Raw genomic sequence first — 288,358 nt, 5'->3', positions numbered from 1 at the left:
TTATTATATATTTGCATACATTTTTGTCTTTATGTCTTCAGAAAAATCCTTGAAGTGGAAGTGCAAGGTCCAGAATTACATGATGTCATGATAACTAGTCACACATTTCAATTGGAAAGAACAGTTGGTATCTCAGGTGACTGAGGTCAGAGAAGTGCCATTTCCAAAGATGGGATTAGGGACCCAAGACAACACCTAGGGTATGGTTGTTCTCCCTGAGCTAGCTGTAAATCCCTTTTTATTATGTGCTGGAGGGTCAAGCCATGCAAGGTATGAATTATATGATTTCTGAGTTTCATGTCTAAGACAGGCAATACAAACAGACAGGTACGTACAATTTATTTGCTACATTATTTTTTATTTTAAAAAGCAACCAGATGAAGAACTCTCAGGCTACTGAGGCAGGTTAAAGACAGCAGAGGGCGCTCATAGGTTATTAGCAAAATCAAGGAAAACATTTTGTATATCTGCAAGGTAGGTAATAAGAAATATCAGCACCTTCTATTGCACTCAGTTTTTCATTGGGGATTCACAACTAAATAGCAACTATCTGATGCTCCCCCTTTCTAGTAACTACCTCTAACTTCATTTCAGGCATTGCTAAATGGTGCATTCTTTGTTCTGTCATTAACTGTCTCATTAGCAAATGAGAACTTGTTTTCTGATACTGACAATGACCATAATAACAGTGATAGCTATTAGTTATTCATTGTTTCCTCTATATATTTTTGATTCAACAAATAATTATTGAATATTGATTGCAGGATCTTTGCTGGACAGGAAGCATAGAGTAATAAATTGTCATGACCCATATCTCCATAGATTTTACAATGTAAAGGGAGAGATAGAAACCACACAAATAAACATGGGTAAAAGGATAATTATAAGTTATGATAATAACAATAAAGGAAAAGAATAGGATCCTAAGAAAGGTAATAATGACAAGAGATTCCCTGTTTATTTTAGGTCATTTCTATGGACATGCCAAGTTGGGACTTGAGGTTGGAAGACCCATCTTAACCAAATAATATTCTGTGTGGAAGGTACTGAGTGTGTGAATATCCTGAGGATAAGGAGAACTTGGCTTCTTCAAAGAACTGAAACATTACCTGTGTGGCTGTAGCCCTGGGAGCAGGAGCACAGGGACGCAAACCAAGGTCAAACCATGCATTGGGTGTCATGGTCATGGCACCATTTTTATCCTAAGAGCCCAGGAAAGCCTTGGGAAGTTTTGTATCCAATGTTCTCAATAAACCTGAGCGGCAACACTGCATATCCACTTGCATTAGTCAGACTCCTAGGAGTCATTCCTGATACTTCCCTCTCCCTGACATGTCATATTGAACTAACCACCATGTCCTGTCAACCTAATGTCTTAATATCCTCTTGAATCCTCCCACATGGTTCTGTCTGCATTGACACTCCCTTGCTTAAGAACTTCTTGGCTGGCTTCCTGCTTTACTCTGGACCCCTCCATCTAGCCTGCACAACAGCCAACTGATCTTTTAAAAATGCAACAATGATCATATGTGTTCCAATGCTCAAAACCCTTTGGTGGCTTTCCGTTGTTCTTGGATTTAAGAATAAAATCCTGGCCATGACCTATGAGGTCCTGTAAGACTTACTTTCTTCCCTAACTCTCATTTGCTTTCCGGCCACCTTGACCTTCCTTCATGGCTAGAGCACAATATACCTGGCACAGGACTTCTGCAAATACCATTCATTCTACTCTAAATGCTTCTTTTCCTTCCTTGCCTTAGGAATTTTGTCCTATTCAACCACTTTATTATTTCTCTTTTGAGATCTCAGCATATGTCTTAGGAACTTCCCCTCACCCAGTTGTTACACATTTGTGACAGCTTCCAAGAGAACCATCTTCCTTCCTTCCCTAGCAAGTCTCTCAAAACATAATTATAGGTTTCTGTAGGATTATTTGATGATTATTTGTATCTCCCATTTATTTGTGAGCTCCAAAATTGTTCAGTATTTAAATTGTGTGGTTTTGGGAGTATATACATATATTAAAATTCTTTAAGTGTATACTTTAAATGCATGCAGCTTTTGTACATCAATTATAAGTTTAGAAAATTAGTCATATGCTGTGAGTCAATAAAAAGTCCATTTGGGCCAATAAGGGAATGGCTACATTTTGAAGGTTTTTTCACAATATCCATCAGCATTTTTAAAAATGTCCTTTGATTTCGCAATTCGATTTTTGAAAATCTTTTATAAAAACATTAAACAAAAATATTTATATACAAATATTAGTGCACATACTTATACATGTAAGCATGTTTATTGCAGAATCCTTTGGAAAGCTGAAAAATAGAAACAATATGAAAGTCTATCAATAGGGAAATTATGAGCTATTGAATAGCTTTTTAAAGATTTCTATCTCTTTACCTAAACTAAATGCCACGAGAAATTATTCAATAAGACAGTCAAGCTGCAGAGTAAAGCACTCGCCCAACCCCCACTCTACATGTGAATATGTTTGGATATGTCTGAATAGGCAGGGACAACAGCATCAATATTGGTTGCTGATATGGCTGGTTTGGGGATAATGGGATTAATATGGGAGATTGTTAACTGCTAAAAGTATATACACATTTACATATTCCCCTCATTTTTCTCTCTCACATGGTGAGCATATACCACTTTAATAATTTTTGAATCTCATTTTTGAAGAAAACATTTTGCCAATTAGTACACATTAAAAAGTAATTCCTCTCACCTAGGTAATGGGTTGATAGGCACAGCAAACCACCATGGCACACGTTTATCTATGTAACAAACCTGCACGTCCTGCACATGTATCCCAGAACATAAAATAAAATAAAAAATTTTTACAAGAAAGTAATTCCTCTCACTCTCAAAATAAATACAAAAGGAAATCAGTCACCCAGACTTTTGTTCAAGTTTGGCTCCAGCATTACCCAGTGATCTTGTCAGATTCTCAATTGCATCATTTCAAAAGGGAATAATCATATCTAATTTTTGTACTAAATATGAGGATTCAATGAGGTAACATTTAAGAGGGACCAAGTGTGGAAGGTATCCTAATGAAATCTGTTTCTTAAGAAAGGTAGGTACATTTGAAGGATTGTAGGGCCATCCTTGAATGTCAAGAATTGCCATAGTCAGGGTTTTGGTTTAAGCTTTCTTCTGTGACTGAAATGCCCTTCCTTCTCCTTCTCCATATCTTCAAATCCTTTATCATCCATCAAGTAATGGATCAAATATTATTACATCAAAGAAATCTTTCCAGATTTCTGAGGGAGCATGAATGGTTCTTTGTGCTGGTTCCCATGTTCCCATGTCTGTGCCTCTGTTATGCTGTGCCCTGTTGAGTATGTTTAGTTGGTTATGCACACATATCTTCTGCATCAAGACTGTGAGCTACTTGAAAGCAAAAATCATGGGATATTCAACTTTGTACCCTTACTGTCTTGCCCCTGGCTAGAAGCTCTATGATTTAAATTTCTTCGCTTCTTGCAAAATACAAGAAACATTTACAGAACAGCTGCTTCTGTTAAACACTGTTCTAATTGCTCATGATTGCACCAGGAACATTGAACAAAAGAGGCCAAATTCTTGCCTCATGGAGCTTACGTTTTAATGAAGGTAGGCAGAAAAAGGAATGAAATAAATCAAATTTTAACATTGTGTTAAAAGATATGTATTAAAAAATATATATCCATAGGAGAAAAAATTAAGCAGCCAAAGAAGATAGACATATTAGGGTAGATGACGCAGTTTTAAATAAAGTGATCCAGGAAGGCTTCACTGAGAAGGTGATATTTAGGAGAAGACCTTAAAAAATGAAGGAGCAAGCCAAGTGGCCATCTTGGGAAAGAGTAATTTAGGCACAGGGAAGAGGAAATTTAAGGTCCTATAAAAAGAACATACTTGGACTGTTTAAAGACTGACGAGGATCTCAATATGGCTGGAGTGAAAAGAAGAAAAATAATGAGTAGGAGGAAGGAAGGGAAGTGAATAGCTCAGATAGGATCTTTGCCACCATTGTAAAGAAATTTTAAAACGTAGCATTTGCTTCAAAAGAGATGGGAAATGGCAGAAAGAATTAATCTGAATTGAATTCTATTTAAATGGAATTACTCTATCTACTCAGCATTTCTGTAAAAAGCTAGGTGTAAATTCCCTCAAGTACTTGAGTCATGATAGAAAATTTGGGATTTGGGACAGAATAGTGATGATGTAGATTGTGTCCTCAGCATGTCACAGGGGAATACTCTGCTGGGAGTTAGACACACCTGGTTGGAACTCCCATGTAGCCTCTACCAGTTTTGGTATCTCAGGCATGATACCAATTAGCCTCCCTGAGCCTCAGTTTCTTCACTTGTCACATGCAGAAAACAATGCCTCCCCAACTCAATTCAATCACATTGCGGTTATGAGGTTACAAGGAGATAATAGTGCAAAAGGGTCGCAAAAGAAAAATTCTATGCAGATGAAAGAGATTCTTGATCTTTAAGAACAGGTGTACCTGCTGGCTGCAGACATGGGTCTTATTGGAGGGTAGGGGAAGAAGGCAATGAAGGGGAGGAAGAGGAAATGCACATTGTAAAGCAGTTGGGAAATCTTCAAAATCTCTATAGATCATTGGAGATCTTTGTCGGCGACCTGTTAGGAATTGACCAAATCCCGTATTGATATGGCACTTTCCCAACCCCCAGCATGAAAAAGTGATTTCGAAGTGTACAACACACAGGTGAAGATAAAGGCAGAAAATGTCTGGTAGAGTGTGTTTCTCACATATAGGTAGTGTATTAATTTAGTTGTAGTAAATGCGTTATCCAAGCAGAAATCAGTGAGTCAATATCGGAAAAGAGATTTTGCAGCCACATTTGTTGGGGAGAAGCAGTTTGTGTGCCAGATACTGAAAATAATAGACATCCTAGGTAATTTAGTTAAGTGGGATGTGATATTTGAAATTGACACAATCCCTAGAAAATGCAGTGTGAGTTGTCTGAATTTACTGTGGAAAGTAACATGCATTTTTCAACATTTGGTAGACATTCACTCTTGGTTTGTCTACCTGTATTATTAAAATTCTTTTTGCTGCATGCAGACCTCTTCTGGCTAAGTAAAAACAGGAAGACAGACAAAGAAACAAAAGATTTATTAAACATACACTTGAGTTACTTCCAGAGTTTCTGTGTTTGGGAAGGACAAAACCCAAGATAGTTTTTGAGAACTCAGCAGAAGCAGCACATAGAAACATAGAAACTTTATTCTAGATTCGATCACTGCTTTAATTGGCATCTTGCTCCATGTTAAGATTTCAGTCTTGTCTTACTGTCTGCATTAAATAATTCCAGGAGAACACTGTATTTCTAGCTCTGCCGTCACATTTTCCTTCTCGTAAGTGGGCAAGAACCACAGCCATGGCTGCAGAGGATCCACCTCTGTGTAATAAGGTGGTGGCATGAAAGGGCTGCACTAAACATTTCGAGGACTCTTCCATCCCTGACACTGCTATTCTATGAGAAAAATAGTGACTCTGGGGGAAGGCAATGATTTTACTAATTTTAAAAAGTCGGTTTTTAAGTTTACTAGCATACGAGAGTAGGCTCAGAGAGTTTTAAAACACTTTCCAAAAAAGATGTGTAAAACTTTTAACTCTGAAGCTGCATACATTTTTAGGAGTTGAGAGCTTGTTTTGAGGTCAGGTTTTATTCCTCTTTCTGTCACTTATTGGCTCTGTGAATTTGAACTTGCTACATTATCTGGGCTTTAGTCCTCCTATTTTGAACCATTCTTTGATTATCCGTTTGAATATATAAACATATAAATATTCACCAGGAGATATATATATATATATATATATATATATATATATATATATATATATATATTTGCATCATTAAAACTTTAAACATGGCCAGAAAAAATTACTAATAGCAACACGAATCTTCTAAATCAACTATGTGATCCCAAAGCGCCATATTTATTCTAACTTTCTAAAAGCAAAAATGCAGTCGGGGTGTTCAAAATGAGTTCTGTTTGGTTGAAGCCAGAGCCTGAATCCTGAGAACTCGCTGGGAGTTGCTTTGAGGACTCTGTCCTGGAGGACTTGTGAAGCAGAACTGGAAAAGCAGGATTTGGCTGCTCTTGGATTGTCCAGGAGCCACATGGGTGTGTCCTTTGAAACACAAGTCAAAGAGAGGAAAACAATTAACAAGTAGAGAGGATTTAAGATGTTAAATAAGCCAAAAAACTTTTAGCCTTTTCCTTAAAATTTTTATGCTTCTGCACTATAAAATAGAAGAGGTTTCATAATAAAGTCAACTATAATACATATTTAAGGAAATAAGCAACAACAACAACAAAAAGAAAAATTCTAAGTGTATAAAGAATCAGAAACAAGAATGAAGGGAGAATGTGCATTGAATAAATCCCTAAGGATAAGCTGAGTCACCAGTTTTACTGACTTTCTGGATAGATAGATGATGAAAAAGAAAAAACTAAGTCACATAAATCTTTTCTTTTTTTGAGACAGAGTCTTTCTCTGTCACCCAGGCTGGAGTGCAGTGGCACGATCCTGGCTCACTGAAGCTTCTGTCTCCCAGGTTCAAGTGATTCTTCTGCCTCAGCCTCGTGAGTAGCTGGCACTACAGGAACCCACCACCATGCCTGGCTAATTTTTTCGGCTTTCACAGTGTTAGCCAGAATGGTCTCTATCTCCTGACCTTGTGATTTGCCCGCCTCAGCCTCCCAAAGTGCTGGGATTATAGGCATGAGCCATAGTTTCACTCTTGTTGCTCAAGCTGGAGTGCAGTGGCTTGATCTCAGCTTATCACAACCTCTGCCTCCTGGGTTCAAGCAATTCCCCTGCCTCAGCCTCACAAGTAGATGGGATTACTGGCACATGTCACCATGCCTAGCTAATTTTGTATTTTTAGTAGAGGAGGGGTTTCTCCATGTTGGTCAGTCTGGTCTCGAACTCCTAACCTCAGGTGATCTGCCCGCCTCGGCCTCCCAAAGCGCTGGTATTACAGGCGTAAGCCACCGTGCCCAGCTGTCACATAAATCTTACAAGCAGAAAAGAGGAATCTGACTTTAGGGAAGGCATTTTTTTTTCTTGCCTAATTTCTAAAAGAAAAATTTTCCATAAGACTTCATGAAAGGGTTACAAGTGACATTGTGGCCAAGGGCGGTTTTGCTCATCCGGTGCATTGGAATTTCCTGTCTGACTTACTTATTCCTAGATCCCTCCCTCGGAAGCTCTGACGGAGCCAGTCTAAGCACAAAAATCTAGTGTGTCCTGTAGTAGATTTTGTCTTAATCTAAAACACTTGTATAGAAATTAAGAATTCATAAAGTGACTTTCTATCCATTACCTCTTTTGATAATTTTAGTAATCTAGTGAGATTCATCCAAATTTGTTTTTATGCAGGAAAGAAAATTTATACTTAAAATATCAAATGACTTAAGACACAAAAAAAAGATGACTTGAATTCATATGATTTTAAACAATGCAGGACAAGTGGAGTTAAAATGTTAAGTCTATTGAAAATATTAAGTTCAGTAAAAATCATGTCAATGTTGTTCAGTAGAGGTTGAGAGGCTCTCAGATGAAACCAGGTATTCAGTTATTGGATATTTTTCCAAATACTGTACCTCTCTCTACTCATCATATCAGATAGTGTGTAGAATCTCTTCTCTCAGAGTTCACCTTATTTGTAGAGCATTCATAATGCTCATCCTTTCCTCCAGATATTCTTTCTTATCTTTTCCAAGGCATTCCCAAGGCCCCTTTATACATAACGTTATCATTTCCTTCCACAGTTATGAGATACACAGAGCTACGTGATTGCTGAGTCCATAAACTTCTCAATAGCCAGCTAGGTTTTCATTTTAGTAGCATTGACTGATTGACATTGTAGGTATGGATTAAAGAAGAGTTAAAGAAACTTGTTAAAAAAAAAATAACGGGCCGGGCGCGGTGGCTCAAGCCTGTAATCCCAGCACTTTGGGAGGCCGAGACGGGCGGATGACGAGGTCAGGAGATCGAGACCATCCTGGCTAATACGGTGAAACCCCGTCTCTACTAAAAATACAAAAAAAAAAACTAGCCGGGCGACGTGGCGGGCGCCTGTAGTCCCAGCCACTCGGGGGGCTGAGGCAGGAGAATGGCGTAAACCCGGGAGGCGGAGCTTGCAGTGAGCTGAGATCCGGCCACTGCACTCCAGCCCGGGCGACAGAGCGAGACTCCGTCTCTAAATAAATAAATAAATAAATAAATAAATAAATAAATAAGGGAAGGATTGGCTGGGTGTCGTGGCTCACGCCTGTAATCCCAGCACTTTGGGAGGCCGAAGCGGGTGAATCACTAGGTCAGGAGTTCAAGACCATCCTGGCCAACATGGTGAAACCTCATCTCTACTAAAGAAAATGCAAAAATTAGCCAGGCATGATGGTGCACACCTGTAGTCCCAGCTCTTGGGAGGCTGAGTTAGGAGAATCACTTGAACCCAGGAGGCAGAAGTTGGAGTGAGCCAAGATGGCGCCACTGGACTCCAGGCTGGGCACCAGAGTGAGACTCCATCTCAAAAAAAAGAAAAAAAAAAAAAAAAAGATCAATGTTGACATAAGATCTATCTATCCAACTATCTATCTTAATTTAGGAAATGCCAGCTGCACGCCGTGTCTCATACCTATAATCCCAACAGTTTAGGAGGCTGAGGTGGGCAGATCACTTGAGGCCAGGAGTTTGATACCAGCCTGGGCAGCATGGTGAAACTCTGTCTCTACTAAGAATACAAAAATCAGTCTCTTCCTTAGTTGCTTCCTTCTCCTTAGTTTAATGTGTTTTTTTTTTTTTTACATCCCTAGAGTGAGCCATTCCTCTCGGCTCATCAGGGCATCTTAAGTTGATTCATGCATCAATTCCAATTTTTTCATATGCAGTTAAAAAAATATGGTATTAAGATTCCCTACATTTTAAAAATTCATAAAGAGAAAAATGGGGCTCAGGCAGGTAAAGTGGCCTGACCATGGTTACATAACCATTAAGTGGCTGATTTAGAAGTTGAACTTACATCTTGTCTATGTCTTCTGCTCTTTCTGCTCCTTCATGTGGCCTTGCCTATTGGACTACATCATAGACCAGACCTGTAGGATGTACTCTAAGAATCTGGGGTGTGGGGACCAAAAATTATAGGTGTGTACCAGAAGCCTGAATGAAGGTAAAATATTAGGACACCTGCGAGAAGAGGAAGACTGTTCTCTGAGAAGATGGGAATGAAAACATACAAACAGAAGTGACTGAGTTTAAAAGCTTAATTGGCCTTAGGGTAAGAGTCAGGAGTGTCCGGGTTGGGTATGTTTTGATTTCAATACCCAAGCCTGATTCTCATCCTTAGAAGCAGATGGGAAAGGGTGGACTAAGTTCTGGGGGAATACAATAGTAGCTTTCTGAACTTACATTAATCACACCCAGATTATGAAATGGAGCCAACAGGGAAAAGGAGTATTTCCAGACCAGATCACAAACAGAAGTTGGGAAAGGCCACACTTCCTGAATATGCATATAGAGTAACTCAACTGAGCAAAGGAGCAGTGTTGTATTTCTATGAACATCTTGAGGTATGTCTTAGATTGCTTAGCTTAATCATTATTCTCCGCTGCCTTCTCCTATACTATTCTGCTCTGTTCTCCAGTAGCACCATGGCTTAGAGATACAGCACAGGCCCTGGAATCAGGCTGCTTGAATTCAAATTCTGTCTTCCTCCTTTATTAATATAGCCACATTAGCAAACCTCCCTGAGCCTTTATGTCCTTATTTATAAAATTTAAGAATAATAATAATCCCTTGCGTAGGGATTATGAATTAAATTAAATACTACATAGCACTTAGTCATTAATCACTTAGCTTAATGCCTAAAACAGAGTAAGAACACCGTTCATACCAGTTACTAATATTACCAGATCTAACACTTCTGTTTTTATATTTCAAGATGCATTTTCAGGAGAGAACTGAGTAGGGAAAAACAAGTATTTCTGAGCACTCAAACTATATTGTTTGCCTATAAATCTAATTGCGTGAGATAGAAAGTTTGTTATCCTTTTTCTTTGAATTAGGTTCAGCAAATTTCACTCTTCTCATGAGTAACTAATGCATGACTACATGGGTCCTTAGATTGTTAGTGCATGCTAGCCCTCATTTCACAGGCTGAACTTGTACAAAGCAAGTTCCTAGCAGAGTTGTGACAGGAACCAGGTCTCCAAACTTGCCATCCTTATTCACTTCATCTCACAGATGTACCTCCTCTCTTAAGAAAATTTTATTATTAGAACCTTGTACATGATAAAAGTACATTCATTTAAGATTAATTTTAAAAAACTACAGTAAGAATTTTTTTAAATATACTTTTTCTGCTTGTAGGTAGACATGGGTAACCAAAATTATTAAATAAAACTAGACAGACCCTTTTTCCTTTGTCCAATACACTGTTATTTCAGTTGTAAATTTTAAGTGAAAAATCACCTGAGGATGTCACTTTGATGAATGCTTTCCTTGATTATCATCAAATTCCATAAATCCTCTTGAGAAAAAAAGAGAAAATAAGAATTACAATTCAGACTGAACAGGAGTGTTAGAATGATCACAAAGGTGCTGTATAATGTTTGAGCCATACTGTTCTTCTCCAGATTTTTCTATGTTAGAAAGAAATAAGACCTAAAATTTCCACATAGTTCATAGTGGACAAGCAATTTATGCACAAGTATCTTTTTGCACCTGCCAACAAACCCATTAGTTAGGTAACTGTTCACACGTAAACTCCATAAAGGCATATATTTTGGTATATTTTTTCAGTAATATATTCCCAGCACCTAGAACAGTGGATGGAAAATAGTAGAAATTAATAAATATTTATTGAATGCATTTTTATTGTCTCTTTTTATGTGTGAGAAAACCTTTGAAGCTCAAAGATTAAACAACCTGTCCAAAGTACATGGCTGGCAAGTTGCAAAGAAAAGTTAAAAACTTGGCTCTCCAGAGTCATTACTAAATGCTAGAAACATTATGCCCTATGGCTTAAGGACTGGGTACCAGGATATCTGCTGAGATTGTAAAAGATAACTAAAATGTGGTTTGTGAATTATAGTCTAGTAGAGAAAACAGACAACTCAGATACAAGTACTTTAATATAATGTAGGTATAAAAGTTGTTTTGAAGATTTCTGCAAAGCATTATGAAATCCCTGAACATGAAAAACTGAAATTTCTGATGTCTGTGACTTTTTTACAGAATTCGTTTCTGAATTGGGCTCCAGAAAATGATGAGACTTGCCAAGTGAACAGAGTGGGGTTTTGGCTTGGGGGCTAGGCATTTTCAGCAGAGGAAAAAATCACATGCACAGATATTGGGGGTTTATACAAACGTGACCTGCTCTAAAATGAAACTCATTTGTCATTGGGCTTAAGGTTGCACAGGTGAGAAATGTGACCGAAAGATACACTGGCATCAGAGAAGGACCTTTGACATCAGCCTAATGCATTTACTTGAATTTTGGAGACAATGGAAATTCATGAAAAACTTTTAAGCATGGCAGTGATATGACCAAATTTACATTTTTTGATATAAGTTCTGGTAGTAGGTAGAAGATGAATTGGTGAGGCAGAAAGAAAGTGGAACTTATTAGAAATCCAATAAAAAGAGAGAAAGAAAAGAGTGGAATTTATTAGAAATCCAATAAAAAGAACTTGGGAAAGAGATGATGAAGGACTCAACTTGACCAGCTAGTCAGTGGAGCTGAGAAAGAGAAATGTATATAGGGTGCATATACTTATACCCGAGGATGGCATATAAGGTAGAATATTCAGCAATTCAATGAAGGTGGTGATGAGCAGGAAGGATTTGAGAAGATCCTTAGGTTTCTGGATTCTGGGTGGATGACGATGTGACTTAATGAGATATGGAGGAGGGTTTTGAGTGAGATGATGGGTTTAGACCAGTGGAATTTGAAACAGTAGTAGAAAAACGATGGAATTTTGTAGCAAGCAATCAGTTATTTCATCTGGAGCTCAGGAAAAATATTGCAACAGAAATGTGAATTTGAAGCTCATTAGATTATAGGCAGTATTCCCAATGTGTAAACTGCAATGCGAAAACCCAAGCACATTTGGAATTCTAAGGAACAATGACATTTGGTGGGCAGGTGCATGAAGAAAAGTCAAATAAAAAGAATGAGAAAGAATGACTAGTGGTAGAGAGAGAACCAGGAAAATATGTCATGGAACCCACAGGGGGAAATATTTCCAAGAATTAAGGGCTCTCAAAGGGTGAGAGGAGTTAAGAATATGTATATTTTTCAGAAAAATGATGAGCAAAATGCAGTCTAGGTAGCTCCGAGGTAATCCAAAAGCAAGTGGAGAAAACAATCCAGTCTATTCACTGTCCCCAAAGCCTGTCTCTAGCATTTATTATGCATCTGACACACCACTTAGGCATCAGACGTATTGGAGTAAATAAAGTAAAATTCTCACCTTTATGAATCTTTGTTATTCCTCTCATTCTCTCTTCCAAATCAAATCTTGTTCAGTCATTCAAGGCCAACATTACATCTTGCCTTTGCCATAAACACTTCCCTAAGCACACTGGCCCCACTGACAGCTCCTTTCACTGGAAACTGCCTGTGATATTTGGCTGACATTTATCTTGCCAGGCATTTTTAGTTATTGCATTGTGCACTGGCTTATGTAATTTTACCATAAGGACTGCAAATTATTTGAGGAGAAGGGGTTAAGAGTCTAGATTTTTCCTTCACAATCCGTGTCCCCGCTTTGTACATGTTAAGTGCTTTAGCAATACTTTCTGATGTCTCCTCCTATCCTCCACCCCCTATTTTGCTGATGGTCTTCCCTTGAACAGGGAATTATGGGTATGCCTTAGGTCCTGGCTCTACCACCCGCAGATTTATCTCTTGAGCAGACATTGCTGTGTCTTTGAGCAAAGATCCTTCAGGATTTCTCAGTCAGATTGAGGTAGATGGGCTTTAGATCTCATCTGCAATGTATGTTTCCTTAATTAATGAATTCAAGTGCCTGACACTCACTATACGGCAGGTACTGTGCTCTTGCAACCAGTCAGGTGATCTGGTCTCTACTTTCACTTAGCTACTTGATTAAAAATGAATAAGTCATTTCAGATGATAACAAACATTATGACACTGTAACAAGGTAAAGTGAGAGAATAACAGGCAGTGGGAATGGAAGAAGACAGTATTAACAAGAATGATCCTAGAATAGTTTCTGAGGAAGTGACTTTGAGATTAGCTGCAGGCCCAAGAACTAGTCATGAGAAAACGGGAGTATTTTAGAAAGGAGAGAGAGCAAGGGAAGAGAGACTGAGATGGTAATAATTTTTAGCAACAGAAAGAAGGCCGTTTACTCAGAATATAACGAGGGAAAGGGAAATCAGAAGATGAAGGGCCATTTCTGAGCCTAGAGTGAACAGCAATTCTTGAGCATATCACAGAGTCAACTCTTACGGTTAACACAGAGAAAAATGTCCTATTTTATACTTGCAAAATTCCCTAGGGAAAGAATGAAAAGAATTATTAGTGTTCTAACTCCTTGCTTTGCTGTATGAATGTAACAATACTAATTCAACTGGAGCCTAATCTTTAGTTTGTATCGAATGGGTGGTGCTCCTATTGTTGGCCTATGGCTTTCCTTCTTGTTTACATTAACAATCTTGGAAAGATAACAGTTGCAAAAGCACCCACAATAGGAAATGTAGCAATTCTAAAAAGCACCTGTGAGTTTTAACTATTTGTGGAGAAGGATTGCCTGTAGAACACTGCCCAATCAGATGACAATCTATCCCTTTAAGCAGATGAGAGATTACAAAACCCCTGATTACTCCTACACGGAAGTGTTTCTTAATCTGCTATTGGTTAAAGACCCCTTTGAGAATCTAATAGAAGTCATAAACACTTTCCCCAGGAAAATGCAAACAAACAAACAAACAAACAAAAAAACAAAAAAAAAACCACACACACTGACACAAAATATTAATAAAAATGTAAAGGCTTTCTGGAACTTTAAGGCCCATCCATGCAGCCCAGAACACCTGATCAAGGCATGACTTTCGAAAATTTCTGTATATCAGAATTACCTGAAAAGCTTGTTGAAAACCATATCCATGGCCTTGTCCCCAGAAAAATGCAAAATGGGATGCAGAAATCAGCATTTTAAAAAATAAATTCCCCCCAAGGGATTCTGTAACAGGTGGATAGACCACACCTAGTGAAACTCTGCTTGAGGATCTATATGGGGGAAAATTAGAGAGCAGAGGCTTAGAGCGATGGAAACTGAAAGCACCTGGAAATTCAGAAGAGTGAATTTCCTCCTGGAGCACTGAAATTCGGGAGATTAATATTGGAGAATAAAGCATACAGTGAGGTAATAGTGTCAAATCGAAACTACGTAGGCAAAAATAACATGTATTGGGAATTAGACACAGGCTTGGAAGCAGGCAGAGCACATTGGGAAGACTCTGGGATTGGTGATCGGCCCGAAGGCAGTCCCTCATGATGAAACCAACACTCATGCTGAGAGGTTCTCTCGTTTGTCTCTAAAGAGAGGTTATCTACTGTCTCTGCTAACCTTCTTGAGCTACTCAAGCTAGAAAATATAGGCAGCATTCATCACACCTGTCACTAGCGAGCGTATCACTACCTCTTATCTTCATCACATAATCACAGTGCTTACCTGGGGTGGGCCATCTATTATTTTAACTTTACAGTTAAAATATGAGCAAATAGAGGCCTTCAGAGTGGGAAGGCCTTGTTCAAGACCACCTAGTAAAATAGCACCTGAGTTAGAATCAGAACTTGGCTTTTCATTCCTTACTCTAGTGCTCTTCCTCCTCCCTATTTGGTCCTGAGATTAATCTAGGGCTCTTCCTCCTCCCTATTTGGTCCTGAGATTTAAAAAAAAAAAAAAATCCCATATGGAAACACTTGATAGGAATGTGCTTTCCCCCAAAAAGTTCAGGGCAGTGAATTCAGATGCAAAGTATATTTTAAGTAGGGCAACATTTTTCAATGAAAAATAACACATTTACTGGTGCCACAAATTATGTTTTTCATATATTTTAATGCCATGTGGTCATTGTGTGGTCATTATGAAGAGAGAACTGAACAAAAAGCAACGTTTGTCTCAGTGCTTACGTGCTCCTGGACATGGAGCGGAGGATGAACTCAACTGCATTCTCAATGATCTCTGTGCCCAGGAGGTTTAGGAATTTGGGGAAGTCTGGCTTTGGATCTTTGCCTGAGTCGTCTGGCTTGTCGTCTGGCTTGTCTGGTTTGTCGTCTGAAAAACAGAACAGAATCTCAGAGGTGATTCTCAGCAACAAAGAAGGAAGTCTCCTTTCCGTGTGGGGAACTCTTGGGATTCTTTCTGACCCACTCACTAATTTCATAGCCTTATATGGTTATATTCATCGAACATTTAATGCCTGTCTGGATAAAATCTTCACATGCATTATCTCATTTATTTGTAAAAACAAACAAATAGACCGACTGATGTTGATACTTAGGTAGACACTGGCACTGCCTTGTGAGTGAGAAAAACAAAGTTCCCAGAAGCTAACTACTTATCTCAGAGTTAAACAGATAGTAAGTGCCAGTGCCAGGACTGACATACAAAATGTCTGCTTTTCCATATGATCTCCATGCCCATTGTAATAATAATATTAAAGATAAATTATCAACTGGGTGAGGTGGCTCATGCCTGTAATCCCAGCACTTTGGGAGGGTGAGATGGGAGAATTGCTTGAGGACAGGAATTTGAGACCCTTCTGGGTAACATAGTGAGACTTCCATCTCTACAAAAAGTAAAAAGTAGCCAGGTGTGATGGTGCACACCTGTAATCCCAGCTACTTGGGAGGCTGAGGCAGGAGGATCTCTTGGGCCCAGAAGAAGGGACTATAGTGAGCCATGATTGTTCCACTGCACTCCAAGCCTGGGTAACAGAGTGAGACCCTGTCTCTAAGAAATAAAATAGATAAATAAAAATGAAACATTTGTTGAGTACATGTCTAAGATGATCTACATGGATTGTCTTATTTTATCATAGCAACTCTACAAGGTAGGAACAATTATCCCAATTTAAAGGTAAAGAAATATAATTTGAGAGATGTTTAGAAACTGGTTGAAAGTCGCAGTTAGTAAGTGGCAGAAATACAATTCAAACCCATGTCAGTTTGGCATTAAAACTTGGATTCTAAAGTACTCTATGATGAGCTGCACAGTCTTTGATGGAAAAGTTATACAGTTTGCACTTCTTTTAGAAGATTCAAAATAGTATAACAACAATGATGACAAAGAAATTCTATCACTTGCATATCACCTAGTAGTTTCGTAAATAGTGATTTTACAAATGTTGTGTAATTTTACCCCCTGAGCAATCTTACAGAGTATGCATTTTTTTTATCTCACTGAACTGAGAAAGTGAAAAGATTAAGTGGCTTACGGAAGACCTCACAGAGAGTAAGAAAAATGCTGAGACGACGACTGCAGGCCTCTTACACTAGATTCTTTTTTTTTTTTTTTGAGACAAAGTTTCACTCTGTTACCAGGCACAATCTCTTGCAGTGGCACAATCTCGCCTCACTGCAAACTCCATCTCCCAGGTTCAAGTGATTCTCCTGTCTCAGCCTCCCGAGTAGCTGGGACTACAGGTGCTCTCCACCACACCTGGCTAATTTTTTTGTATTTTTAGTAGAGACGGGGTTTCACCATGTTGGCCAGGATGGTCTCGATCTCTTGACCTTGTGATCCATCTGCCTCGGCCTCCCAAAGTGCTGGGATTACAGGCGTGAGCTACCACGCCCGGCCCTCTTACACTAGATTCTTAACCACCCGTTGGAATGAGGGCCAAGGATCCAGAGTGAGGTCGATTACATTCAAGATCCCTTGTGGGCTTTTTGACTTTGCTTGGTTGTCTTTATTCTCAGGAGATGAGAAGAGATGGAAGAGTAACAGTAGCTACATGTGATCTCCCCTCTGAGCCCTGGTCACAGGATAAAGTGGGACCTTTATTTTTTAATTTTACTGTACCCTGACAAGTAATGTTACCAGACTGGGTAAATAAAAATACAGGATGCCTAGTTAAATTTAAATTTCAGATAAACAACAAATGCTTTTCTAGTACTATAAGAATGATCCATGCAGTAATTAGGACACACTGATGCTACTGGTACTATAAGAATGATCCATGCAGTAATTAGGATACACTGATGCTAAAAGATTATTCATTGTTTATCAGAAATCCAAATCTAACTCTGTTTCTTGTATTTTATCTGGCAACCTCAGTGCAAGTTTTAACTCAAGAAGTCCCAACTTCTAGACAATGTACCCCTGACTTTGGATAAAAGAGATGTAACTACCTTTTGTGTGGAGGCTGTCAAATTACGTCAAAAACTTTACATCTATATTATATCCTAAAATGAAAACTATCAGTGAAAAAGATTGGCAGACAATTCTATGAGCATTTATTGTTTACTACGACACAACTAAAGATTTGATAGAAGCACCAGTTTGGGACTTATAATCAAAATCAATATACTAATCATTACCTATTCATATATCCGATTATTGGTTCCTTCATTCAAAAAGTATTTTTGAGCCTACTTTTTTAATGTTTTATTTTTGAAACAGGGCTTCACTCTCTCGCCCAGGCTGGGGGGCAGTGAAATGATTATGACTCACTGCAGCCTCAACCTCCTGGGGTCTAGAGATCCTCCCACCTCAGCCTCCTGAGTAGCAGGGACTACAGGCATATGCCACCACAGTTGGCTAATTCTTATATTTTGTGTAGAGACGGGGTTTCGCCATGTTGCCCAGGCTGGTCTCGAACTCCTGGGCTTGAGTGATCTGCCCACATCAGCCTCCAGAAATGCTGGGATTACAGGTGTGAGCCATCGTGCCTGGCCCGAGCCTACTATTTTGTGCATAGTTATGCTAGAAGTCAAGGTAAAAAAAAAAAGACAACTACAGATATGACCTTCACATAAAGTGCTGTGCAACCTAGGTACTCAGAAGGATTGGTTTGTTTTTATTGTGGGAAGTAGGTGGAAGCAGAACTCATGTGTAAGCTGCCTATTGTGCAGGTACTGCACCTGTGCTTTCAGCACATGCCTTAATCGTCATTCAGCTCAGTAGTGGTATCACAGTTACAGGAGAGAAGACAGATGCTCAGGTAAATTAAATGACTCACCTGAAATCACTCATCTAGAAAGTGGCTGACCCAGGGTTTGAACCTAATTTTTTCTTAACTCCACAAAGCACATTATTCACATTGTATAATACAACCTCCAAACAATTGTTCTGTAAAGACACTTGCCAAGGGCAAAGCAGTAATTTCTTGCATGAAAGATGAGATATTTTCTCCTGTTTTTCTATCTGGCTACTTGCAAAATAAATTCTATTGACTTGTTATTTTAATATGACACTAAAAGCTGGCTTTTCAAGATGCAAGAAGCCTGGGATTGGAGTGGGTGGAAATCAAAATCTTGGCCTTAGCTTGTGAACCCCATATATATATTGAGAGGTATTAAAGTGTGATGGATTGCATGTTCTGGAGTCTTATAGACCTGTCGGATTCCTGCCTTTAACAAAAAATTAGCCATGTAACCCTGCACACAGTGCTTAACTTTGCTATCTCTCAGTTTCCTCACATGTTGTCAGGATTGAGAGATATTTTACATAATATATATACACACCCACATATATCTATATCATATATACATACGTATATCATATATATACCACTTATCACAGTACTAATCCCAAGGTAAACTTACCTTATATAAATAAATAATAAATGAAAGAATAAATAAATAAATAAATGTTCTGTGTTTTATTGTTACTACTACTAATAATAGCAACAAAATGATTTATAATTCACTTTCTCCTCTAGTGCTTTAGAAGATAATATAAATTTTTAAAATGCTATTAAAATATCAAACAATTTATATCCTAGAAACAAATCTTCAAAGCCAATAGTTTAATATTTCCTTTTTTCAAGTATTATATGGGATAGCCTTTATTTACAGTAAATACCTCGTTGAGTTTCTTAGTGAATGTGAACATAATGTTCTTAACAAACAGTATTGCTGATATTTGTACAGTTTTAATAGTTTGCAAAGTAATTATACAAGCTTATTCATTTGACCTGGTAAAGTTGATAGTTATCCCATTTTACAGATAAAAAAACTGAGGTTCAAAGCAGTGAACGGATTTAACCAGTTTCAGAGTCTATAAGAGACAGGGTGGCGAATGGTCTTGGTATCAGAGCTCACCTTTCACTTCACTGTAGTGATTTCTTTAGGAGTAGAATGGACTTAATAATCTCCCTGGCCATATCTAGAGTAATTCTGTTGTAATGTCTGCCTGTGTGTTGTTCAGCCAAGTTACATTCAAAGGATTCTTTTACTAAATGTTTGCACTCTCTCTATTTTCTGGTCTCTCATTCTGAATGGAGCTCACAGTCTTTTGCAGACAAACAATAAATTAATTAATGAGAAGGCAGCATACAGCATGAGCTTCCATGTGCTTGGAAAAGGTGGGAAAGAAGTAGTTGCTCGATAATAGTAGAAACAATCTAGGAACTTAGGTTTCACTCCCAGGTGCCACTTCCACCTGTATGTATGCTCAAGTAACTTGCCCTCTGCAAGCTGAGTTTATTAACCTGTAAAAAGGAAAATGACAAAACTGTACATGTTTACATCATTGGATTACTGTGAGAACCAAATGAGATTGTACATGACAACAATAGCAGGTAATATTTATTGCATGCTTATTATGAACCAGGTACTCTTCCAATTTGTTTCATTCCTTTTATTGAATTTTCATGATAACTTTATGAGAAAGTTAAATGTCCCCATTTATATGTGAGGCCTAGAGAGATTGAATAGCATTCCTAAAGTCACATTTCTGGTTAGTGGTAGAGCCAGGTCTAGGAGTTGTATTCCAGAGTACATATTCTTCACCATTGAATATCATTAGATATAATTATCAAAAAATAAATGCCAGTCAGCTGCCGTGGAATTTATACTAGAATAGTGTCGTTATATCATAAGCACATAAAAAATTTCAAACTTCATACATCCACTGAAAATAGAGGCTAGGTTTTTATTAAAATCCTACTATCTTTGTGTTAGAAGATATACCTCTTGTCTCCCAGGCCAGTGCTCTTTCTGCAGTGCCCAAAGACCCCTTCTTTCTTTTATGTTCTGAATCAGTGCCACCAGCTTTCTCTAGTCACTGCTAACTACTGAACAATTCGTGGGCTGTGATCAGAAGTACTTACCTGCATAGCAGGTCAGGATTAAGACAAGCAGTCCCAGGACAACTGTCAGGCGAAGTACTGAGACAGCCATTCTGGTAGCACTGGGTATTGGTGCAGATAAATTGTTCAGATACATCTGAAATGTTGCTCCATTTATAAGGCATAGATACGTGACATCATCTGCTTTGGAATTTAGATTGTTGCACAAGATGTCTGCACAGCTTGCTTTCAGATCTGTTCTAATGAGCCATGCCCTATCATTCAAACCAAACATTTTTCAAATAGGGAAAGAAAAACCCTCTTGATTTCAAACATTTGTATCTATAAAGGGTTCTGGAGTGAATCTCTTGAGGCTAGTTTCAAGGCCAGCATTGATAATTAGAGGGATATCAGGTAGAATTACTCATCAATGCCAAGCAGCAGGCAACAAATCAGATTGGCAAGGCAAGCCTACTCCCTCCCTGTACACTGTGTGCCTTCCCTCATGCTCTGGGACAATCCCTTGTTCCCACATGGGCAAGCCCTTTCACACCCCATCCTTCTGCTCTTGTTCTTCCTTCTTCCTCAGATACCCTCCTCCTCGTCTCTCTTTGGATCACTCCTATGTATTCCTTAGTTCAAATGGCCCTTCTTTGTGAAACCTTCATGATAACCACTCCACCCTTATCCAGGCGGAGTTTGTTACTTCATCATCTGTCCTACAGCACACTTGACCCCATTGTATAAGAACTAAGTGTTGGCTGGGCGCGGTGGCTCACACCTATAATCCCGGCACTTTGGGAGGCCGAAGTGGGCGAATCACGAGGTCAGGAGTTCGAGACCATCCTGACCAACTTGGTGAAAACCCCGTCTCTACTAAAAATACAAAAAATTAGCTGGGCATAGTGGCAGATGCCTGTAATCCCAGCTACTCAGGAGGCTGAGGCAGGAGAATCACTTGAACCTGGGAGGTGGAGATTGCAGTGAGCCGAGATCACAACACTGCACTCTAGCCTGGGTGACAGAGTGAGACTCTGTCTCAAAACAAACAAACAAACAAACAACAACAACAAAAAAACTGTCTTATTTATTTAACTTTTATTTTTCTCTTTTTTTCCCATCAACTTTTACTTTTATTTGAAGTTCCGGGCTACACATGTAGCCAGCAGGAATGTACAGGTTTGTTACATAGGTAAACATGTGCCATGATGATTTGCTGCACAGATCAACCTGTCACCTAGGTTTTTTTTTTGTTTTTTGTTTGTTTGTTTGTTTTTCTTTGAGACCGAGTCTCGCTCTGTTGCCAGGCTGGAGTGCAGTGGCACGATCTCGGTTCACTGCAACCTCCGACTCCCTGGTTCAAGGGATTCTCCTGCCTCAGCCTCCCGAGTAGCTGGGACTACAGGCATGCGCCACCATGCCCAGCTAATTTTTGTATTTTTAATAGAGACGGAGTTTCGCCATATTGGCCAGAATGATCTCAATCTCCTGACCTCGTGATCTGCCCGCTTCGGCCTTCCAAAGTGTTGGGATTACAGGCGTGAGCCACCTTGCCCGGCTGGCACCCAGGTGTTAAGCCCAGCATCCATTAGCTATTCTTCCTGTTGTTCTCTTTCCCCTTGAAACCCTGACAGGCCCCAGTGCGTGTTACTCCCCCAAATGTGTCCATGTGTTCTCACAGGAGAACTAAGTGTTTTAATAGCTCTCTTCTGTTTCAGCTTGCGGATCTATTTATTTGTTTATTGGCAAAATATTGTACATATTCATGGTGTACAATATGATGTTTTGAAATATGCATATATTGTGCAAAGGCTATATCTGGCTATTTAATACACAGATTACTCATACTTATGTTTTTTTGTGTGGTGAGAACACTTAAAATCTGCTCTCTTAGCAATTTTCAAGTATATACTACAATGTTATTAACTATAGCCATCGTGATGTACAATAGATGTCTCAAACTTATTCCTCCTGTTTAGCTCAAATTTTGTATCTTTTAACCAACATCTCCCCAATCCCTCCCACTACCCAACTCCCAGTCTCTGGTAACTATCATTCTACCCTCTGCCTGTGTGAGTTCATCTTGTTTAGAGTCAGCATGTAAATGAGATCATGTGGTATGTATTTGTCTTTCTTTGTCTTTCAGTGCCTGGTTTATTTCAAGTAACATAATGTCCTCCAGGTTCAACTGTGTTGCAAATGATAGGATTTCCTTCTTTATTAAGGTTGTATAGTAAATAGTATTCCAGTGTATACATATCATAGTTTCTTTCTCTATTCACCTGTTGATGGACACTTAGGCTGATTCCTAGCCTGCGGGTCTCAAGAGAAGAATGTTTTATTATTTCTGGATCCTCATGGAGCCTGCTCTGTTGCTTGGTCATGGTCTCACCTTTGGCTTCACCTCCTCTAAAAGTTTGTTCTGGTTTTTCCAAACAGAGATAGGTGACCCTCTGGGGTACCTGCTAAGTCTCTGTTTAAATGTCTTTACCAATAGGCTATAGGCTTCTCGAAGGCAAAACTATCTTTTTTAGAGTTGAATACATATTACCCGAGGCACATGGCAAATATTAAAAAAACAAAACCAAAACAAAACAAAATGAAAAAACAGAAGAAGAAGAAAAAAATAATTTGGCAATTGATTAAGACCAATCTTCTCCCCTACTGCCAGACTCCATTGCCGTGGTCTCTATACCCACACCCGTCACCATGGTTCCCCTTGAATAAAGTCTACCTTACCGTCTTTTTTTTTTTTAAAAAGAAAAATAATTAACTGGATTAAATATATTTGCACTTGGTGAAACAGAATGTTGAATTTGAGATGCTGCTATGTATTTCAGGTGTAAAATAATCTTCCTTTGCAATACACACAAGAGAATAAAGTTTGGTTCAAGTCTAGATTATACTGGCTGTCCTGAGGAATGCTATAAATTCAGTTAATTGGAATGTGGACTTGGGAATACTTAAACTTATTGATTTATCAATGCTTATACTTTGCATGTATCAGAAGACCATTTTATAAATGGGAAAATTAACTAAGGTATGGACAAAAGGAGGTTCATCCAGCATCTCAGAGCCAAGGCTAGGGCAATGTTTCTTACTTACTAGTTAGTACTCTTCACAAGGCACCAAACCACTTCTGGAAAGTAATCAGGCAGCTCTGCTTGCACCTTGTGTGGTGTGGCCTTCCCAGGCCTCTCCAGCCTGTCTTCTCAGAAAGACACTGGTCTTGTCTCTCTTGTACAAAGGGTTGTGAATCTAGACTCTAGATCACCACTGTTTGTATAGGACAGACAAGGCCAGAGTCTCTAATAAAATCTAGACATTAGAAGGCCTTCAGTGAGGTAGATTTATGCCATCAGGGTCACTACTGATGACTGAGCACTGTGATTGTCCAAGAGGCTAGTGGGGGAATGACATTCTAGTGTCCTTTATCAATTAGGCCACAGACCCTGACACATTACCATGTTTGCCTGGGAAAGGGTGCATATTTTTCTAATCATTACAAGGGCACTCTATAGATAAGTGAAGGCTGTAGATAGAGCAACTTAAGACAGAAATTTGCTGGCTTCTTAGGAATAGCAGCTGGATAGGGCAAGCAGACAAATCCTAAATCAGCTGCTTTTGGTGGTCTGGTGTCAAAAACCTAGCACTGTCCTGAGTGTCCGGATAGCTGGACTCAATTTCTGTCAGTAACACTAGCTCATTGCATGGCGCTGATTCAATACCCTCCATTTTCCCTGCTTGTTGTTCTTATTCTTTCTCTTCTCTTGGTTTTTTCCTCATAGCTTCAGGTCTCAGCTAAAATGTCTTGTCTTTGGTGAAAACTTCTGTGACTCTCTAACCGAATTCAGATCCTTATATGATTAATTTTTCTACACTCTGTATTGTTTCTTCTCAGCACTAAATTTTGATGATTTAATGTCTCTCTTTCCAAGGAATGTTAAAATCTCAAAGGGAAGCATTCTGATCAGTCTTGTTCAGGGAGATGGCTTTGCTGTCTAGGATAGTGCCTTGTTTGCAAAAGATACCCAACAAATATGCATTGAAAACATGAGCTAATAAATAATGCTGAGAACAGGAGCGAGGTTCTTTTGGTTATTATCTGTGCGACTCTGGCAAATGACAGATACCCTCTGGGTCTCAGTTTCTACATCTGTAAAATGGACATAATATAAATTCCTGCCCATATATCAGCACCATTGTAAGAATATAGGAGATAAAAATAAAGCACCTGATAACTATAAATAACTAACCTTTAATGTTGGCCATGTTAATAACAGTTGAAAAGCTGTGATTTATCTTCCACTGCCATAAGAAAGTGAATTTGCTTTAGGTAGATGAGAAACTGAGATTATGAAAGAAGGTTTTATCCAAGCAGGGAAGAAGATGAAAACTTTCTTCTACAACACTATTCTAGGTTGGTAAGAAGGTATAGGAATGAAGGAAATAAGAAATGTTTTAATTACTATGGACTTTTCCAGACTTAATTAAAAATCATCTGGGTGCTTTTTTTCTCAAGGTAGGAAAGAATTACAATTTGGGTTGGCAATCTCATGAAGAGATTTCAATGTGGTTAAAAGCATGGGTTTTGGGAGCACACAGAACTGAGTTTGAATTTCAGATTTGCCCCTTATGAGCTGTGTGACACTGTAACCTTACAATATTTTCTAATTTCTCTGTGCCTTGGATCCAGTACCCATAAAACAGGAGTAATGATACCTCTTGGTGTTTTTATGAAGATTAGATAAGAAAATTTGTAAAACTAGTACAGTGCCTTGCAAATACTAAGTGAAAAATAAATAATAAACTTGTCTATTCTATTCTACTCTATTGTACATTGAGTTGTCTTAGAGGAGGGAGTGACATTTTAGGACAACCACCACCACCACCACCACCACCACCACCACCACCACCACCACCACTAATAATAACAATAATAGGCTGCCTCCTCTAGTCAGGTGCTGAGTTAGATACAATGTATCAATGAAATTGTTGAGAGGCTACCATTACTATCCTCATTTTATATAAGGAAATTGAAGCTTAGAGGAGTTTTGCCAGGGTTACAAATCATATATGAGCCAGAGCGGGGAACTGGACATGCAAACGTGTGATTCCAATGTTCCTGCTTTTAGCTATTCTGTTAAGTTGCACTGGCATATGCTCATGGTTGCTACTGGCAAAATGTCTGGGCCAAGCAAGGAACACCATGTTATCAACCTGTGTGCTCACAGATTCATCTGTGCCAACTCTGCTTTTTTTTTCATTAGCCTCTGAATAAAGTTCTGGCCTATTCCATTCACTATGTTTTTGCTCAGTTTGATATAGCAAACATGCAGTTTACATGGTGTCCTTTATATCCTCGGCAGAAATAGGACTGAAGATAGGGCTGTAGGATAAAATATATGATGCCCAATTAAATGTGGATTTCAGATAACAATGAGGAATTTTCTTTTAGGATAAGTATATATACCAAATATTTCACAGGAATTCTCATGCTAAAAATTATTTGTGGTTTAGCTGAAATTAATTTTTTCTTACATTTTTAGCTGAAATTTAAATTTAACCAAGCATCTGGTACTTTTATTTGTGAATCTACCTGGAGAAGCCCCCATAATTCTTTTCTTATTAAAAAACCTATGATCAGGGAGTGCAGAATAGGACTGAGAGAGATTACATAAAGGATTAAAGAGTAGTATGTATGAAGTTGAAATCATATGAGGAAACTAGAAGTCATTAAAGGTCTCTAGTTCCTCTTTAACATCACATCTGGAATATGTTTCCTTCTTGGAAGCCTCATAAAGAAATCATAAACCCCTCTCTTGTTCTTGGTTCATTCCAGCTAAAGTTTCAGACTAGTCTTGGAAAGGATGCATGTGGCTTCAGCTAGGGGTCCCATTCCCATGGTGTCTACATGCTGAGGAGTGGTCCCACTCTCTGTTACCCTAATCACCTTCCTCTATGTAGCTTATACATTAGTCAATCTTCATGCCATAGATCCATTTAACAGTTACTTTTTCAATGAACATTTATTTATTGAGCTTATACTATTTGCCAGGTACTCTGTCAGGCACTGGGGACAAGAAAATACAAAACAACAATCCCTGACCTACCTTTGTTGAGGAGGCAAGCATGTAACCAAATAATTACAATTTAAATATGAGAAATGCTAATGGAGTTGTGAACAGATTCCTATAGAAGACTAACAGGGAGTGGTTAACGTTGCCTGCCGGAGGGGGTCATGGACAAATCATTGTTTGGGCCTTGAAAAGTGATTGTGTAGGTGTTCACTATGCAACCAAGGTGTGGAGAAGACACCTCAGCTAGGAGGAATGACATCTGTGAAGACACAGAAGCTTGGAAGGGCATAGCATATTTCTAGGAATGAACCTCAAATTCTTCAGTGTTATTAGAAGTGAAGATTGAAGTAAAATAACCGAATCTCAAAATTTGTTTTAATTAATGAACATGTTGGAAGGAAAAAAAAATGAAGGGGAAAGAGAAGAGAGAAGGAACAGAGAATGTTTGGGGGTGGGGAGTAAAAAATCATTAAGTATTAAAACTCACAGCTAGGAATTTTTTCTCTCTTCCTGTTCTCTAATTAGAATTTCAGATAAGGACATTGCCATCCATCAAATTATGGCAGAATTGTGAATTTTCTTTACCTTTTATTACCACAGAACCAATTTTCTCACAAAGTGCTATCAATTTTCCTCTTAAATATCCTTAAAATTTAACTTCTTTCACTTCCACAATAAGTGTCACAGTTTGGAGCTTCGTCTTGACTCTTGGAATAGCAATCTAAAGTCTCCCCGATGTTTGCCTCTCGCCATTCCAGGCTGTCCTCCACATTGCTGCCATTTTTATCTCTCTATAACGTAATTATGTTTACATCCTCTGTCATGTCTCTAATAATTTCAATGGCTCCTGACTACATATAAATAAGGTCTTTCATATTTCATTCACAATCAATATCTCTAGCTTCTCTTTAGGAGTAGTATAGAGTAATCTTAATGCACAAGTTCTAGAGTCAGGTAGCCTGCATTCAATTTCTGACTTCGCCAGGGCTGGTATTTACTGGGCATGTACTGGGATGCTCATATCCGGTCTACTAGGCTGGGTTGGTGTTTGCACCCTAGTTGTTGAATAATTTAATATCTTCTCAGCTACTAAATGTGATTTGGCAGTTCACTTATACTCTCTAAACTTTAGTTCTCCATCTCCAATATAAAGATAATAAAAGTACCAGTCGCAAAAAGTTTTAATAAATCTGTAATAAAATATCAATGAAATAAGTAAATTATAAATGAAATCATGCTATAAAAAGCTTAGTGTCATGTATGTCTAACAGATGCTGACTATTTGTGTTATTGCCTCTCACCAATCTCTAACCATGTCACCTCCTGTTTTACCTTACCAGGCATGCTCCAGAACTTTACTTATTTTATCACCCTACTTGTTCTGCCTGAAGGAGCCAAACCCCACCAATTCATCCTTTAAACATTCAATCCTTCAGAAAGACATTGTAACCACATCCCTGACTTAATCCATGGTACAATTAATCACTTTTCCTGTGTGCTCACTGTGCACACATCTCTATCATATTAAATCATGAGTTATTGTTTATATATCTGCCGCTGCCATTAAGTTACGAAAGCATTCTTTGCATCATTTCAATTTTGTTAAATTTGTTAAGGTTCATCGAATGACTCCATAAAATCTATCCTGATTAATGTCTCCTCTGCACATACTAAAATATATATTTAAGTTGGAGTATTTTATGAAGGTTAATTAGGTCATTTTCATTAATTGTGATAATCAGATTTTCTGTATCTTTACTGATTTTCTATCTGGTTATTCTATCAATCACTGAGAGACTAGTTTTGAAGTCTCCAAATAGAATTTTAAATTTGTATACTTCTCTTTTCTTGTCTGTCAAATTTTACTTTATAGATTTGAGGATCTATTGTTACTGGCTTATACATATAGGATTGTTATGTTTTCTTAGTTAATTGACTCCTTTCTGATTATGCAATGTTCCTTTTTTTGTTGTTGTTATTGGAGATGGAGCCTTGGTTTCTCACCCACGCTGGAGTGGAGGGCTATGGCGCGATCTCGGCTCACTGCAACCTCCACCCCTGGGGTTCAAGAAAGTCTCCTGTCTGAGCCTCCCGAGTAGCTGGGACTAAAGGCACGCCCTGCCACACCTGGCTAATTTTTTGTGTTTTAGTAGGGACGGGGTTTCACAGTGTTGCCCATGCTGGTCTTGAACTCCTGAGCTCAGGCAATCCGCCCGCCTCGGCCTCCCATAGTGCTAGGATTACAGGTTTGAGCCACCGTGCCCCGCCACAATGTTCCTTTTTGTCTCTGATAGTATTCCTTATTCTGAATAGTATCTGTTCTCATGTTAATAAAACCATTGCAATTATTTTGTGTGTGTTTAATGATAAATCTTTTTGCATTCACTTACTCTCATCTATGTTTTTATATTTAAAGTGGATTTTTTTTGTAAACAGCATAATCTGACTATCTCTGTTTTATAATTAATGTGTTTAGATTGCTTACATTAATGTAATTATTAATATAATTGCTTTTAAATCTACAATGTTGCCAGATATTTTATTTTCCATCTTTTGGACTAGTTTTGGATTAACTGTTTTGGATTGACTGTTTTTTATGGATCTATGTTACCTCTACTATTGACTCAGTAGATAAACCTACTTTAATTGATCACAGTTACTCTTCAATTTATGGTTTTCAATTTATAGTTTGACAATTTATAGCTTTCATATCAATTATGTATTTATTACCTCATTTAGTCTCACAAAAACCTTGTAATTTAGGTATTATTATACCCTTATCTGGCGTAGATAAATTATACATAATTGGCATAGAAATATTTACACTATTAATTGTGTACTATGGTCTTCTCAATTTAGAGGGGAGTCACTATTTCCATGTAATTAATTTATATATTTTTAATGTTCCCTTCACTCCATCCTATGTACCAAAGTAAGGCATGACATAGTACCTGTTTTGAAATGTTGCCTCCACCTTCAGCCATAGCTCCAGCTGCTAGAAAAACAAAAGCCACTAGACTCTTAACTGCCTTCCTTGTTTACATCTGATTCCTTGGCTTGAGCTTTGGCTACTGTTCCAGTGGGACTCTGGAATCACCTCTGCCACTGATATTTTATATGAAACGAATCATACAATAGGTGGCTTTTTGTGTCCCATGTTTTCAAGGTTCTTCTGCATAATAGCATGTATTAGTACTTCATTCTTTATTACTGCTAAGTAATATTCCAGTGTATAGATATACCACATTTTATTTATCCATTCCCCTGATAAGCACTTGGTTTGTTCTGCTATTATTTGGCTGTTATGAATAATGCTACTGTGAACATTCCTGAATAAGTGTATGAATGAACATATATTTTAATTTCTCATGGGTATACACATAGGAATGGAATTGCTGGGTCATATGAGAACTCATGTTAAACTTGTGAGAAACTTCCAGAGTCTTCTAAGCATTTACACTATTTTACATTCCCACTAGCAATTTATGAGAATTCCAGTTTCTCCATATTATAACCTACCGTTTTATTGCATCTTTTTTATTCTAGTCATCATAGTAGGTATGGAGTGGTATATAACTTTGCTTTTGATGTGCATTTCCCTACTGGATAATGATACTGATCATACTTCATTGAGCTTATTGGCCCATTCATTTTGGTAGGCCAACGTTACCCTGATGCCAAAATCAGAATGAGAAATGACAAGACAAGAAAATTACAAATTAATATCCCTCAGAAACATAAAAATAAAAATCCCCCCAAAAGTACTAACAAATCAACTATGTAGGGTTTATATCTGAAATGCAAATCTTATTCATCATTTGAAAAATAAATAAATTCAGTTTACCATATGGTCAGATTAAAGATAAAAAAGCCTATAATCATTTCAATAGATACAGAAAAGTCATTTGACAAGATTCAATATCTGTTATATAATATACATATATGCTTATATATGTATATATACAATAGTATGTGTGTATGCATATACCTCTCAGAAGACTAGCAATAGAAGGGAAATTCCTCTACTTGATAAGGAACATCTATAAAACACTCACACTTAAGTATGTTAACACCACACTTAATGATGAGAGATTAATGCATTCCTCTAGGATCAAGCACAAAACACAAATATCCTCTCTCCCTATTCCTTTTGGATGTTGAACCGAAGGTCCTTACTACTGCAATAATGGAGGAAAAAGAGTAAAAGGATTGAAAAGGAAGAGGTAAAACTGTCTGTATTTATAGAAGCCATGACTGGCTTGTGGAAAATCTCAAAGAATCTACAACAATGTTATTAGAAATATTAAGTTCCTAATACTTAACAAGGTTAAGTACTTGTAAATACTTAACAAGGTTGAAGGATACGCAGTTAACATACAAAAATCAATTGCATTTGTACATAGTTGCACAGAACAATTGGAATTGTAATTAAAATGTGCGTTTTCTAATAGCACCAAAACCATAAAATTCTTAGGTATATATCTTAAAAAATAATGACAAATTATGTTTGCTTATAACTATACAATTCTGTTAAAATAAGTAAAAAATGACCCCTAAATAAATAAAGATATTTATTGTATTCATGAATTAGAAGACGTTGGCTCTTCCTAATGGATCTATAGATTCAACAGAGATCTAATCATAATTCTAGCATCATTTTGTATGAAAACAAGCCAACTAATTTTAATATTAAATGGAAAGGCAAATAACTAGAATAACAAAAAAAAATTTGAAACAATAAAACCAGGTAGGACGAAGTCTGAGGCACCACTCAAACTAATATCAAGGCTTCTATAAACCTCAATGATTAAGACAGTATTATATTGGAGAAAGGCTAGGCATATTGATGGAACAGAAGGCAGTCCAGAAATATACTCACATTTGTATGGTCAATTGCTTTTCAATGACGGTGCACAGGTCAACCAATGAAGAAAAGATAATGCTTTCAATACATAATGGGAAGCAATTGGATGAAAAGAAATAAGGAATAAGTATTGATCTATATATTGTTATATAAAAAGTAACTCAAAATGGGTCACAGTCCTAAATGTAAAAACGTATACTCTAAAATTTCTTGAAAAAAGTGTAGAGGGAAATATTTGTATCCTTGGATTAGACAAAGGTTTCTTCGACATAATACCAAAAACATGATTGACACAGACAGAAATACACTGTTAAGAAACAGCAAAGACAAACCATAGATTAGGAAAAAACTCATATATTTGTTAAAAGATTTGGAGCCAGTGTACATAAATTATGTTTTCAAAACTAAGTAATAGGAAAACAACCCAATTTAAACAAAAGGGGAAAAATATTTGAATAGAAATTTAGAGTAGACATGTGGAGGACAAGGATATGAAAAGATAATCTGCACCACTTGACATTAGAGAAATGAAAATCAAAACCATAATGAGATATTGCTACCCACCTATCTAAAACTAAAAAATTAAAAACCAAATAAAAAAGCTAAAATAAAATAAAAAACAAAATAAAAAATAGCAAGTGCTAAAGAGTATGTAGAGAAACTAAAACTCTCATACCTCGTTGGTGGGAATGTAACATAAGAAAACAGTTTGGCAGTATATATAATCATATAAGTATATATACTTATTATATAACCGTATAAGTATTTACCCAGCAATCTCACTCTTAGATACATACTCAAGTGAAATCGATATTTACATTTACACAAAAACCACAGATGAATGTTTATAGTGTCTGTAATAACCCTAAACTTAAGCTCTAGTATGTCCACATAATAAAATATTACTCAGCACCATTAGGAATGACTCACTAATCTGTGCAACGCCATGAATGAATTTCAAAGTATTATTCTAAGTGGTGGGAGCCAGACTCAAAATGCTGCAACTGTATAATTCTAATTTCATTTATATAATGTTTTGAAAAAGCAGAACTATAGCAACAAAAAGCAGAACTTTGGTGGTTAGGGTCTGAGCAGGGAGGGGAAGGCTTACTATAAATGAGCACAAAGGAATTCTTCTGGATGGTGGACATTTTGTGTCATGAGTATAGACTGGTGACAAAATCGTTTGTGTTTGACAAAACTCATAGAATGTACTTTAAAGGGTAAATTTAAACTGTATGTAAAATATACCTTGATGTTTAACTATGTGTAAATTATACCCTAATACAGGAAAAGTGTATTTATAATAGCCTTGATGGTGATGGTAGTGATTAGACTATATGTGAACTGGTGGTTATGCTTTCATGCCATTTCTGCAGCAAACTTTCTGGGTAATCTTGAATACCTCTTTTCCCCCTTCATAGGTCTAAGTTTCTTCATTTTCCAGTGATAAATTTGGATGGGATAATGACTAGAGTTTCTTCTAGCATTGGCATTCTGTGACGACTGAAGATATGATTTCTGAGGTTGTTTTTATGTTCCCTCAATCTTTGAAACCAGATGCTTTTGTTAAGGTTTGGGCTGGGCCCACATTCTGAGACATTTCCTTACATGACAGGTAGGTGTGTGTTTGTGCATGAGGACGGCTAGAGGTAATCTGGCCACCACCCTTTATCCTTCCCATGCCTCCTTCACCAAGCTGTTTATGACTGATCTGTGAACAGCTGCCATTAACAGCAACCCAGAGCCTGAAGATGAATTTAAAAAAACAAAATCCCCAAACATCTTGTACATTATCAGGTATCCTGTTGTCTCTCTTGATTGAACAACTCAATAGAGTATAATGAAAATAATTCCCATTCTTAATGCCTGCCCCCAGGTGGGAACTCACGCATTCTTTACAATTATCCTGCCCACAAATGTAGGTCATTGTGGATATAATTATCCTCATTTTGTAAATTATTAAAAAGAAAAAAAAACATACTAGCAGCAGCAATGACACAATAAAACAAACTAAGGCGTGAACATTTTAATTTACTACTCTATTATCAATCCACAAGTAAGTGGCAGAACTAGGACTTAAACTCACTGCTATCTGATACTAAAACCATTAATAAAAATGCATCTAACAGGGTTCCAGTCTGAAATATGGGAACCCGGTTACTGTTCATGTACGTATTTATCTATTCCTTAATTTATTCATTTATTGACAGATATCTTGTAACCTGCAAAGTATCAGGAAAGACACCGTGCATAAGAGATACAAGAGTAGATTGGATAGGCACTACCCCGCCACCATGGAACCTACATTTTAGTAGGGGGCGAATGAAAGACCTCCGCAGGGAATTACACTTCAGCATTGTAATTGCTACAATAGAATATTGTGGGCAGATAAAGGAAGACCAAGGAAATCTCCCCAAGGAAAGTTATCTATGCTGAGATGTGAGAGAAAAGTAGGAGTTAGGCAAAGATTTACAGGTAGGAAAAAAAAATCACAACAAATGAGAAACTTAAGTAGTTCAGTAGGACAGGGACTTGAAGTAAAGTGTCACGGAGCAGAGTAAAAAGAAACTGAAAAATATCTAGGGCTTGACTCATCCGGAATTCTGTGAAGTTTTTAAAATGGCTGGAACTTTTTCTAAGAGCAATATGCAGGGGTTTTAAATAGAGAAGTGACATGATCAGATTTTATTTTCCAGTTTCCTTGATCAGTAGTAGAAAATGAGAGTGAACCAACACTGAAGGCAAAGAGACCATTTAGGAAATCATTATTATCATTATAATCACATTGTTATAATAATGACCGTATGATAGTGCTTAGAGATGGGGTTAGAGCCAGTGGTAATGTAACCAAGTGGATAGACTTGAGCAGTAAGTTTTTGTAACTTTATTAGCCCTAATGCTGCAATCTTGACATATATTTTGTAATATACCTTCCATTCTATTAAAATTAGTAGATAAAATATCCTACTAACACACATAATTTCAGAAGTCCATAAAAAATTAAAACCAATACAAATAAGAATTAAAATTAATAATAATATGTATTTTAATATGGATACACCACCACCAGGAAATTAAGTCCTCCATAGAATTACAAAGTGCCTCCCTGAAGCATTGCCATTTCCATAGAGAACTACAAGATTCAAATGATATTCAGTCAGTCCCATTGACAGGTGTCAGTGATGACTGGATTTGTTGTGTGAGGGCCAGGGAGATGCCAAGTAAGTTTCTGTCTTTGGTGGCAGTGTGGTTGTGGTATATTACCCAGCATTGTGGATACCCAATGAAGAGAGCTGGGGACAAGGGAAAGATCATGGGTTCCGTATTGGACAGGTTGAATTTAAAGTGATTCTGAGACATTGACACTGGAGATGATTGGCAATTAGGAATTTTGTATGAGTAAATATAAACCTTAAGCCCAGAAAGGAAGACTTTACTTGAGAGATGGATTTGGGGTCATCATTTTACAAACGGAAAACAAAAAAACAAAAAAAAAACAGCCATAGAGCAGATGAGACTCTCTAGGGATAGTGGGTAGAATTAAAAGAGAAGAACACTTAGGTAGGTGCTTGAGGACCACACACAGCAAGAAAGCCCTGCAGGAGAAACTTCAAAAAGGCTACTCAGGTGAAAAAGGATAAAAGAGAATACTTAGATCCCATAGAAACCAAGGAAAGAGAGAGTTTATGAAAAGAGGAACTGTTCTGCTGTGTTGGCTACTGCTCAGAGATCTAGGAAGATAAGGTTTGGGATGCTTTACTCATCTAGAAACAAGGAAGTCTTTAGTCACCGACAGGAAAATTGTCAGTGTAATGGTGGAATGAGCCTCATTACATTGGTGCCTGGAGGTAGTAGAAGGCAAGGAAATAGATTCCATCAGATTCCACATCTCTCCAAGGGCTTGCATGTCTGTGAAACATGGGTATTGATGTCCCTTGTACACTTCTTCAAATGTAAAGAAGTTCTTCAAATGTAAAGAACTTCAACATAAAGCAGAATAAGATACATCTGTAATGCTGGTATACATAGGAAAAACGGAGAAATCATACTCTGCTTTTGCTAATTCTTCTGCTTCCACCATAACTGTCCTGTTAAACTCATCTCTGATTGTTGTAAAACTACTCCAAATGTAAAGTTCCCATGTGATTGTCCTTGTTGTAATGGTTCTCAAAGATGTTTAACACCAGGCCAGTGGCTCACGCCTATATCCAAGCACTTTGGGAGGTGGAGGCAGGTGGATCACCTGAGATCAGGAGTTTGAGACCAGCCTGGCCAACATAGTGAAGACCCGTCTCTACTAAAAATACAAAAATTAGGCCGGGCATGGTGGCTCACGCCTGTAATCTCAGCACTTTGGGAGGCCGAGACGGGTGGATAACGAGGTCAGGAGATCGAGATCATCCTGGCCAACACGGTGAAACCCCGTCTCTCCTGAAAAACAAAACATTAGCCGGGCATCGTGGCAGGCGCCTGTAGTCCCAGCTACTCGGGAGGCTGAGGCAGGAGAATGGCATAAACCCGGGAGGCGGAGCTTGCAGTGAGCTGAGATGGCGCCACTGCACTCCAGCCTGGACAGCACAGTGAGACTCCATCTCAAAAAAAAAAAAAAATTAGCTGGGGGTGGTGGCAGGTGCCTGTAATCCCAGCTACTCGGGAGACTGAGACAGGAGAATCACTTGAACTTGGAGGCAGAGGTTGTAGTGAGCTGAGATTGTGCCATTGCACTCCACCAGCCTGGGCGACAAGAGGGAAACTTCGTCTAAAAAAAAAAATTTTTTTGTTTACTTTGTTGCAGCATGAAGAGCTCCACCCCCTTTCTCTGCCGAATCACCAAGGCGGCTGGGAGCCTGAACACATGTCCTGAAAACTGGAGGGCTGGTGTATGACGAGCAGGCCCTCATTGTTGCTCAGTAATGCGGGGCTCAGATTCGCATGCTCTATGCTCACTTCTACTTTGACCAAACCAACCATACCCCTGAATTTCCTTCCCACAAGGTTCTAGTGTTTGAGGGTGATGATGGATTCTCTGTGTGGGAGAGCAATGCTATTGCCACCTATGTGAGCAATGAGGAGCTGTGGGGAAGTGCTCCAGAGGCAGCAGCCCAGGCAGTGCAGTGGGTGAAGTTTGCTGATGATAGCCAGTACCTGGGTGCTTCCACTTTGGGCAAAATGCACCATGACAAACAGGCCACCAGGATGCAAGGGAGGAGGTGAGGTGAAATCTGGGGCTGCTGGATGCTCACTTGAAGATGAGGATTTTTCTGGTGGGTGAACGAGTGACACTGGCTGACATCATAGTTATCTGCACCTTGTTGCGACTCTATAAACAGGTAGATTCTAGAGCTTTCTTTCTACCAGGGCATTCTCATGATCAACCGCTGTTTCGTCACCTACATTTACCAGCCTCAGTTCTAGGCTGTCTTGGGTGGAAATGAAACTGTGTGAGAACATGGCCCACTTTGATGCTAAAATATTTGCAGAGAGTCAGCCTAAAAAGGACACTCCACGGAAAGAGAGGGGCTCACGGGAAGAGAAACAGAAGCCCCAAGGTGAGCAGAAGGAGAAGGTGGCCGCCCCTACTCCTGAGGCAGAGATGGAAGAATGTGAGCAGCCCAAGAATACCTTTGAGTTGGATGAATTTTAAGCACAAGTACTCCATCGAGGACACACCCTCTGAGGCACTGCCATGTTTTGGGGAGCACTTTGATAAAGATGGCTGGTCCCTGGGATACTCTTGAGTATCTCTTCCCTGAAGAACTCACCCAAACCTTCACGAGTCGCAGTCTCATTGGAATGTTCCAGCGATTGGACGAGCTGAGGAAGATGCCTTTGCCAGTGTCATCCTCTTTGGAATTAACAATAGCAGCTCCATTTCTGGAGTCTGGGTCTTCCAAGGCCAAGAGCTTGCCTTTCCACTGAGTCCAGACTGGCAGGTGGACTCTGAGTCATATAAAAGGTGGGAACTGGATCCTGGAAGCAAGGAGACCCAGACACTGGTTGGAGAATACTTTTCCTGGGAGGGGGTCTTCAAGCATTTGGGCAAAGTCTTCAGTAAGGGCAAGATCTCCAAGAGAACATTTTTTTACCATTGTCTAGCAGCCTGCACCTGCCCTTCATGAAGATGGGGATCATTAAAGGAAATTGAACATTGGCAATAAAAAGATGTTTTCGTTCAACTGCTCATCAGCTGTTTGGAACCCCATTCTGTTGTTTCCCTGAGTATAATCCAGACTTTGTTTTCACACTTCCAAAGATGAGTGGTTCACTAGGGCAACTTACTAGGTGCCAGATACTTTGGACTCTAAAGTCAGATGGAAGTGGGTTTAGATGCTGCCTCTGTCAAATCTTTGACTGTGATATCTTGGACAAAGTATTTAAGCTAAATGTCTGGGGTTATTTTTTTTTTTTTAATGTGAAATGGGAATTATAACACCTAGCTCTCAGACTTGTTAAAAGACTCACATGTGATGATGCATGTAAACAGCAAATAGCACAGCCTTTGACACAGAATATGTTAACATATAATAGATTTAAAAACTTACAATTTTAATTGAAAAAAGGACAATTAAAAATAATTATTTAATTGAAAAAGCATTCTTTTCAATTATAAGATTCTTTTTTAATTGAAAAGAATTTAAATTTAATTTTTCAAGTAAAAAACAATTCTTTTCAATTAAAGAAGAATCCTGTAATTGAACAAAAATTATTTTTCAATTAAAAAAGAATTTTTAATGAAAACAACAAGAAAGATTCTACCAGTCTTTGATTGGTGAAATATTTCTTAATCATTTTGGCTGAAAGTGTCTTTCTCTAATTCCCAAGCATTGGCCATAGTTATTGCTCTTGGAAGTGACCAACAAGTGTAATCTATTTTCCCATTACAGCTCTCCAATCATTAAATCTTCTCTCCTTCATGGTAAGCATCTCAATTTCTTCAAACTTTCCTTAAAGAACATACTTTTAAGGCCCCTCTCTATCATTGTTGCTACTTTTTAAAATTCGCTCCAAGGTGTCCCTATTCATCCAGAATGGAGAAGGTGGAATTTGATCTGATAGTTGAAGGATTATTAAATTTTATGGAATATGTTCAGAGATGGTGATGAGTGACATAAGTTGCAGTGAGGCGGTGGGATCAGAAGTGTTTGCTATAAAGCCTGAGAATGTAGTTTAGGGAGAGTCTTAAATGCTTCTTCAAAGAACCAATTCTAGGCTGGGCGTGGTGGCTCATACTTGTAATCCCAGCACTTTGGGAGGCCAAGGTGGGTGGATCATCTGAGGTCAGGAGTTTGAGATCAGCCTAGCCAACATGGTGAAATCCCCTCTCCACTAAAAATACAAAAATTAGCTGGGCACCATCGTGCTCACCTGTAATCCCAGCTACTCAGGAAGTTGAGGCAGGAGAACTGCTTGAATCCGGAAAGTGGAGGTTGCAGTGAGCTGAGATCGTGCCACTGCACTCCAGCCTGGGCAACAGGGAGAGACTCATGTCAAAAAATAAATAAATAAATAAATAAAATCAATTATATTCATATTCATTTGACAGCAAAATATCCTCAGTGTGTTTGGAGTGGGTGTGAGACATGATCAGATGGTCATTTTGGTGCATTATTTGTATAGTGGATGTAAAGGAAAAGAGAGAGAAATAAGGGAATCGTTCATGTGTATTAATTGAGAATCAATATTAATAGTAGTGTGACCTGGAGAAAGAGACAGATGTGAGGTCTATGTTAGCTATTTACAGGAATTATTTTAACTTTCCCTATTTCCTAGAATATCAAATATGAATATGCTTGTCCACTTTTCTTCTTTTAAAACAAATGCTTATTAAATGTCAATTTTTAAAAAACAAAGCGTTATTTATAAATGCCAGTACTTTAGTCTGTTTGTGTTGTTATAAAGGAATACCTGAGGCTATAATTTATAAACAAAAGAGGTTTATTTGTCTCACAGCTCTGCAGGCTGTACAAGAAGCATGGTCCCAACATTTGCTTCCAGTGATGTCCTCAGGAAGCTTCCACTCATGGCGGAAGGTGCAGGGGTGCAAGCATCACATGGTGAGGGAGGAGGGACCAGGATAAGGAGCCAGGCTTCTTTTAACAATCAGATTTCTCAGGAATGAATAGAGTGAGAACTCCTTCATTATCGTGAGAACAGTTCATGACAGATCTGCCTCCATGACTCAAACACCTGCCACCAGGGCCCACCTTCAACTTTAAGGATCAAATTTCAACATAAGATTTGAAGAGGACAAATACCCAAACTAGATCATGCAGAGAATTAAAAAAATCAAAAATAAAACATTGGAGATGTTTGTAGTTCAGGATAATGTGATTTTTAAAAAGTTTCATAGAACAGAGAGCATTTGAACTTTACTTATAAGAATGGTTATGTATTAATTCTGTGACAAAAGAAAATACGGCATTCCAAGTGGAAAAAACAAGGTGAGCAAAGGAAGGTAAAAGACCAGGTTATATTCAAGGAAAATTTTATTAGTTTACAGTTGTGTTGTCTAATACTGTAGCCACTAGCCATATATGAACACAAAAAATTAGTTAAATCAAATTCAAAAGTCAATTCCACAGTCACACTAGTCACATTCCAAGTGCTTATAAGTTGTATATAGCTAATGGCTAGTATACTGAACAGCACAGCTATAGAACATTTCCATCATTGTAGAAAGTTCTATTGAGCAGTGCTGGGCTAAAGAATGATGCTGCATATAGAGAAGTAAGAAATTATCAGATTTACACACACGCACACTCACACATACACACACACCCCTGATTTTGAGTCTGAATTTTATTCTGTTGGTATATCAACATCTGTTTTGGTTAAAAGAAACAAAATGTAACTTAAACTGGCTTAAACAACAAATGGAGTTTGTTAGCTCAATTATCTGAAAAGTTCAGAAATAACCTTGGCTTCATAAATAGCTCCTTCGAGCTTTTGCTGAGCTTCCATTTGATCTTCTCTTGTCTTTTTCCTTCTGTGTATTGGCTTTACCCTCAGACTGGCTTTCCAATATAGAAAAATAGCTGAAGTAGCTCTAGGTCTCAAGCTCCCAAATGACATTGTCATACCTGAGACTGGGTAGTTTATAAAGAACAGAAATGTGTTGGCTCACAGTTCTGGAGGCTGGGAAGTCCAAGATCGAGGGACTGCATCTACTGAGGGTCTTGCACCATTACATGGTGGAAGGCATTGTGTGGGTGACAGAAAAAAATAAAGAAAATGAGAGACAGCGAGCAAAACTCACCTTTACAACAAATCCACTGTTGTGATAATAAACCCACTACTGTGATAACAACATTAATCTATTTATAAGGAAAGAACCGTCATGACCTATACACCTCTTAAAGTCCCTACCCCTCAACACTGTTGCATTGGGGATTAAGTTTCCAACGGAAGAACTTTGGGGAACACATTCAAACCACAGTACACATGATTCAGAAGAAGAGAGCTTATCTTCTTTTTTATTGAGATGAAGTGCTGTTCTTGTTGCCCAGGCTGGAGTGCAATGGTACAGTCTCAGCTCACTGCAACCTCCGCCTCCCAGTTTCAAGTGATTCTCCTGCCTTAGCCTCCCAAGTAGCTGGTATTACAGGTGCCCACCACCATGCCCAGCTTTTTTTTTTTTTTTTGGTATTTTTAGTAGAGATGGGGTTTCACCATGTTGGCCAGGCTAGTCTTGAACTCCTGACCTCAGGTGATCCAACCGCCTCAGCCTCCTAAAGTGCTCTTCTTCTGGATCTTGGCCATAGAAAAATAAATTCCTGCACCTTTTTGAACTTGCCCAATTTATGTGCCTGCCCACTCCTGCACTCTTTTGCTATAGCCAAGGGAGTGTCATGTACTGACTGATGCCTGACACAATCAGCGTGGCATGAGAGATAGGATAATGTAAATGGGTTTAGGCCCATCTGGGCCAATCTTTGAGGTGAAGGTGGAGTCAGTTCTACCCATAAGCCATCTGGATTCCACCCAGCCTGGGTGTGGTTAAATGGGGCTCTTTTTAAAAGGCCATTCCTGTTGCAATTCCCAATATGAAATCATTATGTAATTTTATTTTTTTAAATGACAAATCTTTACTTTATTTGACTTGATTAGGTTTGAAAATCTTTAAACTGTAATACAGATAAAACAGAGAAGAGATACAGCAAAGAATAGCCAGAACTGTGTTTTTTTTTAAAGTGTTATGGTTTTATTTAAAAAACATAAATTCACAGAAGGTAATTAAGTTCAAAACTTTAAGTAACTGTTTGTAAGGCATTTAACACACAATATCCATACTGCTATATGAAGAATATTAAAATCCATGCACCGTGTAATTAAATAAAATCTTCATTATCCTATTGCTACTCTCTAAACTGCTCTCATGACACAACAAATAAACAAAAAACAAATTTTAAAAATTATTAAAAACATTACCAAACAAAGAAAAAGTCTTCAAACTAGAGATCTTAGAGTCAGCTATGAAAATGATCAACTCGCCGTGAAAAAAAAACAGTTTGACACATTATGAATGAAGTGAACCACATTAAATCTGTGTAAAATTAGTCACGTCTTAATTGATGGCTAATCATCACTAACAAAAAAAATGAGAAAAGCTAAAATTCCATATAAATGTATATGGAACTTGACGACGATATCAATGAAAATTTTTCACCCTATAAAATATTACCGTTTACACATTAAAACAGCTCATTTTGCATAATGACAATGTGAAAATAGTAGAACACATACTTCCCATGAAAAGTTACATGTTACTTTCTACAGAAATAACCATAAATGACTATCCTATTGCAAAATCAGCAGGATCAGGGAGTCTGGTTTTAGAATGATTTTGTTATCTCTTTCATTTTCTTATTCTTAACATCTTTTTTCCTCTTTTTCCCCCAAAAGTGCTCTTCTTTATCTTCTACTCTTTCTGTCTTTGTCAGCATAGCTATCATCATGTTTATTCTAAAATTCTTCTTTCTTTGAAAATGAGCAACCTATTTCCTGTTTTCCCTTTTCCAATTCTGAACTTGCTACATCTTGTCCTCATTCTCCTCCTCTTCCTCTTCCTCATATTTTCTGGGTGGACCAGCTCATCTTCCACATCACCTTCATTATCTCTATTTTCATACTCATCCTCTTCTTGGGAGTTGACATTTATTATCTTTCTCCCCAAATCCCTCTAAGTGTGTTTTGTTGCAGCAGTTGAAAAATATACTTTGTCTAAGAACATTTGGGACTGCTAAATAAGTCAAGATTTTACAGAAGTCTACGAAACTGAGCTTTTTAAGTTTTGGTTTCATTCCAAACGAAATCGTTAGAATTTTGGCATTTTCTTGCCAGGACTTCTAAGCCCCCAGAACTAGTATTGTTACTAAGAAAACCAGTCAATGAAAGAATTATGCTTCAGTCATACATAGAAACACTGGGGTTCTTTGAAAAGATCATTCAACCCTTCAATTTCTCCATTGATGACTGGCAACTATTAATGACCAATTTGATCACTCAGGCTTTGCATGACTTCCTCCTCCTCTGTTACCACCGGCCTCATTTTTCCCCTCCCTCCTTCTTGTACTAACTCTGATTTCAAAACTTAAAAAAAATAGAAAATGAATGAAAAGGAAAACAAATATACCACTCACCTCCAACAAAAAGATATGTAAGATAAAGAACAAAATAGCCAACGGAGTTCAAATAGGTGGGATGTTAACTTGGCCTCCTTTTCCTCTTCATCCATACACATCCATAGCTCCTTTCCTTTCAATGGCTGTTCAGAGACTTGCATTATTTTAAAAACATATAACATGATCAGAATTGTAATTTTGGAGTATTATTCAGATGGTGGTGTGTGTAAATTGAACCAGAGAGGAAAAAACCAAGAAGCAGGGAATTAATTAGGAAAGTATTCTATTAACCCAGGCAAGAAAAAAAGTGGGATTAAACAGGCTTTTTTTCTCAGTTGAAAATTAGCAGAGGATAAAATTCCTAGCAGTGTAATGAGGCTATAATTTGTTAGACCTGTCTTGGAAACTAGATGATCAGCAGAGAAATTATAGTGACTTTACTAAGAAAAGGGAGCACAGAAGAAAGATCAGAGGAATGATGGTAAATTCCACTTGGGCACTTATTGAAATTGAGGGGCATCTTCAGCATTTAGGTAAAGTTTTCCCACAGGTAGATGGCAAAATGGAACTGAAAGAGTGGAGTTGAGAGTGGATTCCCAAAGATAGAAAGGCTTGAACAGGCAAAAAAAAAAAAAAAAAAAAAAAAAGTGCGTAGAATACCGTAAAAAAACTGTTATGTATAAGAAGAGATACTTAGCAGTGAATCTGAGAAGAAGCAGTAAGGTAACTTGTAGGAGAATTCTGAGAGTTAATTATCTGGAGTTTGAGAAAGGAGAGAATTTAAGGTGGTAAAGCATGTCTATTTGGGGAGAGAAAAGAGTGAGAGGGTTTCGTGATTATTCTATAAGCACTTGCAAAGGGTTTAACCTCCCAAATAAAAAGACGTATTTCTTTTCCACAGGTAAGAGTGTGGTCCAATTCTAGACGAAATATGTAGGCGCGGAGTAGGAAAAAAAAACACCTCCCATCCCTACTTCTTTTTCTTACTGTTTTTTTCACTCCAGATAAAAGAGAAAGTTGAAATCAGCTTGATGTGGTCTCCACAGAGAGTCAAATACTTCAGCTAGCTTCACGTGGCACTTCCAGAACCACCATCCACCTTTGTTTACCCTGCTTGTGACCCATTGAGGCTTACTTAGTTGAATTATGTCCAAGGGCTTCCTTGCCTCCTGTTTTCCTCATGGGTTTGGACAAAGGTGAACACTGGTGGACCATCACAGGGCAGTAGTAAAGTGTTATTGAGTATTTTCCTTCTGGTTTTCTCCATGCTGCATCACTGCATGTTGACTCTGTCCCCCTGTGGTGTCTTGTCTACAGTAGGGACCAATGGGATTGGGTCTGGTTTTAGCTCAGAGTTGTGATGTAAGCATTAATAAATGACCTACAGGTAAGCACTTCGTAATATCCAGGCTCCATATTTCCAGTTCGACTGCCTAAATTTCCCTTTAAACCTCTGACATTCTATGAGTGTGGACTAGTGCTTTGCTGTTCAGTATAAACTGTGAAACAGCAGGATCTACTTTTCCTAGCAACTTGTTAGAAATGTAGAATTACAGACCCTACTCCAAACCTACTGAATTGGAATCTACATTCTCAAAAGATACCCAGATGATTTGTATGTACATTAGGACTTGGGAAATACTGAGATAGTATACAATTATAGTTAAAGAGTATGGAGTTTAGGGGCAGAGTGACCTGCTTGTGAGTTTTGACTCTTCTATTATTTATTAGTTCTATGAACTTGTGACAAGTTACTGACTTTTTTGAATCTCAAGGTCTAATCTGAAAATAATAATCCTAGGGATGTTGTGAAGAGTCAATAAGACAATGCAATTCTGTGTTGTTGTGCAGCACTTATTCATTAAATACTTACAGTTAAAGCCAGTAAGAAGGAGGCCATTAGCCTGAGATTGTCTCTGTAATAGGAACTCCAACATAAGCAAACCAAAACTCAATTAAATGTAAACAGTAAAACACAAGTTAAGTTTAACCAATCAGAAACCTCCAACTAACCTCTAGCTTGGGATTCTCCACTGCATCACACCCCAATAAAGAAATGCCTAGCTGTAGCCTATCAAGTAACTTCCCTAATTTGCTTTCATGGTTGATCTAAAAAAGCTTGCTACTCCCACTGCAGAGAGGGGCTGTCTGAACTTCTGGTTCTGTTTTCCTTTTGGCTTTCCTGCTTGATTCATGAATCATTCTTTGCTTAAATAAATTCTGTTAAATTTTTGCTTAAGGTTTTTCTTTTAACATTATGGATACCTCCAATGTTCCAAGCACTGTGCTGGGTGCTCAGCAGTCAACAAGACAGACAGTCCCTGGTCTCATCCAGTTTAGGTTGTTTTCGAGTCCTACGGACCATAGTTATGCTTTGGTCCTGGAACGAGGAAGCATGATGCAGTAGATAGATTATTGACCTCAAGGGTGAAAATACATAGATTGCAACCCTCCTTCTTTTAAACGCATACTGAAGGGCCTTAAACAAGTCATTTCAGCTTTATGAATCTTGTCTGCAAATGGAATCTTAAGAATATTCGGCTGCTTAAGCATATTCCAAACTGCGTTTCACAGAACACTAAACTTATGAGCTTCTCCGTGGAGGAGATAAGAAAGACACGTGACCAAATAAGTTTGGGAACTTAAGGAAATCACAGGTGAAACATTTATTTAGCTTGAAGTAATTTTCCATTTCTGACCCTTATTATTGACAAAGACTTTCTTTCCTCCTTTCCTTCTTCTTTCTCTCTCTATCTCCCTTCCCTCCTTTCCTCTCGCCCTTCCTCCCTTCTTTCCTTCCTTTTTCTTTCTGTCTGTTGCAGTAATTTGGGAAGATGTTAGACTGTTTCCCTAAGACCATTGAAGGATATGATAGTTTGAGGATCTATTTTAGTCAGGAGGGAAGAAGTATTTTTCAAGGGCAGTTCTCCACAGACCTGGTCAGGATGACTCCATGGTTGTCAGATTTCCCAAAAGAAAGCACCAAGGGTTAAGAAAAGGGCAAGAAGGGATTTGGAGCATATCTTTAAGAGTTGTTTGACATTGAGCAAGCCTCTGGCCCCTCAGTTTCTGAGTCTGGAAGAGGGTGTGGGGTCTGCCTGGTGGTTCTGCCATGGTCTGGGAGGCTAAGAGTGTGTCTGAGCTGTATAAAAATCTAATTTTGGAAATGCTTACTTGCCTATGTTTGAGCAGAGAGCTGTGAGTTGGTGTTCATGAATTTTAGAGGCAAACTCTAGTGTTTGTCTTCTTGTTTCAGTTGGAAACTAGGTTTTCTCCAGTGAAAGCTGGCCTTTCTCTCCCAGTTTAAGGACTGGGATGTCCTGTATTTAGTTCAACAAAGGCCTACTACTTACTTAGATTAAGTACCCAAACCTGTATCACTTGCTTAGAGCACTGATTTCAGAAATATGGACATGATCCAGAATGATGCTTGAAGCTTGTCTCAACTGGTATTTTTTGATTGTTCTCTCATGTAAAGTTCTCAAGCCTTTATTCTGAAGAAGAGAAATACGTCTTATCAAGTTCTACTTTCTTGAACTTATTTTTCTTCGTACTGATAAATGGAATAGAAACTGTGTAAATAAGTACATTCTGGTTTAGTGCAGTGGGAAAGGAAGGAAGAGGGTGATGCATCAACAATTTAGGGCAGGAGATACAAGAGAGGAGAGGGGTTAGGCATGGAGAAATGGGCACTGAGATTAGAGACGAGGGACCTCTGCTTTCATTCAGAAGAGAGGCTCTTCTACCCACATCAATTCAAGACAAAGGCTCAGGTGCAATGGCCACAGAAAAGCCCCACTTATTCAGAAAGTACAAGGCAGTTGTTAAGAACATAGATTCTGTGGAAGACAAACCCAGACATAAACTCAAGCTCTACAACTTACTGGATATGGTAGGGAAATTTACTCCTTTTAGTTCTTGGTTTGCCATTTTTTAAAATGTGGATAATAAAAGCACTGACCACATAAAGTTGTTTCAAGGATTAAATATGATGATGCATATACTTTATATAATTTTATGTGCTTAGCAATTGATTTATAGACAGCACTTAACACAATTTGCTACTGCTTTTATTTTTATATTATTGTCATTATTATTATAACTTTCATTTATCAAATTTTAGTGTGTACATTAAATACGTCAGGTCAGCATCATACCTGAGAGAAGAAAGCCTCATAGCCACTCACCTATTTTCATAATTCAACAGAGATTTTGAGGCAATTTAGCACTATGAAAAGAGAATCTTTCTGACCTGTGTGCAAATCCTGGTTCTGCTATTTGACAGTTTGAGAACATTATTTTAACTTCTCTGAAAATTTGCTAGGTTATGAAGATTAAATGGATGATAAATCTGTACACTTAATAGAGGTGCCTATCTTAAATAAGCCTTAGTGATAATAGCTATTATCATTACAAATGTAGAATATTTTACTTCTAAAATACACACAGCTGAAAAAGTTGATAAACCAGATCAGAACGGAAAAATGACTTACCCAACGTTATAGGACTGGAACCAAGATCTTCAAGCTTTGAGCCCTGTGGTTTTGCCTATACATACATAGAACTCTCCGTGAAGGAGTATTTGAAGTACATTTGAGCGGTATGGAGCCCAGTGAACTTGCAGTGAGAGACCAAAGTTAAAATCCAGCTCTGCCACTTAGTGACTGGGTGACTTTGTGCTACCCATGCAACTTGTATGAACTTCCCTTCCCTCATCTTGTAAAATGGTGACAATGACCCTTGTTTGCTTTCCAAGAATGTTGCGAAGTTCAAATGAGATTAAAAAGATGTTCGAAAATTATAGAGAGCAACAGATGTATAAGGGATTCATATTCATATTACATCCTTTAAAATGGCGAGGGAACAGATACTTAATATTAATTTATTATTATATTGAAAATAATTATTTTCTAGGTTCTGCTTTGAAGCAGGAAGGAGCAAAAGTGGTATTGTTTTAGGTACCCTTCATGCCAGCAAGGTGTGTGCATGCGTGGATGCCTCCAACAGGCTGCTGTAATGAGAAAAAACCTGGGAGCTCCAGCTGCCTGGAGTTCTCGTGGATTCAACTTCAAAGAAACTAAGCTTGATATTTAAAGTAATTAAAGGTAATTCAAATCTTCTCTTGAATCTCTTGGCAAAGATTAACAGGGATATAATTTATAACTGAAATCTTCTGACCATCCCCCTTTTCCTAGTTCCTCCAATCCTCACATCTCTTACACTCTGAAGCCATCCAAACCTTTTCTTTAAACCTTCACTATCACATAAAAACTCAACTTGATTAACAACAAAACAATCAAAGAAAATAAGCCTTAGTGACTCTTCATTTTTCTTCTCATCTCTTATCTTTCAGCTTCCATATCTCACCTTTTAATTGATTGAATATTTGTCTTTCTGATAAAAATTCCCTCTCTTTACTTTTCACTTTGTCTCTCTACTCACTTGCCAATTCTATATCACAAATTGGCCAGAGACAGAACTGGAGTGGCTGAAATTCATCTTCTGAAGATGGGAATGAATTGAGGCATAGTAGGAAATGCTGAAAATGCAGAATTCTCATTAATACATTGGGGAAGGGTGGAAGATAGTAAATACTTACAGGTTTATATGTGCATAGTTTAAATTCATTGCAATTTTGTTTTCTTTCTCTTTCTTTCTTTTTTTCCTTGACAGAGTTACACTTCTGTTGCCCAGGAGTGCAATGGTGTGATCTGGGGTCACTGCAACCTCTGCTTCCCAGATTCAAGTGATTCTCCTTCCTCATGCTCCTGAGTGGCTGGGATTACAGGTGCCTGCCACCACACCTGACTAATTTTTGTATTTTGTATTTTGTATTTAGGGTTTCACCATATTGGCCAGGCTGGTCTTGAACTCCTGACCTCAGGTGATCTGCCCACCTCAGCCTCCCAAGGTGCTAGGATTACAGGTGTGAGCCCCATGCCCAACTGCAATTTTGTTTTCATCTCTCCAAAGGAATGACCGAATTATGGATATGGGGACGTGAAGTGTGTATTACGACTCCAGTTGTGGAGTATTGTAGGAAGCTGCTTATTTTTTGATTACTTTTCATAAAGGGTTTCCCTTCACATTTTCTTCAAGTGCCTATCTTGTGCTCTAAATTTCTACTGAACAAACCTCTTTAATACTGGCTACAAGTATCCTTATTTAAGTATACATCTTTTATCTCCAAATATTTAGTTTCCTTAAATACTGAAAGCTCTCCTCCTGGAAGAAAATGCTTTTGTTAATAAGGGTAAGTACTGACTAACCACCATGGGACATCATTTTTATTTATTGAGAGGGCATAAGAGGACAAGCCATTCTCTATTGTTGATCGCCATCTTGTGGAAATAACAATTTTTAAAGCGGCATAATTCAGATGTTGCAATCCTGTGTGGGTCAGAATTATCGGATTAGGATTCCTTCTTTATCATATACCTTGAGCCGGCTACTTCACCTGTCTGTTTTTTTCATCTGTAAATGGGGGTAATCTACTAACCTCATGGTGCCTGACTTTACAGTAAACACATGGAGCTACTACTATGATGTATATTACAATTTGAGGAGTATTGACAAATAAAACTAGGTTGCTAGATGAGACCAATCATAGTAACAAGCAGTAATAATATTGAAAATATAGAAATGGTTAGTATTTACTGAATGTCTACCCTGTGGTAGATTCGTAGATGCTATGCTATGTTCTTCACATGAAGTATTTTCTTTGATCCTCCCCACAGCCCTTTTAATTGAATACTCTTACTATATTCAACGCACAGATGAGAAAACTGAGACTCTGAGGTTAACTAATTTGTCCAGTCTCATGGTAAGTGAATGGTAAAGCTGGAATCAAACTCAAGTCTGATGTCACTATGTGAAATCTTTACTGCTCTAGGATGCTTGTGAGAGGATTGGGCCTGGCAATCATATTTTATAAGGAGAAAACTGTGTGGATGTGTGGATGTGTGTGTGTTGGGAACATTTAAAGTACTCTCTTCTAGATACTTTAAAATATACAATACATTTTTGCTAACTATAGTCACCTTATGAAAAAGGGGTGGCTCATGCCTGTAATCCCAGCACCTTGGGAGGCTGAGGCAGGCAGATCACCTGAGGTCAGGAATTCAAGACCAGCCTGGCCAACATGGTGAAACCCTGTCTCTACTAAAAATACAAAAATTAACCAGGTGTTGTGGCCAGCGCCTGTAATTCCAGCTACTTGGGAGGTTGAGGCAGAAGAATTGCTTGAACTTGGGAGGCAAAGGTTGCAGTACGCCGAGATCGTGCCATTGCACTCCAGCCTGGGCAACAGAGCAAGACTCTGTCTCAAAAAAAAAAACCAAAAAACAAAAAACAAAAAAAGGGGTCAAACAACATTAAAACTTAAATCTTTAATCTAACCATATGCTTATATCCTTTACTGAGACTTTCTTCAACTCCTTGCCCTCACAATTTTTCTCAGACTCCATTCTATAATTCTATGCTATGCCTCCAGAAGATCAACCTTTTTAGTTTTCACATATGAGTGAGAACACGTGATATTTGTCTTTTTGTGACTGGCTTATTTCACTGAACATAGTGATCTCCAGTTCCATCCATTTTGCTGCAAATGACAGGATTTCATACTTTTTAAAATGCTGAATAATATTCTATTATGTATATATTCCACATTTTTAAAATCCATTTGTCCATTGATAGACACTGAAATTGATTTCATATCTTTGCTATTGTGACTAGTGCTGCAATAGACATATGGGTGCATGTATAGCTTTGATATACCAATTTCTTTTCCTTGGTATAATTATCCAATAGTGGGATTGGTGGATTATATAGTAGTTCTATGTTTGGTTTTTTGAGAAATCTCCATACCATTTTCCATAGTGGCTGTACAGTTTGTGTCTTGAAATTTATTTTATCTGATGGAAGTATAGCTATTCTTGCTCTTTTTTGGTTTCCATTGGCATGGAATATCATCTTTTCATCCCTTTATTTTCAGTCTATGTGTGTATTTATAGGTTAAGTGTGTTTCTTGGAGGCAACAGGTTTTTTTTTTAATTCAGCCACTCTGTGTTTTGATTGGAAATTTAGTTGATTTACATTCCATATTATTGTTCATAAATAAGGATTTACTCCTGCCATTTTGTTATTTCTTTTCTGATTGTTTTGTGATCTTCTCTTCTTTATTTCTTTCCTTTCTGTCTTCCTTTTAGTGAAGATGATTTTTCTCTGAAGATATGATTTAGTTTCTTGCTTTTTATTTTTCATGTATCCATTGTATGTATTTTGGTTTGAGGTTACCATGAGGGTGGCACATACCATCTTATAACCTACTATTTTAAGCTGATAACAACCCAACACGATTTGCATAAACAAACAAACCAAATAACCTAATAAACACTCTACACCTTAACTTTATCCCCCACTTTTTAACTTTTTGTTGTCTCTATTTATATTGTATTGTACTGTCTATGTCTTGAAAAGTTGTTGTAGTTATTATTTTTGATTGGTTCATTGTTTAGTCATTCTACTGAAGACAAGAGTAGTTTATACCCCGCAGTTGTAGTGTTAGGACATTCTGTGTTTTTCTGTATACTTACTATTACTAGTGAGTTTTGTGCCTGCAGATGATTTCTTATTGCTCATTAACATCCTTTTCTTTCTGATTGAAGTACTTCCTTTAGCATTTCTTGTAGGACAGGTCTGGTGTTGATGAAATCCCTCAGCTTGTTTGTTTGGGAAAGCCTTTATTTCTCCTTCGTGTTTGAAGGATAATTTCAGTGGATATACTATTCTAGGGTAAACTTTTTTTTTTCCCTTCAGCAGCACCTTAAATTAATCATGCCACTCTTTCCTGTCCTGTAAAGTTTCCACTGAAAAATCTGCTGCCAAGTATATTAGCGCTCTATTGTATGCTATGTGTTTCTTTTCTCTTGCTGCTTTAGATGCTTTCTTTACCCTTGGGAGTTCAATTATTAAATGCCTTGAGGTAGTCTTCTTTGGTTAAATCTTCTCGTACTTGGATATTGATATCTTTCTCTAGCTTTGGGACATTCTCTGTTATTAACCCTATGAATAAACTGTCTACCTCTATCTCTTTCTCTGCCTACTCTTTAAGACCAATAAGCCTTAGATTTGCCATTTTGCAGCTATTTTCTAGATCCTGTCGGCATGCTTCATTTTTTAAATTCTGTTTTCATTTTTCTCCTCTATATATTTTAAATAGCCTGTCTTCAAACTCACTAACTATGTTGCTTGATCAATTCTGCTATTAAGACTCGGATGCATTCCTCAGTATGCCAATTGTATTTTTCAACTCCAGAACTTCTGCTTGATTCTTTTTAGGTATTTCAATCTCTTTGCTAAATTTATCTGATATTCTGAATTTCTTCCCTGTGTTATATTGAATTTCTTTGCATTTCCTGAAAACAGCAATTTTGAATTCTCTGTCTGAAAGGTTACATATCTCTGTTCCTTCAGGACTGGTCCCTGGTGACTTACTTAGTTCATCTGGTAAGGTCATGTTTTCCTGAGCCATCTTGATGCCTGTAGATGTTCATCTATGTCTGGTCATTGAAGAGTTAGGTATTTATTGTAGTTTTGCAGTCCAGGTTTACTTGTACTCATCCTTCTTGGGAAGGCTTTCCAGATATTTGAAAAGACTTGGGTGTTGTGATCTAAACTGAATCGCTTTAGTGGTGATCCCAAGTCCAGTAGCATTGTAATTCTTATGGACTCATAGAGATAACCTCCTGGATGGTCTTGGACAAGATCCAGAAGAATTCTCTGGACTGCCAGACAGAGACTCTTGTTCTTTTCCCTTACTTTCTCTGAAACAAATGGAGTCTGTCTCTGCTTTGAGCAACTTGGAGCTGGGGTTGGAGTGACACAAGAACCTCTGTGGCCATCACCCCTACAAGTGCATTGGATCAATCCTAAAGCTAGTACTGCACTGGGTATCACCCAAGGCCTGCTGTAACCACTCTCTACCACCTATGTTCACTGAAAGCCCTGGGGCTCTACAATCAGCAGGTGGCAAAGCCAACCAGGCTTACATTCTTCTCTTCAGGGTGGCAAATTCCCCCAGGCCTCAGTTGGGTCCAGAAGTGCTGTCCAGGTGCCAGGGACTAGATTCATGACCATGGAAGTTCACCTGGTATTTTATCGTACTGTGGCTGAGTTGGCACTAAAACCATTAGACACAGTTCTTCTCACTCTTCTCTTCCCTTTCCAGACAGCCACCGCCATCTCATGGGGAATGCTGCCAGACTACTGCTGATGTTTCGTTAAGGCCTGAGGGCTCTTCAGTCAGCTTGTGGTGACTGCTGTCTGGCCTGGGACTCACCCTGTAGGGGAGCAGCCTCCCCTCTGGTACAAAGCAGGCCCAGAAATGCTGTCTAAGAGCCAAGTCCTAGAACCAGGGACTCCAAAAGCCCACTTGGTGCTCTACCCACTGTGGCCAAGCTAGTACCTAAGGTGCAAGGCAAAGTCCCCTTAACTTTTCCCCCTGTTTTTATCAAGCAGTAGGAGTCTCACCCCATAGCCACTACAGCTGGGAATGTGCTGAGTCTTACCCGAGGGTAGCAAGTCTCAGAGTCTCACCCAAGTGTCTCAGTGTAGTACCTGGGTATTGCTGATTCTTATTCAGAGTTCAAGGGTTCCTCAGTTAGCAGGTGATGAATCCTGTTAGGACGGGGTCCTTCTCTTCAAGGCAGCAGGTTCCCTTCTAACCCAGGGTGTGTCTGGAAATGTCTGGGAGCTAGGGCCTGGAAAGGGGGCCTCACAGCTCTGACCATACTCTATCCTACTGTGACTGAGCTGATATCCAAGATGCAAGACAAAGTCCTCCCCACTCCTGCCTCTGCTCTCCTCAGGAGGAAGGAAAGGGTCTCTTTTGGAGCTGCAAGCTATTCAGCTTGGGGTTACAGGAAGGTCAGCACTGCTCAAGTTGTCCTGACTGGTGATTAGTAGGTTTTGTGCCCTCTAATCCCCAGTTCACTGCGGGACCAGTTCAACCCTAGGACTCACCTAGGTGCTGCAGTCCTTGTGGCCTAGACTCTTTTTCAAATTTATTTGGTGCCCCAGAGCACTTTAGCCCACAGTGGTGAGGTTTGTGGGAACTAAAGTTTGGACCTCTGGGATCTTTGATTTCCCTCTGGCCAGGGCTGATTTAAATGCATCCTCTATGGGCCAGCATCAGCTAAGTCTGGTCTAGTTTTACTTTCTGCTATAACGAGGGCAGCACTGAGTTTAACACCTCATAATTGCTGGCTCTCCAATACCCCGTGGAACAGAAATAGTCTGTACCACACTGCCCCTGACAGGGAGGTGGGGGAGGAGTGGTGTCAGTGATTCAAGACTGTTTTTCCTACCTCTTCAGTGGCTCTTTCAGTGATTCTGAAGTTAAAACCAGGTATTGTGAGTGCTTACCTGACTGAAGATTTTTTTTTTGAGTGTAGAGAGTTTTTACATTGGTTTCTTCGCAGGGGGGACAATTGGTGGAGCCTTCTATTCTGCCATATTGCTCCACCTCTCCATCTCTTTCTTGATGTGTTTCTTTCTCAAACGTATAACCCACTTATAGAGTTTTTTTTTTCTTTTCTGCTAATACTTTAGCATTAAATGTTAGAGATGGAATGAAACTTAAAAAAACAAAACAAAACAAAACAAACGAACAAACAAAAACTAACCAACTCTAGCCACACACCATGCAGACTTCTATATCACCCTTGCTCGTTTTGTTACTTCCAAACCAACAGTGTATGAAAGTTCCTTTTTCTTTATAACCTCACCAGCATCTATTATTTTTTGTCTTTTTAATAATAGCCATTCTCACTGGGTAAGATGATATCTCATGGTGGTTTTGGTGTGTATTTCCCTGATGATTAATAATATTGGAATTTTTTAATGTGTCTTCTTTTGAGAAGCATCTTTTCATGTCCTTTGTACATTTTTCAATGGAGTTGCTTTTTGCTTGTAGATGTGCTTAAGCTCCTCATAGATTCTGGATATTAGACCTTTGTTGGATGCATAGTTTGCAAAAGTTTTCTCTCATTCTGAAGGTTGTATGTTTACTCTGTTGATACTTTCTTTTGCTGTGCAGAAGCTGGGTATTTCAATTAGGTCTCTACTGTCATTTTCGTTTTTGTTGCATTTCCTTGTGAGGGCTTAGTCATGAATTCTTTGCTTAGACCAATGTCCAAAAAAGTGTTTCCTAAGTTTTCTTCTAGGATTTTTATTGCTTGAGGCATTATATTTAAGTCTAAAATCCATCTTCAGTTACTTTCTATATATGGTGAAAGGCAGGGATCCAGTTTCATTCATCTGCATAGGGTTAGCCAGTTATCCTAGCACCATTTATTAAATAGAATATTCTTTCCCAATTGTTTATTTTTGTCAACTTTGTCAAAGATCAGATGGTTTTAGATTTATGGCTTTATTTCTATGCTATCTGTTTTGCTCCATTGGTCTATTTTTGTACCAGTACCATACTATTTTGACTACTGTAGCCTTGTAGTATAGTTTGAAGTCAGGTAATGTGATGCCTCCAGTTTTATTCCTTTTGCTCAAGATTGCTGCTACTGTTTGGACTCTTTTTTGGCTTCATATGAGTTTTAGAATTGTTTTTTCTAATTTGTGAAAAATGATGTTGGTAATTTAATAGAAATTGCATTGAATCTATAGATTGCTTTGGGCAATATGGTCATTTTAACAACATTGACTCTTTCTTTCTTTCTTTTTTTTTTTAGATGGAGTCTCATTCTGTCACCCAGGCTGGAGTGCAGTTGTGCCATCTTGGCTCACTGCAGCTCCTCCTCCCAGGTTCAAGTGGTTCACCTGCCTCCGCCTCCCAAGTAGCTAGGATTACAAGCATGCACCACCACTCCCAGCTAATTTTTATTTTTATTTTTATTTTTAGTAGTAACAAGGTTTAGCCATGTTGGCCAGGCTGGTCTTGAACTCCTGACCTCAAGTTATCTGCCTGCCTTGGCCTCCCAAAGTACTGGGATTACAGACGTGATCCGCCACGCCCAGCCAATGTTGATTCTTTCAACCCATTAGCATAAACTATTTTTCCATTTGATTGTGTCATCTATGATTTCTTTCAACCATGCTTTGTACTTCACCTTATAGAGGTCTTTCACCTCCTTGCTTATATGTATTTCTAAATATTGCATTTTATTTTTGTGAGTTGCTCATTTTTTAATTGACTTATTTTTTATTGAGTTGCAACAGTTCTTTATATATCTTTGATAATAGACCGTTATCAAATATAGCTGATTCTCATTATCTGTAGGTTTTATATTTGTGAATTTGCCTATTTGCTAAAATTATTTGTAATCCCAAAATCAGTGGTCATTTGAAGATATGCAAAGCAGTGAAAAATTTAGTTGCCAGAGCTGCATATTCTCAGCTGAGACTGACTAAGGCATTGCTCTATCTTCTTGTTTCAGCTTCTGTTCAGAGATTACCAGATTGACAGTGCAGTACACTGCAAAAAGTTTAAGCTCTGGGGTCAGTGGCATGGGTTTGAGTCTCAACTCAAACCTGTTAGTGAGGCAGCATCAGGTAAGTTTCTTATCTCTTCTAAACCTTGTTTCCCCTTTTGTAAATTAAAGAAAATAAAACCTACCAAAATGTGTTATTTTTAGGATTTAAGATTATAATCTATGATATATATCCAAACATTAAATATGATGTAAACATATATACATTATATAAAATGTAAATATATGTAATGCAAATATATATATAATTGGGATATACATATATACACACACAAAGTGTATATAAATATATGTCTATTTCTCTAGGAACAATGTTGTAATATTTGCTAATTCAATGTTTACAGTGACTTTTAGAACCTGAGTACTACAAATAACACCAATAAGAAGAATCCACTATGTACAATTTGTAAATATTGTTTCCCATTTGGTAGGTGGTCAATCCACTTTCTTGATAGTGTCCTTTGACACAAAAAAGTTATTAATTTTGATGAAGTGCCATTTGTCTGTTCTTTCTTTCGTTGCTTGTGTCTCCAGTTCTAACTTTTAAGTCAAAGTGATTTTTAGTTCGGTCATAGGTGAAACAACTATGCTTACATGGGTAGGGTTCCATTCATTCATAAACGGCTGCATAAGCACTTAGAAGAGAAGGCTGATTGATTTTCAGAGAGTTATACAGCTAATAAAGAGCAGAGTTAAGAAGCAAACCCATGTCTGCTGTTGAAACCTATAATATCAAGTGCTTTAATTATGCAGAAAGGATAATTACGATGGGCTAAAGTTGGTGGTAAACTTTTTTTTTAAAAGAGTGGGTAGCATTTAGACCAAAGGAAGAAAGGAAGTGTTCTTTTCAGGGAACTGTTATTTGTAGAAGATGTGTTCAAATATAACAAATAAGTGCAAATAAGCATTGTCAAACCCTTGTTATCACTTCTAGTTATTTGTTGCAAGAATATTATCCCACTGAGATCTTAGATGTTATTAATAGAGGGCTAGGCTGTTGTGATCACTACTTACGGACACAAGAGGGTGCTAAAAGATCTCTGTTCTCCTAATTCTTTATGTCTGGGTATAGAAAATCTGTTCCCTCTCCTTAATGTTATTTCTCTTTGTGAAAATAAACTTAGATTTAAAAGTTCAGAAAGACATTAATAGAGATAAATGAAAATACAGCCTAATATACAAATATTTAGATTTTAAGAATACAGAAATTTATCAGAGTTCTTAAAGATTTGGTACTATTTTACATGAAAGTAGTAATATGTCAGGTCTAGAGAGAACATTTGAGATTACTTTTTTCTCCCTTCCTGCTCTCTTCCTTCCTTCCCTCTCCCTTCTTCTTTCCTTCCATTTTGTTAAGCAATATTTCTCATCTGACAAACAAAACAAAATATAAGTACAACTATTCTTCATGAAATGAAGATAGGACACTGAAGCCCAATCTCTGACCTTATTTCACCACCATGGCTGGCCTGGTGATATGTCTAGGTAGCCTCAGGGTGTCACATAAAAGAGTTTAAAGTGTAATTGCCGATGGCCAGGTGGTTGGGCAACTATGCACTCAGATCGAATCCTGCCCCTGACTGTTTTCATATAATTTGTGAGCCAAAGTAGTTTTTACATATTTAAGTGGTTGGGAAAAAATGACAGAAGAATATCTCATGATGTAAAAATGATGTAAAATTCAAATTTCAATGCCTATATACAAAGTTTTATTGGAACACAGCAATGTTCCTCATGTAAGCGTTGCCCATGGCTGTTTTCATGCTATAGTTGCAGAGCTGAGTAGTTGCAACAGACATCATGTCTCAGCTTCTTTAATAGACATAAAATTATATGAAGTAAAAATTAAACTACAATATCGTTAGATTTGCAACACATATTATGTAGCATATTTGTAACATGTATGATGTTATATAATGTAATATATATACACATACATACAACAATAAGTACAATAGCTATGGAAAAGCAAGGTTTCTATATCTCATTTCAATTATGGTAGTATAAATTTAAAGTAGACTGTGATAATTAAAATATATATAGTAAACTCTAGAACAGCCGCTAACAAAACAAAACCATTAAAAATAGAATAACTTAAAGGAATTAAAATGTTACATTAGAAAATATTCTCTCAATGCAAAGAAAAAAAGCAGTAAAGGAGAAATAGAGGAACAAAAAGACATGAAACATACAGAAATAAACAAGCTAAATGGTGCTAGATGCAAATCCAATCATATCAATAATAATGTTAAATTTGAACTAATAGTTCAGTCAAAAATTGTCAAACTCAAATAAAAAACAAGATGCAATTATGTGTTGTCTATTGGAGACTTTGATTTTGGTTTTCTGTTTAGGTTTTTTTTAAATTGACAAATAATTATATATATATATTATGTGGTACAATGTTATGTTATGTTACATGTGTACTTTGTGCAATGATTAAATCAGGCTAATTAACATATTTATCACCTCACAAACTTATCATTTATTGCGAGAACATTTGAAATCTACTCTTTTTAAAGAAATTTTGAAATATACAGTAATTATTATTAACTATAGTCACTATGCTATGCAACAGACCACTAGACCCATTCCTCTTAACCAACTAAAACTTTGTACCCTTTGACTCACATATCCAGTTTTCCCATCCACCCTCCAATCCCTGCTCCCTCCCAGGCTCTGGTAACCACCATTTTACAATCTACTTCTATGAGTTTGACTTTCATAGAGTCCACATGTATGTGATATCATGCAGTCTTTGTCTTTCTGAACCTGGCTTATTTCACTTGGATAATGTCCTCCAGGTTTATCCTTGTTGTCACAATAGCAGCATTTTCTTCATTTATAAGACTGAATAATATTCCATTATGCATACACCACATTCTCTTTACCCATTCATCCATCAATGGACATTTCGGTTGCTTCCATGTCTTAACTATTGTGAATAAACTATGAGAGTGCAGATAATCTTGATAAGATCCTGATTTCAATCCCTTTAGGTATAAACCTAGAAGTGGGCTTGCTAGATAATACGGTAATTTTCTTTTTTTTTTTCTTTTTGAGAAACTTTCATACTGTTTTCCAAAATGACTATATTAATTTATATCCCCACCAACCATGTATAAGGGGTCCCTATAAGACATACTATTTTAGATTCAAGGATACAAATTGGTTGAAAGTAAAAGGATAGAAAAATATATCTTATGCAAATAATCCATAAGAAAGCTGAAATGGCTGTACTAACATCAGACAAAATAATATTTACAAGAGAAAGAATATGGCCGGCAAAGCCTAACGTATTTACCATCTGGCCCTTTATAGAAAAAGTTTGCCACTCCATGCTCTAGGTGCTTATGATGACTCACTGGGATAAAATGAAATAGATTAGACTCATTATTATATTTTAAAATTCCAATTGTTTTAAAAGTTTTACTTGTGGTGTGTTTTATACTATACATGTTAGAGTAGCTTATGTATATAATTTTTGGGTAAGTAAAAAACACATATTTTTGGTGTTCATGTGCAGAAATGTTTTCCTTATTGCAGTGAGTAAACAAACACCTTAAGAAACTACTCTAGAGGGTTGTGGGATAAAAAACTACATATTAGGTACAACATATACTACTCAGAGGAAGAGTGCACTAAAATCTCAAGATTTGCCACTATGTAATTCATCCACATAACCAAAAGCCACTTGTACCTCAAAAGCTATAAACATAAAAAAAAATTTTTAAAACCTCACTCTGTCCTAATGCTATTGTTTTACAAGTGGGAAAAATAAAATCAAACGAGGTAAAACCATTATTCAAGGGCCCAAAGTGAATTTTTTGCAGAATCAGCTACAGGCTCCTGCTCTTTATACTATACTTTTTTTTCAAACTTTTAATTTTAATGGGTACATAGTAGGTATACCGTCATTTTGCAGACTTGCCCACCCCATCCCCTGCTGCCTTACAGTATGGGGTTTCTGACATAAGGAGCACTTGTGGTAACTTCAGATTCTCACTATTGCTGGAACCAATTACTACATAACACATTCAAAACCTTTTTCCTAGTCATTCTATAAATCTTGGTATGCTATGGCATTAGGAGTGCCTTTTTGCTCTAGAGAGAGGTTGAAGAATATCCTCAATTGATCCCAAGCACCTTCTCTGAGGTTGGAAATATCTCATAGAAAGACGCAGTAGAAGCCTGTACACATTCTGCACGGTACAGTCAGATTTCAATTTGGAAGTGTGGTGCCAGGAACAATGATATTAGGAAAGTGTCTGTTGTTAACTTTAGACCTCCCTAATTGGAATGATGAAGCTTACTTGAGAAAGACACACAATGTTGAGGGAAGAGGTTGGTGGGGTCCAACACGCCAAGGGCTCAGCATACCTGGAGGAACCAGGCAGACAGAGGAACCAGGTCAAGAGGGACACACAAAAACTTGCGTACTTCCAGAAGAAGGTCCAGGAAGATGAAAAGATGGACAACATTATGTCTAGGAAGAACAGTAGAGGAGTTAGATGGTATTTAGCTTATAGATGTCTCAGGTGCCAAAATAATTCTTTTCAAATATCCAAATGACTATCTTGAGAAAGAAGGGACAAAGCTGCTCCATAGGCCCAGACTAGGACCTTTGAGTAGAATTTGCAGTGATTTAGAGTTGGGCATGCTAGTCAGAGAGGTCTAATGATGGACTGGTTGTCATATCAGAGAGACCACATCAGAGAGACCACATCAGAGAGATGTGGATGTGATTCCTGGATGTGGATGTGATCTCTTATTGCCTGTATGGCCCTGGGATTATGAATAGTAATTGTGTTTTGCAATATTGTGTATGTGGTTCCTTTCTTACTCTTCCACACATCCTTGTACCTCATGCTCCCACCTCTAGCTTATATTGTCAGGATTTTGAAACTCAAGACTGGGAGAGTAGTTTGAGAAAAATAGTTCTTATACCCAAAGTTTGACTTTTAGAGTCAAAGGCCAGAACATCCAGAATAAAGTAGAACATAAAACATATGCTAAAATAACAGATTGGAAAATACACTACGCTGTCCCTTGAGACCAAATAAAAATTACAAGGGCTAAAGGTGAAGATACGGAGGAAAGGCAGTGTTGAGGGAAGAGGTTGGTGGGGTCCAACATGCCAAAGGCTCAGCATACCTGGAGGAACCAGGCAGACAGAGGGGAATCAGCACTGTGACTCATCAACTGCTAATAGAAGGATGTTATCTACCGTGAGCTGGGAGTCAAGTCATCAAACGCAGATCATGGGATCACGTTAGACATTTAGGCCAGTGTCACAAATCATCCATGCTATAGAGTTATGTTAGCTGTCGTCATAATGTCCTGTAAAGTCCTCCCACTGACAGCACCACTGGAGTGCTGCTCATTGTCTTAGAGGAGTGAGAGGTCTTTGGGACCCAAATTTTCCTCATCCCTATTGAACTTGCTCCATGTGGTATAACTTTTTGTTTGTCAGATATACTCTGAGCCTTCTCGGAGTTGATGAGATGTTTCGTGAACACCAACAGAAGGATTTTATGGAAGAGAAGCCTCAATTGTGCCTTGGCAGGAATTAATAGAACTGGTTTTGAGGTCTGTTCCATGACACTCAGTTGCATCCCAGATTGTATTTTAACTATTTTTTTTTACCTTTTAAATCCAGCTGCAGTTAAATTATTCTAGAACTTAAAAAATTATAGATTATAACATTAGTCATTATTTTATAGGGTGACTGTAAGAATAAATGACCTAAAGCATGAAAGTATCAGCACACTGATTGTCTTAGAATATACATGTTCAGTAAATGGAAGTTGTTATTTTTTTCAAGATGTGATGAGATCTGTTGAAACTGGATGACCATTTGGTCTTTTTGTGGTAAAAGACCATTCAAATTCCTGAATATGATAATGGTCATGGTGAGAGATTTGTCGATTTAGAGTCAGTACTTTTTTTAAACTTCTGCACACAGGCTGCAGGCAGTACCAGAATAACATGGGACAGTTTTACACAGCAAAGTCTGGGGCCAAATCGATATAATGTGATTTAGCAGACATAGAACAGGGTTCAAGATTTCATACTGTTAACAAGCTACTTCCTTCTGGAGGTCGTAGGGGAAAATCATTTTCCTTTTCTTTGCCAGCTGTTAGAGGCTGCCAACATTTCTTGGTTCATGGCTCTGTGTCACTCCAAATTCTGCTTCTATTGTCACTTCTGCTCTATTGTCGCATCTTCCTCTCTGACTCTGACTCTCCTGCCTCCCTTTTATAAAGACACTTGTGATTATATTGAGCTCTCCAGGATAATCCAAAGTAATATTTATCTATCTGAGTATCCTAAATTTGATCATCTGTACCTATTCTTAGGGCTCAGAACCTAAGAATATGTTACCTTACACGGCAAAAGGGACTTCTTCTCCCACATCTTTGGGAGCCATTACTTTGTGTACTGCAAATGGAAACTTTTTTTGGCCGCTGAATGCACAGATAATTTCCTTTTTTTCCACCTATGCATATGAGTAAAGGGCTTTTTCTTATATGCTACCACCCTTATAAGTGTCCATTTCACAGGTATACAGTTGTCCCAGGATATTGATAAAGAGTCGACAATTCTAGGATCACTGGATGCCAACAAAACAAGCTTAAGAGTGGGCTTTTGAATGGCTATCACTCCTGCTAGATGACCAGTGGGCTAGGTGCTGACTTCTGTCAAAGAGGGGACCTCATCACAGCTCCTCAGTGCAGGCAATACATAAGACTTCATGTGTAAAGCCTGCTGTCCCTAGGTTCTGAGCTACAGATGATGTACAGTCAAATGGACTCTGGTCATTCCCCAGATGCTGACTCAATACAGTCATCATGGTCCATCTGCCTGTGTTTCCTTATTCTTTCTCCAACCAACCTTTAAGTTTCTTGTATATCTTTCTTCCCAGCCTTGGGAATCCATTCTTTGTCTTTGAGATCAGAACATTTTTACTTATTCCATATTCTCTCAAAATCTCATGTTTTCATAGCTGAGTCATAATATCTGGATTGCTAAACTCAAAAGCCAACAATTGACTCTCTGCTTTCTGCTGTCAGTTCACCCCGAAGGCAGTGATGAAGAATCCTTAGCTGACTGAATGAGAAAAGGAACAAGGGTTGAAGCAAATTCGAGAGACTATTAATTAATATTTCAAAACATTATTCATCTACATGATTTTTAAAATTAGTTCCAGCATTTAAATTAAAAGACACAATAACCTAAGATCATGATTAGAGCTTATTCTGCTATGCTATGCCCCTTTGGTTCTGTCTTTAGCTTATTCATTTAAATAACTTTTTCAACAACTTCAGGACCTTGGATTTCCAAATAGGCACCAGCATAGTACACCTTTACCAATATATCCCCCCACGGTCACTAAACCTTCAGTCTGTTGTGATGGCATCCTGCTCTGTAACTCTTAGGAAAGGCTGAATAATAGACCTGCATTATCCTGGGGTAAGCTGCCCATCTGCCTTTCTGTAATTTCAGCTGACTCTCTCTGACTCAGCAATCTGTCTGCAAAGCCAGGCAATGACTTGTGGAAATCATCCCCTACTGCTCCTCTTCTCCTAAGGAGAATAGGATTAGCACACAGTACACCTGAACACAGGACAGCTTCATTTTAGTTTGTTCGTCTAGTATTAAAAGAGCATAAGAATTAGCCTAAGGTTTGAAATGAGTTCCTTTCCACAGGTACCTGTCCGCCCTCTAATACCCAGGTACATATCAAGAATGTGGACTCTGCTTGGCAGTTCAACAGGTCCAGCTTCCTGAAGGCAAGTGACTGCTTGTCTAACCAGGTCTCACGATTCCAGCTTTTCTCTTTCAATTTTATAACAAAATAGTCAATACAGGAAGGCAGCCTAGATTAATGTGTAAGTTACCCCATGTTTAAATCAGAAAAGATATGGATTGAGTCCCAACTCTGCTACTTACTAATTATGTGACCTTGGACAAGTTACTTAATTTTCCAAAGCTTCAGTTTCCTCCCCTGTAAAACAAGGATGAAGACATCTACATCATTCAATTGTTATAACGATAAAATCAAATCAAATACAAAGAGCACCTAACATCACAGTGACACACATTGGTGTATAAGCAGTAGCCATTATTATATTCTGTTTTGTTAAGTAAAAATGTGCTGAGCATCTACTATGAAAAATACCACGCTTCGTACTTTGAAAGTTGGCGACGTGACTGCTGCCTCAAAAACACTGCAGACTAATGGCAGAGATAGGAAAAATCAAACTAAGTAAAAGGAATGAATGAAATGGGGTAAAGTCAGAGGGATAGAACTGAATGGGAATGAAGTTGGAATAACACAGTGGGAAAAGGGTCCTAGGGGCATTTTCATTGCCAAGGTGTGGGAAAAGCCACCTTGATATTGTATCCTATCCTAGGGGCAAACCTTCTCCCATGTCCTTGTGTGGGACTCTTCTAATCGATAATGCTGCATCAGGACCATGCAAATGCACGCGCCTATTCTTTTGTATTTTCTGGGATACTCACAGGTTAGAGCTACAGTTACTTAGGGGCCTCTGGTAAAATGAAGAAAAAGTCATCTCTTTGTTCTTGCTTTCCCTCATCCCTTTATGACCGTTTGGTTTATAATTCAAAAGTTTAGATATTTTTGGAAAACTGGCACCCATTCACAGATAATTTTCTGGACAGCTTTCAGCCAGCTCTAAGATTTGAAATGAAAATTCACTGACATGTAGTATACCATGCTGAGTGCATATACATGTACTCTCTCCACACTAACTATGCAAATTATCAGAGCACTTGACCAGATACTCATTGGCATGTGTGGGGCGAATGCCCTAAGTAGTTTGTGGGAAGCTGGCTGGGTTGTTCCTTACCTGACTTGATGAAAGTTACAAAATTTCCCCATTCCCTGAATGTCACAAGGAGAATGACACAGAGAGACAGCGAGAATCCGGGCACCTATATTTTAGTGCTAGTCCAGCTGCGACAAATGCTTGTAAAATCAGGAAAATTTTCGTAATTGCTTTCTCCGTCAGCAAAATAGGTGAAATAATCTTTGCCCATGGCTCTGTTAAACATAAATGTAATTTTCTTTGTGAAATCTGACGCTTCTTACTTATGGGAAATGATAACTTCAGCTTGGCCTACTCGACCTGGTTGTTGTGAAGATCAGATTAGATAAAGGATAAAGTCTTGGCTACCTTGTTTTCAAGGCTGATTTTAAAGTGTCTCAAAAGATTGACTATGTCCTCATTAAAGTTTCTCCCAATTGGTAATCTCCTGTTCTTAAATTCCCTAAGCTGTAGAACCGTATAGGCTGGTCCCTCTAGGCTGGTGAATGGCTTGTTATCATCCCCCACATACACCTAGCAGAAGGTTAATCAGCCTCAGGTTTTTCAATTGCAGTAGAGAAACAATATGAGAGTCTATTCTGAGACCTGAACTTCTCAGAATAAGGTATTTTGTAAATATGATAACCACATTTTAACATATTTAAGTCATTCTAATGGTTTTTCCTCATACTTGGAATAAAATCCAGGCTACCAAAGACTGCAGCACACAAATGCTCCAGCCATGCCTACCTTGGGCAACCTGCATTATTGTCTGATCACATGGGCTGTCTTTCTGTTCTGCATGCATGCCAAACCCATTCCTGCCCAAGGGCTTTTGCTCCTACTCTTCCCTCTGTGGCAATGCTCCTCCCTTGGATCATTGCATGGCTGGCTCTAGTTTTCTTATTCCCATTCCTATCTCAACTCACGTCTTACTTCCTCATGGAGACCTTTCCTGATCATGCCATCTAAGATTTCCCCTCTCCACCCCCAGCACGACTCATTTCTTTATAGTTCTTATCATAATCTGCGGTTGAAGTATGCATTGTTTCATTCACTTGTTTACCATCTCTTCTCAATAGAATAGAACCTGTTCTCCCAGAGTGATATTCAAACTATTTAACAACCAGTGCAACATGGCACTAATCAATCAGAATTGACAGTGGGAAAAGTCCTGGAACAGAGTCTGGTGGGGGCGGGAGAGGTGGGGGCAGGTGGATGGCAGGAGGTGGGGGCTGCAGCCTGGAATTTAACCCTTCAGTTGCTGGCTTGTGGGGAGGTCTGGAAGTTCTGAGTGAGGGGCTGGAGTAGATAGGGCTATGTGTGTGAACTATAAGACTAAAGGAAATGGCACGCATCCATTAGCATGAAAATATTTAGCAATATTTTCAGAAAACACTGTAGCAATCAGTACGTCCACTAGTTTCTACTGGTTGAATATCAGCTCTGCTTATCTCCCCCATTCAACATTGTATCTTAAGGCCTGGAATAGCAACTGACACATAGCAGTTCCTCACCTAATAAATTATGTGAGTATCATTGAGTCTTGTCCACATACCACTTCTCCAACTTCATATTTTATAGAAGAGCTAGAAAGTGTCCTGGATTTATAGATCACTCAAAGAGGTAAGTAAGGGTATATTTAGGCCATGAAGTCTGCCCCAACAGTGACTAATGTCTACGACTCTTCACGGTTTGCAAAACCTACACATCCATTGTCTCATTTTTATTCTCACAACCATCCTGAGAGGCTGGCAAGACAAGAATTATTATATTAATGTTTTAGTTTAGTGAACTCAGAGTTCCATAATTCATGTGATAGCTAAAGGACAGGCAGGAATGGGAAAGGGCTCCTGTCTTCTGGGCTGAGACTATGATCCTTCCATTAGGGTGTGTACCTTGTCCCCATCCCTGGATGGAGCTGAGCCTGAGCGTGAAAGCAGCTTCTGGATACAGGTGCAAAGATTCTGGGCTCTATAACTAGGGTTGTATATGCCCTTATAGAACAACTGTGGCTGCTTTACAAAATAGGGCATTTCGGGCAAAAGTTACAGCCCGGGGAGTCTAGTGGAACCTAGACGTCCCTGTGGAAGAGGTTAAAAGAACAGGAAATGACACACCTGAATAATTTTTTTTTTTTTTTTTTGAGATGGAGTCTTGCTCTTATCACCCAGGCTGGAGTGCAATGGCGTGATCTCGGCTCACTGCAACCTCTACCTTCCAGGTTCAAGCGATTCTGCTGCCTCAGCCTCCCGAGTAGCTGGGACTATAGGTGTACACCACCATGCCCAACTAATTTCTGTATTTCTAGTAGAGACGGAGTTTCACCATGTTGTCCAGGCTGGTCTCTAACTCCTGACCTCCAGTGATCTGCCTGTCTTGGCCTCCCAAAGTTCTGTGATTAGAGGTGTGAGCCACCGCGTCCAGCCACACCTGGAAAATTCTTAATGGGGATATAGACAATCTTCTTAGACACTCTATAACCAACCTTTGACTTTTCCAAGATTGCCAAGACTTACCCTTGGCAATGTCACAAGGCAGAGCTAACACCAATAGTGAAAATTACCACAAAATCTATCATATTTGGGTTTTAAAATAAATATGTAAAAATGAGAAGAAATATACCTTAGAACAATGTTTCCCAAAATATGGCACACACAAAAATGGCACTTAGATGTTTGTACTTAGCACGTGTATGAAAATTTTGCAACCTTTTATTACTTATGAATTTGTTTTACTATACATATTTAGAGAAAAATACACAACTACACCAATTTTGTAATTTCAGATGTATAAGAAATAATTAAAAGTATTTAAGTTTTTGTTAATAAAAGAATTTAAAGAAAACGGTGAAAAATAGTAAAGGTGATTCTCAGACACATTACAAATAAAGTGATTTTGTGAAAATCATATTCTTTAAAGACTGTTCTATCACTTTGTGTGACCTTGAACGCATTCTTAACATGGTGACACTTAATTTCTTCACTTCCTGACAACTGAGGATAACACTAAAGCTGTTTAATAACTTTGTGGCAAGGATTCAAGATTTCAATACATGGAAAGTATTCAGCTCAGTGTTCAGCACACAGTGAGAACACAATAAATCTCAGCTATTGTTTTTACTTTTCATCATCACAATGAGAACTCTTGAACCGTGGAAAGCTGCCTTGCAGAAAGCCCATCATTGAAAATTTGTAAACAGGACCAGGAGGACATTTATCAGGGATGCTGCAAGGGAGATTCTTACATAGGTAAGAGCCAGCCTAGTGCTTTGAGTTCCTTACAACCTGGAGATTCCAATCCTGCTTTTTGGTGAAATCCAAAGGACTTGCAACTAGAGTTTTCGTCTTACGTTTTGAGAGGACACTTAGTTACTGATCATCAGCACTGAAAAAGCCATTGCTCTGTGAACACTATTGTTGGCTGTGACACCCAGACTTGGCCTTTTCATCACCCACATCACTGTCAAGAAGAAGAGCTGTTTGAGAACCACACAGCTATTGTCCCATAGCTCTTGCCCAACCAGGAAAAATCCCTATTCTGTCCTCACGTCCTTCCTCATAACCGTGGGAACGGCTGTGAGCGTTTCTCATGAGTACAGAGAGGAACCATCCTGTCTCACCCTCAAGTGGAAACTGGCCTTTTCCCAGTGGAGGATGCGGACAGGCAACCAGTTCCACACTGAGAGCCCTGGCTATGGGAAATCCTTCTTTATACAAGCTGAAATATGTTTCTCTGCAGTTTTCTTCCACATGTCCTAGTTTCATCTCCTTGAACCACAAAGAACAAGCCTCTCCAGTGCCCCCCACGTAAACCCCTCAGAAATCTGTAGACTGAAGGAGCATTTGCCCTGTGGTTTTTGTTCCCCATTTTTCCACAGACACACATTGTTCCTTCTGAGCATAGTTTCCAACCCCCACTCCTTCCTTATCACTGACATCATTTCTAACACAGTTCCTCTTTGCCCTTTTTGTAGGCCAGAGATTTTGGACTCTGGGCTCCTTTTTCTTTACAGGGAGACAGACACTCCCAGTAAACAGTTCAATTGCAAAGGATCTGGCAAATGTATTTATGTGAAGCCTTCGGTGACAGATTATGTTGTGTTTGCTGCTCTTTAGGGCTCTGGCCCCTTTCTTACTCTGTACACACTTCCAAGAAATCTTGTCTAGTCCACCCAAGCTTTCTTTCATCAACTGAAGATTCTAGTATCTAATTCTAATGTCATTTCTCTTCTGAGTTCCAGGATTGTGTACAATGGCCTCCTGAATATCCACACATGAATATCTCACAGGTGTTTCAATCTCACTGAGTTCAAAACTGAACCCATTCACTTTCTCCCAGATTTTCCATCTTTGCAATGGGGATATTAATGATACTTAAATCACAAGGTTGTTTTAAAGATTAAATAAATAAATAAATGTGTGTCAAGCACTTAAGATAGTACCTGATAAAAAATAGATAGTATGTATATTGCCATTATTGGTGGGCATAGAAAAACAAGCAAAGATAAAATACGCTGATGGTGACATTTTGTGAGGAAAAAAACATGAAGCAGGAGAGGCTGAGAAGTGCCAATAGAGACAGAAGGATACCACAAGGCAATTTTGAAAAGTGGTTGTAATATGTTCTCAAAGCATTCTTCTTGTAGAAAACAAATGTCTGAGAAAAGTATTGATAACTCACTAAAGATACATGTATATATGCCATTATCGTTGGTTGGCCTTCTGAGTGCTTTTGAGTTGCTCAACATCTCAGCATGAGGGGCTTTGTGTTCAATGGCTAAAGTCACTTCTAGGGTCAGTATGTCTTTTTCTAGACTTCTCAGAGGAAGTGAGTTAATGGTGAGGTTCATATACAAAGAAGAAAGGATCGCCTTTGGAGATGGCAGCCATCTGCTTTGTAAGTGCTTATGCAAGTCAAGCATCAACTTGCTATGGAGAAGCATGTCATGAACCTGCAGGGGTGGTTAGTTAGGATATGCAGAGCTGTGCTACTCAAAATGCTGCCTACAGATTGGTGCTGATCCACAAACTGTTACTGGTCTGCAATGTAGTAAGTACAGAATTGAGAATAAGCATAAGACATAAAGTATCTTTATGTCTTAAATCTAACAGTGGTGAAACGTAGACTTGTATTTAGCATATGTGTTTATATCTTCATTTACTTTAAAGCATTAAATTGTGACGAATAGAAAACAAACAAAAGGAAAAAAAAAAGAAATTAGCTCCTCATAACATATTGTTTGAAAGCATTGAGTCTGAGTGTGGATTCCTGAGTTCTTGTCCTGGCTCTGACAGCACCTCATGCGAGATCCCAGGCAACTCACTCCTCTTTGTGTAAATGCCACCCACTGACGGCACCACTGGAGCCCCTACTCACTCCTCTTTGGAAATTACTTTCTTTGTATATGAATTAAGGATCTTGGAGTATCTTATTCTTAATTTTCTTTATCTTTGAAGATGCCATAATCCTAATAATCCTTTAAAAATATTTAAAAAAAAAAAACTGAATAAAGCTCCATTGCTTGCTTTTGAGCCAAATAATCCTGCTTTCTGGTAAAAACCTAATCACAGCCCAGACCTTGACTGCTTTTCTTCAGATCTCCATAAGGAACATATTATTTCCTTTGGGTGACTATCTCCCAGCTTCCATCTTTCACTGTGAACATCTCCTTTTCTTGCTGTTCTCAGGTCTTCCTCCAGATCAAAATATTTTGCAGGAATATCTTCCTCCCCTGGCTGTTCATGGACTTATGATCTTGAATTTTCCAAGTATTTCTCTAAAACATTCTCTGAATAAAATCTAAGCAACCAGGCTTTGTAAGGAGTTTAGATTTTATTTTGAGTAATGGGAGGCTGTCGTGTATTGCTAAGATGGGGAGTGACAATATGATTTATGCTGTCAGATAACCCATGGCTGGTCTTTGCAGATTAGACTGTAGGGGTCAAATATGTATACAAGAATACTCTGGAGGCTAATACAGTAGTGAAGGTAGGCTGTGATGGTGGTTTTGCCTATGAGACATAATTAATAGGCCTTTATCCTATTCTTCTCTAGCTTATTCACCAATCTTGGCAGTGCTGTAGTGTAGAATGGTGTATATGTCTCAGATATGGCTTTGCTTAACTGGATTGGGATTGCAGTTATTTCTGGAATTCTGGGTAGTTATTTAACATTAATGTTAAATAATGTAACAGGAGTTAACATTAATTCATGAGAAGTTATATCTTGGAATCATTGCCCAATGTCTCATTCATAGGAGTGTATGTAATCAGAAAACATAGGCAAAACACTGTTGATGCAGGGTTTCAGATGGAAAAAGCTTTCTATCCTTCTATCTCTTCCACTTTGACAACAAAGGTGGCAAACAAGATTTCTGCACTCTAAAGGCCATCCCAGACAATGTGCTGGTTTGTTGGACTCAGGCCTGGGGCTGCTGAGGAGATGAAGAGGTCTGCCTTTGGGAATCAATTGCCTTCAGTCACACAGACCCATAGACCGTGCATTAGCTGACTCAGCAATAGACAGCACTGAGCCATTCACTCCATTTCACCTTGGGCTGTATCCAGGCATTTCACTGAGAAGTGAAAGACTTAGGAAAAAAATTAAGGACTGAATCCACGTAAAATCATTCTGGTAATAGAACTGGTTGGAGATTTCTATCTGGGGAAATGACCAGCTTCATAGATGACCACGATCAGCAACCACACTGAGAATAATTTAGGATAAGGGAAGAATCCATGAAATACATAAAAAGAGGCAGTGGGAAGTGATGTAGAGCCCCAACTTTGAAGTTTGAGCCAAGATTCAATTCCCCTCTCTTTGTTTTGCTAGCTTCTAACTTCAGATTGTTTTCTGAGTTATTAGAAGCTGTATCTTTTCTGTAAAATGTGATAATTTCACATTCATGGTTAATACAAGCATCAAATGAGAACTAGATGACAGTATTTATAAACTGTAAAAAGCCATGAACAGTTTAGTTATAGTAATAAAGCTTCCACAGAATTGCATGTTCTTATCAATACTATTTGTGGAATTCATACAGCTTGCTTGGTGACAACACTGCTAAGTGAAACTTGAAAGACACTGTAAGAAAATACCTGTAGGTATCGAATTACATAATGTATAAATATGATGACTTTATGTGCATGCCTGTGTGTACATGTTTGCATTATATCAGTGTTATATTCAAATTTTGAATAATAAAATTTTGATGGGGTGGGATCAGATGCAGTATGGGAAGCAGGTTCGCAGCCAGGGCTTTGCAGACAGAAAGACCAATGTTCAGACATCAGTTTTCAGGGTTGGGGAGTTTAGACAAAATTGCTTAATTTGTATGATAATCTGCAAACTGCTGATAGCAATATCTAATAGTGTGGATGTGAAAAAGTAATAAGGTAAAGAATATTAAACATTTTGCAAGTACTGAGAAAATAGGAGACACCACTAAATTCTAGTTTTTGTCATTATTACCAATAATAAAACCCACTCCATGCATATGTGTGGGTAGATGGAGACTCTTGCCTGACTGACAGTCCCTGGAATGGGACAGAAACAAAGAGATGTTTGAGAAAGAAACATCTTTAATGAGTCTGCCTCTCTTGGTTTGTGGAGGAAGTGCCGGAATTTGATTATTCCTTTTCTTCCTGACTTCTTTCAGAAATGGAACAGGTCAATGGGTTCTAGTAATTTATTTATTTTTTTTTAATTCTAAGCTTTAGGGATACAAATGGCTTTTGGTTACATGGATGAACTGTTACAGTGGTGAAATCTGGGCTCTTAGTGCACCCATCACCCAAATAATGCACATTATAACCAATAGGTTTTAATCCCAGGCCCCCTCTCCCAGCCTGTCCCATCTGAGTCTCTAATGTCCATGATACCACTCTGTATGTCTTTTCATATCCTTAGCTTAGCTCCCACTTAGAAGTGAGAACATTCAGTATTTGGTTTTCCAATCCTGAGTTACTTCACTTAGAATAATGGCCTCCAGTTCCATCCAAATTCCTATAAAAGATATTATTTTGTTCTTTTTTTTGTGACTGAGCAGTATTCCATGATACAGGTGTGTCACATTTTCTTTATCCACTCATCGGTTGATGGGCACTTAGGTTGGTTCCATGTCTTTGCAATTGTGAATTGTGCTGTGATAAACATACCCATGCAGGTATCTTTGATATGATGACTTCTTGTCCTTTGGGTAGATACCTGGTAGTGGGATTGCTGGATTGAATGGCAGTTCTTTGAAAAATCTCTACACTGTTTTCCATAGAGATTGTATTAATTTACATTTCCACCAGCAGTGTTCAAGTGTTCTGTTTTGGGAATTTTGAATAAGCACAACAAAGGAGTAAAACAAGTTTTCTGTCATCTCTTCCGAAATCACTCAAGTAATGAAGCAAGATAGAGAGATGAGCAAGGGAGATGATGGCACTGAGCCCATGGAGAGGGGCCCACAGAAAATGACTCATAAGCATAGTTGGGATTGTCCTTGGGAAGAAGCTGGGAGACTCCAAGACATATGATTAATAGAAGTGACTTCAAAAACAGGATAATATGCATTCACATTCCAGTTCTACCACTAACCATGTGTAATTCAGCAAGTTACTTAAATTCTCTGTAAAACACAAAATGGAAATAAAAGTAATATCATTCTCACTGGGATGAGGTAATGTATATAAAGTGTTTGGCGAAACACTTTATATAAAACAAAAAAATTTTGTTTTATCATAGTTTTCTATTTTTAATAGCTAAGAACCAGAAACTTCTCCTTTGGAAACCTGTTTAGTTTTATTCCCTAAAGTTATTATCTTATTGCACTATTTGGCATAGACTAATATTCGTTTTGAAAATACAATTCTGATTCTTTTTTTCACACTAACATCGTAAGAAAAAGGATTTTGGTCCAAATAGAGACACAATTTTAAATGGAGGAAGAAGCAGAGTCTACCTGATTCTGAGCACAGAAAATGGAGCAGATAACAAAGAGAGAATTTTCCAAGGGAAGTGAGAATTCTTTTTTCTTTTCTTTTCTTTTTTTTTTTTGAGACGGAGTCTCATTCTGTAGCCCAGGCTGGAGTGCAGTGGCGCGACCTCCACTCACTGCAAGCTCCGCCTCCCGGGTTCACGCCATTCTCCTGCCTCAGCCTCCTGTGTAGCTGGGACTACAGGCGCTCACCACCTCGCCCTGCTAATTTTTGTATTTTTAGTAGAGACGGGTTTTCACCGTGTTAGTCAGGATGGTCTCGATCTCCTGACCTCCTGATCCGCCCGTCTCGGCCTCCCAAAGTGCTGGGATTACAGGCTTGAGCCACCGCGCCCGGCCGAGAATTCTAGACGATTGAGTCAAGGCTGCTAGAACAGTCATGCCTCTTCTAGTAATTATGGGCCTGGTGTACCTTCCTTTTAAAACCTTGCAAATATTTATAGTTTGATTAACTAAATAAATTGTTGCCCAACTGCTTTTCTGTTTCTGTTCTATGCTCTATTTACTTTGCTCCACGAGTAATTATAAAATGACTACTTTGAATAATGACAGTTCTTGGCATTGGAAGAAGCAGAGAGGGCTATGATGTCTGTCCCGAAATAACTACAATCCAAGGTGGCATGCAATAAGAAACTGAAGAAAAAAGATGATCAAGAATAATACTTCTGAGTTTCATGAGGAAAGGTGACTTAGAGCTAGAATTTGAATTATAGAAGTATTCTAATAAGTAATTCACGAAAATCAAATTTTAGAAAGAGACAGTGATTTGGAGAGAACTCAAAGGCTCAAGTATAGCGTATTTTCAAAGACTATTAAGTAGCTTAGTTTGGAGGGGTAGGTTCTTAGGAATGATTCTGTAATTAATCTTTTATTAAAATATTAATTCATTTAAGAATATTGGCATTAGAGTGTAGACCTTGTTTCAATCCAGTTTTCTTTCTTTTTTTGGCTTTTTAAGAGTCAGGTTTATTGAGGTACGATTTAAATGCAATTAAGTTCATAATTTTTAAGTATATAATTCAGTAATTTTTCAAATGTGTAGCTATGTGACTACCCTTTTTTTTCAGCTTTATTTCTTAACTAGCTTGTTTGTGGTAATATAAATAATGTCTTTGTGTCTCAGTTTCTACATCTGTAAAATGGAATAATAATTTTGTTAACTCTTAAAGTTGTCTGGGAGGATTAGATTAAGTAATCAATGTAACACAGGACCTGGCACGTTGTACGCCCTCAATAACTGTAAGTAGTTATTATTATTATTATTAAAATGATCTGAAGTATTTTTAAGGAAACAAAAGAGAAGATTTGAAGTTCCTATTAAGGGTTTTTTTTTTTTTTTTTGAGATGGAGTCTCGCTCTGTCACCCAAATGGTATGATCTCAGCTCACGTCAACCTCTGCCTCCTGGGTTCAAGCCATCCTCCTGCATCAGCCTCCTGAGTAGCTGAGATTACAGGCATGCGCCACCACGCCCAGCTAGTTTTTGTATTTTTAGGAGAGACGGGGTTTCACCATGTTGGTCAGGCTGGTCTCAAACTCCTGACCTCTTGATTCGCCCACCTTGGCCTCCCAAAGTTCTGGGATTACAGGCATGAGCCACCGCGCCCAGCCAAGGTTTGTTTTAAGGTACACATCAATTCCATGAAACTTGGACTACGGAAGCTTTACTCAAAAGACATAACAGTGAAGGGATTCCTTTAGGATACATATCCTTTTAAAGATAAAAGTTGAATCTGTGTTTCTTTGTAAAAAGCACATGTGATATTGCTGCTTCTATATCTGTTGTACTGTAAACCCACAGAACATAGATGTGCTTCATGATATGATGTTAACAAGTAAGGCACTGGTACCACTGTGCCCATTTAAACTCAGCCAGCCTTCTACAGTCTTCCTCATTTGGGCTATTCTGTTGATTCTTCCAAGCCTGATTAAATAGTCTTTCTTCTGATTTACTGTTTCTGGTAAACTTAATCATCAGACTTTTCTTTTAAATATATTTAGTTAGCATACTTTATCCTAAGCAAGAAATTCAAAATACAATTAATTATTTCAATATTTATAATTGTTTATGAAGATACTAGTTAATATTTTTGCATCTGTGCTGTACTTCCCAGCTAAGCAAGTGGTAGAGCACTAGGTCCAAGGGCTTGATTTTAATCCTGGCTCTGGCACATGGGGCTATAGCGCTGCATGCTTGCAGGGGGCACCATGCACATGGACTGTGATAAGGATGGTGCCAACTAGAGTTGCATATTATGGCAGGTCTTACTATGGCAAACCAAAAGCAAAGTCTGCTTCTAAATGGAGTGACTTTTCCACAGTTACAGTTAATTACTTCAAAATTGTGATATTTATTTATTTAATTAAATGGTGCTATTTTCTGTTGTGTGAGCATATATAGAAACCAGAATTTAAAGCCTAAGCACCAAAACAGCTGAATGGCTGTTTCACCCACTTTGGCCATGAAAAGTTAGGTGGGAATGTGCTATCATCCTCACATTCCTGAAGGCTGAGAAACCCTAGGCATGCTGACTTGGTTAGACAAGTCACTTTGAATGCAGCTTTCTCCTGATGACACCAGATGAAACAATAGAAGCACTGACTATTATAATTTTTCTCCCTTACAGAATAATGCGAAAGTACATATGGGGAAACTATTTTCATAGTCATTGGATTTGTTAATGGAAGGCATTAGTACTCTACGGGTTAAATGATGCATTTATTGCTGAGTGTTAGTTTGAAAGATGCTTATAAGTGCAGTGAAATAATTTGTAATATTTAGTCATGATGGGAACAAATTGACTCAAGAGTGAGAGATATAAGGAGTCAAGAAAAAAAATAATGTGTGGTTTCTTGGACAGGTCAACTTTGTTTTAGAATGATTTCTTCACAAAATTTCAATTTTGCATTTTCCATTAATTAAGAAAGCTGTTTCTTAACACATTTCTCATTTGTCCCCAGAATACTCTTGTCTCTAATCCTAATGTAACACAAATGCATATGATGTTACATTAGGATTAGAGACAAGTTCTGTTTAGAAATGACTCCAAGAACAGTTCTTATATTTTATTTTCAGGTCAAAAATCAGTCAGATTTTCTTCAGCTTCAAAGAGCGTGTTTACATAAAATTAAGTGAGTGCTGGCAGTGAGCTGCAGTTTTTTTCCTAAGCCAGAAATAAGTTAATATCATCATCACTTTGAATACTACAGTAATGCTTCACTTAACAATGGATATGCATTCTGAGAAATGTGTCGTTGAACGATATCATGCTTGTGCACTTACACAAACCTGGATGGTACAGCCTACTACAACACCTAGGCCATATGGTATAGCCTATTGCCCTTAGGCTATAAACCTGTATAACATGTTACTATCTTAAATACTGTAGGCAATTGTAACAGAATGGTAAGTATTTGTGTCTGTAAACATAGAAAAAAGTAGAGTAAAAATATTATATAAAAGATGAAGAGTGGTACACTTATATAGGACACCTACCATGAGTAGAGCTTGGACGTTGCTCTCAGTGAGTCAGTGAATGAATAGTGAGGGAGTATGAAGGCCTAGGACATTATTCTATGCTATTGTAGACTTTACAGATGCTATACACTTAGGCTACACTGTTTATAAAAAATATTTTTTCTTCAATAATAAGTTAACCTTAGCTCACTGTAACTTTTTTATTTTGTAAATTTAAAAAAATTTTAAACTTTTTGACTCTTTTGTAATAATGCTTAGCTTAAAACACAAACACATTGTACAACTGTAGAAAAATTATTTCTTTATATCAGTATTTTATAAACTTTTTTTTTCTATTTTTAAATGAGACTTTTAAAAATTCTTAAATTTCTTTGTTAAAAACTAAGATATAAACACACACATTAGCCTAGACCTTCACGGGGTCAGGATCATCAAGATATCACTAGTGATAGGAATTTTTCAGTTCCTTTTTAAGCTGATAGGACCACTGTCATCACTCAACAAAAGTTGTTATATGGTGCACAACTGTATTTTAGTAACTCTTTTATGGGATTAAATTTTATTAAGTACCAATCATATGGCCTGCACTCTTCTAGGAGTTGGGAGCAGAATGTGGGATAAAACAAACAATTCATGTACTACCATAAGCAGGGAAGACAAATAATTAAATGAATGACTTAAGGTAAATAAAGAGTGCAGGGGGATCATCTTACAGGGAGAGCTTTTGTGGTCTAGAGGGTCAGCGAGGAACTTGCTTGCAGAAGTCATGTGCAAGCTGATAGCTGAAAGATGAACAAAAATTAGCTGCATTCTAAGGCAGATCTGGTTCTGTGCATTAATTAATTAATGAATTGATTTTGTCATTCTTTCTTATGACATAGGTATATTGTTTTTCTACTATGAGGCATGCCCTATTCCAAGTTCGGAAGACTCGGAAATGAGCAAGAATTCCATTTCTTTTTTAAAATCATTAATAGCTTTTTATTGCTGCTGTAACAAATTACCATAAAATCAGTGATTTAAACAATACAAAACTATTATATCTCTGTAGTCCAACAGAGAGATCCGAAGTCCAACACAGATCTCTCACAGGGCTAAGATTAAGATATCAGCAGAGTACCTTCTTTTCTGGAGCCTCTGGGAGGAGAATCTGTTTCTTCGTTCTAGAAGTGATCCACTTTCCTTGACTCGTGGCCTCCTTCTCCATCTTCAAAGGCAGTAACATTAAAATAAGTTTTTTACATTTGTCCGTCTTTGGTTCTCTCTATTCTGCCTCCTTCTTCCACTTTTAGGAACCCCTGCGGTTACATTGGGCCCATCTGTTTAATCCAGGATAATCTTCCTTTTTTAAAGTCAGCTAATTAACAAACGTAATTTCATTGTCAACCTTAATTCTCTTTGCTATATAACCTAACATATTCCTAGGTTCCAGGGATTAGGCCGTGGACATCTTTGATGGGCCATTATTCTGCCTAACACGGAGATGTTTAAGGGCTGATGAATAAAGTTACACTAAACAGAAAAGTGGGCCTTCGGAATTTGCTCTTCCATTCTATCAATATTTACTGAATGCTTAAAAGATGTCAGGAATTGTAGGTGATGCAGATACAATAGAAAACGTGGAAGACTAATATGTCTTCTTTGAGATTACAATATAGTGTATTATAGGTTATTATACACTTTTTAAAATTCTTATTAAAATGAAACAACGTAGTAATATTGGATCAATATGGAGCTGCTTTAGCTTTCACGGTTGGGTTTGACAAGAATGACTCAATTCATGTAATCAATGTTTGCATCTGTAATTATTTCCCACTTTTTATTATGAATTTTGCATTTACTCTCTCTAGGTTGGTTTTCTTGTTGATCTTTCTCTTGCCTTGCTCAAATTTTGCCAGAGGTCTCTCTAGCAGAAATGCCTTTGGTTTGAGAAATAAAAATAAAATTCTAAGCTCTCCGGCTGACTGGACGGACCATCTCTTAGCCATGGAGACCCCAGAGAAACCTTAAAAAACGAGAAGAACTCTCTTTCTAAAACAAGAACACAAAGAAGCAAGTAAACAAATACATAAGATAATTTCAGGTTATGGTAAGGGATAAAAAAGAGGAGGAGGAGGAGGAGAAAATTACAACAGGAAGATGTGTTATGGGAAGATGATATGGGAAGGTCTGTCTGAGAAGATGGCATTGTAGATGAACCTCAAATTAAGCAGAATCTGCCATGCAAAGAGCCTTTTAAAGTTATTCTCAGTATTTAGTGCACCTTCCTTTCATTATCCATAAAGCTTCAGTAAATTCTAGTCAAAAAGAAAAGCCTTTGTGCAGGGATGTTTTGAGTAGCAAAGATAAGCCATTTTAAGGAATCCACCTTCTCCAGCTGATGCCAGAAAAGAATGGCAGTGGGGATCTTTGGACAATACCTGTGTCCAAGCAAGGAATGATGTCCCTGGGTCACTGGAAATAGAGACTTTGGCTTGATAAAGTGTTGAGGGTGAACGAACCACAAGATCCATTTCCTAACTATATAAATAGCAGTAGTGGGGGAAACCTCAGAAATATCAGGCTGATTTTTGACCAGAGAATCATTAGTCCGTTTATAATTTGTTTTTAAGAAGGAACTACAACCTTGCTTTGTTGTTACATCCTGGTGAAGCCTGACATATGTGGCCTATGTTTAAGTATGGACATTTTTATTGAACATACATTCATTGTTTTACTTTTATGTATTTATGTATTTATTTCTTTTTAGAGATGGGGCTTCAGTATGTTGATCAGGCTGGTCTCAAACTCCTGGCCTAAAGTGATCCTTCCATCTTAGCCTCCCAAAGTACTGGATGACTGGCATGAGCCACTACATACATTCAAAGACAACTTATGTAATAATCATAGCTAAAATGTATTGAACATGAACTATATATCACCTTCTAATCTAAGTTCTTATATATGTTAATTCATGTAATGCTTAACAACATCTCTGTGAGTAGCTACTATTGTGTTTTGTATTTTATATATGATGCAGAGAGGAGTTAGTGAATTTGCCCGACTTCACAGAGTTGGTAAGTAGATGTTCTAAAAGTCAAGCCCAGGCAGTTCAGAACCAGGGCACTTAACCATTTTTTTAGCCTTTCTCTTATATACCACATTGACTATCAGCTGCAAGGTAAGCTCCCCATATCAGCTATTAGCTAAGCATAAATGTGTTATTCTTTAAATGGTGAGGAGTGAATTTTGTGTGTGTGTGTGTGTGTGTGTGTGTGTGTGTGTGTGAGAGAGAGAGAGAGAGAGAGAGAATTACCCGTCTTAAAACAATTCCAAATACGGAAAAAAAAATAATAATTTCATTAGTAATGAAAGTAGTTAAGGTAAATCTGACTTAATCAAAATCCTGATGGCACTATCTATCCTTTAATTTTCTGTAACAGTGGCATATAATTTTAAAACCCCAGATTTAAGCTTTGAGAAGTAGAAAGGAGTCTGCCAATTGTTTATTTCCTCTTATTTCCCAGTTATTAATCCAGATGCAGTCCTTATTTCTTCTAAATGTCGAGGCAAAACAAACAAAATGGTATGTTTAATCTTATTTTACAATTGTGAAAATTGAGCTGAGAGAAGTTTAGCAACTTGGGTCTGTCTTATGCCTAAGTATATGATCTTTACGGTACTACTCTCTAGGGATAGTTTAGAAAAAAAATGAATGCAAACATGAAGCCATTGTCTGGCCTGTCCTTCAGTTATAGATCCATGGTGCAGAGATAGAATTTTACACAAAGAATAAAGAAAGCTTTTAATTATAGACCATGTAAGGTATATTTTAACCTACAAAAGTCTGTATGACCCACTACCAAAATACACTTTATGGAAGAAGTGAGGATCCTTACTAGTAATACGTTAAGAATGTTGGAGTATCCTTACTTCTTCCACTAGTACCAATAACATATATATGTACATATATACATATATATACACACACAAACACATGAATATAGGTATATATATATTCATGTATGTGTGTGTACACACATGAAGTGATAATGAATAGTCTTTTGTAGCATGAAAAAAGAACATATATTCTAAATATGGCTATTACTCTTATCATAAAACATTAAAAAGATAAAAGATAATCACCTAGATTGATTTACATTATATTTATGATTATTATTTTTAAAGAGGAGTAATTCAACTTTTTTCTTGCATTATATTTTTAATATTTTGTTTTTTTGATATAAAGTTATCCATGTTTCAAAAACTCATACTCTTTTAAATAACCATTTTGTAAGTATAATCTCGCAACAATAACATAAAGCTTATGCTACTGCTTTTTTCTTGATTGATTTCTTGATTTGGTTTATATTACTAATAACTGGACTTTAACATAAATGTGCCTATAATTTCTAAATTGGATATAACAGCTTTTATATAATGGATTTTCTTCTCTTTACTTTCTTTTGGGATAGTTTTATTTCTTGCTCTAAGTAATTTTACTAGATCCTATAAGTTCTGGTATATAAAATTTAATCTTTAATTATTTTGAATATTTTTATTCTGCTTTTGTCAGAAACTTCTGTTTCATCTGCAATAGACTCATTTTGTTGTATTAATATAAAACCTATATTGTTTCTGACCATTCTTTTAATATGTATAATGTGTTTTGCTTTACACATTTCTTTGTTTCATAATGGTTTTGTATCTTTTAATTATAACTTTAATTATTATAAAGTAAGCCTCTAAAACTTTCTTAATATTTTTTGCTTAATTTCTTCTTTGAGGTTGACATTGGCAGTTCTGTTTTTTATTTAAACTATATTTAGCCTTTTAGATTAATTAACTTTTTTTTTTAGACAGAGTTTTGCTCTTTCGCCCAGGCTGGGGTGAAGTGGCATGATCTTGACTCACTGCAGCTTCTCCCGGGTTCAAGTGATTCTCGTGCCTCAGCCTCCCGAGGAATTGGGACTATAGATGACAGCCACCATGCCTGGCTAATTTTTTTGTATTTTTAGTAGAGAGGGGATTCTGCCATGTTGGCCAGGCTGGTCTCAAACTCCTGAGCCCAGGTAATTCATCTGCCTCAACCTCCCAAAGTGCTAGGATTACAGGTGTGAGTCACCACACGCAGCCAATTTGTTTTAAAAATGTCTTTTAAAAGGAGTGTTGCTAAACTTCTTTTAAGGTAGAGTCAGAAACTTCTTGCTTTTGATTAGGAAAATTTACAGCATTTACATTTATTGAATAACTTTCATAATTTAATTTCTGATCTTTTTGTATATCTTTAAATTTACTCACACATATTTTTTGTTTGTTTTGTTTATTAGTGCATGGATTATGTTCTATTTGATTTTATATTCAAAATTATTTACAAAGAGAAAGATTCTCTCTTCTACAACATTAGTTATTTTCTTATATAATTTCAAGCATTGTTAGCCATAAAGTTATCTGTCTATACTTATCTAAAATGTATTTTTTTAATTTATATTAATAGAAAGTTATTATTAAAGACTATTCTTAATGGTTTTTAAAACAATTTTTTGTTTTTTACTTTTTTGTGTTGTTTTGTTTAATTTGGAGGCTGAGGCTCCATCTTTGACTCTATTTTTTGGTAGTCATGACTTAAATTTCTTCAACGCATTACATCACTTTGGAATGGTTATTAGCTTCAACTCTTTACATTTGCAGTTAATATTTTATTTTATTTTTTCTCTTTAATGTTAGTTGGTTTCTTTGGTCATCATTAGATTTTTTTATTATTAATATTTTGTATTAGGTCTGTATTAGTTTTCTATTACTGCAAAACAAATTGTCACCAAACAAGAGAGCCTTAAATCAACACAAATATGTTATTTCACTCAATTCCTATGGGTCAGGAGTCCAGGACAGGTTATCTTGACACCAAGTTTATGGTCTTATCAGGCTGAAGCCAAGATAGCAGTTGATACTAAAATCTCATCCGAGGCTCCGGGTCTTCTCCAAGATCACAGGTTGTTGAGAAAATTTACTGTTTTTGCAACTGTTCAGCTGAGGCCTTCAGCTTCCGGAGATTACCTGGTATTTCCTGGGAGGTGATCCTCTTCAAAACATGGCTGTATGCTTCTTCATGATCTGCAGGAGTGTGTCTGCTATTGCCCTGAATCTTTCTGGCTCTTCTGTCTCTGAACTCTAGACCCTCTTTCTAGGACTCACCTGATTGGATTACATACCAGGGTAATCTTCCTTTCAATTAACTTTTTCAATACATGAAGGACTTTATATCTGCAAAATTACGTTACCTCTGCCATATAACGTAACCTCATCTTGGTGGAGTATGCTCTTATATTTATAGCAACTGCCACACTCGAGGGGAGGGGACTATACAGGACACTTGCAATAGAGAATATGGGGGCCATCTTAGAAGTCCTCCTGCCACAAGGTCTAGTTTGTATTATACAAATTTCTATGTTCTTTGAAGAAATATTTTAAAGACTTATTTAAGGATTTTTTTTTCCTGTATGGATAACTTTTGTGTTGTTTGAAAAAAAGCAATGTATATATTGACAAATATAGAAGAAAAATATGCTATATAACACTGGTAAATTTGTAATGAAATGGGTGGAACAATATACTATCTGATTATAATTCTAACACGTGTTGATATCATTATAAATTAGTTCAGCATTATAAAATATGAATTTCTCTAAATTGTTGCTAAAATATGCCTTTTGTGTCAACAGTCTCACTCAAAAAATTCCACACTAAGAACATAATTGAGGACAACAACAGAAAACATTTATGTGTAGGAGTTTATTTTCACACTGTATCATAAATTTACAGTAACCTTAAATTACAAAGTTGTGGAAATATTAAGGATCATAGGGTAAGCCCTCTGGATATATATTGTATTATAAATATGAATAACATAAGAATATAAAAGATATATATAATATATATGAAATACAGAACACAAAAGTATATATGTACTGTGATTACAACTATGTAAAATATGTAAGCAGTTGCATTAGGACTGGAATATTTATGTGAGATTAGAAATGGTTGAAAATTTGAAACTATTTGTTTAAAAATAGTGTAAAATTTATAAAATTTCATGTGTAAAATTTGAAACTATTTCATTCAGGCTACCAAAAGGCTTACACAATGTATAAAACAAAATTAGGTCAGATTCCCAAGTGTCTAGAAAAGGGTAGGCGTGGACCTCTTTGACTTCTGATTCTCTTTCGTCTGAAATTTGCTGAGCCTTTACTAAGTGAAGGGTGAAATCTTTCTTCTGTTGCCACTGATGAGAAATAAGTGAATTATACTGGGAGTAGACAGACCCAGCCCTTCCCTCAAGTTAATGACTAATTGGCAAACCTCCTGATTGTGGGTGACCTAGGGCTGACCCTTGATGACTAGGGATGTGTTAAATGGAGGATGGTCACTTTTCCCTGCTTTTCTATGAGGTTTCAAATGGGAGTACACCATATGAACAAGAAGAAATTATGAGATTCTTTTAATAAAAATATCAGTACTGAAGGGAGCAGAGAGCATAATTTAGTTATATAGCCAATTCTTGCATCCAATGTGAAAATTCCTTCTAATGCATGTGTGAGAGTGACTACCATCTTGTTTTTGCTTGTACAACATGGACTTGCTGCCACTGAATACATCCTATGTTCTTGGCAATCAGCACACTTATTTGTGAACTGATTGACCTTTTCATGGAACACATCTTAAAACATGGTCCTCTGAAATATAATTTGGAGAAGCCTAAATTACACATAATCCTTTGATCCTTATACAAAGAGCCATGTCAAATGAAGAAACTTGGAATGTGAAAGAGGGATTATATTTATTTTTCAAGGTCCCAAGGAAATTAAAGTTAGAACAAAAGGCTAAAATTATACTGAATTCAATAACTATCTAAAAAGATGATTTTGTTCTAGAAATTAAGTCTTCTATCACTAGTAGTTCTCAAACATAGATTTGATGGTCATTTGCTGTAAATATTATAGAGAAGATTCAAGTGTTAGACTGAAGATTAGAAGAATTTGGAGAATTTGTGACTTTCAACTCTGGCAGAAGAGCATCAGAATCTTTTGAGAAAATAATTTTAAGAAGAAAAAGGAAAGAAAAGAAGAAAGGAAAGAAAGAGATATCTGGGCCTTATCGCAACACTATTAATTCATGAAATCTGGGTTTTGGGCTTAGAAATTTGAATTTTTAATGAGTTGTCAGGAGATTCTTATCAACTAGCTCAACAGAGTAAGGAATGAAAATCAATGGGTCAGATTTATTCTTAAAGGATAATTGCAGCTATAAAAATCTGTTTCCATAGCACAAACAAAGAACATGGAAAATTAGGCAACTAGGGCTTCTAAAGAGGTGATATTACTTGTCCTCAGGGAATGAGGGAATAAAAACACAGTTTCCAGATTTCCAGTCTGGGGACAATGAGACCAGACTGTGTTGTTGAAATTCTCACCTAATTCTAGGCATATGAGAAGAGATGAGAACTAGGGAAGAAGGCGGTGGCCTAGGAGGGCAGTTTTGGAAACAGCTTTCTCCACCCATGTATAATCCCTTCCTTGCACTCTGTTGTAAAAACCTAAGATTTTGATTGCCTGAATCTGTGACTATTGCTTCATGGAGTTTAATGAGGCTCATCCTGTACAGAGAAGCTGCAGGGCTTCTCTGATGGTTGTTACAGGGAGTGGCTTGTTGGATCACAGCAATTTATTTAATCCTTCCCCTGCCAACAAGTGTCTGGTAGGATGTGTCTGCACTTTACATTTCTAGATCTAACAATGCTAGCTGGTTTTGCCTAAACCAAGAGATTGACTTCAGACAGTGTTCTCCACAAGTAGTCAATTTAAATCTTAGTTCTGCCTATTGTTATATAAAGATCAATGAAAAGTGGCAGCTACTTGACAAAGAGTGCACCTAGTTACTGGTTCTAAAGGTGGCTAAAGGATCTGTATGTTCCTCTCAGTAATGGAAGGCTCTTTCCCCATGAATGGGAAATATTACTGCTCTCCAGGGATGCCCAAATTCTGGGCAACTGGAAGGTAATTGCAAGACCTATTTGTCCATTTTTTTATCAGTATTTTTCCCAGTGCCAACTATGTGCCATTCACTGCACTGGAAACTGAAGAGATAACAAATAATGAGTAAAAACAGACAGGCTGGAATTTACAGTCTGGCTAAATTTCTGACTGACTAGGAATTGGCTAGCCCATCTTCATAATCTTCGTCTTCTTCCTCCTCCTCTTTCTTCTCCCCTTTTTGTCCTTGTTCTTCTTCTCCTTCATCATCATCATCATGATGCCATTAGCATAATAGAGGTTAACATTTATGGACTTGGTACCCATGTGTTAAAAGCTTTTTAATGGAATCTTTTAAATGAGTTAAACAATATTTTTATTATACCTATTTGTCAGATGAGAACATGGAGACACACAGATAACTGGATCAAATGACCTGGCCTCCATCCATCATGAGGGTGGGCCTGGGAAAGCAGAGATTTAGTGTTCCTTCAACAGCTCCTTTGAGTTTGGGTCTTGCTTGCTCTGGATCTCCTGGCTTAGGGTCTGAGTGAGGGCAGCCTCTGTTAGTATTGTGATAATACAATCCAGTCTCCAATCTCAAATGAGGATCACTTGAGGAATAGGGATTGCATTCTGGCCCTGAATAAGAGAAGAGAAATAAGATTGACAGTAGCTAGCTTTCAAAACTCAAGGGACCAAATAAGTTCGGGTGAGGCAGGTAGAGTTTGGAGTATTTGTAGTCAGCTGTAGTCAAGGTTGTCTTTTGGGTGGGCCAGAAGTAAACTCTTATACTTCAAGGAGTCAATGGGACACCTAAATCTGACTTCCTGAGTTCAAAAGTGTCATCTACACCTAGCCCCATTGGGTCAAGGAGACCAGCTAAACCTGAAGAGCAGTAGCAGTAGTACTACCTGGCCAAGTAGCTCAGATATAGTTCAGTTTTGTTCTATAATTCTGAGGAAGCCTCAAGGGTGTGATTCATTTTAATGAGATTTAGGTGTAAGGCAACAGAATTGAGGTACTTTCAATCTGTAAACCCTGAACTATTTCATGAAGACAATAGTATAATGACTGTAAATCTCTATTCTTGTTTTAAAGCAGAATTCTTCCTATATTCTTAAATTAACTTTTTGCTGCTCCTTCAAAGAGATTTACCATCTCCTTATTTATAATGTACTTCTCTTCACCTAGTCAAGGATGTTATTGCCTGTCTTTGCAGCTGTATTTAAACATTTAAATATTCCTTCAAAGAAGATTTACAGTCTCCTTATTTATAATGTATTTCTCTTCACCTAGTCAAGGATATTATTGCCTATCTTCGCAGCTGCATTTAAATATTTACTGAGTACTTTTCCAAAACAAGGTTGAAATCATATCCTATATATAACTTTGGATTATTTTTATCTGTTAACATTTTCAACAATATTTTGGAATATTTTCTTATGTTAGTCAAAAATGTGTTACCCATATCATTGTGAAAGGTCAAATGATACACTTTGTCATACAGATAGACAATAATTGTTTAACAATTTCTCAAATACCATTTCCAAGTTTTCACTCTGTAATTTTAATATTCACATTTATAACAGTGAAATAAATCAGAAACAATCTGAATGCTAACACTTTTTTGAATACATTTGTTCATAAATATGTCCATACAGTTATTACACTAGGTCAAATATTTACACCTTACATTTTCTTGCTGCATGGCGTCTAAGTAGTTTTCAGAATGGATGCATTACTTTAATTAGTAACCTTGGTAAAGTTACTTAAATTTTATATTCTTCAACTCCCTCATTTCTAATATAAGATTAATTATAGAATCTACCTCATCGAGTTAAGTAAATATATGGAAAGTACTTAGGATACACACAGTTCCTAAGTACTTAGTTATACACAGTTAGTACTTAGTTATACACAGTTCTAAACAGTTTTGATTTGTAGTTATGTAAGAAGGAAGTCACCTTTGCTTTAGATCCTCTAGTGCCTGCTTGCTCACAGTGGGCTTCTTACCTCTCCTAGCCCAGTTAGCCCATAATTCAGATGTTAGCTCAATTGTCCCTGTGCTAGAACCTCCCTCACCTCCGCTGTTCTCCACCCTATACCTCTTTGACTAGGTCAAATTCAACATTATTCGCTTACAGCACTATGTGCCTCTTAGTTGTGGGAATCAACACAGTTATAATTTTTCGTTTCTTTATAAGACTACTGGATAAAAGTCAGTCTCTCTCTTTAGACTATTAGCTCTATAAAGGCAGAGATTATGCTGGGTTTTTTGCTTATAATAGTGCCTGACATTCCAACTCTGTCCAAGTAGATCCTCCAGTAATGCTACTTGAATGACTAGTGGGATGGTTAGACATGCATAAAAGCATTTCAGGAGGCATAGCAGTTTAAGGAATAGAAGTAGGAATGAATGTGTCATGACAAAGAGCTGGTAATGATATAAGCACATTTGAACCACAGGATAGTATATTATATGGAAAAAAGCCATGGGAGATGGAATTAGAAAGGGGGGTTTGATCATTGAGAACCTTACGTACCAGCAGATGAGTTGTAGTGAACGAGACTCGCAGTGAGCAACCAGTGAATAATTCTGAGCAGCAGTAGTATATAAAAGAAGTGTGTTAATGGGATGTATGTGGCATGTAGAGTAGATTAAAAGAGAAATGCTAGAGATGGAAAGCCCAGTTAAGGGACTATTGCAATATTCGTTAACGGCTCTTGAGTAGCTGCTTGAATGTGTTACCACAAAAATAAGAAAAAGTGAGCAAATGTGAACTGTTTCTAGACAAGAATTGACATTATTTGTTGACATTATATGTAGGGCAGAGAGAGAGAGAGAGAGAGCAAGAGGAAAAGAGACAGAGAAAGGGAGGGAGAGAGGGAGTCATAAAAAATAATGGAATACTAGTTTTGGAAGAGGCCTTTTAGATGACATCATGCAGTGCCCATTACAGCTGGGGAGACTGAGGTCAGGAAGGGGTAGAGGGCTGTGAGTGCTGCATGGCATATGGCATGATATGGCAGAGGGGATAAGAAAGACATTTTTCCTGAACTGTATTTATTGTACTTTTAGACTCAGTGATTAAGGGAATGTATCTTTTCTAGAAACAATGGAGGTGAGTTGGAAGGGGAATTATGAGTTCTATTTTGTATAGGTTGAGTCTGGAATAACAGTGAGATATTAAAATGAAAGTGTCAGTCAGTGTAACAGGCAGTAGGAGTCTGGCAGGGAGGTCAGAGTTGGGGTTACATATTTTCTTTTTTTTTGAGACGGAGTCTTGCTGTGTCACCCAGGCTGGAGTGCAATGGCCAGATCTCGGCTCACTGCAAGCTCCGCCTCCCGGGTTCACGCCATTCTCCTGCCTCAGCCTCCCGAGTAGCTGGGACTACAGGCACCCGCCACCTCGCCCGGCTAGTTTTTTTTTGTATTTTTTTAGTAGAGACGGGGTTTCACCGTGTTAGCCAGGATGGTCTCGATCTCCTGACCTCGTGATCCGCCCGTCTCGGCCTCCCAAAGTGCTGGGATTACAGGCTTGAGCCACCGCGCCCGGCCGGGTTACATATTTTCGATTCAGTGGCCCAGAGATAGTTACTCTCGATCACCTGAATTTTTTCATTATGAAATCAATTATTGTCCTTTTGATTGCCCACTTTTGAAAAAAAAATGATTGTTATAGATTTATTGAGCACATATTTTATGATAAATGCTTAACTAGCATCTTATTTAATCTTGTCATAAATCCTAACAAGGAGATACTACTACTTTATGACTCCATTTTACAAATGAGTTAGCAGGATCAGAGGTGTAAAATAACCTTCCCAATGTCTCTTCAAGTCCCAACAATTTTTTAAACAGGATTTCTCAGTGTTGGCACTGTTCGAATTCTTGGCCAAATAATTCTTTGTTGGGGTGGAGTGAGGGGAAGCTTTCCTGTTCATTGTAGTATATTTAGCAGCATTTCTGGCCTCTACCCACTGGATGCCTGTAGAAATCACCCCCCAGCTTTGACAACTAAAAAGGTCTCCAAACATCACCAATTGTTTCCTGATTGAGTTCAAATTGCCTCTTCTATTAAAAATCTTCCCCAGAAATTTCAACCTAACTTGATATATTCTTTCTCTGTATTTTTGTTCCACTTATTGCCCCAAAATTGAATGATGTTTTTGGTTTTCTTTTGTATACATCTTGTCTTCCCAAGAAGTTTATGAGGTTGTTGAAGACCGAGTCTTTTACATTTAATACAATATCAGGAGCAAGCGACTTTCAGCTATGTCTTTGCTTCTTCATTCCTACTATCATTTCACTTCCTCCCTTGGATTAAGCCCTAGTAATTCTTACTCATAATCTAACTCTAATAATAGTCTAATTATAATAATCTCAAAGGAGAGCAGCCTTTGGAAAGATTTTGCAATAGAAATTCAGGGATTTAGTGAGTAATGAGACCAGCCTTACCGAGAGTACTCACAGGAGCTGATTGGAAAATTCCCATGGCACAGAGAATGCGGTGAGCTAAAGCAGATGGCACAACATCAGAAAGCAATGGGTGGATGACGAGCATGGAGCTGCAATGCAAAAAACTGAATGGGAATGCATGGTTCAGAGAACATGGAACGAAACCCCAGGCTTTCAGTTTGAACTAGGCAGTTCCACTTGGCAGCTAGAATCTGTTTCTGAGCAAAGCCATGCCATGTAAATTTGTGGTAGCAGTCTTTACAAGAAGCGCAGAGGATAAACTCTACTACAAATTTACAGACTTGTAGTATTAGAACCAAAGCTAATGTTCCCAGAAGGAGGAGGTAAAACAGGAAGGATTGGGATTTTGAGACTTGACATACTTATAAGAAGAAGGCAGACAATCTAGGAGGGTCTAGGAGTAGGTTAAAAAATGTCTATGAAATGTGTTAAGTGGATGTTGCTACATACACTATTTAATACTATAGTCAAGTTTGTGGATAGCTTCAGCAAATAGGGCTAATCCAAAAGATTCAGGGACAGGACCCTGGAAGACAGGCAATTATAACATTAATGTTAACATTTATTGAGTAATTACTATCTACCAGCAACTGTGCTAACAGCTCTGTATGCATTGTTAATTAACTTACAAAGTAATCCTGTAAAGCTATTGTTACCCCCAGTTTAAGGTCTAGGAAAGCAAGTATGGGGATGTTAAATAACTTGCCCATCATCATATATGCAGTAAGTAGCAGAGGTAAGGCTTGATCCCTTGTAGCATTTCTACTCTTAACCACTAGAATCATTGGAATTCAGAAATCAAAGAGACTGAGAAGCTATGTAGTCCAATCCCTTGATTCTAGAGAGGAACTAACTAACATCCAAAGGCAGAAAGTCACTATTATTAAGTTTCACGGGGAGCCAGCCCCCATGGCAGAGCCTGAATGGGAGGCTCAGTCTCTCTTACACTCTACTATTGAAGAGGCCAAGGTTGGAGGAGAGCTCACCTGAGCATTAAGCCTTTAATTCCCTTGATCAGGACCAGATTGGCTCCAGAACTTGGACAGTATTAACTTGAGGTATCACTCATGTGATCAGGGTACACACTTTGAAGGGTTGCACATGCAGGAAGCCCAAGCGCTTTACCCTTTGCGATGGCCAACACAACAGAGGAAATGAGACAGAAGGGCAGATGACACATTTATCCCCCATGATTTTTTCTTTTTGTTTCCTTATTTGAGCAGATTGCATCTTGAATGATCAATCAGACCTTGTTTTACTAGAAAATAAATTAACAGTTGGGTACAGTGGCTCACTCCTACAATCCCAGCACTTTGGGAGGCTGAGGTGGGAGGATTGCTTGAGCCCAGGAATTTGGGACCAGCCATAGTGAGACTCTCATCTCTACAAAAAAATATATTTAAAAAAAATTAACTGGGCATGGTGGTGCACGTCTGTAGTCCCAGCTATTCAGGAGGCTGAGGTAGGAGGATTACCAGAGCCAAGGAGGTTGAGACTGCAGAGACCCATGATCTCACACACCCTGCACTCCAGCCTGGGTGACAGAGTGAGATCGTGTCTCAAAGAAAGAAAATTTAAAAAAGAGAAAAAGAGAAGAAAAAAGAGAAAAAGAAGAAAAAGAAAAAGAAAAAAAAAAGGAAAAAAAAAATAAGTGAACTACAAATTTCAATTGTGTCATGGTTTCCTAGTTGGAGGGAAAATTCAATGCCCTTTATGGTCGGATCAGATATGAGGTAATGGCATTGATTTAAAACATAAAATATGCTTACATTAGAAATTATCAGAAAAAAGTAAAAATGATGAGCCAGGTGCAGTAGCACATGCTTGTCGTTCCTGCTATTTGGGAGGCTGAGGTGGGGGATCCCTTGAGCCTAGAAGTTTGAGGCCAGCCTGGGCAATATAGTGAGATCCATCTCCAGTTAAAAAAACAAACAAACAAAAAAAAAAAAGAAAAAGAAAAAGAAAAAAAAGAAAGAAAAAAGAGAAATTAAAGTAAAAGTAAGATTATGATAAGGCATGATAAATGAGATTAAAACTTTTTTTTCAACTTCATGTTCAATATATATCTTCTTGGGAATGTTATGCCTATTGAAATTGTTTTCAAAAAATAATTTTTGCAATTAGAATGAAATAATTACGATGTAATAGAGAGCAATAGCTCACCAGATGCCTGTGTTATTACAGTGAGAGTTGACCAGAAGTGAAGGGAGTTCAGTAAGAACTAATAATTAATTTCTGATGCCAACATCATAAGTTTTCAAGTGGATCATATTTGCTGAATTTCTCCATGAATGGGGTGACATTTCTTAATATTTTGTTTCAATGGTGGATACCAGATACTGGATATAGACTTTTACTTTCTGAATATCCACAAAAAATGGCCAAGGAGAAATATGTAATATTTTTGCTTGTGCTTATCTTTTTTCTCTTTCTGCTTCCTCAACTAGCACTGAAATTCCCAATTATATACCGTATTTGATTATATTATGTTCCTGATTATAACTCTTTAATTTCCTGTCTCTAACTCTGACATGAGGCAACTGTAACCCCTCTGGAAGCAGGGCCAGGTCTCTTTTGTGGCCTGCAAAAATCAATTTATCCTTGAAAGTCCAGCTCCAAATTAATCTAAACCATGAAGTTTTATCAGATTTTATTTGATTCAATTGTTTTCTCCTTTTACATTTACTGCACTTTGTTCTGTTAGAGTAGCATTTATTATATGATATCATAGGTAGTTGGATATATCATGCTTTTTGCAATATATTAAACTCATTTTGGACAAAAATCTGCCTTATTCACCTTTCCAATATAGCACCTGGAATATTTTAATGTCTTGAACTTAGTGACTAGATCTATCTCAGAAATCTTTCATTCAGTATGTCCAAAACATATAATTACTTTACCACTAAAACATGCCCTTTTATATTTTTAGTGTGTTTTGGGATCTTCATCTACTAATTCTTACATGCCAGAACCTTAGAAGGCTTAATTCTTTCTGTCTTTCACTATCCCATCTTGTTTGTCCATTAGTCACTAGATCCTGTAAGTTTACATTCTGAACAGCTGTTGTTTCCATTCCTTCCATTTCTTTGGCTACTTAATTGACTGTGGTCTGCTCCAATTACTTTTCATCTGTGCCTCCAGATTCACTCTTTCCTCTTAAATCATATTTACCAAGGTTTTCTGAGGAATATTTCAAGGAAAATAAACAAAATGGGTCTTTTGTTTGCTTAAACTTCTTAAATGTCCTGTATCTCACCCTGCTACCTCTAGAACGCACCTTGTACTTCCTAGCATGGCAGGTAAAGATCTTTATGATGCAAACTTCTTTTTTTTTAATTGTTTAATGCTACGAACATTCAAACATTCACAAAAATTCCATTATTTGCTAGCCACTGGAAAGACATTGGGTATAACATATTGAGTCTATCTATCTATCTATCTATCTATCTATCTATCTATCTATCTATCATCTATTTATCGTTATCATCTATCTGATATATATCATTAAGTCATATACAGTTGGGATCTTATATACTAGGTATGTCAAAATGAAAAGGGAATAGTGAAGATTTTAAGAAGTTAATTCTAGTGGAGGGGACCCTTATATAAACTTAACCACTAAAATGGTTGAGCATTTTACCACTGAATGACCAGATATCACATGACTAATAACATTAGAGAAAACACACAAGTTTGTGAGTGTGACAGCAAAAAGTCAAATAAGGCATCAAAGAAAAGAAGACATCTGAACCATTAAACAGGAGTTAGTCAAGTGGACACAAGAGCGGAAGGCATCCCAGTCACAGGCAAGCACAGGCAAGAGCAAGGAAGCATGTAAGAATTTACCAAATTTAGGGAAACAAAAAAGTCTGGTGAATGAAGGTATGGGTTTCTGTAGTGAGTGACAGTTATGGAGGGGAAGACTGGTAAATTCTGCTGGGCTAGATTTGAAGGAACATTTATACAGCATTGATGATTATGAACTTTTTCTTAAAGACCTCAGTGGTTCCCTGTTATTCACAGAATAGAGAAACAATAGCATTTGCATATCAAACAGATAAACCAGGTAATCCTATGTGAGACTGAAAGGAGAGAGACTGGAAGCCCAGAGATCAGTATGGAGACTATGGAAATGGGTGCTTTGAGAAGAATGAGAATGTGAATTTGGGTAGTGTTGATAGCAGTGAAGAGCAGGTGATGAATTCCAAAGGGATTCTTAAGTTTGCATTAACAGGACTTGGTTAATTTAGATATGTTCAAAGAAAGGAAAGAATAGGGCATGCAGGAGAATTAAACTGGTGAACAATGTGAAAAGGGAGCATGATTCTTCCTCAAGGTCCATGAACCCTGAAGATCTCTAACATTCAAGTCAATAAATGAGAATTTTAGTTTTTGAAAAACAAAACAAAACATAATAAAAAATAAAGCAAATAAATAATGAAAAAGAAGAACATTTTATTTATAGAACTTGCTTATAATGACAGATAAATGAGGACTACTTGGTCTATTTCAAGATTCTTGTTATAAAGATGAAGGTGAAACTTTTAAAAACATGCTGATGTTGAAACTTTTAAGAACAAAGTGAAGTGGAAGGCCAGTAAATACTAATTAAATGTAGGATTACTTAGAAGTGAAGCTCATATCCAGTAGGATTTTCCAGAAATGTGTCATTCTTTAACTCCTAAACTCTATATAATCTTGCTTTTACATATTTCATACTACTGCTCTCTTTATTTCCTAACCCAGCCATACTGCATGTGTTTTGATTTCTTCAGTTTGTCACCTTCTTCTGACCTGTGCACAATTTCTTCTTTCTCTCTGCTTGCAGTAATATTTATGGAGCACTATCTTCTATTTTATACCTGGGGAGAGAGCAAAAAGTAAGAAAGTTTCTCTGCCAGACAGGAAATGGCTAGAATTGGTCCACTGTGAGCATGAACTTTCTCTGAAAACATTTTATTTAATTAAAACATCAGGAAAATGTATTGTTTTAATCTACAAAATACATATATTGATTTCTATACACAATTTTTTCCCTGAATGTTTGAGTAAAACTGATGCTTTGTTTAGAAAGAGTTACCAGGCTTCTCCACGGATTTGCCGATCTCTTGGCATACTATTATCTAATCCTGAGACAAGGAGTACTGCAGTGTGAGAATGATGGCTAGGCAATTTTAAAAAATTGTGTTTTAAACATGAAGTTTAGGAAAATGTCGAAGAGAAATGTGGAGTTTCTCAGGCTCACAAATGAAGTTGGTAGTAGTGGTGGTGGTAAGGTCTTATACTGGAATCCCAATAACCTGGATCCTAGTTCTAGTCTTTCTCTTTTTCAGAATACTGGGAAATGATGAAGTCAGTTCTATGAATAAGACAAGAATACATGCCCATAGTTAGAGAAAGAATGCTAAAGTATTAAATAATAAAGAGATTGTTAACAGTTTTTTTATTCTTCCCTATAGATACTGTGACTTCCTCATATTCCTTAAACACACAGCTGGACAAATTGTGAACCCCCCCTTACAAAAAATAGCACTACCTTTAAATAGTCCCGATAAAGTCTACTAAATTATGGCAGTAAGATTTAACTTAACTTTCTTGAGTGCTGTGACACATTTCCTCCCCTGCTGAACACGGGACATTCTTGGAGGAGGAGCTTAGTGTTGTTCTTATGTCTGTCTGCCTATCTATCTATCTATCTATCTATCTATCTATCTATCTATCTATCTATCTATATCAATCATCAATCTATATTTGTTATACATACTTCAATAAAGACATCTATAATATATATATTTGTGACAATTATATTGAGTTTTTTCATATAATGCTCAAAATGAAGTGGTTTCTACATCAACAGTTTTATTTAAATTAGTAGACTTTCTTTCTTAGAGCAGGTTTAATTTTACAGAAAAATTGAACAGAGATAATTTTACTTCTTCCTTTCTCATTTGGATGTCTTTATTTCTTTTCTTACCCAATTGCTCAGGCTAAAACTTCCAGTACTACGCTGAATACAAGTAGCAAGAGTGGACATCCTTTTCTTATTACTGGTCTTAGAGAAAGAATTTTCAGTTCTTCACCATTGAGTATGATGCTAGCCATAGGGATGTCATATATAGCCTTCATTGTGTTGAGGTACATTCTTTCTACACCTAATTTATTGAGTGTTTTTTTAAATGAAAATATGTTGATTTCTGTCAAATGCTTTTTCTGCATCTACTGAGATGATCACATAAAGTTTATCTTTTATTCTGTTAATGTGGTACATCACATTTACTGATTGCATATGTTGAACCAACCTTGCATATGAAGGATAAAACCCACTTGATTATGATGTATGATACTTTTAACATGCTTGCTTTTGAATTTTTAATTAGGTTTGCTAGTATTTTGTTGATAAATTTTGCATCTATATTCATCAGGCATATTATCCTGTAACTTTCTTTTCTTGGGGTGTCTTTGTTTGTCTTTAGTTTCAGGTTAATGCTGGCTTTGTTAAATGAGTTTGCTAGTGTTTCTTCCCCTTAAATTATTTGAAAAAGTTTGAGGATTGGTGTTAATTCTTCTTTAAGTGTTTGGTAGAATTTACCAGTGAAGCCATCTTCCTATCCCGGGCTTTTCTTTGTTAGGAGGTTTATGATTACTGATTCATTCTCGTTACATATTATTAGTGTGTTGATATTTTCTTTTTCTTCATGACTCAGTCTTTGCAAGCTACATATTTCCAGCAATTCATCCATTTCTTCTAGTTTATCCAATGTGTTGACATATAAATGATCATAGTATTTTCTTATAATCTTTGTATATTTGTGGCATCATTTGTAATGTTCCTCTTTCATTTCTGATTTTATTTGTTTAAAATTTCTCTTTTTTTAAGTCTAGCTGAATGTTTGTCAATTTTGTTTATCTTTTCAAAAAAATCAACTCAGTTTTGTTGGCCTTTCCTATTGTTTTCCTAGTCTCTATTTCATTTACTTCTTCTCCAATCTTTATTATATTTTTCCTTCTGCTAACTTTGTACTTAGTTTGTCCTTTTTCTAGTTATTTGAAGTGTAAAGTTAGATTGTTTTACTTGAGATCTTTCTTTTTCCCTCTTAGTAGTGTTTATGCTCTGTCCCATAGGTTTTGGAATTCTGTGTTCTCATTTTCATTCATCTTTAAATGTCCATTAAAAGATTAATAGATAAAATGTAGTGTATACAAAAAATAAACTATTATTCAGCCTTTTAAAAAAAGAAAATTCTACTATTTGTGACAATATGAATAAACCTATAGGACATTATGCTAAGTAAAATAAGCTGGTCACAGAAGGCAAATACTGCATGATTCCATTTACACAAGGCATCTAAAAGAGTGAAATTCATAGAAGCAGAGAATAGAAGAGTGGTTGCCAGCAGCTAGGAGGAAGAGAAAATTGGGACTTGTTACTCAAAGCGTATAAGATTTCAGTTAATCAAGACAAATAAGTTCCAGAGATTTCTGTACAGTATAGTGCCTATTGTTAATAATTATGGACTTTAAAATATGTTAACAGGATAGAAATCATGTTAAGTGAGCAGACCATAAAATGCACACACATGTACACAGACAAAGAATAGAAAAATTTTTTGGAGGTGATGGATATGCTTAGTACTTTGATTATAGTCATGGTATCACAAAGGTATACATATGTCAAAACTCATCAAGAATGTTTACATTTAATAGGTAAGGTTTCTTGTGTTATCAGTTACATCTTAATAAAGCTTAAATACAACAAAGCAAAAAATATTTATATATTTCATAGCTCAACATAAACAAATGACCAGATGACAATTTCATAGCAGAATAGCTATTGCCTATTACTAATTGAAAATTAACTCATGGAAAATTTATATTAAATGTCTAGAAAAAATCTGCTAAAATTTTGTTTAAAGGATCTTCAGGATCACACTTCCAGCATAAAAATAAAAACAAATAGATGAATTTTAATACATATTACTAAAACTTGAAAAAAATAAGGCCAGGTGCAGTGGCTAATGCCTGTAATCCCAGCACTTTAGGAGGCTGAAGTGGGCAGATTACTTGAGGTCAGGAGTTCAAGACCAGCCTGGCCAATATGGTGAAACCCCGCCTCTACTAAAAATACAAAAACTAGCTGGGGGTGGTGGTGCATGCCTGTAATCCCAGCTACTCAGGAGGCTGAGGCAGGAGAATTGCTTGAACCGGGGACACAGAGGTTGCAGTGAGCTGACCAAGTTCACACCACTGCACTCCAGTCTGGGCAACAGAGAGAGACTCTGTCTCAAAATAAATAAAATAAAAGAGAATAAAATAAAATAAAATAATAAATATAAAAATTGAATAGAAGCACAGAGTTCCCATATTATGACCAGCTTTCCCTGTTATTACCAACTTGCCTTAGTGAGGTACATTTGTTATGATTTATGAAGCAATGTTGATACATTATTATTAACTAATGAGTATAGATTACATTGGAGTTCACTCTGTTGTGTTGTAGAGTTCTATAGGTTTTGAACTATAGGCATAATGTCATATATCCACTATATATCCACTATTATATATATCCACTATTATAGTATCCTATAGACTTGTTTCCTATAGACTTGTTTCACTGCCCTGAAAATCCCCTGGTCTCCACCTATTCATTTCTCCCCACTACCATCTTCTGACAACCACTGATCTTTTTAGTTTGTCTATAGTTTGTCTCTTCCAGAACGTCTTATACTTGGAGTCATACAGTATGCAGTTTTTTTCTGACTAACTTTTTTCACTTAGCAATGTCCTTAAGGTTCCTCCATGCATTTTAAATGTATTTTTGGTTGTTTTGGTAGCTTATTTCCTCATTCACTAATATTCCATCACATAGATGTAACATTTAAAAAAGTCTACTCATTCTTTGAAGAAAACCTGGGTTGCTCCCAATTTTTGCCAGCTATGAATAAAGCTGCTATAAACATTTGTGCAGATTATATGGACATAAGCTTTCAACTCCTTTAGATAAATACCAAGGAGCATGATTGCTGAATGGTAAGAATGTGTTTAGTTTTGTAAGAAACCATCAAACTATCTTCCAATGTGGCTATACCATTTTGCATTTCTACAAGCAATGAGCAATAGGTCCCATCCCATTGCTCTGCATCTTACCAGCATTCCATGTTGTCAGTGTTTTGGATTTTGCTCATTCTAATATGTTTGTGTGGTACTTCAAATATGTTTGTATTGCTAGTAATTTCCATGTGTTAAGAAATTGGGGTTTGTTGGGTTCCAACTTCATCTCTTCTTTCCTCAATGTACTTTTGTAAATAATAAAGTATTTACAAAATATTGAAGCAGATGGTCATATTTTCCATAATGATTTACCTAGTTTGGGCAGAATCTGAGCAAGTGGTCCCTGAGGACAGGGAGGACAGCAGATCTTGGACCACATGCATGCAGGGCGAGCTCCTTGTCTCTTACTTTTTGTTCTTTTCTTCATCTCCACTTTGCGCTCCAGGAATGCCATGGCTAAATTCAGTGCTGAGCAGTTTTCAGTTCAGTAAGTCTTTGTCATTGCACGTAGGCATCATAAACTGAGTCTGTTAGTCTGTTTGTGTAGCCTCTGGCTTCCTCCCTACATTTTTATCTTTCTTCTAAGAATGACATAGCCTTTTATTCATTCGTAACTTAAATTGACTTGAGTGATCCTAAGTCCAAGTCTTAGGAAAATCCTCTTCCTCTGCTCAGTTCATTTTACATAGTTAAAAACTAGTTTTTTCTCAATGTATCTTCCTAGGATGACAATACTCTGAAATATGTAAGGAAAAATCTAGAAAGTTCTCATCTTTGTCAGATGGAGTCACATTATTTGTGACAAGATTAAAAAGAGAGAGAGAGAGGGGCAGTCATGATTACCCTTATATTTACTGAGGAGAGATTGCAAACATCTGCAAAAATTGCTCAAGAATAAATGACCAAACTTTTACACCTTATAAGAGTCTGGACTCTCTGTCAGACTATATAAGGGAAAATATCACCCCATTTAAAACAAACAGGCAATGAACTTGCCAATGGTGAAATGAATGCCTAAATAAAACTCAGCCATTTGTATATACTGTTTGTAGACTCAAAACTACCCAAGAGCCGTCAGATTTTTCTCCTCTGGAAAATGTCACAGTTACTAGATTGACTCAGCACAGAATTAGGCTCTAGAAGCATTATTATTCAAGTTTCTGTGCTTTAGAAATGCATTCCCTTAAAATAACACCCAAGGATATCGCCAAAAATCTCTGAACTGGTAAGAACAAGACATAGATTGAGGGGAAAATAAAATGTATGGGCTTAAAGCTAGAATATAAAGAGTTGTGTGACACTGGTGGTGATATGGGAAGACAGATTTTAAACTTTGGACAATATCCACCTATCCCACCACCAAAAGAAAAAAAAATCGTAGAAAAGAAATGAAAAAGAAAGCTCATGTTCTATAAAAATTTAGAGTCTGTCAGTCCTTCTTTGATTAAGAAGCTTTCTTTATAAATATTATTTTTCTGAAGCATTTATTCCAAAATCAGAGCTATTATAATAAATGCCTTTTAAATATCCAAAGTTGATTTTTAAAAACGATGATTTAGAAACTTTGAAAATTTACCTTAATTTTAGAGGGTGTAGTTGTGTGCTTTTTTCTGTGATAGTAAGTGCAGTTCTACAGAAAGCAAAATTGAGAATTTGCGCACCTGATTACATTCAGGATCTTGGATTTAAGTTCTTTAGTAAATAGTGAAAGACACACATAACTGTAAAATAATATAGAATTTTTATTGACATGCAATTGAACTTTGTTACCGTCTATAAAATAATAGTTTTTAATAAAATTATTTAAATATAATTTAGGTAATTTGAAAAATAGATTAATAGAAAATTGTACTCCTAAAATTTCTGGGTAAAGTCAAAAATGCAACACAACCATTTTGTTGATTGACTTGATTATATTTTATTTTACTATATTATGGTTTTTGAAAACATTCTTAATTGTCTGGAAATTTGAAGTCATATAACATTAAGTAAATCATGAGAATGCTACTAAGAATACTACTATATGAAACAAAGTCTAAATTTTGACACATGAATCAAAAAGAATTTAAAAAACACTTTTAGCCTATGCAAGTATTTGTTGACAGTAAAAAAAAGAAATTAAAGATCTTGATCCTCTGACTTAAAAATTCAAAGTTTTTTTTCACTTATACTGGGTCAAAGCAATTTTAATAGCTTCATTGAGGTAGAATTGGCACACAATAAACTGCACATATTTAAAGTGAACAATTTGATGCATTTTAAAATATGTATACACCAGTAAAACCCTCATGACAATCAAAGCAATGAACATATTCATAACTTGTAAACTTTTTGATGGCCCTTTTAAAAACTCATCTCTTACCCTCCTATCTCTCTGCCCAGGCAACTTCTTATCTACTTTCCATCACTATAGAGTAGTTTGCATTTTCTTGATTTTGTTTAAAAGGTAAACTGAAGCACAATAAAATTATAGAGTTTATTTGAGCATGCAAGAATTCATGAATGGCACCAGACTGAGAGTAGTTTGGAGGCTCCGTTGAAGAAGCATAATGGACAGGCTTTAACAGAGGGAATGAAAAAGTAATTTAAAAAATTTTGATTGGTTATAGTTGCAAAGTTGCTTTACTTGGTCTATGCTGCTGGAAAGTCCCTAGTTACAAAATTATAAATTAGTCACTGAGTTTGATTGGTTGAGCTTAAGTTGTTTTCTTTAATATAGGCATTTACAAGAAATAGCTCAAGTTATGTTATGTTTGCAAATCAAGCAAGGTTAAGGTCACTTAAAAGGCCCATTTGGCTTTGTCTGCTCAGGGCTTCTTTAGGCCTGGTCTCCATTTTATTTAACAACTTTCATATAACTAAAGTTATGCAATATGTACTTATTCGTATAGTTTCTTCTACTCAGTAAAATTATCTTGAGATTCCCCTATACTGTTGCATGTATGAGTAGTTTCTTTTCTTTCATTGCTGAATAATATTCTGTCGCATGGATATATTGCAATGTGTTTGTTCATTCACCTGTTGATGAACATTTGAGTTGGTTCCAGTGTTTGACTATTACAATAAAACTGCTTTAAGCATTCTAGTACAAGCTTTACATAAACATATGCTTTTGTTGCTCCTGGGTAAACACCTAGGAATATAAGGCTGGACTAAATAGTAGGTATATGTTTAACTATTTAAAGAAACTGCCAAACTTTTTTTTTTTTTTCCTGAAGTAGTTGACCCATTTTTTATATGAGAGGTCCAGTTCTTCCACATCATCTTCAACACACAGTGTGGTTAGTCTTCTAATTATAGCCATTTTCTAATAAGTATGTAAAAGTATCTCATTGTGGTCGTAATTTTCATTTTCCTAATTGCTAATAGTGTTGAGCATCTTTTATGTGCTTATTGGTCATTTGTTTGTTTGGGGCCAAATTTCTGTCCATATCTTTTGCTGCTTTTCGGTTTGCTGTCATAATCTTATTACTGAGTTTTGAGAATTCTTTACAAAGAGACTTAGAAAATTTTTGGGCAATGACATATTCATTATCTTGATTCTGGTGATGTTTTCACACGTATGCGTATACATACGTCTGAAATAGTGACATTATACATTCAAAAAATACACAGCTTTTGGTGTGTCAATTATATCAGAATAAGAAAGATAGTCCCCACGAATATTTGCTTTTTCATATATTTGTAATATGCAAGGAAATTTGGTTAATTGAAATAACAACTTTGTAAATACATTTAAATCAGTAGTCAATAGGTTTACACTGACACATTTGAGTTGAGATGTTGCAATGTGAGTATCAGTATTGTGATATCTAAGAGAATTTTAAGTTCATTGTTTTTTATTAAATTTATAAAAATTCATTAGTACTTAAAAATACTTATTCATTTTATTACCTAATTGAAATACTTGAAAGGAAAATTGTTTATAAATGTAGTTTAAAAAGTTTTAGGGCACCTAATTGACTAGGTTTTAAAAAGATAACAAAATTTTTCAGAGGCTATTTAACAGTGATTTTAAAAATAAAGTCAACCTAAAATGTCTTATAAATGGAACAGCAAATTTTCAAACTAAATTTAATTGCTTGAAAGGGAATCTGTAAATTTTTACTGCCTGAGACAATTTTAATCTAGAAGAAAAATATGTTGCTCTGTGATTTCTACAGCCAACTTCAAGGTAGCTGCAAATAAAGGTTTGGTGACAAAACAAATAACCTCGGGACTTGTGGTATTGACCAGGACAACCACAAGGCTAATAGCACCCAAGGTTGACATTTCTTCTCTACTTCTCACTATGTTCACACCCTCCCATTGTCTTTTATAGTAATGGTAAGCAATTATATCATCAGTGTAAAATTTATAGCTTAGTGGACATATAGATACAAATATGTTGATTGCATTTCTGTGGACTGGGAAACCAAACATGAGGCATCAGCCCATCAGCCATCCAGAATATGCCAGTGCCTTATATCAGTGAAGAAGGAGTGGGCGAGTGGGGAGGAGGGTATAATTGAAAGTTTCAACTGCAGTCATCCTTTACAAACAATATGCCGCCTTTACATATCATCATGTTTTACTGGACAAATTCACAATTTATTCCAAATGTCTATTAGGAGCACCTTTCCAGGTAGTGAAACAGGAAAGGTTCTCTTGTCCCCCTCACAGGGTGTGTGATGGGGGTGTGGCTCGCTTCTTCAGTGCCCCACTGCTCAAACCTCTAGGGGAGCATACAGGTGGGCAGACTGTGGGGCTCCAAAGCCACGGCAGTGTCTAGGGGTGTTTACAGCTCCTGAAGCCCCAGTGGACGTGTGTTACAGGGTGATCTATTAGCTTGCCATCTATAAGTGGCTTGTGGTAAGCAGCTCAGTTAAACCCCCTTCCTTATCATAAGGACAGAATGATTTCTATATATTGGAGTTTCTTGCCTTGGTGTACCAAAAGAATTGGATCACATGTGGGCTTGGAGAACGAGTGCAAGGTTTTATGGAGTAGAAATAGGGATAGGGAGCAGATAGGGAAGCCTGAAGAATGGTTTTCCTCTGGAGTTGGCCCACTCTGGGGCCTCTGACCGTTTTGGCTAAACTCCAAGGTGTTCTGCTAATAGATGGCCTGCTGACCTGTTGGTGGCTGTCTGCGTGCTCTTCTGCCAGCTGGCTCTCGACGACCAGCCGCTTGTGTTTTCTACGGATGTGTTCCTCACAATGTCCAACCACTTCTGTGTCTGCCCGGTAGGGTCTTGGGTTTTTATATGCCTAGGATGGGGGCCTGGTGGGCTAGGGTGGTCTTGGGAAATGCAACATTTGGGCAGGAAATGCCTGTCCTCACCTAGGTCCGTGGAGGTGGAATCCCAGTCAAGGACCACACCCTCCTCTACTCAGCACTTCCCTTTCCCACTTCTGTATTATTTAAAGGGACCAAAATCTTCCCCTCCCAGCACTTCCGTAGCAGTAACTCTTTGGAGTTTGCTACTCATGACAACATGACCCACCCTTTTCTCCCTTGCCCCAGCATCATGAGGCTTTCTTCCCTATGTATGTACCTCAAGACCTCCCATCTCTTGGCAAAAAGGCAATCTGAGCACGGTATTTATGTTATAGTTTTGTGTGAAAGAAAAAGTCTTTAACTTTGATGTTTTAAGACAGTGACATAAGGCAGTTGGTTCTCACCCTTCCCTGAGGACCACTAATTTCCTTTCCTCTAGCAAAGCAGTTTTTGAAAAAATAAACTAATAAAAGATAAAATGTTTATTTGAAAATTTGAAATCTGTGATCTCATTTATCATCACACAAACTAAACAGCTCAGCCACATAAAGGAAATCACAGGAACACTTTAGGGCAAAACCCGTGGTATTTGGGATCTGTGACCAAGAACCTTTTCCTGTCTGGACACAAACTCCTTCAACTGTTTGAGACGGGGGCTTAGAGCGGATTGAGCACCAGTAATCCCTGACCTTAAGGTATAAACCAAAGCAGCATGGAAGGGAAGGGGTTAGCTATTCCATATGCATTCAGATGCTCTCCAGCTGGTGGAAGGCACAGTAGAGTAGAGATTTATGATTTCAGTGGCCAGATGGAAGATGATTTTGGTTCCAGACACTCTGTTGCATCTGAAATGTATTCTTCACTGGAAACAGATTACTCTTCTGCTATGGAAAGTGGTTTTTCTTTTTGTTTCAAACTGCCAAAACTAAGACCCAGAAAGGTCAGATACTATTAGGCAATTTTTACCTTTTGGAGTGATACCCCCAAAGCACAGAAAAGCTTATGGTAAAAGCTTATTCAGTTTCCCTAAGGAATCTAGATGTGGAATGCTTTGTTTAGAAGTAGCCTCATGTCCTAATCATACGGGTCAGAAAACTTGTTTGTAAAGGGCCATTCAGTAAGTATGTTTGGTTCTACAGATTGTAACTTATCAACTCTGCTGTCCTGGTACTAGAGCAACCATAGACAATACATATATGAATGAGTATGGGGGTGTTTTTAATAAAACTTTATTTACAAAAACAGACAGCAGGCCGGTTTGACTCATGGGCCATAGTTTGATTGTTTTAATGAGTTGAAAGAGTATTGGCATGAATATGAAGTTGATGGTGGCCTCATCTCAATCCTGCTCCAGGCCAAGTATGTGACTTCAGGAAATCTTCTTTCTCTCCCTGGAACTCATAGTAAATATTTATTGAACATTACCTATGTTGTCATAACTTTATAATCTCATTTACTTAATGCTCATAGCAGCCCAACAGTGCAGGCACTATTATTAACTTAGAGCACAGCAAGTGAGTTTCAAAGTGACAACTTAAAGCTACTTAAGTCTGTTTATCTTTAAAGCTAATGTTCTTAGTTATAACCACAATGTCTCCCAGTAAAGTCATGGATTTTGATTTAATATTCCCTAATTCCTCTTCTATAGATGACAATCAGTAAATATGGGGGAAAAAACAGTGTTCTCTGTGGGGTGTGTCTCCATCTTTTTCTGGTCTGGTACTTAGAGCTTCTGTTTAAAAATTTTCTGAGTTTCCTTTGTTTTGTTTATTAGTTCTAAGCTGGTTTTTGCACTTGGTCAACCACTGGAGTGACAGACTTTGAGGAAACACTGATGCCTCCCTGCTAAAAACAAGGTTAACCAAACTTCCCCACCCTCTGTAAAATGACTCAACTGTGATTGACTGCTTTTTCCTAGTACCAATGCTTACTTGGACTTTAAATGAGAATTTGTGTTTTTCACTTTTTAAAGAACTATCATTACATTTTAATATTTCTAAGGTAATAAGAGAGAAGATTCAGGCATGCATTAAGGAGGCCATGCAAAGGCCTTTAGGAAGGCATGCATAATTTTCTGTTCAAGACTTACAGGCATTCCATGTTCATTAAGAAGGTGATAAAAATGTAAATGCTCTAATCAGTCTGTGCTCATTTAAAAATGAAGGTTCCTATGAACTGTTTTTAGAAATCAGATTAAGTGTAGGACTGGATAAAAAAAGGAAAGGCTTTAGAACTTGAGTACATATTAAACAGCATGTATATAGTAGACACCATGACAAGAAATGACAAAATTTTTAAAAATGCCATTGTCATCTGGTTTTAACTTAAAGAGAGCTAATGTAATAAAATTATCCATTTAGAAGGAATATATGATTTGTAAAACCAGACATAAAATAATGTTAAGGTTGTATTAATATGTATGTAATACAATGTTTTCTAAAAAATTCTGTTGCCTTCACATTAAATAAAATGCTTTGATATTTAACTGAAAAGCCTGTTAGAAAAAAAAGTGCTCTAAAATAGTTCTTTCTTTCCTTTTGGAAATTGTAGGTTAGAGGAAGATGGATGTTAAGAAAAAAGTGGCACAGAAACTGAATCTTAAAAGATAAGTAGGATCAGAGAAAGGGGAAGAGGAAAACAGTGTTCAAGACAAAGGATTTCTAGAATCCACTTGAGTTAGAGAGAGATGAAAATGAGATAGAAGGGATTGAAAAAACTGCAGAGAAATAATGTGGAGTCTATTAAAAGGGAAGAGGAAATGTAAAAAAGAAGTTGAGAAAGAAAGAAGATAGCAAAAGACAAAGGAAGATAAAGGGGCCACAGAAAGGAATAGAGAAGAAATGAGAAGCTGCTGCAGAGGGAAATGGGTGGAAAAACAGTCAAAAACAGCAGTGAGATAGGCAGGTGGGAGAACAATCACAGAAAGAATAGGAACCAGAAAGAAGAAACTCAAGGGAAGAAAGGAAAGTGGGGGAGATGGAATGTGAGAACAGATTATGAGTGGCCTCCCCTACCAACTCTTTTAGCTTCTCCTCCTACACAGCTTCCTCACTTCCTCTTCCTTTTCTTCACTTCTTTCAGTTTCAAACCTGACCAAAAAAGGGTAAGCAGGTGAGACCGTAAAAGTAGGGCAGAGAAACTTCTGGCAGGAAAGCAGTAGTCATTGTGTCTCATGACCTCCTCCAGGTTGCCAAATGAGTTTCAATTTGAATTCCAGCTTGATTAATGGCAGTGGCCCTGACATAGAGGGATTTCCTGGGCTCAGGAGAAAAGAGGTCAGAGATTAAGCATGGAAGATTCTCATGCCTTTGGCAAGGGGGCAGTGGTGTCTGGACAGGTATTTGCCATCCTTGGGCTAGAACCAGAAATAAACTGACAACACTGTCTCTTAAGACCTGGTTTTGTCTTTTATTTCTCTCAAGGTTTTTTTTTCTCTGTTTTGATAATGATTTTCTCAATTCTTGGTGTTCCACCTCTGAATATGAATAAGTGAAAAGTCTTATTTTTCAGAGATTTTGTTAGCTCTAGTCATTTATCTCACTTACCAAATATTGAGTATTTAGTAGATGTCAGACACATGATAAAGAATGGAATTAAAATAAAGAAAAGATGGAGTTCCTGCATTCAATGTAGCTAGTAAGTTCAGTGACATAAACAGGCAAGAAATAGAGCAATGCCAGCACTGTCTCAACAGTAGAAAGCATGGTGTGCTGTCTGAGGGCATAAGCAGAACATCTCACCCAGGCTTTTAGGGAGGAGGTTTAGGAGGCAATGTATATCAGGAAGAAAGGTACAAAGAAACCGCAACTAGGAAGATTACTAAGAGTAAGGCTTGGGGCAGAGGAAATGGAAAATTGTGTTCTAGGCAAAGGAATAGCATAACTTATTGAAGAACAGAAAGTAGTTCAGCATGGTTGAAAAGAAGAGGGAGGATGTGGTTAAATGAAGTGTGATTAAATGATGAATCAGTAGTGTGTTGGTAAATCTGTTCTAAAGAAAAGCTTTTGTGTGTGTGTATATATATATATATATATTTTTTTTTTTTCCACCACTTTCTGATCAGTATTTCTACCATGATCAAATTCAACCTACCAATGATTCATCAACTGACTTGCAGAATTTCTGCCTGTTTAACAATTGTTTCTGAAAGGCCAGTAGACGACTTGTTTAGTATACCAGAAATAAGCAGTAGCCAGACCAAGATGGATTTTTAAAGTCCTGGACTTAGCCCCAGAGCTTTGAACTCTACTAAGCCTCAAAGTGGCCTGGTCAGATCTTTCATTAGGAAGATCACACCTCTACTCTTTTGGGGAATGGATTGAGAGAGGGCAAGGCCAAGGCTGCCTCTTAAGGGCCTCCCTGAGCTCAAACTTTGACTTCGTTCCTTGGAGCTATGTGAATTTGGATGCAGCACAACTTTTTTGGTCTTTTGTATTTATTTAGCAAGATAGTATTGATAATACAACACAGGTTTCTTTTTGTGGGAAGGGAAATGAGAAGAGATTATATGGAAATGCTTTGTTAAATATAAAATTTTTAGTTTATTCTTTTTCTACTCATCTCATTCTGATTGAGACAACCAGGTAAGAGGGATCTTTGGAGAAAGTCTAACCAGCCTGCCCACTGAGGTGGAGCCTCAGAAAGTTCGTGCCCTTTGCAGTGGGGAGGAGCCTGGCCCTGCCTCTTCCTGTGTGGAACCTGGAATTCAAACTACCAGGCAGGAAGCGCTCTAGCGGAGGGACTCTGGCCTTGTGAGAGTCCCTGTTTCTCCCATTTTTCCCTTTTCATCCAATAAAACCCTGATTTACTACCATTTAAGCCATCTTCAGGCCTAAATTTTCATAGTCATGGGACGGACAAGAACTCCATCTTTAACTGAACTAAGGAAAAATTCTGCAATATTTTTGGCACCCAACATGGGGCTCAAGAAGTGGTGAGTGAAATGGGAACTCAAAACCTCTCACTGTTGCTTCTAAGGCTTTTCATCCTTTGACTTCTGAGGGGGAAAACATGTCCCCACCCCCTGTCACTCTCAGGCCTTTTCATGACCTTTTTCTTCCTTTTTCAGGACCCACTGGTGAACAGCAGCTCCCGATTGCCCACTCCCCACTCCCTGCTGGGGCTGGGATGCATGGCCCAAAGGTCCCACACAGCCAGGTGGCTGGTTCCCAGCCACACACCACTGCCACTGCCACAACCTTCCCCTTTCCCTTCCCCAGTCAAAGAATTTTACTCCATCAGACAGTAATTAAGCTTCAACTTTTCTCCCTGGTAGAGGAACCAGTCCCATAAGAATAAAAGGTTCTTTCCTAGGCATTTTGAAACCTTTTTTCATTCCCTTTATCTACCCCATCAACAAGTTAATCTTTAAAGTTTTTTTTTTTTTCTCTTAGAAGACGTTTTACTAGGCCAGGTCCCCCAGACTATAACTGTTTGTATTTTCTGTAAAGCTTTAATTGTGAAACAGGATTTGGCTAGTCTTGGGCTGTGGCCAATCTGGTATGCTTTGCATTTCTGTATGGTTTATGTTGCAAGCCTCCATCTTGCCTTACATACTGGGGCATGGCCAGTAACCACTTGGCAAGGCTTTGTTTAGCAATCCTGCCTGAGGGGATGAGCCCTCTCAGGTTCGATATCTGCATGTTTTCCTAGCCATGTCTCTTAAACGGCCTCACCCAGCAACTGGTTTCTCTTCTGCCTGTCTATGTGTGTACTGTGTGTGATGTCTGTAAAGGAAGCTCTAATTAATTTGGCCTAGTGAAAGACAAGTGCTTGGATCAAATGCTTTTTTTTAAGGAAAGGTAAAAGCTGTGGTACCTTTCAGTTCACATGACTTTAATCTTTGAGAAATAAAAACAGCCCTAAAGACTGTTACTAAAATGCAAGTCAGCTGCAAGTTTTGCTAAGTGTTTTGAGGTTACAAACTGCTTTTTGGGTTTTGAGAACTATTTGACTTGTGGGCTTCGCAATTGTCAAGGCCTAGGGACATATGGAAGAAGCAATGCCCTTAACTAAGAAGGCAAACCTTGGCTGCAGTTAGCACACAATTAAAGCAACTTACCAAGTTTTACCTTGAAGTTAAAAATTGCTAGGAGTTAAGTGAAACTACTTGAAATAGATTTACAATCAAGGTATGTAAAAACAGTAAAATGTGTCTATTTTAAATAAAAGGTTATAAGAAAGCATGCAAATGTAAACTTTTGCCTATGGTTAAATAATTGTTTTGAGTTAGATAGGGAAAGCTGAAGGTTCAAAGAAGTGATGGAAGAACTGTAGAAATTAATCTTTGAGAAGAGGTTCTTTGTGTGAACACATTGAATAAATTCAATGGGGTTATAAAAGTTTTTTGCTTCTTTAAAATTCCTGAGTCATCATTTTGGCAAAATAAGTAACTCATGGTAATCTGGAATTCTATTTCATAATATCAAGTGTTTTAAACCTCAAACATATTTGACAGCATTCCTAAAATCAAACTTCAGTTTCAAAATTGTCTTCCCTGGCACCTGATTTTTTGAATATTTCAGAGGGCCCCCCAAGTGTCCAGAAAATAGATGTAAATAGAATTATTTGACATGTGTAGGGATTGCAAAAATGATGTTCAGTCCTTTTTAAGTTATATTTTTGTGAATAATGCTGAGGTATGTTCCAATTGTATGGGATTTCTAAAATTCTGATGTCTGAGTGTATGCTATCAATTATAATTAAGATTGTTAAGGTTAAATTATTGTAAACCACAGAGACAACCAAATTTTTTGTCAGTTGTGTTTCTAACTGTAACTACCCTGGATATTTTGCTATTCACAGAAAACTGTTTTTTTGTTTTAATCCTTTTCAAAGGATTTATAATGAGCTATAGAACTGTAAGAGATGCTCTGAAATACAGTCTTCTGGTAACTTTGGAGATTATGACGTGAATAAAAAAGGTACAGAACTCATAAAGAGCTGAAATGTTTAACAAGAGTTAACTAAATGGACTGAACTCAGGAAGCTGAAACAACCTTTTTGACTTTTGCTTGGAATATTGCTGATCCTTGTTTTGTTTTTCAGAGTGGAGGAAACTTATTTTGAGCTATTTACAGCCCTTAATAATTGAGTAAGGCATACTCCTATGAACAAAATTTGGAGCCTGTTTCTCTCTGTCTGGTTCCTCTAAAATTTAGAAACTTCCTGTGAGTGTTCTTAACTTATGGCAATATAGTTGTTTGCGTCAGTGTAGTAAGAATCCAATTTTCTTTTGCAACAGGACACAATTAGAAAAACTGGTAATTTTACCAAGACTTTGACTGGAAGGGTATGCTTCCCTTTAAGGAGTCAATCTCAACTTGCAGAGCCAATAAAAGCCCAGCGGGGAAACTGGTCTCATACTCTTGCCTATGCAGTCCCTGTACAGGGTTCCTAACCTGTGGTCAGTAAAGAATGTCACTTTCTAACAGGTCTAGGAGCTCCAAGTTTATCTTAGGACCTTAAGAGGAGAGAATCACCCAACTCACAGGTGTTTGAGGATAAAAACCCATGGTTGGGCTTGGCTTTAAAAGTTCTTATCTGAGATTCCCTGTGGAACAAACTTCCATCAAATCCAATCCAAAAGGCCTGTGTAGAAATAATTATTCTTGCTGCAGTTTATGCAAATTATCAGGGCAAGTATAAGACTGAAGTCTTATTTTGCAAACCACTCAGTCCTTATCATAATTTTTTTTAAACAAAAACGAGAACTGGGGAGAGAGAAATTATGTTCCAAAACTTATGATATATTTGCCATTAAATTCTAAACTCGCTAGTTTTAAGTTTTTGCCTACATTTTAGACTAACCCTGCTGGTTCCTGTGAACCAACCAGGAATCTCCAGCCGCAGCTCAGAAAGAACAAGAGGGATGGGTAATGTGAAAATCTGAACTAATATTCTAGTTTTAAGCAATTATCCCGCAAATACTGCCAGGTGATGGGAATAAATAGATGCCTATTACTCGGAGGTTTCCTCTGGTAAAGTAAGACCAAGGAAACTAACCAAAGCCAAGCACCATGCACCCAAATCCTAGCAAGCATAACTACAGCTACCAGTTATCTGGTTGTGTCACAAGACATTCTTCACTCTCCCTTGTTGGAGGAGGACTCAGTTCCACAGTTCCACCTTAGGATTTGGCTCATGATAAGGAGTCCATGCAACCACCCACCCAGAGACACATTTTTGTCCCAGACTCAATTCCAAGCTTTGGATCAAAGCCCTGGGAAAAAAAATGGATCTGAGGGGTCCAGAGGCAGATGATACGGAGGTTAAAAGGCACAGCACAGATGAGCGTGGCTGATTCCTGCCGATTAAGCTAAACCCAAGCTTCCTGTTTCATGGATAAAGGACACATTAGTATCCATGGTATAAATGAGGTCTAGGGAGCTCCAAGGCTACTGAAAGTAGGTGGGAAAGAGACATAGGTGAGAGCGGATAATTCCTATTCTCTAGGCCCTTCACGTTTCATGGATGCATGACTCTTTGGCACTCACGGTGGTGCCCGCCAAGGTCGCTGGGACTTGGGGATGCAAGGATGGAAGACGGAAAGAGGATGCTCTTCCCTCTCTCCCTGGTGTATCCTGGGTATCTGCTAGGAAGAGAAGGGAAACAAGGACACCTGCTCCCCTCTTTCTAGATAGGTAACCATTCATCTTCAGTCTGTACCTCTTTCAAATGCATCCTGAAACCCTGGGATTCCTTTGAAAAGCACCTTCTTTTCCCTTTCTCCTCCTCAGTCCTTTCTTCAGTTAGGTAATTGTGTCTCCCTACTATGGGACTCTCCCTTCAGATGCATCCTCCAAACTGGAAGGAGTTGATTTCCCAAACCTTAAATTGGTTGGCTTAGGATTGGGCTCAGGCGAAGGGAACACAGAAGCCCGACATGCCGGCAACAGGGTCAAATGTTTTTGCCAGTTGGGCTTTTGGCCTCCCTCCTCCTATGCAAATTGGTAAAAGGCCTCGGAATTTTTGAGCTGTCCTTACCCCTCCCCTTGTTTCATTTGGATAAATGTTTTCTAATAACTCTGTCTGTTCTTGCCTTCAGGACATCAAACTCCAAACAGTCATGCAACTGGAGCCTCTGAGGATGGCCCCTTCTGCCAGGAACCCTTACATAGGCCTCTGAGGGAGATCTGACCGCCATTGCCCCAAAACAGCGCCCCCTGTCAGCAGTAAGCTGTTAAGATCGGTCTTCATCCTTATCCTTAATCTAATGGCAGTTAGATGTACTTCTTTAGAGAGGTGAATGAGACAGCCAGGTGGGAGGAGGTCCCTGGAGAAACTCCAACCAGCCTGCCCACTGAGGTGGAGCCTGGGGAAGTTCACACCCTTTGCAGTGGGGAGGATCCTGGCCCCGCCTCTTCCCGTGTGGAACCTGGAATTCAAACTGGCGGGAATCGCTCTACAGGAGGGACTCTGGCCTTGCAAACAGTACCTGTTTCCCCCTTTTTTCCCTTTGTACCCAATAAAACCGTGCTTTACTCACCTTTTAAGCTTTCTGTGAGCCTAGATGTTCATAGCCATGGGACGGACAAGAACCCTGTCTTTAGCTGAACTAAGGAAAACTCCTGAAACACCATCTCTTTCCCTTTCTCTGTCTACATTATTCCTAAAATCCTCCTCTCTCTGGCCATGAGTGCTGGAGAGAGCATTAAATTGGAAGTAAGAATGCACTGGATTTCACATTGCTCCACCACTGACTTAACTTCTCTGCTATCTTGATATGCCATAAATTAGGTAACTCTTCTAATTCTGAGAAGATAAAAATACTTGCTGCCTAATTTATGGACTATTGCACATATCACAGATCTGTTTTGCATAATGATTCATTTCTATAAATGAAATAAATTGGAACAAATGAAACTTTGATTTAACTATTTACATGTCTTTGTAGAGCAGTTGGATTGGTTGGAATGATTGCAAGCTGATGCTTTTTTCATACCCCTTTCTCCTTTTGTTTAGCAAGGAAAGTAATTTGTGAACAATGTAGTAATATATATCTTCTGACTTAAATAAATAAATACAAAAATAGCCTATAGATAGAATACACTCTGGAACTGAATACAAACCTACTGTATTTATTTTCTAGATAATTTAAATATTGGAAATTTGGCTGCCTCTGTTAATATTTCTCTTAACGGGTAACTCAGATATTTTGCAAAGTAAATATCATAATTTGCTGCTTCTTTTTTTTTTTTTTTCTTGAAGTGTGGTTTAGCACAGTGGTTCCTGCTTCCATTACCACCAAGTAGAATCTGTTGTCTACTGTTTTAAAAACCCACCCAGACAAATGTGGAATGATTGATCTTTGAAGTCTTTGAAGGTGGGAAATCTTCTAGGTATACAAGCAGTCTACAGGGCCACAATCTGGCAAGGCTGTACAGCAGGGGTCTTTAAATGTTTTGTGTATGTGCCACGGACACCTGTGGTGGTGGGATGACACCTCTAGTTTGCTTCTCAGAACACTTACAAATGCATAACATAAAATGCATAGGATTACAAGGAAACCAACATATTGAAATGCAGTTATCAATATATTACAAATCTGTGATATCCAGTCATGCATTTGTTTGTTCTTTAATCTATTAATAATAGCTCCTCTAATAATTGCCTAATGATTTCTAAATAGTGGAGATTATAAATGATATTTTGAACAATATAACGTGAAGTATCTATTGGTGACAGTGAGGGTACTCCTTGTATTGCTTATACTACTGCCTCTATCATCATTAAAGAGTGTGGTAAATTTTAGTTGGAGATTAATAAAACATGATAAAATATAGTAAGTCATAAACCACAAATTTAAAACACTTTTAGGGGAAATTTAAGCCTTGAGCAGTAGGACCTGGGAAAGGTTAGATTAGATGCACTTTAGCAATTTTAAAAATATTCCCCAGATTTTACAATCTGTGGTCCTAGAAGATGAACTATATCAACATTTCATGGCCAAGGTGATGGTAGTGTTGCCACTGATGATAAAATAACAACACTCATTGAACACTTCCTATGTACCAAGCACTATAGTAAAAGAATAAAAATTATCACTGTATTAGTCCTCATAGCCAACCATGGGTAGACACTTCTAATATGCCACTTTTGCCAGCAGTAAAAGTGCATCGCTGAAGGAATATATAAACTACCTCAAATCTTAACTTCTATAAGTTGGGTTAGAAAACCAAGTGTGTTTGACTCCAAAGCCTGTGTTCAAACCATGATGTCAGTTTCTGCCATACTTGAATCATTCTTGTACTATTTTCAAGATTTTAAAAAATCATATTACCTGTACTATCATTTGCTTAATATTTTCTTTAAATTGATTGATTTCAGAAGAAAAATTTATATCAGCATCATATTCAGAAATCTTATATTACTTGCCATAAAGAGAAGGTAATTATAAGAATAAATACAATAAGACAAACTGATTGCTCTCAGTTTCTTAAAAAGGGAGATCATCAGGTTATAGAGGTGCTAAGGCCGTATTAGCACCATTCTGAGACTTTCTCTTTGAAGGAAGTGAAAGGATCGAAAAAGAATCAGTAAGAATTTACTTTTCCATTGTGTGATTCAACATAATCTAAAACCAATTCAATCTTTTTCTAGGTTGATAAGGCAGAGGGTCCCAAACTTTGAGAAATACTGCCCTGCCCTGCCCTGCCATGGAGCCATGGGGCCATGGATGAAGGTGCGGCAGCAATAGCAGCACTTGTACTGTTTTGAGGAAGCAGAGACCAGAAGGCCTAAGCATTCATCTTACGTAGTGCAGTGTATTAGTCCTTCCTCACACTGTTAGAAAGATATTATCTGAGACTGGGTAATTTATAAACAAAGGAGGTTTAACTGACTCACAGTTCCACATGGCTGGGTAGGCCTCAGGAAACTTACAATCATGGTAGAAAGGGAAGCAGGCATATCTTACTTGGTGGCAGGTAAGAAAAAGAGTGAGCCACAGCAGGGAAAACTGCCTTATAAGACCATCAGATCTTGTGAGAACTCACTCACTATCATGACACCAGAATGGGGGAAACCACCCCCATGATCCAATCACCTCCCACCTGGTCCCTCCCTCAACATGTGGGGATTATAGGGATTACAATTAGAGATGAGAGTTGGGTGGGGATACAGAGTCAAACCATATCACGCAGTAACACTGGAGTATTTCACCTGCTCCAGCCACTGTCTTGTTTTATTACCTATAAAAATTAGAGAGGGTAAAATCAGTATTTGTAAATTCCCTTCTGCCTCTATCACTTTAATAGTTTGGAGGAACTTTATTGAACCTGTTACTTTTTCTTGCTATCTGAAAGAAACAAGGAGAGACATTTATTTACATGTTACATCCGGTTTTGCTCCTGGAAGAATTTTGGGATGATAGAAAATAATAATAAGAAAATGCAAGGGCATTTGGATAGAGAAGTGAGAAGTGATGTTATGTTACCTTTCCTTGATGGACATTTCTTTGTTTTGAGCTAGAAATACTGGAAGCATTTGGTTGAGCTGTACGCTCTGGGAAAGTTCTTTCTCTGAGTGGATCTCAGAATCATTCTTAAGAAGGACAGATGAGTGCACCAGAAGTTAACAGTAAAGAAACAAATACCTGGGGATGAAAAGTGACTTTTCCAAAGTTATACAGCCTATTAGAATCAAGAGGAGAAGAAAAACTCCAGGAGTCTCAGGTACCAGCAGATACTCCCACCTGGTATAATTTTGGGATTGTGATGTAAAACTTAGGTTCTAAGCTTTTAGTCAGTGGAGTTTCCTATCTACACAATGAAAGCTTCCAGGTAAGATAAACTTCAGAAGGTTCTTGTTCATCTGTGTTTACTAGTAAGATTTTAATCTTTTCTCCATAATGGTTTAGGAAACATCATAAGGCAGAGTAGCACAGCAATATGTTAATAGATAGTAGGCAAAAAATCCAGTGAAATGCACAACTTTTGGCTCCATCTCAAAGATTCTAATTTGGTAGTCCAGGATGGGACTAAAGAGTTTGCGTTTTTAACAAGTATCCCAAATGCTATTTATATAGCTGACCATAGACCACATTTTGTAAAACATAAGCATAGGCTTTGGAGACAGAAGAGTCTGGGTTCAGATATTTCATCTGTCATTGCTTATATACCTGGGGCAAATTACTTAACATCCTTTGAGTTTCAGTTTCCCAATCTGTAAAAAGCAGTGATAATAATAATTATAACTACTTCAGGGCTTTCTGATAATTAAGACTTTATTTGTAAAGTGTCTAAGTACTTACTACAAGGAATCTTATTATTACTAATTTTTAACTAAACATTGGGCTCCATCTTTAAATTATCAGAATATTCTTTATAGAGAGTTGCCTGTCAAATTTTTAGCAAACATAGCTTGTAGTTAGCTAACTGTCATTTGCACTGGTCTTGTTAGAGTTGCACTCGGGGAACTAGCCATGCTACTGATCCATGTCTTTATGCAATTTCATTTTCAACTAGAGTATAAAGTTTATAAGGCATAGACTGTTGAAATCATTTCTACATAATAGGGTCAACAATAAAAATTCTCTATTCCAATATTGCTGTGATGAAAGTATGTATACATTTCTATATTACATTTATTAATGATTTCTCTTCATAAGTGTATACACACCTTCATTAGCCTAAACCAAATGTATTAGGCCATCCTTCCATACTAGTGTATAGTATAAGAAGAAACACATTATATTATAATAATTTCCATCTGTCTTCCCCCAACCATCAATACACACGTTGATTTATTTATGTTGGTATGCCCAGTACCTAGAATGTTATCTGGCATATAGCACTTGCTCAGTGAGTTTGTTAATAGATGAATTTTGTGAATGAATTACTACTAAAAGTGATATGCTGTTATTGCAGTTCTTGCATCTTTTATAAATGATAATTTTCTGTCATCCAAGTAAATAAACTATGAAAAGGCATTTATTGTATTCTTGCCCTAAAATATCATGTATTGGCATATTTGTTGTTGTTGTTGTTGTTGTTTTTCATTTTTTGAGATGGAGTCTCACTCTGTCACCAGGCTCTGTTGCCAGGCTGGAGTGCAGTGGCGCAATCTCGGCTCACTGCAACCTCTGACTCCCTGGTTCAAGGGATTCTCCTGCCTCAGCGATTCTCAGTAGCTGGGATTACATGCACGTGCCACCTTGCCCAGCTAATTTTTGTGTTTTTAGTAAATACAGGGTTTCACCACGTTGGCCAGGATGGTCTTGATCTCCTGATCTCGTGATCCGCCCCCCTTGGCCTCTCAAAGTGCTGGGATTACAGGCATGAGCCACTGCACCCGGCCTTGGCATATGTTTTAAAGACATTTATGAAGCAACTTCTATTGTCTAACATGAGGGCTTCCACTGAAGCATTCTTTCATGTGGGTCCTGTTCCTACATTGCAGACACACCACCTGTTGTCCTCTAGTGAGCACTGTTATTTCTTTACTCAGCATGTATTTCACTCTTCACCTAGCAGATGCTAATTTTGTTCTCTATTTATCTCTTTCTCAACCCTGTGGTTCCAGAGAAGCTGATCTTACCAGAAACTCCAGGCTGGGCCTATTGATGTGAGGGAAATTCTACTGACTTTGCTAGTGATTAGCTTAGGAATTACTTAAACTCAACACAGGCAAGTGGGATGTCTGCCATAAGCTTTTTCTAAAAATTTCTAGGAATTACAAGTCCTGAAGGAGAGATTATCTTTTTTTTTTTTTCCTGTGGTTTGATGCCTGGAACTACTGCATCCAGTTGACCTCCAGCCTGAGGATGATGCAAACCTTGCTACTGAGTCACCCAGTCTTGAGGCTTGCTCCACCTCTGGGCTTCCTGTTATGTGAGATAATAAATCTCTTGCTGATTAAGATCTTGTAAGTGAAACAGGCTCCCTTCAAACAGATCACTTTGCAAACGATGTTAACATAATTGTTCCTGATAAAGGGGATCAAATTTCTGCAGTAAGAAGGGGTCCCTGAGGTTTTGCAAACTGCTGGAGGCCACATGCACATTAGGTATTATGGCTTGACTGAGTAAATAAAGATACAACTTCTGAGTTGTGGAATTTAAAAAAATTATTTGATAATGTTAATATAGGATGCTTTGAGAACAAAAAGTAATGAAACAGGTGATATTGTGTCCTGGAAAATAAAGTTTATGTTTTAGATAAAGTCCTTAATTAGGTCTGGACTTCTCCAGTTCCTATACAGGAGTCCTCAGGCAAAATACTTAACCTTATTAAACTTTAGATGCCTGTTTGTAAAATGACAAAAATCCCACACTGACTTGCCTCTCTAGGAGTGTTGTTATGAGGCTGAAATGAGATATGGTAAATAAAAAGACTTCATAAATAAGAAAAGCCCTTCCCAGGCAGTAATTTGAGGAACTTTCTCCTTTTCTAAGTTTACCAGTTTTTTTTCTTTCGTTTACTTTCAATGCTAATAGTACTTCAATGAAAATGTCACTTTTACAAATCTTGAACCCCTTATTTATGCTAGACAGTGTATACACTGAGAGGATTATAGCTGATTATTCCTGTCTCATCTGTAAATTAAAGATTGGAAAATGACCACATCTTCAGTTCAAAGGCTTTTAATTCAAATGTTTCATATCTAGGGTTGATAATGAAATCCCATAAAGAAAATACGCATACATATTTTCTATAGAAAATTCTGGCAGGCCTTGGAAAAAATAAACAAAAATATATGCAAAACTTATTTGTTCTTTTAAAAAGGACTGGAAACTTAAATCACAAAATAGAATGCTGAAAAACAGAATACTAAGACTTAACAGCCATAGGCATAGGAGGTGAGCCATTTCACCTCCATGATGTCAGCTGTGTGAACCTTGGCAGAAACATGCAAGAAGAAGGGGAAGGAGATGATTGTTCATAGGAAGTAAAATTAAAACAGGTATGGTACGCCCTATGGGAGTGCTGCTATAATAAGAGGGTGCAGTTCGGTTAAGCTGGGCACAGAGCCAAAGCAGAAATATATATGAATATACATACCTACATTTGTACATATATATGTCCATAAATATGTACATGCATAGTCACATATATACACATAAATACAGACATACACAGATACATATATATGACTATATACATACATATATAGTATCCGAATTTTTATAATTACTGTATAGACTAATATTCATACAGAATAAAATTGTTGCTAAATACACAACTTCATATGTTCCTTATAATGTTGAGGGTTATATAGGGCTTATTGGCCTTTTTATCTGAATAAAGAAACTGAAGCTCAGAAAGATTAACTGATTTATCCATGGTTGCAGAGCTGGTCAGGTTTTTTTTTTTTTTTCTTTAAACAAAAAGAGTATGATGCTGCTTTTCTTTTTTTTTCTTTGCAGAAAGAGTTTGATCTAAACTGGTTAGGTTTGAGTTGGGATTTCAACTGATAGGTGATTTTGGACTCCGAGTCCAGGGTTCACGCCCCTCTCTATCCAGGGTCGTAGAGTCTCGATGTTTCCAGGGATCTTAAAGTAGTCTCGTCTAACCTACGTTTAATTTAAGGATTAATCCTCCATTTGAATCATTAGTTGACCAGTTCATCATTTTGTACTCTTTAAAAAAATGAAAATAGAAAAACGGCAGCCAGTCGGGTATACCGATTTTTCACCATTCCTTCTCACCAAAGAAAACATTCACAATGCGGAAAAGACAATAATCATCCTAGTGTCTTGCTTTCATTTGCTGTAGTTCATAATTGAGTACTCTTTTGTAGCATGCTAATAACATAAAATATAAAATTATACGAAGAAAAACATGAATTATATAACTCCTGAGAGGAAGGAAGAGTACATTGGGTTCTTGTGCCTCAGCTTTGACAGTGACTCAATATGTGAGCTTGGGCAAGTCACTTATTCTTTCTGTGCCTCCGTTGCACCACCTGTAAAATGAAGACATTGGAAGAGATGCCACTTGAGGCCCTTCCTACTTAGTTTCTACACCACTCTGTGAAACTGAGTGGAGGGAACAATGTCTCCAAGCAAGGGTACAGAATGAATGGTCTCTGGAGGTTTCTTGTCCACTTATAAGTTTTCTGTGAAAAATACCACGGGTTGGGCGAAACCTCCCTGTTTCCTGAGTTTTCATCAATAGTGTTGATTGCATCTGCTATGCTGGGGCCTGGTCACATGTTGACATGGCTCATCCAAAAATAGTTTGAGAAACCTAGGTTAACCTTGGAAAAAATCTGTTTTACCACAGTAAACTTTCAATCCCATTAACAGAATTTTTCCTTTCCCAATTCCTGTCTAGAACCACCCAGGGCTCTTATTCACTTTACTCTTACTTCATTCCTTTGTTTCTCTTCCTTCCATTAATTATATCATGTCATGCAAATGCACTGGGTCATAGGCTCTGGATCATTGAGTGTAACTGCCTCCTACACTGCATGGATTAGCATTGTTCTAGCATATGGGCCAATGTGGTATAAAGAGGTGGTGAGTAAGGGTGAAGAGAATGGTAACATCTTAGCCCCAAGCAATTGTATAGAGCTGCATTTGTATGCACTTCAACACAGTGATGTATTGAACTCTCTGTGTGTGTTTTCTATATGCCTTGACTAGCTTAAATGTATTTGGTGAGAATTTAATGCATGAAGTTTTAGTGTTTGAGTCAGGAAACTTGGGTCTGGTCATGGCTTTGCCACTGGTTAGCTATATTTAACCTGGACTATTCAAAGTAATTGTTTGTGTCTTGGCCACTCTCATATAGGGAGTGGGACTTATGATCTATGTGGTGTCAATTCCACCAATATTTTGGGAGGATCAAGTAGATGACATGTTATATATTGGGATAATTCTAGGCATGGCCTGGTTAACTTCAGTGGGATTTAATGACTGGGAGAGGCTGGAACATGGGACTCTATCCACCCACTGGGATGAGACAATGGCAAGCAGGAACTCAATCACAGATCATGCAGTTAGAAATTTTAGGCCAGCCAACATAGTTCAATATTCATAGGAAGGTTATGATGAAAGGCAGGTGATGATTAAGTTAGCCTGTTTAGCTGCTAGTGAAGAATATGGGTTTTAAAGTTTAACCAATCCGAGTTCAAATCTTCCATTTTTTAACTGTGTAAACTTGAGTCAGTTTGGGTTGAGCATCCCTAATCTGAAAATCTGAAATCCGAAATGCTCCAAAATCTGAAACTTTTTGAGCATTGACACGATGCTCAAAGGTCATGTCCAAAGAAAACGTTCACTAGGACTTTTCACATTTTAGATTTTCAGATTAGGAATGCTTAACTGGTAAGTCTACGTGCAAATATCCCCAAATCTGAAAAAATCTGAAATCCAAAACACTTCCTGTCCCAAGCATTTTGAATAAAAGATACTCAGCCTATACGTAATCTCCCTGAGCCTCAGTTCTTTTATCTGTAAAATGAAAGAAATAATATTTTAATAGTATTATTGTGAGATAATACATATAAAGCACTTGGATAGCTCCTGGACACAGTCAGTTGTATTGCTGTTATTATTAAGCTGTTCCCATTACAGGAGTTTGGCATTAAATTTTGGGGGAGTGCCTTCCTATGGAGGAACTTGAGCATTATGGTAGGGCATTGAGAGGACAATATTTGGGCACCCAGTCAAGTTTACAGCCTCAGAGAACTCTGTTAGCAAGGAATGAGGCTCTGCTTAATGTTCCAGGGTAGGACTCTAGGCTGTGGGGACATGGGGAGGAAGCAATGCAAAACCCCAGGCTCAAAAGGGCTGGGGTTTTATTCATGTAAATAAGACAGGGGACCAAGCATAAGCCTAGTTGGCTGCACTGGCTACAACAGGTGAAGCAGAATCTCAAGAAGGGTGACTCACGGGGAACCCTGGACACTAGGCTGAGAAGGATTTCAATCGGGAGCCCAGAAGCCTCAACAGCTAAAAGAACACAGCAACCAATAACCGGCTGGGATCTGATGAAAAGTCTTTGAAGACCCTTTAAAAACTGCACAGTGCTAAACTAAATGTAAGATGGTGTTAGTGTTTGCAGAAGGAATGCAGATGGGAGAAAGAGGAGCGTTGGCAGTGTTGACCTACAACATCATGGAAACACCTGCAAGGAAGCATCTATTCAAAAAAGAATACACAAAAGCAGATAGCAGTCATGGGAGTCAGTTCCTGAGACACCAAATATTGGGTTATCATATGATACTATTCTCTAAGGTAGTTTCAGCATGTCATTCTGATAAGACATGTTTGGCCTTCATTCCTTCTGTTTTCTTAAAGGGAACATTGACTTTTGACTCTCCAATGAATTAAACCACACAGATAGGCACTGACAAGCATGTGTTCCATTTTTCATACATCGTAAAGATAATTTTAATTTCTACCAAATACAATTCCTTTATTTAACAAATGAGGAAACTGTAGTGTAATGAAAAGGAGTTCTGGTCTCGTCTCTTAGTGTGACCTCTTACAAACTACTTAAACTCACTGAGCTATAGTCTTTTTTCATAGAAAATAGAAGATAATTGCACCAGTATTCTCAGGGTTTTTGTGTTGATCAAATGAGATATTGTATATGAAAGTACTTGTAAATGGTGAAGTATAATTCATAGGTAACTGACTAATTGGTTGGTAAGATTCTGAGATATATCTTGACTGGGAGATTAGTCTCTTTCCTGGTTATGGGAATGTGTTATGGGGTGTTAACAATTTGCCTTACTAAATTCCATTAAAAATCCAAATCCTTGCTTTTTCCTGTCTATTCTCTTTGATCTGTGCTCCTCACATTTCATGTTAATGAGAATTACCTTGTATTAATATGTATTTACCTCAGGGAACTTGTTAAAATGCAACTTTTATAGCCCTTTCCCAAGAGATTCTGATTTAGTAGGTCTAATTTAGGGCCCAGGATTCAATACTGGTGGGCCATGGATCTCAGTTACAGAAATGTGTGCCTGGTGAATTGTTTGCTTATTCAGTGCTTGGCTGCACATGTTGTAGCACAGGAACTCAAAGCTGGGAGTCTGAAAACCTGAAATTTATATACGGCTCTGATACCAACATAATTATTGGTACAAGGTAGAAGTTAAATAAATATTTGTCTTAATGAGTGTATGAAATGACTTGTCTGGTGACCTTGTATCTCTTTCCCTCAGTCTCTTCATTAGTAAAATGAAAAACTTGAACTAGATAACTTCCAATTTATTTTATTTTATTTTATTTTATTTTTGAGACAGAGTCTTGCTCTGTCACCCAGGCTGGAGTCAGTCTGCCTCCTGGGTTCACATGATTCTTCTGCCTCAGCCTCCCAAGTAGCTGGGATTACAGGTGCCTGCCACCACACCTGGCTAATTTTTGTATTTTTAGTAGACACAGGGTTTCACTATGTTGGCCAGGTTGGTCTTGAACTCCTGACCTCAAGTGATCCACCTGCCTCAGCCTCCCAATTTGCTGGAATTACAGGCATGAGCCACCACACCTGGCCAATAACTTCCAATATTCTTTATAACTTTGACAGTCTTTGACCTTTCTAGCTCTTAGACTTACTGTGGAGACAAGTAATAGCTTCTAGAAAGTTCCTTAAGCATCTTGAAAAGCTGCACTTATTCTTTCCAGCAAATAAATAATTTTCAGTATTACAATTTCATAGCTAAATTGGCATCCTGTTGACTTGTGGTTAATGCAATTTAATAATGTGACAAATTTCATCTCATAAAATTGTAGCAAAAGGGAGAATACTGTGGGTTAATTTCTTAAGATAAAATACGTAATTTTTAGAAATTTAGAAGTAACTCCTTAAAAGATTCCCATGCCTTTCTCATGCTATTAGCAAATAAGCATGTTCTATCTCAAGTTAATCTATAGCTCTGGGATTCAGCAATCTAACTCATATTTAATAATACCAAAGACCAGGCCTGCCTCAGCCTCCTAAAGTGCTGGGATTACAGGCGTGAGCCACCGCGCCCGGCCATCTTTTTTTTCTTTTCTTTCTTTTTAGTGTTCTTCTTTTTTTTTTAAAACAGATGGCACAACTCTTCAAATCTTCAGTGCCTCTTATTAGGATTTTGGGATGACATTCAAAATATCTCATTGTCTCTCTACATTCAAATTCATCCCTTTCTGCTGTTATACCTCTCTTCGGCAACAGTGGAGTTCTTGAATTTGTGATTGTCCATTATGTTTTAGTTCAGCAGTTCCTTCTGCTTTGAGTGACCCTCATTTGACTGTTTCCACTCCTCAAAACTTAAATCCTGGTTCAAATGTCACTTCCACTTCAGGTCCTTCTTTGTTTCCTCTGCCTGAATTAAACTTCCCCCTCCAAACTTCCACATTACTTTGAGAACAGTAAGATTCTATCACGTGAAAAAAAAGGAAGGTCACTTCAGGCAAAAGGTGTAGCAAGGACCAAAATATAAACTGAAAAACAATTATATGTTATAAATTTAAGTATTTACTACATATAAATAATACTAATATAACACTAATAATATATACACAGACTATGTTTATGTAGGATAAAAGATATATAGTTAAGACTCATATACTTATCATCTATCTTAGGAAGTAGAGCTGGGTGCGGTGGCTCAAGCCTGTAATCCCAGCACTTTGGGAGGCCGAGACGGGCGGATCACGAGGTCAGGAGATCGAGACCATCCTGGCTAACACGGTGAAACCAGTCTCTACTAAACAATACAAAAAACTAGCCAGGCGAGGTGGCGGGCGCCTGTAGTCCCAGCTACTCGGGAGGCTGAGGCAGGAGAATGGCGTGAACCTGGGAGGCGGAGCTTGCAGTGAGCTGAGATCCGGCCACAGCACTCCAGCCTGGGCGACAGAGCGAGATCCGTCTCCAAAAAAAAAAAAAAAACAAAAAACAAAAAAAAAAAGAAGTAGATATTACCAAATATGTTGAAGTTCCTAGATCTCAGAGCGTCTCTTGTCTCCAAATAACTACTATCCTGAATTGTCTGTGATTTCTTTGCGTTTTTTGCTTTTCTCTTACATATGGTCATCTAAATAATTTGTTTAGGATTTTGTGTGGAATATAATGTATAATATTTTATATGGAATATAAATAATGTATTTCTATTTCTGCTACTGGTGTTTTTTGGTAATGTTATACTTGCGAGATTTTGTCCATGACCATTTTTTTATATATCACATTTTTATTGCCATGTACTGTTCTACTGTTTGAATAAATCATAATATACTAATGTAAATCTTTTATTGACAAACTTTTGTATTGATTTAATTTTTTCCTTTTCTCTTCTGTTGGAAAAAAAATTATTTAAATATTTTTGTACACGTCTCTCAGTGCAGAGGTGCAAGGATGTATTTGAGAGGTACACCTAAGATTTGCATTGTTTTCTTAGGTGGTGTGTACATCTTTGATTTTGATGGATAGTGTTGTGATTTTGGAATGGCAATTAGTAATGCTTAAACCTTTATGTTTAGCAGGACTATTGTCAAATAAAACTGGAAATGAAGGTTAGAATCACACTGTACAGTAAGTTGACATGCCGAAGCATTTGGATTTTATTCTATAGGTAAAGGGAAACCATCAGTTGTGACACCCCATAGGTTACTTACTTTATCTGAATCTTAGTTTTCTCTTCAGTAATTCTGGGACAATATCTTCCTCACAGTCTTCTGAAGATCCTGGCATGTAATAATTGATATTAGTGTTATATATTAGTATTAGAAAGAATTGTGAACTGGGTGTGACATAAATAGATTTATATTTTAGAAAACTAATGGCAACTGGGTATAGAATAGATGTTTGCAGAAAGACAGGAAGCTATTGTGGTCATCTAGCTGACAGAAAATCTTCATTAACCTTTTAAGATCTAACTCAGGGTTTCTCAGTCTTGGAACTATTGAAATTTTGAGCTGGATAATCCTGTTTTGTGGGTGTTGTTCTGTGCATTGGAGGAGGTTTAGCATCATCCCTGGTCTCTATCACTTGATGCCAATAGTCACCTGCCCCCTACAATTGTGCCAATTAAAAATGTCTACAGACACTGCCGGGGGATAAAATTACACCCATTTGCGAACGGCTGATCTAATTCCAATGTCAACTCCTTTATGAAAACTTCCTTGTCTCCTTTTAGAAAGATTCAATTGTTCTCTTCCCAAACACCTTTTAATGGCATCTCCCCACATAGTTTTAGAATTATCTGTAGACTTTTCTACAAGACCAAAGTCCTTAAAAACAACAATTAACAATTTTTGTATTTCAACAATTTAGAACATGGTAGTAACTAATGTAGACTGTTTAAGATGTAAATTGTCAAATAAATGATTCGACAATTATTTTGAGGTAAGAAGTAAGTTATGGGAAGAATCAGGTAAAAGAAGAGCTTTCCAGGCGAAAGAACTAGCAAGAGCAAAGTCTCTGAGTTAGAAGAATTTTCTGTCTTAGAAACAGAAAGCTAGTGCAATCAGAGCCAAGTGTGCAGGAATGAAAGTAGCACATGATAAGAAATGAAAGAGACAAAAAAAGAATTGATCTTTAAACAGTTATGCTTAGTGACCTTCAGTAGAGTTGTGGGAAAGAAGCTAAACTGAATTCGTTGAATGGTGAATGAATGAATGAGAGGGAAGGAAGTAAAAGCCATAAGTAGATGCTACCCTTGCCAAGAGTTTGGCAAGGCAGGCAGGGGACAGCTGAGGTAGTACAATATAGGTGAAAGAGAAAGCATGTTTGTGGGTTGAAGGGAAAACATCCTGTTGTGGTAAGAATACAATAAGGAAATTTGATAAAGCAATGCATTGAAGATGTGGCAATGCATGGAATGTAGCAAAGAGGTGTAAGATTCCCCTTGGAGAACTGCAGTCACTCTTCACCAGAGTTGTAAATGGGGGATAAAAGTTGCCTGAAATTGTGAACATATTTTGAAATGAAAAAAGAGAACATTCCATGAAATTAATAGCCTTTTCCATGAAGTTAAATAGGTTAGTGTTAATTTTCGTTCAACAAATATTCATCTTGCATCTGGTTTTGGTCAGGCAGTGTATTCTATACTGAAGACACAGCAATTCATATGTCATGCATACAGAACTGAGTCACTGAGAAGCTGAATTAACGGTCTCAGGTCATAGATGGCTGGTAAATGGCAAAAATGGAATTCACAATTAGGTGTTCACGAATCCAGAGCCCATTTTATTAAAAGCTGACCTTCGTTGACTAGAGTTAGAATTTTGCAAAGAGACTTGTAGAATTTACGATCATGAGGTATCTATGGGATAAAGAGACAGCAAAGCTAAAAAGGGATATTTCACAAAAGATAACATAGGAAGTAAAGAAGGGACCTTGGGTGTGATTAATAAGAGGAGCAATTTGAGTGGGAGTTGGAGGCTGGGAAAGATAGAAAGAAGGTGATATGATCAGAGAGTGTACTTAAAGTGTTGTATCTTGGGGTTGAGGAATTCTGTGTAATGATGCAGGTGATGGTGAGGCTATGCATGTAAGTTGCTGAGGTAGAAAACTGAACAAAGAAAGTTTACAGGAGAACTCAAGTAACACATCAATTTGGGGTTAATATAGTGTATGGCAAACAACCTCATGTGCCTCAATACAATCCAGAGGGTACAACTATATTTTGTATAGTTTTTGAGGATAGATTAAATTATACGTATATTATTTTTTATTCAGGGAGGCAAAATGTGTGTGTATCGATTTTCGGAATGTTTTCCTCCTGAACATGGATAAACCATATAGCATGTAGGGAGTCAGTTCTAAATTATTTAGAAATCTTGACCATATTAAATAACATATTATCTAAGATATTGCTTTACTGATACCATTTTCTTTAAAAATATTCCCATTCCATTTATGTTTACCTAATGCGTTAATCCCAGTTGTTTTACTGATTCTTTTGTTACACATGGCCAAGTTGGCTATATTATCTGTCGAGTAAGGTGCCAGCAGGTATGGAAATCCTGATTCCCAGGAGCCTCCTCTGCTTAGTGACTTCCTAGTTGAGCTTCCTTCCACCATGTCTGATAAACTTTGCCCTCTTCCTGATGACATCTCAGGAAATGCCCACCCACATTCCATCTGAGAATCTCAGCTTCTTCCTTCCTACTCAGATCTTTTGGATAGTTCCATAAATATCTCCTTGTCATCTAGCTTTTCTATTTTCTTCCTGACACAAGCAAAATTTCTTAATAAGAGCAATAGCAAATATATAAATGCCACAGTTCTGAAAAGCTTCTACATGCACATTTTTAAATCTCATTCTAATCATGTGATAAAGCTGAATTATTTCCAATTTTCTGACTGATGAGAGAGGTCAAGAGACTTGTCCAGGGTCTTTTGTCTAGGTAAGTAAAGGTATCCATTGTGAGAACATAGTTCTTCTAAAGTAAAATACCACTCTCAGAAGCTTCACCCTTTTATAGAAATATGTATCTGAGAAGTGGAAGAAAAAAAAATTTGGCATCATGGATTTTAACTTTCCATTTATTGCTAAAGTCTCATTGTCTGTGTCTTTGTAGATGTAGGCAATATATTACCTGTTGTGGCAGGTTAGTTTATCTTGGATTATTTGCTTTTCTTTATAATGAGCTGATACTGGCCTCCATATAACTTCTATTCATGACTTCTAGTCCATCTTCTGCAGCTATACAGACGAAAGAAATAAGCACTCACTTCCCCTAGACAACCTTTCAGTATTTTCAGGTACTCTTCTCTGGATGCCATGTCACTATTATTATTATTATTGTTTTACAGGACATATTTTTCAGGCTGTTTTGTGGAAGTCGCTCTCTTCTGGACCTGGTCTTATCATAACTCTAAAACATGAAATCTACACTTGAGCATAATACTTTAGATGTGTTATGTTTAATGGATTAGAACACAATATAATGATCACCTCCTTTGTTCCAATGATGTGTAAATATGTTCAAAGTTCATGTTTTTTGGGGTAGCCACTAATGATTCTTATTGAACTTAGAAATCTCGATGATTGAGTTTCTTGTGATAATTCTATAGTAATTATGCCTCTAAATCCATATATCTGATAAAAGTCCATCATGAACTTTCTAGTAATAATTACTGAGCATGGAATAATGACATCTATAGTCTCTGAGTTTAAAAGTTGGAACATTATGTCTCATTCACGTAGACTACAGTAAATCTAGGTGTTACACATTGCCTATTTATTTTTATTTTGTTAATTTGATTACAAGTTCAACCTAATATTTTATATTCTCCAGTTTTTTATTTTTAAAATAGTTTAAATTAAACTAAAAATAAATACTTCTGGTTCTATGCATTTTGCATAATGGATATTCAACCTGTATCACATTGTATGAATATACCACAATTTATTCCACTCTACTGTTGATAGACATTTGTGTTTTTCTGGTTTTGAGCTGTTATGAGCTAGGCTGCTAATGAAGATTCTTGAACATGTCTTTTTTTTTTTTAGTGGACATGTACACCAACTTCTCGTGAGTTTATACCTAGGAGTATAATGGTTGGAGCATAGGGCAAGCAAGTGTTTAGCTTTAGGAGATATTGCCAAAATAGTTTTCCAAAGTGGTTGAATCAATTTATACTCCCAGCAGGCGGATATGAGAGATCAAGTTGCTCAGTATACTCCCTAGTACTGGACATTGTCTGTCTTTGAGTAGCTCTTTGAGTAGTTGTGATATTTCAATTCAATATTAATTTGCATATATTTGATTATTTATGATTATTTGTATCTTTTGATATGCATATCAGCCTCTTGGATATTCTCTTTTTTGAAGTTTTGGTCAAGTCTTTTGCACATTTATCAATTGATTGTTTTTCTTTAACAAATGTATAAGAGCTTATATAATATGTTATATATGTTAGCTATGTCAGAATTTATGTATTGCAGGATTTTTATCCAGACAGTGGCTTACCTATTTACTTTCAGAATATTTTTCAACAAACAGAAATTTTTACATTTACTTTGTTGATTCTTTCCTTTTGTAATTTGTCATTTATATGTTCTATAATTTTTTTTTCCTACTGCAAGGTCACAAAGGTATTTAACCATATTTTCTTTGGCTTTCACATTTGAGGTATGAGCCACCTCACATAAATTTTGGGTTATGCTGTTAGTTCAGAGTCAAAGTTCACCTTTTTTTCACATATGTATATCTAACTATTTCAGTCTTTATTGAAAAGACCATACTGCTGCCACTGAAGAGAACTGGTGCTTTTACCTAAACCAAGTGACTGTTTATGTGTGATCTCCTTGCTAGTTTCACCATTCTTTTCCGTTGATATGTTTTTCCACCTTTGCAAAGAATCCATGCTGTCTTAATTACTGTAGCTTTCTAGAACACACCGAAATCTTGTATTTTAAATCATCCATATTTCTTCCTCTTCTTTAATATCTTCCTGTTTATTTCTACATAAACTTTGGAATCACATGTCAATTTCTACATGCAAAAAATATTAACCTTTTTTATTGGGAGTACATTGTACTTATAGATAAGTTTTGAGAGAATTGATATATTGAATATTTAGTTTTTTTGACTCAAAAACATGGACTACTTCTTTACTTATTTAGGTTTTAATGTCTCTCAGTAGTGCAATAGTACTTGCACAACTTTCTTAGGATTTACTCATAAATGTGTGGTTTTCTAAAAATGCTGCTGTAACTAGTTCCTATGTTATCTTATTTTTCTATTATTTATTGCTAGTATATAGAGATTCAATTGTTTTTTGTTGTTGACCCTTGTCCAGTGACCTTGACAAATTGATTTATTGATGGTAATAGTTTGTTTTATCTTTTTATTAGATGTTTTATATCCACAATTATGTCATCTGTGGGGAAAAAAAAGGCAGCTTCACACACTGCTTTCCAAATATTGTAACCTTTTCTTGACTTACTGGGATAGTTAGAACTTACTTTATAATGATGCATAGAAATAGCAGCCATTGATGCTCTTTTATTATTTCTGACTTTTTGGGGCAAGTGCTAGCATTTCCCTATTGAATGTAGCAATTTCTCTCTCTCTCTCTCTCTTTTTTTTTGTACATATCTTTTCTAAAAATCAGAATTAGGAAATTCCCTATAACACCGTCTTCCAGTTTACCAATTCTTCATTCTATTGTGTCCAGCAGTTTCATGATTTCGTGTGGTTATCTTTTTAAGTCCTGGAATGTCATTTGATTAATTTTAAAACCTCTATTTATTTGTTTAAGTTCCTCATGCTTTCATCTATTTTGTGCATGTTTTCTTTCAAATAACAAATGTATTAATCACAGTTAACCAAAATTCTTTTTCTACTAATTACAATATCTGGATTAATTTTACTTCTGCTCCCTTTGCATATTTTTTCTCTTGCTAATTAGTTTTATTTTGTTACCATGTTGCTTGTCTAGTATTTTTTAAATTAGTATTTTGGACATAGTATGTGATGTAATTATAAAGTCTCTATCTAGATGATACCATTTTCCACCAATACTGTCGAATTCTTTCTCCATTTCATGTTTTTCTTTTAGACAGGGTAAGAGCCTAATTACATAAATATAATCAGGGATTAAATTATCTAAAACTGGGCTGGGCACGTTGGCATACGCCTGTGATCCCAGCACTTTGGGAGGCCGAGGAGGGTGGATCACCTGAGGTCAGGAGTTCAAGACCAGCCTGACTAACATGATGAAACCTTGTCTCTACTAAATACAGAAAGAAAAATTAGCCGAGCATGGTGGTGCATGCCTGTAATACTAGCTACTTGGGAGGCTGAGGCAGGAGAATCACTTGAATCTGGGAGGAGGAGGTTGCAGTGAGCCAAGATCATGCTATTGCACTCCAGCCTGGGCAACAAGAATGAAACTCTGTATTTAAAAAAAAAAAAAAAAAGTTATCAAAAACTAAACAGTTTCAGTGAAACTCATTCTACACTTGGATTGTGTTATAGCCTTTCTGCACTTTTGGTTGAGAGACTGTTGGGTGTAGGCCTTGAAAAACTGAGGGAAATCAAGTTCTGTTTTTCAAAGATTATCAATTTAATGGTTTTTGTGGTCAGAGAAAAATGCTTTGCACAATGAAATCCTTTTGAATTTGTTGAGATTTGTTTTATAGCACATAACATGATCTATCTTAATGTTGCTCCATGTGCACTTGTAAAAAATGTAATGGCTAAGTTGGTAATAGTGGTAAAGTCTTCTATGGCTTTTCTGATTTTCATTTACTTGTTCTATTTATGACTAAGGAATGGCTGTTAAAATCTCCAAGTCTAATTGGGATTTGTCTATTTCTTTTTCAGTTTCATCAAATTTTGCTTCATTTATTTGATATTGTTGTTAGATGCAAACAAATTTAACATTATAATTTCTTTATGACTTAATTTCTTTTTCTTAATGTAATATTCTTCTTTATCCCTGGTGCTATTTCTGGTTCTGAAATCTATTTTGTCTAACATCAGTATAGCCACTGCAGCTTTCTTTTGATTAAAATTTCCATTGTACATATTTTCCATCTTTTTACATTTAATCTATGTTTTTATGTTTAAAATGGTTGGCTATAGATATTATGTAGTTGTGTCTTTGCTTTTTTATTAAGTCAATTTCTGCTTTTTATTCAGTAAATACTACCTAATTGAAGTATTTAGACCAGTTACATTGAAGGTAAATATTCCTAATACTGGATTTGGATCTATTATCTTACCATACATTTTATTTTATTTTATTTTTTGCCTTTTTTTCTTCCCTTTCCTGCTGTCTTTGGATTTTTTTTTTTAAAACGATTCCATTTTATCCCCACTATTGGCTTAATAGTTATATATCTTTTAAAAAATTTATGTTTTATTTTAGTGTTTACAGTATATATCTTTAACTTTTACAGTCTGCTATTAAATATTACGCCATTCCATTTAGTATGTAATAATCTTACAGTAGTATACTTTCACTTTGTTCCATCCTTTGTGCCATTGTTATATATTTCACTTCTCCATTTGATAAACTTCAAAATACATTTAACTATTTTTTTAGAGCCTCACATCTTTGAAACATATTAAAAATAAAAATAATGCTTACATTTGAGTTTGGGAGCTAGTAAAAGTGGAATCTCATCTCGTTTCATTTATTTTTATTCCAGGTATTCTTGGCTGAACTTGACGCTTTCCCACATCCTTGAAAAAGAGGTATCTCTTCCTTTCCATTTATAGCAAGATGTTGAGATGATCACTGAGATCTACAAAAATATCTGTATTCCTCAACAAAAATCTTTTCATAAATTAATGAGCTTTCATTTATTGCTGCAATATGTAATTTATACTTCTTGAAGCCTGTCTACAGAAAAATTCCAGTGAAGGATGAAGTGCCCCCTTTTAGGGGGCAACTTATGATTTATTAACCCAGCGAGAGTAACAAACTGAAATTTTATTAATACAGCGTAGTTCCCAAAGTATACAGAAACATTCCATATTTCTGCTTTGTGAGATGTTAGTCAACGTTCTAATCTGAGAGGATTTAGTGATCAATTGGTTTTAGAAAATGCTACAAACTTTATTTTCCTGCAGGAATTTCATTTAGCTGAATCTCTTTGGTCTGGAATATTTTTTAGCACTTAAACAGAAGTTCTGCAGACAAGCAAAGTTAATTTGCTTAAACTAAAATTGGCAAACACATTGGACTCTAGAAAGCTTTTTTCTTTCTTTTTTCCTGAGACAAGGTCTTGCTCTGTCACCCAGGCTGGAGTGCAGTGGCACAATCTCAGCTCACTGCAACCTCTACTCTCCAGGTTTAAGCGATTCTCTTGCCTCAGCCTCCTGAGTAGTTGGGATTACAGACATGTGCCACCACGTCTGGCTGATTTTTGTATTTTTATTAGAGATGGGGTTTCACCATGTTGGCCAGGCTGGTCTTGAACTCTAGGTCTCAATTGATCCACCCACCTCAGCCTCCCAAAGTGCTGGTATTCCAGGCATGAAACACTGCACCCAGCCTAGAAAGCTTTTATCTAATGGTACAATTGTAAGTATCTCATTTTTGTTGAATGCATTTTGAGGATTACTGATTTAAAATATTCAAATGTTTTTCATTTTTATCATTCGTAGATTTAGAAAGGGTAAATGATTTATATTTAATTCTATCTACCCATTTACTCCCTTAAAAATCCATTAAATGCCTGCCATGTGCCAGGCATTGTAATTTATACAAATAATGGTATTACTGATCTTTGAGTACAAATTATCTGGCTTCAAACTCAGTATTGGTTTTACTTTACTTTATCCACTTTATCACAAGGGCCTCCACTGAAACTTATTCATAATACTAGATATTTCCAAGTCATTATGATACAGAAATGTAAAATCTAATTCTAGTTCTTTCCATATTATATGATCTTGAGAAAACTTGCTCTCTTCTCGGTACCTCAATTTTCCTTGTCTCCAATTCTAAACGTAATTCTGAATGTGCCAGAAAAGCATCTCTAGGTATTATTCCATAAAGAATGCAATTCAGACAGGTTTCTTAAAATATAGGCAGGGATTTTTTTTTTTCCTTTTCATTAAGGTATACTCTATATACATTAACTTTTGCAGAGCTTAAGTATACAATTTGATGATATTTATGTAAAACATGTATCTGTATAATTGCCATTTAGATCCAAGTATAAAACTTTTCTATTGCTTCAAAGTTTTCCTTGTGCCTCATTATGGTCATTGTCTCTTCCACCCAGACACCGACATTGCTGCTGTTTGAACTTCCATTACTATAGATTTGTTTTGTCTGTCTGGAACCTCTTATAAAGGGAATTATATGCCATATAATCTTTTGTGTCTGGCTTCTTTCACTCCATATAATGTCATTGAGAGTCATTCAAGTTGCTACCTTGTGTTTGAATGCCAGTAGGACTTCAGTTTCTTAACCTATACAATGAAAGGGGTTGGGCTAGATGAACTCTAAAGATTTTTTGAATTCTGAGAATGAGAGGCTCTTTCCATTGTTTTGCAATAATTAACATTCAGGAATTCTGACCTGATTCAGTTGCCGTGATACCATGACAATATTGAGAATGACAGCTTTGAATGTGTCATCCAGTGAGAGGATGACATCGCATGTCTGGGCATGGAAGATTTTATGCACCTCTGTAATGTAAGGTCAGAAACTGTTGTAGCTCAGGATGCCCTTACTGACTTTTGAGCCCTCCCACATCTAGCATTCTTCCTGTGTGACATATTAATTAAATTGTCTATATCACATTTCTAAAAGTCATTGATAAACAGACTTAAAAGAAGACTTTACACAAAGCTCTTGCCGAATTATGTTTTGGCAAACTGTATGTGTAGTGTTTAGGAGTCATCTATGGGTTCAGACAGACTCATATTCAAATCCCAGTGCTTCACTTCTATCTGTGAAACTGTGGGCAAGTTGCTTAAATTCACTGAGTCTGTTTCCTCACCTGGAAATGAGGGAAATGATAGCTACCTCACAGCGTTGTTATAAAGAACTGAATGAGATAATGCATGCAAAGTGTTCACAGTGCCTGGAACTTGTGTACTGCTCAGTCAAGGACAGCTGTTAGTGCTGTAGCTTCTTCTCAGCAAAATCTGTTATCTCGTGCTCCTGCAATTCCTCACTGAAGTTCCCTTTCTGGGCCAGTCCTGTGTGTTCACATTGGCTGGGACAAAGGTGAGTGTAAGCAGTGAGCAGTGAACAGCCACAGGATTTTAACCAATCCTGTGAAGAGGGAAACTTTCCATAGAGAATGAACTGGGGTAGTTAAATGTGAATGAGCAGTGACTGGAGGATGGGAACGTTGGGTTCTAACGACTTCGTTAGTCAGGAGAAGTTCATGATCTTGATTGTGGCACTAAATCTCTTTAGAATAAACTAAACAGTGAAACAGTTTTGAGCAGGGATCCCCAACTCCCGGGGCCACAGGCTGGTACTGGCCCATGGCCTGTTAGGAACTGGGCTCACAGCAGAGGGTGAGCAGGGGTTAAGCAAGTGAAGCTAAGCTCTGCCTCCTGTTAGATCATTCATTAGATTCTCATAGGAGCGTGAATGCTATTGTGAACTGTACATTCAAAGGATCTAGGTTGCATGCCCCTTATGAGAATCTGATGATAAATGTAACACACTTGAATCATCCAAAACCATTCCCCGACTTGTCCACGGAAAATTTGTCTTCCACAAAACCGGTCCCTGGTGTCAAAAAGTTTGTGGATCACTGGTTTAGAGAATAGTTGTTCCTTGGTATCTTTGGGGGATTGGTTCCAGGGCCTCCCCCATATAAAAATCTGCAGATGCTCAAGTCCCTCATTTAAATGGTGAAGTATTTGCATATAACCTATGCATTTCTTCTTGTATACTTTAAATCCTCCCTAGATTATTTATAATACCTAATCCTATGTAAATGTTATGTAAATAGTTGTTATACTGTATGTCTTTGAGAATAACAACAAGAAAAAAGTTTGTACATTTTCAGTACATATATGCAATTTCTTTTTCAAATATATATTTTTTGTTTGCTTTTTGAGGCGGAGTCTCACTCTGTAGCCCAGGCTGGGGTGCAGTGGCCGGATCTCAGCTCACTGCAAGCTCCGCCTCCCGGGTTTACGCCATTCTCCTGCCTCAGCCTCCCAAGTAGCTGGGACTACAGGCGCCCGCCACCTTGTGAGGCTAGGGTTTGTTTTGTATTTTTTAGTAGAGAGGGTGTTTCACCGTGTTAGCCAGGATGGTCTCGATCTCCTGACCTCGTGATCCGCCCATCTCGGCCTCCCAAAGTGCTGGGATCTTTTTCAAATATTTTTTATCTGTGCTTGGTTGAATCCACAAATGAGGAACCCCATAAATATGAAGAACTGACTATATGTGTTTCTCATTCAAACTCTGTTCTGCCACTTATTCTCAAATCCTTCAAACTCTCCCAAAGGAAGTTTTTCTGTATTGGAAGGCAGGATAGTACAGAAGTTAAGAAAATGAGTCTGGATTCAGATGAATTGGATTTGAATCTCAAAGTTACCATTAACAACATGCGTACAATCTCAGACAAGTTAATTTATTTCTCTGCTCCTTGGGTTCCTATCTGTAAAATGGGTTGTTACGAACATAAAATAAATTAAGAATACTTTTAACAGTGCCTGGCACAAAATAGTCAATAAATGTTAGATATTATTCATAAAATAGGCATCATGCTACCTCTTCAGATTGCCAAGGATATTTAAATGAACTAAGATTAAATGACCAGCACAGATCTTAATCATTACTCAAAGAATCATTGCCATATAAACATTGTAATTTATGAAAGCATGGCTGGAGATGTAATGAGATTTGAGGCAAAATCAAGATCATCAGCAGAAAATTAATAGCTTTACTATTTCTTAAATGGAAAAATGAGAAAAGTGAGTGGGAGAAGTTGTATTTATGGTTTATAATACCTATGTAAAAGAATGCTTTTATTTTGGCTCTGAAGTAGGAAAAAGTAAATATAAATTTTCAATTCAGCCAATAAAATAATAATAACATAGGCAATAATACTGATAATGACAATAAGTTTAAAATGGTATTTTCATGAAGTAAAAACTGAGAAAGAACATGCAATTCTTTATCAAGTGAGGTCCTTGCTTTGTGGTGCTTCCATCCTGGTGGGAAACACAAACAGTAGAGAAGTAAATAGTTAACAAAAAGAAGACTTTAGACAGTGATTATTCTATAAAGAAAAGAAAATAAGCAATTTAATTAAAAAGCAACTGGTCTTGGGGATGTAGTAGAGAGACAAGCTGCTTTAGATTTGGTTGTAAGGAAAAGTCTCTCTGAAAAAATAATATCTTAAGTTGAGCTGTGTATAATAAAAAGGAACCAGCCATTCACAAATCGATGGCAGGGGCTTTCCAGGCACAAGGAACACCTGCTGTAAGATGCTAAAGTGGAAGTGAGCTTGACACAGTTGAGAGATAGGAAGGGGACTGATCATAGTGGAATATAATAAGTGAGTGGAAGAAACGATGATACAAGTTGACATTAGAAAAATTTATTTGCAATGTGTAGGCCACAGCTGGGAGTGTGGATCTAACACCACATGTAAAGGTTGATGGAAAACCATCAGAAGTCTCTAAGCTAGTGGTTTACTTAATCTCACTTATTTTTTAAAAGACATGTCAGGCCACTATGTGAAAATCCAAACAGTGGCAAGGAAGCTAATGAGGAGGCCAGAGCAGCAGTCCATATGAGAAATGGCGGTGTCAGTTGGTTGCAGTGAAGAGATTCATGTTGTAGGAGAGTCAATAGGACTTACTGAGAGATTAAAGAGAAAGCGCTCATAAGAATCCTAGGTTTTTGGAGATGGAATTGAAGCTGGAGACATTTCCTAAGCTAGGCTGTGGTAATGGAATGTTAAAACTGGAGGATTGATAGGCTGAAGTCTAAAAAGCTGCATGATAGATATCCTATGCTGAATTTTGCCATTTTTCTTTGGGTGTATGTTTAAGTTTCTGTTGTTATTTTCTTTTATTTATACATATATATTTAATTGCATATACATATATTTAATTATATACACATATATTTAATTATATATACATAATTATTATAACTATGTCATAATTAAACAATTATATATCTGTGAACAGAATTTATATATCTGTGAACTGAGGCAAGGAGAAGCAAAATAACTTGTTCAAGTTTACACAGTTAGTGATTTAGTATATGACCATTTAGGATATTTATGGACCCTCCATATTGCTCTTCCAAAAGGCTGCACCAATACACACTCTCCCTGCACCATATAAACAATGCTCATCTCCACAAACTCTCCCAGCATTGCTAGTGTTTTTCTTTTTAAGCCTTGTGAATCCAAATTGAATCCTCTTTCCAGTCATTAAGGACTGCGGCCCTTCTCTTTAGATAATTTTGAAAGTTTTGGGAAGGAGTTGGGAAAAGGATTATCAGACAGAACAAGAAATGCAATAATAATAATAATAACAATAATAATATCGAGAGTTTATAATTACTAGGAACCATTCTAAACACTATATACATATATACATGCATATACACACAAATGTACTTATATACGTGTATATATAGTATGTACATTTGTATATAAGTATATATGTGTGTATATATGTATATAATACTTAAATAGTTCCCAGTAATCATAAACTCTCAAAAACTGAGTCAAGGAGAGGTAAAATAACTTGTTCAGGTTTACACAGTCAGTGACAGATGCAAAGCTAGGCATTTACCTGCAGAACCTGTTCTTTTAATCATTATTTGCTACTGACAACCTACAAGACATCTGGTTGGTGAATGTTTCATTTACATAAGGAAAACAGCATAAGATAGTATATGCGGTTCAGGTATTAGAAACTCTAGTAGTTAGGAAAAAATACACACAAGCTGAATAAGTCACTATTGATTTAGTTAGGACTTGACTGAAAGGGAAAAACTTTCTCTACTCTCTGTGTTTCTGTTCAGGTGTCTTTATAATTAGAATATGTGTGGCTTAGCCAGAAAAATCATCATCCTCATTATCACCATCACTACCAACTACTGAGTGCCTACTATGTTCCAAGCCCTTAGCTATAAGCACTGGAGATATTATGGCAATTCTTGAATTACAATCACTTTTGAAAGAGGGACTAGGTTAAGTGAAAAGATCCCATAGATATGAAGTGGTTGAGTCTGTATTCAAACACAGTTTGTCTCTGTCTAACTTGAAAATCTTTACTCTTCCCAAAGTGGCAAATGAAGGAATAAGAAGACAGATTCATAAGCCAAGATGATGTCAAAGACAAAGAATCACATAGGTTTACAAATATTTAGATAGTAAGCAAAAGCAAAATTATCTGGACTTTGAAAAGCAGAGATGAGTAGAAAGATCTTGACTCTAAGGCAGGAACAAATCACCGGAGGATTTTTGTGGATAGAAGTCACAAAGTAGGATTAGTGTTTAGAAGGAACTATTATAGTTACAACTTATTGAACACCTATGAAATCCTAAGAATTTTCAAATATTATTTAATATAATAACTTTATGAAATAGTTTAATCTCACTTGAGGCTCAGAAATTTTAAGTAATTTGCTAGTGCTTTCATGGTTGGTAAAGAGTGTATCCAGAAATTAAGATTCTGATCTAATTGGAAAGTTCATGTTCTTGCCTTCCTTGCTAATAAATGTTATAGGGATATAGATCAGACAACACTGCCAGATTTGAGAGTGATGGAGGCTGGGCAAAGTGACAGCAGCTGGCAGCAACAGCCAATATCAATTTCATTTCACATGAGGGGACATAAAGAAACTCACAGTTTTTCTGGTTGGCTCTTTATTTTCTTTGAAAAGGCTATAGATGGTATAGTCTGAATTCTCTGAATTTTCTAGCAGTATGTGGGAATGCTTGAATTCATCTTTTTTTTTTTTTTTTAACATGAGCTTGGCACATGATCAAGAAATGTGGTTTTTAAGTGTTTGGGGGAAGGAATTACATCAAAGTTGAGAGGTGTTAAAGCTTCAATCGAGTCTTGAGAGATAGAAGATGTTTAAATGAGATGTGATGAGAAAATGGATGACTTAAAAGTAATTAGCACATATGGATATTTAGAAGGGGAAAGAAATCGAGGGCAAGAGTTAGAATATATGTGGTTTAGCCTCGTCTATGACACTTCCTAGAAATTATGTCCTGAAATTAATTCTTTCGAGCTATCTTTTCTCAGCCACGAAATTCAAGAAAAAATATTTCACAGAGCTCTTGGAGTTATGAATAATTGAGTTGAAAACATTTTATAGTATCTGGGACTAATATTAATGACAAACTTTTTTGGACCAGGCAACATCCTCAATTTTAAATACATTCTAGGTATTTAAATTTTTAAATGTTAGGAAGACAAGAAAATAAAAAGCAAAATCCTTGTCAACAAAAATTTGTTATCTTTGAATACTCTTTTAGGTATCGTGGTTACAGAAATGTATAAGACATTGAGTCTGCACTGTTAGATACATAGCTATGAAAAGAAAAAGCAGTTCATAATTTAGTAATTAAAATATTGTATTAAATGGGTGATCCAGTTGACACGTTTCCTAGAGGAGGTTTGAGGAGAGAATGCTTCCCGAAGCCGGGTGGAGAGAACTTTCCTTGTAGCAGATGAAACTGCTGTACTTCAACGTTAAGGGAGGAGGCAGATTCCTCAGTTGATACTCTGCTCTTGTAATAACATTGCATCATAAAATTGGGAAGAAAATCAACTAGTCTTTCTCCCTCATTCCACAGATAGGGAAACTGAGGCTGAGAGAGTGCAATTTTCATATAATCTAATTTTTTGATGATAAAATCAGTACTCAATTATAAATTTATCTGACTTCCAGATCATTGTGCCTTGCCACTTCTTCCCTTTTCTACAGGTAATTGTTTCCCTGGAAGACTGCTGAAAGAGTGAGCTGTATTATGTTTATATCACAGTTTATGTCCATGCAGTGTAATTTAAAGTTTGAGTTGTCAGTCTCAAATACCTTTTAGAACAAGGTGGGGTGGAAATAAATTAGTAAGTGAGCATAAATAGACATGAGTAGTCCTGGATAAAATGATATTCTTTAAATCCAAGGGAATCCTATGGGATGAATCATACCTCATGCAATTCACAATTTAATTTGACCTGGGAGAGTTTGATGAATTTTAGGGACAATGTTGTTTAATTTTTAAAGAGCAGGTGATGGCACTTGGAATGAAGAGGAAAGAAGACAATCATTTATTGAATACTTTTTATTTGCCAATTATTGGGCTAAATTCTATTTAACCGTAATTCTCAAATTATTTTATGAGAACAATGTCATTATTTCTCCTTCCATATCAGTGATATGCCAAAGTTCATGCACTCTTAAGTGGAGAAGGCAGACTCTAAATCATGTACCCTCTCCTCTGCACTGGTTTGCTTTGCACAGTCTCCAGATTGGATGGAATGTTAGGTTTCCTCATTTATAAACAGTAATGATACTAACTTTCTCATCTGTTTCTCACACTGGAACAAGCGAAGCAGCCTTATTATCCAAATGGGCTAAAGATAGAGTTTTTTGTAAGATATTACCTTATTGTTTTCAGTTAGAAATGGGGGATTACAGACATTTAGGACTTTAAGCTGGAAGGGGCGTGATGGCAAGGCTTTGTGGGCAAACCTTTTGGGGATTGAAGCCTGTCTGTGCTACTCCTTAGTATCATGGTTTGGGGTAAGAATTTTATCCCCTCTGAGCCTCAGTTTCTAATGTTAAAATGGGGAAATGATACTTCATAGGTTTTGTCATTGAAAGTAATGGCAAACACCGCAATTACTTTTGCACCAACTTAGTAGTGTGTTGGTCCCAAGGAAAAGAGATTTTACCCAAGCTACTTCTAGTAATGAGAATGTATTGTGAGATAACACATGGCAATAAGAAAGAAAAACTCTAGAGGGAAAATGGGATATATATATATACATACAATGGAATACTATTCATTCATAAATAAGAAGGAAATTCTGACATTCTACAACATGGATAACCATTGAGGGCTTCATATTAAGTGAAATAAGCCAGTCATAGAGACAAATACTGCATTATTCTACTTATGTGAGGTATATAAAGTAGTTGAACTCATGGAAACATACAGTTTGGTGGTTGCCTGGTGTGGAGGGGATTGGGAAATAGAAAGTTACTGTTCATTGGGTATAGCATTTCAGTGATGCAAGTTGAAAAATTTCTAGAGATCAGGTGTACAACAGTGTGTTTAGAGTTAACAACACTGTACTGTACACTTAAAATTTTGTTAAGAAGGTAGATCCAATGTTATGTTTTTTTCTACGACAATAAAAAGATGGAAGAAGAAGAGGAAGAAGAGGAGGAGGAGGAGGTAAAGAAGGAAGAGGAGGAAGAGGAGAGGGAGAAATCCTAGGGCAACTCTGGAATGACTTTGCAAAATAGGTCAAATAAATGGAAGACTGATAATGTGCTTAAGGACCTACCAAGCTGAGGTACCAGAATATTTTTATATAGGTTTTGATATTTCATTATAATTAGAGTATAGTCATAAAGGGAAAACACAAGTGTGGTAGGCTGCTGAACACATGTTTTAGTGTTTAGTGATTCACAATTTTGAATTCCATATTTTGTAGAGGGGTATGTCAATATAATCACAATACTTAGGATTTCTGCCTTCCTCTCTGAGAGCAGTGGATTTTTTTTTCTATACATTTTACTATCTCTTCTGACTCTACTACTCTCCTGGTCCTGGCTATCTTCCCTTCCTTCTCTTCCCCTCTCCTTCCCTCCCCCTCTTCCCTTCCCTTTTTGTTTCCACTGAGTCTTTCTCTGTTGTCCAGGCTGGAGTGCAGTGGCATGATCTTAGCTCACTGCAACCTCCGCCTCCCAGGTTCAAGCAATTCTCCTACTTCAGGCTCCCTAGTAGCAGGGATTACAGGCGCCCGCCACTATGCCTGGCTAAGTTTTGTACTTTTAGTATAGACGGGGTTTCACCATGTTGGCCAGGCTGGTCTTGAACTCCTGACCTCAAGTGATCCACCTGCCTCAGCCTCCCAAAATGCTGGGATTACAGGCGCAAGCCACTGCACCCTTGGCTATCTTTTTGTCTTATTTCTTTTTTTTTCTTATTGCCAGTTTGTTGATTTTCTCCATATTATACTACTCAAATTCTAGTGGGGTAGAGGGGTGTTGTTGAGTTAAAATAATATCCATTGCCTTATTCATCAGAAGGCTTTGTGCAGTCTATGGATAGACTGCCCTTGGACTAGGTATCCACCCAAGTGCAATTAGTGGCTATTCATCCTTTTGCTCAAAAAACAGCCCAGAGCTTCTTTTCATCAAATAAATCAGGTAAGGTAATTTCCCATAGACTTGTCATGTCAGGCATCATAGAAGATAAAACTACCATTGTCATTACTTGAAATTAGAAGTCTTTTGGTTGATTTTCTACAGTGAAGAAAGAATATCTGTCATGAGAGGAAATGTAATTTGTCTAAGACCAGATGAGTTGCAGCCAAACTTATAGTACAGGTTCTCTGGATTTTCAATTTCAATGTTTCTCCTATGAGCATGTTAATCAGCCTTGTTAAAAAATAAAAATAACAACAAAAACAAAACTAGCCAGAGTCAAACACTTTTTCTGAGCAGAACCAGTCTATTATTACATTTCTCATAGCAACTGTTATCACCAATGAATGTTTGAGCAGATAGATAAAAAAGATAAATATAGATGGATATAAATATATATAGAGATTTATAGATATGTTTAAAAAGCACAAGTTTGCAGTATTCTTTTAAAGCAACTTTGATAATTTTTCATTTTACTTTTTTCAAATTATTATTTGTACAGCCGGACTAATTTCCAGTAAAACTGTTTACTGCAGTTGCATTTTAAAATGTAGTTTGTGTTAATTTTTACCAAACTTTTAATAAAGATATATCCATATTGATGATACACAATTGACAACTCTTTCCACTGATTACATTTTCTAATTTACGGAGGTAAGTTATGAATAGTTTACTCCTCAATTTGGCATATAAGAATTTGGCCATGCTCAGTAAATATTCAAAGCAGAATAGTTAGCCAAGATGTTTATTACAATAGAACATTAGCCCAGTATATTACCTTCCTATAAAGAAGAGATTGGCTAACAGAAAATATCCGATAGAAAAGCCATGAGAAATAAAGCAGGATCAGCCTTAATGATCCATGTATTTTTTCCTTTGCATTTTGGACTCAAATTTTTTTTTATAAGCATGTCTATCATTATTTTTATTCACCTTTGTTACAGTCTAATTAAACTCTGCAATATCACTTTCACCACAACTATTCTCCTTGAAGACTTACCCACATATCTGTGTCCAGATCATTCATCTCTTAAGGTTTTTGTCAAATTTTATTTGTCCTATATATATGTATATTTTTAATCTTTCAGCTAAGAGTAAATCCCCCCAGTCCAAATTCCCATGGGACTTTTTGGCAGTTATAACTTTTCACTTCAAAGTAGGTTATATTGGGGATATGCCTTCTCCATCTTATTATATTGTAAACTCCTTTAGGGCAAGGCTTGTATCTGATTCATCTCGAGTAACTCCCACAGCACTTTGAAAGTGATGCTAAAAAGTTACTGAATCAGTGAATGAGTAAAGGTTTTTGATAGAGGAAATGAAAAATGAGAAGTGGATTTTAAAAATGAAGAAAGGGGCAGCAGTTCTGAATAACGGGTTCAGTGTGGAAAGATATAATTCTTTATAATGTGAGAAATATTCAGCTGATATATGACATACATCAGAGCAATTGAATACAGGAGAAACTGTGGCAGGGAGAAAGTGTTCACAATTGTCATTAATGTGATTTTTAAGCTCTTTATATGCCTTTTATCTTTCTCGTTTTCACCAGTTAATCAATATATCAATAAATATGTACATACCTCTTTGCATGTCCTTACTGTACTAGATCCTGGATAAACACTGATGATTTCAAAAGTTATATTCCTTGAACTTGTGATAAAGGAGGAGGCTGGCTGAAGCACCCTGTTCTCATCTCTGCTTGAACGCATAACACTTCTATTTGTTATGTATATTATGGTTATATTCAAGGAGTTATTTGAGCACATTTTATTGTTTAAACATGAAATTAGATATATTAAAGGCAGAAACATTGTAAGTCTCAAAGAAAGACAGGAAGACAACTAGAAAGTTTCTAAATGAGCAAGTAGAGAGGAAGTGAGGCATGTAAGTCTTGGAACCCAGGTTTGAGATAGACCATGGTTGTAAGCCTTGTTGCAAGGCTTACATTTCTAAAGAGTTAGTAATACAAATAAAGCCCTAAAATGTGACAAACTGTGGGTCTCTGAGTAGCTTGTTAAAGTTTTAGCATAGGTGGGAAGCCATTCAAAGAAGAAAAGAAAGGGTTTAGAAATTAGATCTCAGAAAAATTAAGCTGTAGAGATGCTAGAAGACATAATAATGATCGGAAAACTTAGAGGAGACAGGTAGAAAGACCAAGGTGAAAAATCCAGTGCTCTACATCTTTGAAATGGTCCTATCTCTGGCTGAAAATGGGTAATTGATGGATTCAATATTTTTTGACAGGCATTCTGTACTCACTAGAGTAAGGATTTGATTTTTAAAATCAGAGATGAAAAACCGGCCAATCTAGTAGATTTTTCAAAAATAAGTGTTGGCTGGGCCCAGTGGCTCATGTCTGTAGTCCCAGCACTTTGGAAGGCCAAGGTGGGCGAATCATGAGGTCAGGAGTTTGAGACCAGCCTGGCCAACATAGTGAAACCCTGTGTCTACTGAAAATACAAAAATTAGCCAGGCATGGTTGCAGGCACCTGCAGTCCCAGCTACTCAGGAGGCTGAGGCGAGAGAATCGCTTGAATCCAGGAGGCAGAGGATGCAGTGAGCCAAGATGGTGCCACTGCACTCTAACTTGGGCCGCAATATGAGACTCCATCTCAAAAAAAAAAAAAAAAAAAAAAAAAAGTGTTACTTGGCTTTTTCTATCAGTACCTACATCCCCTCTAAGTAACATATCAGTGTCCCTTCTTACGGAATTGACTGTCCAATCACCAAGATAATTAACAAAGCTTTGAAGCTAATTCTAGTTATTAAGCAGAGAAAAGAGTTTCTTTGTTCACCTCTCTATCAACATTTCAAATGGGATGATTTTTCTTTTCGGGGATAAGGGTTTGTCCTGAATATTGTAGGGTGTTTAGCAGCATCCCTGGCCACTGTCCACCAGATCCCATAGCACCTCCCCAGTTGTGACAACCAAAAATGTCTCTAGACATTGTCAGATGTTCCCTGAAGGGCAAAATTGCCACTAGCTGAGAGGCACTAAAATGGAGCAAAGCTAATAAAAATGCAAACTGGAGGTTAAACCCTTGACATAAAATGCTGTATATGAAATGAGTGTGTTTGTCCCCTGGAATTCAGGGTGATGAAAGAAGAGTCAATCCCCAAAATCAGGCATGAGTGGAAGATTGAAAAAGAAGCTGTGATTTGGGAAAACCACCTAGTACTGGGAGTCAGGAGAACATGAATGAGTTCCAGTTCTGCCACTTTCTAGCTATTCTTGAATCAATGACTTCCCCTTGCCAGAACTTCTTAATAAAATGAAAGGATTTAAATATGCTCTACTAGAATATACTATGGACCATTCTAGATCAAAGACTATGGTAAGTTTGTGACTCTTCATAAATCTATACTTGGTTCTTTGGGTACTGAACTCTCTCTAGAGCTATACTCTCAAGAAGGCTGAGTGTGTTTTCTTGTCAGAGCCCAACTAACAGGTTTTCTGTCTTTCATTTTTCCTTGTCTCACAAGGCTCATTCCTATATCCATCCTCACTGCTCAATGAGAAATGGAGGTAGAAAGTGTGATCTGGCAAAGGTAGCTATTTTGCCCTAAAATGATAGTCATCTTTCCCCTTGGAGAAGAGGCCTTAGGCTAAACAGTTTCCCTGGAGTAAGCACTATTTTTTTGAGCTCGGAAATATAACCTAAACAGGCAAGGAATCAAGAGTAAACTTCCATGGGAATTGTAGAGCCCAGATCTCTACATATGCCTCTCTTAGAAAACGGATGTCAGATGATATTCACTATTTCCTCCATAAGTAGGCTGCCATTTTCCCATTGCATCACAGCTCTAAGATGAGAGGTTACTTTGACTCCCCAGCTTTATTTTCCAGTTCAGCTTCATGCATACCAGCTAATTAGGCAACATGACAACAGGGTGGAGCGATACTTATATTCTGTATGTCTCCACACCCACGGTGGATTTGGCCTGGTGCCACTGCCAGCCACCCTCAGAGCAGTGGCATCTTACAACACAACCACGCCCAGACACCAGCAAATTGTACTTTTTAAAGATTCATGTTAATTAAGAACCATATATTATTAATTAATCTGTAGACAAAAAAGAAAAGTGTCAGCTCTTTCTCCCCTCTTCTCATCCTCTACCTTTTTTGAGATTTACAGATACAATGAGCTAGCCATGTAGGTGAATATACCTGATGAAGGCAGGAGTTGAGGCGGCTTGACCCACACAATGCCAATTTGGACTAACCCAGGTTTTTGGCATATCAGGAGCATGGACTAGCTTTTGCTTGGCACCTTATAGCTTGTGGAGTATGTTCATTTACAGTGTAATTGTATTTTCATGACAAAACTGATATATAGCTGGTATTATTATTTATATTTTATAAATAAGAAAAACGGGCTCAGATGTAAATAAACGTGTCAAAAGTCACACACAAGTTGAAGGGCCCAGTTTTGACCACCAAATCTCATTCTTTTGTCACTGTTTTCGTAGCTATTTTCTATGTAACTTAATGGTGGAATGTTCTGGTCTAAGAAGTCATCAATTAATTCTGTATATATCGAGTGCTATTATGTTCCAGGTACTGCTACCTGAAGAGGCAGTATTTTTATTACATTGGCTGATATACTCGACAAGTACGGTTTAATTATTTGCCTTCTTTTTGTCTCCTTGTTCCATTTCCCAGTGTGCCTCACCTCATGAGTAATTTAGGAATGTAATCTGTGCTCACAATCTTGCTTCAGCTAAATGTGAGGGCTGGAATTAAAACACAGACTTTCTAACTCCATAACAAATATTATTTCGAATACAGTCATGACCTTGCTAGAAAGTTAGAGAAATAAGAGTGATTGATAACAGCATGAAAGGACATTTTTTTTTCAATAAGACATTTCTTCTCTTTAAGGAAGAGAAGATGTTTGAATATTTAAGAGCTTAAAATGAGCTGTTTGATTTTCTGAACTATTTGAAAAGGTGTCATTTTTTCATGACTCAAATGACCTGTCAGTCCTTCCAATCATGTGTGGCTATTGTTCATTGAAGGTGAACCAATTCCTTCCAAAGACGTCACCATTTGTAGTATAATACACTGTCCAAAGGAAGGGACACTAATAAGTAAATGATTTCTCTACCCTGGAGGCAACTAATTTGTATCCTTAAAATTAGGCATGTTTTTTGGCACTTCCCACGAAATATTCAGCATTTCAAGAAGCTTAGAGGTGAATTGCCTCACGATGATCTCTAGTTTGATATAATCAACAGTCTAACAGTTAAAAGACTTCTAATAATAGCTAACATTGAGCATTCCCCATGTGCCAAGTATCATCTAAAGGCTTTACAACATGAATGAATTAACTTAATCCTTGTGACAATCATGATTACCACCTCTCAGTTTAGTGGTGAAGAAACTGAGACAGAGGGTTTAGGCAAATTGTCCATCCTCACACAGCAAAGAAGGCAGCATTTGACCCCGGTAGCATTGCTCCAAAGTCAAACACTGAACCTCTGAATTATGCTTCCTTCTCAAGAAGGCTTGGCTATGTATGGCTTGACTGTTACCAATAATAGTTACTTCAGCTCTGTAATGTAATCATCCCAATCTGCTCAACGGTCGTATCAAGTGGATGATACTCATGGTGATTTGCCTGAGGTCAAAGTGTTAACCTGTCATACATTTCCAAAATGTCACTAATCTATGTATGGTGCAGACTGGAGAAGTGATCTCTGTTGACGCACTGTCTGGGTCAGTCTGGAGAAGACAGTCCAGGAAAATCCTGAAATATAGTCATACCTCAGAATAGACCAGGATTGATTTCCAGGACCCCGCACATACCAAAATCTGCAGATTCTCAAGTCCTATAGCTACCCTACTGAATTTGATGTGATAAGTCAGTACTTGGTATAGGTCGGTTTTATATCCTTCAAATACTGTATTTGCAGATATGCCTTTTGGTGAAAAAATTCTGTGTGTAAATATCCTGTGCAGTTCAAACCCAGGTTGTTCAAAAGTCAACTGTACTTTACTTTGGAATTATGGTGTGTGTGTTTTAAAAGGATAACTATCACCCTTACTCTCCGTCAAAATAAATCATGATGTTTGTAGTTGAATCATATCAGGGAAAGGTGGCATTGAGGATGTAGGCTGCCTATTTTTAAACTTGAAATAACTAGGAAATGCACTCTATTTGATTTAGCCCTCCTATGTTCGTCTGTAAATTAAAGGAAAGAGGTGTGCTGGATGAATTTCAATATTCTATCCAGCCCAAAATATATATATTCACTAAGTTAAAAACAGCATTTTTGTTCTTAAAAATAATACCTAATTTGTGCAGAAAATTTATCAGGCAAGAAAAGTAGGAAGAAAAACATTTAAAAAGTCATAAGTAATTCCACCCATCAGAGATAACAAATGTTAAGATTTTTTGAAAACCCGTTTCTGTCTCCCTTAATACAGACATATATAATGCTTTAAAAATAGTATGAAATGAATATGAATTTTTTTCTAAAGTTAGGTTTACTGAGATACATTTTATAAAAGCAAAATTTACAATTTGAGTGTGCAGTTACATGACTTTTGATAGACATAATCACTTATGCAACCACCAGCAGAATGAAGATACAGAGTAGTTTCATTACCCTCAAAGCTCCCATGTGTACCTTTGTAGTCAGTCCCCTCCCCTGATCTCCAGCAAATGGCAAAAACTGTTCTGATTTCTGCCCCTAAAATTTTGTCCATTTACAAATGTCCTGTAAATGGAATCCTAAAGTATGTAACATTTTGTTTCAGGCTTCTTTCACTTAGAATAATTCTTTTGAAGTTCATCCATGTTGTAGCAGGTATAGTATTTCTTTTTTAAAATTCTTGAGTAGAAATTCATCATGTAGATGTGCCAGTTGGTTGACCTATTCATCAGTTGATGTACATTTGGCTTGTTTACAGTGTTTAGTGATTATGAATCAGGTCATTATAAATATTCTCTTATGGGTTTTATATAGACATATGTCTTAATTTCTCTTGAATAAATAACTAGGAGTTAGATTGCTAGGTCATATGGTAAGTGTAGGTAGGATTTTAAAATATTCTTTTGTAAAAACTTGTTTTAAAAATATTTTGTTTCATAATTAAAAAAATATTTGTTTTAAAAAAGATTTACAGGAATTTGGAAGATGGTACAGCAATGTTCTGTGTACACTTTACCCAGTTTCCTCCAATAGTTAAGTCTTTGTTTCTTTAGATTTTATTTCTAATTCATTTGACTCACAAAATAAATTGGTGCTACCTACAGCAGTTACAGTGATATTATTCATACCACACAGAAGAAACTTTGGGTCATTAATTGATAACATCAAAGCCTCATTCACCTACGTTGAACTTCCAGAATCTTCTGTGCCAACTGCCTAAAATACTAAAAATGTAGAATACTACAAGGTAAAAATGAATACCTCGATAGACATAAATGACCACAGTAAAAACAAGATTTATAGACAATCAATTAATTAAAAATCTTCCACAAAGAGAAGCCCACAGCCACATGGGTTAACTGACAAATTATATTAAATATTTAGTGAAGAATTAATGCCAGCTCTTCACAGACCCTTCCAAAACATAGAAGAAGACTATTGGGAACACCTACCAATTGATTCTATGAGGCTAGTATTACCCTAATACTAAAGCCAGACAAAAGCATCACAAGTAGACAAGTATGAATAAATATCCCTGATAAATACACACAGAGAAATCCTTAAAAATACTAGTGAAATGAGTCTAGTAACATATAAAAATGACTGTACACCATGACCAAAAAGGATTATTTCATGAATGCAATGTTGACTTAACCTCCAAAAACCAATCAATTTAATACACAGAACTAATAGGATAAAGAACAACAACAACAACAACAACAACAAAAACAACAAAAAGATCTCTTCAATAGACACAAAAGAGTGTTTGACCAATCCAACAGCCATTCATGATTAATTTCTCTGGAAATTAGGAATACAAAGACACTTCTTACATCTGCTAAAGGGAGTTTATAAAAAACCTATAGTTAATACTATAATGGTGTAATACTGGATGTTTTGTCTTGACATTTGAGAAGAAGACAGTAATGTCTACTCTACTATTATTTATCATAAAACTAGAGATTTTTTTGGAAATCACATAAGAAACATAAAAGGAAGAGGTTACTATTGTTTTTAATTGCAGATGACATATAAAAGTTTATAACAAATTCACTAAAACCCACTAGAACCCAGAAATGAGTATAACAGCATCACCAGATACACGACTGATACACAAAATTCAGCCATGTCATCTGCAGAGGCAATTTCACTTCCTCTCTTCCTATATGAATACCCTTTCTTTCTTTCTCTTGCTGATCTTTGACAAACCTGACAAAAACAAGAAATGGGGAAAGGATTCCCAATTTAATAAGTGGTACAGGGAAAACTGGCTCGCCATATGCAGAAAGCTGAAACTGGACTGCTTCCTTACACCTTATACCAAAATTAACTCAAGATGGATTAAAGACTTAAATGTAAAATCTAAAACCATAAAAACTCTAGAAGAAAACTTAGGCAGTACCACTCAGGACATAGTTATGGGCAAAGACTTCATGACTAAAACACCAAAAGCAGTTGCAACAAAAGCCAAAATTGAGGAATGGGATTTAAACTAAAGAGCTTCTGCACAGCAAAAAAAAAAAAAAAAAAAAAAAAAAAAAAAAAAAAAAAAAAAACCTATCATTAGTGTGAACAGGCAACCTACAGAATATGATAAAATTTTTCCAATCTATCCATCTGACAAAGGTCTAATATCCAGAATCTACAAAGAACTTAAACAAATTTGCAAGGAAAAAAAAACAACAAACAACTCCATCATGAACAGACACTTCTCAAAGGAAGACATTTATGTGGCCAGCAAACATGAAAAAAAGCTAATCATCACGGGTCATTAGAGAAATGCAAATCAAAACCACAATGAGATGCCATCTCACGCCAGTTAGAATGGCGATCATTAAAAAATCAGGAAACAACAGACCCCGCTGAGGACGTGGAGAAATAGACACTTTTACACTGTTGGTGGAAGTGTAAATTAGTTCAACCATTGTGGAAGACAGTGTGGTGATTCCTCAAGGATCTAGAACCAGAAATACCATTTGACCCAGCAACTCCATTACTGGGTATATACCCAAAGGATTATAAATCATTCTCCTGTAAAGACACAGGCACAAGTATGTTTATTGCATGCAGTGCTTTCACAATAGCAAAGACTTGGAACCAATCCAAATGACCCTCAATGACAGATTAGATAAAGAAAATGTGGCACATACACACCATGGAATACTATGCAGCCATAAGAAAGGATGAGTTCATGTCCTTTGCAGGGACATGGATGAAGCTGGAAACATCATTCTCAGCAAACTAGCTCAGGAACAGAAAACTTAACACTGCTATATTCTCACTCGTAAGTGGGAATTGAACAATGAGAACACAGAAACAGAAAACCAAACACCATGCGTTCTCACTCATAAGTGGGAGTTGGACAATGAAAACACATGAACCCAGGGAGGGGAACAACACACACCGGGGCTTGTCATGTTGGGGGTGTTCGGGGTAAGGGGAGGGAGAGCATTAGTACAAATACCTAATGCATGTGGGACTTAAAACCTAGATGACAGGTTGATGGGTCCAGCAAACCACCATGGCACATGTATACCTATGTAACAAACCTACATGTTCTGCACATGTATCACAGAATGTAAAGTTTAATAAAATTTTTTAAATAAATACAAAAATTAACTGGGTGTTGTGGTGCACGCCTGTGATCCCAGCTACTCGGGAGGCTGAGACACGAGAATCACTTGAACCCGGGAGGTGGAGGTTGCAGTGAGCCAAGAACATGTCCACTGCACTCCAGCCTGGGCAACAGAATGAGACTCTGTCTCAACAAAAAAAATTGTATAGTTTAAAATCCACTTATTCTATCATAGAACCAGATAGCAGCAGTTCGTTTAAAGGATCTGTAAGTATAAGCTCTAATTTTTCTGCCATCTCCAGATAAACACTTGCTTTATTTCCAGTCAGATTTTACTGTTAGAGAGCTGTCCCTTTCAATGGAGTCATACCTGTCTCTAATTTCAATCAGGTTCTACCCGTGCATTCTTGGGTTATATGAAGTAGAATAACTGTTGTTGTTGTTGTTGTTTTCTGCTTGATCCTAAAGAATTTCAAGCCTTTCCTAAGTGTTCAAAATGCCAATGGGTAAAAGTTCGGGATTAAAGTTGATTATAAACAGATTCTATGAATCTCTATATCTTATGTGAATACTTTGTTTTCATCAAGGAAAACATTCTCTCCTCCAATTTTTGTAACTCTTGACTATCTCTCATTTATTATGTACAAACCATTTAGAATTGGAATGTCCTCTCCGTGAAATGATTCTTTATCATCACGAAATGATTCTCTTCATTCCTGGTGATATTCTTTGCTCCGGAATCTACTTTGTCTGATATTAACATAGGCATTCAAGCTATTTTTAAAATTTGTGTTAGCATCATATATTTTCTCCCATTCTTTTACTTTTAAACTATTTTTGTATTTATAATTTAAAGTATGTCTCTTTAGGCAGCAAATAGTTTGGGCTTCCTTTTTAAAAAATTGAATCTGTCAATCTCTATCCTTTAATTTGCATATATAACCTATATTTATGTATAATACATTTACATAAAGTATATTCTTACATTTAATATATACATAATTTACATAAAACAGATTTACATATTACATAATCCATATGGTCAGATTTGCATCTACCATCTTATTATTTTTACCAATTGTTTTCTAATTTTATCATCTGTTTTCTATTTTTACTACTTTTTTTTTTTTTTCTGAGACAGAATCTGACTCTTTTCCCCAAGCTGTAGTGCAGTGGCATAATCCTGGCTCATGGTAGCCTCGACCTCTCTAGGCTCAGGTGATCCTCCTACCTCAGCCTCCCAAGTTACTGGGACTACAGGCATGCACCACTATTCCTGGCTAATTGTTCTATCTTTTGTAGAGACGGGATTTCACCATGATGCCCAGGCTGGTACCATCTGTGTTTTAATTCCCCTTTCTTCTTTTCTGCTTTCTCTTGGATGAATCAAGTGTTATTATTATATCATTGTATCTTCTTTTATTAATTTACTAACTATAAATCTTTGGTGGTTGTTATTATTGTTTAAACACTTGGTTATTTTTAAAAGAGATTTAAATAATAAAAAAACTTATATATGTATCCATGTAGCTACTCCTTTTAGTGATTTCCTTTCCTTTGCATAGATTCATATTTCTATCTAATATATTTTTTCTTCTGGCTGCTTGAAAAATCTTCCTTTAACATTTCTTCCAGTGCGGGTCTGCAGTAAGTGCTGAATTCTTTTAACTCTTTCATGTAAAATAGTCTTTATTTCACTCTCACTTTCAAAAGTTGATTTCATGGGACATAGAATTCTAGCTGATAGTTTTTTCCTTCAGTCACTTAAAAATATTGCTTCATGTCCTTTTCACCTAACATTTTTTTTTAAATCTGGTATTATCTTATTCTTGGTTCCTTTGTATGTAACGGGATTTCTCCCTCACCTCTCTTAGCCATCTACCAGCTGATTTTAAGACTTTTTGTCTCAATATTTTTGAACAATTTGATAATGGTGTGCCTTGATATAGTTTACATACACACACACACACACACACACACACACACACACACACACACACACTGTGCTTAGGATTCTTTGAAATTCTTGGACCTGTTTATAGTTTGAACAAATTTTGGCAGTTATTACTTCTAACTTTTTTTTTTTTTACTTCCCTAGGCCCACTTTCAGGGACTATAATTATATTAGTCTGCTTACAGTTATCCCACAGTTTGCTGTTGCTCTTATCTTTTTTTTCTGTTTTATTTTGGATAGTTACTATTGTATACCTTCAAGTTTATTAATCTTTTCTTCAACAAAGTCAAATTTATTGTGAATTACATTTATTATATTTTTAGTTTCAGATTCAGTTTAATTTGTTTTTATGTCTTCTTTGTCTCTGCTTTACATTTTTGAATTTATGAAACAGTTATAATAACTCGTTTAATGTTCTTATGTATAATTCTAACATCCGTAACAGTTTTGAGTCATTTATCCTACTTACGGATCATATTTCCTTGCTTCTTGGTATGCCTAGTAATTTTAGACTGAATGCCAGACATTGCTAATTTTACATTATTGAATAGTGAATGCTTTTTGTATTTCTATAAATATAGAGTTTTCTCCTGGAACACAGATAAGTTACTTGGAAACCATATAATCATTTTGGGTCTTACTGTTAAATGTTTTAAAGTAGAACCGATGGCTAATTATCCCCTACTACTGAGCCACAGCCTGGTCTTCTGGGAATCAGAGCTGTCTCCTCAACACAGAGTCTGTGAGCCTGTGCCTGAGCTTCTTCTCCATGCTCTATGGCTTAGACATTTTCTCAGGCCAGTAAACTGGAGTAATTTTAGGGTTTACCTTGTTTGTTACTATCTCATGGATGACTTTTCTTCAAAAGACTGATGTCCACAATCTTGAAAATCATTGTTTAATATATTTTGTTTTGTATTTGTTGTTGTTGTTGTTTGTTTGCTGCAGGCAGGAGGGTAACCCCAGTCCTTGTTACTTTATTTTGGCTACAAGAATACATCCAGACAGTTTGTTCCTATGGATTTTGCTTCTTATTATGGGATTATTTTCCTTTTTCTTTGTATGTCTGGTATTTTAACATTTTCTGCTAGACATTGTGATTTACTTTGTTAGGTGATTGATATTTTTTGTATTCCTGTAAATATCCTTGAACTTTATTCTGGGACACAATTAAGTTACTTGGAAATAGTTTGCTTATCTCAAGCTTGTTTTTAAGCTTTGTTAGGTGGAAGCAGAATAGGCTTTGAGGTTAATTTTGCCCCACTCCTGGGGCAACATATCTCTCTAATCTGTAAATGAATGGCAAGGTTTTTCTTTCCGACTGATAGGAACACAAGTTATCTCCTCTCATATGTTAAGTTCTGGATATTGTTCCCTCTAATCCTTAGAGTGATTCTTTCTGCAGCCTGGAGTACTTTTCTCACATACATTTACTTGTCAGTACTCAATTGAAGATTCTAAATAAACTATGTGTCACAAATCTCCAAAGGTTTCCCTCTGAATCTTTCCCTTCTTGTTAGCATGCCATGGGAATTTTACCTCTTTTGGTCTCCCAGACCCTCAGCTTTGTATGATCATCTCAGGGAAGCTTCTGGGAGCGACCTGTGTTCTCCCTCTCTGTGCTACAACCTGGCAACTTTCTCCGGGCAGTGAACTGTGGCAATGTAGGAGTAACTTGGTTTGTTTCCCCTCTCCCAAGAATCACTCCACTGTACTATATCATGTCCAATGTCAAAAACAATTGCTTTTGCTTTTATTTTTTTCTCATTGCTTCATGTGAAAGAATAATCTTTTTTCTATTATTCCGTTTATGCCAGAAGCAGAAATCATACTTATAATTTAAAAATAAACTGGTGTATTCCTTAACCCACACCTCAATTTGTGTTTCTGTTTTCAGGATATAAAGCAGGCATATTAGTATTCTCATTTCCCCAATTAAAGCCTTCACATTACTTGATTCCTAATAGAATTATAAAAGCTATGTCTTCAAGCATCTTTAACATTGTTAAGAAAGGTGAAGGACATAGGGAAAAGACAGAATGTTGATTTAATAGACTTCTATCTGATTCCAATTATCACCACTTACTATTTGTGTCTATGGGGAAGTTCTCGTATCTCTCTAAATCTCAGTAAATTGAGAATGGTAATAATGATACATGTCCAACCTATTCTACAGGCTGATCATGAGGACAAATTAGAATGCATACAGAAAAACACTGATAATTTGTAAGCATTTTACAAATGTTAATATTTACCTTCATCAACCAAGACTAGTTTAAGTTCCTTTTTCTCTTTCAATGCATTGATGTCTTTCAATTCTCTTTATTTTTCTAAAGACATACCTCTCCCTTAGACTCACTCCATATTTTCCTTTTCTTTCATATCCTAATGTCACTGAGTAGGTGATTAAAACTCTGTTGAATAAGAAAGACCAGGAAAAAAATATATATCAGAACACGAGTCAGGAGGCCTGAGTTCCTGTCTCAGCTCTTCCATTTATGACTAATAGATTTGAGATAAATTAGTCAATCATGCAGATCTTTAAACTTCTCATCCATGAAATGGAAATAATACCTTCTCTCCTTAACTTAAAGGTGAGGATCAACTATAAAAAATAAATAGAATATAAATATTTATATATTAACACACACATATTGTGTGCAAATTGGTATTATACAAGTTGTTCTGTAACTATGCACTGTTCCATAATAAATTATACAATATTGTTCTATAATAATATAATAAACAAATGCCATTAGTAATGCTAGTAACTGTAAGAAATACTTAAATAATTTTCTATACAGTTTTTAAGTACTTTTCCCAGTAGCATAACTAGTATTTTTTTTTAATCTAGAAGAGACAGAAAAAATAGTCCCTATACTGTAGACAAAAGATAGTTATTACTTTTTCCAGGGTTGTTTATGTGGATGACAAATAAATGTCCACTATGTATAGTTTCTTGCCTAGAAATATTAAAATTAAAATTTGTTCTCTCAGAGGTCAGAGATTCTATCGTATTTTCTTTTTCCAGAAATTTAACATTGGGCTCTAGCACAGTGCCAGGCAAATGCAGGCATTTAGTTAACATTTGTCATATTCATGTGGAGAGTATTATGGAGCTCATCTGGAATACCATAACAATTTCTTAACTTTGGATTTAGATTTTTAAATTTTTAAATCACATTTTAGTAAGTTGGTCCCATGCCTGAGAATTCCCTGATTTTAGAGTTATTACTCATTCACTTCTTCCTTTTTTTCTGTCTAATGAATCAAAGTTATGGTGTGACACAATGGTTAGTGCTGTTTAACTTGGCACATTCTTAATTTTTGAACCATAAGACCTGGATTTGAGACTCAGCTTGACCCCTTACAAGCCATGTGGCCTCCTGTGAATTACTGAGCCTCTCTATGTTTTTGTTACCTTCCTTTTAAACTGGCCTTCTTTCTTAAAGCAACTGAGATGAAATAAAACAGTAATTGTGGAAAATTGTTGTAGATTATAAAGCTGAATTAAGCTTTTAGTTTGTTTGGTACTCATTCATTTATTCCTTTCATTAAAAATGTCATTTATCTAATTGGAGAGATAGACAAGTCAACTGACAATTGCAAGACTGTGTCATGAGTGCAAGGTATGGAAGTGGTAATGGCACCGGGTACAGAGGGGCAAAGAGTAAGAACACTCTATGAAGGGTCAGGAAGGGAGCCCCTGGGAACACACAGTCTAAGCTAAATCCTACAAACAAAGATACACAAGTAAAGAAGGAAAAGATCATCCTACAAAACAAAGAAGCAGTATGTGAATGCTTTAGAAGTGGGAAACATTATCAAGTAAACATTTTTGGTGGATGGTATTTGGGTTAAAGCAAGAGAAGTCAAGAAGTCTGTCTAGCTCTGTTACACACATTGTTGAAGGACATCAAAATGTGTGTGCATTAAAGCCTTTGAGAGTAGAAAAGATAAAATCTATACAAAGGAACCAGCTGAGTGATAACAAATTCAATATGTAAACTCCAACCTGAAAGTTTGTTAACCAGTTGGTTTTTTACTTTATCTAATGGCAAAGATCATTTCTTTGACCAAACTTAATCAGATTCCTCTGAACCCTCTTTTTGACTAGGCCTTAACCTTGGCCTTTGAGAACTGCAAATTCTTAACCCATATGATGTTGTCTACCCCCTTTTGTACTGAGAGGCTTGAACAAATGTTACCACCATTTATAATACCTCAAGAACATGTTCTTGATAATCCAGACCCTGCTTAAGTTCCTGTCTGAAAAGCTCAATGCTACTTAAATAATTTACTGTTTACCTGACTGTAGACCCATGACCTCCCATTTCTTAGAGCATTTACTTTAGAAAATTTGCAATTGTAAATTAGCAAACACAAATGGCCTAACCACAATGACCAACCTCCCCTGCCACCCTTTTGATACTTTTCCTTTAGCACATGATATGGTTTGGGTCTCTGTCCCCACCACATCTCATGTTGTAGCTCCCATAATTCCCATGTATTGTGGGAGGGACCCAGTGGGAGATGACTGAATCATGGGGGCGAGTCTTTCCAGTGTTGTTCTTGTGATAGTGAATAAGTCTCACAAGATCTGATGGTTATAGAAGTGGGAGTTTCCCTGCATAAGCTCTCTTTGCCTGCTGCCATCCATGGAGCATGATGTGACTTGCTCCTTGCCTTCTGCCATGATTGTGAAACCTCCCTAGTCATGTGGAACTGTAAATCCAATAAACATCTTTCTTTTCTAAATTGCCCAGTCTTGGATGTGTCTTTATCAGCAGCATGAAAATGGACTAATACAGTAAATTGGTACCAGGAGTGGGGTGTTTCTGAAAAGATATCCAAACCTGTGGAAGCAACTTTAGAACTTGGTAACAGGCAGAGGTTGGAACAGTTTGGATGGCCCAGAAGAAGATAGGAAAATGTGGGAAAGTTTGGAATTCCCTAGAGACTAGTTGAATGGCCTTGACAAAAATGCTGATAGTGATGTGAATGATAAGGTTCAGGCTGAGGTGCTCTCAGATGGAGATGAGGAACTTGTTGGGAACTGGAGCAAAGATGACTCTTGTTATGTTTTAACAAAGAGACTGGTGGCATTTTGCCCCTACCTTAGAGATTCGTGGAACTTTAAACTTCAGAGAGATGATTTAGGGTGTCTGGCAGAAGAAATTTCTAAGCAGCAGAGCATTCAAGAGATAACTTGGGTGCTCTTAAAGGCATTCAACTTTTTAAGGGAAGCAGAACATAAAAGTTTGGAAAATCTGCAGCCTGGCTATGTGATAAAAAAAAAAAAGAAAATCCATTTTATGAGAAGAAATTCAAGTCAGTTGCAGAAATTTGCATAAGTAACAAGGAGCCTGATGTTAATCCCCAAGACAATGGGAAAATGTCTCCAAGGCATATCAGAGGCTTTTGTAGCAGCCCCTCCCATTACAGGCCCAGAGGTTTAAGATGAAAAACTGTTCTCTAGGCCAGGCTTAGGGTCTCTGTGCTGCGTGCAGTCTAGGGACTTAGTGCCCTGCATTGCAGCCACTCCAGTGGCTGAAAGGGACCATGGCTTAGGCTATGGCTTCCAAGGGTGCAAGCCTCAAGCCTTGACAGCTTCCATGTGGTGTTGAGCCTGTGAGTGAACAGAAGTCAAGAACTGAGGTTTGAAAACCTCTGCCTAGATTTCAGAAGATGTATGGAAATGCCTGGATACCCATGCAGAAGTTTGCTGTAGGGGCAAGGTCCTCATGGAGAACCTCTGCTAGGGCAGTACAGAAGAGAAATGTGGAGTGGGAGCTCCCACGCAGAGTCCCCACTGGGGCACCACCTGGTGGAGCTGTTAGAGGAGAGCCACCGTTCTCTAGACCCCAGAATAGCAGATCCATAGGTAGCTTGCACCGTATGCCTGGGAAAGCCACAATCACTCAATGCCTGCCTGTGAAGGCAGCTCGGAGGGAGGCTGTACCCTGCAAAGCCACAGAAGTAGAGTTGTCCAAGACCATGGGAACCCACCTCTTGCATCAGCATGATCTGATATGAGACATAGATTCAAAGAATATCATTTTGGAGCTTTAAGATTTGACTGCCCTACTGAATTTTGGACTTGCATGTGATCTGTAGCCCCTTTATTTTGGCCAATATCTCCCATTTGGAACAGCTGTATTGACCCAATGTCTGTACCCCCATTGTATCTAGAAAGTAACTAAGTTGCTTTTGATTTTACAGGATCATAGGTGGAAGGGACTTGGCTTGTCTCAAGGCGTGGACTTTTGAGTTAATGCTGAAATGAGTTGAGCCTTTGAGGCACTGTTGGGAAGGCATGATCGGGTTTGAAATGTGAAGATACCAGATTTGGGAGGGGCCAGGGTGGAATGATGTAGTTTGGCTCCGTGTTCTGACACAAATCTCATCTTGTAGTTCCCATAATTCTCATGTATTGTGAGAGACCTGTTGAGAGATGATTGATTCATGGAGGCGGGTCTTTTCTGTGATGTTCTTATGATAGTGAATGAGTCTCATGAGATCTGATTGTTTCAAAAATGGGAGTTTCTCTGCACAATCGCTCTTTGCCTGCTGCCATCCACATAAGATGTGACTTGCTCCTCCTTGCCTTCCACCACGATTGTGAGGCCCCCCCAGCCATGTGGAACTATAAGTCCAATAAACCTCTTTCTTTTGTAAATTGCCCAGTCTCTGGTATGTCTTGATCAGCAGCATGAAAATGAATGAATACAGCACACCTTAGCATTAAAAAAGCATCTTGCCTTTGGTTTTAGCAGAACTGAGCTTGGTTTATACTGGAGTTTCTTTTCTCTATTGGAATAGCCCAGATAAAGTGAGTCTTGCCAGTTTTAATACATTTTCAGCTCTGTTTCTCTTTGACACTATTCTACAGGATCATAAGTTTAATGTAATGGTTACTTAAAGAGAAAGGAGCCTACATAAGACTGCATTCTCAACCATATAACTGTGTCTATACATTTTTACACAGTTTGCATGTGAGTGGGTCAATATATATGGTGAGTGTATTGTTTGCTAGGGCTGCCATCACAAAATGTCACAGACTGGGTGACTTACACAACATAAATTTATTACGTTTTCACATTTCTGGAGACTAGAATTTCAAGATCAAAGTGACAGCAAGTTGGGTTTTCTCTGAAGCTTCCTTCTTGGTTTGTAATGGGCAACTTCCCACTGTGTCTTCATGTGGTATTTCCTGTGTGTGTGCATCACTAGTGTCTCTTTTGTGTGTCCAAATTTCCTCTTCTAGTAAGGACATCAATCAGTTTGGTCTGAGGCGTAACCTTATAAGCTCATTTTAACTTCACCACCACTTTTACTTATCTCCAAATATAGGCACATCCTGAGGTAGTGGTGTTTAAGGCTTCAGCATATAAATTTTGGGCTGACAGAGTTTAGCTCTTAACGCTGAGTACCTGAGATACATTAGTTACAGTTGTAGGTAATGTGGTTACTACAGTGTGTAGTGTTTAAGAGGCTGGGCTCTGGAGTTTGAATGCCTTTATTACATTGACTGTCATCATTTGCAAGATTACTGCTTACAAGCTGTATGACCTTGGAAAAGTTATAGAATCTCATCAAACCTCAATTTCTTTACCTGTAAGAATAAAATGATAGTTAATCTTTGTATTTATTGCTGTACCTAACTGCATGAAAAGTTTGAGCAAATTTTATTTCTTTACAATTTTTTTTTTTTTTTTTGGGATGGAGTCTTTCTCTGTTGCCCAGGCTGGAGTTCAGTGGTGTGATCTTGGCTCACTGCAAGCTCTGCCTCCTGGATTCAAGCCATTCTTGTGCCTCAGCCTCCTGAGTAGCTGGGACTACAGGCACCTGCCACCACGCCTGGCTAATTTTATTATTTTTAGTAGAGACGGTTTTTTTTTTTTTTTTTTTTTAGTACAGATGGAGTTTCACCATGTTAGACAGGATGGTCTTGATCTCCTGACCTTGTGATCCGCCTGCCTCAGCCTCCCAAAGTGCTGGGATTACAGGTGTGAGCCACCTCGCCCGGCCTGCAAGTTCTTTTATAAAGATAGATTATCTTTTTCTAACTTTGCTTATAAATCTAACAGTTTCATTCTTGCTTACTGTAAACACACACACACACACACACACACACATTACACATATAAAATTTGCAATGCTTTTTTGCTAAAATTAGGTAGACTCTTAGCTACTTCAGAATCAATTCATTATGATTTATTGAAAGACTGTAGTTCCTCAAACCTGTTTTCTATTGTCAGGATAAATCCTAGGAGACTTTAAAATGTACTAAATTTCTAAGTGATAAACAGTGTGGGGCCATGGGTCGGGGGTTCAATTAATATCAACTGTAGGGAGAAGCTGATTGTTGTTTCTAAAATAAAATATAAACCATATTAAAATGTTAATACAATTAAAAATTAAACATTGAAACTCCTGTCTTCTTAATCCTAATCTAATAAAAGCAATAATTATGTCTATAAATAGCAGGGTCTATCTACTTAGTAAACAAACAATGCCCATCCCATTCTATTATTAGATAAAATGAGATGCCTATCTCTATAGTTTCTTAGTCTTTCCAGACAAACAGAAAGGAATTCCCACAGAGGGAGTGAAGTTAGTTGACAATGGAACATTACCAGACAAGAAGGTGAGTAAAGGCTGTTTTCCAGTTAGTGTCTTTTACAAAGGAGAATATAGACATGTTAAATTGATGGGGGAAAATATTAGAATTATAGAAAAGAAAATTTAAAAATAAACAAAATAGAAAAGAAATTATTTCATCTTTTAAGGTATATTAGAATATATAAATTCTACTCATGGTCACGACATACCTCTTTCTGCCCAAGTGATTGTGTGTGTGTGTGTTGTGTGTGTGCATACACAGGGCTGTATCTAGTTAAAGCACTATAATGTCTGGATTCTCTTTGAACTCTATAAAAGTCTGTGAGATGGCCATGGGGAAACTCAGAGAAATTAAAGTTATAAAAAGTGAGACAGTGTCAAGGCTGAGATGACCATCCCAGCTGGCTCCTACTGCAGGTTTCTTTTGTGACACCAATTTTGGCAGGTAAAGAAAAGATAATAACACCTAATTGGCTGCCTCACAACACTGCATAAACAAATCAAAAGAGCTAATGAATGGCAGGTTGTTTTGAAAGCTGTGGAAGGTGATCTAATCATAAAAGAGTATAGTTATTTATTAACTATTATGATCATCAATGATCCCTCTGTATAGAAAAAGAGAAGACTTTAAGAATGATATAGTAACTTTATGTTTTGGAAATAACTTTTGTTTGTAGTAACATTACTGATCTACAACAATTTTTATACTTTTCTCATTTCCTCCCCCCATATCAGTATTCTTCAGATTCTGGCCAAACTTATAAATGTGTAAGATTGTAAAGTTCATAGTTTTTATTATCTAAGCCCACTCCTTTCTAATGAGAGGAAGAAAGTTTCTACATGTTTGATGAATAATTGAAAGAGTTAAAAACAAGGATGATATTTTGAGTTAGAAGAATACCCTTATAACCTAACTCTGACCCAAACCCGAGTTCTCCAAAACTTCAATCCCATTCATTTAAATTTAATATTCATGGTGATTTTCAGGAATGAGGAGTGATTAACAAAGCATGTGATGAATCACCTCTGGATTTACAACATTCCTAAAATGAAACGGAGGAAAAGCCCTAATGAAATGAACCAGCTGATGGGTACTTCCAATTTTGGGGGTGCTCACTGAATCTTCTTTTTACTACTTTCTCCATCTGGAAAATGTATCAGTTTCAAACTTTTTATTCGTCATTTCAGAAAGGGTTGGCATCACTGAGAAGCTCTTTTCCAGTAAGAAGGAAATCAATATCTTCAATGTTTCCTCATAGTAGAGATTCCTAAGACAGGCAATCATCTTTTGGTTCTTCTGTTCCACCCTAGTACCACTTCCCCTCCTGGGAATATTCTCCATTTGGGCTAGACTAGGGATCACTAGAGCATAATACACAGTCATTGATTCCATTTTAACTCATCAAACTGTTTTGCCATCAATAACAGAATATATGGTTGGGACACATTTCGTAAGGTCTGACAGGGCAGATGAAAGATAAAAAATTAGTACTGATATGTTAATATTTAGAAGAGGCTTTTAGAGAAAGAGACAAAAAATCAATGCTGGTTGAAACAGAGCAATGGTTTTGGTAAGTTTTAACAGGTAATGTTTTGGTTTGTTTAGGCATTATGGTTTAAAGTACAATTAAAAGGGAAAAAGTGAACATACATCTTTGTAGTTTAATTTCACCTCAAAATGTGTTTGGGTAATTATTCTACGCTGAGTAAACGTAAATCTATGGGCGAAATCCACCATCAACAGATGTTGACTTTTCTTGGTATCTTAGAAATTATCTAGTACAACCACATTATTATAATTATGTAAAAATGCAAGACCAGCTATCATTAACTATCAAGCTTATCACATAAACTTGATATTTGTTCTAAGCACCTCTCTCTCTCTCACACACACACACATGCATTATATATATGATTTATCTCTAATCCTCTTAACACTAGTACAATATAGGTGTTATTATTTTTATTTTACATATTAGGAAAATGAGACTTAGAGAAAACAAGTGACTGGTCCAAGGCAACATGGCTAACAAGTCAAGATTTGGACCCAGATCTACCTTGCTTCAAAGCTGGGTTCATTTCTATCCCTACATAGTTGAAAAGACTACATAGAATAGAAACAGATTTCTGAAACACTGTCTCATTCTCTTTCCATTAAGCTATGATGGACTTTGATTTTCTAACCTGTAACAGTCATGGAATTTGAACTCGCTCTGCATGTTCAGTAATTTTACTATTCCATTGGAAAGGAGCCAAGCTACAACAATAGTGCAGACCTTGAAACCAACGATTATATATATGTGTGTGTGTGTGTGTGTGTATTTATGTATTTCATTTTTTTTAAGATGGGGGGAGTTTCGCTCTGTCACCCAGGCTGGAGTGCAGTGGCGCGATCTCGACTCATGCACCCTCCGCCTCCCGGGTTCAATGATTCTCCTGCCTCAGCGTCCAGAATAGCTAGGACTACAGGTGTGCACCACCAAGCTCATCTAATTTTCGTATTTTGTATTTTAATAGACACGGGGTTTCACCATCTTGGCCAGGATGGTCTCAATCTCCTGACCTCGTGATCCACCCGCCTCTGCCTCCCAAAGTGCTGGGATTACAGGTGTGATCCACTGTGCCTGGCCCAATGATTATATTTTTATAGGAAATAATTTCATGAGAGAAAAAAGAAAGGACATATCTCACTGTGATAAATCTCATAATATTGGCATACTCCCTAAGCTGGGCAACCTTGATCAGTTTTCTGGAACCATCATAAAAAGGCCTTTAATTGGATAAAATCTTGAACTTTTCTTCTGTGGATGTGAAGACCCTGAGAAGTACTGGAATGAAACAATTTTGCTCTGGTTTCAGTCATCTTCACATGTTTCTTCAGGTGCGTTCTTAAGCTATTAGGGCAAAATAAGCTGGTAGAAATAAACGTATTACTTGTAGGATGAAAGAAGGAACTAAGGAGAAGAAACTTCCTCTAGAAAATATCACATTTACATATTTATAATTGTTAACTTTTTTCTTCTTTTCTTTTTGGGAGACTAAATAATGGGATGATACAGGAAGACATCTAATTTAGAGAAAACTGAGCCAAATTTTTCAAACAGTAATATGGGTGATCATGGTAATCACGGGCTATGGAAAGTTAAACTGAGTCTCCAATGTTTATGATTATGATGTTTGGCTGGAATATAAAATAAGGCTCCATAATATAAAATATCCCGCAGATTGAGAAGTTTTAAAAGTAGTTACATACAAGTTTTATTTTTCCAACGTTTCTGCCTTTTCTAATGTCTAAGGGTGAAGCGGTGTACAGAGAGGAAAGAATGCTGTATGTGTGGTCTGCTTGAAAGTGCTGGATGCCTCCTCTGCCTGCTCCAACTAAACTGTCTGCTTATGAGAAAGCCATTGCTCCTCTGAGTTCCTGCCTCCCCATATATTCAACATTAGAACTTTGCTAGGTTATCTTTTAGGGTCGTTCAACTCTAACATATATATGAGTCTGTGACGCTGAACTCAGACACTTCAGAACACCTACAAATGAAAGGCACAGGAACCCTGGGCTTCTCTAGATGTGGAAATCTTTAAATCTATACCCGACTGGTAGGACAACCAATCTGTCTTCCTTTCCTCTCTCCTCCCACTTATGAAGGGAGTCCAGTCAAAAACATCTTTATCTACAAGGTAGTATATCTGGTATTTCTGGGGAATTCAGTTCTTATATAGAATTACAGAATATTCAACTTTGAGTAAGGTCTGTGGACTCAATCCATTGCGTTCTGGGGGAGATACCATGAAAGCACATTACTACTTTAGAGATAGATATTCTCTGTTCAAACCTGACACCCTGTCGGGATCCTAAAGGATAGAAGCTAAAGTGGTGTGGTATATGAGTCCCATGACCTTGAACAACTGGTTTTATGTGGGTGTCACCAGTGCTTTATAAAAGTAAACTGCATCTCCCCGAGTTCAGTCATACTGCACCAGCTGAGCAATGCACGGAGTGGACCTGTAGGCGACTTGCATCATCTTCAACATGAAGATAGCCACAGTGTCAGTGCTTCTGCCCTTGGCTCTTTGCCTCATACAAGGTGAGCAATTTGTGTGTAATCTAAGCTTCTTGCCACACAACTCAAAGCCCTGGGGAAGGGACTTTTCTCCCCCTACTCCTGCCAAGAAACGTTTATGTATGTATATATAATCCTGAAATATCTTGCCAGACACAGAGTTCTGAAGATTTATATATGTGGCTTTATAATTATGTTGTTATCTTTAGAAATGGCAAGTAGTTTGAGATAATCTGAATTTTTTAACCATGAGAAATTCTTCCATTAATTCTTTAATTCTGAAAACTGAATAGATTCTTCTTCATCTTCCTCTTACTAAATGTATCAATTCATAGTACATATACTTATCTACATAATAGACATTTAAAACTTAATTGTAAATAATATATGTATTTTAATGTTATAGGCATAAATGAAATATTTTTAAAAATTCAATCATCTGTTCTTATTTTAAAGCAGTAGAGTCTTCTAGCTTATTTTAGTCTTGTGTTTTCAAGTGCTAAATGGGTTGAAAGCATTTCTTCCAAAGAGTGAGGGACTTTTGTGGGAGGTGGAGGGTAGATTTTTATATTTGCTATTTAACCCTAGGAGAACACAAATTTCCTAGACTTATGTTGCTCTGAAACATTAAAATTTTAAAAAAGAGAAACTCAGAGATAGTCTTAAATCATATACAAATAATGCCCACTTTCCTAAAATAGGTATGTAGGTACAAAAGAGCCTATGTTAATGAGAGAGTATAATAGCCTGTGATCTTAATCTTACCTTCTGTCAGATCTCTAACTTTTGTAGCTGTAATAAGGAGGTAGAGCTGCCAGAATTCAGAAAATTAAATTGTATTTATATATCCTATAAATGTAATGCTATATTATAGTTTCAACTAAAACTATAATATAGTTTCAAAATTATATTATAATTGGTATAGTATTTTGCATGTATGTTATATTGTAATTTTAAAAGGGAGGCTGCCATTTATTGCTCCAAAAGGACCTTTTGAAGATGAGTGATTTTGATGGGGTTAGAATTCACATAAATATTATTTTCCAAAGTAATTGTAACTTTCCGAGTGATTAGACCTTTGTGAGTATACATACTAATCTCCTGGTCCAGCACCCTTCTTTTATTTGCCATGGTAAATCTTAATGTGTTCAAAAACAATTTGTGGTTTTACAACATATTGTCATTAAAGCAATCAGGACACTACATTAAATGAATTGTTTTGTTTATTAAATATTGTACATTTCCTTAACTTTGGTTTCTATATTTTCATCCCAGATGCTGCCAGTGAGAATGAAGATCAGGTTAGTCCTGCTTTTTCTGTTCATTGAATTCATTCCAAGATTCCCAAAGAAAAATGGTTTGTGGCCAACACCTTCATGTTAATAATACAAACATATTATACTGGTAGGTACTAATAGCTTTTGTTAAAAACACAGAAACAGATTTTTATGAATCAAGACATGAATCTTTCTCTCTCTCTCTCTCTCTCTCTCTCTCCTCCCCCTTCTCCCCTTCTCTCTCTCTCTCTCTCATACACACACACACACACACACACAGAGACACACACACGCCCAACATATTAATGATGATGGATGTCTGCAAGAGGCAATTTATCATGTTAAATGAGCACTTTAACATTTCATAAACAAAAAATAAATCAACTGGAAAACTACTGTTGTTCCATTTAACATCTGAACAAGCCATGATACACCACATAGGAAGCTAAAATAAATTTTCTAGTAATCATTATGCAAAAGAGAGTGCTCTGTATCTTGAATATAGTTAGGGTATATAGTTCATCTAATAAATATTTATTGAGCATCTATTAGATGTCAGACCCTGTTTGAGATGCTGTTGATATTTTTAAGTAAACAAAATAAATGAAATTCCTGCCCTGAAAATTACATTTTAGTGTAGGAAGACAGACAAATTTATAAGTAGCTTAGCAAAACATATGGTACATTAAATAATGACAAATGCTAGGAGAAAAATAAATCAGGAGGCATAATAGGATCCCAAAGAATGGAGGTGGTATCCATTCTCATAAGGGTAATCAGGGAAGTTCTCTCTGAAGAGACAGTATTAAAATAGGGATCTGAAGGTCATAAGGGAATGAACCATGAAGGTGTTTGCAGTTTACAACAGACCAGACAGAAGCACCTGTGAGCGCAGAGGCCCTGATGCAAGAAGGCGCTTTACCAACTCTTAAAACTCTTTTGTTTGGTAAATTAAAAAATCATTTTCTACTAGAAGTTAAATTTTTTCATCTCTTTGAAAGAGAAGATGACCAATTACTCTCTCACACACATTTTGTATATTTATATACACACACACTGCTATGCATGCTCTTAATTCAGCACTTAAAACACAATTTTAAACGTTTTGCTGAATATGTGTCAAAATTTGCTGTATCCCTGGCCATGAACATTAAAGGAATGAAAATGTGAAACAGCTATTCTTTATGTTGAAACTCTGAGAACCATGGTTACAATACTCTCTTGACGTATTTTGTTGCAATTATTTGTTTTTTTTAAAGAAACTTCTTACATGAGTGTTCTAGATAATTTTATCATGCTCTCTACTATTTCATCTAAGTTTACTGATTAAGGAGAAGTCCAGAAAGTTCAGTAGAGTAGAAAATAAGCTAGACTTTTGGGAAGCAGAGAGCATGCTCACTTGGATGTTTTATCCTGGAAAAAAGAAGGATGTTATATAAGTCTCACTGTGTATAAAACCATCATTTTCTTTTTCAGAGTCCGTGATGATGGTTGGTGATTTGTGGCAGATACTAGGACCTTTACACTGATATTTTTCATAGCATTAACCTCCATTTCACTGAAAACCATTTTAAAAACAAATTTAGTGACTTCTTATATTTGGTATTAAAGGCAAGAACACAAAGAAGTAATTATTTATTTGGAAGCCTTTCTAATCAGAGTTTTTGGATACTGTGTCAGAAATGAAAACTATTGATGTAGTCTTTTTTATGATGCTGCGATTTGGTTATTTTCCAACTTTAGTAGCTTGGGTTCCTTTCAGCATGATAAAAGCATGTTAAATGTCATAAACATGAACCTAAACAGCAGGGAAAAGCACTGCAGCAATCTGCAAGGATCTTAAGCATGCTTAAATTTGTCATCACCTAAGAGTCATTCTTCAGGCAAAAGCAAGCTGGTCAGTGCTCTAACACTGAGATAGGACAATGGCAATTCCTGGAGGGTTTTATTATAATAGCTGGAGATGGACAATAGAAGACTGCAAATTAGGCCTCAGCCAATGAGGGAAACAGGAAGAACTTGGCCCTAGAGGGCTCCGGTTTTCCTGGGACATGCTGAGAAAAAGAGAATAATGGCAACAGTAACAAAACAAAACAACAACAGGCCAGGGACTGGAAGTTACCCTGCAAGTAAACAGTCGCTGAAAAGTCATCTACTCAACTCAGGAGGGCTTTTGGTCTAAATATGCTTCTGTTTCAACCCTCTCTATTGTGGTCATTGAAAGGGTATTCCATTTTGCTCAGAGAAAAACTCTACTGCTGCTTTCCATTTTTATGGTCTTTTCCTGTTTCCCAAGAGAATACATTGGATAATTTCATAACTCAGAAAAATAGCACTGAATCTCATCTTAACTAACTAATCACTGTGAACAAGTTTCTTAACCTATTATCTGGGCCTCTGATGCTCAGTTTGTAAGAAAAGGAGTCTTTCTAGGAATTAAGCTCTCATCTAATAGTGACATTGGATAAGTCCAATTTAGGGATTATTCTGATTGATGCAACTCTTTAATTATTTTTTTATAAGTAGAGACAAGGTCTCATTACATTTCCCAAGAGGGTCTTGAACTTCTGGCTTCAAGCAATTCTCCTGCCTTGGCATCCAAAAGTGCTGAGATTACAGGCATGAGCCACTGCACCTGGTTTGATGCTACTCTTTTATGATAAACATTCAAAATTATTTATAGCTTTATTCCAGGATTATCATGAGTCTTCTACACACTTTCTATAAGACTTACTTAATAAGGGATTTTTTTTTATTATTACAAAGGCCTCAGGCCCTTCTCTGATTCAACTGTATGGATTTTAGGATCAATTATATTCGGCAAGGTAAGCACAACTTGCAAAGTTGGCATTTGATACTGTAGAGTCAGAGATCAGACAGATCTCAAGATGCCCAGTAATTAATCTGTGTCCAGAAATTACTACTGTGCTACTCTGATGGAGTTACTGTGTAGTGATAATAATCTTAGATACATTTTAGCATGCCATCCTTAGCAAAATTTCCCAGGGCTGGTCTGTGATATTTTTTAGTGATTCTCCTTCACCATTAATCATTTTGCAAGTGCTACCAACTGCCTACCATTTTTAAGAGGCTAGATTAAGAACAGCTTTATTCATCCAGGCAAGTATACTTCTGTTTTACCTACCTAATGCTGTATCTAGGGCACCTAGCAAAGTATAGTAATCTAATAATAAGAGATTGCTGGCTCATTCAATGATGATCATAAAGATATAGGAGACTACCGGAGTTCAAGACCAGCCTGGGTGACATAGTGAGACCCTGCATCTCCCAAAAATAAATAAATAAATAAATAAACAAATAAGAAAGAAAGAAAAAGCACAAAACACCCCAGATATAGATATAAGAGTCTAAATAGAAACCTTTAGTAAATTTTTCGGAAGAGGTTGTGTTTGTCAGAGTTGAAGCAAAAGCTTTGTTTGTTTCCTGATACAAGCAATTTGAAGCAGATTTTTTAAAAAAAATCAAAACAAAACCCAGCAAAAATCCCCTTAGATTCCAAAGGCTTAATCTAAAGACCTTGTGAATTTTCACTGGGTACAGAGGTGGATGCTTTTAATCCCAGCACTTTGGGAGGCTAAGGCAGGTGGATCATTTGAAGTCAGGAGTTCAAGACCAGCCTGCCCAACATGGTGAAATCCCATCTCTGCTAAAAATATAAAAATTACCCAGATATGGTGGCATGCACCTGTAGTCCTGGCTACTCAGGGGGCTCAGGCAGGAGACCCTCTTGAACCTGGGAGGCAGAGGTTGCAGTGAGCTGAGATTGCGCCACTGCACTCCAGGGTGGGCGACACAGCAAGATTCTGTCTAAAACTAAATAAATAAATACCTAGTGAGTTTTCTAAATTAAAAGGGAATATAACATTTTAAAGTCATACTTTACTAGGTGGCACATACTTTACTAGGTAGCACATATTTTAAGCTCCTAAAAAAGAATGCGTGATGGATAGCAGGACTTTCATAAAATGTATTGAATGAATGAAAAGAAGGAATTACCACTTTTGAGGGTCATTGTACTTTCTATTTCCCCACCAATTCTATTATTTAAAATGTTTCCACTGTCCTCCTTAAACTTTGTATAACACAGTTATTGGTATGTACAAAACTAAAAGCCCAAAACAAATATAGTAGGATTTTAGTTCCAAATGATGTGTCAAAAAAATTACGAGAGAGAGAGAGAGAGATAAAGGCTTATGCAATTATTGAGAAATTTCCTCAGTACTTCCATAGATTCACAAGGTTTGATTCTGATGGTAGTTATAGTAGTGTTGATGGCATTTGTGGTGATGGTGGTGGGGGTGGGAATATGGGTTTTTAAAAAATATGTAACACAAATTTGAAAATGCAAAATGGTTAGGCCTCTCCCAGAACCTCGGAAGGGGGATGTGACAGTGAAGGGCCCTGAATCTTAAGCTTTATTAGCTTTAAGGTCAGTCTGCCTGTGCTCATAGTCAAATGATAGATCAAGGGACATGAAATTCTTTTCAGAAAATAAACCAGCCTAGAAATTTGTTTTCCAAATATATAGAACCAAGAAATCCTTTTTTCATTTAACATTGTTAAAATTTCTAGGAGCCGATATGTTGCAGTACACCCATGGGGAAATGTAGGCAGATATTTTATAGTGTTCAGTGCTCAAACACCTTGCCTCAGTCCTTCAGCAACATTTTCATACTCCTTTCGCGGCAATTACTGTTGGCCCACTGTGTACTAGGTACTTTATATATACCATCTTAGCATATTCCAGTAATAATAATGACAATCGCCACCAACATCCAAACAATAATAATAAAAAAGGAGGAAGAAGGAAGGAGGATAATTTATTAATTGAATGCCTACTATGTATCAGGCATTCTTTGAGGGCTTTACATACTTACAGTTAATCTTCATAAAACCTTTGAATTGTGTGCATATATATGTAGACATATACATATATCTACATGTATATATATGTAGACATATAAATATATCTACGTGTATATATGTAGACATATACATATATCTACATATATAACAAAACAAAGCTTTGTTTTGATGTAATTTCAGCTAACACAACTTTTTTTGGCATTATCTTAGGAAATATGCCATGAATTTCAGGCATTTATGAAAAATGGAAAACTGTTCTGTCCCCAGGATAAGAAATTTTTTCTAAGTCTTGATGGAATAATGTTCATGAATAAATGTGCCACATGCAAAATGATACTGTGAGTAAAGGTTTCTTTCTTTCTTTGCAATGTTTGAGTTAACAGCTAGTCTCTGAACTGGTAAATGTATTCTTTTTCTTTTCTTTCAAGTGCATTTTTCTAAACTGAAATGGTTAAATAAAAGTGCTGAGCAGATCACTCTGACATCTTCCATCAGATAAAGTTGGATAATTGCCACCCACCTGGAAAGATTTTAATAATCCCTCAAACAAGATTCCGAAAGCATTCCAGAGGGCCCAGTATCAATACCTTCTGTAGCACTCTATAGTCTTTTGAGGATGTAGTTCCACTTTGAACTTCTGGTTTTGGAAAAAAATGAAGTTGGCAAAGAAAGTCAGGTTCCCTGGGCCTGTTAAGACCTGATTCTGTTGCAGCCTAGGGACTGAGAAGATTGGCTTAAGCATAATGCCAGACTCTCCTTGTGGCAGCCAACCAGCAGAAGGACTTAAGTAAGGCATACCCTGATTCTGTGAGCTGCCAGTGTCTTTAGACACCTAGCATTATTCTAGGATGAGATAAACTAAAGGGTAGATGATAGTTTCCGACTCCTTGCAGCCCAGAAATAATTAGTATCCTGGTAGTTTAGCAATCTCTAACCAATGCTTCTTAACTTGGTTTCCTTCTCTCCATTGTCACCACAAAGGTAAAAGAAGGCTTGTGTTATCAACTGCGAATCCTCAAACTAGAATGTCCTAATTTGTTTTTGAAAAGGAAGGTTAGCCTTCCTTTTCAAAAACTTCAACAGTGGTAGCAAGGCAATACTGAGCTTACTCACTTAGGATAATTATGTTATAATTGGCTTTTTAAATGTCAGGTTGGTGTGTGTCACGGAATTTAATTTGAAGATTGACGTAGTCAATCATATTGGGATAATGAAGCTCAGATCGTTTGTTCATGCACTGCTTCTAGTGAAGAGATTGTGAGACTACAAAGAAGCCAGGACAAGATTTAATAGAAGATGGGAGGCCTAGGGCTGGTTGAATAATTCTTTCTTCTTTTGAAAGCTGAATGTAAACCAGCAGCTATAATATTTATTATAACATTTTCTTCTTGTTTCTAAGATATTTTAATATGAGACTGAAAGTATGAATATAATAAATCTACTGAAAAATAATGTAAAACCAAAATGAAATGCCTTAAGAGTCTGAAGACAATTTATTATTTTGAAGTTACTCATTCAGTTATTATTTTTATGACTTGGGTAAATTATGTTGGAAGAAAATTGTTTTTTTTTTTTAACCTGGAATAAAAGGAGGCTATGCAAGGCATAAAAGCTGTCATCAGATTGCTAAAGAACTGCCTTATGGAAGAGAAAATTGATTTGCTCTGTGGGTCCCTAGATGTTGGAATTAGAACCAATATAAGCAGGTTCAATGTGAATATTCTCTTTCAAAAACTACATTCAAAGAATGGGGCAGATAGCTTTGAGAGTTGATGACCACCTGGCTGTTGGAAGTATTCCAGGAAGGTAGTCTGTTATGCAGTTAAAGTTAGAGATTCTTGCCTATAATGATACCATGTTCAAGATATTTTTCAATGTTGAGGGGAGATCTGAGGTACTGTGTCCATTTCTGAACATGCTACCCATTTTGACATGCCAGGCTAGGCTGAGGAGGGCAGTCAAAATTAAGTTTACCATGCTAGCTGTTATTCCTAAAAGTTGAGCAAACAATGTTTAAACTATGCTATTTCTTGTCCTCTTCCAGGGAAAAAGAAGCAAAATCACAGAAGAGGGTCAGGCATTTAGCAAGAGCTACCAAGGCTACTGCTCCAACAGAGGTGAGACTATTTGGAGCCAACCTGTTTACTTTTGAGAGGATGATTGACTCTATTTAGAGCTATCTGTTTATTCCTTAAGTACTAGGTCATACCTGTTTTGAAGCCAACAACTTAGAAGGGAGGGAACATGGGTTAGTCCAGGGGTGGGCTAAATATCTGGTACATCTTGTCCATAGGCCCAACCCATGACCCAACTCTAAAAACATTTTAGGCACTGACAGAAACTAAGAGGTGGAGTGAGCCAGTGTGATGTCTGCCTTCCACGGCCATCATTTCTCATTCCTCTTGTCCTGTCTTAGCCCAAAGAAGAGCTTTCCTGGGACTGTAAGAATTCTTATTGCCTGTGTAACTTGGAAAATTTATGTATCTCTGGATCTCAATGTTTTCATCTATAAAATGAGTTTTAGACCAAATGGAAACTAAGTTCTAAAAGCCAATCTCAGGGTTTAACGTGTTCTAGCAGGCATTTGACTCATTCTATTTCCTTTTTCTTTTGCTCTTTTGCTTTTTACTGTATATGTTCGAGTACCTGGAGGGTCCTCCTAATTCAACTAGAGTTGGTTGGTTGTATCTATTTTGCAGACAGGGACTCAGGCTAATATTTTGTTTAAGAAAAGTGTTCTCCGGTAAAAAAAAAAAAAAAAAAGGATCATAAAACATTAAGAAGTAATGTAGAAGGAAGGCAAGAAACTGCAAATTTATCCTACTGTATAAACCATTTCACTTTATAATTTTTTTCATTTATAAACATTTTAAAAATCTATACAAAATTATAAAAATAAAATTAAAAAAATGAAACACTGGGGCCCAGATTGGTGGAAATATATATCTAGCCTACAATATCTCACAAATGGGTTATTGACAAAGTTGGGACTACCACCAGCTATTCTAACCACCACTGATATTGCCCCAGGTCTCCTATGCAGTTTCTTCACTAATTTCCTCTTTCTTTTCCTTCTCTGCTGGTCCCAACACATAATTAAAATAATCAGTCAAGGTTAGTACACCTTAGTTACTTATAACATCCATGGTCTAACAACGCTGGCATCTTTCTTGGCAGTGTTAGCCAAGAACGCCTGAGAACCTCAGCCTCCATAGTAAACATAGTCTACTAAATTATTTGCCTGGGCTCAACCAGTCTCACTTTTCAAACAGTAACAGACACCACAAAATTGATCAATAATTGGAAACTCTTAATCTGTAGCAGAAGAGAGCTACTTTTATATTCTACAAAATCTGAAGTGGCAACTTTATATGTGTCTTATTTGTCACATTCAAAGAGTGGCTCACTTTCTAACATCCACTGTCCTCTTCCTCCTCTGTCTTCATCATTAAAAAATGATATATCTATGGTGTTTAAAAATATGAAATATGAGGAAATGACAAAAAAGCAAAATACACACAAACATACCGATTTTAACAAACCTATCTAAAAAATATAGCTAGTTAGATGTTTCCATATGTAGACACAAATTTATTGAATTTTAATCAAGTAGGAGTTTTAAAAAAATAAAATCGCAGTCTTAAGAAATTAAATTACTCTGTTAATATATTATGCCTGAGTGACACACACACACACACACACACACACACACACACACACACACACAAACTGTAAAAAAAAAAACCCTCTAGATAAAACTTTTATAGTGATGTGGTTCACTACTTAGGAAACTACTTACATAACTAAGTAGTAACTTACATTAAGTTAAGGCAGTTAACATTTGGCTGTGTGCCTTTCAAATAAGTTCTGTCTAAATTTTTCCTTGTCTCTGTATTTAAAAGGATTCATCCAATTATACCATGAGTTTTTTCTTGTTGTTGTTTTTCTCTCTACTATAAAACAGAACAATGTGCTCATTTTTTTCTGTTTAGATTCTTCCCATCAAAAATCAACCCTGCTACTCACTCTCAGAATAAGGTGCTCTGCATTTCAAGGAGTTTTCTCCTACAGACATCCTCTCACTCTCTCTTTCATCACTAATTTTCTTTTCACTAGTATGTCACCCTTTCATTTCCTGACTCTAGTATTCCCTCCATTGACAAGTATTGTTGGTACTTCCTCCAAAGTCTAACTCCTTTTCTCCATTTTCATCCCTACCATCTCAATCCAGTCATCCATAATTTCTGATCTCTGGTGTTTTGGTACATGCAAAGACTTGTTTTTAATTGATGAATTCATTCATTCAATGTTTCTCATGATTTCGGTTGCCAACTTTATAGAATATTAAGTTCACCCGAGTGTATGCGTGTGTTTCTGAGGTCCTTTTTTTTTCAGATTCATTTATTGCTTTAATAACTAGTATGGTAAGTCCCCCTTCTTAGTTCATGTTGTTAAAAGCTGATGGACCTACGCATAGATATATGGTTCCCACATAAATGACATGTTAGAGATAAAAATAACTGAGTTTTTAAAAACTTCATCTCGAATTTGGTAACCCAATGTGTTTAGAGATACAAAGAATTTGTAAATTAATTTGGGTAAAATTGACTTTTTACAGTATTAATTTTCTCAACTCATGAGAGTAGAATAGTTTATGAATAATTCATATAACTTTGGTCTACTTTATAAAATTTGTAAAATATTCAGAGATGTTTATAATTTTTGTTAATGTTTTAAAAATGTGTAAATTTATTACTATTTTGAATATATTTTGCTTTTTATTATATTTTATCTGTTTATTGTTGATATGGACAAATTCTATTGATTTCTTCAGATTAATCTTATGTCAGACAACTTTTGTCTTTGCTCTTGGTAGTTGATCATATTATCTACATATAACGAGAGTTTTATAATATTCCTTTCAATCTTAGCACATCTTTCTTTCTTTTCTTATATAATTGGTAAAGGATCCAGACTTCAATAGTTAAATACTAGTGATAGTAATGAACATCAAAGAATCCCCTTGTCTTTTCACATTAAAGGGAATATCTCTAAAGTTTCTCTATTGAGTGTAATATCTATCACAGTGGTTTTTACCTATACACTTTAGCAAGTTTGGAAAATTCCTTTCTATTTTTAGTTTCCTGAATATGTGTTGCTTATTACTAAAAGTCTTTTTTGCAGCTATTAAAATAATTTGATTTTTAGTCTATTGACATAAATATCTGAATATATTTCTTAATGTTAAACTATTATTGTTTTCCTAGAGTAAATCATACTTTATAATATATTTAAAATAAATTTCTGAATTTGGATACTAACATCTTATTTAGAAAATTTGCAATTATATTCTTAAGTAAAGTGAATCTCCACTTTGCTCTTGTAAATTATTCTTATCTGGTTTGGGAATTTACATAAAATTATCCTAAGGTGTAACACTTTAGAGTATGACTTAATGAGATGGTCAGAAGGTCCTCTCCTCAGAAAGCAACTATAAAGCTAGACATAATTGACCAAAAAAAGAAAAACATTTTAGCAATCTGAAAATTGATCAGTAGTCTATACCAATCTGAGAATCATTTATCTTGAAAAACTACTGACTTTAGGAGTAAAAAGAGAGGTCTGTAATGTTCTTGCTCAAGGATATTCCCATTTCACCTCGTGGCTTGGTTGGCATGGAGGTTCTATACAGGGAAGGGCACGGATGTCAGCAAAGGCATTGCCATTGTTGAAGAAGGCTAACCTAATTTGGAGTAAAGAGCAAAAGCCGTACCCAGAGGTGTTTTCAGTGTAAGTGATAATCTTCACCAACGGTAAGGAAAATGGCCTGAGGTTGCAGTCAGAATTGAAGCAAGGGTATTCCTGGCTGAGTCTTCACACATGGTGGAAAGAGCCCAAAGAGGGTCAAGAGATTCACAAACTCCTAACTGACTATAAAGCTGTGCATATCCACTTCATAAACACAAAATGTCCCAGTGAGAAGCAAATGCTGGGGTAGATGTAAAAGTGGCCTGAACTTTGCATGCCCTCCCCTATACACAAAGGTCTATCTGAGAGGATGAAAGCATTGTTAACTTGAAGTATTTGAACACAAACTGTGTTAAATCCTTAGCTGACCACTAAGCTACAAAAATACAGGGGAAAAACATAGGAAGCCTGGCTTAAAAAATAACTATGATAAAAACTATCATAATTTTCTTAGCAGCACACCAGCAGTTGCAATTATGAGAGAGGAAGATTTCAAAAACGTAATCCAGTCACAGAAGCAAAAAAAAAAGAAAAAGAATAAAAAAGCAGCGAAAACAATGTATAAAGAAAAAATTGTAAACCTGAGCACTTATTATCTAAAACATTCAGTTTTTATAATCAAAATGTTCAGTTTTTATAATCCAGGTTAGTGAGATTAAAAAAAAGTTTTCATCAATAGTTATAAAATTTTCAAAGTAACAACAATATACAACCCATACTCAAGGAAAAAATTAGTGGAATTTGTCTTTAGCTGTGTACAGATGTTAGGTTTGGCAGACAAAGACTTGAAGCAACTATTAAAAATATATTCAGGATACCAAAAAAAAATCATGTTTGAGGGTTCACAAGAAACTATAATAACAATGAATATGCCAATAAAAACTTTCAATGAAAAGATACAAATAATTTTTTAAAAGACCCAATGAAAATTCTGGAGTTGAAGGGCACAATAACTGAAATGAAAAGTTACATAGAGAGGCTCAAAAGCAGATTTGTGAATCCTTACAAAAAAGAATTACCAAACTTGAAGAAAGCTTAATAAAAACTAACAATGGAAATACAGAGACAAACAATAGAGAAGAAAAATGAACAAAATTATACACTTTTTGAGACAGCAGCAAGCAAGCCAACGTATGCCTAATGGCAATACCAGAAATAGAGGTGAGATAAAGAGGAACACAAAAATTATTTGAAGAAACAATGGCCTAAGATGCTTAAATTGGATGGAAAAAATTAATTTTAACATTTAAGAAACTCAATTTACCCCAAATAGGATAAATATGAAGAGATCCACGTGTAGCTCATCATGATTAAAATGCTAAAATAAAGAAAAGCAGAGAGAAAATTTAGAAAGTGGCAAGAGAAAAATGACACATCCTATATACAGGCTATATAAAATTAAAAGCTGGCCCTTCATCTAAAATAATGAAGGCCAGAAGGCAGTAAAATGACATGTTCAAAATGCTGAAAGAAAAAAAGATTAAGTAATATTCTGTATTCTCTAAAAATATCCTACAAAAATTCAAACAAAATAAAGATATTACCGTACTAAAGAAATCTGAGAGAGACTTTGTTTTTAACACAACTACCTTAAAAATAATAATGAGGGAAGTCATTTAGCTGAAAGGAAATAACTACCAGATGATAGCTTGGACCCACAGACAGAAATGAAAAGCACCAGAAACAGTGAAAATTGGGTTAATCTCTTAGCCTTTTTTAAAGAAATAATCTTAATATATAAAGCAACAATTATAATGCTGTTTTATCAGGTATATACATATATGACAACAATAGCATAAAGGGTGATAGAGAAAATAAAGCCTTATTAAGGCAAAGTTTCTGTATTTTACCAGGATTAAGTATTATTCTGAAGTAGTTTATAATAAACTAAGGTGCATATTGTAATTATTAGAGTAGCTACTAAGAAAATAGCATATATAATAAATATATAACATCAACAAAGGAATTATAAAGGTATATTAGAAATATTTAACCCAAAACAAGGTAGTAGTAGAACAATAGAGAAGCAAAAAAGGACAAAAGCATACTGAAAACGAATAGAAAAATAGAAATGTAAATACAACCATATCAGTGATTATACTAAACATAAATGGCTTGAACATCCCAATCAAAATGCAGAAACTGACAAATAATAACAAAGGAACTATAAGCTATCTCCAGTAGATGCTCCTTAGATTCAAAGACACAAACAGTTGAAATGATAAAAGATCGGTACCATGCTAAGTTTAACCATAAGGGAGCAGGATTGGCTATGTTAATATATGATAAAATAGACATTAAGGCATTATTAGAGACAAATAGTGATATTTTATAACTTTAAAAGTGCTAATACGTTAAGAAATATAACAATGATAAATGTATACACCTAAGAGAGGCTCCAAATTTATATAACAAAAAATGCTATAATTAAAAGAAATAAAAAGAAGAATTCAAAAATAATTGCTAGGAATTTCAATACTCCACATAAAATACTGATACAACAGCTAGACTAAATATTACCAAACAGAATACTTGAAGAATACTATCAACTAATTCAACCTAAACTGAAATATAGAGAGTGCTTCTACATTGATTGTAGAATATGTGTTATTTTAAAGCAACGGAGGAATGTTTTCAGGATACACTATATACTGAGATACAAACATAATAAACTTTAATATATTAAAATCATATATAGTATGTTTTTTTTTAACCACAAAAGAATTGAATTTAAACCCAACAAGGAAAATGAATCATGAAAATCACCAAATATTTGGAAATTAAACAACACGCTTCTGAATAATTGGTGGGTCAAAGAAATAATCTTGAGAGAAATTGGAAAATATTTTGAATTGAAAAAAAAAAAGGACAACAATTTAAGACTGATTGCACTCCTCAAAAGCACCTTCTAGAGATTTAAATGGCTTAATCAGAAATAAGAGATAAGATTCAATAATTTAAGCCTCTACCTTGAGAAGATTAGAAAACGAAGTTTAGCAAACTAAACCCAAAGCAAGCAGAAGAAAGGACATATAAGGATTAGAGCAGAAATTAATAAAGCACAAAACATACAAATAATAGAAAAAATTAGTAAAACCAATGTTGGTTCTTTGAAAAGATCAACAAACCTGACAAACCCTTAGTTTTATTTTGCCTTGAAGAAAAGAACAGAAGACAAAGATTACCAAAATCAAGACTGAAATAGGAGACATTAGTATGTGCCCTGGAGAAACTACAAGGCCAGATGAATATTATGAAAAATATTATGCCACCACATTAAATAACTTAGATGAAATAGAAAAATTCCTAGAAATAATCAAATTATTGAAAATTGACCCAAGAAGAAATGGAAAATCATAATAGACTTACAGTTTAAGTAAAATAGATAAATAATTAAATTTAAAAAATGCCCAAGAGCAGATGACTTCATTGGCAATTTCCGTTATATACTGAAAGGAGAAATAATATGAATCCTTTACAGATTCATTCAGAAAGAAGAGGAGACACTTTACAGCTCATTATATCAGTCCAGCATTATTCTGATACAAAATGTAGAAGATATCACAAAAGCAGAAAACTACTGACAAATATTCCTCATAAACATAGACAGAAAAATCCGTAACAAAACACTGGCAAACTGAATCTGCAATATCAAAAAAAAATAAATAATTACCAAATAAGAAGTATCCCAAGAAAGCAAAGTTGGTTTAGGAACAGAAAATCTATTAGTCGAATACACTATATTAATGGAATAAAGGGCAAAACTACATGATTATCTTAATAGATGTTGAAAAATCACTTATGAAAATCCAGCACTCTTTCAAGATGAAAACTCATACAAATATTATCAATAGAAGTAAGCTTTTTCAGTCTGTTAAAGAACGTCTGTGAAAAATCTACAACTAGCATTATAATTAATGGTTAGAGAATGAATGCTTTGCCTTTAAGATTGAGAAGAAAGCACAGGGTGGTTTACTGTCACCACTGCTATTCAACATTGTACTGGAGGTTCTTAGCCAGTGTAAGGCAAAATTAATTAATTAATTAAATACATTTTTTTTGGAAATGAAGCAACTATCTTTAATTCCAAAACATGATGCCATATGTGAAAAGTTCTAAGGATCCACAAAAAGAAAAATTACTAGAACTAATAAATGAGTTTAGTAAGATTTCAATGTGCAAGATTAATAATACAAACTCTATTGTATTTCTATATACTAGCAATGAACAATTTGAAAATTTAAATATTAATTTCATTCACAATAGCATAAACATGTAGAAATAAATTTAACAAAATGAGTTCAAGACTTATACACTAAAAACTATGAAATGGTGCTGAGAGAAATGAAAGATCAAAATAACTAGTGAAATGAATAGTCCATGTTCATAGATGAGAAAACTCAATATTGTTGAGATGGCAGTTCTCCCAATATTAATCTATAAATTCAACATATTCCCAATCAAAACCTCGTCAGGCTTTCTTTTTGGTAGAAGTAGAGCAATTGATCCTACTATTTATATAAAAAATATTGGGACACTTAACAGTAACTGAATTTAAATTTTGTTATAATGCAATAATGATCATAATAGTGTGCTATTATTTCAAGATAGGCATAAAGATTAGGGGAATAGAATTGAAATTACTTACTTTTATGGTCAGTTAATAGTTAACCAACATGTCAAGATAATGCTGAGAAAATTGAATATAGTTAATTTTAAAAAACAGAATTTTACCTTATACCATACACAAAAATTAAATTTTATTTTAGTACTAAATGTAAAAGCTAAATATATAAAACTTCTCAAGTAAAATATCGGAGGAAAAAAGTCATGAACTTGGGTTAGGTAGAGTGACTTCAGATATAAAATCAGAAGCACAATCCATGAATACAAAATTAATAAAATGAAATTGTAAAAATTGCAAATTTGTGTGCTTCAAATGACAACAAGAAGTCAATGAAAAAGCAAGTCATAGACAGGGAGAAAAAATAGTCACAACTTATAAAGTAGGTAAGGACTTAAATTGACAAATTATAAAAACCTCTTACAACCTTATAAGGAGACAACTCAATTAAGTATAGATATTACACCAAAGATAATAAGCACATAACAAGTTGTCCAACATCATTTTTAGGAAAATGCTAATTAAAACCACAATGGGGTGTCACTACACATACCCACTAGAATGACTATAATCACAAAGACAGAAAATACAAAATGTTAAGGGTGTGGAGAAACTGGAACACATATAGATAGAACGGGGTAATATACAAGGTTACAGCCACATTGGAACACAGTTTGAGAACTTCTTAAAGATTTAAACAGATTGGCCATGTGATCCAGAAAATTCAGTCCTAGGTATTCAGTGAAGTGAAAATACATGTCCATAGAAAGTCAGGCATGTGAATATTTATAGCAACATTTTTAAAAATAGTTCTAGACTGAAAACAATCCAAATGTCCACTGCTGGATGGATAAACAAAATGAGTATATTTATACATTGAAATATTATTCAACAATAACAAGGGATGTGCTGCTGACAATTTTGCAATACGGATGAACTTCAAAAACACTATGCAAAGTGAAAGAAGCTAGAATTAAACAATTACATATTTATAATTCAATTTATATGAAATGTCCAAAAAGGGCAAATTTACAGAGTCAGAAAAAAGTTTAATGATTGCTTGAAGCTGGAGCTGGGAGCTGGGACATACTGTACAGAAGCACAGGGGAATCTCGTGGGGTGATGAAAATATTTTAAGACCAGGTTCTGATGATGGTTGTACAACTCTATTCATTTACTAAAAATCATTGAATCACTTTCAGTCACTTTAAATGGGTGACTTTTATAGTATGTAAGTAATACCTCAATAAAGCAGTTTAGAATTTTGTTTTTCAGTTTATATAATTGTAACTGCTTTGGAATGATTTGTACATTACTATTATTTAATACAAGTTGTCCTAGACCTTCAGAAAAATAGACTGTAAATCTATTGGGACTGAGTTATTTTGGGGTGGGAATATCTCAGACCAATATATCAATTGGATTAATGTTTATTGACCTGTTGTAACAAAGGTAGTTATCTTATACTTTTTTTGTAGTCATATATCCAATTTGGTTTTCAAATGTATTAGCATACTGATACTTATAAAATGCTTTAATCATATTAATGTCTCAACATTTATTTGGTTATTTTTAACTATCATTCCATATATTTTTACTTTTCATATTGCTTTTCTCTTTGGTCAGTCCTACTAGAAATCTTTTGTAACAGGTTTTTTGATAATATTCTCTGTTGTTTCTGTTTTCTATGGTGTTAATTCTTATTTCTTTATGTTCGTTGCTGTTTATTTTACAATGGGATTGAGGAATACTTTAAATTTAATTTTTAAAAAATTTCTGACAAATATATTTAAAGATATTAATAATTATATATCTCAGGAATTATGCTTTAAGTATTTCTATTTATCATTATTTTCCAAACACTTCTTAATTTCTCTACCCCAATGTTATTTAGTAATAGATTATCTAATTTTCAAATATGTGGAACTTTTAAATATTTTATATTAGCTTTTAATTTTATTAAATTTTGGTAAGATAACATAAATAATGTAGTATTTATTATATTTCTTAATACTTTGTGACCTAACAAATATTCTGCTTTTATGAATGTTTTATACATTCTAAAAAAAATGTTTATTTTCTGTTTCTTGGCTGTAGTTGTTCATAAAAATCTAATGGCTTAGGATTCTTTTTATTTTACTTAATATGTAAATTTCTGAGAAGTGTTTGCTTAAATCTCTAACTTCAGTTATTGATTTTTAAAATTCTATTACATTCTATTTGTGTTGTTTGACATATTTAAAGTCTATATTATTAGGTGAATATATGCTCATGATTGTTATACTTTCTTGTTCTTGTTCTTGTCTTTTCTGACTTCATATACTGTCCTTTTTCTCACTTATGACACATTTTTGGACTAAATTCTAATTTTTAAGTGTTAATTTGCTGCATATGTTCTCTTCTTATTCATTTTTGTCTTGTATATTTTTATTATCGTATTGTTTTGATACTTGCATGCCTTTTAGTTTTAATTTTTCTCAATACATGGGTTGATTCTTTTTTAAACATCCAGTTACCAATTGTCTCTTAATTTTTAGGTATAGCCCATTTGTATTTACTGTTATTTCTGTTATAGTAAGACTCGGTTCTTTCCTTTTAAAAATATTTTCAGTTACTATACTTAGTAATTTCTTGTTTCTAGCCTTTTTTGGGTAGTGATTTACTTTCGTTTTTATCCTGACTATCCCTAAACAAACAGCCATTGTTTGATTATTTATTCTATTGCTAATATCTGTGTCTGTTGTCAATATCTCTGTCTTCTCTCCAAATGTATGTTAATCTGCTCTCCATATATTTTCTGTAAACACAATTTTGTTATTAACTTGATTTTAGTTTAAAATTCTTATTGCTTTTCTCTCTTTTATTCTTGTTGTTGTTAATTATAGAAATAGTTCCTTTCTTCAGATATTTCTTTCTATATTTATTTCCTTCCTTTGGAGACTTCTAATTCTATTTTAGATGTTCTTTAGCTTTTCCTTTTTTAGAAAAATAGTTTCTTATTTCCATTGCCTTCTAGGAGAATTCCTTGATCTGATCATCTGGTTTACAGGTTCATTATTTATTTGTACTTATCCCATCTTTATTCTACATATTGCTAGATTTATTATCATTTGAATATTTTCCATATTCAAAATTTCCACTTTGTTCTTCCTTTATAACTTGTTTCTTGTTATTGTTTTACATTTGTTTATGCAGATATCTTCTCTTATCTCTCCACAGGGTAGTTAGACTTGATAAAATATTTTTCTGCCCATTCCAATGTTTCTACTTCAATTGATACATGTTGTTTAGTATATTCTGTTTTTTACTTGTCAGATATACAGATATTTTATTGTAATATTCCATAATGGCTGTATTTATTTTTTCTGCTAAATTCAGTTAGGTCTTGTTCAATGTCAAGCTTCAGTATGTAGCCCTTCCGGTGAGTATAAGGATAGAAAAAGAGACAAGACCCAGAGCTGGAGGTTCTGAATCTATTCTTTTCCACTCTAGTTTACTGTCACTTCACCAGGTCAGGAATCCATGGTAAGCTCTCAGGCAATGTCAACATTAGGAAGAGGTATTTTCTGTAGGTTGTGATCCACCACCTAGGGGTTTGGAGGGAAAGGAGGTGTAGTCATAAATCCTTGCACCTGTTTTCATCATCTCCCAGCTGGCCTTTTGACTCGCTCTGTCATTCCCCTGTCTACACCTGTGACCTAGTTAGTATGTTGCTGTTGATTTTCTGGTTAAGGGGGATAGCAGTGATTGTTTTGAGTTAATTGCTTTGATCTATAATTTCCCTATGCTTCTGTAGTTTCTTCAGGAATGATTTTTGAGAGAAAACCAATAGCCATCCTGTTTTTTCTTTATGCTTCAGTCAGATTTCCCTTCTTTCTGTCAATTCCTTAAAAAGGACAGTCTAGTTTCCACCACAAATCCTTTTCAATTGCCATTCTCTATGCCTAGAATGTTCTTCCCTCAAATTTTTAATGGTTGACACAGCCTCAATAATCTCATCTCACCTAAAATGTCACCTTTGTAGAAAGACGTTTTTTTGCTGCTATATCTAAAATAGTCCTCATTCTGATCACTATTGTATTTTTCTGTTTATTTTTGAAAGCACTTACTGTAATCTATAGTTGTTGTACATATCTGTCTCTTTCTATCAGAATGTAAGTTCCTTAGAATATGTATTCCATTTTTTTCCTCTCTCTCTCTCTTTTATTTTATTCTTTTCTGTGGCAGCTTCACAGTCCAGAAGAGTGCTAAAGTGTAGCTAATGTGTAATAAATTTTGTGGGAAAATGAACAAATAAATGAATGAAACAACATATATGGCCACTGCTTATCTTATGTTCAATCTATTTTTAACTTCTTTCTAAACATATGAATAGTGGAGTATGTTCTTTAGCTTTTCTTTTCTATTTTCAGTTCTTGTCCTTCTAGATAAAAGCTTCTCAACCTGATCTTCTGTATCCTACTTTTATTCTTTATATTGTGTGACATACTGATTCGTCATAGGTCTACATTCTAAGTGTTTCATATTTTTCATTAAAATGTCTTTATTTTGACAATGATGACATGAAATTGTATTTTGCAATGTGATATTCTAAAGAAAAATTATGCAGTTTTATTATTTGGTTTTAGATAAAAGTTAAATTCAAGTTAACTCTGTATCTTTTTTAGCTAGGTCATTTCACAATAACAAGTTGCCAAATAGTATTTCATAAGAATTCACTTGATCCTTACTGCAAATCTGGAATGTAGGTAGGGTATGAATTTCCATTTTCCTGATGAGGAAAGTGAGGTGCAAAGAGGTGAAGTGAGTGGGTGGCAGGTCTGAGGCTTGAACACTAGTCTTCAGTTACTACTCTGTGCATTTGTTTTTCTTTACCATCAAGTTTGTTCCTAAGTATATGTCAACGTTATTAGAATAGAGATTTGGGCTTTCTCCTGCCATACCTAAAAGATGCTTAGTTTTCTTGGCTTGTCAGTAGAGAAAACATTGAAAACAGCAACAACAACAACAATAAATGGTTCTGTGCCAGGCACTTTTCCAAGTGCTATACATGAATTAACATATTTAAATCCCTATATAGTCCTGAGAGGTTGACGAAATTATAACCATTTTGCAAACGAGGACACTAAAGCATAGAGGTGTTAAATAACTTGTCCAAGTCCGACAGCTTAAGCAGCAGACTTAGAAATATGAAACAAACAATCCTGCTCTTAATTACTATCCTAATCTATAATTATAGAAACTTTACTGTATACTTTACTAAGAGCTTTCATATCCTCTACTGGACCTCACTACTACTCTGTGGAGAAGGCAGGCAGGATTGGACAAACAGTATGCCCAGTTTCAGAGCGGTGACTTGGCCTACTTTGCCCAGACAGCAAGTGGCTGAAGTGATACTGAAATTCTTTCTTTCGAAATCTAATTTTCTCTCTGTTCTTGGATCACGCTTTATTGCCCATAAATTTATTAGCTCACTATAGCCTTCATGATATGTTTTTTCTTCTCCAGCAATTTACATTATTGTGGGCTTAAAATGTTAATCTATTTATACATCTAAGAACTCTTTTGTCTCTTATATTTTGATGTTCCTTGATCATGTCTTTTGCAGCTGAATTGTGATGATTTTAAAAAAGGAGAAAGAGATGGGGATTTTATCTGTCCCGATTTTTATGAAGCTGTTTGTGGCACAGATGGGAAAACATATGGCAACAGATGTGAACTGTGTGCTGAGAATGTGTGAGTATTCTCTGAAGTAGGCTTTCTCCCTAAAACATGTTCTCTCTATAATTACATGACACAGTTTTTCCTACAGTCTTTAAGATAACGATTCATTGCGTGGGAGTTAGCCATTCCTAAATTATTAGTACCACTTCTTTTACTACTCTGAAGGCAAATAAAGGTGTATAGCATAACACTTTATATTTATGTATGATTTATCAGATGGTTATCACTTTATGAAGTAGACAGGATAGGGAGATTATACATTATATGTTCATAATCTATAAAATGTTACAGTTTTTATATTTAAAATATATAATAAAATATAGATTTAATATAAAACATTATAGAGTTAATATTATAATAAAATATAGATTTACTATTTTATAGTCTATAAGATATAGATTATATGATTATAATCTATAACAGAATATAGAATATATTTATGTAGATACACATACATATATATGTATATATATACATACACACATCTATCTTCTATCTATCCATCGTCTATCATCTATTTGTTTATCTGTGACTATACCCTTTTTCACAGAGAATTATTTCATCATCAAATTATGTTTATTAAGTGCTTAATAGTATGTAATATTAGAGTAGATAATTGGGACTTTCAGTATTAAATTGCTTCCCATTTCTAAACATTTACCAAATAGCTAAGGCATCTTACTGTCCTATATCTTGTCCGTGTTTTGTTCTTTCTCCACCCTAAATGCTAGGTTTGGTTATCAACTGTCTTCACTAACAAGGTGGCATACCTGCTTTGCAGGTTCTGGCTTGTGACCTCAATCTTGAATTGTCTGGTCTTAAGGCTTTGCAAATATAAAAACCAATGTTTATGTAGGCTAATGAGGGATATTATAATTATTCGCTTTCTGAGATCCTGTAAGCTTTAGCTCTCCTTGCAATAAATATTTTCAGCAAAGTAAAACTGCATTAAAACACTCTCATCCTTTGCATGATGGTATTTTCAGAAATTCACTTTAAAATTATGTCCTCAACTCTCACCAAGGGTCAACATAGAGAAACAGAAAACAAACATAGATACATGAAGAACATACAGATTTTTATCAGATATATATTGTGTAGCACAAGTATGAGCATGCTATATATTTAATCTTACCACGTCTTTATGTGGGGAATCACGTTATGAGTCTTTAAATCTCTGGTCCAGGTGTAAGTTTCTCTCTCTTAATTTCTGGTATATTTCTTTGTACTATGCAATGAGAATCATACTTCTCCTTGTGTTGTTTTCCTCGCAGCTCTGGCTGCTAGGAGGCTCTATGATAAAATTGAAAATTTGATTTTTATAGTGCTCTCTCAGCTGATATCCTTTGAAATACCCTTTTTTAATCGTTTTTAAATATTTAGTTTTTTCTTTATGTTGCTTTTACTAAATTTTTATTGTTTAACAGATATCATCATTGTCATCTGCTTTAACTTTTGACAGATTAGAAAATATCTCTTACGTTTGTGGTTCTGTGTTTTCAGATATACTTTAAAGGTCTACTAGACTGAATAAAATTAATTATCAAGACTTCATGTACTTTCTATGGAAAATAAAATACTAGTCTTCATAACCCAAATAAAGAGTAGTATAATGGGATGTTAGATAATGAAAATTTGGCTTTGTTTATTAAAAACAACAAAGTTCCTTGGGGACTGAGGGGTATCTACTATGCAGTTACAAGCTTTACTTCTCCCCATCTTCTGATGTGGATCCCTCCTCTAAATAAAGGTTAAAAAAGATTTCTGTAAATGATACTTACAAGTCTGAATCTTTACCATCTCTTCCATGTTAACTACATTTCTCTGACTTTACGTTATAAACAGTGGTTTTTATTAGAAAAAGTAATGAAATAATACTATGTGGCAGCTGTTTTCAAGAGCAAAGGATAATGACAATGCAATGTAGAGCGGTTAGGTTTGAATGGTGGGAAGTTCTGTGATATTAAACTGCTGTGTCTACTAACTTTTGATTCTAGGAAAACCGGGTCCCAAATTGGTGTAAAGAGTGAAGGGGAATGTAAGAGCAGTAATCCAGAGCAGGTGAGGTCAAATGTCAGTGTGATGGGAAATACTGGGAGGCTAACTTCAAATAGGAAGTAAGTGCTCTCCTCTTCCTTCTTAGGTGGGAGGCTTGGAAGGAAGTAATTCTTGCTTTATGTGAAATGGAATATCCGGTACTGCCCACTAATATGAAAAAGCTAATTATAGTCTCTGAAACTGGATCAGATTACTTTGGTGGTTAGATCTTTGAATCTATTTCTGCTTTCTATTAAAGAGAAGAAGAAGAAATAAAAGGGAAACTACATATGCAGTACACTTCAGTCACTTAGCCTGAGTTAAAACCCTAGCAGTGTCACTTGCTGTTCGGAGAACTTGGACAAATTACTTAACCTAAAATGAGATTTGAACTAAAGAGATTTTTTTCTATGATACAATTTTGTGAGCCTGTGATGGTAGGGGAAGGGGAAGGAAGAAAGGATCTCATACATGTCACACTTGTCTTTTTCCAGGTGAATGATTTTCCTAATTTTCAAGGTCTGATGCCCTTTTTATAAGCTTCCAGAGCACCTGAGGTTACTTCCACCAAGTCATTTAGCATCATGCTATTTTAAATGTCTCTTTTTATCATCTAGGAGATTGGGAGCAAGTTAATGGCAAGGACTGTGCTCTGTCTGAGTTCTAGCACACAGTGGGTTAGCTGTTTACTAAATAAATGAATAAACAAGTAAAAAAGTTTTTAATTTAACCACATGAATTATAGAGTACTTACTGAGCTACATCTACACATGAGCTACATCTACACAGCTGGTACTGCTCTAAGCGGCCCACAGCAATGTTAGCGGGACTGAGTTCTATAATAGTTCTGAAAACAGTGTTATCAGCATTACAATCTTGGTAACTTTCCAGTTCTTTTCCCTGTTCTTCAGGATGTATGCAGTGCTTTTCGGCCCTTTGTTAAAGATGGAAGACTTGGATGCACAAGGGAAAATGATCCTGTTCTTGGTCCTGATGGGAAGACACATGGCAATAAATGTGCGATGTGTGCTGAGCTGTTGTAAGTAGCATCTTCCCCTGGTGGACTTGATGATGATGCTCTTCGTTGCTGCCCTGAGAATCACTCTGCTGGGAGATAAAATCATTTTCATGAAGCATGCAATTCTTTGTCTTTACAATGTAAAATAGCCTTTCTCACAGAATGGCTTCTTTTCTTTTTCTTCATATCATTGATTGAAGTTTCTTAAAAGGAGAGAATAAGGTGGCATGTTAGTTATTAAGTTCAAGACTCTTACTTCTTTTAAATTACAGTAATTTGAAAATGCGTAGTGTTTTATAAGGCACAATATTTTAAAATTTAGAAAGCACTTTCTTATGGAATGATCTAGGTCAGTCGTTTGACATCCATTGCTTCATTTGGGCATATGTAGAGACCCTTCCTCAGTAATGTGAGGCTAATTAAAATAATAATAGCAATAATGCCATGTGTCTGAATCTATTTATTAGTTTAAAAGGTGGAACACGGATCATTACGAAAGGAAGGACTATTGGGTTAATCTTTATCTGAGTGCCTGGCAGTGCTTGGACATTGAAGAGGCAGATGTGGATAAGATCTAATTAGTCTTTAATATTCTGGCTGTTAAACAATGTTTAGATTATCTAATTCATGTGCCAGCAAGCCTTCAATTGCCATATTTACATCACTAGAACTTTAAAATCAGGACAGAGATTTAACTGATTAGTAAACGTCACACCTGCCTTTGAAAATTACAGTTAGTCCTTGTAGAATTCAAGGACATGTCCATTCAGGTTTACAAAACGGTGATGATAACTGGTTTCCAGACAGGAAATCAGCCTGATTTCCACTTTCTTACCTAGGAGACATGTTCTCTCAGTGTTCAAATCTGTCCTAATTCTGTGTTTTTTTTTTTTTTCTTTTTATGCATTACGTGAAAAGGGGAATTTGACCTCTCTAACTCCTGGTTTCTTCCTCTGGGGAACTGAGATAGCCACACCTATCTCCAGGATGAGATGCTAATCAAATGATAGATGTGAAAGGGGCTTAAAGCTCGATTCAAATGTAGCTTTCATTAACAACTTAATATTTTTACATGAAAGCAAACAAATACTTTACAAGGTATACAACATTATACTTAAGGGTGTGGATGGCAATGCCTGAAACGCTCAGTTTGGTTTCACCCTTGTCACAACATTATTTTAAAGCTCTTGGTTCTGCCTGTTAAAGGGAATTTTCCTGACAATCTTCTGTTTGTCAATCAAGGTGTCACACCCATTCAGTTTTACAGAACAAAGCTTCTAATTGACTGTCAGTGAATCAGTTTCACACCCTTTCTTATTATAGGCAAGAAAGCTAATTTACAGAAAGCAAGTTTCCCAGATCCACTATTGCTGTCTTTCTGCCTTTTCTTATCTTTGGCAATTTCTCTGGCTCAGGCATTGAAGACAGGGAAATGCTTGTCTCTTGTAAGTGGATCATTTTCAGCAAGTCGTAGCAGAGGATATGAAAGTGTTTAGCACAGGACTGAGGATACTGAATATATGATTGAGTCATAAACTGACCAACTGTTTACTTTTCTTAACAGTTTAAAAGAAACTGAAAATGCCAAGCAACAGGGTGAAACTAGAATTCGACGAAATGCTGAAAAGGTAAAATGACTCACCAACACGATTTGGTTCTTGTGGCCATAAATATTAACAAATTTATGCCTAAACCTTTAAGTAATGAAATAAAGTCGTTGTCTTTTAGTATTATATATTTTTCTTAATATCAAAATTCCCCAAATTGACTGTTCCTAGAATATTAATCATTAGATTCAGATTGAAAACAGCATTTCCTACCTAAGGCCCAAAATGTGCAATTTCCACCCATGTTTCTCCAGGCTTCCAGCCCCCAAAAGAAGGTATAAGATAGAAAGTTTATACAAACCAAACTCTGCTTAATTTCTAGCAGCCTTCTTTTTGGTTTAGTGTAAACCCATTTTACTCTGAATAAATTGTTTAAAAGTGGCAATATAATATAAATTAAACAGGAATAATTTTAAAATTATGACAGTCTTTTAAACACTATATCCACTGGTGCATTTTATGTGTAATTAAATTGACACAAGTTGAAGTTATTAACTTTTCCATTGTGATTATTCTGTTCAGAAAAACCTGCACTTACAAAGGTCCTGGTTCTGCTAAAAAAAAAAAAAAAAAAAAAAAAAGACAAATTTTTAGATTGTGTTTTAAACAATATCCTTAAAATTATTTTTTTGAAATTACTTCATAATTTAATTATTCAATCTAGTATAAAATGTTTTGAATAAGCACTTTAGGTAATATAGCCTGGATTTCTTAAATCACCTACTTTCAATGAGAGGGATAGCAGTTTCTTTGCTAAATGGCTAACCTCTTGTTGAGAAGTCAGAACACTTGAGTTTTAACCTTGGTTTTGTCATGCTGTGGGTGTGGGAGACTAAATAAATAATCATCCTGGGCCTTAATTTCCTTGTCAGCAAAATAAAGAGGTTGGATAAATGACCTGAATTTTACCTTCCTGTTGGACTGTGATTCTACATCCTGCACACTTTTGTGCTAATACAAGTGCACTCCTTTTTGAAGATCGTAGGGTTTATGTTTTCCTAAAGGAAGAAACAAGACCACCTTTTGGTAGTCAAGAACTAGCCCTTCAGTTTGTAATGCTTATTTAATGAAGCAAAGCTCTCACCCTAAGTAGGGTGTTAAAGGTTTACATTTAGGAAAACTAAGTATTCAGAACCATCTACAGTTTATGCAACACTTGCCAAGGATTGAAAAGGAGTTCTTTTGTGGTGGTTGTTAAATTTTAGTCTAAAACTTTGGGTCATCCAGTGATAGTTAACATTTTATTGCTTCATAAACACAGAGAGTTATTTTCCTTTGTTTTTCATCAGGTCTCTCTGTGCTTCCCTCTTCCTCTCTGTGGCTAGGGTCATTGTTTTGTGGGGTCACTGGGCACGATGTTGTGAATAGGACTGCTTTATTGTGATGGCTCAATATGTTCCCTATAATTAACTTGTCACTAGGTTGCATACACAGTGTTTCTTCAGAATCTCCTTGGATGAGTCACAACTTATAAACTGAAATTATCATTGTTTCTTTTATGAGAATCATTGAGCATTAATTTTGTATACCATGCTGACTATCAGGTGACTGTCTTCTGCGTCTCTATTTCTAGATTGTTACAACCATGACGCTTGGAGCACATCCATTGCTCCTCCAAAAATAAATACCTTCTTAATAGGAAGCAGTTAGGATTCTCTGTTAAAGCATCCCAATGGAAGTTGAATTATTTTTTTTAAAAAACCAAAGAATGCTAGATCTAGAAAAGATCCTACAGAGCATCTGTTCCAAAAACCTCATTGTAGAAGTAGTAACATTGTGTTTCCAAAGAAGGGACTTGACTGTGGTCTCCCAGTTGGGTGAGAGGCACAGTGGCCCAGGTCGTTTGACTCCTAGCCATGCTCTTTATGCCCATGTTTTCTTGCCTGAAATGGAATGATGAAGGTCATACAGTTGAAAAGAAAGTTATAGACCAGGACTTTTTGTAGGTCATATTGTAGTACTATATCCCACCACAAAATGTTTAATGACATAGAGATCCCCAAGCCTAGAGTAGCTTAGAGTATCATTTTTTTTTTTTGTAAAGTTTAGCCCTCATCACATAGTAGAGCTTTCAAAACACAGAAAGTAGCCTGAAAGTAGTGAACCAAAGCATCAGGAAATCTGAAAACAAATCTTTCTTGGATTTTTTTTTTTGGGGGGGTGGGAGAGTCACTCCTTTTTTAGCTCTTCTAAATCAGTATCAGTCTTGATGATCTATCCATCTAAGGTGAGGGTGAAAGGAAATTAGATGTACTGTCTCTCTACAATGTCAGAAATGATCATGGATAAAGCAGGCAGAATACACAAAAATTATCCACAGATCCATAGAGAAAATCAACTAAAGTAAGTGTAACACTGTTGGATAGCATCTTGTTTCTTTATACTTACAAACTAGGTTGAATTATTCTTGACTTGATCCATATTAAGTCACTTTTAGACACCTCATCTTCTCACAATTGTTTGTGTGTGTGTGTGTGTGTGTGTGTGTGTGTGTATGTGATTTGGCTGCTGCGTTTTGTTGTGTTTGTGCTGGAACCTCATGAAAGAGATCCCCGGATGCCTACTGATTTGAAAGTTAAAAAGAAATACCCAGTTTTAATCCAAGAAAACTCTTGATCAGCTTTATTTTTTCCAAGGCTCTTTTTTACCTTATAATAAACATACCACATAATGCATACAAGTGCCAAGTAGTTGACAATATAATTACTATTTCTTAGTAGTTCTCATTAATATGTTGTATGTATATGCCAACTTCTAGACTTGATGTTTTGTGGTCATAAATCTATTATAAAGTCTCTAGGTTAAAAAGTAGAAAAATGGTAAATAAAATTACGTGTTGACTTCATGTGGTGGTTCACGCCTATAATTTCAACACTTTGGGAGGCCAAGGCAGGAAGATTACTTGAGCCAAGGAATTCAAGACCAGCCTGGGCAACATGATGAGATCCAGTCTCTACCAAAAAAGAAAAAAAATTAGCTGGGTGTAGTGGTGCATGTCTGTAGTCCCATTAATTAGGAAGCTGAGGTGGGAAGATCTCTGAGCCTAGAGGTTGGAGGCTTCAGTGAGCTATGATCATTCCCCTGCACTCCACCAACACAGCAAAATCCTGTCTCAAAAAATAAAATATCCTGAAATGAAATGAAGTAAAATAAATATAATTGTCTTTTCAAAGGATTTTTGCAAGGAATATGAAAAACAAGTGAGAAATGGAAGACTTTTTTGTACACGGGAAAGTGATCCAGTCCGTGGCCCTGATGGCAGGATGCATGGCAACAAATGCGCCCTGTGTGCTGAAATTTTGTGAGTATAGAAGCAGTTTTTTCAGAGTGACTCAAAAGGTCGAAGTGTAGATTGATTGGATTGATGAGTAAAAATAACTTTGAAAGGAAGCTTTGTTGGTGAGAACCATTTGAGCTGATTTATGTCCTCCACAAATCATAATGCCACCTAGTGAGTAGGTGCTACTGATGTTTGTCTATTTCTGAGGACAAATGGATTCCATTTTCCTGTTGAAATATTGACTTACAACATACTTCTTAACATTCACCTGTGACCTTTGTGAATCTCTTTGTGAACTAATTCTAGTGTAGAATAGAGGTAAAAGCAGGTACCAAGACTTTGTTTTTCTTAAGTAATTATCCCATAGTAATAGTGTTGATGGAACACTCTTAGATACTTCAGGTTTATAGATTAATTGGATTACTCTTATCTTTTTATCTGGGACATATGACCTTGAGGAAGGGCAGATCTCACAACATACAAATTATCGCATTTATGAAGATATCTTAGATGACATCTCATGACACTTCCGGCTTCTCGAGCTCTACGAGCCCTTTCCTGTGTCCTGTCCTATGCCAGTTCCTCCCAGTCTTGGCCAGCTGATGTCCCCTCCTCTTGTAGATTACATTTCAGATTATCTTTCCTTGGATAAGAACTCCTAAAGTCCCTCCCTAATTGAAACTAAATTCTCATAATCCTTAGTAATTGTCTTTTATAACCGCCATCACAGTTGGCAATTATACAATTATTTCTCCAAGTATTTGTTGACTTTCAGTCTCGTCTACCAGCCTCAAGAACTACAAGAGGGCAGGGTATGTGTTTGTATTATATACTCCTGCATGCCCAGGGCCCAGCCAACGCATGCTCAAAAAACCATAATTACTCAGTAAATGATGAGTGAATGAATGAATGAAGATGTGAATGAGGATCCCCCACTCTCAAAAAGCTTAAATTCAGTAGCAGAAATAAACCATGGACATGTGCATATATTTATATATTGCAAAATAGAATAAAAACCATTGCATAAGAGAAGACTATTCAGATGCAAAAACACAGCAATACACGTAGAACTCATTTGTATTTGGGAACTGGAACGTCTTCTTCAAAAAGATAGAATTTAAGCTGAAGAGTTTTAAATTTCTTTTAAGAAAGGGAGATGAGAAAAAAGATCATTTAGTGGAAGGAAATGGTATAAAGGTGAAATTAAAGGGTCTTTTTGGGGATTTGAGGTGTTTTTAAAGTGTTTGTACTAAAACTCAGGACAACTTAGATATTTTTCCATCTGTACCTAATGACTGTTTTGTAACATGAAGATCGGAAGACTCTCTACTCATATATTTTATTTTTTCCAGCAAGCGGCGTTTTTCAGAGGAAAACAGTAAAACAGATAAAAATTCGGGAAAAGCTGAAGGAAAAACTGAAGTTAAAAGAGAAATTTTGGTGAGAATCAGTTTGATCAATCTAGTTACAACTTGTGTGTGTGTGTGGGGTGTGTGTGTGTGTGTGTGTGTGCGGGGTATGTGTGAGTGAGAGTGCATATTATGTAGTATGCATTTTCAATATTGTTTAATATTTTCCACACTACTAGTAGGTTTACTGGACACTAATTTATAGTTATTGTTTTATGAAACTTAGATTTAAAAATTACGGCATTATAATTTCTAGCTGTGCATGGAGGAAATTAATCAAGTCATATTAATAATATAGTTTTGCACTCGTAAATGAAGGTGATATATCAAAACATTGAATTCAAAGTGTGACATGTATTCTTCAATGTGTGGTAGCTATTGTGAAGGTATTTATTTCAAAAACAATATCAATTTTGAATTTTAATGTGCTTCCTTTTAAATTATACTGTGCTCTGCTTTCTAAGCATCTTTTAACTAGTCACCTGTCTGTTTTTCTACTGCTACCCTCTTAGCTCAGACACTTAATAGTTTTCTTTTGCATTGATGTATTGGCATCGTGCCTGGTCTGTACACTGTCGGTCTCCATCTTTCTCAATCTTCAAGATTTAATTCATCCTCCATGTAGTGTTCATATTTCATAGAATATGAAAACAAAAAACTATGGTTCCACTTGTCAGTGATGCTATAAAATTCCAATGTTTGAAGATATTCTAGAGTATATTCAGACCATTTCACTTCCTATAGAAACCCTAACTTATTTCTTACAGACAGTTTTCCAGACTTCTATGATGTGCAGTCAACAGATCTCCTAAGTAAGCCACTCCATCAGGCCACCTTCTTCCTATGTAACTCCTTCCTTCCTTTCTCTTTCTTTCTTTCTTTCTTTCTTTCTTGCTTGCTTGCTTGCTTTGACATTTTATTTCTTTTTTTTTCTCTGTCACCAGGCTGTAGTGTAGTGGTGGGATCATGGCTCACTGCAGCCTTGACCTCCCACTCTCAAGCTATGTTCACATCTCAACTTTGCAAAGGGCCAAGATTACAGGCATGAGTCACTACACCTAGCCTAAGCCTCATTTTGAACTGCTTTCTTTCCCTTGGTCCTAGGTTATCAAGTCCTTTTAATTTTAATACTCAAATATCTGTCAACTACTATTTTATCATTTTCTCCAATTTTTCTCCTTCCTTTCCTTTCTTCCTTTTCTTTCTCCTTTTTATTTTTCTCCTAATCTATCTCTCTATTCTCTTTTCCTCCCTCTTTCTCTTTCTCTCTTTTTTTATAATATAATTAGTGTCTCTAACTTCATTCCCCGGTCAATCAAATCCTCCACACATCTGGTTGATAATCTTTGTAAAACAAAGATTTGAATTTGCCATTTTCTTCTATAAACATTTATAATTTTCCCATTGCCTAAAAGTAATATCCAAATTCCTTTCCAAGTTTAGTGGTCTTCGATTTTCAAGGTCTCCTTTTGACCATTTCCCAAATATTCTTCTCTTTATCCAACTAATTATTTAGCCACTATATTCATAAATATGTTAGTTACCTAAAAATAACATGTTCTTTCATGCTTCTGTGTGTTTATCCATTTAAATCCTCTTGGATGGCCTTTTTACCACATTATGTTCCCCAATATATTCTCAAGATAGAACTTAGACACAAGTTCTCTGAACTTCCATGAATTATTTTTTCATTGTACTTGTACACTCTTAATTCATACTAGTGTTATATTTCTTAGCTTTTTATATTATACTTACTTATCCTTTCCATTTGACTAATAAAGAACATAAATATAAATAAATCTTATTTCTATTTATATATTCCTAACTTAAACATTTGTTGAAGATGTAAATGGATATTACAAGGAAAGAAATACCACAGTTTTTGGATGGTCCTAAATATTAAAAGTTTTATTTTTCATCCTTAATTTCTCTTTTTCAATTTCTTTGTAAAATATCATTTAACATTCACACATAGAAAACAGAACTATATCTAAACTTTTTCATATTCATTATTCAGAAACTCTGCAGTGAATATCAAAATCAGGCGAAGAATGGAATACTTTTCTGTACCAGAGAAAATGACCCTATTCGTGGTCCAGATGGGAAAATGCATGGCAACTTGTGTTCCATGTGTCAAGTCTACTTGTGAGTATAGATTTTTTAGAATGTCAAAGAAAGAAGGGATCTTGCAAGTAATTTAATAGAAACAGCTTGCTTCGTAGATGGGGAAACCGTGGCTCAAGACAGGGAAGTGAGTTGAATATGTTACATGGAAAAGATCAGTAATAGAGCTGGGAGTAAGTACCTAGAGTTGTTGGTTGTAAGAAACCTTGTTCCTCTGGCACTCCCTCTTTTAGCACTGGCATGTCCTGACAAACATGAACTTGTGCAAATATTAGTTGCTCCCTCGCTCCTGAAACTTCACGTTAGCTAGCCTGTTTTTAGCAATTTATAGGTATCTCATCTTCCATGGGAGTTAAGAGTCCAAAGGTTGTGCTTAATGTAGAAATGGAATAAAGTCAAATTTCCCATGAAACAACACAAAACTCCTATAAAATTACAATGGGTATTATTTTATATAATGTAACGTTTCTCAAAAAGTTAGAATGGACAGTTTTCTTTCAAAATTTAAGAAACCTCTTACTTTTTTTTGGTTGAGCTCAAATTAAGTATTTAACTTACATTTAGAATCTATGGCTTTTTTTGTTTTGATTGACAACTACATATGGTTGTAATATCACCAGTTAACTGCACATACTGTGCAATTCCATTGTACAAAGCAAATTTAGGCTTATTTGTTTTATCAGTATATGGAAATTATTGTGTGTGTGGTTTTTTTTTTCACATCTTGTCCTTTAGATGAAACAGCTATGAGTAAGCAAAATATTTAAGCTTAAAGCAAAGCTAGGGTACACATGGTGTGGTAGATAGACCATGGTCTTGAGGGAGGAGACCTTGCTTGTAGTCATATCCTGAGATGTAGCCAAGGCCCCCTCTACCTCTCATCTTCTCTAATTAACAAGGGGATGAGTAGATGTGCTTTGTTAAGGCGACTTTCAGCCTTCAGGTTATGTCACCATGATTTTAGTTTCAGTGCCTCTGTTATGAACATTAATGATGCTCCCTTTCTTACTATAGGCAACAAAGCTAATTTACAGAAAGCAAGTTTCCCAGATCCGCTATTGTTGTCTTTCTTTCAACATTAAAAAGACACTTTGAAGAAATAATAGCACCATACTATCCTGGAGGATGTTTTGTTGCTTCTCATTGATACATAGTGATAAAGGGACAAAATTGCTCCAGTCTAAGGAGGGAGAACAGTTAACAGTGCAAGGCTGTGGAGAAATCATGGCATGTGTTTGTTCCTAACGGATCTGCTTCTTTTTCCCTCTTATTCAGCCAAGCAGAAAATGAAGAAAAGAAAAAGGCTGAAGCACAAGCTAGAAATAAAAGAGAATCTGGAAAAGCAACCTCATATGCAGTGAGTGGAATCCATCCGAAAAATCCTACTTGGTGCTATAATTTGAACAAATTTTAAGAGCCTAAAGGGTGAGATTTTGCCCTGCAGAAATCCCCAGAATGTCCTAACTCTTCAATCTGGGGATGGCATTGAGATAATTTATATGGGAAGATTGATCTATTCTTGCCGATTCAAAACTAACTCTGCAAAAAAAAAAAAAAACAAACAAAAAACAAAAAACAAAAAACAACCGCACACACAACAACAAAAAAACAATTGTTTAAAAGCTGAAGAACTGAGTTGTACTTCTAGTTTTATCACTTACAGAGTGTTAGCTTTTGCCAACTACTTTCCAGAGAAATTCTACATGTATGCTTTCTACATAAGAGTTTCTGATATTTCATGTCTAATTTGATATGAAAATACCTTGATTGCCCCCCCAAAGCATGATTTTTATCCCTGAAATATTACAATATTAGTTTCCAAAGCCTTAGCTCAGTTATCATCCCCAATAGTTTTGATGATAAAAGTCTCCTAACTTTCCCTCTGGATTCTATCCTTTCCCTTGTCCAACCAATCTCCCTAACATAGTTTGAGTAACTTTCAAAATGTAAATAAGATCATAATATTGCTCTGCTTAAAACCCACAAGCAGCTCATACAGGATATGCTTTAATACCATCATCTCTCCTCTTATTTGTACCCTTATCTCCATTCAGAAAATCATGCTCTGCTATGTGCCATGGCTTTTCCTACCTGTGTTTTTCAGCTAATTTTATTTTCATAAACCTGTGTGCATATTTCCCAATTCATTTTTTTCGCTCAGTCAAATCCTATTTACACTTCCACAGTCTCACCTAAGTTGTTCTTGCTCCCTGACATCTTCCCTGGTTTCCACAGTCAGATTTCATGGTTCCAGCCTATGAGTTCTCAGATTTCTTGTACCCTGTATGTTTGTACTTATTTTATTCTGTTTAGATAATAGTGGAATTTGCTTACATATTGCATATATTACATTGAGACATTGTACTATGCTTTATTTTTTCCTATCTCTTAGCATATGATGTTTTTCTTGTTGTTGAATTGGATTTTACATCTCAGAAAAACACAGTTAAAATCCTCTGCTCAAGGAGCTGTAGCATTAGTTTCTGCCAATGCAGATGTTTGAAACTTCTGCTTTAAGTAGAAATGAAATATATGGCCACCTTACTTCTTCTGTCTTGGCAGGAGCTTTGCAGCGAATATCGAAAGCTTGTGAGGAATGGAAAACTTGCTTGCACCAGAGAGAATGATCCTATCCAGGGCCCAGATGGGAAAGTGCATGGCAACACCTGCTCCATGTGTGAAGTCTTCTTGTGAGTAGCCCTGCAGCTGGAAACATGAGGAATGATTTTGTTCTTTCTATTTCATTTCCATGTTCAATCATGGGAGGGCCACTTCAACATAAGAATGAAAGAAATAAAGAATATTTAGAGAAACTGTCTGGAGACATGTATTTGAAAATCCATGTCCTTTGAAGATTGTTAAGACTTCACACTTAAGCAAGGAGACAGTCACAATCTTGAAATATTCAAGTAGTTTTGGTTTTTAAGTGTGGAAACAGGACAAGTTCTAACTTATCTCCATGAATAAAAGTGAGGCCAATGGACCAATGGATGAAAGCCCTGGAAGACAGGTTCCAAATGGACTCCAGGAAGAACTTCCTAACACTCTGAGGATTTCAAAGATGGATGATTTACCATGCAATTCCAAGGATGATATAAGTACAGGCTTTACAGGCAGATTAAAGCAAAGGCTTGAGAGTCATTAGAGATACAGTAATGAGCGCTGGAAATTTAGAAAGCCATCTCTGGACTAGGGTTTAAATCCCAAGTCTGTACCTATTATTTCTACATCTTCAGGCGAGTTATGCATTCTGTCTGTCAGTTTATTTGTATGCTGGGGCTACAATAGTAGTTTTATAATGCGATTGTGAGGATTTCACAGTGCAAGCACGGGGTTAGGCACATCACATTGAAACAATTTAATCATAGTTAAGTGTAAAATTAAATTACATTTGAGATCACTTCTAATATGGAGATTTGATGATTTTTACTCATCTCTTCTTAACCATCCTTTTTTAGCCAAGCAGAAGAAGAAGAAAAGAAAAAGAAGGAAGGCGAATCAAGAAACAAAAGAGAATCTAAGAGTACAGCTTCCTTTGAGGTGAGTGTATCTCCTCCAACAACTCAGAGGGATATGATCCTGAGGATCCACAGATCATGTTCAGGGAACACATACATTCCTTAAAACTGTATGAAACAATTGTACAGTTTGTGTTTTCATGTGTATTTACATGTGTGCAGTTATACATATGCATATGTGACTATTTCTTGGTTGATGGGTTCATTGTTTTTATCACTTAAAAAATCCATGCTTTCAAAGTTAATCATTCTAAAATAAGCCAATTGCTAATCCTCATTTAAGAAAAACAGTACAAGCTTTAGCTATTTTTGCAATCTGATTCAACCCATGTTCAACACCTTCAACTTCCCTCCTTAATTTCACAGGAGTTGTGTAGTGAATACCGCAAATCCAGGAACAACGGACCACTTTTTTGCACCAGAGAGAATGACCCCATCCAGGGCCCAGATGGGAAAATGCATGGCAACACCTGCTCCATGTGTGAGGTCTTCTTGTGAGTAGAGCAGTAGCCCCATAGCATCTGAGGATTGAGCAGTGGGAATTTCCATGGGAAGTTTTCAAACCATTGTGAATAATACATGTTCTTCTTCAGTGTAGCTTTCAGTTTTGGGTGTCATATTTAAATGGACTAAAAACAAACAACAGCAACAATAAAACAAGTGGAGGCTTTCTATTATGATATAAAGAGATGCACAATAGCCAGACACAGAAAAACGTATAATGTGTGACCTCTCTTATATGTGGGATCTAAATAAAGCTGACTAATAGTAGAGAGTAGGATGGTGCTTACCAGAGAATGAGGGTAGATAAGGGTGAGGGTTGGGAATGAGGAAATGTTAATCAAAGGGTGCAAAGTTTTAGTTAAGCAGGAGGAATAAGTTTATAGGATGTATTGGACAGCATGGTGACTACAGTTAATAATAAGGTATCGCATATTTCAAAAATATTAAAAATGTAAATTATAAATGCCCTTACACCTTCCCAAAAAAGATAAGTATCAAGAGACAACTATGTAAATTGGTTGATTCAATCATCACAATGTATGCATATACCAAAACATTACACTGAATTCAATTAATATGTGCAATTATTATTTGTCAAGGAAGAACACAAGTTAAAAAAGTGAAGTGCAGAATAATTTCTTCTATGGCATTTAAAAAGTAACCTAGAATCATTCACCCAGAGAAGAGAATACTTCATGATAACTATACTAATTGCTTTTAGTCTTTTGAAAACATTCTCAGATGAAATAGGAAATACATGTGATTACATGTAAAATATTACAATGCATGGAAAATTTATGAGATTTTTTTGTTCACTATCTTTCTTCCTACTTATTCTATGTAATTTTAAGGAATATAATTAAAATAGAAAAGAGCTATGGGAAGAAAGATTTGGGCTCATGATGAAGATTGACTTTGTAATAAAGCAGAGAAAGACAAGAATGGAGATTTTATTATGTAGGAGTTGAGAGTCTATTTATAGGGTGCCTAAAATAGGTCTTTAGAATGAATGTCATGGTATGGCCGGCCCTTCAAAAGTGTGACTAGGCCTTTCTTAAACTCTTGATTTTTGACTAAAAATAACCCCATTTTATTTCCCATGTGCCAAGAATCTTAGAAAGGACTTAATTTATTTAGTCTTCCCATATAGAAAGTAATATAATCCAGTATATTTTCCCATAGCATTTGAGGCTTGGAGCACTAAAAATCTATTAGAAGGAAAATTAAGATGATGACCATATAATGTCACAGCAAATGTTGAATGCATATAATTATATGACACTTGCTAAGAGCTTTGCTACCTAATCTCACTTAGTCTTCACAACAACCACATGAAATAGATGAAACCAGATAAAAAGCAAAAACAAAAACAAAACTAAGGCCCAGAACAGTTGAGAATGATGGAAAAGTCAGGATAGGATATGGGACTTATAGATGAAGAAAAAGTTAATGTATTTCTTGATGTGGGATATAATCACTCAGCAAGGCCTTTCGACCTGTTTTTTGTTCTCCCTTACATTAATCTTTCAGTAGCAGGAAACTAATTCTGCCACTTAGTGGTTATCTTTGCTGCCTCCTCTGACAATTTTCCATTGAAGAAAGAAAATGCTGTTTAAATGTTTTAGTCAACTTAGACTTGTGATAAAGGTTAGATCAGTTTTCATATAAAGATGTATGAACAATCCCATAATTTTGGATCTATTTTAGTCAGTTTATTTCATAAATATATAAATTCTTTATTGAAAAGAAATAACCTTTATCACCTCATGTTTTATAGATATGTTAACAAAGGTGACTGATTTTTTTGAGAATTATTCTGTTTTTCACACTTTCATACCATGAGAAAAAAATCTTTTCAATTTTCAAAAAGTTTTAGTTTGATCTATGTGCAAGTCTTTTGTTGATTGGGACACATTACAACATTTTCACAAATTAGGTAATTTTTTTCTACATTTTGAACTATTTGTGTTATCTATCTAATTATGTTGTAGATCCAATCCACGAAGCTCAATTTGCAACACTGTTAGTTATCCAAAATGTAACAGCTATCACTTTCAGTTCATTTCCATCATATGCCTAGCTTTGGAAGGAAAGTTTCCTTTCAATAATGACAATAATGATGATGTCAAACCCTTATAACAATTGTACCAATTATTTTATTATGTACCAGGTATTGTTCTAATTGCATTACATGTAGCAACTCATTTAATGTTCGTAACATTCCAATAAGAAAGGTACTTTTATTACCTCTTCTATTTCTCCTTCACACACACTTAGAGATGAGGAAAGCACAGAGAAGTTAAGGTACTTCTTGTTTTCCTTATAGAATTTGGCTCCAGGGTCTTTCTTCTTAACCACCACACTATACTGCCTCTCAGAAGATAAAATATTACCTCTCTATAAAGAGTAATCACACATGCAAAAGAATCAGCAAATAAGAAAGTACTATTGCAGTACATATACTGGGAAGTTAAACAGGTTTACTCCCTAATTCAGGGGCTTTCTCTTGCACACCATTCTCTTGAGGTAGAGTGAACCATAATTGTTTATTGTCTAATAAAATTATAAATTACTATGGGTGGATATTTGTCATTGTTTGAGAATAGTCAAAACAATAAATGATCAAGCTATGAAAGTTAAGGATCTATTCTACTATATAAAGATCCATTTCTGGCAGGGCACAGTGGCTCACACCTGTAATCCCAGCACTTTGGGAGGCTGAAGCAGGCAGATCATGAGGTCAGTTGTTGGAGACCAGCCTGACCCACATGGTGAAACCCCATCTCTACTAAAAATACAAAAAAATTAGCCGGGCATGGGGGCACGTGCCTGTAATCCCAGCTACTCAGGAGGCTGAGGCAGGAGAATGGCTTGAACCCGGGAGGTGGAGGTTGCAGTGAGCCGAGATCGCGCCACTGCACTCCAGCCTGGGTGACGGAGTTAGACTCCATCTCAGAAAAGAAAAAAAAAAAAAAACAGCAAAGATCCATTTCTTCTCTCTTTTTTCTTTTCGGTTTCTTACAGTCAACAAGAAGAAAGAGCAAAAGCAAAGGCTAAAAGAGAAGCTGCAAAGGTAATAATCTCAGGAATGCTGATGCTGTGTCCTGACATTTTTCATTTCTTTGCAATTCTTTACTTATCTCATTAGAATAAATGTTTTCTGCTTAATTTTCATGCCTGAAACAAATGAAGAACATTTTTAACCTGAACAGAAAGGGTCTTGCTTAGAAGTGTCCAGGGTACCAATTTTATTTCATAATTATTCAAATTTTGAGATTTATTTCATAAAAAGTGGAGTGTTAAGTTTTTGTAAGGAATTTTCCCCATATTTGGCTTTTATTAGATTTCTCTTGTTAGAGTATTAACTTATGCCATTTACTAATTTCAATTTACATTATTCATATCTCTGTTATTTGAAATAGAGAGTATAAGATCTCAATCATTCTAATTTACAAAACGAAAGCACATATATAATCATATTTGAGCTTTGTCACCACCCAGCTATGGAGCAAGTAGTAGTTTTCTTGCACCCAATTAAGTTCATTAAGTAGGGCCTCTGACTTTCCAGTTATTTTTAGTCCACTCTCCATGCTTTTATAATTTTATGCATAGCAGAGCCAAATTTATCTGTGTGGAAATGTTGAATTATTCTCATGTAATAGCTACATACAAGATTTATCTTTCTTTATTTTCTTTCTTTCTTTCTTTCTTTCTTTCTTTCTTTCTTTCTTTCTTTCTTTCTTTCTTTCTTTCTGTCTGTCTGTCTGTCTGTCTTTTGTTGAGATGGAGTCTCGCTGTGTTGCTCAGGCTAGAGTGCAGTGGTGCAGATCTAGGCTCACTGCAACCTCCACCTCCCGGGTTCAAGTGATTCTCCTGCCTCAGCCTCTCTAGTAGCTGGGGTTACAGTCGCGTACCACAACGCCCAGCTAATTTTTTTTTGTATTTTTAGTAGAAACGGGGTTTCACCATGTTGACCAGGTTAGTGTGAAACTCCTGACTTTAAGTGATTCACTCACCTTGGCCTCCCAAAGTGTTGGGATTACAGGTGTGAGCCACCGCACCCAGCCTGTTTATTCTATTTCTTAACAATAGCCACAACAGTACACACCTCATCATTACTTGGGGAAAAGTTGACACAGTTTAAAATTTACCTTCTTACTGACTCATTTTTTTTTTTAAATAAGTCTTTCTGCTAGGTGAAACTATCTTTTCATTGATCATTTAGAATTGAAAATTTGTTTTTATCCATTATGTTTGATCAGCTGCTAAATCCTCTTAGATATTTCCAGTGATATTAACATATTCCCCCTTCTCTCCACTCCTATTTTTACTCCCTTGCTTCAAATCCACATCTCCCATTCCTAGTTTTAAATTTTTTTAAATCAATTTACTTCCAGAAATATGTCAGTTTCTCTAGGGATCAAACTTATTCTGTTCTCTATTTATAAAGATATGTCTTTTTAAATTTATTTATTTATTTTTGAATCAGGTCTTACTTTGTTGCCCAGGCTGTAGTGCAGTGGTGCAATCAAAGCTCACTACAACTTCAAACTCCTGGGCTCAAGTGATCCTCCCACCTAAGCCTCATGAGTAGCTGGGACTACAGGCATGCACCACCATGCCTGGCAATTTATTTTATTTTATTTTTATTTTGAATTTTTCTGTAGACAGAGTTTTGCTGTTATGTCCAGGCTTGTCTTGAACTCTTGGGCTCAAGCACTCCTGTGGTGACCTCCTAAAGTGTTGGAATTACAGGTGTGAGCCACCATACCTGGACAAAATATATATGTACTTCTTAGGTTAAGCAAGTTTTTTTTTTCCTTTCTCAGACCCCTAAAGACAAACCACAAGTGAGCAATATTTTCATTTCCTTCAAGGCTTCCCATCTAAGCCTGCCTATGGAATCTTCCCACCTCTGATCTTTCCTAGCTTTTATAGACCATGGTATGCAACACAACACACACATGTATGTTTTTGATGATAAATAATTTCAGATTTGCTATAGTGCTGGGACAATATACTTGTTGACGACCGAAGCTTTGTAAATACTTACTGATTTACGACTACATGTTATCACTTTTCTTTTTACTTTTTACTCTACATTACGTATTCCTCATAATAAGAAAAGATGCAGGAAGGATAGAAAACTATTCTGAGAAAATATTTTCTTCATTTCCCAGGAAATCTGCAGTGAATTTCGGGACCAAGTGAGGAATGGAACACTTACATGCACCAGGGAGCATAATCCTGTCCGTGACCCAGATGGCAAAATGCATGGAAACAAGTGTGCCATGTGTGCCAGCGTGTTGTGAGTGTCTACCCCATCTCTCCCACTGAATTTCTTCACCCACGATCGCCCCTGAGTCTCAGATCCTTCATGCATGTGCAGAGTATAGACCATGGGTTATATGTTAGAAAGGTTTAAAAGCAGATGGATGAGACATTAAGTAATATTGAATCATAAAGTGACAACACTATTCTTTATTCAATTATCCTTCTATTTTCTAATTAAGTCAAGGGAAAAGCCTCAATTTAATGCTTTTCTTTAAACACTTGATAAACTTCATTTGTAAAATAGAGAGAGCAGAAGTTTCATGATTTGGATTGGGTGATCTTTTTGATGTCCTTCCCACTCCTGACATTTTATGATTTGTTAGTCTATTCAGATAGGAGCTAAGGAAAAGCCAGCTGGATGGAAGTCTGTGGGATCAGTACATAAAGACTATTAAAATAGCCTGAACAAGAAATGGAATAGGGAGGATTGTTATTTATCCTTTCAAGGACATTACTGTATAATGCATACATTCATAAGTGGCTTAGTGTGGAGTAAAACCTTTAGGAAACGGGTTCATACTCTAAATGTTTACTAAAACGTCTCCCTGTTATGCCAGGTTCAGGGCCTTCTAAGGCCTTTGTTTTGCTGAGTGGTGTAGGTAAGCCTGTGACCACAGCTCCATACTGTGGGACAATATAGAAGTTAATTATTATCACTTCTAATTCTCTTCCTTTTTAGGTTCTTAATCTGCTCTTGAACTTAATCCTAAAATAAATACTGAGAAAAAGACTTATTTAAATAATACCTATTGAGGTGCAAAGTTAATGCCTCCTAACTTTCACATGTCTTGATCCAACCTGAAGTGGATGCATACAATTCCCTAAAAGGAGAGGTTGACAGAGTAGAGCACTAGAAGAAAAGTGGCCTGAAATTCAAGAAGCCAGGGTTTTTCTCTCACCCGTTCAATTTGCTGGTGTTGTGGTAATGACTAAATGTAGTAAATGGTAAGGATTTTCCAGCATTAACATGCTATATGTCAGTAGAAAATGGCAAGAATACCAGAATATTAGGCTTGTGTTCGACCCCCAAAGATTAGCGGTTGAATCTAACTGGACTTGAATCACTAGTGCAATTCAAACCTTGAATTTCAACTTCAATATTAGCTCCATTGAAATAATATTTAAAATTTTTAGTTTATTGTAAAACATGGTTTATCTCACTTAGCATCACCCTTTGCTTTTATCACTGATATGGTAGTTACTTGGAGAGGAAAAGTTTAACAAGTGAAATAAAATCAAGACAATTGTAGCTTTATTCAGAATGTTAATTAAAATTAGCAACCTACGAAAAATAAGATTGCCTGAGGGCCACGGACTGATAAAGATGCATGCTTGTTTTATAATTATTCCTCTTTATAGGGGTAATGTAAACAACTAAATTTATCTCTACTATTGGTCAAAGCAAAAGCACCTCTTAGACTAGATAAATTTGTATTGAAAATTGAATCTGACTACTGGTTTGGAAGATCCTTATTCCTTTTCAAAATGTACTGCCAAAAAGAGTAAGGAATCATATTCAGCCTATATCTTCTTTTTCTATTACAGCAAACTTGAAGAAGAAGAGAAGAAAAATAATAAAGAAGAAAAAGGGAAAGTTGAGTCTGAAAAAGTTAAGAGAGAAGCAGTACAGGTAGTTGTTTGAGATCATCAGAGTCACATAAATATTCAGTGATCACTCTCCCTAGGCAGGGCTCCTACTCCCTCCCCGTCATTCCAGTATTCTTACTGACTTTGCAAACTGGAAAAAATGTGTTTGGATCCCCATATACAAGAGTACTCACCTTTCCTTATTCAATTTATTCACACTAAATCTATTAATTGCTCGTGCAGTAGAGAGATCAATCACCATTTTCTCCCCTGATTGTGTCAATTATATTACCGAAGAAAGAAGTATATATAGATTGTAATCTTACTGTCTGAATGCAAATTAATAGAGACAGATGTTCAGATTTTTCTCAAGTACATTTTTGAATATGGGTGTTTACCTTAAAAACAGCAACAACTAGGTTTTTATCCCACTTAATTCTCTGTAAGATTTTGAGGAGATAAATGCATCTCTGAGTCTTGAGTTTGCATTCTTTAACATCTCACATGATGGTGATAATGATAATTGTACATTCATTGCTACTGTATGCATCATGGCATAAAGTTTTATGACTGATATTTGTAGTAGCCATTGAAGGTACATATTATTATCTGTATTTTATAGAAGAGGACTTGGAAACTGACATAAGAAGTTAAGAAATATATTTAGTTATATATAATGCAATTATATACTAATATATTATTTACTATGTGTTAACATAAACATTATATGATAAAAATAATATCATATATAATTATAATTATATGTAGTTAGTAACTTGAGAACCAAGAATTGAACCACAAGTTCTGGCTTTAAGCCCCATGATGCACATCAGATTTTACATGCTTCTGCCATTTGTATTATTCCTGCAGACTATGCCTTAGGTCCTCATTATTCATTTTTGTCTTTGTGTGATTTAGAATATCTAATTTCTACTGCTCTTACCTTTGCTCTCTACAATCTACTCTCAACTCTTAAGCCAAAGTAATTATTTAAAACCATAAGGCAGGTCATGCTACCCAGTGACTTCTCATCTCACTCAAAGTAAAAATCAAGGTCCTTGTAGTGTCTGGAAGTGCCATACGCGGTCTGATCCCTGACACTTTTCACAGGTCACATTTCCTATTATTCTACATTGTTCTCCATGTGCCAGTTATACTGGCCACCTTTTGGTTTCTTGGACATCCCAAGCATTGATTCATGGCTTTCCATCATGTGGTCACAAAAACAATGTGGTTAGAAAACTGGACTCTAGGCTCAGACTGCCAGGGTTCAAATTCTTGCTTCATTTCCCTACCAGTAAGGTCCTACAGTTAACATCTTTGTATATTAGCTTTCTCACTTATAAGATAAGGACATTATTATTATGTATATTATTTTTATGAAGGCCCAAGAAACTTATTAATGTGTAACAGCACAGTGTCACACATATCTTAAGTAGTTACTCTGTAATATTATATTTATTGCTGTTAATGTCATTATTGGTCTAATCTCATTGTCCAGTGGGGTGTTCCACATTGGACAGTTCACCAATTCTTCAACATACAATGAACTTTACCTTCTATATTCCATTACTCACAGTCAGAATATCCCTCTTGTCTAAAAAAATTCTGGTCACTTTTCACGGCTCAGATTGTGTGTTAACTGCTCCCTAAAGATTTTCCCATCTGTGCAATATACTTAAGAACTCTATCACTTGATATGTCAACAATTTAAAAAATATTTTAGTTATATCATTCATTTTATTATGACTTATAGTTGCCTCTACCTGTTTTCTTCAAAGAAATTAAAAACTCTGTATTAGTTTTCTATGGTTGCTATAACAAATTAGCACACTTTAGTGGCTTAAAACAACATAAACTTCTCTTTGTTCAACTCCCACTTATGAGAGCACATGGACACCGGGAGGGGCTGGGGGAAATGGGAAGGAGAGCATTAGGATAAATGCCTAATGCATGAGGGGCTAAAAACCTAGATGACAGGTTGATAGGTGCAGCAAACGACCATGGCACGTGTATACCTATATGACAAACCTGCATGCTCTGAACATGTATCCCAGAACTTAAAGTAAAATAAAAGAAAACAATATAAAATAAAAAACAATGCAAACAACAACAACATAAACTTCTTATCTTATTTCACAGGTTAGAAGATTAAAAAGGATCTCACTTGGCTAAAATCAAAGGGTTGGCAGAGCTGTATTCCTTTCCTGGAGTCTGCAGGGGAAAATCCATCTCTCTTTCTCCAGATCTAGAGCCTGCCCATGTTCCCTGGTTCTTGGACCCCCTTCTCCATCTACAAAACCAGCAATGTTATATCTCTCTGACTGTTCTTCTGTGGTTATATCTCCCTCTCACTCTGTCTTCCATCTCACTCTTGCAGTTTTAAGGACTGATCCTCGTGATTGAGCCTTACATTGAGCCCATTATGGCAATCCAGGATAATCTCTTCATTTCAAGGTTATTTACCTAATTATATCTGCAAAGTCCTTTTTGCTGTGTAAGGTAGCATATTCTCAGGTCTCAGGTATTAAGACTTAGATGTGTTTGGTGGAAGGGTATTATTCTGCATACTACAAATTCCTTTACCAATTTAAGAGGCCATACATTATTCTTCTCTGTATCTTTCACAGTACCTAGTGCAGAATAATATTTGACCTGAAGGTTTTCTAAGAGATAAATAACAGCAATCTATGTTCCAAATAATGTGTGACCTAGGTCTCTGAAAAGCATTTTGGCTAATATTAACCTTCAACATCATCTTTTCCATGCAATCATTATGTTTTAGTTTTTAAAGGGGTAACGTGGAGGAAGAGTTCTAGTGTTTAGTTATTGGATTCTTAAAATCTCCTTCATTTGGCAGGAGCTGTGCAGTGAATATCGTCATTATGTGAGGAATGGACGACTCCCCTGTACCAGAGAGAATGATCCTATTGAGGGTCTAGATGGGAAAATCCATGGCAACACCTGTTCCATGTGTGAAGCCTTCTTGTGAGTGAGAGGCAGCCACTCTGCTACTGAGTGTAGAAGATCAGCATTGGGTGGGCAAGAGGGGTGACATTGGAAGTTTTCTCCAGGAGGTAGATAATGAAGGCTGTCTTTGCATTGGGTTGGAAATTTACTATTATAAAGCCATATATTCAGCCCATTGACTTCTGGTGTTCTTCAATAGTCTGAGAGGTACTTGAATCACCATCACGAAAGGGCCATGTGCTAAGAGCAAAATTACCCAGGAGTTAATGGCATAAAAGGACTAGGACTTCTGTTCTCTGCAGGCATAGGTCACTGTCAAATAATCCAAAGGTGTAATCGTTAGGTGCTAAGAAATTGAAAATGAGTTAATGTCTAATGATATCTTAGAAGCTTTCTGGGGAGAAGAACAACATCTTTATTTTTCAAAAGAGATATAGTCATAAAAATTTATGTGCTGGTTTACTATGGCATGTGTGTCTTCTTTAAACAACAATAAGAACAAGAACGGCTGGGCGCGGTGGCTCATGCCCGAAATCCCAGCACTTTGGGAGGCTGAGGTGGGCAGATCACAAGGTCAAGAGATCAAGACCATCCTAGCCAACATGGTGAAACCCCATCTCAACTAAAAATATAAAAATTAGCTGTGTGTGGTGGCACGTGCCTATAGCCCCAGCTACTCAGGAGGCTGAGGCAGGAGAATTGCTTGAACCCAGGAGAATGAGATTTCAGTGAGCCAAGATCGTGCCACTGCATGCCAGCCTGGCAACAGAGCGAGACTCCATCTCAAAAAAACAAAAAGCAAACAAACAAAAGAACAAGAACAATGATGTAGAGGGGTGTGTATTTACCTTTCTACTCCAAAGCTCAGTTGGTGGAGGTACAGAAGTAATGGACCATTTTTATGTAGAGACATTTCTCCTTTAGGATAATATGTATTGGGTGCTAGGAATGACTGTTTTGTCCTCCCTTTTCTTATAGCCAGCAAGAAGCAAAAGAAAAAGGAGCTGAACCCAGAGCAAAAGTCAAAAGAGAAGCTGAAAAGGTAGTGATCCTGAATGTTTACACTGCAATGAAAGTATGAGGTTTGGCAGTATCTCTGTAAAAATAACTATGGAATTACTGAAACCCCAGTTGTGAGGGAACTACAGGTTCATTTAGTCCAGGGGTTGAGAAACTTTTTCTTAACGGAACAGATAGCAGATATTTCCATTTTTGTGGCCATATAATCTCTGTCACAACTACTCAACTTGGCTGTTGTGACTCTAAGACAGCCCTAAACTGTATACAAACATATGGGCATGACTGACTCCAGTACAATTTTATTTATAAAAACAAATGGCTGGTCAGATGTAGATCACAGGTCACAGTTTGTAAACCCCTGATTTATTCCGTTCCCATATATTAATATTAAGATTTAAAATTCAGAGGCTAGGCACGCTGGCTCGGCCTGTAATCCCAGCACTTTGGGAGGTGGAGGTGGGCGGATCACGAGATCAGGAGATCGAGACCATCCTGGCTAATATGGTGAAACCCCGTCCCTACTAAAAACATAGAAAAAATTAACCAGGAGTGGTGCCGGGCGCCTGTAGTCCCAGCTACCTGGGAGGCTGAGGCAGGAGAATGGCGTGAACCCGGGAGGCGGAGCTTGCAGTGAGCCAAGATCGTGCCACTACACTCCAGCCTGGGTGACAGAGCAAGACTCCATCTTAAAAAAAAAAAAAAAAGAAAGAAAAAAAATTCAGAGAAAAAGAATAACTTACTTATAAAGTTAGTGGGAGTATGAGTATCAGCACCAATATCTTCATACTTCAAAGTTCTGTAAACAATAGAATTCAATCCTAGACTTCCTGATACCAAAGCCAGCCTTCTTTCTAGCACACAATGTGTTTTTGATTACCACATTTGGTCAACACATGTGTTCCTTGCTTTACCTGTGGTTATATTTTCGTGCCCATATTTGGGGAAAATATTAAAAAGTAGCATCCCCAAATAATATTTTCTCGGATTCAAAAAGGCTGGCTCCAAGTAGTTTATTCCAAGTTGTGGTCATTTCCCTGCCCCCATCAAAGACTATTGATAATAAAAATCACCTCTAAAGAAGTATTGCCCTGGAATTCTGTATGTTTGGCTTGTTTAAAGTTGTATTGCACAGTTGTAATTCTAAATTTAAAAATAATAGCAGTTCACATGAAAAATAGATTCACTCTTCAACATCTGTAAGAGAAAATTCTTCAGTATGAGATAATTTCAGATTTCACATTACTGCTACAGACAAACTCTCCTCTCATATTATTTTTCTTTTGCTAAATATGATTAATTAGGGGATCTGGCAATGAACTTTTAAGCAGAGCTAGGAGAAAAATTCCCTCTTTCATTTTCTTTGAATTTCAATTTAAGCTAAAGAATTCAGAATAAAATACAAAATCAATTGTAACTGCCATTTGTAATTAACTCTTTGATCTTAAGTGATTGCTTATTCTGTCTCAATTCCTCATGTAACCCTAAACAAGGAGTGTGCCCAGTCATCAGAGAACTAAGTTTATTGAGAGTCTTGTGTATGGTTGCAGGTTTAGTCTGGATTTGGGGGCTATCAAGGAAAAAGAAATAGAGCCTTCTTCTTAAGTCCTGTGTGCTTAATAGAAATTGAACACTATAATTGCCAGAAAAAAAATTCTCAGGTCATTTTCTCTCTCTCTCTTTTTTTTTTTTTTTCATAAAGCACTTAGTAGCAACCCAATAAACTAATTTCCAAGAAGATACTCAAGCTTTCTCCTTTTCTTTTCCTTTTAGGAGACATGCGATGAATTTCGGAGTCTTTTGCAAAATGGAAAACTTTTCTGCACAAGAGAAAATGATCCTGTGCGTGGCCCAGATGGCAAGACCCATGGCAACAAGTGTGCCATGTGTAAGGCAGTCTTGTGAGTGCACAAAGAAAACCGCTACTATGGGATGGTGGAATTTGGGAAGCAATGAGCCAGGCAAATAATATGTATTGTGTTTGTCCTTTCCTTACATGTAATAGAAACACAAGGTTATCCATAAAGCATTTGAAAGAAATCTTTTCTTTATAATGGCCAAGAGTCACAGTTCTAGAAATAAAAAATATATATATACAACTAAGTTATCACATTCTCTGTTAGTTCTGGGGTAGACTCTACCAGTGGATCACACTTCCTGGATAAAATTCTTAAGTTATTTGCTATCAAGTGGATCCTTTCTCTGGATTATCTCGCAATTCATGTTGGAAAGAAAACACACAGATTTTAATGTCAGAGTCCTCACCTACATTGTTGAAAATAACACATTTTCAGAAAATGAAAAGTAGGTCTTTACACAAAGTTTGGAAGTACACCTAGAAAATTTAAGTCATTCAATAGCATTTACCAAACATCTACAATGTACAATGTGTATAATGGTTATACAAAGGTGAATGAAATAGATAATCTTCTCAGAAATCATGCAGTCCACTGAGATTAGTCTTGGACATAAGGTAATATAATACAAAGGAGGAACTGTTGAATGAAAAATTTGTCTGTAGTATGTTATGGTACTTCAAGAAAGAGACAGTTAATAGAAAGTTTTATGGTGGGATAGAACTGGACCTTATAATTTAGATAAAATGTGAACATGACAGAAAGTAATGAGAGGAAAAGAGGGGAATAGCAAGAGTAAGGATCTAAAATTAGGAAAAAAGCAAGTCATATAGTTTAGTCAGAACTTACCAACTTTATCAACCTTGAATGCACACCACAGATTTTGAGGTCAATTCTATATGTAATGGGAAGCTGCAAAAATTGTTCAGATAGGACAGTATGTGCCATAAATATTGTTCCTTTAGGAAGATTCATTTATCAGCAGTAAACAGGAGAAAAAGAGAAAGAAAGTACTAAACTTAAGAATTGCTACTCATGTAGGGGGGAGGAACTGCAATAAATAACCTAGGAAGAGGCAGCTATGCAGAGCAAGGATGTAGGCTAGAAGGCAAGTGGATCAAGGTGGGGGATGCTGGGAAGGTGAAGTCAATGTCATGTGGCAACAGCTATGCAAGCTGAAGGACAGTGAGCAATTACAGATGATTCCACTGTTTTGTGTTTGTTTTTTGTGAAAGGTAGAAAATCTAGGAGAAAGAATACATTTGGTAGAGAAGATAATGATTTTGGGGCCTCTTGATCATTAGGTATTTATGATAAACACAGTTGGAGATCCCTAGTGAACATTTATGAAATGTTAGTTAATTGCTCGTCTTGTCTTTTTTTGTTTGTTTGTTTGTTTGTTTGTTTTTTGATTTGGAGCCTCACTCTGTCATCCACACTGAAGTACGGGGATGCAATCTCGGCTCACTGCAACTTCCGCCTCCCAGGTTCAAGCGATTCTCCTGCCCCAGCCTCCCTAGTAGCTGGGGTTACAGGCATACGCCACCACACCCGGCTAATTCTTGTATTTGTAGTAGAGACAGGGTTTCGCCATGTTGGCCAGACTGGTCTCGAACTCCTGACCTCAAGGATCCACCCACCTCAGGCTTCCAAAGTGCTGAGATTACAGGTGTGAACCACCACATCCAGCTTTACTCACCTTGTCTTGTTTGTGGTGATATATATGTGGTGTTCTTTTATTTTAATGAGACCCCTTCCTGGCAAAGGACTCCATATAATTTGTATTTTTATTTTCAGAGAAGGACTGCAGCAGAGTAGATGTTAACTCAATGCTCGATAATTCTATACATATGTGATTTGTTCATATAATGAGAAAATCAAAGAAATGCACACCATTATCTGTAATCTATTATTCCCTACCTCCCACTTTCTAATTTCCAGCCAGAAAGAAGATGAGGAAAGAAAGAGGAAAGAAGAGGAAGATCAGAGAAATGCTGCAGGACATGGTTCCAGTGATGGTGGAGGAGGAAACACTCAGGTGAGAGCAACCTCTAATTTCAGTAACTGGGGCGGGCTCAACTCCTTGACAATAGGACTATGACACAACATATATAGTCTATGGTAAAGGCAGTTTTATACAGTGCTGAGTCCTTGGGAGAACAGATAATTTTCTCCTTAAGTTTGCAGGTAAGATATCAGCACATTTTCACTGCTCTGGGCTTCATTTTGACTTCTTTACACCTTGAAATAATTAACAATATATAATGACCTTATCCCAGTCTCCTGAGCCCTCTTTATGGTAATCTAGACTTCATATCAATAATTGTTCTCATCAGCATCACATGCTCTTCATTTTCTTTCATTATTCTTTCTTGCCTTTGACAGAGCCACTTTTCTGAGGTGTCTTTTCTGTCAATCCAAGGCAGCATGATAGGACAAAAAAACACAGGATTTGGAGTCAGATTGGGATACGATCCCGCCCCTACTACCTGGACGTGTGAGACATTGAGTAAATTACTTCATCTCGCTGGATTCTACTTTCCCTGATTTAGCAGTACTCTTCCAGGGATAAAAGAAAATAATTTAGGCAAAGGTTTAGCATGTTTCTTGAGGCATTTTTAAGTGTCAGCATGGCAATGTTGCACAGAAGGTCACTCCTTGGGTCAATGAACACAGTTTCATAAAATTGCAGTCACCTTATTTATCCTTTTACAACCTTAGAATATCAAAACCATGTCTTCACTTCCAGATCTGACAAAGGCCCAATATTTACCTTTGATAAACTCTGGCTGTTCTGTTTTTTTCCATCTTTTTTGCTGTAGGAGGCTGAGTTCTGTCTTTGAAGGAATAGCCCTGTTGATTAGACTTGTGTGATAGACATTTTGTCTGTCTTGTTCATAACTTGGTCAAACCTACCTTCCTTGACATTTTGTGTAACTTTGGGTTTTCCTCCAGCATTTTTCTCTCTCTTCTATCTGCACTAGAGATCTGTACATTTTTTTTTCTGTATAAGGCCAGATAAATACTTTCAGCATTGTGGGCATTGTGGGTCATATAATGTCTGCTGCAACTATTTCACTCTGCCATTGTTGTGGGAAAGAAGCCAAAAAATAATATCTGAATAAATGAGTGAGGATGTGTTTCAGCAAAACTTTATGTGTAAGAACAGGCAGCAGGAAAGACTTTTCCCTGTGGGCTACACAATTGACCCTTGAACAAAGTGGGTTTGAACTTCCCAGGTCCACTTGTACGTAATTGTTTTCAACCAAACTTAGATAAAAAATACAGGATTTGTGGGAGGTGAAACCTGCATATCTGGAGGACTAACTTTTTGTATAGGTGAGTTGTACAGGGCCAACTCACAGAGTTGAGTATACATGGATTTTGATCCTGGAACCGGTCCCCTAAGAGTACCAAGGGGAACCTGTAACTTGCTGACATTTAATATATGCTGTTAAATTCAGTCATATTTACAATTTCCTTGTATAGATCCTTAAAAGCAACATTAGTAGCCATGATAACTCATCTCTTGTAATTAGAACGTGGGTGATTTTGGTCCCTTTTTCTCTGCAGACACCAGACCTAGATTTTTTTTTTTTTTTTTTTTGAGACTGAGTCTCGCCCTGTCACCCAGGCTGGAGTGCAGTGGCGTAATCTTGGCTCACTGCAACTTCTGCCTTCTGGGTTCAAAGGATTCTCCTATCTCAGCCACCCGAATAGCTGGGATGACAGGCTTCTGCCCCCATGGCCAGCTAATTTTCGTATTTTTAGTAGAGATGGGTTTCACCATGTTGTCCAGGCTGGTCCCGAACTCCTGACTTCATGATCTGCCCACCTTGGCCTCCCAAAGTGCTGGGATTACAGGCATGAGCCACCGCGCCTGGCTGCTGCCACCCAGGTGCCAAGGCAAGAGATTGAGGGCACGAGCTGTTCCAGTATAATAAAATATATGAAATAAGAATAGTTATACTAGATATAGATAACAGATATGATTATGTATGAATATCATTAATCATTAGTTTGTAGCAATTACTCTTTACTCCAATATTATAATAATCCTTGCTCTACAATTATAACTTAGGAAAAACCAGGCCATACAGAGATAGGAGCTGAGGGGACATAGTGAGAAGTGACCAGAAGGCAAGAGTGCAAACCTTCTGTTATGCCCGGGCAGGGCCACCAGAGGGCTCCTTGGTCTAGTGGAACGCCAGCATCTGGGAAGATGCCCGCTGCCAAGCAGACCGTGGTCTAGCGGTAGCGTCAGTGTCAAGGAAAAACACCTGCTACTTAGCAGACCAGGAAAGGGAGTCTCCCTTTCCCCGGAGTTCAGAGAAGACTCTACTCCTCCCCATCTTGTGGAGGGCCTGACATCAGTCAGGGCCACCCACAGTTATCCGGAGGCCTAACCGTCTCCCTGTGATGCTGTGCTTCAGTGGTCATGCTCCTAGTCCACCTTCATGTTCCATCCTGTACACCTGGCTCTGCCTTTTAGATAACAGTAACAAATGAGTGAAAGTAATAAAGTTTCTGATACGCAGAATTAATGGTATAAGCTGTCTCTCTCTCCTCTCTTTCGCTCTGCCTTGACTGCCAGGCAGGGAAGGGCCCCTTGTCCAGTGGACACGTGACCCATGTGACTTTACCTATCATTGGAGATGGCTCTCACTCTTACCCTGTCCCTTTGTCTTGTATCCAATAAATATCAGCGCAGCCTGGCATTCGGGGCCGCTACCGCTCTCCGCGTCTTGGTGGTAGTGGTCCCCGGGGCCCAGTTGTCTTTTCTTTTATCTCTTTGTCTTGTGTCTTTATTCCTACAATCTCTCGTCTCCGCACAAGGGGAGAAAAACCCACCCACCCTGTGGGGCTGGATCCTACACCGGCGGTGTTATGTTTCTTATAGAGGTGAAAGAACTTCTCTTACTCAGATTGTTAAAAATATTTATTAAGAATACAGTAGACTAAGTAATCCAGGGGGACTTCATTCTTCTCTGTTTTCAGGATAAATGTGCTGAGTTTCGGGAACAAATGAAAAATGGAAGACTCAGCTGTACTCGGGAGAGTGATCCTGTACGTGATGCTGATGGCAAATCGTACAACAATAAGTGTACGATGTGTAAAGCAAAATTGTAAGTATGTCTCTCAACAGGCATGTCTAAAACATAGTCACATTCCTCTTGAATGAATGGCTATTTCTCATTTGCTATGGCTCTTTCCATGCAAATTATTCTTTTTGCTAGTTTCCAAATATTATATTTTTTCTCTTGCATTCTCTAAGGAACAATGAGCCTTAGCAAGGGCAGTTAACCAAGTGGCTGATTTCTATTGTATTTTCTATTACAATTCTGTGAAGTCTAAGTCCTATCATGGTAGACCCTTGTTCTTTATTGCGCCAGAATTCTAGAGACTTTTTGATGGCCATTTGGAATCATTGACCAGCACAGTTGAAGAAAGTTGGCTTCTTGTCATTTGCACGGGACACACTTACTGCATAATCCAGGGTAAATATGTGTTAACAAGACGAATATTGAGTTTTTTCTCCTCCAGGGAAAGAGAAGCAGAGAGAAAAAATGATGATTCTCACTCCAGCTCAAATGGGACTGGATCAGAATCAGGGAAGGTGAGTTATTATTTGGGTTTTGGCAAGAATGTTCTTTCTGTGAGTCAACAGTTGGCGATCAAAACTACAGAAGAAGGTGCCAATATGATCAAGCTAGAGCTTGCCCATAGAAGGTCAGGAGTTACCAAGTTATCAGTGATTATCACTTTATGAGGCAATTTTATAAATAATAGTTTATTAATTATTTCAACAGCCTGGTCAAATATGGCCTTTTAACCTGATTTTATAGATAGGGAAAATGAGGTTTTGCAAGTATACTGGGATTTATTTTTGTTTTTGTATTATTTTGCTGCTATTATAAGTTACTACAAGCAGTTGTTTAAAATAACACAAATTTATTATCTTACATTTCTGGATTCCATAAGTTTTAAATGGGTCTGATCATGCTAAAATGAAGGTGTCGATAATGCTGCATTCCTTTGTAGAGGCTCTAGGTGAGGATCTGGTTCTTTGCTTTTTCTAACTTCTAGAAGCTACCTGTATTCTTTAGCTTGTGGCCACCCTTAAGCCAGTGATGGCCAGTCAAGTCCTTCTCATGTTGTATCGTTCTCACACTGACTCTCCTGCCTCTGCCTCTCTCTTTCATGAGTAAGAACCTTTGCGATTACTTGGGCCCCACTTGGATAATCCGGGGTAACTTCCCCATTTTAAATTCAGCTGATTAGCAATCTTAATTCCATATTCAGCCATAATTCCTCCTTGCCATGAAAGCAACCTATTTGGAGGTTCCAGGAATTAGAACATATGTCTAAAACAGAGTCTGATTCCACAGAGGACATTGTGGAATGTCCTCTCTGTGGGCCATTATTTTGCCTACCACAGCAAGGTTACATGGCTGCCTGACTCTTGGAAAGAAATCCTCTGATTCTCAAATCCAATCAGATACTCTGTAAAAACAGCCCTTCCAATATAATCTTTCCATCTTTTCAGGATACATGTGATGAGTTTAGAAACCAAATGAAAAATGGAAAACTTATCTGCACTCGAGAAAGTGACCCTGTCCGGGGTCCAGATGGCAAGACACATGGCAATAAGTGTGCTATGTGTAAGGAAAAACTGTGAGTATGTTTCAAAATGAGATTTTGCCTGTGAGTCTTAAAGTACAATAGTCATTTCTTACCAGTTTGAGAAAATGGCAGTTGTCTTAGAAGCAGATCTAGTAATTAATGAGGTGTTTGTTCACTTTGATTGAAATGTTTCATTGTTTTCCCCCCAGGGAAAAGGAAGCAGCTGAAAAAAAAAAGAAAGAGGATGAAAACAGGAGCAATACGGGAGAAAGGAGCAATGACAAAGAGGTAATAGATGTTAGACACGCTAATACCTGAATTCAGTTAGTTCACTGTATGGTAAATTTATTCAACAAATATTCATGAAATGCTGACTCTGTCCCAATCATTGGCAATATAATGGTAAACAATGAAGTCATGGCCAGACCTTGAAAATAAATAGCATGCTCTTCAATTCCCCAAGAGTGACTCTGATGCAATTGTAGAACCAGTGACAATTGTTAAATTATTGTAGTTAGCCAGTGAATTTCATTTTTGAATTTTTTCTTTCCTTTGAGACAGGATCTTGCTGTTGCTCAGGCTTGTCTTGAACTCCTGAGCTCAAGTGATCTGCTGGAGCTCAAGTCTTAGCCTCCCAAAGTGCTGGGATTACATGAGCCATCGCACTTGGCTGTTTCTGAATTTTTTAAACAAATAAATATCAAACAATCAGATGCCAAAAATTACAAAGAAAATTAGTATCAAAAGTTTGGAGTTTGAGGCCAGGAACGGTGGCTCATGACTGTAATCCCAGCACTTTGAGAAGCCGAGGCAGGCGGATCAGGAGGTCAGGAGATCGAGACCATCCTGGCTAACACGGTGAAACCCCGTCTCTACTAAAAATACAAAAAATTAGCCGGTCGTGCTGGCGGGCGCCTGTAGTCCCAGCTACTTGGGAGGCTGGGGCAGGAGAATGGTGTGAACCTGGGAGGTGGAGCTTGCAGTGAGCCGAGATCGCACTACTGCACTCCAGCCTGGGCGACAGAGCAAGATTCTGTCTCAAAAACAAAAACAAACAAACAAACAAAAAAACAGAAAGAAAAAAAGTTGGAGTTTGAGATAATAAATTCTTGATCTGGCATTTCATTGCCACCTAGTGTTCAGTTTTAGTCTTCATAAATAGTATTCAACACTACAACACCAACACGTAGAATATTACACAGCACAATCTCTTTTAATCCACCGACGGACTCCAGTTAGAACAGAAAAATAGTACAATTTCCCTAGGAAGATTTTTCCTATTGGTAGGGCAACTTTTCATTAAGCCTGTAGTGACTAAAGAAAATGAAATATTAATAGTAATTATCATTATTTAAAAATATTTTGGGAATTTTATTGCACAACTTCGCATGATCTTTAAAGGACATCTATTTAAAATCTTGGTAAATTTTTAATTTTATGATCCTTATCTAAAAAATTTCAAACAGAAGAATGCTATCTATATGTATAGATAGAAAATATTGAGTGAAAAAAACCAACAATAAAGAAAATATGGAGGCAGGGTGTGGTAACTCACTCTTATGATTCCAGTGTTTTGGGAGACCAGAGCACGAGAATTGCTTGAGCCTAAGAGTTCAAAACCAGCCTGGGCAACATAGTGAGACCCTGTCTCTACAAAATAATAATAATAGCAATAATAATAAAAATAGCCGGGCATGATGGTGCAAACCTGCAACTCTAGCTACTGGGAGGTTAAGGTGAGCAGATCACTTGAGCCCAGGAGTTCAAGGCAGCAGTGAGCTGTGATAGCATTATCGCACTCCAGCCTGGGCAACAGAGTGAGAACTTGTCTTAAAAAAATAAATAAAAAGAAAATATTGAGATTGTGTGTGTGTGTGTGTGTGTGTGTAAAATAGAGAACTACAGTTTTATCTACACATGCAAAGTTAACTAAGGTTTACCAATAATTATATTTAAACCTCCCCCAAAATCTATGCAGTAGGTAATATTTTTCTAATTTTTTAGAATTCAGGAAAACTTAAGAGAAGTTAGTTACACATAAATAATGAATAGAAGAACCAAAGACTGAATTGCAGGGTTGCAATACAGTCAGAGGAGTGCTATTATAGATGTATGTGGTATTGTGAGCACCTGGAAAAGAAAATACTTCCAGTAATTTGTGAAAATGGTGGTTTTGAGACATTTAATATGTTGATAGGTATTTAATTCCAGAGAATTAATACCTTTTTGAATGCTGCAATAAAAAGTAAGGCCTGGAATTGTTTGTTTACGGACATCACAATTTAAAGAAAGAAGGGTAAGTACAATCTAGGTTACTGTGTTATTTTTTAAGGTAATGTTTCCATATCATCACTTTGGCTCTTTGGGCTTAAACGAAGTTCGAGAGACTTCTGAAGCTCTCTAAAGATTTTAATACATTCCAGATCCTGTCTGTAGACTCGGTTCTATTGGCTTCTTTTTACGATCATTATGTTTCAATGAACACAAAAGGCAGCTCCATATACTTATCCACAGATAGGAGTTTTATTCTCTGCCTTGTAAAAGCAAATAAGTAAAAAGGTATAGCCTGGTGGTTAGCAGGTTTCTGATCACAAATTCAACACTGACTTTATTTAATATCTCTGAGATTTATTTTTCTCATCTGTAAAATGAGAATGATGAGTATTTATTTATAAGATTTTTACAACCACTAAAATAAATCTGTTAAGCCACATGACAAAGCACTTTGCACAATAAATTTTTTTTTTTTTTGCTTGTTCTTGGTAAATTGTTGTTGAGAAATGAAGCTGAAAGTTTACATGTTTTTATGTTTTGCAGAAGAGTGTCTTTTAGTTCATTCCAGGGCTTTTGAAGTAGACTTTTTATGTGTGGAATACTGAGTGCACTCATGGGGAGACAGGTTTGGGGCTCTGCCTCATAGAAAATTGTATTAAAATGAGATGGGGCAGGGCACTGGGGGCTCATGCCTGTAATCTCAGTGCTTTAGGAGGCCAATGTGAGATAATCACTTGAAGCCAAGAGTTTAAGACCAGCCCAGGCAACACAGAGAGACTCCCGTCTCTACAAAAAATTTTAAAATATTAGCTAGGCACCGTGGCACATGCCTATAGTTCTAGCTACTTAGGAGGCTGAGGTGGGAGTGTTGCTTGAGCCCAGTAGTTGGAGGCTACGATGAGCTATGATTGCACCACTGCACTCCAGGCTGGACAGCAGAGCAAGATCATATATATATATATATATACACACACACACACACACACACAAAAACACACACATATATATATATACACACACGCACACGCATATACACACACACACTTAGTTTTTAAAGGAATAGGCTGCTTTAGGCAGTACTGAAATTCCATTAGGGCAAGACAATCATTTGAGAGAGATGCAATGAACAAGATTCAAACTTCTTACGTAGAGATTGACTAAAGTGCCTTTAAAACATATTTCTTCTCTGAAATTTTACTTTCTCTGTTTTTTTTTCCTGTGTTATGAGTTTATATCTAATCAGTCAATCACGTTATCAGGTTTTAAAGATTATACCATGACAGTAACATCTTTTTTTGCTACTGTTGGTAGGATCTGTGTCGTGAATTTCGAAGCATGCGGATAAATGGGAAGCTTATCTGCACCAGAGAAAATAACCCTGTTCGAGGCCCATATGGCAAGATGCACATCAATAAATGTGCTATGTGTCAGAGCATCTTGTACGTAAAAAGGTTTATCAATAAATTTGATAGTTGTGCCTGTTTGCCAGAAATTAGTTCTTGTTACTTTTAAAACCTAAGATACTTGGCATCACACATTAATGATACGATAGCTCCTCTCTTTTGAAGAGACAATTTCCAAAGCCCTTTCACAATAATTTTTTTATTTTGATGTTGAGAAGCATAATCACACCCAGAACCTCTGGGGTAGGAAGAGGTAGCTTATCAGCTACGTAACCTGGGACAGGCCAGTTCATTGTGCAGAGCCTCAGTTCCTCCTAAGGGAAAAATAACTGCACAATATAGTTTTGTGGAGATTCGAGGACATTTTAAAAATGCTTCTGAACTTCAAAGCATTATACCTATGTAAATAACAATAAAAGCTATGAGTTTAGTTATAATTTAATTAGAGAAGTAAAAATGAAAATTATAGAAACTTTCTAGATAAGAGTCATAAATCTGTTATATTAAGGAAAAATAAAGACCTTTTAGGATCATATTTTTCTGGATAAGAGTATAGTAACAGCATCTATGATAGTCGATAGCATTGCCACAAATATATTATCATGAAAATTCCAACAATCAGAACTGATTAGCTTATAGAAAAGTATTCTTAGAATTTTATTTTCAAGTATAAGAAAATAGTGTTAGATTTGCTAATGTTTAGCATTGAAGAAACACTTGGTTAAAGACAATTCAGTAACAACCCTAGAAAAATTACCCTATCTTTTTTTTTTTTTTTAAATCTGCAGCGATCGAGAAGCTAATGAAAGAAAAAAGAAAGATGAAGAGAAATCAAGTAGCAAGCCCTCAAATAATGCAAAGGTTATTTCTTAAAGGATACCAAAATAACTCTCTTACTTTTCACCCTCGGAATTTTGCATTCTTCCCCAGTTTTGGGAATAATAAAGATACTAATCTCTTAACTTCAAAGAAAATTGATTTTACTAGTCTTGCCACTTTGGATCATAACAGGATTTTCTGGGGAGTTTTGGGGTTTGATATCGTTTTTGATTTTGTGGAAAATTCTCTGAGAGTGTGTGTCAATTAATGTTTTAGTCTTTCTTCCTTGGGAGAAATATGGATTGAAAAGTAGAGGGTAAAATTCTTTACCAACTCAACTGCATGCTTATCTTTGACACTTTAAGTGTGAAATAAGGCTTTGGGTAGCTCGTTGATATTTATTTTCATAATTCAGGCAATATAAACTAATCTGAGTCTCCCTTTTAGCTTCGCTTCTGTTTTCACCAGATGATTTTATCAGCATTAAAGAATCAGTAGTGTGCGTGCATGATGCTTTCTTTTCTATTTCTTTTTCAAGACTACAAAGAAGACATCTTCATTCAGTTCTTTAATAGTAACGATCACATTTGTAGAGTTAGATCCCTGAGCAATTGTCCTTTTGTCAAAAGCATGCTTCATCGGGAAAATAGGGGAAAGGAAGGATAGATGAACAGGAGGAAAAAACAAGAAGGTCTATCAAGTGTTGTGTTATGTTTCCCTACATTTTTCGGGACCAGTGCAGACAGGTTCAGAATGAAGCAGAGGATGCAAAGTTTAGACAACCTGTGTGTTCCTTGGCCTCTGTTGCCAGGATAAGTACAGTGAGTCTGAGCCCAGAACTAAGAGAGGACTTCCTAAAACCAAGTTTGAAAAAATCACTAAGCCAAAAAGGGACAAAGTCACGTTCACTTTCCCTTTCACATTTTCTAGGATGAGTGCAGTGAATTTCGAAACTATATAAGGAACAATGAGCTCATCTGCCCTAGAGAGAATGACCCAGTGCGCGGTGCTGATGGAAAGTTCTATACAAACAAGTGCTACATGTGCAGAGCTGTCTTGTGAGTAAGATGATTCTGCTCCTCCTACAGCTAGCAGGGGAAGTGCATTTTTAGAAACTGCTGATTGAATAAATTTGTGTATTTATGAACCCTATGGGATTTTAAAAATAAGTCTTTAGAATTAAAGTCCTCAAATTGAGAACACCTGATATAGTAGAAAGAACATTTAGACTTGGAGACAGAAATTCCGTAAATTCTAACCAAGATGTATACTAACTGTGTCATTAAACAATTTGTTTTCAACTTTCAGCATCATAATTAGAAGAAATTCTTCAAGATCTTTATTCCACAACTAGATCAGACTCAATTGAGATGCCTCATAAAAATAAACACACATTTTTACACCCCAAAATATATTACATCAGAATCTTGGGGTGATGTAATTTATTTTTTAGAAAGAGTTTCTAGATTATTCTAAAAAGCAACTAGAAGTGGAGACCAATGGACATTATAAATGATGATGATGATGATGATGATGGTTGTAAAGCGCACTGTGAACACAACAATAGTCAAATTTATTTAGCTTTTCATAGTAAGTGTTCTTTGAGGGAGGAATTACCAAATACTACTCTCATTTTATGTTCTAGAAAATCAAAACTTAAGCACATTAAGCCGCTTGTCATCTGTTAAGTGATGAAAGTTCTAAACCAGCTCCTAATTGTGTATTTTCTTAATATGTTATCCTGGTCACTATCTCAATGTTCTGTGATTATGATTTATTTATTTGTTTATTTATTTATTTACTGAGACAGTGTCTCACTCTGTTGCCTAGGCTGGAGTGCAATGGTGCAATCACAGGTCACTGCAACCTCTGCCTCCCGGGTTCAAGAGATTCTCCTGCCTCAGCCTTCCAAGTAGCTGGGATAGCAGGTGTGCACCACCATGCCCAGCTAATTTTTGTATTTTTTTTAGTAGAGACGGAGTTTCTGTTGGCCAGGCTGGTCTCCAACTCCTGACCTCAGGTGATTCGCCAGCCTAGGCCTCCCAAAATGCTGGGGTTACAGGCGTGAGGTACCATGCCTGGCCTCTGTCATATTTTATGAGGATTGCTTAACTTCTCACTGAAAGTCATAGGAACTGTTTCTTATTTTCAGTCACGTTTTGTTTTCTTCTCTAGTCTAACAGAAGCTTTGGAAAGGGCAAAACTTCAAGAAAAGCCATCCCATGTTAGAGCTTCTCAAGAGCAAGCCAGCCCAGACTCTCTCAGTTCTCTGGTAAGGAGGACTATTTCTGAAATGCTACTTATCAGTTTAATTTTCTTGATTTTTTTTTTGACCTGTTGCTATTTGCTATTTTCATAGAAGGGTCTGAGGTTTGCTGATTCAGTGCATCCTGAAGTCATTTGAGGACTATATGCAGTTTATGCTTGGCAAGAGTTCTGGGGTTTCTCATTAGTGCCTTATTCTGTGCCCTTTGAGATTATTTGCCTTGCTTCAGTTTAGTACATTTTGAAATTTACAATGTGGGTGTGGAATAATTGTGACTAATCTCACGTGTGGTAGAATACGTAGTCAGGTGCCTCAATTCTGTAATTTTAGCAGATCAACAAGTTTCCTCACCTAGCTTCCGCTTATTTCCCTCCTCCAACCAAATCCGTGTCCACATCCTGGAACTCTATGCCAAGCATGCTCACAGGTGTACATTTCCACAAATTAGCAATTCCCAGTAGCTGAAACTTCTTGTTTAAAATATAGGCTGAACTGGGTGTGGTGGCTCATGTAAATTGGGCTCTACATCAGGGATACAAAGGCATGGAGAAGAGCTATTAACAAAATATGTTTTTTAAAAAAAATGCTAAAGTATAATAGTCACATAAAAGAAATGCACATATTTCTTCTGTGATAGCAGCAAGAAATAAGATATCATCAGCAGACCAGTAACCCCCTCATTCTCCCTCATAATCTACAGTCTGTTTTGGAGCTGAGATTTCTTTTGGAAAAATAAATCTTTCATTATTCATTTCTTTTCATCAAGCCAGCAGTCCTTTTGTCAGTCTACAAATACTTATTGAGCACCCACTATTTTTCCAGGCATTATTTATGTATGCTAGGTTAATAGCCATAAACAAAAGAGATAGCACTCACTCCATGAAGTTCATAGTATATTGGAAAAGCAGATACAATAAATAATACAAATAAATAAATAAAATAATGCCAAGGAGGAAATAAGGCAGAAAAAAAAAATGGTACAGTAAATTCTGAGATGGGGAGGGGAGGGGATACAATTTTAAGTGGCATATATAGGGAATAACTCTCTCAGAAGGTGACATTTACATTAAGACCTAAGGGTACTGATTCTGTAGGTATATCTGAGGGGAACATATTCCAGGGAGAAAACATAGCAAAACGTTTAGTGTTGTTGAAATAGAGCTACCTCAGCTGTAGAGGAGGAAGTCAGGAAGCTAATGGGAGGCTATGTTATAAAGGGTTTTGTAGACAGTTTTAAAGACTTTGCCTAATATTCTGATTGACGTTTTTGAGAAGAGTAATATGATTTGATTTATATTTTAAAGGAATAACTTTGCCTGATATCTATTGAAAACACTGCAGGGAGGCAAGGGCTGGACAGCTAATTAGCTATTGCAGTAGTCTACAGAAGAGATGATGCTAGTTTATACCATGTGGTGGAACTTTTGAGAGGTGGTTAGATACTGGGTCTGTTTTGAAGGTGGAGTCAACAGAATTTGTTGAGTTGAAGTACTATGTTAAAAAAAATAAGGAGAGAGAGAGAGAGAGTAAGGAGCATTGTAGTACCTTTTGAACATTATAGCACCAGTTACCTGAAAAAATACACTTGATACACCTGATTGAGTCTAACCTTTGCCAGGGATTCATATAAGTTACTTATCTAAATTCTCCATGAATATTTATACTAATATGGAACTCACCACAATCTAAAGCAATTCATTTAGGTGTTTGAATCATTTATCAAAACAAAGGAACAAGCAAACAGATGCTGCTTGACTTCTCCAAAATGAGTATTAGCAGATATAATATTATTAAATTTTCTGTCATCTTTGTGCCTGTTTTCAGTAAGTAGTTTTCAAGGAATGTATTAATTTCACCTATGTTGTCAAATTTTTTGGTATATAGTTATTTATAACATTTCTAAATTATTCTTTTAATATCTACAGCTCATATAACGATGATCTCTTATCTCTAATATTGGTTAATATATGTTTACTTGACTCTGAACAATTTTGCAAATAGCTTATCAACTTACTAATCTTTTCAAGCAGCCAACTTTTGGCTTTTTTCTGTTTTCTATTTCATTAATTTCTCCTCTTTATTATTTATTTAAAATTTTTTCTATGCTCATCATTGGCTAGCTTCTTCAGATGAAAGTTTAGATCATCCATTTTAGAACTTCCTTCTTTTCTAATATATGTATTAAGGTTATAAATTTCCCCCAAATTACTGCTTTGGCTGCTGGGATTTGACAGGTTATATTTTCTTTGCAATTCATTTCATTTCTAAATTCTATGATTACTTTGAGTCATGAGTTATTTAGAACTCATCCCTTTACTTATAAATATATTTCTTATAAATATTATATACTTGATTCTTTTTGTTCTTCCAGTTTGATAATTTCTGTGTTTTAACTGGAGTACTTACTTGTTAATATTCTATGTAATTACTGATACCATTGGATTTAAGTCTTCCATCATCCTATTTGCTTTTGAATCCATTTTTTTATATTTTGGCTCTACTTTTTGTCTTCTTAAAAAACCAATCAAGTTCTTGTAATTATCATTAATTACTAAACTCGTACTTCCAAAACACTACAAAGAGCAAATATGTTTCTTCTTTCACATGAAAAATATACATATGATTTTACCCTGGAACACATACTGACAACTAAAAGTTACTGAACACTTAGTATGTGACCGATACTGTGTTAAGCATGAACTTACATGCATTATCTGTTTTAATCCCTTAAAGCAGTAATATAAAGTAAAGACTACTATTATTTATGATTTTCAGATGAGAAAATTAAGGCTGAGAAAAGTTAGATAAGTCACTTCTCTAGTTAGTGGTAGAGCTAGGACTCAAAAACTCATGCAATTTATGAGTATTGATCTCTGGGTCTTTCCTTTCTAGGCTGTGTATAACCAGTATCTTCACTTAAAAAGGCAAATATTATTTCTAGCATGCCTATCATTCTAGATTTCTTCTTATGGGCAGGTAATTGTGTCACATATTATAAAGGATTTTTGCTTTCTTATTGCTTTGCTATTCCTTGTTTCTTTGTTTATTTACCTTGTCTAGTTAAAAATGGCCAAATTCAGGAAGTTAAATTCACCTCATATGGTGCAAAATCAATCTTTGAGTTTGAATAACCTATATCACAGTTCTTTTACGACCATTTATTTAAGTTGGATTAAGGAACTCAAGAAGGTTTTCTTAAGCCCATCCATCTCTTTGAATGCCATAAAGTAAGTCTGCTTTATGTTTTGCTTCTTCAGGATTCTGAGATGTGCAAGGACTACCGAGTATTGCCCAGGATAGGTTATCTTTGTCCGAAGGATTTAAAGCCTGTCTGTGGTGACGACGGCCAAACCTACAACAATCCCTGCATGCTCTGTCATGAAAACCTGTAAGTATTCAAGTTGCCCCATCATATCTTCCAGTTTAGAATTTCTCAGCTAGAGTGCTAACCCATAGTAATGCACCGATATCAATTCGAAGGGTGTTGCAAGTAATTTACTCATCGTAGAAATTCAAAATTCAAAATTTGTGAATTATCTTTCTTATATGTAAAACAGAAAAGATTTAAGGCTATTCTTTTGGTAAATTGCTTACCTACATTGCTATATGCTCTATTGAGTAAAAGAGAATGAAAAAATAATAGTGGGGTTACAATTACAGAATATAGGGATAAGCCTGTGCACAGTCACGGGAGTGTGAATATCATTCATTCTGTGTGTAGTGGACAAAAACAGTAGAGGAGTACGGCTATATAAACCCAGCCCAGTGTATAATATCTAAAAGCTCCTGTGACTAGAATATAGCTACAGATTCCCCATTTCTTTAACCCCGCCTCTTGAGAGAAGTAGTACCTTGCCAAAGGAAAGTGCACTGTACAAAAGAAAGAACAATAAGTAAATGGCTGATCTGATGTCTGCTCTCATATTTATGGCTATCTGGGTATCTGGAGGCATATTATTTCATGATTCTGAATCTCACTCCCTTCATTGGAGAAATGGAGACAGTTCTCTGAGCTGCTGACTTCACAGACGATTGAGAACTGCTAGATATAAAAATATTTTTATCTTAAGTTGAATACAAGGGATTCATTTTAATATTCTTATTATTGGCTTTAGTTTTGTTGTTGCTACTCTGCTCAAATGCTGTCTGAATTTTTAAATAATTTCCCCTTGCCTCTACGTGCATCCCTTCCCTTCTCCTGGCCACCATTTGGCCAGCTTTCAAGGAGAGAATAGTGACAAACCTTGTTTTCTCCATCTCACCTGACCCCAGACCTACATTGCAGTTCATGTACTACTTTATCCTTCTTAGGACGCTATAAGCAAGGCCTAGAACATGAGGATAGGACTCCCTGATATCCTGCTTTTTAATCCTGGAAAAATATTTAAAAGAAAAAGGCGCTCCTCAGGTCATATGCTTAAAAGCATAAAATCTGAATATAATCCTTCATCTATAGGTAAGGCACGGTAGATAAGGCACTTTCAGATTTCAGTCACTGAATCCCCGCAAACTGCTATGGAATGTTGTTATCTTTATTGCACAGAAGGTTAATCTGAGGCTCAGAGAGTCCAGGTAATTTGTTTAAAGTTACAACGGTAGGAAGTAAATCAGAAAGGATTTTGACCTTATTGATTTGGGTCTAAATACAATTTTCTTTTATCTCCACTTAAATTCCTTAGTTTTTCAAAGACCAAAGATTCCTTAGATAGTATGAAGAAAGTTACCCCTTTCAAGAAATTTTTTTAAAATTATGTGATGTGAACAATTAGGCTCATGGGGTACTTGAAATTCATCCATAGACCTTATAGGTTTTTAAGAATTAAGAAATTCTTAGCAAACTATCGCAAGAACAGAAAACCAAATTCCGCATGTTCTCACTCATAGGTGGGAATTGAACAATGAGATCACCTGGACACAGGAAGGGGATCATCACACACCGGGTCCTATTGTGGGGAGGGGGGAGGGGGAAGGGATAGCATTAGGAGATATACCTAATGTAAATGACGAGTTAATGGGTGCAGCACACCAACATGGCACATGTATACATATGTAACAAACTTGCATGTTGTGCACATGTGCCCTAGAACTTAAAGTATAATTTAAAAAAAAAAGAAAAATTAAGAATTCTTGTTTAAGCAATAAATATAACTGCCCAGGAATTCCATTACTATGTATACCTTATCTGCAGCCCAGAATCCTTCAATTCCTCTTTCTTGTAAATGTCAGAGCCTAAATTATCCATAAAATTTTCTTCAACATTTTCATCAATTTATAGACCCATAACAAGTGCTCTATTTAAGGGAACTTTAGAGTAAGAAACTGAAATGATGAAAATATTAAGAAAACATGCCTCAGGATAGTTTGTTTGGTTAAGGGAGCTGGGAGTATATATTATAAAGAAGGATCAGGTTATCTGAGGCAAAAGGAAACAATATTCGTTTCCAAGGTTTTAGAGAAAGTTATAGGAGAGCAATTTCAACTTAAGCAATGCCAAAAGACAAATTGCACTGCTTTGATAGATAATGAGTTTCCCATTACCAGAAGCAAACAAGTATGTGTCTGATTCATAATATTTCTCCAGTGAAAGGGTTAAAATTCATACTCCTTAAGATTCATTCCAACCACAAAACTCAGACTGTATCATTTGTGTCTTGTTATATTTTTCCCCAAGTCATATTACTGGTACTCAATATAGTCAAACATCTCTCTCGGACCTATTTCTCGCATCTGTAAATGCGAGATCACCTTTAGACCAGATGATCTCCAAGTTTATTTCCAACATTCTTTATGAACTATATCAGTGAATGAAATGTGACAGGATAGGTCCAGGGCTAGGGGACAAATCTGGAGCAGAAGAGAGACAGCCTGGACGATACCTACTGAAAATGAAAATAGTTGAATGCAGATCCCAGATCCTCCCTCTAAATGCAGTTTGGTTTGATACCAAATGTCCTGCGCGTTGGTCCTTATTTATTTTCTTATTATAACTGAGAACTTCCTCATTGTTGAAGCATCCTCTGATCTGTTTTAGGATACGCCAAACAAATACACACATCCGCAGTACAGGGAAGTGTGAGGAGAGCAGCACCCCAGAAACAACCGCTGCCAGCAAGCCCGCATCTGTAAGTACAGAAGTAGACTGGCCTCCATGGTTACGCTGTGAGGAGTAGTGGGTTCTGGTTTTGTTCTCTTCCATTGAGTAACGACATTTATCTGGCCAGAGAGGTAACACTAGGTCAGGTGACCCAGAATTGGTCACATTTTCACTATAAGGATAATTAAGTAATTACTGAAATAAGTGGAAATAATGCAGCAGTTAATATTTTGAACTATTTAATGGATTCATTAATAGATTGTTTATGAGCAATGTCTCCAATATAACGTTTCTTATTTCAGGATAGGTTTTATCTTCTGTGATCTACAATACGAAGATGAGACAGAGACCAAGAGAGGTCAGAGAGTGACAGAGTTGGATTTAAACAATTTCTATATAATGCCCATATTCTTGAACTTTGCATTGTATTAAATTATTTCCCAGCATTAAAAGTTGACCAATTTCATTGAAACTCCTGAAAGGATGTTTCAACATGCATTACTGAATTTGACATTCTCCCTGGTGGCTATTTAAATAGTCATCCTCAGGGAGATGGTATATAACATGAAAAAATAGGAATTTTCAAATAAGAGAAAAATATTTTGTTTTGGGATAAATGTCAGTGCAAAGTTCAGTTTTTGCTGTGCTTCCTATATGAGACTCTTGGCAAATCACATAAATACTCTAAACCAAATATCCCAATGAACTATGAAAATATTCAATAAAGACTGACTTTTATACATTTGGCACAATGTCTGAAAAATTAATGTCACTATTATTACTATGCCTAAGACCAAAGTATGAATTTAGAAAAAGAGAAGAGTCCAAAGTATGAACTTAGATAAACAGACCATGGTATAGTGCTTATTTATTTTTAATAAATTATTTTCAATTGTAGTTTGATAAAATTATATGTAATGAACAACATTTTAATGCATTATATTTAATAAAGCTATTGATTATTATTCACATTCTCTTTGCTCCATTCCACTGCCACAGAAAGCTTTGGCAATAATGGAATCAGAAACTGTTCAGCCAGATTTGAAAATCTTAATCAAGCAATACTAGATAAGGCCATATTAAAAACGTCTACCCAACAATCTTTGTTATGGGAAACTGTGAAAACAAGATTCGTAAGCTAGAGTCTTCCTAGTTTCACATTAGCAGCTGAAAGCAGCATAGAGGAAGCTGAGGACTGGAATGAAATCAGAAGACCTTATCTTTCTCATGTGGGCTTGACAAAGTTATTTACCACCCATTTAAAGACCTCTATTCTGGTTCTTTACCAGAATCCATAAAAAGAGAATTTAAACTTTAACTCTAGTCCCTGTATTGTGTTTGCTGTCTTATTATATAGAAATTCTTAGTAGTTTGCTCCCATTTTATTGACAGAATATACTGTTCCCCCTCCTCACAAACTCACCTTTACATATATCTCAGGAGACGAAGGTCAAAATAGCTTTATGCCAGTCCAATAGACCACACCTTAGACCACACTTCCCTGTAACTCTCATCCTGTGTAGGCAACTTGGAAAAACTACTTATAAAGAATTTGCCATAGGTTTATACTGGTAAGATGTATTTCTTTAAATAATGAAGAGTCTTGCCGGGGCTCGGCACACAAGGTGTTGTAAAAGAGTGCCGTTCTTCCATTTCTGGGTGTGTGCTTTCCACTGGAGTTGCATAGCAGACATTAATAATGACAAAAGTTATTGTGGTGTTAGTTAATGAAACAAAAACTGAAAGTGTCCTGGACACAGGTGGAACTTCAGGTCCCTGTGTAAGATTCAAGGGTATGATCTTGGGTACAGGTGGTACAGACTGGTCATGGCCTAGCATTGTTCTGATGACTAGTAAGGATGTAAATACTGGGGTTGAAGCCTCTTGTCTGAACTTTATTTCTGGGTGGAAGTTTCTCTAAGAAAGTCTGGAATCTCAAGAATAGAATAATAGTCCAGGCAGTCACAACTTTCCTGGAAAAGTACGTTGAGTATCTTGGAACCCACACTTTTGTTGCTAAATACATAATACTTCCTATTATGCAATAACTATTATACAGTAACTACTAAGATTTACATAGGTCTTTAGAGTTTCACATACATTTTCTGTTTGTTTCCTTCCAACAGTCATTTGATTAGGGCAGGAATCACTGTCTTTCCCACTTTACAGAAAATCATCTTGGGGGAAACTGTCACTTACTAAAGTCCCTCAGTATAATACATTGGGTTCAATGTAGATATCCTGACTTCATTTCCAATGCTCTACTACCATTCCTTAGTTGTCAGGAGATTCTGAAAACTAAGTGCTCTCGAGAAGGCATTATCTCAAAAGATGATTTGCTAGATTGGAAGGAAATTTCTATATTAAGAAAAATACCAATATTATTTTGTGAGATAAATAAATGACTATTCTTATCTCTATTTCTCAACGATTTCCCAAGTCTATGGACATCTTGCATTCTACGTTATTATTATGTATTTTGATAGGTTCACTTGAAAATTCTTATCTATATCCGTCAATTTCATGACAGATTTTCAAGGATTCAGGAAGACCAAAGCTTGCTACTTTCAAACCAAAGAAATCTGCCTGGAGTTGATATAGGCAATAAAGTGGAGATTTGAGTTTGGAGTGACAGTGCTGTTCATGCCCCAGGTGGTACTAGTTGAAGATGTGCGGTTATGTGAAAGAAAATTCCTGAGGCCCTCACCCCCTATAAGATTATTTTTAAAATATTAATTTAATGTTTTAAAGGTTGATTTCAAATATTTGGATGAGTCAGGCAAAGGAAGACAGCTGATTACATTCTAGTGGCCTACAACAAACTATAGTAGAAAACATTCATGTTACAGGAATTGAATTCAAGTTATGACCTAACATGACAGTGACAAGTTACTAAACTTCTCTGAAGCTCAATTTCCTCATCTGCAAAATGGTGCTAATTACACCTAGTTCTTTTTTTATCAGCATGAAGGCTACATGTGATCAAACGCAGAATTGAGCCATGTTCATTTTTGTATCCACCTCAACACATTGTACATACGAGGTGCTCAATATTTGTTGTATCAAACAGGTTAAAATGTGAAACTGATTTTAAACTGTTACTTCTTTGCAGAATGCAGAATCTATGTATTTCTTTGATTAAGATGTAGCTGTAAATATACAGCCCACATTTCTGCAATAGCTCTGGGTTCTAGTATCTAACCTACCCATCTTCTCTTCTAGGATGAATGACGGGAAGATTGTTGAAAGCCATGAGGGAAAAAGTAAACCCCAATTCTGAATCACCTACCCTCACCTCTGTATATTCAAAGAATTCTTTGGAGCTTGTCTTATTTGCTATACAAAACAATACAGAGCTGTTGGGAATAGACTCACTGATTTTCAGTCTTTTCCATCTCTTTCCTCCTAGACTCCGTAATCTGAGGGTATAAAGAAATTTCCACCAAGTCTGAGCCCTCAAAATGTCCTGATTACAATGCTGCCTGTCCAACTGCCTGTTCAATAAAAGCAAACTCAGCAGAACACCCTTTCTGAGGCTTCTTTGTCACTGTCTGGATAATAGATATTTGCTTTTACAGAAACTGAATAAACTCTACCCTTTTGTGTTTTTGTCTGGCTAAACCCATTGGTGGACAGAGAATGCTCACTTTATTCCTGCTTAAGTTGCTGTCATAGCTGAGAAAGACTGTCTAGAAGAGAGGTGGGGAGATACGGGTTCCCAGCAGTCAACAGCTATACAAAGTTAAACTAGCTATAAATCAGCTTCATCTTAACTATTCATTACCATACCAGCTCCCCTTTCTACATTTTCATGAATGGGATAACTGCCTCTCAGTTATTTAGGTCCCATCCAAAGACACAAACCAGTAAGTTCTCATGTCTATTCATTAAGTTACATCTTGACAATTTCCTATATCACGGCCTTGTACACATAATCTGGGAAGAACTAAGAAAATTAATTACCAATTTGTGTAAGCCTCTAAAGTGGCAATCTCCAATAGAAATGTAATTTAAGCCATATATGCAGTTTTAAATTTTCTAGAGGCTACAAATAATAATTATAAAATTATTAATTTCAATAATATATTTCATTTAGCTTAATATAGCAAAATGATTAATGTAATCAATATAAACTTTTAAATTTACTAAGTCTTTGATTTTGGTGTATATTTTACACTTCTAAGCCAGAAGGTTTACAATTGCATATATGCAATATTAAATTTTCTAGCGGCTACAAATAATTAATAATTATAAAATTAATTTCAATAATATATTTCATTTAGCTTAAGATAGCAAAACTACTAATATAATCAATATAAATTTTTAAATTTAGTAAGTCTTTGATTTTAGTGTATATTTTATACCTTCTAAACCAGAAGGTGATAAATAATGCTGAGATGCGACTAAGGAAAGTTAAAACACTTCTGTCAACCCCACCTGTCCACTACTACCAAATACGTATTTTCCCTATATAACATGATCTTCAGACTTCATTTTGCAGAGATCTATCCCTTTCAAACTCCTTATTTTCTCATTTTAGTAGTCCTCCTGAAGCCTTCCCATTTCTTTCAGGCATCAGAAATACCTAAGGATGTGGAGAAAAGAGAACGTTTACACACTCTTGATGAAAAGCTAAGATGGTCCACATCTCATTTTGGACCAGCCACATTTCAAGTACTCAAAAGATACATATGGATAGAGGTCACTGTATTAGGCAACACAGTGCTGCCGTGAGCTAATGGACGTGGGAAATCAGAGAAGGAATGCAGGCACTAGGTAGGGGTGGATGAAATGCTTGTAAACACCTTCCTCTATGCTAAAACCCTGTAAATCCCTAGTCTACCTAGTTGCTTTGTTCACTTGAAAATTCTGGGCTAATTCTGAATACACTCCATAGGGAGAAATTATATGGAAAATCCGTTTTGCTGCAAGATGTTCTCAGCTCCGGAAGAACTAGCCTGATGTGACAGACTTACTTGGATTTGGGAAGTTAATTTGTTATTTTTCCCCTCTTTTTTTTTTTTCTGTCTCTACTAGCTCAATTAAAATAGGATTTGGAGATCTTTTTCCTTTGTAACTGAGTGAAAATAAATTCTCCCTTATGCTGCATTCTTTTCTACGTTACATTAAGAAAAAAAGAAGAAGGGCCTATAAGTAATTTTTTCAAGCATGAGAAATACGTAATAATTCCTATTGAATTATTATTATTATTATTAGGCAATTTCAGGATGTACAGGACGGGTTCTGAGTGCCTATGACATATGAGATTTTTTATCTTCTTCCTGTTCACTTCTAGGAAATCCAGAAAAACTCTTTTTCTGGCTAAAACATATGCTTTTCTGAGAAGGTGTTTTGTTATGTCATTTTGAATATTTGATTAGAATATAAACACAAATCCTTTATATTTATTTTATCATTATTAATATACTCAAAAGACATTCTTATCCCGTCCTTAAGACGTTACCAATTCTTGGTAATCACTCTGAGTAGAGAGACAGAGTTTGGCTTAGAGATAGAGTGGGGTAGAGGATACAATAGTCTGGAATGGGATGAGACAAGGAAATGAGGAGAGGCCCAGTGACCTCAGGAGTAAGAATCAAAGGTGGAGGGTGGGGCGGGTGCAGAGGTCAGGGATAGAACAAGACCAAGGAAAATAAAGTTGAAAATAGAGTGAGGCTCATGGATTAGGGTTGAGAGTGTGAATGTGTAGAACGTATTACTTGGGATTTAAAAAGCTGAAAGTTGATTTTTTTGGGGTGGTATACAAACTAGTAGTGTTTATAAAATTGCATCTATGTCAAAATGGTAACAAATAAATTGATTTACTAAATATCAAGTAAACTAATCTTTGAGTTACTTAAGTTATATCCTGATGGACAGGAGGTAAATGAAAACCAGGCCTATCTCACTGAGGCTTCAAAACTAGATCTAAAATTCTAAACCAGAAGGTGATAAATAATGCTGAGATGAGACTAAAGAAAGCCAAAATACTTCTGTCAGCCCACCTGTCCACTACTACCAAATACGTATTGTCTCTATATAACATGATCTTCAGATTTCATTTTGCATTAAGGGTTTTCAGAGATCTATCCCTTTCAAACTCCTTATTTTCTCATTTTATTAGTCCTCCTGAAGCCTTCCCATTTCTTTCAGGCATCAGAAATACCTAAGGATGTGGAGAAAAGAGAACGTTTACATACTCTTGATGAAAATATAAATTATTAAAAACCCTATGGAAAACAGTATGGAGACATCTCAAAAAACTAAAAATAGAACTACCATTTGACTCAGCAATTCCACTACTAAGCATCTGACCAAAGGAAAATAAATCATTATAGACATAAAGACACCTGCACTAGGATGTTTATCACAGCTCATTTCACAGTGGCAAAATCATGGAACCAACCTAAATATCCATCAACAGTTGATTGGATTAAAATGTGATATATATACACCACAGAATCCAATGCACCCATTAAAAGGAAGGAAATCTTGTCCTTTGCAGCAACATGGATGGAGTTGGAAGCCATCATCCTAAGTGAACTAACTCAGAAACAGAGAATCAAAGATTGTATATTCTCAGTTATAAGTGGCACTCATGGACAAAAAGACAGTTACTAAACTCTGAGAACTCCAAAAGGAGGGATGAGAGAAGGATGAGGGTTGAAGAATTACCTATTTGATATAATGTTCACCATTTGGGTGATAGGTACACTAGAAGTCTACCGTTATACAATATCCCCATATGATAACATGCACATTTACTCTTTGAATCTAAAATTAAAAATGAAACAAAACATCAAGTTACTTCTGGAACCAACAGCAGATAATTCTGTAGTTGATTTGTAATTCCTGTCATAAGCACAGGGCAGAAGTAACAAAGGCAGGAACACCAGGTATTTGCCATCCCACAATAGGGCAGATACTTAGGAACTGAGCAGAGCTAAGCTCAAATCCCGACTTTGTCACTCACTAACTCTATGACAACGAAAATGCTACTTTATCGCTCTGGGTCTTCATTTCTTCTATAAAAGGGGGCCTAATAATTTCTGCCTTACAGGTTACAATGAGGATTATATTATATAGTTTATCAATGCCACAAACTGAAGATCTCATATACATTAAGTGCTCAATAAATGCTTATCATTATTTAATATAAAAACAGTAAGTTGTCAGAATTTGCCTATTCAATAAACTCTCTAATTCAATTAATTTCCTTGTGATTTTTTCCGTTTTAACCTCAAAAATATCTTTGACACATACATTTTAAAAAATTATAATTTTAGAAAATACAAAAGTATGCATTGCTCCTAATTTTCTTGAAACATACCATTTTCTTCACCAGTTTTTAATCTTTTCCTTTAAATAAGCACTCATGTCCTGTGGATATCTTGGATCAGGATTTGCTATTGTTTATTTGTACCTAGTTTTCACTCTAATAAAATGGATTAGGTACTATAACACAGTATTAAAGAAAGAAAAAAAAAAAGAAATAAACTAAAGAGAGCACTTGTCTAGACTATAGATCTACAGACTTTTCCTGTGAAGAGCCAAATTGTAACTATTTCGGGTTTTGTGGAATATATAACCTCTTTTGTTGCTGCTATTGTATAAAGAAATGCAAATAAATTTATATTATGTAAACGTGTTCCCACAGCTATGTACCAATAAAACTCTATTTACAAAGACACATGGTGGGTTGGATCTGACCCTGGGGCTGTAGTTTTCCTGATGTAGAACAACTAGCTCAGCAATGGATGAATGTCTGGCTCTCATCCTTATTTGCAACTTGTCTTCTCTTTGCCCCTTTCCACACCTTCAAACACCAACAACATTCTTCATTTTATGATAATAACAGTGATAATTTTTAAAGTTCCACTTTTATATAAAACTTAATATGTACTCAAAATCAAGAAAAACACATAGAGAAGCTCACATTTGTACTCCAAATCTATGTGCTATTTTATGGATTGAATATTTTTCCCTCAAAATTTACAGGTTAAGCCCTAGCCCCCACAGTAACTGTATTTAGAGATAGAGCTATTAGGGGGTAATTAAAGTTAAATGGATTATAAAGGAAAGACCCTAATCTAACAGGATTGGTGTCCTTATAAAAAGAGGAAGAAACACCAGAGATCTCTCTCTGAACGTGCACAAGGAAAGGTCATTTGAAGATAGAGCAAAAAGGTAGCCACCTGCAAACCAGGATGAGAGCCTTCACCAGAAACAGAATTTTCTGGCACCTAGGTCTTGGACTTTTCATCTCCAGAGTGTAAGAAAATACATTGTTGTTGTTTAAGCCACCCAGCCTCTGGTATTTTGTTAGAGCAGCAGAGCTAACCAGTGTAGTTGTGGCCTTCTTGATTGACTTTGACCAAGGTTACTCTAATATCTAACCCAGTTAGATTGTGAATGAGTCCTCAAATGACACTCGCTGAGGACCTTACTAATGACGAGTGATGTCCCAAACAGTTCTTTTTGTAGAAAGAAGCAGAATAGGACATCCTGTTCTTTCCTGGGCACCATCCTGGCACAGAGATCCCCTTTTCTTTCCAGTACTGAAGTTAAGGTTTTAAATAAATAGGATACGACAATAAATCATTCTTCAAGCATGAAGAGAGAACAGAGAGAAAGACTGTCACTTTTTGATAGGTGCCTGGAAAAAAACATCAATTAAAATATTTTTCTTTCGTGATGGAATTTTCATTTGACCATGTAACAGTTTTTCTTGGATTATTTTGAGGGATGATGCGCTGTCTTTCTGCAGTTCATTCTAGGTACTTTATTTTAATTTGCTGTAGTGCTTTTAACTATTTCTCAAGTCTATGGACGTCTTGCATTCTACATTATTATTATTATTATTATTATTATTTTGAGATGGAGTTTCGCTCTTGTTGCCCAGGCTGGAGTGCAGTGGCACAATCTTGGCTCACTACAACCTCTGCCTCCCAGGTTCAAACGATTCTCATTTCAGCCTCCTGAGTAGCTGTGATTACAGGCGCATGCAACCACGCCTGGCTAACTTTTTGTAGTTTTAGTAGAGACAAGGTTTCACCATGTTGGCCAGGCTGGTCTTGAACTCGTGACCTAAGGTGATCCACCTGCCTTGGCCTCCCAAAGTGCTGGGATTACAGGCATGAGCCACCACTTGCGGCCTCTACCTTGTTTTTTAACATGGATTTTCTACCCTCTTTCTCACTTCAGCAGACTTTTGCAATATCCTTCTGCAATATACTTGTTTGTAATATGAGTAATTCACACTCTTAGTGGAACAAGGTAATGGAAGACTTTCAGAATAAAGCTGCATCTTTATTGAGATGAAAAAAAAATTAGTATAGAGTTTGGAGAGACAAAAATTCTAAAACGGAAGGAAAAAAGGGAAGAGAAGGACCAGGAATGGATAAAATGGTTATGCTAGGAAGAGGGGGCATGTGTAGAAGGGAAGGAGAACAACACAAGGGCTGTATCTTTTACAACTTGTTTGTTTTGAAATGACCTCTTCAAAACACAAATCTATTCAATTTCCCAACTCAAATTGGTTGAAAAATCCTAGTCAGCAGCCAAACTTCATAAGAACAAAGCAAAACTGGGCAAACCTGAAATCTGTGTATTCTCCTTGTCTTCGTCTTTCTCTTTCATCCTTCATGTAACCACAACATTTGATAAACATTCGGTTCCAGCTATCATCCTTCTTTCCTGATTGACTACAACAGTTTTATAACAGATCTCAGTGCTATACTCTCTTCTACTTCATTACATTCTCCCCTGTGGTAATCACCTAAAGTTAGGATTTGATGGTGTTGTGCTTAAAACCTTGAAGTGGCTTCTTCTGACACACGAGTTCTCTGTTTACCTCTTCAGCCTCAACATTTGTGTTGCTCTCCTTCCCATCTACACTTGAATGATTTTCTCAAAATTGTTTCCACATGTCCCCTCTTCCTAACATAACCACGTTATCCATCCCTGTTCCTTCTCTTCCCCTTTTTCCTTCCACTGGACAAATTTTCTCTCTCCAAACTCTATACTATTTTATTCATCTCAGTAAAGATGCTGCTTTATTCTAAAAGCTTTCCATGACCCACTTCCCCATATGAATGTGAACTATTTATTCATTTGTTATGCTCCTATAACACTCTGTCCTTACACCTATATTGCACCTACATTACTGTTACTGTCTACTAGTTAGTTATTTACAAGTTGGTCTGTCTCAATGGAATGTGACTTCTTTAAAAAGCAAGACAGTTTATTATTGTTTTTATCACTACTGCTGATCGCAATGTTGGGCATGAAGCAATTGCTCATTAAAAGTGGTTGAGTAAACTTAGACCTTTAAGATAAAAATGTTAAAAGTGAGTAATATTTAGGACAGACAGTCTCAGCTCTGATCAGTAACATAAAGCCTCTACAAGGATAGAGAAGGGAACTTATTTTTCAAAGAACTTAGGGATTCTGCATTCTCTTCCAGGTACAAATTAAAAATTGTTAGCACTGATGGAAACAGCTGGCATTGTTGGAAATAAGCTAGTTCCATGAAATATGAACTTATGAAATTTTCCCATCTCTCCCTGAAGAAGGCTATAATCATGAGGTGGTTCTCAGAAATATTAGATAAGCTACAGCTAAAAAGGAGGGCAAAGAGTAGCATGACCCCAGAACAAGTATCCTGTTAAGTGTATTTTTTTTTTGTAATTAACCTTGTACTTTCAACTAATTAATTTTTTTTGTTTGCTAAGTATGTAATGTGTAGTTAACAAAGATCTCAATCAGGAAAAGGTATTTCTTTAAGGCTGATAAAATCCTGGAGTGATAGAACTGGCAGAGACTTAGAGATAATTTATCCAATATCCTTAATATATGGAGAGCCTGAAGCAGAGAGGAACAGTGATTTTCTGAGCAAACCTAAATGACTATAAATCAGAAATAAAAATTTAAGTGACTGGCTTGTAATCTCATGTTCTTTATACCACATCCTTTAGCCTCATGAATCCTAGTCATGTGTTCTCTGTATAAATAATATTGTCTATCTGATTGTGTTTTCAGGCAAAAGGAATGGAATTTGTATTCAGTGATCTTAGAAAGTTGTCGATTATCTGCAGAAATGGTCACTTCTGTTTATTTATAGAGTATTTCAACTTTATATCTACAGAATATTAGGTAGAAGAAAGTACACTTGTAGATTTAATCCACATATAGCAATGGGGTTAGTGATAAAAAGTAAATTCCAATGCCTTGACTTACATGAAAGAAATCCATAGGGTCAGTTATATTATGAAAGGTTGTCAGCCATTATATTCTTACTTTGGAATCAACTTTGTTCCTATAGTTTTAAGTAAAAAAAGTTGCCAGAAATTGTATTGCTACGATCTCTAAAAGTGAGCACTTAAACATATTTGCTTATGTTCTAGCCTTTGTTTATAGAACAGGCATTGAGGAGTTGAACAGGAAATGTCACATCATTCTTTACCCAGGAGCTATTCCTATACACTCAGAAGAAGCAGCTGGATGAGCTCCAGGTGTAAGGGTTTACTCCGGAACTTCTGGTAGGGATGCTTACCTCAGATAAGCTGTCTTAGTTCATTTTGTTTTGCTATACAGAATATTTGAGGCTAGGTAAATTATAAAGAAAAGAGGTTTTTTAGCTCATTGTTCTGCAAGCTAAGTTCAAGAGCATAGCACCACATCTGACTGGCTTCTGGTGAGGCTACATTCTGGGTCGAAACACGGTGGAGAAGCATAAAAGTGAGTGGCATGTTCAAAGAGATCTCATGGCAAGAGAGCAAGGAAGAGAGACAATCTAGGAAGCTGAACTCAATTTTATAACACCTTCTTTCTGGTAACTAATCCAGTTCTTCAATAGTGAGAACCCACTCACTCCCAAGGGAGGACATTAATCTATTCATGAGAAATGCGTATATTTTGGGGTCCTCCAAGGCCCAAACACCTCCCACTAGGCCTCACCTCCCAACATTTCCACATTAGAGATCAAATTGCAACATGACCTTTGGCATGTTGAAATGCCACGTGGCTTGGCATGTGGTTTTCCTTGACAAATGAAGCAAATACCCTATCTTGAGTTAACAAACAATCATCATTGAAAATGTCGGTCTTGGATGTGGGAGGTACTCTGCCTTGTGTGTGTATTTATACCTGTATGGGATAGACCACTCGTCTCTCCCTGGACTCCTTGGCTCAGAGCAGCATATCTCCATCATTGGCATTTATCATCATTATGAAAGGCTTCACTGCTTTTGCCATCCTTGCTCTAGCAGCCACTGCCTGGGCTACCTCTCTATCTGGCAAGTCAGGATTTCTTTCCAATAGTCACGCATTTATGTTAACTGTAATATATTCAGCCTTCATTAAATTATAAACGTTAATAACTAGAGAAAATTTAGAAGGCATCTGTTTGAATTGACCTGATTAACAAAAGTGAGATGGGTCAGATCTTTAGTGTAAGGAAGAGAGACTGAGGAGAGGAATAAAAGGATTGTGGCTGTATGTTCCATTCCTGATCAGGATCCCTCAGGTCCCTTCAGAAACGACCTATAAAGCTTTGGGACCATAACCCATCCCAACATATTCGGGGAATGCCCACAGGAACTCCTGGATATCTGTGACAGCCCTTTCTTAATAAGCAGAGCTTTCCTTACTGGATTTTTTTAAAAATCAGAGCCACATACATCTCTATCTTGATCCTGAGTTTGGACTTTGATAAAGAAATGGCCTCTTTTAGGGCTGGGCTGGGCAAGGATTATTGCTGGGAAGTGGGTTTTGGTTACTGTGAACAATGGGGATCTAGCTTTGCACTTCTAACTGTGCAATTTGTTCTTTCTCCAACTCTTCCTCTTCAATTGACTCTTGCTTCGCTCTCTTCTGGTGATCAAACAAAAGGGACAAAGGTGAGTGCAACTGTCTCTGTGTGGTCTTTATAAAAATGAAGTCATAGTGAAAGTGCAAATAGAGCTGTGAAAGCAGCTAAACTGGCTCACAGTGGACTCGCGTAATTCCTCTGGAGGTAAAAATATGTCTGCTCTGCACCCTCCTGGTGGTATTTCCTTCTCTGAAGCTTGCACAAGGAACATCTTTGTAAAAGAACTGCAGATAAAGTAAACTTTTATCTTTGTATGGCATTTTAAATTTTCTGAGCATTTTTCACATTCCTTATTCCTTTAGACTTTCATTAGAACCCTTAAAGGAGAGATTGATATTTCCTTGTTAAACAAAAAATTCCCTTATTATTTAGGGCATGTTCTGGTCTGTTTATTTCTGTAGCACAACACCCGGTTCATAGAAGATCTTCCAGATGTGTTCATTGAAAAGCTGAAGAGGCTAGTTCTCTTTCCACTTCCTTCCCCTTCACCATCTTGATACAAGAATAGAATTTAAGAATGGGAATACAGGACATTATTTTTTGTTCCAACTGCAGGTGAACTGTTCCAGATACATTAAAGGCTTAAAGACTGCATGCCCAAGAGACTGGAGACCAATATGTGGCACAGATCAGAAAACTTACAGTAATGAATGCACATTGTGCATGGTAAACCAGTAAGTGTTACACTCAATTTGAAGCCCCATCTCTTCTTTTTTTATGATTACAAAGCCCGCACTGCCAAAATCCTCTTGGTCTTCCCAAATGCCACTTTTTGTGTGCTTCTTCAATACCCCATGGACATTGCTCTGTTAAAGTTATGAAAAAGAAAAGCTTAGCTATATCGCTAAAGAAATATACATATACGTGTATATGTGGATTTACGTATGTAAATATATATACGTGTGTGTGTGTACTTGTTAGAAGTAATGGCAAAAACTGCAATTACTTTTGTACATATATATACACACACATATTATATATATACACACACACACATATATATATAATATATTTGTTATTCAACCAAATTCTCATTCACATTATACGCTATCTTTGGGGTATTAGCTGTTACCTATAAGCATTTGATACCCATATTACATTTAAGGAAACAGTCTCAAGCAGGAAATATATATTGGTCACATTTTCATGAATCTCCTACACTTTTCTTCCTCCACAGGAGAATTTTGAGGATAGCTATTTCTATTTAGGCTGTTAGCCATAGACACATAAAGCCTTGTGAATTTATATGGAAATATATGACTTTGATCTATCCTTAAGAACTTGTGTTTCCTCTCATGATCATCCAGAAAAGTTGAGGGAAGAGAATGATAGTACAAATGAATAGTTGGAATCAGCATATCCCCACCACTACTAGCCCTACAAGTTTAATATTAAGTCTTTACTTTTAACAAGATCTGAGACTTTAGAAGAATGAAACAATGATTATTACCAGCCTTCCAGTAGTATGAATTCAATACTTTGTGATTCATGGTTAAAATCATGGGCTTTGGTGTCAAACATTCAGATTAAAATCCAGACGCCAATTTGTAGATTATGCAAATACCCAAGTCACTACAAGCTTCAGTGTTCTTATCTCTAAGACAGAAATTATAATAGAATTTAGGATTCACTGTGATAAAGCATGCCAAATCTTAGCTAAGCGGCCAACACAGAGTGCCTTATAGAAGTATGCTCCTTTTTTCTTATATTTTTCTTCCTTCTTTTCTCCTGTTTTCTAGTCTTTTTGAAAATTTAAAGTCAAGTATAACAGCAAGTGTTATCCAGAATAAGGTCTCTCAGTACATGTTAGCTCATATGGTAATGCAACCAGAAGAGATTAAAATTATATTATCTAACATCCTGTTTTTAGAGAGCAGAAATCTAATATTTAGAAAGAAGTGACTATACCAAAATCATATAGACTTTAAGTGGCAGAAAAAGATTTGGGCATATTTTCTTTTTCTTAATTCCAAAGTTAAGAATGTTTTCACACTATATTATGCCTTGGATTCTCATCGAATATTCACAGGATTTTTTAAAAAATGCTCAATCTACTCTTAGTGTTGATTTTATGTTCTTATATTCTTACTTGATTCAAAAGTGTTCATATATCAAAGATGTTTACCATCAATATTAACCAACTGGGATAGTAATTCAGCAAGAACTTCTCATTCTCAGTCTAGGTCAGACAACAAAGAAATAACATATGACTATTTTACTCTGTAGACTATGAAATCTCAAATTATAGCATTATGCATTCAATAAAATATTCTCTTCCAGAGATCAAGAATTTCAACCCAGAAAACTTCATGAAGGTGAATGTGTAAGTATATGCAGAAATTTTATTTATTCTTAATATAAAATATTACAATATGCCTCACTTTCATAGAAAACAACTATTTAAAAATACATATTCTAAAAATTACGTATGACTATTTATATTCATAGATAAGGCATTTGGCCAACCTAAGCAGATCTGAAATATAGCAGAGGAAGGGTTCACAAAACTAACTCATAGCCCTTAATTGGAATATATTGCTATCCATGTAGTTATTTTCTAACATTGCAATCAACTAAAAGGTGATGATTTCAAGGAAAATTAGGAACTCAAAGACACTCTTATAACAATAAAAAACTTATAAATAAAGTATGAAAAAATTAAAAACAAGTGTAGACACAATTAATTCAGGGGTAAAAAGCTATGTATGTGGAGTGTCAATAATTCTAATGGAGTTTAAAATGTGATATAAGATAATTATAAACATGTGGATGTGACAATAAAGACAGTTTATTTTTAGGATGGGCACCTAACCGAATTTGATGGGTGAGAGAGAGAAGTATCATTATGAAACTGTTTTAAAAGTAGTTAAAATGACATTTAAAGAAGGAGTGGGAGTTGTCCTGATGCATACAGTTGGCAAAGGTCAGGCAAGATAGGAAAACAGCAAGAGCAAAAGCACAAAGGTATCCAGGGGCAGGAAATACTTGGGAACTCAGTCCTGAGGTTTAATTAGAGTAAGATGAGGAAGACATTGTAGACAAACCTGAAGAGATAAGCATGAGTCAGGTGAGGATTATCTCCTCATGGAGAATCAGTTAAGTATTTGAAGAGTAAGATCTATTTTGCTTTTTAAAAGATCAGTCTGGCATCAGTATGGAGAGTGACTGAAACCTCAGATAAGCATAGAGAATGGGCAGAGAATTGGCAGAAAATTGGGGTCGTTTGAACAAGACATATTGAGGGCGTGAATAAAGTGGATGACAGCATGATGAGGAGAGGACTGACTCAGAAATGAAGTACCAGATAGAATCCACAAGGTGTATTCATCACTTAGATACAGGGAATTACTGAGAGGGAGGGCCTAAACTGGACTGAGCTGTCCCTAGCTGTGACAAGACTCCCAGCCTTGTGGAGACAGAGTATGTAAGCTGCAGCAGCTATATTTTTTGCATATGGAATTTGGAATGAATGGTCTTTTAAGATCTTTTAAAAGTTTGTTTCCTATGATATAATGATTTGAAAGATGAAACATTGTTTGTTTGTTTATTTCCGATGGGGCAGATTCAGTGTACCAGGTATTCTGAGGTGTGTACCATGGACTACAAACCTCACTGTGGATCCGATGGAAATGTATATTCCAACAGATGTATCTTTTGCAATGCTGTTGTGTAAGTGCTGAATTTAATGTATTATTTGCAAAACTAGCCTCTCACAGAAATAGCCAGAAACAATCTTTGTTCCTAACAGGCTAGATGCTACTATGAAGCATAAGACTGCGATTATTATCATAATATTTTACAAAAATAAAGAAAATAAAAGAAGAAAAGAGAGAGGAAAAGAGGAAGAAAATATATAAGGAAAAAAGTTGATGCTAAGAAAATAAAAAAATTGGTCAACATCACTAAGTGGCTGCTAACAGAAAAATTTACAGATTCTTTGGCTTCTGACTCTGGCTCTTACTACCATGAAAAGTCTCTTTTCTACCATGTTAAAGTTTAGTGATTAATTACTCATTTTTAATGCCATGTACTCATCTAGCTGGCTTAATCTAAAATATGAAACTTTTCATTTAATATTTCCAAAGCCATCCTTTAAAAAAATAATAATAATAACTTTTATTATAGGAGGAGCCAAGGTGCAATTTGGTTGAAAAATTATGGATTGTGCTGAATCTCCCTGATGCTTAAGGATATCAAGTGGCAGATCCTTTGGCAGATTCCACTTAGATAACCAGTTTGTCATGGATGACTGAGGAGGCAAGCAATAATCTGGTACAAACATGGATTTGAGTCTTCAATAAAACATTCTCAGCAAGAAACTGACTATCAGGCCTGTCTGTGGATGTGATTCTTCTCTTAAGGGGAATATCTATGGTCATTTTCCTAAGCTAAAAATCATATGGAAAGATTCTCTCTATTTCTACACAAATTGGGAACTAGGTACTATACACATAATGGTGAGAGGAGAATATGCTCATATCATTTTTAAAAGACTCAATTGTTTTAAGTTAACATGAGTCAGAGGACGGACCTGTCCATTGGTCTCATATTATCTTTGGCACACTAATGAAGAGTGAAAAATTTAGATTTGGAGAAAGTGAGAATCCAAAATACTATACACTAATCAGAACAGACCAGTAATAACATAAATTTTAGGTGTCATCATTTAAAGAGGACTCAGTCACATATGGAAACATGCAAAAGAAGGCATTATGTTGAAAGGACGGGGACATTAAAAACAAGATCTGATTGATTAAATGTTGAAGTCACTGAAAAGGCCTCAGGAAAATATGATGGAGGTGGGAAAGATGAGGATATATTCAAAACCATCATGAGAGAGAAACTCCAGAATTTTCTCATCTAGCATGCCATAGAAAGCACCCAGAGAATTAATTCAACTTGCTGAGAGAGATATTGCACCTTGAAAAAGAAAAGAATTTTCTAATAGTAAGTTTGGAACACAGTAACGCCCTATAAATTTAACTGTGGAGAGCACATGGTTTTTAAACACAGGTTGGTTAAATACATGCCAGATATGCTGGAGAGAGGTGTGTGTGTGTGTGTCTGTGTGTGTGTGTGTGTGTATGTGTGTTCTAGCAACACGTATAGAAAAGTTATGAAGGGTAAAGCAATGTTTTGTGTGGGGAAAAGCAATACTAATGGGCAAAAGAGGAATCCATTTCATAAAGAAATTTTCAGACTAGTGAGAGAGACATACTTTTAAGGAGTTAATTACTATACAAGGTCACAAGGACCATACTATTAGACGTTTAATCAAGACAAAAAGAAAGATATGAGGTGGTAATGACATACTATATCAATCAGTCTACTTGTTTCTTGGTTGTAACAAAATACCACAGACTGCATGGCTTAAACAATGTAAATTTATTCTCTCAAAATTCTGGAGGTTGAAAAGTCCAAGATCAAGGTGCTGGTTAATTCAATTCCTTGTGAAGCCTGTCTTCCTGGCTTGCAGATGGCTTTGTTCTCACTGTGTCCTCACATGATGTGGGTGATGGTGGGAAAAAGACAAGAAACAGAGACAGGAAAAAAAAAAAAAAAAGAGAAAGAGAGGGTTATCTTTTTTTCTTATACAAGGCCATCAATCCTATTAGATTGAGGGCCCACCATTATGTGACCTCATTTAACCTTAATAAAGTCCTAAAAGCCTTATCTCCAAATACAGTCACATTAGGGGTTAGAATTTCAATATGTGAATTTTGGGGAATACAATTCAGTTTATTGCAGCTAGGTTACTAGAGTGTTATTTTTATCTTTTTTTTATATGCATAAAGGATGGTACTTGGACAGGAGAAATGAAAGTATTCTATTATGAATTTCTTATACTGTAAGTAAAGTGATATCATACCATTTAGACTTACACAGTGAGAATACATATATTTTGGGATCTTAGTTAGAAACTAAGATTGTATATTTTTAAACCCTAAAACAACATTAAATAGCCAATAAGGGAAATAAAATGGAATAATAATAGAAAAAAACTAAAAAAGAAAAGAAAGAAACTTCAGTCCAAAGAAGAAAAAGAAAATAAAAAGGAAGTAACGAAGGAAAATAGGTTGGAGTAATGGAAAACAAGTGGCAAGATGATAGAATTAATGCAACTCTATTAGTCTCTATTAGTCAGGGTTCTCCAGAGAAACAGACTGATATATAATAATATATATAATATATAAATATATAATACATAAATAATAAAGACTGTGTGTGTGTGTGTGTGTGTGTGTGTGTGTGTGTATGTGTAGAGGGAGAGAGAAGAGACAGAGACACAGAGAGAGAGAGAGAGAGAGCGCAACAGAGTAGGAGATATAAGTCCCTGGCTCACACAATTATAGGGCTGGAAAGTCCAAAATCTGCAAGACAGAGCAGCAGGCTGGAAATCCCAGAGGTGTATTGACATTGCTACTCAACTCTGAAGGTGGCCTGGAAGCAGAATTTCCTCTTCTTTGAGGGCCGCAATTAGTCCATTTAGTGTTGCTTATAACAGAATACCTGAAACTAAGTAATTTATAAAGAAAAAAATTACTGGGAACCCTGCACAGGGCTACTGTACAGCACACTGAGATTCATTCCCAGCCCCCAACCACTCTAGGGGAATGATTGAGTTAAACTGGCAAGGAGCAACCTGTTCTGACGATAGGCTTCTGGAATCCTGGTGGGACAAGACCCCTCAACCACCATGGACATTTGAGTTGGCAGGGAGAGCTGCTTAGTGAAGTGTTAGGGGCAGCACTCCACTTGGTGTAGATCCCAGAGGGTTTGGTGTGGGAGCATCTGTAGTGGAGCTTGTCCAGGGATGCCCATACCCCTAGGCTCAACTTGCTCCTGTAGGAGACTTTAGCCCTGGGGGAACTGCCAGACCTAAACTCTGCAGGGAGGTCTTGCTCATCAGACAGGACCAGTCAACCTGAGCACCTTTTAGTCTGCTGGTCTTACCTTGGGGTCCCAGCCTTGCTGTGTCTGTTTGCAGTGCAGACTCTGGTGCCCTGGAGACCCTCAACATAGCTCTTGTACTGGCAGACTGCACCTGACCAGGACAGCAGTCTCTGTAGACATGCACCAGCCTGCCTGCTCCCTTCCCCCACTGCAGTTTCCCCAAGGTCCACAGCCACACCCCACATTGCTTTATTGGTATCCCCTAGCACCATTCTGCAGCTGATGAGCAAGCACCCTGCCATGTTGTTGCTGCCACTACTGCTGGCACATGAGAACAATGACAGGTCCTGCCACCTTCACCTTACAAATTGCTTTGGCTATCACCACAAATCAGGGTGTGGTGACCAGTGGTCTGGAAGCACTTTGATCCCCATCCCCAGCATAATGAATTTCTAACCTCAAGGAGCCAGAGAACAAAGTTGGGGCCTGATAACAGTCCCCCAGAGTTAGAGCAGAAAATCCAGCAGTTGGTAGCTGAGCCTTGCCCCCTAAAATCTTCCAATAATGAAGCCGTGAGACTGAATCCAATTTATACACACAATCAAACCCTCAAAGTCATAAAATAGAATAGAAGAAAAAAAAATTCCAAGGGACAGCAGCTTCAAAGATTAAAGAAATGTCAGCCCACACAAGTAAGAAAGAACCAGCACAAGAACTCTGACAACTCAAAAAGCCAGACTGCCTTCTTTCCTACAAACGACTGAACCAGTTCTATAGCAAATGTTCTTACCCAGGCAGAGATGGCTGAAATGACACAAATAAAATTCAGAATATGGATAAAAAGGGAGATCATTGAGATGCAGGAGTATGTTGAAACTCAATCCAAGAAAGCTAAGAATCACAATAAAACAATGTAGCAGCTGACAGACAAAATATCTTGTATAGAAAAGAGCATAACCAACCTCATAGAGTTAAAAATATACTACAATAATTTCATAATGCAATCACAAGTATTAATAGCAGAATAGACCAAGCTGAGGGAAAAAAAAATCTCAGAACTTCAAGACTGGCTTTCTGAAATAAGACAGTCAGACAAGAATAGAGAAACAAGAAAAAAAAAAAGGAATTAAAAAAAAACTCTGAGAAATATGGGATTACAAAGAGACCAAATCTACAACAGATTGGTGTCCCTGAAATAAATGGAGAGAATGGAAACAACTTGGAAAACATATTTCAGGATATCATCCATGAGAACTTCCCCAACCTGGCTAGAGAGGCCAATATTTAAATTCAAGAAATGCAGAGAATATCAGTAAGATACTTTGCAAGAATATCATCCTCAAGACAGATAATCATCAAATTTTCCAATTTAAAAACTAGAAGAAAAAATATTAAAGGAAGCTAGAGAGAAAGGGCACGCCACTTATAAAGGAAGGCCCATCAGACTAACAGCCGACCTTTTAGCAGAAACCCTATAAGACAGAAGAGATAGTGGGCCAATATTCAACATTCTTAAAGAAAGGAAAATTTCAACCAAGAATTTCATATTTGGCCAAGCTAGGCTTCATAAGCAAAGAAGAAATGAGATCCTTTTCACAGAAGCAAATGATGAGGCAATTTGGTATCACCAGACCTGCCTTATAAGAGCTTCTGAAGGAAGCATTAAATATGGAAAGGAAAGACCATTACCAGTCACCACAAAAACATACTTAAGTATACAGACCAATGACACTATAAAACAACCACAGAAACAGGTCTGCATAATAACCAGCTAGCATCATGACAAGAGGATAAAATCCACACATGTCAATACTAACACTGAATTTGAATAAGCTAAATGCCCCAATTAAAAACACAGCAAGCTGGATAAAGAACCAAGATGCAACATATGCTTTCATCAAGAGACCCATTTCACTTGCAATGACACCTATAGGCTCAAAATACATCTACCAAGCAAATGGAAAACAGAAAAAAGCAGGGGTTGCCATCCTAATTTCAGACAAAATAGACTTCAAACCAACAACGACCAAAAAAGACAAAGAGGGGCATCACATAATGGTAAACGGTTCAATTAAACAAGAAAACCTATCCTAAATATATATGTACCCAACACAGGAGCACCATGATTCATAAAGCATATTCTTAGAGACCTTCAAAGAGAGTCAGACTTCCATATAATAATAATGAAAGACTTCAACACCCCACTGAGAGTATTAGACGGATCATTGAGGCTGAAAATTAACAAAGACATTCAGAACCTGAACTTAACACTAGACCAAATGGAACGGATAGACCTATAGAGCTCTCGACACAAAACAACAGAATATACATTCTTTTCATCATTACCTGGCACATACTCTAAAATTGACCACAAAGTCAGACATAAAGCAATCCTCAGCAAATGCAAAATAACTGATATCATAACAACCACTCTTTTGGACCACAGCACAATAAAATTAGAAATCAAGACTAAGAAAATGACACAAAACCACACAATTACATGGAAATTAAGCAACCTACTCCAGAATGATTAGTGGGTAAATAATGAAATTAAGGCAGAGATCAAGACATTCTTTGAAACTAATGAGAAGAAAGATACAACATATGAGAACCTCTGTGACACAGCTAAGGCAGTGTTAAGAGGGAAATTCATAGCACTAAATGCTCACATCAAAAAGTTAGAAGGATCTCAATTTAACAATTTGACATTAAAATTAAAAAAGACTAGAGAAACAAGAAGAAACCAACCCCAATCCTAGCAGAAGACAAGAAATAACCAAAATCATAGTTGAACTGAAAGAGATTGAGACACAAAAAAAAAACCATTTAAAAGATAAAGAAATCTAGGATTTGGCTTTTTAACAAAAATTAGTAAAATAGATAGACCACTAGCTAGAATAATGAAGAATAAAAGAGAGAACATCCAAATAAACACAATTAGAAGCAACGAAGGGGTATTACCACTGACCCCACAAAAATTTAGATAACCAATGCAAAAATCCTCAACAAAATACTGGCAAACAAATTCAGCAGCACATCAGAAAATGTACCCAAAATGATCAAGTAGGCCTTATACCTGGGAGGCAAGACTGACTTAACATATGCAAATCAATAAATGTGATTTATCACATAAATGACACTAAAGAAAAAAAACACACGATTATCTCAATAGATGCAGAAAAGTCTTTTAATAGAATTCAACACACATTCATGTTAAAAACTCTCAATAGACTTGGTATTAAAGAAACATACCTCAAAATAATGAACCATTTATGACAAACCCATAGCCAACATCATACTGAATGTGAAAAAGCTGGAAAGGACATGATCTCATTCCCTATTTTTGCTGCATAGTATTCCATGATGTCTACATACCACATTTTCTTTATGCAGTCTATTATCAATAGGCATTTGGTTTGATTCCATGTCTTTGTTATTGTAAATAGTGCTGCAATGAAAATACACATACATGTATCTTTATAATAGAATGATTTATATTCCTTTGTATATGTACCCAGTAATGGGATTGCTGGGTCAAATGGCATTTCTGGTTCTAGGTCTTTGAGGAAATTGCCACACTGTCTTCCACAATGGTTGAACTAACTTACATTCCTACCAACAGTGTGAAAGCATTCCTTTTTCTCCATAGCCTCATCAGCATCTGTTTTTTCTTGACTTTCTAATAATTGCCATTCTGACTGGCATGAGATGGTATCTCATTGTAGTTTGTGGTTTTGATTTGCATTTCTCTAATGATCAGTGAGATTGAGCTTTTTCTCATGTTTGTTGGCTGCATAAATGTCTTCTTTTGAAAATGTTTGTTCATATCCTTTGCCCACTTTTTTTTTTTTTTTTTTTGAGACGGAGTCTCACACTGTCACCCAGGCTAGAGTGCAGTGGCACAATATTGGCTCACTGTGACCTCGGCCTCTGGGTTCAAGTCATTCTCCTGCCTCAGCCTCCCAAGTAGCTGGGATTACAGGCACCCACCACCACACTCCGCTAATTTTTTGTATTTTTAGTAGAGATGAGGTTTCACTATGTTGACCAGGCTGGTCTCAGACTCCTGACCTTGTGATCCGTTCCTCTCGGTCTCTTAAAGTCCTGAGATTACAGGCGTGAGCTACCACACCCGGCCCCTTTGCCCACTTTTTAATGGGTTTTTTTTTGTTTTTATTTCTTGTAAATTTGAACATACTCTTTCAAACACTAAGAGCTTTCACTGCACAGGTATCAGTGATATTCCTTCCTCTGTCTTTGGGATTGTATACCAAGAAAACAATCCCCTTGTCTGCTTCTCCTAGCCCTGGCCCCAGATAAGCACATTCAGCCTACATAGTGTGTCCTCCCTGACATAGTACCCTCTGACCTCAAATTGTTATTCTCTTAATTTATTGTTTTATCTCTTTCAGGATGTAAATTCTTTTCTGTTTTCTCCTTCTTTCTATCAGTATCTTCTGCTTATGGTGATAGCTTATTTTGCCTACACCAGCCTTCCTGCCTGTCAATATGAGTGATTTCATTTATTCCTAGTCCTGTGAGTATTTTGCCTTGTCCAGCCTCCAACTTAAATGCCCTGTGAAAAAAATGTCAACAGAGATCTGTAGTTGACTAACCTGAGGAAGACATTTCAAGGTATTATTACTTAAAATTAAAAATGTTGAAATAAAATTTGTTTTACCTTCTGTCTTGTTGATAATTTTGTTAAGCTCAATGAGCTCAATGCTAGTCACAACATTACAAATTTTTGATATATTTATAGCAATAATTTTATAATTTAAATTAAACATGCAAGGGAAATTTAATTTGACTTCTTCAACTGGCTGAATGAGTATTTACCAGTGATAGCTAATAACTGCTTTTAAGATTTTTTAAATTCTCAAGTTATAAAATATTTTTGAAAAGTATTGCATTTTTCTCTAAATCATGAAGATCTCAGTTGGTCAAGAATGCACTCATTAACTTTCTCCAAATCCATTTCTGATCAATAAATGAAAGTGAGTGATATTCATAGTTGTTTAATTTTTTTCAACAGTTTATTATCAAATATCAGAAAATACAGAAAAGTTGAAAGAATTTTATGGCAAAACTCATATACCCACCTCCAAAATTTTGCCATTAATATTTTGCTCTATGTGTTTTACCATATAAATAATTTAATTTTGAAATTTAATAACAAATCTACCATTTCTCTATGAAACTTATGGTCAATGTAATTTAAAAGTGCTTCAGAAAAGCCAAAGGAGCTATTTAAAAACATGTTCAACTGTTTGTCTTTGTGAATCTAAGTGTTCTAAACATGCAACTGTATTAATTTGCCAGGGCTGTCATCATAAAGTACTAAAGACTACATGACTTAAGCAACAGAAATTAGCTCACAGCTCTGGAGGCCGAAAATCAGAGATGAAGGTGTCAGCAGGGTTGACTTATCTCTGGCTTATAGATGGCGATATTCTTTGTGAGCCTTCTCATGGTTTTTCTTCTTTGCTTGTCTTTATCCCAGTTTTTTCTTCTTATAAGAACACCAGTCATTCTGAATCAGGGCCCACCCCAATGACCTAATCTAACCTTAATTACTTCTTTAAATGCCCTATCTCTAAATACTGTCACATTCTGATGTACTGGGTATTAGGATCATGATATATGATTTTAAGGGGTATATAATTCCGTTCATAACAGCAACCAAAACAAAATTGAGATGTAAAGTGAAACCTGAAGCTGATATTAGATAAAAATGTCAATCATAACTTGTAATTATATTTTTCCGATTTAACCAAATAAGCCTTGATATTCATGCTGTTGATTTTATTACAAGCATATGGTATAAGTGAAATAATTCCTAATCACAGAATACTCTTTTGTGAAATTTATTAAGAAAGTAGGGATCTTGGCCAGGCGCAGTGGCTCACTCATGTAATCCCAGCAATTTGGGAGGCAGAGGCGGGCAGATGACCTGAGATCGAGAGTTCGAGACAAGCCTGACCAATGTGGGGAAATCCCATCTCTACTAAAAATACAAAATTAGCCGGGCGTGGTGGTGCATGCCTGTAATCCTAGCTACTCAGGAGGCTGAGGCAGGATAATTGCTTGAATCCAGGAGGCGGAGATTGCAGTGAGCCAAGATCATGCCATTGCACTCCAGCCTGGGCAACAAGAGTGAAACTCTGCCTCAAAAAAAAAAAAAAAAAAAAGAAAAGAAAGAAAGAAAGAAAAGAAAAAAAAAAAAGAAAGAAAGTAGGGATCTTAAAGTTAATAACAAATACTTTCTAAGTCAAAAATAACAAAATAAGCAAAATAAAGATGGGAATTATATGTTGATAAAATAATAAGAAAGGTGCAGTACCAGCAAACAAAGACAATCATTTCTACATTTTTAGAAAAATCTTTTTTTAAAAAATATTGGGAGTGATTTGTTAAGAGAAAATCAGAGTTTATATAAATATACAAAATAAATGTACAAAAATCACAAGCATTCCTATACACCAATAACAGAAAAACAGAGAGCCAAATCATGAGAGAACTCCCATTCACAATTGCTTCAAGGAGAATAAAATACCTAGGAATACAACTTGCAAGGTATGTGAAGGATGTATTCAAGAACTACAAACCACTGCTCAATGAAATAAAAGAGGATACAAACAAATGGAAGAACATTCTATGCTCATGGATAGGAAGAATCAATATTGTGAAAATGGCCATACTGCCCAAGGTAATTTATAGATTCAATGCCACCCCCATTAAGCTACCAATGACTTTCTTCACAGAATTGGAAAAAACTGCTTTAAAGTTAATAAGGAACCAAAAAAGACCCCGCATTGCCAAGATAGTCCTAAGCCAAAAGAGCAAAGCTGGAGGCATCATGCTACCTGACTTCAAACTATACTATAAGGTTACAGTAACCAAAACAGCATGGTACTGGTACCAAAACAGAGATATAGACCAATGGAACAGAACAGAGCCCTCAGAAATAATACCACACATCTATAACCATCTGATCTTTGACAAACCTGACAAAAACAAGAAATGGGGAAAGGATATCCTATTTAATAAATGGTGCTGGGAAAACTGGCTAGCCATAAGTAGAAAGCTGAAACTGGATCCCTTCCTTACACCTTATACAAAAATTAATTCAAGATTGCAGGGGCCTTTGAAAACAGTATGCTGAGAATAGATAGGGCTCAAGGACAGTATCTCCAATTGAACTTTTAATGAACTCCCGTAGGCGCCAAGAAGGCGGGCAGATAAGGAAGAGCATAGAAACAAGGAACTGAGTAGAAGGTTACATCTGGGAAAAGAAAGTTTGTTTTGCATTGCATTCTTTCTGCTGACGTGGGGTTTACGGGGTATAAATAAAGTGAGGCGGAGGCTCTGAGCGTGGCCGCCATGTTCTCTGTGTGTCTTTGTCTTTTGTGTGTTCTTTCATTCTCCACCACCCCCGGCACGGACCCCAACAAGTGGCGCAGCAAGCAGGGTTTGAACCTGCGCGGGGAGAACAAGAAGGGGAACCCCCTAGGGGCGGGTAAGGCCCGGATATTGTTAAGGGGAACCTTCTTAAGCTTTCATTATGGGAATTCCATCTCTCTGGCCTCAGAATATTTACGCCTGTTTCAAGGACTGTTGCTGTCTATAGGAGTAGAAGTGAAAGAAAAAGACTTTGAAGTGATTCTTTGCTCATGTTGAACAACATTGTTACTGGTTTCAGTATCAGACTAAAGTGCAGCTGAATCACAGAGAATGGTTACAGGTAGTAAAAGCTCTGCTTAGAGCTCTCCAGTTAGGGGATATTATGCCTCTAAAATTGTGGACCTTGTGTAACTCTATCACTCAGACATTAGAGTTACTTGAGACTGATTCAGAGTGTGGTGATGTAGCCACAGGAGGAAAGGTATCTGAGGATTTGGGAAAATAATAAATCTGAAATGGAGCCCATTTGTGCCAGGATAACAGAGGATGGGGGGGTAGCAAAAGGGGGAGAAGAGAAAAAGCCGGCTTTTCCTTCTTCTAAGGGAAATTCTGACATGCAGTGTATTATGGAAATGCTTCAACAAATATTACAGATATATTCTTCTAGTTCACCTTTGCGAGCTTTCCCTGTTTCTTTTCCTTCTGCCCTGTTAAAAAAGGATTTTCCAGAGCCTCCAACTCCCCGGCTTCCTTATGTGGCAAAGTTGAAGCCCTGTTCACATCAGACATACTTTAAATTTAAACACCTGTTTAATATGTCAAAACCAGTGTATATGTATATCTTATTGTTTGTTAAAATATTATGAGTATTTCAATAGTCAATAAATAAGCACATTAATATTAACTATTAATATTAATATAGTATTAATAACCCCAGCTAGGGAATTGTTATGTTATAGGGGTGCATAGGTTTCACCAATTTATACTCCAAACAGAAGTTGAGTATTCGAGTTGCTTAACACATTAACTACCTCTTGATATTTTCTGTGTTTTTAAATTTTAACCATTGTATTGTGTATGTAATGATTCTCAATTTGGTATTAATATACATATTTCCTAGTGAGTAATGATGTTAGACATATAGGTTTATTGTCATTTCTTTGTTCTGCTACTTTTGGTTGGGTTATTTGCCTTTTCTTATTAATATGTTGGGATTCTTTATATTTGGGGGTATGAGTATTATTATATATTATATATACTTTTAATTAAAAAAAAATTTTTTAAGGAGCTGGATCTGTTTCTAATTATTTGTGCTTCTTTTGAGCCTAATGCTCAGTTTTCAAATGGTGGCAATAATGTCCAATTTAATGCCTTACAAATTAAATTTTTAAAAGAAATGAAAGCTGCCATTTCTAACTATGGACCCCTATCCTTGGTCTTCTTGATATTTTTTCATCAGAAAATTTGATGATTCCTATAGACTGGAAGACTTTGGGGAAGGCTTTTCTTGATCGTTCTCAGTGGTTATAATTGCACAGCTGGTAAATGGACAAGGCACATGTACAGGCTAGAAAAAATGTTATGTGTGATCCCCCAGGACCCACTGAGGAACAACTCACAGGCACGGGCCAATATGCTACTCTTAATGCTCAGGCTGGTCTAGATGATGTTGCCTTTACTCAAATCAAGACTTTGTTTTTAAGGGCCTGAAATAAGGTAGAGATAACAGGAAAATCTTCCCTTTCCTCTGTGAAGATTTTACAGGGCACAAATGAACCCTATCCAGATTTCGTAGCCTGTCTTTAGGATGCTGTCTTGAAAATTTTGAGTGCTGGCTTTGCTTCAAAAATTTTGTTACAAACATTGCCTTTTAAAAATGCTTATGCTGACTGTCAAAAATTGTTAAAATCGTTAAAGGCCAATGGGGCCAATTTAGATAAATATATTAAAACTTGTGTTAGTGTTGGAGGGGCTATTTATAATGCTCAATTATTTGCTGAAGCTTTGTCTAAAGCCTTAAAAGGAAATAACAAACAAGGTATTTGCTTTCAGTGTGGTAAACCTAGATATTTCAAAAAAGAATGTCATAAAAATTGAACACTTTTATCCCTCGAGGCAGAAAGCTGCCTTCAGAGGTGTACAAATGTTGTGATAAAGGTCGACATTGGACAAACAAATGTCGTTCCAAAACTGATAGAAGTGGAAATTTACTGTCTCCTCTCCTGGGAAACGGGAGTCGGGGCCCACAGGCTTGGGGCGCCAACAATTACAATACAAGTCTACTACAATATTCAGTGAGCAATGGCCTACAACATTAAGGAATAAATTCAAGTCCTCCTTAAGGATCCCACACCTTACCCCAGTTTCTCAGCTTTATGCGGCAACTAAGCAGAGCGCCGCTGCTGACTTAGCTATTACTCAGCCTTATACTTTGTCTCCTAATAGAGGAGTATATAAATTAGCTATTAGAGTGTGTGGCCCTTTGCCAAAAGGACATGTAGGACTTTTGTTAGGTCTAAACAACAGTGCTATATGGAAGTTAATGATGATTTCAGAAATCAGTGATCTTGATGTTACTAATAAAATTCTTATTATGGTACAAGTTCACAATTTATATGCCTAGAGGCAGGGGAACGTATTCTCAATAGGGAGGGTTTGGTAGCACAGAAAAAACTGTTTTTTGGGAAACTTTAGTTTCTAATCAAAAGCCCTTATGTTCATTGCATATTAATGAAATAGTTTTTAAAGGGTTAATTGATACGGGGGTGAATATGTCTATTATTTGTTTAAATTAGTGGCCTATACAATGGGAAAAAGATAAGTTTCAGTTATACTCACTGGCTTGGGTGCTGCTTCTGTGGTTTATCAAAATGTAGAACCTTTAACCTGTGTCGGTCCTAAAGGTCAACAAGGTCAAGTGTTTTTTTATATTATTCCTATCAATATTAATCTTTGGGGACAAAATCTTTCATGACAATTTGGTGCTTTTTTGAACATTCTTCATATTTCCTCAGCTGTCAAAAATATGATGTTCAAAATGGGCTACAATCCTTTAAACTCATAGCCACTGTTCACCAGCCTCAAGTTTTATAATTAAAGTGTAAAACGACCACTCCTCTTTAGGTGAAACAGTGGCCATTATCTAAAGAAATACTTAGGATTTTAAAAGAGTAAGTCAAAAAACAAATGGCCGAGAGGAATCTAAAGCCACGTACTTCTGCATGGAATTCCCGTCTTTGTCTTGTTCTTAAAACTATAAATGTTTACATTCAACCTAGGGAAAGTTTACAGCCCGGTCTTCCTAATCCTGCCCTTATCCCACAAAGTTAAAAATTAATGGTCATAGATCTCAAAAATTGTTTTTTCTCTATTCCATTACAACCTCAAGATTGTAAAAAGTTTGCCTTTATTATTCCTAAATATAATAATGGACAACCTATTCAAAAATATCAGCAAAAGCTTCTTCCCCAGGGTATACTTAATAGCCCTACTGTATGTCAAAAATTCGTACATAGGACTTTAAATCCTGTAAACAATCAGTTTCTAACTGTGTTAATTTATCATTGTATGGATCTTCTCTGTCCCTGTTTTTAATAATTTTCAGCCACTTTCTCGATATCAACGGAAAGTTTTACCTCAAGGTATGTTAAATAGCCCTACCTTGTGTCAAGAATTTGTCCATAGGGCCTTGGATCCTGTTCAAAAGCGTCATCCTTCTGTTTTTTTATATCATTATATGGATGACATTCTTCTTGCTGCACCCACTGGAGAAAAGCAGCAAGATGCTTTTGTATCATTACAAACTCAGCTTTCTTTCTACTCACTTAATATTGCCACAGAAAAAATTTAACTGGATTTTCCTATTCAATATTTAGGTTATACCTTAAGAACACAAAATATTCGACCCCCAAAAATTCAAATTTGACGTGATCATTTAAAAACATTAAATGATTTTCAAAAGCTTCTAGGAGACATTAATTGGATGCGTCCTGTTTTAGGAATACCAACATATCAGTTATAACATCTTTTTTCTATTCTAGAAGGAGACAGTCACTTGGACAACTCATGCCATTTAACCCCTTTGGCTTTACAGGAACTCCAGCTTGTTGAAGAGCAACTTCAAAAGGCCCTTCCTTTTGTTTATTTCATACTTTACCTTCTCCCACAGGAATGATTCATCAAACTAGTCGACCACTAAAATGGATCTTTTTGTCCAATAAAATATCTAAACGCTTGGCTACTTATATCGATCGTTTAGCTGAACTGATCATCAAAGGACGGCATCACTGTCGACAACTTTGGGGAGGAGATCCTTCCTTAATTATTCCTCAATTCACTCATAATCAGATCACTTATCTTCTTGCAACTTCTGATTCTTGGCAAGTTGCTTGCGCTTCTTTTGTTGGACAATTTTCTACCCAATATCCTAAGTCTCCAATCTTTTCATTTTTTAGGCAACATTCTGTGTTGCCTTTCTCACCAATTTCTGTATTTCTTGTTCAAGGTCCTACCTTTTTTACTGATGCTAGTAGCAATGGTAAGGCTGGATATTGGAGTGTTCATCAATCTTGAGTTACAGTTTATCCTTATCCCTCGGTGCAACAGGGAGAACTGTTTGCTATTCTCATGGTCTTACTTGATTTCCCTACTACTGGTTGTAACATTGTTAGTGATTCTCAATACGCCGTTTATGTTACTTCTTATATTTCTCAGGCCACTTTACCTCTTTGTGCTACTTCTTCTCTTCAAAAACTCTTTTCCTTGTTATCTTCTACTTTGAGCCAATGTCGAGCTCCTTTATTCATCACTCATCTTTGTTCTCATTCTCAATTTCCTGGACCATTAGTTCATGGTAATACTCAGATTGATTCGCTTTTAATCGGCCACCTACATGCTGCAGAACAAAACAAGCTGTTCTCTTATTCGAGCTTGTCTTTCCTGTGCTCCTTTGAGCATTCCATCCTTCCATCCTGGGGTTAATCCCTGAGATGTCCCTTCTTTTGGACGATTAAAGTATGTTCATCATACCATTGATGCCTTTTCTCATTTTCAATGGGCCACTCCGTTGCCATCTGAGAAAGCTGATTCTGTTATTACACATCTCTTGGTTTGTTTCGCCATCATGGGCATTCCTCTTATACTTAAAACTAATAATGCCCCTGCCTATGTCTCTCATAAATTACAAGTTTTCTTACAGCAATACAATATTCAACATATCACTGGTATCCCGGGCAACAGTCAAGGTCAAGCCATCATTGAGCGTGCAAATTTAACTTTAAGAACTCAACTACTAAAACAAAAAGGGGGAAATGAGCCCCCCAGAAACCAGATTTTGAAGGTTCTTTTTACCTTAATTTTTTTGAATCAATGGAGACAATTGCAAGATTCCGCTGCCGTAGCCCATCTTTCCTCACCTCCCTCAGTGATAGTCCCCGCTGAAAATTTAAAGGTTTGGTATCCTAATGAAGAAGGTAAGTATGTTCAAGGGCAAGTTCTAAAACAGGGACGGGGCTATGCTCTTGTCCTTACAGGGAGCAGACCTGAGTGGTTTCCTACAAGATGATTGAAACCCTGTTGAAAAGAAAACTGGATTCAGCATGCATTTCTTCCTTTGTTAGATGTGCCTTGGCGGGGGACTTATTTCTCTTAGTGAGGCTTTGTATGAATATTGGACTTATATTCCCTTTCCACCCTTGTATCAGGGAGTCGCCTGGGGGGAGGCGGAAATTAAGGTTTTCACCAATGACATTACTTGGATGCCGTCCCTCTATATGGACAAGGACAACATAGAACGGGAAACAGGAATTATAATCAGCACATACCAATTTGGAGTGGAAGGACTTCCAATATGTATGGGAAATAGTCCTCATTGTCTCCGAAAATCGCATGAAGCCTGGGCTGTTCGCTATAATCATAGTCATGTGGCTGCTAAAACTGTTTTATTGTAACTAGAAGCTTTTAATATAATCATACTGTATATAGTAATGAAACTATTCCTAGTTCTTTATTTTTTGTCCTATTCTAGAGGTTTCTCCTAATATTGAGGTGCTGGAGTGACAACAATGTCGGGGAACTAAATCCTGGACTTTATTAGAATACAATGGAATGTAAATAACTGATTGGAGTGTGCACGGTGATTTTCAAATAAAATTTAGTCACATACCTTTGAAATGACACTGGGTAAATAAAAGTATTGCCGCTAACAGTAATGAAACCTTGGTACGGCGTGAAGGAGGCCTGAAGTACAGAGTCATCTTTGGACGTTGTTAGCTGCAGGTGATGCCATTAGCACTTTTGTGGGGAATATGTCCCTTAATCTTTCTAACCCAAATAACTCCTTTCATATTCAGTTATATCAGAATACCTCCCGATATATTATTGCTTGTGTCCGTAAGCCCTACCTATTATTAGCAGGGAATTTGACATGTGATAATAATACGGGAATTGTTAATTGTACAGATACATGTACATTTTTGTCTTGCCTCAATCATTCTTGGTGGCACAACTTTACTGGGGTTATTTATATCCTCAGGGCTTGTAAGGAAATTTGGCTACCTGTTAACCTTACGCGACCGTGGGGGGCATCACCTCTTGAAACTTATACTTGGACTTCTCTCCAGCGAACTCGCCATGCCCTTGGACTTATAATTGCCTCGGTGATGAGCCTTGTCACCATCGTCTCCACTGCGGCCGTAGCAGGGCTCGCTCTACATCAAAGTATACAAAATGCTGAATTTGTGCAGCAATGGCACGAACAATCTCACCGGTTATGGCTTCAACAATGAAACATTGACTCTCAACTTGCTGAAAGATTGGACAACATGGAGCAAGCATTGACATGGCTTGGAGATCAGCTCACTGTACTCAGTACTCGGATGACATTACAATGTGATTGGAACTCCACTCAATTTTGTGTAACACCTGTGCCTTTTAACATCTCTCAAAATTGGACCGTAATCCGAAAATTATTAGTAGGCCATAAAAATATTAGTTTGGACATCCAAGAGCTCACTCAGAACATTTCTGAAGCATTTCGACAACAATTACATGTGTTGTCTGGAACCGTAACCCTGCAGAAGCTGGGTCAGCGCCTCGCTGCCTTTAACCCATGGACGCAGATGAAAACATGGATTTCTACAATCTCTGGAAGTATATTGCTTTGGGCACTTGGATTGGTTCTACTTCTTTTGGTGATTCGATGCTCCCTCCGTCGCCTCCAAAAACAAAAGAAAACACGGGAACAAATATGGGCTACCTTTTTAGGATTGAGGCAAAACAAAAACAAAAAGGGGAAAATGCAGGGGCCTTTGAAAACAGTATGCTGAGAATAGATAGGGCTCAAGGACAGTATCTCCAATTGAACTTTTAATGAACTCCTGTGGGCGCCAAGAAGGCGGGCAGATAAGGAAGAGCATAGAAACAAGGAACTGAGTAGAAGGTTACATCTGGGAAAAGAAAGTTTGTTTTGCATTGCATTCTTTCTGCTGACGTGGGGTTTATGGGGTATAAATAAAGTGAGGCGGAGGCTCTGAGCGTGGCCGCCATGTTCTCTGTGTGTCTTTGTCTTTTGTGTGTTCTTTCATTCTCCACCACCCCCGGCACGGACCCCAACAAAGATGGATTGGAGACTAAAATGTTAGACCTAAAACCATAAAAACCCTAGAAGAAAACCTAGGCAATACCATTCAGGGCATAGGCATGGGCAAGGACTTCACGTGTAAAACACCAAAAGCAATGGCAACAAAAGCCAAAATTGACAAATGGGATCTAATTAAACTAAAGAGCTTCTGCACAGAAAAGAAACTACCATCAGAGTGAACAGGCAACCTACAGAATGGCAGAAAATTTTTGCAATCTACTCATCTGAAAAAGGGTTAATATCCAGAACCTATGAAGAACTCAAACAAATTTACAAGAAAAAAACAAACAACCCTATCAAAAAGTGGACAAAGGATATGAACAGACACTTCTCAAAAGAAGACATTTATACAGCCAACAGACACATGAAAAAATGCTTATCATCACTAGTCATCAGAGAAATGCAAATCAAAACCACAACGAGATACCATCTCACACCAGTGAGAATGGCAATCATTAAGAAGTCAGGAAACTGGCCGGGCGCAGTGGCTCAAGCCTGTAATCCCAGCACTTTGGGAGGCCAAGATGGGCGGATCACGAGGTCAGGAGATCAAGACCATCGTGGCCTACACGGTGAAACCCTGTCTCTACTAAAAAAAAATACAAAAAACTAGCCGGGCGAGGTGGCGGGCGCCTGTAGTCCCAGCTATTTGGGAGGCTGAGGCAGGAGAATAGCGTAAACCTGGGAGGCAGAACTTGCAGTGAGCTGAGATCCGGTCACTGCACTCCAGCCTGGGCGACGGAGTGAGACTCCGTCTCAAAAAAAAAAAAAAAAAAAAAGAAGTCAGGAAACAACAGGTGCTGGAGAGGATGTGGAGAAATAGAAACACTTTTACACTGTTGGTGAGACTGTAAACTAGTTCAACAATTGTGGAAGACAGTGTGGTGATTCCTCAAGGATCTAGAACTAGAAATACCATTTGACCCAGCCATCCCATTACTGGGTATATACCCAAAGGATTATAAGTCATGCTGCTACAAAGACACATGCACATGTATGTTTATTGTGACACCATTCACAATAACACAGACTTGCAACCAACCCAAATGTCCATCAATGACATACTGGATTAAGAAAATGTGGCACATATACACCATGGAATACCATGCAGCCATAAAAAAGGATGAGTTCATGTCCTTTGTGGGGACATGGATGCAGTTGGAAACCATCATTCTCAGCAAACTATCGCAAGAACAGAAAACCAAACACTGCATGTTCTCACTCACAGGTGGGAATTGAACAATGAGAACACTTGGACATAGGAAGGGGAATATCACACACTGGGGCCTGTTGTGGGATAGGGGTAGGGGGAGGGATAGCATTAGGAGATATACCTAATGTAAATTATGAGTTAATGGGTGCAGGACACCAACAAGGCACATGTATACATATGTAACAAACCTGCACATTGTGCACATGTACCCTAGAACTTAAAGTATAATAAAAAAAATACTGGGAGCAATTTGTTAAGAGAAAATCAGAGCTTATGTAAATATACTAACTGTTTCTATTTAAAGGTAAATAATTAGATACTTATTATGAATTATAAATATTTAAATGTATTAAGTAAGCCCAATCTATAAATTATAGATTATATATAAATATATAAAACCTCTTAACATTTAGGGACAATCAGGCACTGATGCAGACATATTGAAATGTATGGAGATAAGTTTTCTTACCAAAAATAAAAGCCCCAAAATCAGATATGACAGAAGATTTTAATATATGTAATTAAAGAATTTATTGGGAAGAAGTATATAGCAAGATGGAAAGAAAAAAACAAAAGTAAGGGAGGTAGGTGTTCCATCTTTTTTTTTTTTTTTTTTTTTTGAGGATGGGTGCAGGATTTTATTGAGTGGAGGTAGCTCTCAGCAAGGTGGATGGGGAAGACAGAAGGGGGATGGAGTGGGAGTGTGGAGTCGGCTGCCCAGTGGCCAGACTCTCCTCTGATCATCCCCTGCCAAATTCCAAGTCATCCTCATCCTGCCATTGATGGCCTGCTAGCATTTGCTGGTGTCTGTCAGTGTGCTCTTCTGCTCCTCTCAATGTCCAGCTGCTTGTGTGTGTGTGGTGTTGCCATTTTTATTCTAGCACTGCAGAAAGTCAAGAGCATTCTCTCTCAGGGTGCTGCAACCTTTTATACACTTCAATGATTCATACACCTCTTGTGGGTTTATATGCATCAGCTATTACTTTGCAAGATTGGAATTCTAAACCAGTAGACAGTCCTATTAAGAAATGTTAGGAGTAGCCAGGTGCAGCGGCTCACACCTGTAATTCTAGCACTTTGGGAGACTGAGGTAGGTGAGTTACCTGAGGTCAGGAGTATGACAGTCTGGTCAACATGGCAAAACCCTGTCTCTACTAACAATAAAATAAAAAATAGTTGGGTGTGGAGGCATGCACCTGTAGTCCCAGCTACTCAGGAGGCTGAGGCAGAAGAATCACTTGAACCCAAGAGGCGGAGGTTACATTGAGCCAAGATTGTGCCACTGCACTACAGCCTGAGTTACAGTGTGAGACTCTATCTCAGAAAAAAAAAAAGATAAAAAGATATGTTAGGAGATTGGTGCCCAAGGAAGTAATGAAAGGAAAGGCTGAAACTCAGTTTGAGTTATTGGTATTTGCCACCACTGTTGTCAGATCTTGTACCAGGTTCTATGGATACAGTGATGTCCAGGACAATTTCTACCTTTGTGGATAGTCTTTTTAGAGGTGAGTAACATAGAGACACAGAAACAGACAGGGAGACTGCCAGGAGATAAGGACATTCAGAAATAGATTTAAGAGAGTAGTGTTGTCAATAGCAGGAGATGGAAATAACACAAGAAAATAAGAGAATAGAATATTGCCTTTATTCTTCAGTTTAGAGCCCAGGGAAATGAAAGATTCTTATCTCAGAGTTTAAGTCCTCATTAAAATGGTCTTTCAAAAACATTAAAAATGAAACTGATAGAATATTCACTGTAGTGATATTTAGCTCCTTTCTTATTCTGGCAGGCCTGAAAGGGCTCCTTCTGAAAGTTAAAAGAATATAAACTTATTTTCTCCTTAGAAGAGGTGGACAGTTCGCAGATGGTGAATTATTGTTTTCTTCCTTGAAGGTTAAATCTAGGGTAAAGATCAATGTGCTTCCCCTAGGAAGAGGTGTATAGATTACAGATAGCACATTTTTGTTTCCTTGCTTGTGTTTGAGGCTTTTGAATTTTCTTGATTGTGGTATCAGCGTGTTCTTGCACTGCCATAAAAAACTACCTGAAACTGGGCAATTTATAAAGAGAAGTTTAATTGACTCACAGTTCCACAGGCTGTACAGGAAGCATGGCTCAGGAGGCTTCAGGAAACTTAGCATCATGGCAGAAGGTGGGAAAAGAAAGCAGGGGAAGCAAGCACATCTTACATGGCTGGAAAAGGAGGAAGAGAAGTGGGGAGGTGCCACACACTTTTAAACAGCCAGATCTCATGAGAATTCACTCACTATCGTGAGAACAGCAAGGAGGAAATCTAACCCTATGACCCAATCACCTCTTACCAGGTCTCTCGTCCAACACTGGGGATTATAATTCAACATAAGACTTGGGCAAATCCAAATCATATCATTTCACCACTGGCCCCTCCCAAATTTTATGTCCTTCTCACATTGCAAAATACAATCATCCCTTCTCAACAGTCCCCCAATTCTTAACTCATTTCAGCATTAACTCAAAAGTCCACAGTCTAAAGTCTTATCTGAGACAAGGCAAGTTCCTTCCACCTATGAAACTGCGAAATAAATAACAAGTTAGTTACTTTCAAGATACAGTGGGGGTACAGGAATTGGGTAAATACACCCAATCTGAAAGGGAGAAATCAACCAAAATAAAGGGGCTACAGGCCCCATGAAAGTCTCAAACCCATCAGTGCAGTCATTAAATCTTAAAGCTCCAAAATAATCTTGTTTGACTCCATGTCTCACATCCAGGCCACACCGATGCAAAGAATGGGCTCATAAGGCCTTGGGGATCTCTGCCCCTGTGGCTTTGCAGGGTACAGCACCTTTGGCTGCTTTCACAGGCCGGTGTTGAGTGCCTGCAGCTTTTCCAGGATCACAGTGCAAGCTGTTGGTGGATCTACCATTCTGGGGTCTGGAGGATAGTATCCCTTTTCTCACAGCTCCACTAGGCAGTGCTGCAGTGGAGACTCTGTGTAGGTGATCCAGTCCCACATTTCCCCTCTTTACTACCCTAATAGGGGTTCTTCATATGAGCCCTGCTCTTGCAGCAGACTTCTGCCTGGTCAAAGTCATTCAACAAGTCTCTAGGAAGTTTCAAACTCTCCCTCAACTTCTTGTCTTCTTCTGAGCCTTCCAAAACTGTTCCAACCTCTTCCCATTACCCAGTCCCAAAGCTGCTTCCGCAGCTTTAGACGGCCAAAGCTCTGCCCCTTAGACATCCTATAAGATATTGTGAGCAGAATTTGTTGTCCCAGAGTGAAGTGGAGAGAAGCAAGTAACTCTTTGGAAGGGATCATAAATGGGAAGAAAGAAGAATCAGTTCAGACCCAGGTGAGTTTTCCATCAATGCCTACTTTGAGGATTTCTTATTTTCCTTCTCATTTCTGAGGAAACTTATCTCTAGGTTACAGCTTTTTAACTTTCCCCCTTCTTGATAATTCTCCTTAAATAATTTTATCATATTATTATCATTTTATGATATATAATTAGATATTATTTGTTATATTGTGTTTATACTTATAAGTTTAGTATATATGTATACATTTCCCTTTCCTTACCTTTTTCGTAAAGAAAAGATGTACCCTTGTACATCCAGGGGCAGGAGTTTTAGGGAGAATGAAGGGTTAGGGTGGCTTTCTCTGCTCCACCTCTTGGTTAATCCTAGTGGACAGGGAGTAGTAGCCCATGGTGGTGGTTGGAACCAGGGAGCTGGCCAGCAGGAACCAGCAGGGCAGTGACTGGGAAGTTGAGAGAAGCTCTCAGAATGACACAAAAGGGTACATAAACAGATAATTTAGGACAGGGAGTAAGGTTAAGAAATAGCATTTTTATTTTATGCTAGAAGAATTGCATATCTGAAAGGTAGAGAAGCTGACACTTGGATTATACAAGGTTAAATATTGGCCCTCTGATATGGTTTGGCTCTGTGTCCCCGCCCAAATCTCATCTCTTAGCACCCATAATCCCCACGTGTTGTGGGAGGGACCCATTGGGAGATGATTGAATCATGGGGGCGAGTCTTTCCCATGTTGCTCTCGTGATAGTGAATGGGTCTCCTGAGATCTGATGGTTTTAAAAACAGGAGTTTCTCGGCACAAGCTCTCTCTTTGTGCCTGCCACCATCCACATAAGATGTGACTTGTTCCTCTTTGCCTTCCACCATGATTGTGGAACTGTGAGCCACGTGGAACTGTGAGTTCTCCATTAAACCTCTTTTATTTGTAAATTGCCCGGTCTTGAGTATGTCTTTATCAATAGCATGAAAATGAACTAACACACCCTCTAAAGGAGTTAGGGGAAAAGTAAAGATAAAACAAAACAGAAAATATTTTGAGTTTTTGTTTTGTTGCTCATGCTATCCAAAGAGAAAAGATAAGAAAATCTGTTATTTGGTGTGTGAGGTGGTTCTTCTGAAGCAAACACTGTAAAAGACAAAGTTAAACAGGCAAGAATGATTTTATTTAAGGTTATTGCAATCAGGAGGAGAGGCCAGAACTCAGCCTGAACTCAAGTCACTGAAACAAAGGAAATGGGAGGGTTTTTAAAGGTTGGGGTGAGCTAATGCCAACTACTGGAGGATATTAGGAGGAAATCAATAGGCCATCTGTGTTTGCTAATTGGCTTAATCCAAAGCAAAAATAAGCATTGTTGCCACTTATCAGTACTGTGGTGGAAGTATAATTGGTCATCAGAATGAGGTGGACTATGAAAGTTCTAACCATTGGGCAGTGGAGCTGAGACTTTCTGCAGAAGGACAGTAGTAGAGCCTTAGATCAATCCTGTGACACCAGAAGATTTTGCATCCCTGAAAGGTGATAAGAATCTACTCTGGACAACAGGAGGAGGCAATGGGTTTTGAAGATGTGGGTTTGAGGTGAAATTGGAACACATAAATTGAATTACTTCACAGCTAGGGAGGCTGGAATTCAGTGAGAAAGCCCTAAGCTGTAGTTTTTGGAATTAGACTGGGTGTAATAGATGATGACAAAACCATAGACTAAGGAGTCCCTGAGGGAGATATAATCCTTTAATCTTACTTATTGTCTTCTCCCAATGTTAGTTCAACTGAAACTTGGGGGAGTTTGGAAGAAATAAAGATATTCTAGCCTTAATTCTTTCCTGCAGCACTTGGTTTTCCTCTGTGTGCTTCAGGATTAAGCAATGTTTATAGACATCCCTCTGTTATCTTGTTTTGCATCTATTAAATAGAGCCATAATATGCAATTCTCTTTATCTTAGAATATTTTCCTTCAATTTTACATAGTTAAAATATTGGATTTGTGGCATTTTATTTTTTGATTCCTCAATGACAAAGGGGTCATCATTAATACCTAATGTCACAAGATTCAGAAGACACAAATTTTGGAAATTTCCTCCTCAAGTCTGCTTTCCTTGAGTAATTATTTGTTTAATGGCTTTTCCTGTAGTGTGTCTAAGCTCCATTAGGGTGATGATGATGCCAATAGTTTTCACAGCTGTACTTCCAGGGCCCCTCACAGTTCCTGACAAATCAGAATCCTAGACCGTAGAAGGCCTACGGGAACTCACCTTATGAGTGATGCTCTGCTAATAAAATTTGCAGCAAAACAAAGTAAAAAAATGTAAATTATTTATTCTCAGATGGAAAGTAATTTCACACTTATTATTTTTGAATGTCATAAAATGAGTCCGTGGCTTTGAATTTACAACACTCACATCCATATAGTGGCTGAGAAGAAGCCAAATTAAAATAGAATTTATTGGGTGGCTTATCTGGCTGAGTTTTCAAAACTGTTTAAGTGTTTGTTCAATTAAACCTCCAAAGAGCACTTGATGGAATGTGTGATTACCCAATAGTGCAAATGGGAAAATTCTGTAGTCCAGATAGAAGAAATTACTTTCCAAGTTGACAAAACATTATAACTTGATGTTCCGTTTCTGTGTTCAGAATCCTTTCTAAACAACAGGATGCATCTACCTTTCCAAACTGGGGAGCAAATGATTTACTCAGGAAGATAACAGGGTGTTTTCAAAATATTTCATATAAGTATGGAGCCCAAAATTACAAGTATGGAGCCCAAAAATTGGATGAAAGCCACCACCTGTCTTATATTGTAGGTGACATAAGTTCTTTCTGGAAGTTTTCAGTGGGTTTATTTACAGACATTTATTAAAATGAAACATTAAAAGACAAATTAATTGAGGTAAATAAAAATGTGCCTATGCTAGCACTATTAATAACAATAAAAATTGGCATCACTCTAATTGAGCAACAATTAAAGAATATTAGTATAATTAAAATCTATATAAGTGATGAAATTTGAGACCAGACATCTAAATTCATATTCAATATAACTATATTTAGAGATCAAGAAAATGTAATAATGCATTTCTAAGTGAAAAAATAATATATACTATAAAAGTTGAATATTATAATAAAACATATATGTACATGTGTGATTATGTATATATATTAAAACTAGAAGAATATAATTATATATATATTTATATATATTTAATAGGTACCTCTGAGCTGTGAGATTTTACACCTTTTAATTTTATTTGAATATTTTTTGTTTTGTATATTTCTATTTCATTTTGTATGTTTCTGTTTTTTTTATATTTCTATTTAGCCATTTCTATTGGTATGTTTCTACTTGCTCCACCTCCCTCCCTTTTTTGTATATTTCTATTTTATAAATTTTCTAAGTGAGCATATATTTTCTTTGTATAAAAAAAATAGCTTTTTACAGAAGGAATGGTAGAGGCCAGAAGTTCAGATAACAGGAGGAACTTAGTTACAATAACATATCTTCCCTTTTAAAATGGCAAAGGCTCTGGGTTACTACAGGCACAAGGCTGGATCTACTGCAAATGGTATCCAAGGATGTCAATCTGTCACTGCAACCTCCTGACCAGCCTTCTCTTTCTTAGATGTTTCCACACGTTTTTTCATTCTGGTCCTAATGCTGGTCCTGGTCCTGATACTAATTATTGTTGTGAAACATGTTATATTCTTTCTGCTTGCTCTCTCCTACTGTGGTATGTTTTCTCACACGATTGACTCTCTTGAATTGCCTGCTAACGGCTGCCCTTTCCAGTGATCTGTTCTAACCCCTCTCAGGTCTTCCCCTGCTAAGGTTTGATGCAATCTGAAAGATGGATCTCCAGGGCCTGCTCAGTCCAGCACACCATGCCTCAGTGACTTTTCTCTCCTACGCAGCAGTTACTCTATTTCCTCCTGGGGCCCTAGTACATGCTTCTTAAAAAGAGCACATTATATTCCTCTTCCTTTTCTCTTCTTTCTGAGGTGGGTCAGCTGTGGCATGAGGGATGGAGAGAGTGGGCCTCTGTGTTTTGCTTTAGCTTTCTGGCTGCAGCTGAACTTCTATTGTTCCTGTTCCACTTCTGGAGGAACCCAGGGAAAATATCAGGATGAGATGGGGGTGTGTTTAGCCAAACATGGTGTCCCAGATTGTGTCAGGAGTAGGCACGGTAGGCAACCTTGCATAGTGTGCAAAGAACTTCAATCATCCTGAGAGTAGAATACTCTGGCTACATTTTAATGTCTTAAGTAACACCTGTCACATTATAGCATATCAGCAGAATTTATATAAATTATCCATTGATATGTGTCGCAGACAGAGATAAAAGCATAGAGAACATATGGAAGACCAGGCTACTTTTGTAGAATTAGGAATGGAGGCACAGTTAAATGTGGTCCTTTGTCAGACCCCGAACACTGCAGATACCATTCTCTGGGGTCAGAAATGTTGCTACAAGGAAAGTCCAGCCGGAGGGAGTATTTCCTCACTGACTTTTCCCATTCTGTGTCTGGATTAAAATAGCTGTGGGACCCCAGTGAGATGGCAGAGAATGATTTTTCTCCCTGTGAATGTCCTCAAAGAGTCTAGGATTCAATGTCAGATGATTCTCAGTATAGGCAAGAATGCCTGAATCATCAGAAATTTTTGTCTTAATCCAAAGAGATATTCTTTGCTTGATGAGCAAATACAGACCTACTCCATTTATTGAGAAGTTCATGTTGTCCAGGGACCTCGATAGCCCCATCTTTTTTTTTTTGCATCCCCTCAAAAAATAAATTTAGGTGAAGTTTCAGGTAAGGAGTTGCTTTTTCATGACATGTAAAATGTTTTTCCACTAAAATAATACAATTATGCCCATAGAGTAACCTATGATTTACTTCTGAGTATTCATAGATCTGTTACTGAGCCCTATACTTTTAATCAAGATAGTTATTCAGAGTTTAAATTTTTAAACATTTGTTTCTGAGGAAGAATGGAATAGGCTTTCCAAATACACGGTACTGAGGATAGAACGGGCAGAGTGGAGATGGCTCTTCATTGTAAAAGTCATCTTAAATCCTGATTGTCTCTACTTCAGTGATTGTATTAGAGGGAAACAACCTGAGATAATATCTCGGAGCATCATTCCAAGGACACACCAGGAGGAAAAATGGCCAGATCTTTCCCACTAGTCTCACTTTTGCCCTTTGTCTTGATACATTTGGTGTTATCTTCTGGTGAGTAATTTAGCTGGCCTTGGCCAGAAGTTGAAATTGATTTGTGGGATTTTACATTGTAATCTGAGAGGGAATGCTTTGAAATTGTTCTTTAACTGGAATGTATATATATACACACACACACACACACATATATACACACACATACAAATTATCCACTGACATGTGTTGCAGACAGCATATATATATTTATATATATATTTATTCAGAGTATATATACATATATATTTATATATACACTCAGAGTATATGACAAAATGAATCAGTCTTGCCCATTGAATCAGTCTTGTAGACTCTCTCTCTCTCTCTATATATATATACACACATATACACACATACATATATATACACACACACATATATATACTCTGAGTATGCTCAGAGTATATATATATACACACTCAGTATATTCAGAGTATATATATACACATACTCAGAGTGTGTGTGTGTATATATATATATAGAGAGAGAGAGAGAGAGAGAGCGAGTCTAAAAGACTGTGATTCAATTGGAAGAGACCTTTGTTTTGTCATCTTTTGCATGCAGATTATGAGATTTAACTCATGAAGGCAAAGATGCTTGGGTAACTCACTGAGGTAACATGTAAAAGTGATTAACAATATAATATGCATACATCAGAGCACATCTTGAAAATTTAGAGTGTTTGAAAATGATTTGCTGTATATTTGACTGGACCATTATCTTTTACGTTCTCTTCTAGAGGAGAAATCATGTAGGGAGTCATAAAGAGGCCTAGCCTCAAGGGCTGCAGAGCTTGCTTTTTCACATATTTACCAAGAGTATTACCCAGGTGTCTTTTCACTCCTAAAAAATACGAGGATTGGGCCAAAAGATCACTTTAAAGTTACAGCATTGCTTGTTTCTTTCATACATAACCAGCTCTAAATCCTCTCAAGTCCAAACTAATTAGAAAAATTATTTAGTACTTTCGACTGCCAGCCTTTATGAAACAGTGACGCATCTATATAGTCCCCTGCTGATATCAATTAGGAGTAAAAGAATTATTTCACATTTTAAAAAATGAATGAGTACATGTATAAATGAAATAATGTTTTCCATTCCTGCAAGCTTCCTTGATAATAAATTAGAACTCTTTTATTCTGCCGACAGATTAAGCTATGATTTAACAGGAATTAAATTCTGTAACTATTTTCATATATTCTCTAGTTTCAGGCCCTAGACACTGGTGGCCACCACATGGAATTATTAAGGTAATCTTCCATTAAATTTCCCCCCAGGACTGACATTATAATATGAGGTCTTTTTTTGGAATTGTTACTGTGGAAACTTAATGCATCAGGGTCACCCGTAATAGTCTTTAAGGCCTGTTTGTATGAGGGTGGTGGATACACTGCTGAAACAGCCTGGAATCAAGAAAACATTCAATCATACATGTACCAGAGAACCCTCTGTAGTGCCTGAAAAATGTAGAGTATTGGCAATTGCCGGGAGCATGACAGGTTCTTAAGAGCCTATGGACTTGGGTATAACATGGTCCTGGCTCTCAAGGAGCTCACAGTTTGATGGAAAGAATGACTTAAAAGAATGCTTCTGGCCCGGCATGGTGGCTCAAGCCTGTAATCCCAGCACTTTGGGAGGCCAAGACGGGCGGATCACGAGGTCAGGAGATCGAGACCATTCTGGCGAACACGGTGAAACGCCGTCTCTACTAAAAAATACAAAAAAAACTAGCCGGGCGAGGTGGTGAGCGCCTGTAGTCCCAGCTACTCGGGAGGCTGAGGCCGGAGAATGGCGTAAACCCAGGAGGCGGAGCTTGCAGTGAGCCGAGATCCGGCCACTGCACTCCAGCCTGGGCGACAGAGCAAGACTCCGTCTCAAAAAAAAAAAAAAAAAAAAAAAGAATGCTCCTAAATGTCTTGAGATGTACAGAGAATGCTTATGCAACTTGTGAATGCAGAAGGCAACTTCTGGATATGGATGGAAGAAAATGTGAAGAAACAGTAGATATCTTAACAGAGCCTCAAACTATGTGTGCAACTTGGATGAGGGCAAAATGGAGACACCTTTTGATGTCATCGATATTGGATAAGTGAGGGAAAAGATGAATGAGGGATTAAACTTTTCATTCTGATTCATATTTGCATCCCTGTATTCCTTCCCTTTAGAGGTATTAGCACCTTAAGCTTTTGTCTAATTCGTAAATTTTAAATTTTATTTCTTCTTTGTAAAAAAGTCAGTCATGAGTTGACTGTTGAGAAAGATATTTTGAGGGCAGCTCTACCTTCAACAGACCTGGGGATCAGAATGTGAAGCTTGTCAGAGGCTACTGCCCCAGGAAAAGGATATGCAGAATTTGTCCAGGATTTATACCCTGGTCTCATAAAGTTCAGTTCTGGAATTTTCTTTTCCAGAAGTTTACCTGCAGGATGAGTTCACCTCATGCCCATAAATCCATAAACAATAATAAAGGCAATCACTTTTACTTATTTTCTTTAAAAATATTTATTAATCACCTGTGCTGTGCCCTAAGATACACTATTGAGGAAAGCAGTTATATTCCTTTTCCTCATGAACCTTGCAGATAGCCAAAAAGGGAAGAAACCAGCTATGATTTATGGTAAATTTTATAAATACAAGAAATAAAATGGTATGATAGAGAATATCTGTTGAACATAGAGATAACTGCTATAAACAATGGGTTCAGGCAAGGTTTCTCTGTCATGTGGATATCTAAGGTGAGACTTGAAGGATAAAAAGGAGCCACTCAAGTGGAGAGTGGGGAGAAAGACCTTACCTACCTGGGTCACTAATTGAAGCCTTGTGTGACTGGAGCACAGACAGAATCCCACAAGGGTGGGATTCTCACCTGAAGAATGCATATCTTCCTCCAAAGAGAGAGAGAAAAAAGAAGCTGTCTTTATAGACAACAATAGAAACTGTTCTTCCTCTTGTCTTTGATAAACTGTATATTCCTTCAGATTCAACTATTTTACATCTCATTTATTCATTTGGCAAATGTTCATATAGCAATGACTAATGCCAATATATGTGCTGGGCACATAATGACTAGCCTAATCAGACACAAATCTTTCCCTTCTGGGCTTATAGTCCTTCAGGAGTGTGGTGTTAGTTAAATAATTACACAAATGCATTGTTACAAACTGATTAAAAGTATAAAAACAACAGAGAGTTGTGACTGTATTTTAATAAATAGTTCTGAGAAA

At 36.7% G+C, this 288,358-nt stretch overlaps 4 protein-coding genes and 1 pseudogene across 9 annotated transcripts in view; 4 read left to right on the top strand and 1 right to left on the bottom strand.

Annotated features, from left to right (window-relative positions):
* Window positions 1–5,867: 5,867 nt before the first annotated feature.
* C6H5orf46 (chromosome 6 C5orf46 homolog) lies at window positions 5,868–20,597 on the bottom strand. Its single transcript, XM_011716096.2, has 4 exons — window positions 20,354–20,597; window positions 15,207–15,351; window positions 10,514–10,571; window positions 5,868–6,166 (listed from the first exon to the last, which is right to left on the bottom strand). Exons 1-3 carry the CDS (start codon window positions 20,466–20,468, stop codon window positions 10,523–10,525), a joined length of 309 nt encoding a protein of 102 aa, XP_011714398.2. The 5' UTR covers window positions 20,469–20,597; the 3' UTR covers window positions 5,868–6,166; window positions 10,514–10,522.
* A 15,457-nt stretch (window positions 20,598–36,054) lies between these two features.
* LOC105467238 (elongation factor 1-gamma-like) lies at window positions 36,055–37,377 on the top strand (annotated as a pseudogene).
* A 100,078-nt stretch (window positions 37,378–137,455) lies between these two features.
* Window positions 137,456–244,228, top strand: LOC105466907 (serine peptidase inhibitor Kazal type 5). 6 transcript variants are annotated; one of them, XM_071098245.1, is made up of 36 exons: window positions 137,510–137,532; window positions 152,994–153,043; window positions 170,513–170,630; window positions 171,882–171,907; window positions 176,981–177,108; window positions 178,815–178,887; window positions 192,751–192,878; window positions 194,864–194,927; window positions 195,815–195,942; window positions 197,486–197,549; window positions 200,702–200,829; window positions 202,161–202,248; window positions 204,235–204,362; window positions 205,617–205,698; window positions 206,904–207,031; window positions 207,800–207,881; window positions 208,226–208,353; window positions 211,388–211,436; window positions 213,544–213,671; window positions 215,243–215,327; window positions 218,145–218,272; window positions 219,233–219,296; window positions 221,045–221,172; window positions 223,069–223,165; window positions 226,126–226,253; window positions 226,672–226,744; window positions 227,675–227,802; window positions 227,961–228,039; window positions 231,337–231,464; window positions 232,217–232,289; window positions 233,178–233,305; window positions 234,423–234,519; window positions 237,771–237,901; window positions 240,545–240,635; window positions 240,910–240,965; window positions 243,830–244,123. In XM_071098245.1, exons 3-35 carry the CDS (start codon window positions 170,576–170,578, stop codon window positions 240,928–240,930), a joined length of 3,186 nt encoding a protein of 1,061 aa, XP_070954346.1. In that variant the 5' UTR covers window positions 137,510–137,532; window positions 152,994–153,043; window positions 170,513–170,575; the 3' UTR covers window positions 240,931–240,965; window positions 243,830–244,123. The 6 variants fall into 6 exon arrangements, 5 of the variants coding, with proteins under 5 accessions (XP_011714396.2, XP_070954346.1, XP_070954348.1 ...); XR_978512.2 differs by lacking the exons at window positions 137,510–137,532; window positions 152,994–153,043 and adding an exon at window positions 243,138–243,259 and having other exon boundaries at window positions 170,156–170,630; XM_071098247.1 differs by lacking the exons at window positions 137,510–137,532; window positions 152,994–153,043 and adding an exon at window positions 232,978–233,068 and having other exon boundaries at window positions 170,156–170,630; window positions 232,217–232,288.
* An 8,608-nt stretch (window positions 244,229–252,836) lies between these two features.
* LOC139363571 (double-headed protease inhibitor, submandibular gland-like) lies at window positions 252,837–257,649 on the top strand. Its single transcript, XM_071097880.1, is given in 6 exon segments — window positions 252,837–252,903; window positions 253,493–253,506; window positions 254,034–254,158; window positions 255,759–255,801; window positions 257,041–257,147; window positions 257,604–257,649. Coding segments are annotated over 6 exon segments (402 nt in total).
* A 26,248-nt stretch (window positions 257,650–283,897) lies between these two features.
* Window positions 283,898–288,358, top strand: part of LOC105466906 (serine peptidase inhibitor Kazal type 14 (putative)) — a 7,273-nt gene continuing 2,812 nt past the window's right edge. The window contains exons 1-3 of the mRNA XM_011716090.2: window positions 283,898–283,919; window positions 285,014–285,152; window positions 286,341–286,384. Of these exons, the coding sequence (XP_011714392.2) occupies window positions 285,086–285,152; window positions 286,341–286,384 (111 nt within the window). The 5' untranslated portion in view covers window positions 283,898–283,919; window positions 285,014–285,085. The remainder of the gene's footprint in view (window positions 283,920–285,013; window positions 285,153–286,340; window positions 286,385–288,358) is intronic.

Source organism: Macaca nemestrina, chromosome 6 (genome assembly GCF_043159975.1).
Source record: "Macaca nemestrina isolate mMacNem1 chromosome 6, mMacNem.hap1, whole genome shotgun sequence".
In the NCBI taxonomy this organism is placed as follows: domain Eukaryota; kingdom Metazoa; phylum Chordata; class Mammalia; order Primates; family Cercopithecidae; genus Macaca; species Macaca nemestrina.
Note: the sequence above shows the minus strand (reverse complement) of the source record. Positions and strands in the feature narration are given on the sequence as shown.

Coding starts and splice junctions, on each gene's coding strand:
- C6H5orf46 (XM_011716096.2), bottom strand. CDS start 20,468: ATGTATCTGAACAATTTATCTGCACCAATACCCAGTGCTACCAGAATG. Junction 15,352..20,353: donor AATCCTGACCTGCTATGCAG/GTAAGTACTTCT, acceptor TCTGTTTTTCAG/ACGACAAACCAGACAAGCCA. Junction 10,572..15,206: donor CGCTCCATGTCCAGGAGCAC/GTAAGCACTGAG, acceptor TTTTTTCTCAAG/AGGATTTATGGAATTTGATG.
- LOC105466907 (XM_071098247.1), top strand. CDS start 170,576: ATGAAGATAGCCACAGTGTCAGTGCTTCTGCCCTTGGCTCTTTGCCTC. Junction 200,830..202,160: donor GCCCTGTGTGCTGAAATTTT/GTGAGTATAGAA, acceptor TATTTTTTCCAG/CAAGCGGCGTTTTTCAGAGG. Junction 213,672..215,242: donor GCCATGTGTGCCAGCGTGTT/GTGAGTGTCTAC, acceptor TTTCTATTACAG/CAAACTTGAAGAAGAAGAGA.